Below are 284,182 nucleotides of genomic sequence, written 5' to 3'. Positions count from 1 at the left end.
TTATATGAGTTTTTATCTTTCAGTTTTACTATAATGAAAAGTTTATTACCCTAAACTAGGTAAAACAAATTATATTATTTTTAAGACAATTTAGTTTATTAAGTGATATTAAGTGGGTGAGAGATTTTAATTTATCGATATATCAAGTAATTTTAGTTTTATTACCACAATTTAAAGCGAAGGAATTTAATTTTAGAATAATATTTACGAGTAAGTATTGAATCGGTCATCTTGAATTCTTTGCACTATTTTTCGATTGAAAAAATATTAAGTCGGTTGTTTTGAATTCTCTGCCGTTATTTTTCGATTGAGTCGGCCACCTTAAATTCTCGGTACTATTTTTCGACTGAATAAATACTAAGTTGTTCATCGCGAATTCTCTACATTATTTTTCAATTGAGTAGTCTCGAATTCTCCGCACTACTTTTCAATTGAGTCCGTCACCTCAAATTTTGTGCATTATTTTTTTACTAAATAAATACGGAATTAGTTATCTTGAATTCTTTGCACTATCTTTCCACGAAGTCGATCCACCTCGAATTCTTCACACAATTTTTTGACTAAATCGGTCCACCTCAAATATAATCTCTTACATGTATTATTTTTCGACTGAGTCGATCGACTGTAGAAGTGCATTTTGGTTGCATTTTCAGCACAAATTAATCATTGTGCAGATGTTTTTTGGTTGCATTTCAACAACAATTAAAGCTATAAATTAGATAATTTTCAGCACTAAATTAATTAGTTTTAGGTGAATTCTCGATTTATTGAGTTTGTTGATCGGGAAATTTTAGATCGCATAAAGAATTATATTGTGAGTAAATTTTAATTGAGAGAAAATATATATCCACATAGGATAATAAGTATTGAGTCTCTTCACCTTGAAATTTTGCGTGCATTATTTTTTAACTCATGTTTCACCTTGAGTTCTCTGCATGCACTATTCGACTGATTTGACCACCTCGAATTCTCTGCACTATTTTTCGATTAAGTGGACACCTCAAATTCTTCACACGATTGAGTTGCTCTACTTCAAATTATTCGCTTGTAGTGTTTTTATTAAGAACCTAGCTAAAAAAGTGGTTTACATTCATTTGAGTGAAATTATAATTGTATATTTCATGCAATCTCGAATGAAATTTGAAGACTCTATTTTTTGTGTGAGTATTAGTTGATCACCTCGAATTCTCCACACTATTTTTTATGTGAATAAATACTGAGCATGTAGCCTTGAGTTCTCCGCATTTTTTTTAAATGAGTCGGTCAACTTGAGATTCTCTCCATTGTTTTTTGGTCGAGTCGGTCCACCTCAGATTCTCTCCATTGTATTTCGGTCGATTCGGTCACCTCGAGATTCTCTCCATTGTTTTTTGATCGAGTCGGTCTACCTCGAGATTATCTTCATTGTTTTTCGATCGAGTCAGTCCACCTTGATTTTTCAAATATATCACTTTTTGATTGAGTTTCCCTACTTCGAATTCTCCGCCTGTAGTGTTTCTTTCAGGAACCTGATTTAAAAATTAGTTCACATTCATTTGAGTGGAATAATATTTGAATATTTCGTGTAATCTTGAATGAAATTTGAAAATGATAAAATATACGCAAAACTTATCACTATTTTTCTGAGTTTAAAGAGATTATTTCTGATATATCCTCAACAAGATAACATATTATTAAAAGTATCTTTTAAAATAGTAAAACAATAAAGATAAACACAACCAACAAAATAATTGAAGAGAACTAATATACAAGGAAAATGAGAATTTGCAACATTGGAGGAAAAAAGTGGAGAAATTTATTATTAATAAGAATTATCTTCGAGTTTTATCTTATAGCTAGTCATTCAAAGGGTAAAAAATTTCATTCTTTCTTAGTGTTGATTCCTAATAAAACCGAGATGACCATTTTAGATTTGGATTATGATGCTCACAAGAACAATCGTAGAAAAAAAAAGAGAATAAATAAAGTAAGTGATCTTTAAAAATTAATCCATTTATAACTACATTCTCTCGATTAAATAGCTGACTAAATTATATTAAAATATTTTATGTTTAGTCATTGGGCAGATTTTTTTGGCTATATTTCAACAACTATCGAACCTATAAATTATATTATTTTCAGCACAAATTAAGCACTATTTCAGCACAAATATGGACCATTTTCAACACAATTTCAGCACTAAATTAATTAGTTTTTTGTGCATTCTCAGTTTATTGGATTTATTGATCGGGTATAACTTTATATCGAATTAGAAGAATTATTTTGTGAGCCGATTTTAATTGGGAGAAAAGTTTACTCACGTACATGCCAATATAGGACTACAAAAAAAAATTCCAATTCTATTATCTCAAAATTTTTACATGTAATATTTTGTGATTGAGTTGTTCCACCTCGAATTCTCTATATGTATTATTTCTTAATTGAGTCGACCATCTTATATTTTTTGCATTATTTTTCGACTGACTAAATACTTATCTTCTAAAATTTTCCTCACTATTTTTTTACTATATCGGGCACTTTGAATTATCCACACTATTTTTTAACTGAATAAATATTGAATCGATTGTCTCGAATTTTCCTCTTTATTTTTTTGACTGAGTTGGCCACTTTGAATTCTCCACAATATTTTTCGATTGAATAAGTATTGAATCGATTGTCTCAAATTTCCACACTATTTTCTGACTAAATACATACTGAGTCGGTTGCCTCGAGTTCTCACACTGTTTTGTCGACTGAGTAGGTTCACCTCGAATTCTCTGTATGTAATATTTTTTGACTTAGTCGACTAATTTTCGCATGTACTATTTTTTGACTGAGTCGGTCCACCTCAAATTCTTCGCTTGTAGTATTTGTTTCATTTTTAGTAATCTAGCATAAAAAATTCTTCCACGTTCATTTTAAAGGAACAATTCAGTGTAATCTTGCGAATAAATTTGAAAGGATAACATACATGTAAATTTTATCGTTGTTTTTGTGAGTTAGAGTGACCATTTCTTATAGATCCTTAGGAAGACGATGTATTATCCAAACTCACGGATATAACTTTTCTAAGAACATGATTAAAAAAGTAGTTCACATTCATTTGAGTGAAACAATAGTTGTATATTTCGTGTAATTTCGAATGAAATTTGAAGACTTTATATTTTGTGTGAATAAATACTGAGTCGATCACCTTGAATTTTCCAACTATTTTTTGTGTGAATAAATATTGAGGAGATAGGCTTGAATTCTCTGCAAATTTTTTTAATGTGTCAGTCACCTCGAAATTCTCTCCATTGTTTTTTGGTCAAGTTGGTCCAGCTTGAGATTCTCTCCATTGTTTTTCGGTGAGTCGGTCCAGCTTGAGATTCTCTCCATTGTTTTTCGGTCGAGTCAATCCAGCTCCAGATTCTCTCCATTATTTTTCAATCGAGTCGGTCCACCTCGATTTTTTCACATGTATTACTTTTTTATCGAGTTTCCCCACTTCGAATTCTCCGCTTGTAGTGTTTTTTTTAGGAACCCGGTTTAAAAATTAGTTCACGTTCATTTGAGTGGAATAATATTTGTATATTTCATGTAATCTCGAATGAAATTTGAAGATGATAGAAGTTATCACTATTTTCATAAGTTAAAGAGATTATTTCTGATATATCCTCAACAAAAAAATGTATTATTAAAAAAATCTTCTAAAACAGTAAAACAATAAAGATAAACACAACCAACAAAGTAATTGAAGAGAACTAATATACAAGGAAAATGAGAATTAATTGAAGAGAACTAATATACAAGGAAAATGAGAATTTACAACATAGGAGGAAAAAATTGGAGAAGAAATTTGTTTAAGTATAAAAATTAACTTCAAGTTTATCTTATTCTAGTCATTCAAAGGGTAAATTTTTTAGTTTTTTTATAGTGTTGATTCCTAATAAAACGGAGATGACCATGTTAAATTTGGATTATGATGCTCACAAGAACAAATTGTAAAAGAAAGATAATAAATTATGTTAGGATCTTAAAAAAATAATCTATTTATAACTACATTTTCTTGATTTAGCAGCTGACTAAATTATACTAAAATATTTTATATTTAGTCATTGTGCAGATTTTTTTTGTTATATTTCAATAACTATTGAAGCTATAAATTAAATTATTTTCAGCACAATTTTGGACCATTTTCAACACAATTTCAGCACTAAATTAATTAAATTTTTTTTTTGTGCATGCTCAGTTTATTGGATTTATTTATCGGCTGTAACTTTGTATCGAGCTAGAATAATTATTTCCTGAGCCGATTTTAATTGGGAGAAAAATATATTCACGTACATGCCACATAGGACTACAAATACTAATTCTATCCTCCTCAAATTTTTTACATGTAATATTTTTTTATTGATTTGTCTCACCTTGAATTCTCTACATGTATTATTTTCGACTGAGTCGACCACCTCATATTCTTTGCACTATTTTTTTACTGAATAAATATTGACTCGGCCACCTCGAGTTTTCCTCAGTATTTTTCGATAAAATTGGCTATCTTGAGTTTTCCACACTATTTTTGCTTCAATAAATATGGGATCGATTGCCTCGAATTTTTTGTACTATTTTTTAATTGAATATATACTGAGTTGGTTGCCTTGAGTTCTCCGCATAGGTTTTTCGACTGAGTTGATTCACCTCGAATTCTCTATATGTACTATATTTTACTGAGTCAGTCCACCTCGAATTCTCCGCATATACTATTTTTTAATTTAGTCGGTCCACCTCGAATTTCTCCGCATATACTATTTTATTTTATTTTGAGGAATCTTGTATAAAAAAATTGATCCCCGTTCATTTTAAATGAACACTTCAGTGTAATCTCACGAATAAATTTGAGAGTATAAATATACGTAGATCTTATCATTATTTTTGTGAGTTAGAGAGACTATTTTTGATAGATCCTCGACAAGATGAAGATGTAATATAAAAAGAGGAAAAAAATTGGTTGAGTAAAATAACAAAAATTAACACAACCAAAAAAGCAATTGAAGAGATAACAAGCTCACGGATATAGCTATTTTAAGGAAATAGAGAATTTGCAACATATATAGAAAAAATAGAATTTCCTAGAGAGGATAAAATCAGAGAAATTTATTGAGTATAAAAAATATCTTCAAAGTTTTATTTATCTTATTCTAATTATTCAAAGTGTAATAGTGAGGCTGCATTTCTAATCATTAAGTATAAAAACACGATTAAGCACACAAATTGCAACAACAAATTAATCACTGTGCAAATGTTTTTTGGCTCCATTTCAACAACTATTGAAGCTATAAATTAGAATATTTGAGCACCATTTTTAGCACAAATTAAGCACTTTTTTTAGATCATTTTAAGCACTAAATTAATTAGTTTTTGGTGCATTCTCAGTTTATTATATTTGCTGATCGGATGTAATATTGGATCGGATTAGAAAAATTATATTGTGATTTGATTTTAATCGGGTGAAAAACATATTCACGTAGATATCACATAGGACAATAAATATTAAGTCTGTGCATTTCAAATTCTTCACATGTATTATTTTTCGACTTAGTCATTCCACCACAAATTATTTACATGTACTATTTTTCGACTAAGTCGTCTGTCACGAACTCTCCACGTATATCATATTTTAATCATTCAATTGATGATTATGGGGTCATCGAATGAAGTTTTTTCATTTTTTGAAGGTGTTGAGCAGTGACGAGGCCAGATAAATAGATGATATATAATATACGAAGCCAAAAACAATATATCGTAAAAGATAATAACAAATGAAGCTAACAATTAATCTTCTAAAATGAATCTATTTATAACTATACCCTTCGCTCTAAATGATATTTAAATAACTTTTATTGACTTAAAAAATTAATCAAACATTATCTTTATTAAATAAAGAAATTAATTCTAATAAACCCTCGATACAATAACGTCTTACCAAAATAGAAACGGGAGTGCTAGGGGCAAAGTAACGGCGTTAAGTAATCGAGTGTACCATTTCTTACTAATTGTCTGCTTCGCAACAGGCAACAGCGTTGGCTCAATTATACCAGACAAACTAATTACTGATTTTTTATATTGCTATTTATATCGTATTTAAAATATAGAAACGTATCATTTTTTTAAGACTATTAAAAAAGTTAATCGTATAAATTAAAACATAGAGTATATCAATTTAGTAGTTTTCCTTCCTACCAAACAACATAGTAGTAATATATTTTGTGTACGTTAACAATTATGATGAAATGATAAGTATTTTCTCAGAATAATTTATTTTTATTCGAATTTAAATTAATCAAACTTTAATATAAATAATTGGTCATTTTGTGCTTGTTGGTGGGTGGGGGTATTTTGACCTGCAGGTGAGGTCTTAATTACTGTCTCAGCCACTACTATTTATGTGGGTGCCACCTCAGCACGTGAGAACTGTTTTTTCTTTTTTTGGCCAAACTTTCTTTTTTTCTTTTTTCCATCTCATGTTTGTTGTTATAAGTACTTTTGATGTGATTTGTTTATGGTGAATCTTTCATCATTCAAAATTAAATTTTCGATCCAAATTTGAATTAATCGATCTTTAATTTAATGTGAGTATCAGATAATGAATTATTATGAATAAGGAAGTATTTTTAAATCTTTTATTTAAAGGTGTTGAGTTTGAGTAATTTTGAAATACGGTCGATAATTATGAATATTATTATACTCTCAAAATAAATTGGGTAAAATTCAGTAATTTTAAAATATTTTTTGTATTTTTATTTATAATTATTATATATAATTTTTTCTATATTGTTTTTTTTAGTTTATTTAAAGAATAATGTCTACATCTCATTTTGTAACTCTTTAATGAATTTGTACATCTCAATTCAAAGCCAATGCTCGATATTGAGTGAAAAATAAGAAAAGAGATACTAGAGTCACAATAGATATAGAGGTGTGCTATCAAATTCATTTGAACTCAATTCTTTTGAATTCATAATTTTAAAAATATACAATGAATATAATACTAAAAACTTTACAAACTGCATTCATAAAGCTTAAATCTTGAATTCTTCCCCGACTACAGTAATCAACAAAACTCATAGTACGTACCCATTCATCCTCAACTAAAAATTCCGAATTCAAATCCTGAAAATGAAATGTGTCTTATACACTACCACACTTTACTCTCAAAATAATATCTTTACAACGTGAATTCAAATTAATCAAACTCCAAAACAAACGCTTAGCGGAAAATCTCATAGGGGTAAAATGGTCCCAATTGTGTACAATGTATTATCTGAATATCTTTAGTGGGCCAGGTGTGAGGTTAGTCATTTTCCAGTGTCTGCTTACTTTGGGACCATTTTTTAAAATGGGCCCGACCCGGCCTGTTTCTCTTAGGAGCTGTATTTTAGCACAAAACGGCGTCGTAATAATAGTACGTATGATAAGTCACATTTTGCAAGTCCAATATGGCCAGTCTGATCATATCCTTTAATTTCCTGATTCAAATTGTACTATACACAGGTGTATACCACGTCGTTCGGTACACGGGATGAGATAGTAACATTAGGAATCGTATGATATACGAGATCGAATAAGTAGGGTCTTCTATATGGATGGTCGTTTACGAATAAGCTAACATTTCACATCAAATATGGGATAAAGTTAATCTTAAATTTTATCACGAGATTATTATATTTATTCATTGTACCGAACGTGAAACGATCCCTTAGGAGATAAAATACGGAATTATATTATTCTGTATTTGATTGGTGAGATAAGAGATATTGTTGATTTTTATCTGTCGTACCAAACGTGAAACGACCCCTAAGGTTACATTATAATCTCTTCAATAAAAACGGAATAAGAATTTGCACTATGAATTCTCAATTTTAAGATAGCTATATAAATCACGTATTAATAATTGATTATATACTAAAGCTACTGAACTCGATAACCAATATTTATCATTCTAGCCTTGTCCCTATATAATTGTTTCAATGAATTTTATCCCAAAGAATATACCTATTCTATTTGTGTATGCTTATTTTGACATTTTCTTCATGTCTACTAATATTAATATATATTCATGTGATTATAACACAAACAAAATAACAATATCTTTTTATTTTCTTCATCTTCTTTCTTTTTTCGTTTCTAATTTCATATCTAACATTTGTATTGAGATCGATCTAATTAACTAATTCAAACTCACACAATGTTTATTCATAGCGATGCTCCCTAGTCCCTACAAAAAAAGTTCATTCCAAGATTAGAATTTGATCTTTTAATTAAAGATAAAGAAATTCTCTAGTCATTTCGTCACAATCCATATTAATATTCTTTCTTGTTTCACTTACTATTCATTTGTGATAATGAACACAAACACATTGAATATGTACATTCACGTGACTCAGATTTTATATCTCTAAAATGATAAACTGTTTTCTTTTTGGCTAATAATAATTTGTACTCACAAGTCACAATACTTCAATTACTTTTTAAGTCAAAATCATTTTTAAATGTAACTTTCAACTTTTAAATAGGAGTACTTTTTTTTTCAACACATCCTTTGTTTCAGCTTCATTCAAATTACGGAATTCCTACTATCATCCCATCACATATTTTTACGAGAACATATATATATTTCGAGTCAAAAATAATATGTCTATCCTAAGTAGGTGAGAAACATCAATTATTTTGGCTTTGGAATGATGGCATCTGAAACAGCAGTGTTCCCTTGCGTACTGTAAATTATAATAATATGATCCAATATATATTGAAATATATACCATATTTTATTGTACTTGAAGAAGACAAAAAATGTACTATATAACGGATGTACTATGTCACTGTCCCAACTTCTTCTATTGAGTCTAAAATATAGAGACGGATACAAAATTTAAATTTTATATAAAAAAAATTAGCATTATGATTATCGTGTTTTTAAAATTATGAATTCGTACGTACTATTTGTTAGGTCTGCCTCTGCCAAAACATGTGAGGGGAAAAAAAGGGGGCCAAAACAGGAATGGGGTTGGTGGGTACTATGGCATAATATTCATGGCTAATTAGCACAAACATCCCTTTTTTTGTGTCATCATTTTTATTCTATTTTTGATAATTATATATAAATATTTTTTTTGGAAAATTATTTTTTCTGATACATTACACTATGATTTAATATTTATAATAACTTTAAGCCTTGCAAAGGGATAACATAACCTTTCACTGTCTAGGCACATCTTTATCTAACATTTTCTTATGAAAGCTTTTATTTTGTTAGATATATAACGACATGAAATTGAATATGTACATTCATTGTTCATTTTTTAAATATAAGTAGTAAAATGTTATTCTCTATCAAGTTGTTAATTTCATTAAAATATTTTTATAATTAATTTTGAATTTATAAATTTCAAATTACGTTTCTGTTCCTAATAGAAGTCAAAGCTATTTGATTTTTTGTAATTAATTTCTTTACCAAGATATTATCAAATGTGGATTATGCAATTTAATTACAAAAATCAAAACTCTGTTAATTACTTTTTTAGTAATGTAGAGATGCCAAAAGAGCATCCAATCTGTCAGCAAAATTATTTTAGGCTCTAATTAGTGATGAGGAACATTAACATAATTAATTAAATAGGAATCCTAGATTAGGATGTTAATAATATATAAAAAAAAATCAAAAACTTTGCTTCAACTTTTTTTTCTTTTTCTTTTTAACATTAAAGAGGACAAACCAATAGTATTCTATTTATGTGCATTCGTGTGTCTGCTAATTCATAATTAAGCAATTAAAATTTAATTAATTATCCTAACTTTAACGAATGACACATGCATTTTTGAATTTTTAATTTATTTTTTTTAATTAGAGTGACCATTCTTTTTCTGAAGAGGTAATATTCCCATCTTTATTTTAATTTTATCTTTTTATTTTTTTCCTCCAATTTAGATGGGGTACGGATGATTTTATAATTTATTATGAATGTTTTACAATTTTAAATGCCCACTTGAGCTTTATAAAAAGTTAACTCACTACAATTAAGTCACATTAGAAAAGATAAAAAATAGTTCCTCTTACTAGCAACAAAAAATGATAGAAAAGAATGACATGTCAAAATAGGAGCTTGTATCAATATTAAATGTCGTTCGTCTAAATATTTTTTAATTGCCGCAGCGAAATATTGTTAAAGATAATATATAATATAACATTATTCGTTATAGACTGATAGTCAAATATTATTATAAAAAAATATAACCATATACATTCTAATTTTACTATCGACATTATTTACATATTTATAAATTACATGTACAACCAATCATCCACCAATAATTTATCATAGAATAATTTTTAAACTTATTTTGAAAACATGGTCCATAGTAAAAAATTAAGAAAGGTATTATATTTACTCTTTTTTTTTGTTTGAATAGAAGGTATATTAATAAATACTCAATGATGATTTCACTTTGAAGTACAAAAATGTAGGAGAAAAGGGTACTTCTCAAATATATCTTAAAAAAATCTTTTATACCTAATTTAGTTTTATACTTTTGGGTCTTTGTCAATATACGTGCCTATCAAAAACTTTATTTTATCAAGAAATACGTTGGGCCAATTTCAAGAAAGAAGTGTATTTTAAATTGGTATAAAAGTTTTGTTTGATCTTTCTAACTAGAGAATTCTTGTCTTCTTTAATTAAATATAGTGCAATTTTTTTCCATTTTTGAAAGTGATTTATAGGTTATTTTTCTAAAGAAAGAAGATTTTTTTTATATAACTTTGATAAAAAAGAAGATGTAAGAAGGTTTTGATTGTTTAATCACCGTAACAAGGGGACAAAGTGAAGGTTAGGTAAAAATTTACCGTATAGTATATTTACATCAAATTGATATAGTTAAGACGCATATTTACATATTCAGATTTTATACTTAACTATAGCTAAGTGATATGTATTTTCACTATAGTGTTTAAATGTGAAGGTTATTATTATTATTGTTGTTGCATAAACACCTAGTACAAATATTTACCTTGAATAAGTAGGTTGCATCGGATTTGATATTAAAAAATCCTTATTTATTTCGGAACTTTAATTAATATAACAAAACTTAACGGATAATAGCATTTGTAATTGTTCTATTTAAGTTCTATTTTAATTCAGTTAATTAAAGGGAAAATGGTCTGAAAAATATTTTAACTTTGGCCGAAATTGCTGTTACGGTATCAAACTTTATGGAAGACTTTTTACCCCCTGAACTATTTAATAGTGTATTTTTTACCCCCTGAACTATTTAATAGTGTATTTTAAAGGTATATATGTGCCCCGTGGATACATTACTATTTATAATTATGCATTATTTTTTATGTCCAGTGGACAAATATATATGTTTAAAATACGGTATTAAATAGTTTGTGGGTAATAGGTCTTCATTAAAGTTTGGTATCGTAACAGCAATTTCTGCCAAAGTTATGATATTTTTCAGACCCTTGTCTCTTAATTAAAATGTGTGTTTTTGATCTTTTTATGCTTGTGATATATGACTCATTATACTTTTTACGCAGAGTCAATAGTGTCTATATTTTAAATCTATGATCATCATCAGAGGCGTATCCAAGGAGGGGTCACCGGGTTCACGTGAACCCATGCTCCCCTCCCGAGACCATATATAGTAGTGTTATATTTTTGAAAAATATTGAAATATAGATGTGTGAACCCATATTCGGAGTATCATATAATGCGATGATGACTGGTGCACCTCTCTACGTGAGGTTGTAAATTTGAATTTTATATTCATCTTGTTTTATTTTTCTTTGTAAAATTAGATAACACCTCTCTAAATGGGTATTGGTAACACTTTTGATATTTTAATTAGTTTTGGACCTATAATATTAATTTTAACGGTTTTCAGTAATAAGAACCTAAATGTCCAACCGATCAAATTTATATTTTAGATCAACCTTTTTGTAATAATGCCCCCATCATCCCGAAATCCTGGATACGCCTCTGATCATCATAGAAAAAAAATCACAAGCAATCACTTTTCAATTCTTGTAATGAAAAAAAACGACCACTATAATTTTAACTTTGTACAGGTAAAACTTGAGTCATGTGAAATTTGAAATCGTATAATTATCTCTTAAACATCTTTTCAAGCCCAGAAAACCTTGCTGTATAATTAAAAAAACTGTTGGGGTTAGTTAATGGGACTAATGTTGTGATTAGAAATAGAGGAATTGCTTTAATTTACTGTTTATTAGGTAAGGGACAGGATAAAAAATGTCTGCTTCATTCAAAGTTAACTAGGATTAGCTGTTGAAAAGAGAAGATTAATCATTGATTTAACTAAAAAATATTTTTAAATATAAACCCCCCACGTGGAGACCAATTTGTTTGGTATTTCATAGCTACCTTAGCCTAAAAATATATTTTTTAAAAATAATAATCTGTCCCCACATACTTGAATTAAAAGTTAGGCCATTGTCCTTTTTTTTACAACCTTCAAACAACAAATAATAATATAAATTTTAATTTCTAGCACTGATTGTGTAAAAGGATTTTTCTTCAAATATAATTAGATTGCTTATTTAAGTAAATTGTATGTAAATCTCTTGAGAATTTAGTAAAAAAAGTTACTAACATTTTATTACGGGTTAAAATTTATTGATCGTAAAAAAAATTATATTATCATTATTTGATAACGTGTTAAATATATAACTTATCCGAAAACATCTAAATAATAATTAAATTTTTTTGAAAAGGAACTATCATTCACCCCTTTTATACCATTTCATTGTTAAAAAACTTATTTATACTAAAAATGATCTTTATTTATCATAATTAGGTAATTTAATGAGATGATAACATAAAATATTAATTAAATAATAAAAGCTTATTCTTTTTTTAAAAAAAATAGCTTATACTATAATAAATTGTGGTGACACGGGAAGGCATACAAGCTATAGCCTTTGATAATAGAAAAAATGAGGAAATTTAGGGTGGTTCGATAGACCATAAAATTATTCAATATATGCATTAGTTTAGTAGCACAATCAGCGATGTGGTGAAATAGACGAGATTTTTTTTATTATTAACTAAAACTCTCCTGTTTATGTCATAAAAAGAAAAGTTCTTGCTAAATAGTGTGTTTTCTTTAATGTATCCTACATAATATGAATAGGAGTTCAACTAATAAGATACAAATATCAAAATATTATAATTAATAAACAAAGAAGTTTAGAAGCACCACCAAAGAGCATAGATAAATCGATGCAATCCTATATACCGTTAATCATAGATCTTGGATATAAACCATGCTTGAAAATGAGTAAAGAACTTAATAAAAAAATACTTCTTTAATGTGTTATAACAATATATATCTGAATTACTCTAACAAGAGAATTGTTATAATAAAAAGAAGTTTAGAAGTATAACTGAAGTAGGAAACCATGTGAAGACAATCATGGTGCAAATTATGAATTTTTAAATCCAAGTAGATAATTTAACCCTCTTATAAAGGTTGCTTCCACATAAGCAAAAATGATGATTAGACAAGAATTTATGAAACAAAAAGGAAAATATATATTTAGTGGGATGTTGGTCTCTACTCTCTAGGGTCCAAAAAACATTGACCTTTATTTTGACCATAAAATAAAGTTTCCTAAGATTCCTCTAAGTATCAAAATCTTCTATTTTGGTTATGGATTTGGACTTTTGGCCCATCAAAATCATAGATCCAATGGACCCCCAAAATTTTATGTTTTTTTTTTCTTTTCAAATATTTACATTTGTTTTACAATCTTTATATAGCCCATATATATTATATTATATTATATTATATATATATATATATATATATATATATATATATATATATATATATATAATAAGCAACAATGCAACTATCATTGTAACTATCTTGTTAGCTTTCAACCAAAAGCTAACAAGATTTTTAGTTACATATTTATTATTTAGTTAAATAATAAATATGTCATTGTATGAGCTATTTATTACCCATTCCTTTTGAATTTGTTAATCTGATTTTGATCTGACACATAGTTTACGAAAGTAAATTAGATTTTGAGAAAAAACATTAAGTGATACTTGAAGTTGTCCCAGCTTTTCAAAAAAACACCTTAACTTTGTGTGCATCCTATTACCCCACAAAACATTCAAAATCACAATAAATACACATTTTTTACACAATATTTTCACTTTGGACAAAAAATATCCTTCGAATGTGCAATTTCTTAAAAACAAAAAGTTGGACCCATTATTGATGTATTGAAGGATGCTTTGGTAATTTCCTATGATTAATTCGTTTTGTTTGTTTCTTTTAAATTTATTTTACTATACTAAATAATTCTATAAAATATTATGAATCACGATAATTAATTACTTAAATATTTAAAAGATATAAAAATATATAAAAGATCTGATTGACTCTTCAAATTTTACCGGTGACACATAAATTGGGACAAATGAAATAATATATATTATTTGAAAATTTCTTAGAAAGTACTATAAATTACAGTAATTAACAACTAGAAATATTTCAAAGACAAAAAAAATTGATTGAATCTCAAAATTTTTTTAGTACTACATAAATTGAGAAAGAAGAAATGACCTCTATTATTTGAAAATGACGTAAAAGTATTACAAATCATACAATAAGAATTAACAATTTTAAATTTTAAAAGACTTTAATGCTTTATACTTATTCTATTTTCACTTTGGACAAAAATATCCTCCCAATATGCATATTTTTTTAAACAAAAAGTGGGACCCATTATTGATGTATTCAAGGATGCTTTGGTAATTTTCCTATGATGAATTTGTTTTGTTTGTTGTTTAATTTTTTAAAAATAATTGTATAAAATATTATAAATCACAATAATTATTTACTTAAATATTCAAAAGATATAAAAATATGTAAAAGATCTGATTAACTCTTCAAATTTTATCGGTGACACATAAATTGGACAAATGAAATAATATATATTATTTGAAAATTACTTAGAAAGTACAATAATTTACAGTAATTAACAATAGAATATTTTAAAGACAAAAAAAATTGATTGAATCTCAATATTTTATTAGTATCACATAAATTGAGAAAGAAGAAATAACCTTTAATTATTTCAAAATTGCGTAAAAGATATTACAAATCATACAACAATAATTAGGAATTTAGAATGTTAAAAGACATAAAAATATTTTTACCATAGTTAACAATAATTAAAAATTTAAACTATTTTAAATTAATATTAAAGTTTGATTAACTCTTTAATTTTGTCTTTATCACATAAATTGAAACAAAAAGTGATACATATTGGGTCCGTGCTAGCGTGGGCTCCGGTGTCTAGTATATATTACTACTTATTAGAAGTGAGAGTTGAGGTGTACCAACATGTTTGGCCTACTTTATTGTGTTGAGGTGTACCAACATGTTTGGCCTACTTTATTGTTGAATCAACATGTGGATTGCATGTGTTTCAATATTTTAGATACAAATAATTCCCTACAATTTTCAATGTCTTCACTATTCCAATTCTCTTTTTTTTTTTTATTTTACTCCTATTTAGAAATGGGAGTTTGGGAGGACCAACATTGCACTAAAGAGTTGGACTAAAAGCTATAGAAATTGTACATTGAGGCCCACCAAAAAGATGAACTATTCTTTTTTTCTACTTTCCATTCTCCCCTTTTACTCTCTTTAGTTTATCTTTCATCTTAAATTTTTCATACATCTTTAAAATATTTTGAATTATTAATTATTATGAATTATAATGTTTTGATTTTTACGTAGTTTACAAATATATAAATTTCATTTTTTAAAAATTGAAGATATCATACGCAAATTTATGGTCAAACTTAAACTATTTGATTCTTGAGAAATAAAAAGTGTCACATAAAATGGGACAGACGAAGGATAACTCTCAATTAAATTTATTTCACTTTTTAGTTTCCATTTTTAACATAATTTTTGAAGTTGGATTTGTAGGAATTCTATAGTAGACCCATTTAAATTTTACTTTTTTGTTTTAAATTAGAGAACTTGGCCGCACTTCGCATGATCATTAAAATTAAATATTTTTGATTAATTTTATATTTACTCTGTTGTTTAATCGTAATATTATTATTTGTTTTAATAATATGAAGATTGTGAAAAAAATAAAGCTTCACAAATTTTACATCTATTAAATGAGGAAGAATATATTTTTTATCAAATAAGTTAAAATATATTTGCTAATAACAAATTCTTCCATTGCATGAAGTTGATCCTTTAATATATAATATATATTTCGGTGTACCATTCTCCTTAAATGTCTAAGAAATATCTCATAATGTCAAATAACACTGTAATACTCCCTCTGTCCCTAATTACTTGTCCACTTTAAATTGACACATTTATTAAGAAATCAATTAATGACATAGTGAGTTTATCATTTTACCCCTATTAATTATGAAGTAGATGAAAAGTTCTGCAATTTTCAAAGTAATTAGTCATTTAATTGAGGGTATAATAGGTAAAAAAAATGTTCTTTCTTGATTTGTCAAAATGACAAGTAATTAGAGACAACTATAAAAGGAAAAGTGAACAAGTAATTAGGGACAAGGGAGTACTAAACAAATGCATCAGCAAATGAAATTTATATTAAAATATATTGAATGATGACGTAATGATACCTTAATAAATTTCCTATCCATTTAAAAAAAAAAAAACTTCACCCTTTCAATTTCGTTATATCTTCTTATTTAGTAGAAGAATCATCATTTATTATATTCTACTCCACCTTAATTGTACCATCAGAGTTTTAAGAATAAACATTAAATTTTAAATCGAAATAAAAAATCATTGAAAAATGACAGAAAAAATAATAATAGTATATGAAAATTAAAATAAGGTGCAAGAAAAGCCTTTTCACGATAATTTTTTAAAATATATTGATAACAATTAAAATGAAGCTGTTATTTTATCTTTAAAATTAAGTTTGATTGAATTGAATTAGTACAATGAGAAAAAATATTAAACTAATAACTTTTTAATGTTATTAAATGCATTTTCTTTTTAATTGAGTAGTAGATTAAAAGTTCCGAATTAGGATATTAAAATAATATCTTACTCTCTCCTTAATTATTATGGTATTGCAAACATTTATTTTCCTTAAATGGTGATTCATTTTTCATTTACAGTTATATCCAATTAATTTCTAATGTATTGAATGTGGTTATGGGATATTGAAATAATATCTTTATCTTTCCTTAATCATAATAAAATTATAATTTAACATTTATTTTCTGAAATGATAATTTTGTTTTAATTCCTAGAACATATTGTTTACTATATTGAATGTAATTATAATAAAACATATTGTATTTAGTATGACAAAAGAACTCAAAAATTGGAGAAATTAGATAAATAGTAATCTTAGCTTCTAAGAAATGTCACATCATCATTTACATATCCAACTTTATATATATAAAAGAGTTAAAAAGAAAAAATAAGTGATTTAAGAAAATTATATAAATAACATTAGTGATCAGATGAAGATTAAGAAAAAACGTCAAATAAATTAGTAGTATTGATGATGATAAAAGTTAAATAAATCATTTTTTCTATTATTTAAATTTTTAACATAAAATTTCCAATCTTTTAAAATTAAAAATTTAAAAAAAATCGAGGCAATAATTATTTTAAAGAAAAATATAACCAAAATTGTCAGAAAAATTGATAAAAATAAATAAGTATCTATTACTAAGAATGGTGTCACTACATTTTCTATTTTAACTTTATTGTTACATATGGATAGAAACTTTTAGAAGAAGAAATGATTCAAAAATTTAAAAATAATGATTCCTTAAATGGTGATTCCTTTTCCATTTACAGCTTTTCAATTAATTTTTAATGTATTATATATGGTTATGGATATTGGAATAATAATTTTAGCTTTCCTTAATCATAATAAATTATATTTTAACCTTTGTTTTTGTGAAATGATAATTTTCTTTTCATTCGTACAACATATTCATTAATATATTAAATGTAATTATAATAAAACATGTTGTATTTAGTATGACAAAAGAGTTCAAAATTTTAAAAAATTAAATAAATAATAATCCTAACTTCTAAGAAATGTCACAAATATATATATATATATATATATATATATATATCTAAGAAAATGATATAAATTACATTAATGATGAAATGAAGATTAAGAAAAGAAGTAAAACAAATTAATAATAATATTGATGATGATAGGAGTTAAATAAATCATTTTTTATTTTTTGTAAATTTTCAATATAAATTTTTCAGTCTTTTAAAATTAGAAAATGCTAAAAAAAAAAACTAAAACTAAAAATCGAGGCAACAATTATTTTAAGGAAAAAATAACAAAAAATGTCAGAAACATTGATAAGAATAAATAAGTATCTATTGCTAAGAAGGTGTCATCCACATTTTCTATTTTAGCTTTATTATTACATATAGATAGAAACTTTAAGATGAAGAATGATCCAAAAAATTTTAAAATAACAAATCAATTATGTAAAAATACATGTGTAATTCTTATAAAGTTATAATAACTAATTTCTTCAAATGAATAATTAAATGAAAGAAAAAAAAGTAATTAAGAAAATAATATAAATAACACTAATTATGAGATTAATAGCATTGATGAGGAAAGGAACTAAATATGATCATCTTTTTAAATTCTTTTTTAAGAAAATATATATAAACTTTAATTAAAGATAAATAAGAAAAAAAAACTTTAAAGATACAAAAAATCAAGACAAAATAAAAGAAGAAAGAAATTAGAAGAATAATGAGGTTGAAAGAAATAATATCTAATTTTCTCTCTTTTCAAATCACAAAATAATTTTTTGCTTGTTCTCCTCCTAATTTGATACGAATTCCATAAATAGAATGATTTTTTCTCCAAATATTTTTCTTACCCTTTGAAACACTAATCAGCCTTCTTATAAATTTGTCAACCACAATGAATTTTCTTTCCTTGTAGGAGGAATAAACATTTTTTCAAAAAGTCTTTTATTTTGAAAAGAACTTTTTGTTACATAATCTCTTTCTTTACATCAATGTCTTCACAAGAATCATGAGATATTCTCTCTTTCTCTTTGGTTAAAAAAGTCACATGACCTAGAAATTTGATGGACATCTTAGCCACAGAAGTTGATACCATATATTGATCATCATCATCGTCAGAAGAAGAAGAGCCAAAGTGAAGAAATTTGTTCTTATTTGTTACAAATGGTCAACTATTTTTTTTTATTTTATAGACTAAATAATTATAAACAGTTATGAAAAATGAATAGTTTTTATCTTTTCATCTTCCATTTTCATTAACTTAAATCTATATTAGTGTATTGGATGTTATAAAGGGCATAATTAATCAGGTATGATATAAATAATTTTTAAAAAAAATAGAAATAAGAAATACAAAACAAAGATAAAATGTCAAAAAAAGGAGAAAAAAGATGAATAGAAATACTGGTCATAGAGAGATGTCACATTAGATTGTCTATATTCAGCTTTATATATACATATATAGGTTCATGCCCTTAGATGTTATTTTATTACTTTAGTTGGCATCCACATTTTTGTAAATCTGATATCTACTTTGGAACATTTTATAATGTGGCATAGGCTGACAATTGAGATCATAAATTTAAAAATAATAAAATTTAATTTAATATAATACTAATATCAATATCATAAAGATATATATATATATATATCATTTAAAAAATATATAAAAAGTATTATAAATTGTAATAATTAACCGCTTTATTTTTTTAAAATCATATAACTAATTTGATTTACACTCCAAAATTCATAGGTGTCACATAATTTAGACATTAATTCTTCATTACTCAATATATGTAATTATATCAATGACATATAAATGAAATAAAAAAATTACATATTTTATTTGAAAATCACGTAATAGTACTATAAGGTATAATAATTAACAACTTAACATATTTTAAAATTTTAGTTGACTCTCCAAATTCCATATGTCTCATGTAATTGAGATAGAGAAAAACATATATTGGTTTAAAATTAATAAAAATATTATAAATTATAATAATTAACAACTTAAAATTTATTAAAAAAAATCCTTTAAAAAAATTTAGTTGGCTCTCCAAATTCAATCGGTATTACAATAATTAAAACATAGAAATTAACATAGATTGGACTCCTGCTAACATTTATGTTTCCTCTTTAAAAAAAATTTCTTTTATACTTTATATAAATAAATTTTTTATGTAAAAAGTATTATAAATTATAATAATTAATAGCTTAAAATATTTGAAAACATATAAAAAGTTTTTGTTAACTTTCAAAATTTCATCTATACTACATAAATTGGGAGAAATATAGATATATAGATATTTTAAGTTGCTAATGATTGTGAGTTATAGTACGTTTTATGTCATTTTCATATATATATTACTCGCTTTGTCCTGATTTATGTGATACAAATGAAATTTCAAAAGTCAATGAATTTTTTATAAGTTTTTTTTAAAAAATTAACTTGTTATTTTTTGTGATTTATAATATATTTACATAAAACATACTCTAAATAAAAATAATTAGCAACTTAAAATATATAAAAACGTACTAAAAAATTGATTAACTTCAAAGTTCATATGTACCACATAAATTAAAACAGAAACAGTAACAGTAATATATATTGGGCCCCGTGCTGGCACGGGGTCCCATATCTAGTTATATATATATATATATGGAAGATTGAAAGGGACTTATTCCTATAATCTGACTAAGAATTTGATTTGTGACATGTTCCTTATGGGCCCTCCAACTATGTTACTTTATTTATTACAATATACAACGTATGTTAAATTGATTTTTGTAGTATATCCTATGATAGTCAATTTTCTTAGCCACCAATATATTGTTAGTATTTATTGAAGATTGGATTTGATTCAATCGATTTCTCAATTTTCAATAAATCGGATTTTCCTTGATCAATAATGAGATTTTCGGCTCGAGAACAAGTTTATGTGACAATCGATAATCTTCAAACTATAATTTTAGTTTTTCTTATTTTGTCATCAGGTTCAACATCATCGACTTAACCTAGACTTGTAGAGAAGATGGAGGGGAGGGGATTAATTAGGCCTACCCTACCTATCCCCAAAGATTCCACAAAAGTTTGAGAGATGTCTAGAGATTCCATAGTGTTTAGATGAACAAATCTTACTAAAATTCTTCTGATGTTCAGAATTTGTATTGATCTGACTAGTTAAAACGATTCTCATCTTCTTAGTTCAAGGGTATATCTCCCAAATTATTTTCAAGATTTTAGTTGTTGTTTTGAAAGAAATTTGATTAATGTTCTAATCTTGTAAACTAGAGAGGAAGAAAATGTATAAAGATGGTATACAATATAGAAGAAACAAAGGATCATAGTCAAAAAACCATGTTAGAATCCTATGATTAGTGGACAAAAACTCCCCATGTAGAGTCAAGATTAGTGCTCAAATTAGGTCAATATGGCAACAATTAAAGCATTCCACAATATCATTTGGAAGTTGGATCTTGTGCTTTTCTTTCTTGTGATCTTCAATGAAGCTTCCTTAAAAGGAGATTAATAAATAAAATACTAAAATACATTTTAAACCTATTTATCCTTTTGACCCATATAGTCCTTGATGAGATCATTCTAATTTATATTAATGGTGTGGTAGGTATAGAGGAAACTATTTTCTAACCTTTCCTTGTTTGAATTGTAAAAATGTCGTCGAAAAAATATTTTCTCTATGAAGATACGTTTCTTAAAAATTGACTTCCCAATAAATATTTTGGGAAAATAAGTTCTATAGTTAATATTCCAAGTTGAATGTCTACTATCCATCCCACCATTCCACTCGACCTTGACCCCTACCTTATTCCCATCCTACACCAACACCCAGTGTCATCCCATAAGCGATTGTCTATATTTATCAAACATCTGAAAATAAGTAAGAACGTTAATATTCTTCCAATTAAACATACCAAAGGTTAAAATTAATATTAGCTTAGATGATTAACAACATATATATACTAACTCATGGAGCACAAGGAATTAAGATGCAATAATTTACTATAACTAAATTGGGAAAACTTTCCCAGACATTAGGAAGTGGCAAAAATAGTGACAATTAGAATTTTCTATTAGCAAGAATTTGACGTAAATATTCTTCCTATTTTAATCAACATTAAATACTAAAAAATGATTAGGATTAAGAATAATCTCAAGTTATATTCCAACATTAAACCAATGTTTTGTTCTCTTGTTCAAGAAAAGTTTGTGGTAGATGAACTTGAAAGGACCTTATATATTTGGATTTTTCTACAAAAGTATAATTGATATGTCATTTACCTAATCATAACACATATATTTTTTGTTTGATAAGTGGATTGATAATTTTTCTTTGGCTAATACATTGATAAGTGGATTGATATTCTACTAGAATATAAGTATAATTTTTTCATATAAATTGAAAAAGTGAAACATGATTAAGTGAAACCTTCCACCGTTAATTAGAGATATAAATTAAAGTTCGAGTCTTGAAGAAACTTTTTGATAGTGAGTGCTTTCTTTATATGACGTGAGTCTAGATTAGCTGAGACACAATATGGATACTGAATATTGGATGAGAAGCAACTGAATATAATTATATAAATATGTGAAAAGGCATGATAATTGAAGCTTTGGCTTAAATAAATTGCTAGCTTAGCTAGCTACTAGCAACTTGTGCAAATTATAAAGAGGATGATGACGTATAAACCATGTAATGTTTAATTCACTGGCCACAAAAAAAAAAACATACTGGTTCTTTTTTGCTAATTTAAGTTTGAGTTTAAGTTTGCAAAATGATTGAGTTAGGTTGCATTTAGGCGGATTAAAATATACTGAGTAAATAAATTAATAGATTATTGATCCGTTTAAAAATTACTTAAAATTGAAATGGATGAGCTAAAATGTATGTCATAACCCGGTCGGTACAAGTCTTGCTAAGTTTTAGATTTATTTATTTTAAAAAAAAAATTAATACCTAATAGAACTAACAAAAAATTCTATATGGTGGCTAAATATAATATAACAAATAAAAAATATTTATTTGAAAATATTTGAGTTAAAAGAACATAAATATGAGTTAAACCACAAAAGCCCAAGCCCACATTTTTTTGGGTCAGTCCGGTAAAAATAGGATATAAGCCCACAGCCATAATATATGATCATTCCAGTTGGAATATTATTGAAAGCTATAATATATACCGTTTCACTGACTAGTTTATCAACATGATTGAAATATACACCATATAGTTTGTCAATATGATCGAAATATACACCATATAGTGTCTATGTTGTATATAGATATGTATAATATATGTATATTTTGTATAAAGCATACATAATCTATATATTTAATATTGTTATAATACTTTTATTAGTATAACATATATATGCCACAAAGACATATAAAAGTATCCGAAGATTTTAAGTTGAATGCTCAGATTAACTCGCAACCTCAGGGTTGGAAGTAGAAAGTGTTTACCATCCGAGCAACCTCTTCTTGTCGACTAATTCGTCAATGATATTATGATTGAGAAGCTTATTGATAAAACACATAATTTTTCACAAGATGAAATAATTCCTTATTCATCAATCTGACATTTGCTGTGGGTAAAAAAAACAAAACAATCTATCTAAGTTTTGAACTATATTTCATAGCTTACATTTTGAATAAAATTTGAGAAAATTATGAACTTTTCCAAACAGTTTGTCTTAAACTATTGTTCAAGGCTTGTAGGGTGCAAAAACAACCACTGAATTATGTCCTCCGAATCCGAACGAGTTGGAGATGCCTGCAAAAAAAAAGATGAAATGAGGGTACTGTGATTGATTATCTATGTTGCTCGGACTCTTCAAAAATGTTGTTACACTCTCTGTCGGATCCTCCAACAATGCATTTTTGAAAAGTTGGAACAACATTCTATCTGTCTATAAGTGATCTGCCTTTCATTTCTTCTCATTCTTTCATTGTTTTATGGGTACTTTATTACTACTCCCTCCGCTTTAATTTGTTTGTCTGATTTTAACTTGATACGGAGTTCAAGAAAGCAAATAAGACTTTTGAATCTTGTGGTCATAAATTAAAGATACGTAGAGTGTACAAAAATGCTCATGCAACGGAGAAAGTACTATTAGCCAACTTTGTCAAGTGAGAACTGTGCATTAGGATTCAGGATAAACAGACATACCAACATTCACTTCATGTTGTTTCTTCACATTTGGAACGGTGTCAATCGTGACCTGGGGTTCTAATTCCTGCAAACGAAGAAGAGTGAAATAAGTCTCGGAATGGTTAAAGAACAGTTGAGATATCAGAGAATCAGAACGTGTTAAAACAGAGAAGTTAGTGAGTAGTACATATTGATTGATGGTTGGATGAAGCCATCCTGTTTTGATTGCCTTGATGGTTGCAATGGCTTCAATTCCACCAGCAGCCCCAAGTCCATGACCGATCATCGACTAATAAGTAACAACAGAAAACATAACTTGATTCAGTACTTAAGTACTCGTTTGCCATTCAAATATACGAATCAAATGAGCTTCAAATAACAGCAGAATAACGTTTAAACCAGCTAACGATAGTATATAGGTCTTGTAAGAAGAACAGATTGTTTTGTTTTCGTTCTAGTTTGAAATGAATTTCGAGTCTATTGGTAGAATAGACTAACATTTATATGATAGTTATGTAGTTAGTCATCGTAAGGAAGATAAACGTTGTTTTCACCTTTGTCCCGTTCATTTTGATTTCCGAGGTATCTTTGAAGACCTTCTTGATGGCATTGACCTCAGCCAAATCTCCAGCAAGAGTTGATGTTGCATGAGCATTTATATAGTTCACCTATTCAGAGTTAATATAACAATATGTATTATAACAGTATATACATAGTTTATGACATTTTCGATCTGAAAATGAACAAACAGTGTTACCTCTTCTGGAGAAATTCTGGCATCTAACAAACCCTTAGTAATGCAAGACGAAACTCCAAGTCCATCAGGGCGAGGATCGGTCATGTGATGAGCATCACAAGTAACTGCTCCTCCCAAGTACTCTGCGATGATATTAGCACCTCTTTTCAACGCGTGCTCCAAACTTTCCATGACCTGTTTGTGTGGAAATAACTCAATCAAGTCACTAACCGATGATATTGAACAAATGACATAAGATAAGAGCCAAAGCAAAAGAAAAAGTAGTCGAATTGATCTGTATACCAGGATACCAGAGCCTTCACCAACGACAAATCCATCACGATTCGTGTCCCATGGCCTTGAAGCCTTTTCATAATCATCATTTCTTTGAGACAAGGCCCGACAAGCTATGAAGCCACCAACACTAGCAGCTGTAACCCCAGCTTCCGTGCCACCTGCTACCATAATATCTGCATCACCCCTTCTTATATGATTTGCAGCGGCACAGAAGCTGTGATTGGCAGTTGCACAAGCCGTTGAAATGGAGTAATTCGGTCCCATTAGTCCGGTTTCTATAGCCAACAATGCTGATCCCATGTTGGTGATTGAGTAAGGAATGAAAAATGGACTTATTTTCTTGTATCCTCTTTGCAACAACGCTTCCACCCCGTCACTGAAAACCTTTACACCTCCCATCCCCGACCCAACCAAGACACCGATCCTCGTTTTGTCCATCTGCAACACACAAATTCAAGTCACATTTTATGCTTTTGATCATTTACAGCTCAAATTTTTCTTACTACCAATAAATAAACTCACAGTTTCAAGAACTTGTTGGCCAAGGTTAGCATCGTCAAGGGCTCTCTTTCCAGCAACGAGACAGTATCTCCAGCAGCTATCTAAACGACGATCATTCTTTCCATCTATGTAACCTTCGGAAGAGAAATCACGAATCTGTCCCGCGAACCTAACTGAGTAATTTGAGGCATCAAAAGAGTCTATTAAACTGATTCCACTCTGTCCTTCAAGAAGTTTGTTGTAAAAATTGTCGATATCACTTCCAAAGACTGAAACAAGTCCCATTCCGGTTATGACAACCCTTTTCTTCGGGTCCGTCTCTCTCTTGGGAGCTGAAACAGCTGGAGAAGCCATGGCTCTGATTCTTCCACATTTTACAGCTATGATAAAACAGCTCAGTAGATTAGAATCATTCGCGATAAGATCACAGAACATTGGCACAAACCAAACTTTGCCACAATGTTTATTCTCATAATAAAACGGAAAACTAAGAAGTAAGAAGCACAACACTATGATAATAAGAAAAATCCAACATCAACACAAAGGGTGTGTTCGACAAGTAGAAGTAGAGGAAACAAGTTTCACAAGTGACATTCTACACTGTTGTGTCCTCCCCACCTTCCAACACCCCACCCCGCACCCGTAGCCCCATCCCCACCACCTCACACCGCTACTCCACTCCCACCTCTCACAGTATCTGTCCAGAATATATACAAATACTTTTAAGATAACATTTTCCTTCGTATCGAACACATCCAAAACAAACATCCAGCTGAGAAATGAAGTTACATTATTCATGAACTATTATCAGAACGAAAGTTAATAGACTGGAAATACAAATGCAAGGGAAAGATATCATCAGTAAAACCAAAGGGGTGAAGGATCCCACGTTCACGCAGGGCTCGGTGAAGAGCCTCACTCCAAGGGATGCAATGTAGGCAGCCTATTCTGATACAAGCATCAGTGGCTGATTCCACAGCTCGAACACATGACAAGTCCCACACAGTGTATTCAGAAACAGTAAATCACTAAAAGATCCAGCAGTATATTCAAAGAAACATCATCAACAACAACATATTTAGTATGATCCCACAAGTAGGATTTGTCGAGGATGAAGTGTACGCAGATCTTACCCCAACCTTGTCTAAGGTAGAGACGTTGTTTCCGATACACATACATCATATTCCCACATTTTCTCCACAGAGTTAGGCAATATCATACTCCATTTTTATAAGGTGAAGAATCAAACTTTCATTAACAAGGTGGGATTCAGTAACTAAATTAACCAACTGAGCTACTAAGATTTCCCTACGTATCTAGTTCTATAAACAAAGACCGGATTTTGTGTGCTCAACTGAATCTATTACTTTCAACTCGAACTATACATACATCTAAAAAAAAAACTTAAAATGTACATCTAACACACAAACATCACACTCATTTCCAAACTTGTAACTTCAAATCTTGAATCTGTCTCTTCTGTCTACTAATATACCATAAAAAAAATAATCAAGAATATCATATAATACCTTTTGACTTACAAGAAGCAGAGTTTGCTGTCAATTTCACAGTTTCAATAGCTCTAAGTCCATTATATTGTAAATGAGATCCACCATTGATTCTTGATTCTCTCTTCTTCAATATCAAATTAGAATAAGTAATACTACTCATTTTCTCAAACACAAAAAAACTAAATCTTCTTGTTTTTTTTTCCTTTTAATTCAACATAACATGTTGGTAGATATATAGGAAATTAGAAAAAGACAAGTCATAGAGAGATCCAAGAAAATGGAGTAAATAACAAAGTTTAAAATTTTAATTGCACATGGGATTTGGAGAATCCGCCTAAATATAGTAATATTTGCTAAGCAAGAAAATAGTATTAAAAAAAAGTGGCGATAAATGCAACCCATTAATATAGTAGTAGTATACTTTTTGTGACAGTTGCAGACTTAAATTCACAAGACCAAACAAGAAATGTGACATTAAAGGGGTGTTTGGTGTACTTGTTTATAGTCACAACAATGAGTACTTCCTTACCTCTGTACCAAAATAAATGTGATTTTAGGTCATTACACGTTTATTTATAAAATAATAAACATAAGATACTCCATCCTCTAGGTCATATTCCATTTGTCCCTATTTTTTCACTTTCGTTGGAGGAAAAGAGTATACATAAGTCATTTGTATATATGAGTCAATTTCATAACGAGAGATCTATTTTCCTTAATTAAATGTGGTTGGCAGATCGCTGACCCCAAGACCTTGGATTCTTCCAATTTGTTTTTGGATTGATCTAAAATTTCAATTCTTCTCTATTTCATCATTTCATCAGATAAGACGTATCTTCTACCTATAAATATATTTTAAATATAATTTTTATATACTATCTGATTTGAAAACAGGTAGAAGTCATCGTAGATATCACACTTATTGAGTTTTTATTATCTTTAAAAAGAAGAGTTTTGGAGTAACTATTGATGTTTGTATTAGAATCTATATTGCTTTTTAATAAAGAAAATATAAAACTTGTAATTTACCTAGTTTTTTAATAAAGAAAAATTTACTACTATGAACAACTTGTAGACTAGGAGCATTCAATAGTAAAGTATCTTCTTTGGAGGCCTTCCTAAACTCTCAACTACTTCTTTTATTAAAATCAATTAATGACTTTAGTATTCATTTTTTAAGCGTAGATATTGAATATCGAATAATTATAATGTTATTTGTCCTGTAATATATATATTAATGAACAAGGTAAACATGTAAGTATATTAAGTATTTGCAATCGATCGCGGAATTAGAAATTTGGTGAAATATATATTTTTTTCTCTATTGTATTAAGGGTGTGCAAAATTAAATATGTCTTCATAATAACTAACATTTAATTTCTATATATCACATAATTTTTCAAAAAAAATGTACACCAGACCTCTTTCCGCCTAAGGTGGATCTGCGTATATCCACAACTAGTTTGAGTTTTTTTTTTGTTGGTATAAAAGTCGATTAATCGTGATTTAAGATCTTCTTATATTAAAGTCAAATGGAGCAATTACCTGTCTATTTCCTCATTCAATGAGAAAAAAATTCAAGGTTTGCGAACTTTTCATTGCATAAAAGGACCATTTGGGACCCAACATATGCAGGATCATAGACCGGTCTCATTCCGAAAGGGTGTGATGTTAATCGTCTATCTCGACATAAACATTAATGACTGATTACACGAATTGAACTCATGAACTATATGTAGGTCCTACAACGATAACATAACTTTACCATTGATTCAAAGTTTCCTTCCTAATTTTTCATTGCATGACCTAATTAATTTAAAATTTACATGATAAATATTTTGACATTTCACTTCAACGAAGCAAACTAAACTATCAATAAATTAAATTAAAGTATGTTCATGTTCGTTACATCTTGATATTAAGTGAAACAATTAAAGTATATTTACAATATGATTTGAATATCACGTGATATAATCTGACTCGAATACCACACGATAGAAAATTAAATAGAGGTGAGGAGTCATCAGATTTTGCAGGTTTTTGAAAGTATAAAGAAAAGAAAATTGAAGATAAAAATATCCCATAATATATTAAGTTCCTGTTTAATTAGATTGAATATTTGATAAAATAGTTTTCCAAGGCATTGACTATTTGACAGGTTCCCCACCCACCAATGATTTTGTAAGATATGCTATTCATGACTTATTCAATGAAATTAATTTGAGACTTCTTCTTCTTTGCAACGATAATATGTCTTTTAAATTACGTCATGGGTATTATATGAATTTGTGTATGCACTATAAGACTCAACATTTTCCTTTTTTATTTTGACGTGAAAATAGTCTAAGATAATTATTATATTTTGCAAAATTCTTATTAATTAGGTCTTTTTGGTCATAAGTGGATTAATATTTAAACAAATAAAAAAAATAGGATAGTAAAAGTAGACATGAAAATAACTTAACAAGAGATCCTTCAATAACAAAATAACTTAGCAAAACATGACATTTGTTAATCAAATTTAAACTATGTACTGACCGTTTACTAAAGTCGATTTTGTATGAAAGATGAAACAAACAAAGTTATAACATGAATTGAATATGAAATTAATTATCTCGAGATTATTATTTCTTATCATGTAGAGACAGATGACCCGTCATAAATAAATGAGCAACTTTCACATATAACAAACATAAAAATCATATTTGTATGTTATAGCTATAGTTTGCATAATTGCACTCCATAGCAAAATTTATATTTGCTACGAAACTTTTGATTTGTATAATTCGCTAGATACATCCAATTTTATACAAATTGTTCAGTTTTGTATAAATTCATTTATACATTGTAATTTGTATAATACGATCTGTATTTGTATAATTATAAGTGTAGAACAAAAATATATGTATTTGTATTTGTATATACACTTTTCTCTCACTTTATACAAACACAAACGTATTTTATACATTTGTATATCGAATGAGTAATTGTATACCGAAAATGACTAATTATATACCGAACCAGATGACAAAAAAATGGAATGCTTGCTTGAATTAAAAATAAAATGAACTATAACTATAACATTTAATTTGAATTAATAGTTTGTTATTTCATACAATTTTCTCTAAATAGAAATCCATGTATATGGTCATCACTCATCGGTGTTGAAGAGGCGAACAAGCCCAGAGATCAAACGGGTCTAGGTCCAAACTAGTGGGCCCATTAACCAAAGCCCAAAAGACGTCCTTTTTATTTCTTTTCAAATTGTTGGAACTATTTTTTGGAAAACATTTTATTCCTTTTTGAGACTATTTGCAATGAAATTTTACGATTTTTGCGGGAAAAAAATTCTTGTTCTTTTTTTAATGATATAACGTTTGTTTAGAGTTTTACAACATATACACAAGGATATTATTAGATGTGTGGATATACTTATTAAGCGGGTGAATACAAATAGACATATATAATGTATATCATGTGGAGATACACAAGGATACAATCATGTGCCGATACACTTATTAAGCATATAAATATAATATATTGTACTATTATTTTGTGCGGGGATATAATATATTGCGCTACATAAAATTATATACACACTTATACACTTATAATGTATAAGATATACAATGTATTTCATATTGTGTTTTCCACTCTGTTATGGAGCTAAAATATTGCTACCAAATCAAGTAAAATCTCACTATTTTTCATAAATTTGAATGCTAGACAAAATTTTCCCCTCCTTTTTATCTTTTCAAATTGTTGGAATTTTTCTCCAAACCTTTTTATTTTTACTTTTAGAATTTTTGACTTACCAATTTGAAGATGTAATTTTCCATTTTTTGCAAAAATAAAATAAAAATACTTTTTTTAATGACATTTGGTTGAAACAATTTTGCGAAAAAAACTGGGGAAAAATAAAAAGTATTATTATGTCATTTTTTTCCGAAAATACAAAGCCACCTAATTTAAAAGGCCCACACCACATCAACCTTGTTGTTTCATGTGACAACACATAAATAACACGTGTTATTCCACGTCACAGCTCACAAGTGTATAAAAGAGTCTTAACTTAGCAACTAAGCACCAAAAAAATATAATAAAAATAAAAATAATAAAAATTCCTCATGTGAACATAAATCTTTTTTCTCATTGGAGTGGAAGCTACTAGTAAATTTACAAGATTTGTATGACCTTCTAGAAATTATCCTTATCCATTTTAAATATAAGATATATACTTTAAATTATTTACTGATTTTGTCTTATGTCATATAAAATAGAAGTATATATATATTTTCACGTAAGCTACATGTGTTTTACGTCTTTAATTTTATTAGTATAAATTTAAAAACTTTTACATCAACACATATATTCAATATAATTTTATAAGTGGTGTATTCAAAAGATAGTGCATATGGTACACAATATTATCCTTATTATGTTAAGATAGAAAACTATTTATGTTAGATCTTGCATTAAAATCAAGTATGAAAATGAAATACAATTTAAAAGTCATGCTAGAGTAAATTGAATGAGAAAAATAAATTTATGAATCACGTTAATTTGAAAAATGAATTTTTAAAAATGCTTTTGCATGCCACATTTAGTTGTTAAATCAGTAAATGAAATGAATATTTCATGCCATTATTGAAATTAAGTAATGAATTAACCAGTTATCAAGTTTTAATCCTGCTTTAAAAATACAAAAAAGGAAAAAAAAAGTAAAAGCAAAGAGGATAAATATTTTGGTAAAGTATAAAGGAAGGAAATAAAATCATTATTGGAGATGATTGAGAATATCTTTATGAAAAATTTAACAAAATAGAATATAAAACAAAATTTTAGAGTCCCAATTATCTAATGATTATTTTATCTTTATGTTTCATATTAGTTTTTTTTCTTTCTACCCAGGGTTAATAACTGATATTCCTTTTAACTTTTTCGACAAATTTTATTTAGACCGTTAAATTTAGCTTATTAAAATTGAGCATATAATCAGATGATAAAATATTTTTAGTAGATATTTTTCATTGAAAATCTTTAGAGGAATATCACTTATTAATCCAAGATAAAGAGAAAAAAAACTAATGTGAGACATAAAAGATAAAATAATCAGTTTATTATTATATATAATAGGTAATTAAGTTAGCTTTTTATTTTTATATAAAATAAATGAACATTTGAGAATACGTATAATTATTTTTCCAAAATTGAAATCTAAGATATCTCATATAAATAATTTATCATATATTTAAATATGTTATAATTTAAATATTTTTTAAAAAAAAATTATTGACAAATTTAAATGACAAACACCAATTTCTTGTCGTTTTCCGAGCTTTTCTAAACCGCGTGATTTTTTATTTTGTTTGCCGTCATCGCTCTCTCATTCGCCCACCTAATATAGATCCAAAATCTAATTAATTATTATCTTTAAGTACTAATAAAATTTAATATCATTTAATTTATTTTTCAAATCGATTAAATAAATATAAATTACTTTTTTTTTTCCACCCCGATATCCGATACCACATTGCAGCTCATCTAGATTCGAATTCGCGTCGAGAAGTCCCACATTGAGGGGTAAAGCACACTTCCTAACAAAGGCTACTCCGTACATGAGGAGGCTCGAACTCGAGACCTATTGGTTAAAAATAAATAAGTACTTACCACTCCACCACAACTCTTATTGGTAATACAAATTACTTGTTCTTTAAATAATTTGCTCAAAAAACTTCTAGCAAAAAAGTAATTTCTTTCAAAGAAATAGATTTTATAAGTGTTGGAATCTATCGGAAACAAGCTATCTAGATCTGTTCACACTCTTCCTCTTTCATTATGTTATTACCGTAAATAGATTTTGAAAGCTTGACTAAATAAGCTATGAGTCATATAAAGATAAAAGTAATGTATTTGTATTATAATAACATCATTTCATAAATAAATTTCATGAGATATAGTAGTACTAATTATTATTAGATACTCCTACAAAAAAATAATAACACTATGATGGATTAAAAATACTTCACTCCTCTTGGATCCCATCAAATTTCTTCCCTTTTTCCTTTTTTTCCACTTTTCCTTTTTATTAAGTACATGTTTACTTTTCACACTCTCCTTTAACAATCTCACACGCCATCCCCCACCCCCACCCCCACGCCCACCCCACCACACTCCTCACCCACCCCACCATCCTCTTTTTCTTAGAAATTTCCTCAACCCCATTACACCTTAATTCCATATAAACTCAACCACCTTCTCCATCTTCACAATAAAGTTTCAATCTTTATACAAATTCCTCACTTGGGTATTCAAGAAAAGTGCAAAAAAAGTAGAAAAATCCATTCTCACAATAAAGTTTCGATCTTTACACAATTTCCTCACTTGGGTATTCAAGAAAAGTGCAAAAAAAAGCAGAAAAAATCATTCTTTTCACAGTAAAGCTTGAATCTTACACAATTTCCTCACTTGGGTATTCAAGAAAACCGCAAAAAAAAAGCTCATGGAGATCAACAACAACAACAATCAATCATCTTTCTGGCAGTTCAGTGACCAGCTTCGTCTGCAGAACAACAACTTAGCAAATCTCTCTTTGAATGATTCAATCTGGAGCAGTAACTATGGCTCTAAAAGGCCTGAAGAAAGAAGAAATTTTGATATCAGGGTAGGTGGTGACCTCAACTCTACTGCTAATACTTCTTCAAACAAGTCAAATTACAATCTTTTTAGCAACGATGGCTGGAAAATTGCTGACCCATCTGCTCTCACGGCGGCGAACGGCGGTGGTGCTGCCGGAAAAGGGGTACTTGGGGTTGGTTTAAATGGTGGATTCAACAAAGGGGTTTACTCAAATCAAGCTTTGAACTTCAGTTATAGTAAGGGTACTAATAATGTTGCAGTAGGTACAAGGGGGATAAATAAGAAATTTGGTAAAGGATTTTTTGAAGATGAGCATAAAAGTGTGAAGAAGAATAACAAGAGTGTTAAAGAGAGTAACAAGGATGTTAATAGTGAGAAACAGAATGGTGTTGATAAAAGGTTTAAGACTTTGCCACCAGCAGAATCTTTGCCAAGAAATGAGACGGTTGGTGGATATATTTTTGTTTGCAACAATGATACTATGGCTGAGAATCTCAAAAGGGAGCTCTTTGGTAAGTTATCTTTTTCTTTTGTTCTCACTTTTTTTGGCTTGTTTGTTTTTGTTTGGTATTTTTGTGATGCTTGCTGTTTGTAGTTAGATTTTTTGACTAATAGGTGGAATTGAGTTATGTTGAATGGATCTTGATTGGTTTAATAGGATGCTAAATAGGCAATTGGTAAAGATTTTTGTTTGAAGAATTGAGAGACTAAAAGCAATCTTATTCTAGATTTGTTCTCCTTTATGTTCTAGAAATTGTGGTTGAATAGTGTCAAAGTTTGAATCTTTACATCTAGTAATGGTTTTCTAGTATTGATTATTTGTTGTTTTGGCTTGATTGGTATTTTTTTTTTTTGATGTGTGTTGTTGGTAGTTAGATTTTTTGGCTAATAGATGAAGCTGAGTTATGTTGAATGGATCTTGATTGGTTTAATAGGATGCTAAATAGGCAATTGCTAAAGATTTGTTTGAAGAATTGAGAGACTAAAAACAATCTTAATCTAGATTTGTTCTCCTTTATGTTCAAGAAATTGGTTCAAGATTGTTTAGATTAAAAACAATCTTAATCTAAAGATCTGTTGAAGAATTGAGAGTAAAAGCAATCTTAATCTAGATTTTATTCTCCTTTATGTTCAAGAAATTGGTTGAATAGTGTTAAAGTTTGAATCTTTACATCTTGTAATGGTTTTTCTAGTATTGATTATTCTCAGACAGAGAAAATCACACTTTTAGCTTCATTAAGATCTGTGTTTCTGTTTAATAAAAAGAGGATTCTGTAATTGACTCTTACCAGTTTAGAGTGAGTGATAATCCATTCAATTGATGCGATGAATTACGCTGTTAGCTCCATTAAGATTTATGCTCCTGTTTAATAAAACATAGTATTCTTAATCAACTCCATTAAGATTGGTGTTTTTTCTGATACTACTACAATTATATTTCAGGCTTGCCCCCACGTTACAGGGACTCAGTTAGGCAAATAACACCTGGATTGCCTCTTTTTCTGTACAACTACTCGACCCATCAGCTTCACGGAGTATTTGAGGTTTGTAATTTTGTGCATCTCTATACTATATCTGCATTATACATTGTTGATAGAAATGGAGAATTTAGTAGGACTATCCCATTCTTTTTGTTTTGTTTTGTCGAGCTAATGCATAAACCACTGCAGGCTGCAAGCTTTGGTGGGTCAAATATTGATCCATCGGCCTGGGAGGACAAGAAGAACCCTGGTGAATCTCGCTTTCCTGCTCAGGTAAGGAAGTTATTCCACATATTATTTCTTTTGGATTCGAACTAAAAGATCTATATAGGCGATACCAATTAGTTGGGTGTATGTTATGATCATGTTAGTATTAGTTTTTGTTTGCATTTCATTTTGTACAATACTGGTTTGAGAGTGAGCTTAAGTGGAGCAACATGGTCGGTGAGGATTCATATTAGCCCATCCAACTTACTTAGGACTGAGACATAGTTGTCGTGTAGTATTTGGATCGTCATCAAAAGTTGATTAGTGTGACTAGCCTACCATCTTTGCTTTGATTTACCTGACTAAAGTTAATAGTGTGTACTTGGTTCAACTTGAAGATGTATTACAATCAATCTAAATCGGAACCCGTTGCAGACATAATGAACTAAATAGAAGCGTGCTCTGTCTAATTAAGCTGTTAGACGAGATGGTCACACATTTTGACAAAATGCTTAGAGTTGTTTTTTGTTGAATCTCGACTTATCTCTTCTTTGATTACAGGTTCGTGTCGTGACAAGGAAAGTCTGTGAACCACTTGAAGAGGATTCATTCAGGCCAATCCTTCACCACTACGATGGCCCTAAATTCCGCCTCGAGCTAAACGTTCCAGAGGTAATTACTATCTCCATCGATTGGTTTCATCGTCTAAACATGAAGCAAACGAAATCCTTCGCTTAACATGAGTGTATTTTCTTGCAGGCTATTTCTCTTCTCGACATTTTTGAAGAGAACAAGAACTAAATGAATGTTCTTGTATTACAAGCAGAGAATGGACAATATACCATTATAAAGGAAGAAACAAAAAGAGTTGATTAGAGAAAAAGAGTTTGCTTCTAGTAATACTGAAGAGAGTTTGCAGAGCAGAAAAAAAAAACTATCTATCTATTGTATATAGATATATACATAAATCCAGAATATAATGATCTGGAAAAACACTTTTTGTGTGGAGACAAATATTATTATATTACTATATTGTGTAATCCAGCAGGAATTTGCTGTATAATAATAAGTGAAATATGAGTAAAAAAAACAAGTTATATTTGGTTATTACTACCCTATTATTTCCTCTTTGCTATATCTAAAATGCATTTGGTGTATATTTTGTTTTTGATTTTTCACTTACCTGCATTGAGGCTCGACTGATTCGGTTCGTATAGGGCCTCAGTTGGCGATAGTGCTACTTATGAAGGATTTTTAAATACACAGGTCTTGAATTCGAGACTACTAGTTAAGTTAGATCGGTAAGATAGTCTAAAATGCCTTGGTTCTTTTGGTACAAGTAGAGAATTTGGATTTGGAATTATTTTGTAATTAGACTATTAAGAGGCAAGCAAAGAGTTTATTGTTAGCAAAATTTGAGAGATTTAGGGTGTGTTTGGTATGAAGAGAAATTGGAAAATATTCTTTTAGAAAAAATATTAAAGTTTCTTTACGTATTTTCTCGTATTTGGACTTAGATTCGTAAATAGATTATGTTAAAGATACTTGTATACGTATAATCTAAATAAAATAATATGAGTCGTGGGAATGCATTGTGATCCGTGGAAAGTTAGAGCTAGAATACGTTTTTGAGATATCGGTCATGATTAAAAGAAGTAGTAATACTTTTTTTCTAATTATTTTTAGATTAGATGATATGATTATGTGAAAAGCACAATTAGTTGAACTCAAAATTAGTAGTCACAAGATTGGTTGCAAGAAATTGTCAACATAGTAAGGATCTAATGGTCCAAAAAAGGTTACATGAAAATTTTATGTATTTGGTTGTGGAATAATTGAACAAAAAGTTTGATTATTTCAAATTTTATTATAAACTTGTTGAAATGTCACAACTCACAACCAAAAAAAGAAAAAATGGTTCAACTGTTCTTTCACGGCACTTCATTGGCAAAAATTGACCAAGTCTTTGGTGATATAAAATAATATATTTGTTTTATGTGTCAATTCCAAGTTAAAAAAACTTTAGTGGTAGTTGACCCTAGCATTTGATTTAAAAGTTTATTCCAAAGAAGTTCATACACTTAGAATCCTTATTAGGTAATTATTAATTTTTTCCTTATAATATGATAATTTAGTAAGATTTTTTTTTACTAATATATTACATTGTATTCATTAGTGCATAAAACTTGAATCCTTTGATTTAGACATTTTTCTAAGATTAAGTAGATTGGTTGGTCACCAAAACCAATTTAAAGATGGGCATGTGAAGTTGATGAGATTTTTGTGTGTACTTTTCTTTTTAATATTGTGTATTAAATTTGTATTTTTCTTCTATATAAATGAAAAAAAAACCTTATTCTTGTGTATTAATCTTATTAAAATCTATCAATATGCTCAATATAACTTTTACTAAAAGAGATTACAAATATAACAAGGAAAAGACATATGGAACCACAACAAACAACAACAATAATAACATATTCAACGTAATTTTATAACTGTGGAATAGAGAAAATGGTTTCAATAGATCCTCGACTCAAAAGAAAAGTTTCTGAAGTTGGATTGAAAGGAACAAATGGACCTAAAGTGCATATTTCAATAAATTAAAAGTTTTATATATTTAATTATACATCACAATAGCCAATTATATAATTTATCAATAATCTAAGGACAAAATGTATTATCAAACAAAAAAGAAAATGTTAATAGTATGTAATTGTTTTGTCGGTGATTAAAATTTTAATTTTCTTAAATCTTTAAATTATCCTTTGTTATAATTTGGAAATATTGTTCATCATGTGACAAACTTTACAAGTTTCTAGAATGTCCTATTTTTAAAATTATTTAATGCACTATAATATTCTTTTATTAATGAAAATGGACCAAGTTCATGTATTTGCCAACCATCACATGGTTGGTATATACTCTTATGTAATTCCTTAAAGATACCTTTTTAATAATCAAGAAATTTCAAAAATCATGGTTTGAGATTTAAAATTAGTCAATAATAAGCTCATTTTTATCTATTATTTTCTCTACTTAAATATTAGACTTCTGCTGATAAGTTCATGTTGAAAGAAGTCACAAAAACTATCTGAAGGTTCTCTTTTAACTTGAGTCGTGTGTCATGGACAATATACTATCCTTATATTTCATCTTATGTAGGTATATGTCTCAAGATTCAATAATTTTTTCTAACGTAAAGTCAAGTGAAAACTTAAAAAAATTACTTATTGCGCTCTTATCACTAAACTAAAGTCGTATAGACGAAGTTTACAAAAGAGCTTTTTAACACATTAGTTTTCAGCCCACAAGGCTGGGCCTAATACATGAGCTTGGCCCATTATCATTAATACACAATTGGAGACTACGTGGTAGCGGGAGGGTTCATTATATATGATATTTGAGTTTTTCAAAATTTAATATTTTTTGTTTAGATGGTGTATATGTATAAAGAAATTTATTAAATATTTATAAATATTTGATTAGAAATTCAATTTTTATGTTATATTAACTAAAGATCATTATAGAAATTTATAAACTTTAAATTCTAAATCCATTTTGGTGACAAGTTAAAACTCTATACTGCATTTTATGCTCAACATTAAAATTGTTTAGAGAAAATCTGAAGAATTGAACAAAATCCAATATCAACTCTGTTTTCCCCTAATATCAATCTATTTTTCTGTCACATGGAAATTAAGAACTTTACTAAAAAAAACTTGTATTTTATCCGTCATTAAGTAAAATATTACAGATCAAGAGGTAATTGGTTCGAACCCAATAAGGTCCTTTCCACTCCCTATTTATTTTCTTACCTTGTTGTATTGAGGTGCGAATTTGAGGAAGCGCAAGGGGTTCAACAAAACTTCCTTCGAAAAATTAAACTGTATACTATCCATAATACAAATCATTCAATTAAAAACTTCATATTTTCCATATTACTGAATTGCCAAACCATGAAAAAGTATACAAAATCCAATCACAAAAACTATATATATGCAAAAGTAGTTGCATACATGCATGTTGAGAATCTAGGAACCTAATACTAAGTTCGTAACGACTTCATAAAGTAACAACATCACTCTGTATTCACTGATTTAAAATCTTTTAAGTATTCGTACGATAATACATACAATTATTCAATTGCAAATAGGGCAATGAATCAAACCATTCTCATTACACTCAGGACATCTCTCCTTAACATCCCCATTCACAACTTTGCAACTTCCTCCACAATCAAAACATGGCACAAACCTAGCACCACCACACCCTTCACATCCTAACCTCCCCACACCCCTCTCCACCCTAGCCCAATTCAATATCCTCCCGAGTCGCTTCGTCTCGTTCAGGTGCACCACTTCCTCCACTCCGCCAATGTACCTCCCTTTCACAAACAACCTCGGTACTCCCGCATTCTCCCCATCTCCAAGCAACTCCTTCAGCTCTTGACGAAACTCGCCATGCAACGCCACGTCACGCTCGTCAAAAACCACCCTATGAGATTCCAAAATTAACCTCACTTTATTACAATCCTCAAATGTGCGACGCACGCCACCTAGCGACGTCGTGTAGACGACCAATGAGTCATCGCCATGTGGTGGGCACTTTTCGAGGTAGTCACTTAAAGGGTTAAACTTTATAAAAGTTGGAACATTCCCTTCTTTTTCCCTTTCCATTTTGTCCCTCAACAAAAATATATTCTCTTTTACTGGCTTGTACCCTTCATCAGAGTGAGTCCTTTGATGTGCTACTTCCCCATTATGAACAACAATTTGAGTATCATTTTTTTTGTTGAATTTTTGGAAATTTTTATTTTCCTCTTTTTTCTTGAATTCATTGTTTTTTTTGGAATCCTTTGATGATAATTTGGATTCAAGTTCTTCAAGGGTATGAAAGGAAAAACTCTTTCTTGGAATTTTTCTTTTTGGTGAACCGCCGCCATCTTCCGCCGCCTCGAGTGGCGGTGGAGGCGGCGCCGGTAGGGCAAGGAGGGTTTTCTTAGGTGATTTTTGTGGTGGTGGATTTTGTAGAGTGGGTTTTAAATCTTCTAAGGCTTTGCTAACTTCATCCCAAGATTTAGGAGAATCATCAATAGAAGAGTTGAGTTTTTCAAGAATTGGTTGTACTACTTTTATTGGCTTCTCATCTTCGTCTAGCTCGTCTTGATCCAACTCATCTTCTTCCACCTATTTTTAATATTAATATATCATGTCAAGTCATCGATAAAATAAATTAAATATAGAAGTATACATGAAATTATTAATAATCTTTCAAATAAGGGCGGAGTTAGAGGGGAGAAATTAACTTCTCCGTCAAATTAAAAAACATCATACTATAGTCTATATACACATAAAATCAATGTTCTTTTTTAAAATTCTAGCTCCACTAACGTCTGATTTGGGACAACAATTGTATTTATAAATGCTTTAACATAGTAATATTTTTTTTGGAAATGAAACAGATGTCAAATATTTAGGGAATATTCAATAAAATGCAAATTAACTAGGATATCTATACATAAAAGTTATAGTATATTGTATGAGACGTTTTAAGCTTAATATAGGCAAAACCTTTACAATAACAAATACTCCTTACGTTTCAAATTATCTGTTGTATTTCTTATTTTCACGTCTTTAAAAAATATTAATTATGAGAGATTTTTGAACCTTGTGCCTTTGTTTATGTCTTCAGATATAATCTCTCTTCCATTAAATATTTATTCTTCTGAATTGTTTATAGTCTTCGAGAACAATTACTACTAAGGATAAAGCGAGAAACTAATTATGTGTTGAGATAATTATTTCTTAGAAATCATGACATGTAATGTTCAATTCTTATTAGTTTATCATTCCTATTCTTTTGTGTGTGAGAAAGTTGATAAGTTGTAAACTAAGAATACCTTGTTGTTGTTGGCACCTTTGAGCCATGGCTCTTCAATGGAGTTGATATCGAACACGGCGAAGCTCGTCGGCGGAGGACGGTAGACGTCGACGGCAACCTCTATTCTCTTGGAGGAGGCACAACCCATACTTGACAAAGTTTACTTTGAATTTCAATGAAATATGTTTTTTTTTTAAGTTTTTCTAAGTTTGTGAGTTATGCTATGGAACTAACTAGGAGGAGTACATATGGATATAGTTTGGCCTTAAAAATGATATATGTGGTGTTTGGTATTGCCAATTGGTATTTAGACAACCAATTGAGAATTTAGACAAGATTTTGGATGAATGGATCTTGATACGACACGTGGCATATATTATTTTATATTCTTCATCCATTATCCTTAACCATGAGAAAATAAAATGAATTGAAAAGTAATATAACTCCAATTGTGGATGGAACTTAGGGTGTGTAGTATAAAGAAAAATGTTTTTCATTTAAAAAAAAAAACAACAAGTTTCTTGAAACTTTATAATGAGAATAAGAAAATAGTTTCATAAGTGGCTTTCTCAGCCCTCAGGCCTCAGCTGATTATCTCTTTCTTTTGCTTTTGGTTACTCATCCCTATAGCGTTTGCTTAAATTATATAAATTACTCTAAAAATAATATTTTATTTCTTCTTATTTATAAATATCAGAAAACAAACAAATAACTCATTTTTTTCAAGTAAATATTTCTCTCTTACCAAAACACTTGCCAACATCTAAGATAGATATTAACAGAGCTTAAGCGAGTTTCATTTCTACTGTTAAATTATTATATATTCAACAAATTTTTTATTATAAATATAAAATCTATACAACTGAGTTTTCGAAAACCCGCTCCCACCACCCTAGATTTGCCCTTGGTAGATAGAGTAGGCATTGAAATGGTGCTAAATTTGGGATGTGGTAGCAAGGGACACAAGAGGGCCATCCTGTTATAATGGTACTTGGACTTTATGTGCTTAAAAATTTGGAATATAGCACCTACCCACAAATATACTACTCTATTTTAGACCACATAAACAAAATGTCAAAATTATCATATGGCCTACTTTATTTTCTTCAATTAATATCAACCAGAAACATTATTTGTCCATACGATTAATGGTTGGAAATGTGTAATAATAGTCTCGTATTTTATCTACTATAAGAACAAGGTAACCAACGCTTAACCATAGGAGTTAAATAAATCGATTATAATACAAAACTATCCAAAAATTATATATAATCGATTCTTCATCCTTTTATTAACTCTTTTGGTCATTAATTAAGAACTAATTTGACTATTAAGTAAAGGCTAGTAATAGTTAGTTTAGCCTTTGACCACATAGCTATAGACTAGTTAGATGAAGTAAAATATAGAGCATGAAATAATAAAGGGATAAAATTCATGAATAGCCATTTTTCGACCTTGAAAAAATAACTATTATCACGAAGTTTCAAACTCTACCAATGAAATACACAAAAACAATTACTAGCTCCAATTAAGTATCAAATTTCATATGCGAATTCTACAATTGCCATAATATTTCACCGGTGGAATTTGAAACGCCATGACAATGACTACTTTTCGGAGCCAGGGCCAAAAAACGCTATTTCTACTACATGTAAAATCATAGAAGGTTCTCTTTGGTGTTTCCAAAAACCAGCTGCCTCAAATTAGAGAACATTTGTACCCAAGAGAACAGGCATAATAATGCATGTAACCAAAGTTAGCCAATTTACCCAAAAGAACATGTCTCCTAGTATTTAAGTACTTCAAATATTACTACTGCATGTAACCAAAATTAAAAACTAAACTAAGACTTCGACTCCAATTTCTTTATGGCTTGTTCAACTCCAGGAATATTCTTCTTGAAAGTTGCCCATTGCTCAGCTGTCAAACTTATCCCTGCAGGGGACACAAAATAAGTATCAGCAGAGGTGGTCCTATGGTTTCTTTTACCCTTTGCAATTTCATCTTTGGATGAATTCAGGGGGGGGGGGGGGGAAAGGATTACGAGGTGGGGAACCAAACTCTCACCAACAAGGTGAAAATTCCGATAGTGGAACTCAGAGAATACAACATCTTATAGAACAGCATAAAGTACCATATTTTCCAGTATTTGGCCTTGTGATGGACCCAACACTTCTTAGTTTTTCTCAAACTTCAAGCACTTCATCAAAAAGAGGAAAAAAGAGAAGGGGAATCAAGCACCTACTTCTATCAAAAATTCCCTTTTTGGCATCCCCAACAAATCATCAGTACCACCATCATCCGTTTCTTTTGCTTCTAAACTTTTTTTTTTTTATGACAAGGGAAACCCACAGCCGCTACCCTTTGGGTGCTCACAGGGTAAAAGCCCCACTCCTATGCAATATCTCGCAAACCACATAGGAGAAGTAACCCGCACTAGGCAAGCCCGGTGTGATGAGCTCGACCCAGAAGGCAAACCCCTTGCTTTCGCTGGCAAGGGGTTTCGAACTTGAGACCTCCAACATGGAAGTCCCAAGCCTAAACCACTGGGCCACCCCAAAGGGTCTTTTGCTTCTAAACTTGGATCATTCATTGGCTAAGTTTAACACCTTTTGTAATAAAAAAAGAAGAGGAGAAAAGCAGAGAAGAACGCAAACCAGCTGTTGTAGTTGTACATTCAACAAAAGATCAGAAAGAAAAATATCTAGGTGGTCCAATAAATGGCCCATAAATTCCTTGCAGATAACCAGTCTAAACTCTTCCCCCAAAAGACTTTTTCTTTTTGGTTGTTGTGACTTGTGTGTGGTCAGAAATACTTATTGGATGCTTTAAACAAATGCTAGTCTCAAAATTAATAACTGAGGTTTTCTACTAAGCAAATGGAGTCTAGAAAAAATGCTGAAGAAATCTCAAGATCTTTCATTTTTCACTTCCGAAAATTGTATCTTCTGATTAAGCTAGTTTCCAACATGATATAATTAGCTATGTTGGTGGGACCACTGTTAATTCCAGATGATGGAGTTGAATAACATATGGATAGAGGAACATAGAGGTGGCAAAAAACCCCATTGCAGACAGTGGTGGACATGTTGTTAAGATGGACAAAGATAGAGATAAAATGACAGATAATATCGAGAAAACGAAAACAAACTAAAATCAAATACTAACAAGGTTCCTTTTGAATCAGCTAAAACCACTAGACAATACTAGAAAGTAGCCATTTATTTAAATAAACAACTAAAAGAGCAGAATGTAGATAGCTTTCGAGACACCATACAATACTCCCTGAAGTGGCTTAAAAAAAATAAGGCCAGAAGCACTCGCTCCAGGACTTATCTTATTTTTTATATAAACTGCCACAAAATGGGGAAGAAGTGCTCAAGGTAAAAACCTTTAAATTCTTCTTTATTGACCACTAAGTGATAGGGCCAGAAAGTGCTTATAATCAGCGAAATTCTGTTCTTGTTTTTATTGTCTCGACTTTATCAAGTGACAGCAGTAGAGGAAGCCAATAAACTCATGTTTAGGTAACACGGGATTCCTTTTTTTTTTTGGGGATAGTTGAGCACTAATATGAAAACTGTTTGCAAGTGGATTCATTCGCCACATTCGACCACAAAGGGCATAAAAGCACACATATATCATGGTCGTGGTACAACAAACTAATAATACCTCTAAAAGATAAAACTTTGGGCAAAGAGAATATAAACAAGAAGCCAGCAAGTGATGAAATTCTTCAGTGAAGTTCTTTCTACCCCATATAACATAGGAAATGCAATTCAGAGCAGCATTAAAATGGCTAGCAAATAGCTGAACATTTTAAGATCAAGCAATACGAATGTACTTTTTCTCCTTGTAGTGATCCAAACCACAAGCATGGTGCGATTTGACTTCTCAATGCATAAAGAATTTGCTTTACATCTATGATTTAAAGTTTTTCAACAGACTTCATTTCTAACTATAGCAATCAGCCAATCACTTAAGCTTATTTCAAATGAGAAAACACAAACTTTTGTATGCAAATTCATAATAAAAAATCTAACAAAATGATTATTACCTTTAGAAGTAGGCAACTCCTTGCCCTCTTTGCTGTAGTACTCTCTTATCGACACCAGAGTTTTTCCCCTAAAGTCAGTAACAGTCACTCTTCTCTTATGCGACAACTACATTGAATTCCCAAAAAAAACATCAAGAATATATTTTGTATCAACCCAAAAAGGAACATCGAGATACATCAGCTTAGCAGCAATAAAGCAACAGAAAACAACAAACATTTCACATCACATTATGATAAGCCCTAATAAGTACTCTGAATGACTGAGTTCCAAATACTAGGATTAATGCATCAGTTCCATCATGTCAGCCAATATAGATTTTCAAGTTCTTAAACTAGAGCTTCTTATATTTATCTTTCCTCTATTGACTATTAATCAATCATTTTTGTTTTTGTAAGAACAGAAATCCCCTCCCTCATCTTGCAAGTACAAGTAAGCAAAAACTCAGAAAGTTGATCACTTTCTCATCTTGCAGGGACTCTTAAGTGCTTAAAATTTAAAATTTTCATAAATCATAATCCAAATAGAAAATTGTTTTAAAAAATAAATCTTTCTTTAACATTTAATTTCTCAAGTGTTTAAAAAATGACAATCGGAACCAAGTACAAGGGCCTCCTGGATCATTCCGCCAAACAGATAATAACCAAAACTACAAGAGTAAAGAGCATTTCAGAAAGCAGAATTACAGCAGTTATGAGAACTCACTCGGCAAACGATGAGATCGCCTTCGTCATCGTACTCCTTATCACCGCTGCTTTTCACTTTGCCGTCCTCCTCTTCTTCATCATCCTCCTCCTCCTCCTCCTTTACTTCATCAGCAGCATTTGCCTCACGTTTTGCTTGTTCTTCAGCAAGGAACTTCTCCACCACCTGCCGGACAAATTTCTTCCGGGTCGGTTCGGATAGGTCAAGACCTAGCTTTTCTGAAGCCATTCTTCGGATTTTTTGCTCCGAAACTTCTTCCAGGTTACAGGTTTTGAGGATATCGAGTACTGTTTCTTCGATTCTGATGGAAGTTTCAGAATCCATTTCGAAGAATGTTGTGGAATTTCAAAAGGTTTTTGCAGGGGCGGAATTTAGCTCAATTGGGAAAGTAGATGAAAAGACTCACTCTACTTAGGTTTTTGTGATTTTGCAGGGGTGGATTTATAGTAACATTTACATTTATTACATGCTTTTCATCTGTTCATTTTCACTTGTGTATTATTAATTTGTTCGCACACTCTCAAAAGAAAAATAAATTAAATGATAATTTTGAATGTATCAAAATAATTAATATTATTGGCCAAAATAATCAAATCATAAATAACACTAGCGTAAGCATGAGACTTTCGGATGGTATCAATGAATCAAATGGCAGCAACGACAGAATCTAAGACGGAGGACTTGTAATTCTCTAGATCTACCAAAATAGGAGAAAAGAAAAATTACTACGAGAGAAAGAAGGTGATGGACTAATCGTCATATTCGACCTTGGAAAAAAGGTCTCATCAATGATTGAAAAATGACTATAGTTAATAATAAAAATGAATTAGAAACAGAGGCGGAGCTAGGAGTGGGTTCGTGGGTTCGTGGGTTCGGACAAACCCAATAGCTTTTTCGTAGACCTTGTATTTTTACTAAACAATTTAAAACTATTTATGTATATTAACTTGTGAACACGGTTCAGTGGTAAAGAAATGAATGTGAAACGCTAGAGTTGTGGGTTCGAACCCCCTCTTAATCCGAAATTTTGTTAACTCCATACCGAAATTTTCACTCTATATCATTTTTAAAAATTTAAAAATTAATACCGCCTTTCAGGCAAAAACCAGGCATACATAAGTTTTCCCCCAAAAATTTAATAGATAGATCCAAGTGTACTCATGTTGCAAAGTGTAAACTAACAATAACATACCTAGTGTAGTCCCCGAGTGGAATCTGGACTAGTTGCAAACTAATTAGTATAGTTGAAATTAAAACAATATAGTTTATCTTGATTAGAGTTGCTAACACGAATAGCATTTGGGGCTTATATAAATACACACAATTCAAGTTTTCATCACAAAAAAGCCTATAGAGAGCCAAGGAAACTGCCAAGTTAGTAGCTTAAACTCCGTGCTCAGCCAAACTACCTCTGATCTCTTGAAATTAACTTCCAACAGTTAGCTCTTCGATCTCTTCGTTCCGTTCTTTTTCGTGCTGCAAAGTTTGATATAAGATGAAAAGCATAAGTTACGAGTTACTAGCTTTGCAGAAGTTCTTTCAAGTACTTGAGAGCTCATAACATGGTCGGTGAGGATTGATATAGCTGAGATCGAGGCGTAGTAATAGCAGTAGTTGTTTTCATTTTACTGTGAATGTTCCACCAATTATTGGTTGGTAAGGAGTAACATAGGAAAACAATGAAGGCAATATAGTGCATCAAATAGTCAGTCAAGATCAGGGAGACAAAATGTACTAGAGCAACTAAGTCTCTATAAAATGGACTGGGATGAACTTGAATGGAACGACATGGACATAGACGCTAACTTGCTTGGGATTGAGTAGTAGTTTTTGACGTTTTTATGTCATTTAGGCTACGTTTAGACAATCAGTAGAATGGAGTAGCAGAGTGTATGATCCAAAAATTGTTTTGCGGCTGCTTGTGTGAGATTCGGTGATGGTTCAGATCTTCTGGTATGATATGCCAGATTACAACAATAACAACATACCTAGTGAAATCCCATGGGTGGGTCTATAGAGGGTAGAGTGTATGCATAACCTTACCCCTACCTCGTGAAGGTAGAGAGGCTATTTCAGAAAGATCCTCGGCTAGAGTAACGACTATTTCCATTTTATCATTCCGCTATCCATCAGCAAGTATCTTGTACTAATAATTTCAAGTTAAGCTACTCATTATATCAGCAGACAGTCGACAATTGCTAAGCACAAAGAGATGAAAAGAGCGGAAATAGACTAATTAGATCTATACCTTGATTGAACCTCAGCATCAGTTCCGGCAGAACTAACTCTACCGCCTTTCCCAGAGACAACTTCATCCATGCTTTGTCCAAACCTTTTGTACCTACCACCAGAAGCAACAAAAGCAGGGCAAGGCCTGTAAGCCTTTATCGGCCACCAACCAAAACCTGGAACTGTTGCAATCCCTCCTTGTATACGTCCTTCGCCATTACAACCACTTTCAATTTCCACTCTCCCACAACCGTTACATGCTCTGTAAACACATCAAATTCAATTCATTAACATTGCAGAATATGTTCGTTTACATCAGCAACCACTTGAATGAAATAGCGTAAAACAAAATCATAGTCAAGATATCTATAGACAGACTACAGTTTCCCAAATTCAGCCCTCTGTAACTATTAAACTTGCCGTGGAAAATTCACATTCTAATGTAGCAGAAACACATTCTACGGTTTGAAAGGAAGTACGATCTCTCAAGACTGAAACATCTAATCCAAACATATTTTTTTGATGACAAACAATACCCGCAGCCGCTGCCCTTTGGGTGCACACAGGTAAAACCCCGCTTCTATACAATAGCTCAAGGAAGTACGATCTCTCAAGACTGAAACATCTAATCCAAACATATTTTTTTGATGACAAACGATACCCGCACCCGCTGCCCTTTGGGTGCACACAGGTAAAACCCCACTTCTATACAATAGCTCACAAACCCCACAAGAGAGGTAACCAATTTGTCTAACTTTAGCGAGTCTCATTAACTGTTCGTTCAATATTAAGCTTTTGGACCAAATAGTAGCACAAGTGAACTTGATAATTGAGAGAGAGGTCTGTTCTAAAGACGAAAATTAAACACCAAATTTTGAACAGTATGTCACTGGTCCTCTGTAATTTATCGATTATCAAAAAGTTAGAGAGATAAAGGTCTGTTCTAAGACAAATATTAATAAATAAAAAGTATCACATCTCTAACAAGAATCACACATTTCTAACACTTTGTTAACATTCCAGATGCAAAGCAGAAAAATTGAGCATACCCGGGAGGTAAAACTGAACTAGATTCTTCATTTATCGAAGCTGGAAGAACATCGTCACTAGACCCATTTTCTTTTTCTTCTTCAACAAGTGGAGTTGAAGAAGTTGATGAAGAACAGAGAAAGGGCAATGTAGACCACTTTTTGTTAGTGAAAAGGAGTTGTTTGTGAGATAAAATTTGCAACTTTTGGGATGGTGATGTTGGGACTGAGAGAAAGACGGAGCTGCTACCGCCGGTGGCCATGGTGGTGGCGGTGATCATCTTCTCAGCCACTCTGCTCCGCTGTGCTCAGTCCCCGGAACCTTATGGTTGGTGATAATGTTTGTTATTGGACATCATTTTGACACCAAGGAGAAGGCAAAACAAAAATGATAATTTATTTTTTTTTTGAAAAAAGGAAATAATATTAGAATTTTAAAAAAATAATAGACCTATGGATTTTTTATTTTTTTTTATTTTCAGTAAAAAACTATATTACATTAGTTCAAAAAGATAACATTTGTACCACGTTCTTTGCTACTACGCAAGCAAAGTATGGTTAAATTTTGTATTTAGGTAAAGATTGAAGATAACATGTAGTTTTTGTTTTGTTACTCCTTTGGGGTCGTTAACCCCTCTCCCACCACCGGAAAAATACTTCGAAGATGAACCTGTTCTGATGCAATAGTCAAGAACTCTTGACGGTAGGATTACGCGTTGCTTTTGATGCAAGACAGACCAAAAGAAGGAATTCCATCTCCATCTCCATCTCCATGAAAACATTTTCACTTTGTCAAACTGTGCATGTGTATTGCCAAGAAAGTTGGCAAAGCCAAAAATTCATGGCAAGAAACCGGTGATATCTAACCATCAACGATGGAAAAAGTAAGAAAAAAAGGAAGCAGGAACTACATAAAATAATTTTATGGAGATTCCCGGGGAAGTCAATTCTACTATAAACGATCGCTATACCACTTTCCAATTTCAAAAGAATAATCAATCTTCTTCACAGTTTGCCTTCTTTAATCCTATCCCTGCACAGCTTGTTGCCCAGCACCTCCATGAATGAGCATCACTGAGCAGTGATGATGGACCATGTACCATCTCCCATTATGGAGTTCAAACACGTTCGTCACGTTACCTGATCCCATATTAAGATAAGCTTTCATAGTCACCCAAGCCGAATCTGTCATTACTCTTGCCTTCACGTCTCTAATTTCAAAATCAACATTCTGCTCCCAGTTAAAAGCCAGTTGCCAGCTGCCAATGACTGCATTGTGACTGCATTGGCAGATACGTTTTAGAATCAACTCAACATGTGCTGAACGATATAAAGACGTAGAAATGAAATATGTCACACTAAAACATACTAGTCAGTAATTGCATTATAACTGCATTGGCAAATAAATTCTAGAACCAACTAAAAAGACATGTTGGACGATATAAGGACATGGAAAGTATACATGTCACACAAAAACATTCAATCACTCTAGTGAACTTGCATTAGGGAGAGCTGCCAATACTTAAAGACTTTGCAATTGCTATGATGACGGTAGCATATTAGTAGAACAAACCAATATCAAATATGGAGGTATGGGACTTAGAACAAGCTTATTAGAGGAAAAAGAGAACCAGAAAGGCATCAGGCAAATATATTTTCTAATACCCTCCCTTGTGTCTAATCCAATTGTAGGGTTAGATGTGTGCTTGGACAGTTCTTTTTCACCTTTTCTTCTTATTCTTTTTAGGAAATTGAAGTAGCTTGACAAGATGAAGAATGGGCTTCAAAAGTAGGCTAACTAATGGGTGGAAGAGTGTGCTTGGGAATGAACGAGAAGGCTCAACACGCAAAGACTGGTTAAAACAAAGTTAATGGTACAAGGACTAAATTGTGGGAAAGAAGCCCAAATACAAGTAAAGAAAAATTGTGGTATCAGGCTCACTAAGTTTGACTCAAATTACCATGTGCAAGAATCCAAGCATCTATCCAAGACCTTAATGATATGAATAGAGTAACCCAAAGACCTTAATGATATAAAACATTTGGAAACCCTCACACCAACAACATAGATAGAAGCTACACACAACAAATATGAAAACAGAATATTACAATAAATTTGAACCTAATTGCAGCGCATTTATACTCTAGGAGGAGGGGTCTGTTCTATTCTCTTTCAAATATATAAAAGTAGATTTTTCGATAAGATATGTAAAAGTAGATTTCCAGCCAAGCTAAACCAGCAAGAACTCAACCTTTTTGCAAATAAAAAAGAAAACGACCATACAAAAACCTCCTAAAAGTGGACAACAAAAGACATACAATGCCCAGAGAACCAAAGTCAAGAGACTTGGTTGTTCCAGGGGGGAGCATCACAAGTTTGTCATATGAAAATATTATAGAAATTTTAATCACAAAAAAAAAAAAAAAAAAAAGAGAGGTTGAGAGGGAGAACAAGACGACAGACATGCAAGGTGCAAAGATATAGAAGTAGAAAAGCTCAAAAGATGACCCCCCATGGAGGATGGAAAAACGCATACCCCGTAAAGTACTCTCCAGAGGCATGAAAACACTTCACGTAATCTGCATTGAGCCAAAAACGTTCCATAGCTGGAACTGATCTCTCTCTAATAATATTAAAAAAATCAGTATTGACATTCATAATGGCTCTTGTAGCTGCATAGTAAGCCTTCCATCCATTAATTGGAGACAGAGAATCCTGCTCCAATGTGAAATCCTAAGAGATGAGGAGAAAACAAAAGGCAATCACTACACTAACATTTCCAGTCATGTATTGGTTAAACAATAAATTTGCAACATCCAAAATGCATGTAGAATAAAAAAGTATATGGTCCATAAAGAAAAGTAAGAGGGATTGTTGCACTTTTTATTTTTCCTATAGATGGAAAAGTATTGGGGCTCACTCTCAGAATCGTTGATCTAAAATAACAGATCATTAGCTGATAGACATACTTGTCTGATACAGAAAGGGCATTCTACAAGGTATGTCATTCTCTACAAATCTTGTTTCTCAGTTACTTTTATGTGGTAAACGCTTTTCAGCTTCTGTTTCTTTCCTCCCAGTTTCCAAGCAAATCAAAATCAATTAAAAAATGATGTAGCTAACAGAAGTAAAACAATTCTCATATTTCTTTTCAATTGTGGTGTTGTTGTTCTTCTTGACTAGCACACACCTTGACTAATCTTGCCAAGGTATCCCACAAGCTAAGCCTGCTCACCGAAGCTGGAGCAGATAGGCCCCATGGGACTCTGACTTAGAATTTCCAAGTTGATACTCTCATGTCCACACCACTACACCACCCCCGAGGAGAATTTCCGTCTTAATCTATGTGGCCAAATATCTCTATAAATGTGTGCATATTCTAGTATCACAAGGCCATATGGCTCAATTAATGTCCAAAATGAGGAAGTAGAAACACTTAAGAATTAATGTTCACTTTCATCAAAGGGAAAGCTCTACAACATCCTTATCAAAAAGGTTGAGCTCTATCACATATTTTATACATGTGTAACACAAAGAAACACTGGAGTTTACTGTCCTTGTATACCCTTCACTTGCAGTTAACATTGAGTATTGAATGTTGAGCTCTTTGTATACTTATTGAATATGCTTCCCTTATATTGATTGTCAATGTGCAGTGTCCACTTGTTAAGCATTCTTTGGAGCGACTCTACTGTACTTCGTATATACCACGGAATCTCCCCAACCAACTCATGTGATTGGTTACCATGAAATTCCCCTCTTTGGAGTTTGGTGCATCTGATTTTTTAAAAATTTCTACATTGTAGGTATACCATATAAAAGAGGAGTGTTCAATTTGGGGTAGATGGTATACCAGAGGGTACGCACCTCGAATTCTAAGCATACAAAATGCTCGTAGGAAGAACTGAGTCAACTGACTAATATGTGATGCATGAAATAAGCGTTACATCCTTAATTTGGCATAACTATTTAGCAATTCTAACACTTGGAGTGCTGACACAGAAACTTCAGAGTAATAACTTTAAGCAGTTTTTAACTTCAAAATTCCATATTGTTGGGAAGGAGAAAGTAAAACACTTCGCCCATAATAGAAGACAATGATGGGTGAATCATAGCTTCAGTGTTCTTGAGACAACAAGAAGGACTAAACAGATGATACCTGTTGATCCTGTACTAAGCTACTTTTTTCATTTAAAATAATAATAATAATAGGTGCACTAATCTCAAAAATCTTTTGATGCATCCTATGAGAATAAAAAGAACTAAAGGAAAGAGTACCATAAAAGCTGATTATTCATCTATAAGTAAAAGGAAACATTTCCAATATTGGAAATTAGAAGGAAACAGGATGATAGAGCTTCCTAAATGTCTAAAACTTAATGCCCTTCCTCCTAGGAGAAGTTTAAACCCAATCCTCACAACCACATTCCCATATACCCTTAAATGTGCACGCAAATACATGAAAGCACCTGAAGGAAGACAGCTAAGAGACTATTTGACAACAGCTTTCAGATAACCTAATGAGCACCTATCTAAGATAGTATATCTCACTCATCATTTTACAAAAGCATCAATTAGAGTGTAGATTTTCCTAATCCCAGATAACAACACGAAATGAGACAGAAATATAAGAATATTTTTTCTCAAACCATCCCCACAAATTATTTCTTAGAATGTGCACGATACTACTCTCTTTGGCTTGGATGAAGACGGCTAAAAACTTACTATCTACATAGTCATAGAGTCAAAGAAACGTCAAAATCATCAGTTTAAACTCAGTTCAGTGAAGATTTTTCAATTAAAGTAGCGGAATTTAAATTCTTCCCAAATAGTCCATTTATAGTGGATTTTTAAAAATTAAAGTAGCTGAATTTTAACTCTCTTGCTCTTAAAGATTGAAAATGGCATCCCATGATCAAAACGAAAACCCAGCTTGGATGTATGTACAAAAAGTTAGCGATATATAATGCTTTTTTTGGTAACAAGATCTCAAAAGGGGTGATTTATCGTCATAAACATCGTCTCGTGGTGTTAATCCAAACATTACCTCTTGTCCAAGTTTCCCAGCTCATGTGAAAGAAGAATTGCAAAAGTTTATAGACAGAAAATTGAGTTGAAGACTCAAATGCAATAGGATGTTGATCTGCTAATGTTTTAGTGTTGATTTTGCTTGTACTATGGAGGATTTTGTGAAATGTACTTTTTAGTTTTAAAATTAAACATTTGCTTATACAAATTGTCTCTGTCAAGGTTTATTTTTGTCTTTTTCTAAAAATTGTGCTTCACGCGCTTCTTGTCACCTTTTATTTTTTTTGATGAAGTGGTTGTATTTAAACTTTAAAAGCATCAAGAAGTTATAAAGTACACACGCTTCTTTCTTACGCTCTCAAAACAATGTACTAACCTCTGCACAAAACATGCCTCATTGAACTAATCCAAAGCAGTCCAGATACCCGTTTAAACATAGTTGGTAATAATGATGCTCTTTAACAAACAATTAAGAGTGTCCTTCAATTATCCTCCAGCATGCTATCAAATTAATTCTGCACTTCTCCAATTTGGGATGTCCCACAAATTTTGAAACAATTCTATTTCTAAAACTCAAAACTTCCAAGTACTCATATTTATTGAACTGTTCAAATATTAGAATTGATGAGATTTTCATGAGGAAAAGACAAGATTGTCCCTTAAAGTATGAGCATAGGAGTATCTTTGTCCCTTATCTATACTACTACTGGATATAAAACATCCCTTAACTTTGTAGAAGTGGTGAGTTTTGGTCTCCCTCTAAACAGAGTTACTAAAACTAGCGGAAAACGGGTTGTACGGTTTTTGTGCTGCTTGCTGTTTTTTCGTGATATTGATTACGAGTGGCAATGTGGAAGACGTAAATGGGAATTTGATTATGAGAAGAGAGAATGGTATCTTTTTGTTCTTAAAAATTTCAAGAATGATATTATGCCTAATGTTCAAAGGATAGTTTCTGAAATAGATTTTTCTTCTTCTTCCGGGAATTTTGTGAGGAAATGGTGGAAGAGGAGATACCTGTAAGTGTGGAGTTCTAAATTATTTACTTTTTTAACCCTTTTATGTTTTATGTTTTTCTTCATTTATAATTGCGAAAGATATGGGGAAAAAATTAGAGGTTAAATCTTTTTTTTTTTTTTTGAGAAAGTTAACATTTTATAGACAAGATACACCAATAGTGTATTCTAGTAGTAGTTACATCTGGGATTTACAGTAAACAAAACCAAAGAAATCTACCACCTATATCCCTCCTAAACTATCTAGAAACTGAGTAATATCCTCCACCTTTTTGGGGAGTACATAGTTACACCAAAAAAAAAAGGTTATAAGACAATTCAACTTCAGACTTTGGAAAGGGATGCTCTTGTTTTCAAAACATCTTTGGTTCCTCTCCCTCCATATTGTCCACCAGATGCAAACAGGGACAATCTTCCATCTCTCTTTGTGGTCGGACAGATTTCCTTCTCTATTCCAGCGTGTTAGAGCTTCGGAGGTATGCCTTGGCATGGACCAACTGATACCCCTTAAGTTAAAAAACACCTGCCACAGTTTCTCTGTCACTCTACAATGGATGAATAGATGGTTTGTTGTCTCTATTTCTCTTTCACAAAAAAAACATCTGGAACATAATTGTCTTCCCCTTTTCATTAGATTGTCCTGAGTTAGTACTGCTTGTCTGGCTACTAACCAGGTGAAACAAGCCACCGTGTTAGAGGTTAAATCTTTAATCTCCGAGAATTAGTTTGACATTTATATAATCCAATTTCCAAAGAGATGTGAGCTGTCATCTATGTGTTTTACTTGTTTTTGAGTTAAACGAATGAAGGATGGAACCTTTCGTTAGGATCTTAAATTTGTTATGTATTTTGACCTTTTACATTTAATGAATTTTCTGAAAGGAGAGTTTTGGTAGCAGTAATTCTTCACTATGGACTGCAAACACAAAACGGTCCTCTTCTCTTTCATCAGTGGTTCTTTAGTTTACTTTAATCATTGCCGTTGTAGACTTTAGGCTTTTTCCGTTAGTTTTCGTAACTCTGTTAAGAGATGGTTCAAAGCTGTCCACTTTTACAAAGATAAGGGATGTTTTATATTTAGTAGTATACATAAACAACAAAGATACTCCTGTATCCATACTTAAAGGACTATCTAAGTCTTTCCCTCAGATTTTTACTCTATCAAGCTAGCTATTCAACTATCATTTAGTATTTATCGATTGTTAACTGTCGTTTTAATTATTCTCTTCCACTATCACTGATACAACACTAGTATATAATCTAAATTTAACATTTTAAGCATATCCAGTCAAATACAATTGATATGTTATATGGAATGCAGATAGCACTAATAATTGAAAAAAACTACATCTTCATGTAACTTTCAGAGGCACACCTTATGATAGAGAGCTTTCCATGCATTATCATCATTTGCAGCCTTCCTCATAAGCGAATTTGTCATCGAAAGCCTACAAAGACTCGGATAATCCAAATAGCTCAACGCGTGCGTCGTGATTTCAGGAACAAGCTGCTCCATCATCGACGCCCCTGTCAGTTTCTCCGCAGCCACTGTCACAGGCACTTTCTCAACCATTTCTCCCTCAACACCACCAAAAACACTACTACTACTACTCCGTCCGTTCAAAACCGAAGTCTTTTCAAAACGTCCTCCTCCACAACTACCACGCGAACACGCACAGTTACAGGAATCCTCTCCGCAGTTCTTCCGCACCGATTTTGATCGATGAGTCAAAAAAGCGGCAGCGACGGCGAAAAAGCAACAGATAAACGTGACGGCGCCGGAGAAAAAACTAATATCCATTCATAAGTCATGAAAAATTCGTCGTCGACGTTCATGAAAGGTCGATTAGGGTTTCTGAGAATTCAATTTTGAAACCCTACTTGTATTACTGAGTTCAAAAAATGGAGAGTGAGGAGAAGGGAAATTTGGTTAACTGTCAAGGAAAAAAGTCTTAAATTAAGGGGTCAAAGTGAAAATATACAAAAATAGTAGGGGTTGATTTGTAAACTGTTAACATGTTTTTAATTAAATAAAATGTCAATTTGATCATTTAATCCATATTTATATCGTATAAAAGTTTGTACTCAGAATAAATTTAGATATATGGGTATTTGAAGTTTCATATTATTGAAATTTAGATACGTAAGTTAAAGGTAAGTTACATTTTGCTTTAAGTTCAGACATTTTTGTTGAAACCACGTATTTGAGTTAATATTTTGAAATCGAGATTGAATGATGTCAAGTCGACGATTGTTACGAGCATACTTGGCAGGCTAAGTAATCAACTTGGATTGAGAGGAGTTGGTTCAACGAAATTTGAGTAATATGATAATGTATTGAATTGTTAAACAAATTTGAGTTACTATAAAAGTTATAATTGAATGAATTTCACTAATTAAAAGTTTGTGAAAATTGTATAAAACAATGTTATTAATGAAAAAGATGTTCAACACAATTAAAAATTGTATAAAATAGTTTTTTGTAATGTAAAAGATGTTCAACCTTCTAAACGTTTAAAAAAAGTAGTATATATTTCCAACGTTGTTAAGTATTAACGACGACTAAGTCGCCTCAATAGGTTGTTAGTGAAAGTATTTGTATCGTAACAATTAATCAGGGAACGGAAAGCTGGACCATTGCACTTTAATTGTGTGTCACCTCTCCATAATTGAGATACATATTTGTTATTTTGAAGAACAATTATTAATAATAAAAATCTTAAAATAACAAATAATTTGAGAAACATATTTCAAATTATTTTTAGAGTTGAAAGGGCATAAAAAAAGAAAACTTGTGTTTGGGAGAGAAATAGAAATGAAATGTGAAGGTGAAGCCTCAGCCTCCTTCAATGAATTCTCATTGCCAACAAAAATAATGACTGAAATCCTATCGAGGCTTTCGGTGAAATCCCTCTTGAAATTCAGATGTGTTTGTAAATAATGGCTTTCTTTAATCTCTAGCTGTGAATTTATCAAAATCCATCTTAGTTCATCAGTTAATAACAAAAACACCCAACATATGCTTTTTTCCGGAGGAACTCAATATTGGAGAAGGGTGGATCTTTAAAGAATTTCATCTTACATCTTTATTTTATGACTTTGTTACCACGCTTTTGGTTCTTTCCAATGATGAAATTGATGTTTTCCATCAATTTCACATATGGTTTCAGGTTTAATGAGCTACATGATGATTATAATTATATTAATGGTGATTCAAATGAAGTTGAGGTCAAAGTTTATAATTCTAAAGAGCGTTCAGGCTTGTTTGTGGATGGGATGTTTCATTAGCATATGGGCAGGAACATCATTTCTTTTGATTAAGCTAATGAGAAATGGGATAATATGGAGAAGCATTCGTATGAAGTAATAGAGACTGAATTGTCTTTGGGAACGTTGGGAAGTGATTTTGGTGTCTTTTGTGATTACAACGAAACTCAATTAGGTGTTTGGGATGTTGACACCCAATTTTAACCCTCTACAATGTATATTAATAATTGAACTTCTTCAATTTCAAACGATTTAAAATAATTAGTTTTATAAAAGAATTAAAAAAATAAAATAAAATAAAATAATTTCAAGTTATTTTTATATAATTTTGTCACTTTTGGAATTTTAGCATAATGTATATATTTTATGTATATAATTAATATATTTTATGAATATTCAAAAATCGTCTCAATTTTTTTTTATTTTAGTAAATATTTTATTAGATTAGTATAGCTTAAATTATAGTTATAATTTTGAGTTACTTATTTTTATTTCGTTAATATTAAAAAGCTCGTAAATTAATTATATTGATTCATCCTATTTAAATTTTAGCCGAATTCGCTAAATCAACTCAATTTGGCTACTTTTCAAATTTCAATGGGCTACAATTTCCAGACCCAAATCTGAGCCCAATTCTTTATTCCCAGACCCAAACCCTTTTTTTTCAGACCAATTCCAATACATTCGCCCAGCCCAACTCAATTCTTCATACCATACTCAACCCAAGCCCTGCAACGACCCCACTCGTACGCGCTACCCTTATTCTTCTTCAACGAACCACTGAGCAAAACCCAGAAAATCCCGGCAAACCCGGACCTCGAGCCCAGCAAATAGCGTCCTCCTCTTCTCTCTCCTTATCCTCTAGTACAAGAGCCGTTTGAGAATAGTGACTTGTCGAAATCTCCTTGCTCGATCGTCCTTCGCTCAAAATCAATGGCTCCCTTCAAAAATCCGTTGAGGATTTGTACTATTTTGAAGCTGGCAACCTTAAGTTATGCCATGACCTCCCTCTATATAAACCCTTTTACATTCATTGAAGTTAAAATATAGGGAGAGGGGAAGAGAGTTCTACCATTAGAAACGGACTTACAATTACAAGTAAAAAAAAAAAAAAAGAGTAGGATTGAGGGCAATAGTATTCTGTAGCTAGAGTTTCTGGGTTAGCTGTTCGGTTCTGCCGGAATCCCTCGTGTGGTGGTGAAAGGTTCATAGTTAAGCTCGTGATTCTAGTTCCCTGCCCCCGAAAAGGTAACCTCATTTTTACCTTAACTCATTTTAGTTGGCGTTTTGTTTCTAATCAGAAGTTTACTGTTGAACTCAGGCAAATTTATACTTTGGGGATGGTTGATCAATATTATGTGTCCTCTTGCTTGAGCATTATTCTGTTGGAAAATGGTATTGATCGAGTGCATTTTAATTTTTGTTCATATTGTTGACAATTTGAGTTATGTAAAACCGGTTATTCAGTGAAATTTTTTGACAGAATGGGGGCTCACTTTTGTTTGTTTTATTTGTCTAGAATCACACCCAAATCTTTGATGTGTTTTGATGTTACTGTACCAATTGAAGGCATTTGAACCTTACGGTGATGTCTTTCCCATGTAGGATAATTTTTCTCTAATTTCGTATCTTGTTTTCTCACTCTAGAATGATATTACTATAGCTAGAATGCTTTATAATGATAGCTTCGCTTTTGTTCAAAATTACAAAGTTACGTTCTCCGTAAAATTCCATTTTTTAAGTCTAGTCTTTTTTTAATCGAGCATGTTGCAATCAGCTTCTCTTTACTGCATTTTCAGCATCTATCTTCATTTGTTCGGTTTATTCTCTCATTGTATCAGTTGTAGTTCTTTATTTTCTTTAAAAATGTTTCTGTGGGCTGCTGTTGTTAATTCTTGCTGTGATGTGAAGTTAGACCAGCGATATTAAGTTGTAGAGGATAATATTTTGCTCTTGATTCATACTCAGTCAAAGTCTCTTTGTTTAGTTCGGGTGCTTCTCTATGTAGCGATTTGTGATATCTAGTTTGATACCAACACTTCAGAAATCTATCATTTCATGTTTCAGTTTAGATTTCCCCGTCTATTATGGTGTAAGAAATGTTCTATTTATATAGATCTTACTAATATATTTGTTGCTCAATAGTTGCCGTAACTCATTTATAACAGTAGTATTTCTTCAGCTTTCGCGTATCTGTTTTATAATGATATCGTATCCTGCTTGCTCCATTCCTTGCTAATAAGTTACTAAGGTTAATGTGCTTTTCTAAATTAGCATTACTTATTAGATTCTTGTTTAAATGTTGGTGCTTAAGTCAAGATTTCTTCAAACCTTGTTTAGTTTTGTTTGGCGAATGTTTTCTTTAAAAAATGGAGTCATGAGTGCATTTGCTGATATGATACTCCAGTAGGTATATGCTATTTTATATAGTTTTCCTTGTGAACGCGTTTGGTGTGATTTTTTCCACTCATGTGTTACAGGTTCTCTACAAATTAAACATCCCTTTTTATGCAATTTTGAGCTGATAATATTCATTACTCATTTCTTTGTATGCATGATACTTGAGTCCATGAATGGACTCATCTTTGCATTATGTTGGGGCTGATTAGCCCAACCTCCTACTCGAGTCGGCCTTCATCCTTGTTCGGATTTTGGATGTTTTGATACACAAGGCAAGAGAAGCAAGAAATACATGGAAAAAGCTGATATAGCTGATATATCAATACACTGATATACAACTGATGTACTTGAGTCCATTCATGGACTCTCTCTCCTCTTTTGCTCCTCTATTTGTTTTGATTATGTTTTGACTAATTTTATTTTACTCCATCTTGAAATATTTTAACTAACTTAACCCCAAAAGATGAACTATATTTTTTATGTTAGTTTATTTTAATAAAATTTTCATTTTTAATCAACTCTTATACTTTTATTGAATATCTTTAGTCAAAACTTTAATTAATTTAAAATGATTTTCATGCTATAACTAACTAAATTTGTTTAAATTATTTCTTAAAATGATTTAAATAAATCTTAATTAATCTAGTTTTGCCAAAATTCTAACTTAATTCAAAAATTTCAATTAACATCCCTTTTCTTAAAAATAAAAAAAATTGTTCTTTGTTTAGCTTCTTTTTTTTCCGAATTAATATTGTAAAATTTTATTATCATTTTCCTAAAAAATAGTCAAAATATATATTAACCAAATCGTAGGATCTTTTACCAAAATATATATTAACCAAATCGTGTGTTAGCGGGCGCTTCAAACACCTTAGAAACCTTCTTGAAGCTTAATAAGAAGAATCTTTTACCAATTTTCTCTAAATTTTTAAAGATTTAATCAGTTAGAGTCTTTTTAAATTATAAGTTTTCTTAATTTCTTTAAAAAATTAAGTGACGACTCTTTTCTTAAGTATTTTCCCAAAATGTTTTATACTTCGAATATTTTAAAAAAGTGATTTTTTTTAAAGATAGTAAAATTACGGCATAACATGGGCTATAAAATAGTATGTGGTTAAAAAATCGTTGATAAAATCAAGTATCCCAATTGCCAAAGTGGCTTGCATCCACTTCTTTTCACTGTCAAATAAAGGTGAAAAGTTGTTCTTAGTTCAATCAAGATTCATGATACGATTCAAAAAATGACTTTATGCAAATATCCAAATCTTACCAACCATGAAGGCAATCATGATGTGGAAATCTACATCGAAAGCCTAGTTTGTCCTTTTTCAACGGAAGGGACAGAGGATTAACAATAACACTATTGTGATCTATCTCCAAGAAAGTAATATCCAACTCAACAATATGGTAAACAGGAAGAATATGGTAACAATAACACGATTGTGATCTATCTCCAAGAAAGTAATATCCAACTCAACAATATGGTAAACAGGAAGAAACAAGATAATAACAATGTGACAAATGCAGTTAAGCTGCTGCTAACAAGAACCAACTAACAGCCAACCTCGGCTAGTCGCGAATACTGTTTGGAATCTATGTGAAACTAACATAAGATAAGCTGATTGAGAACACGGCCAACTCTTTCCTTTCCAAACTCGTGTGGTTGGTCATTCACAACCTTTTCGACTTCTAATCTGCAAAAGAAGTTCAAACCAGAAAACAGGAAAGAAAAATCAGTTACAGCTTGAAAGTTGAAAAAATAATACAACATGATCACAATTTTCAAAATGTGAAACAATAAATAGTAGAGAAAAATACAGTTATGGAAAGCTAACAGAACTACAGAAGAGCAGTGACAAAGAACACATAATAAACTCGAATGAAGAAATAAAATTACCTCCAGAAACATTAAATACACTGCACCAATATCCTTGAAATTCAAAAAATTAAATAAGAATTGTTTTTGGATACACTGACCCATATCCTTGCAAGGACGGCTGGGACTAGATATTAAAATTAAATAAGGAATTTTTTTGGATAAACTTAACTCTCCATATCCTTGAAATTCGAAAAAACATTAGATCACAAAAATCTAGCGCAGTCTTATCCTGCATTTCTAAGCAGGATAAAAATGGTCATTTTATTTTTGAGCTGAAAAACCCTTCAAAGTGCAACTCAAATGGAACCTGAATTCTCCGATGATACTCAATTTCCTTCAAATTTAGTGCAAGATTCAATCTTGACAATTCCTGTTCTGCCACCAGAAATCACTGAAATTCTCTTGAGGCTTCCAGTAAAACCCCTCTTGAAATTCAAGTCGATTTCTAAATCTTGACTTGCTTTAATCTCTAGTACTAACTAAATTTATCAAAACTCATCTCAATGAATAAGGACGACACCCACCATGTACTTTTTTTGGATGTTGGTGAAGAGAAATGTGATTATAAAGAATGTCCTCTTAAATCTTTATTTCATAACTCTGTTGCCGAGGCTATTGAAATGGATTTTTCCATTGAAAATGACATTCATGGGCTCTATGCTATGGGTTCTTGCAATGGATTGGTTTATCTTGCCCGTTCTTGTGAAGGATATTCCCTTTTGTGGAATCCTTCAACTAGATAGCACAAGGATTTGCCTCTTTTTAGACAGATCGGAAAAACACAAATGTGTTGCATATGGTTTTGGATATGATGAACTCCATGATGATTATAAGATAGTGATTTAAGATATTCATATATAGTCTACTAACTGTCATGACAGTCAATATGCCCAATTCTACCTTGAAAGCCTAGTTTTCCCTTTTTCAACCCGAGGGACAGAGAATGCAGAAAAATAATACTATTCTCTGTGGTGTACAAAATAGTACTGAACTGAGTAGATTAGAATATGAATAGTTTTGATATTGTTAATGTCATAGTTTATACCATGCATACAAATAGTACTGAATAAAATGTATAAGTAAATATTGATATTTGTTGTACCAGGCTTAAATTTACAACCAAACATTGTACTAAAATTTAGTACCAATATTATTCTACCTAATTATACACCTTATCAAACGACCCTTTTATATATGTAGCATCTAAAATATAATTCAGAGCTAGATAAAAATTGAGTAGCTTGTGTGGTAATTTCATATGTCGGTCACGGAGTAGGAGAGTTTCATTGGTATTTCTATGCAGACAAGTTGTAATTGAACAAAACTATTCTCTGTTGTGTACAAACTTACTAGGCTCAACATTTAGCAAACAAAACTAGTATTAGAAACTGTTTGCCTTGTTTAAGCAAAAAAGACGAGCTCCATATCGATACCAGCTACATTTGGGACATGACAAAAGTGCTACTCATTGATCTGAAATGTCACAAGCAGTACTCATGCCAATCTCAACAACAATATAACCATTGTAATCGCACAGGTGGGGTCTGGAGAGGATAGAATGTAAGCAGACCTTACCCCTAACCTCGGCACAACAATTTGTTACCAAAAACAGGCACTCATGTCAATCACATGATCATATTATGCTGCTGAAACGTAGTAGTTAGGTGATTTACATATCAAGAAACCATGACCTGCCTCGAGTAGATACAACAAACAAGAATCCCTGTCCCTGCACTCACCCGCACTTTGGTTTCACTCTAGTGCTTCCTCAATTGAATGGCTCACAACAAATGCAAATCAACAAATATAACATACAGAGACTATTAACATTCATATATCAATATATAGTTGATATATAAGTGAATGCAGGTCTGTCAAACTATTAACATCTTTTTCCACAAGGATTAGCTATTTTTCCTTTCAGTTACTTGGGTCAAAATTCCAAAATATCAATACATAGTTGATAGCATGACATATAGAGATAAGAGGCATCGACATTTATAGACGTGAAGTATTAAATAAATCAATGAAGTGAGTTGAGAACCACGAGGTCTCAGGTTCAAATCCCAACAGAGACAACACAAACACTAGGTGATAGACAAATTTACATGTTGCTGGTGGGAGGAGACAGGTATCACAAGAAAATATACATCTAGTGATTAGCTGCAAGGACTTGTTCTATATTTGAACTAACAAACAGAAATTGAAAGAACTTGAGAAGAAAAAGTACTCTTACAAATTATTTGTTTCTCAATGGTTTTGATCTGAGCTTTTTCCCCCTTTGTTTTGTTGCTTTCTCTGTCACTTCAGTTGAAAAAGGACAAACTAAACTTTCAACGTATATTGTCACTCCATGAAAGTCATTGCAGTTAATAACATGTGGATATCTGAATGCGTCATCTTTTGAATTGTACATTATGGAAGTAATTGTTCCTAACGTCGCCAACATTTCACCATTATTTGACATGAACAGGGGTGGATATAAAACTTGCTTAATTGGATACGTGATGGTAAACTTCTTTATCCAAGACTCTTTAACCCCGTATCCATTCATAACCCAAACACCTAACTGAGTTTCGTTGTAATCCCTAAAGACACAAAGATAACTTCCCAACGTTCCCATATACAAATCAGTCTCTCCTACTCCATATGAGGGCTTCTCCACCTTTTCCCATTTCTCATTAGCTAAATCAAAATAAATAATTTCCCTGCACCTACACACATCACCGGGATTAGGACCAAAAGTAATCGTATCCCAGTGAAGCTTCTCATTCACAAAAAAACCTGAATAAGCTAATCTCATTTTTCTATTAGAGTCTGAAGTATTTAATATCTCCTCACCAATATAATCCACACTAGTCCAAGAATCACTTTTTAGACTATATATTTTGACCTCCCCACCATCTAAACCACAACGATTATAAAAAATACCCAGTACCTTATAATCGTCACGGAGCTCATCATATCCAAAACCATATTCGACATAGTACTTCTTCCATCTAGGTCTAATATCAGGCAAATTCTTGTGCATTCTAGTAGTTGGATTCCATAAAAGCGAACATTCTAAATAATCTGCAAGGAAAATCAATCCATTGCAAGAACCCAAAACATTGAAAAGTTTACTGTTGTCTTCAATGGGATACTTCAAGTCGAAAGCCTCAGTAACAGAGTCATTAAATAAAGACCTAAAAAGACATTCTTTGAAATTCCCCTTATAATATCTACTCTGACCAAAAATAAGCACATGGTGGGTGTCTTCCTTGTTATTAGCTGATAAACTGAGATGGTTTTTGATAAATTCACCGCTAGAGATTAAAGTAAGCCAAAATTTCGATACAGACCTGAATTTCAAAAGGGATTTCACTGGAACCCTCAAAAGGATTTCAGTAATGAGTTCAGGTGGCAAGATTTCTGTAAAGTTCAAATCTTTCATTGAATTTGATGGAAATTGAGCTCTTTTTCTGCGATTGGAGGCTTTAGAATCCGTTTGAGTTGCAGAAATTTTGAGTTGTGATTACAAAAAAAGGCTCAAATATGGGCGGAGCGGTGTTAAAGTTTTGCCCTGATTTTCTTACCATATTTTAAGTTTTATTTTTGTTTAAAGGAAAATCAAAGTATAACCATAAATACTTGAACTTTTTCTGAAAGTATAATCTCTTTCATATTTGGTTTATTCTTTCTTGAGAGAAAAAAGTTTGGAAAATTGAATATCATTCTTCTCATATCAATAATATAATAATATCCATAATATAAACGTTTAAGAGTTTAGTTTACAGGGAGATTATATTCCCAATAGAGTTTATACTTTTTAATATTAGTTTTCAATATGTAGGTCGCGTAAGTCGCTTGACCAAACCATATTTATGTCTTTAGTATACTTTTATTTGTTGTCTGATTTATCAACCATATGATTTGTAATTGTTAGCTTACGCTGCCCTAATCACTTTCGAACCCAACAGGCGGATGCGGGGAGGGGTGGGTGTAAGGCTATGCGGGGCGGAGCGGGTTCAAGGTTGTGCAGGGTGGGTTGAAGTGGGTTTTCTTAAAACTAATGCGGGACGAGTATATGTGATTTTATGCGGGTTCAACCTTAATTTTAACTTTTTACATGTAATAAGAGTGATAAAACATTATTTATTAAAATATATTTTTTAAAACCATTAGAATATTCAAGATAGTAAATGAAATTTATTATATGTTCTCAATTGACCTCTAAAAAATAATTTTTTAAGTCATTATCTATTAAATTAATACAACTTAATAAAAAATGAATTTTATTTTTAGTATCAAATTAACTAGAAAAAGAAAAATATTAATAAAATTATGCGGGGCGGGTCTATGCGGGTTGAAAATGAAAAAAAGTTGTTATGCGAGGTGGATTAAAATTTTTGCGGATTAAGGTCAACCCGCCTCTCCCCGCACCGCATCACCCCATTGCCATCCCTAATCAAACTTTGAGAAAGCCTTTTTTTCTCAAAATTCGATGACATATTTGAGCTTTTTTTCCTACTTTTATTTAGACTAGTTTCTGAACACGTGCGTTGCACGTGTTTCAAACAAGTAGTATACACGATAAAAGTTATATTAAAACCATAGTGTAATCAATAACGAAAAAAAGGTACAAACTAAAATTGATGAACGTAACACTCATCCAATTTGAATGACTTCTTCGTTAAGCGATAAATGATTAATTACTATCAGAACTAAAAAATTGAATAACTATATTTAGTTAGATAAGTAAAATGTATAAAATGAGTTACATTTTAATGTTATTAGGTGCAAATATTTTGTTTATAAAGAAGTATTAGTATTAAATATTTGCACCTAATAACATTAAGTATTAAATTTCATGACATAATATTTGACTAGTGAATTGTGATGCTTATACCAAATAGCAAAACAATGAATCTGAAATATTTAAACAAAAAACTTAGATATGATATTTAAAATATTTAAAACTTCTTGTTAAAATTTACAAAACGCAAATAATATATGCTTATTAAGAATTTAAAACTAATTGTTATAATCTTAACAATTGTGCATGGAAACAAAAACACCCAAACAAATGAAATTCCAATACATGTGAAATCAAAGTATTGTAATTCTAATTAACCAAATATGCCATGCATAGGATTAATGATGATAAAAGGTTATAGCCAGTAATCAACATGATGAGGAGCTAGCATCAATCAATGCGTTCAAATAACACCATTTCTTTAGATGATATAACTTATTTGTAGAAAGCTTTGTATCATAAAGAATTGTAATCAAATTATACTATAACAATGAATTCATTTATGTCAACTATGATCAACCTTCCGGAGAAATCAAGCCCTCCACGATCAAAGATTAATTATCACAAAAAACGGTGTAATACTGATAGTTGAAAGGGAGGAGAGATGGTGATTTTGACCATAATTTATCTCGGAAGATTATATTATATTATAGCTGATAATTCAAGAGTAGTAAAAATTGAATATGACATCTAGTCTAATTTGGCATCAACAATCTTACATATATACTTCTCATCTCTTCTTTTATGCAAACTATTAGAAGGCATAAAAAACAATGAAATCGAAGATAAAATAATTTGCATTCAATCTTAAAAGTTACAAAGAGGAGATGGGAAATTAGTAAACTCATTTAGCCTTTATATAATGTTTTTCCCAGTCCTTTGAAATTTCATTTCATTTATTTACTAATTAATATTCAATTCAACTTTTCAACTTCTTTGTACTTACTTACTGTAGCAATGAAAGGTTGGCCATTGGTTAACGTAACAATTAAATAATTGAACCACCAACGTTTCGTATAAAGTTATGGTTATTATAATTAATAAATGCAAACATTTTCTTTTTATTGTTTGAAATGTGTGTATTTATATTTTTATATTATAAACTTTTTGAAATAATAGTTGCTTGAAGGTTAAAATGATGTTTAACTTTTAATAGACGATTTGGTAATTCAATTTTTCATTTGGAAAGTTTCTACTTGATATAATATGATAATGATCAAAATTTTAATATAAAATGAATAAACCAAAAAATAAACAGGGAAAGAAAGAAAGATGATTGTCATCAATCCCTATTAAATCATTGAATTAAGTGTGATAATTAAAGTATTATTACTCCACTTTCAAATCATCCGTTCAATTCATGTTATTGAAGATTTTTTTAAATTATGGTGTAAATAAAAATTAGTTTATAAAAAATGATTTAGTATAAGGATAAAATGGTAAATCAACTTTGAAGACAAGAGCTTTATAAAAAATGATTTAGTACAAGGGTAAAATGGTAAATCAACTTTGAAGACAAGAGCTTTCCACTTTTAATAATATATTATGATATATGATATGTATAGATATAATCTATTTTTGCCCTATTTGTGTGTCACCTCTCCATAATTGGGATATATATAATTTTCAAGAACAATTACTATTAAATGGTCAGACATTTGTAAATGATAGAAATAGAAATGGAATGTGTCCTTCAATGAATTATCATTGCCAACAAAAATCATGACTGAAATTCTATCAAGGCTTTCGGTGAAATCCCTCTTGAAATTCAGGTGTGTTTCTAAATCTTAGTTCTTGCAATGGATTAGTTTTTCTTTGAGATGAAGAAAATGATTTTTCCTTTTTATGTAATCCAACCATTAGAAAGCACAAAAAATTGCCTTTTTCTACATCTAGATGAAAACAATACCATTTCACATATGGTTTTGGGTTTGATGAGCTAAATGATGATTATAATGTAGTGGTATTTTTTTTATAATTATATTAATGACGATTCAGATGACGTTGTCGTCAAAGTTTATAGTCTAAAGATCGATTCTTGGACCAGTGTTGATTATTGTAGGGAGACATTCTTTATCAAAAAAACTGTTGATAATTATGGGATAAGATGGAGACATCATTTCTTTTGATTTAGCTAATGAGAAATGGGATAAGATGGAGAAGCCTTCATATGAAGCAGGAGAGACTGAATTGTCTCGGAACGTTGGGAAGTGATCTTTGTGTCTTTTGTGATTACCATGAAACTCATTTAGGTGTTTGGGTTACGAAGGAGTATGGGTTAAAAAATCTTGGATAAAGTCGTTAACCAACAAGTATCCAAATGACCAAAGTGGTTTGCATCCACTCCTATTCATGTCAAATAAAGGTGAAATGGTGTTCTTGATTCAATCAAGATTCATGATATATGATTCAAAAGATGACGATATCCAAATCTTACTAACCATGAAGGTAATCTTGACGTGGAAATCTAAATTGAAAGCTTAGTTTTTCCTTTTCTCAACTGATGGGATAGAGAATAATCCAGCAAAAGAAAGGCGGAAAAAGCTTAGATCAAAACAATCGAGTAACAAATAAATTGTAAGAGTACTTTTTTAAAAAAAAAATCAAATTTGAGCTCGGAGCTCTTTTATTCAATCAAAAAAAACCAAAGTACATGTCCGCTTGGCCCAACTTTAAAATGGAAAGTTAGCCCATATATGACTAGCCTCTTTCTATTTCTAACCCTATTTCCAACTCTTTCCTTAACTTTTGTTTCCAAAATCTCTTCTTTCATGTTTCTAGCTGCGCCGCCTTCTTGCTTCTTCCTTTCATGAATTTTTAGTTTCTCCGCCGCCTCCTTTTAGACCATCAGTGTTCGACCATGGTTGTGTGCCACTACTCATCCTCCACAGCTTCAAAAGGTACTGCACCTGTTTATCTTCCTCCTCCTTTGAGTGTCTAATCTCTCCTTCTTTTGTAGGTATGTGTACCGGTTCAAAGTTCCAGTTGGTCTCTAAGAGGAGCTTAGACAAGTGCTTTGACTTCCATGTCTTAGGTATGCCTCCTTTCCTCTTTCTGCCTTTGCCATGATCTTTGATTAACGTTTCAAGGACACTTCTTCCAATTCTAAGTGTCAACGATCGCTACTCAATATAAAACCCAACTAATGAGTTGGGGTCAAATCCCACAGGGAGTGGTACGTGTCTGAGAGTGAAGTGAGAAGTACGAACATGGTCAAATCAGTCATAGGAATAGAAATTATCGAATAAAAACATCATTCAAATCAGGGGGTGACACAGAATGTCAAATGAGGGGTTTTGGTTTGAAATTATCAACTACAAACAGTGGTAAACAATACGAAATAGCAATAATGAGACGGATTCTTGGGATATGATTCGATTATAGGTTAATATAGACAAATGGGTAATTACAACTATTACAAAATAACTAAATATTAGTGAGTAAGCTAGGCTATGGGGGAGGTAAACTTTCTCTCGAACAATTTACCCCGAATCAAGTCGATTTCTTTCGAACATCAACAAACAAGCAAAATAAGAACAACCCACACCTTAGTCCATTCATTCCCTAGAGCTGAATGTGTGGAATTGGGTTTAGGATTCACTCTCTCGAGTTGAACCCATGACAACCCAATACCCATTGACCATCAATCAATAAGCTTAGTTTTAAAACTTCTCTCTCTCACAAGCTAAAAACACAAGGGTAGAACTGTATTTGCAACTACAATTCTTAAATTAAACCATAATTAATGATTGAACTCACTTCTAAACAACATTTAAACTAACAATTAGCAATACCCATAAACTTAATCAACACATAATCACATAATCACACCCCAAGAATTGGATTTTTAGTTAGACATCATAAAAAGATAAAAATCGTTACCAAATTGAGTTTCCTTCAACTGGGTAAGATTGATTTTGTCTTTACAATGGTCCAATTCGAAGAATCTCAAAGACCCACTTCCAATTTCTCAAAAGCGAAAAACCTCAATTCTTCAAAGCTAAGGAAAACTAGAGAAAACTTGTCTCACAGTTCAAAACTTAATATTAATCTAAAATATTATGATATTCGATACTAAACTAAATGTTCAAAAATGCATTTATAGTCACCAAAAATATGCTGCGAAGAGTCACTCGGCCAAGTAAGTCGGGCTCGTCGAACCACTCGGCGATCCACCCTTTGGTCATTTCCATCACTATTCTACCTTGGCCTTCAGCATCCTTTAGGTCTGTAACTTTGGGTGATGCAACACTGCATCACATAACCACTCGACGATCCGCCGACTGCTCCTTTCTCTCGCCAACTTGGTTCTTTCCTTCAGGGCTTGGCACACTGGAACTTTAGGCAGGCAAACAGCCGTTCGGTGACTCGCCAAGTGGACTTGACGATCACCAAGCTCGCTTTTCTTCATTCTTTCAGCTCGCTTCGTTCCTTTTTGCAAATTAGTGTCCTTGCTTTGTTCTTAAATCCATATACCTGGAAATCAAGGGTTTTACATCAGTTATTGGCACAAAATAAGCATTTGAGGACACTAAATCATTGTAAATAAATCCCTAAATGAGTCCAAATCTCGGACTCATCAATTTTGCATTTTCTGATATCTGGATCTCACATTGTTGTTAGCGGTGGAGCCAAATATATTGCTCTCGAGCTTCCTCTCTTTGACACTGGAAGGTGTGCTTTGGACTCCAATCTGACTGATTTTAGCTGGTGTCCCTTTTTGTAAACTCATAGCCAAGACTAGGTAGATCTTTATATCTCGCCGATTTAACGCCCTGGTAGTGGCAAAAATTTGAAATGTAAATATAAACTTGGTGAGTCTCTCCACTTCTTGATTAGTGTATATGTCGTCCATGCCGATTATTTATATCTGTTATCTTTCTTCTCTTGATTCTCAAATTTATGATTTGTGTTTTATCCATGTTTAGAATTCTTTTGCACTTTGTTGGTAGTTGCTCAAATTGCCTGTATTCATGTATCTCCAACTTATTGTATGCACTATTAGCAATGGCATTTGCTAGTTGATTTCCTTCCCTATATACATGCTGAACTTTGAAATTGTGTTGTTCCACTATTTGTCTTACTTCTTCCATTATGTCTAGCATCTCCGAAGATATTTTCCATTCCCTAAGTATCACTTTCATGATACCTAGTGAATATTTTTCTAGAATGACCTTCCTCAGTTTGTTTTTTTATACAAAAACTTAGCCCTCTCAGAACTGATGTGGCCTCCGCCATGTTATTTGTGGAAATTCCTATCTCTTGAGCTTCTGCAAAGACCAATTCTCCCCTTTCATCTCTTACACAAAAGGCATAAGTGTTGATTCATGGGTTTCCTCTTGAAGACCCATCTGTGTTGCACTTAAACCAACTTGCTTCTGGCATTTTCCAGGTCACACTTTTGTGAAACAGTTTAGGTTTGTAATGTGTGAAATATATAACCACTTCCTCCCAGGTAGATGGAAATTGGATCCAAGGGTAGGTTTGTTTTATGAACTAGTTTATTGTGTTTTGACAGTGTTGAACCAGTTTGAAAAAACTCACCTCCCTTTTATGTCTCTTAGCATTTCTCTGCTTCCATAATTCCCACATAGGAGTCGCTGGTACTATCTTGAAGATCTTTTGTATTTTGGTAGTACTCTTGACCTTCCACCATGAGTTTATAAGTTGTTGTAGATGCACTCCATTTAGTTCAATGCCTGCACATGAAGCAAACTTCTTCCATAGCTTTTGGGATATGGGAGATGTTAGAAATGCATGCTCCATCGATTCATGTTCGTACTCTTCATAACAATGACATCTCGAGGCAATGTGTATCCTCATTCTCTTCAGATTATCATCTGTGGATATTCTCTTCCTCCACACCCTCCAAAGAAAAAAACTGATTTTGAGAGGTAAACCCTTTATCCACACATTCGACAACCATTCTTTTTGCTCTCTCCTTTTCCTCATCATCCTGAATGTTGATTGGACTGTGAATTCCCCATTTGTATTGGTCATCCACCTAGGGCAGTCTGCTTCGTAACCAATCTTTGATTTGATACTCTCAATAATGTAATTAGTCATGTCTTCAGAGATAATACTCTGAAGTTTCTCTTTATGCCAACCATTATTGTCAATGAAATCTCTTACCTCCAAGTTTGATCTTTCAATGCCTCCATCCTCAATAAAGTATAAAGCTCCTTGTTGTGTCCGGTTGTCATACCAAAAACTACACTTTCCTGCTCTTATTTTCCACCAAATTTCATGCTCCACCTCTTCCCTAATCTGAATCAACATTTTCCATACATGTGACGCTCCACTCCCTTTGGCCACGACTGGATGATCTTTTTTGCAATATTTGTTCCACATATAAGTTCCCCACAATGAGTTGGTTGCCATTCTAAAATTCCACCACAACTTAGCAAACAAAGCCTTAGCGACATCATGAAGAGATCTAAATCCTACTTCACCTTCCTTATGGGGGTAACAATTTAAACTAATTGAGAAGTAAACAATTTAAAATCTTAAAAGATCTTAAAGGGGAAAGGGGGATGTTGAAAATATTATTTAAGTACTAGATGTTTTAAAGTCAAGTAAATAAAACATGCTTGTTGATTTTAAAAGATATGGTTGGTTCATCTTTTGGGGAATTGAATTAAGGAACCTTAAAATTAATTTAGCAAATAAAGCACACAATAACAAATAAATAAATAAATAAGGAAGGAAAGAATTGGGTTGCTGAGATTTGCGAAGAAAAAGGGCCCAAGTTTTTGGTCTTTTAAAGTGTTGAAGCCAATTGAAAGATTTTAGCTAAAAATTGTAATCACACAATAGCCCAAATAAATTTCAAAGGTAACCGAATCGAAGAATTTGGTCAAAATTTAAACAAGACGAATTAATACGAATTAATTAAAGAGCTTCTTACTTTTAACGAAATAAAATAATTAACTTAATTATAAACTAACCAATTTAAATAACTCAAAATTAAAACTACAAATTATACTAAACTAAATTAATAAAATATTTATTTTAACAATGTAGAAATCTTTTGATATGGTTTTCAAATATTTATAAAATATACTAATTACATATATAATTATATGAAATATATTTATTATTCAAAATACTATAAAAATCGACGGAAATTACTTAAAATAACCTTGAAACTATTTGAGTTTTATAAGGCTAATTATTCTAAAACGTTTGAAAATTAAGAAGCTCGAAAATTAATTATTATCGGGGAGGGTCAAAATTGGGTGTCAACAGATTACAGTACATGAGCAACAAGTATTTGTCTTCCCCCATAAGATAAGAATTTGTTCTGCCAGCACATCACTCTTTTATTGATTTTAGCTAGGATGTATTCAAAATGTGAAATCTTTTTTCTCCCATAGAACACTGGACATCCTAGATATGTGAATGGAAAATGACCTTGTTGTATCCCCGTCCATCTTCTTAGTCTCTGTCCTGACACAATAGGAGCCTTCTCATGAAGGTAGAAAAAACACTTGTTCTTGTTAATCATCTGACCTGACACTTGTTCATAATTTGCTAGAACCTTCATCATCTTTTTCACTGACTTCTTATCCCTCGAGCAAAACAAAATAGTATCATCCACATATGACAAGTGATTTATGTTTGAAGACCATTTGGGCATGCCATAACCCCTATACTCTCCATCTTCCTGTAATTTATTCAGTCCACGGGGCAACACCTTTGCAGCTATGATAAACAAAGTTGGTGACAAGGGACCCCCTTGCTTTAAGCCCCTAGACGACTGAAAGAATGAGTACCAATTATTTGATGTCAATCTCCAAATCATGTTAATCATTCTCTCCGAAAATCCAAACTTCCTTAGGACCTTCGTAAGGAATATCCAAGAGACCCTATCATATGCTTTAGCCATATTCAGTTTCACCACTACATTCTACCACTTGTTTCTCATATTGATATCTCTTATTATTTCTTGTACAAGGAACACATTTTCTGTAATGCTTCTTCCTCGAATGAAACCAGATTGGTTTGGGTAAATGAGTGTGGGAAGGATAATAGCAATTATTTCATGTATCAACCTTGAGATGATTTTATTGATAAAAGTACTCAAACTTATTGGTCTTAAATCAGTAAGAGTACTTCCTTCTCAAATGCTTTCAAATTTTGTTTATCATTTCAAATATACAACACAACGTGAGTTGTGATGTATTGGTGAAAGTTATAATTGAAAAAAAGCGCCCCATATTATTCGATTTTAGTTGTCCATGATTTCTAATATAGGTTCAGCAATTACATATATGATAATAACTGTAAAGTTATAATTGAAACAACACGGGATAATGCACAAGTACCTCCCCAAAATATGACCGAAATCTCAGAAACACACTTAAACTTAACTAGGGTCCTATTACACTTAAGTGTGTCATGGGATTTCGGTCATAGTCTTGGGGGTACTTGTGCCTTATCCCAAACGACACCTCATATAACAATAACACGATTGTCATCTCCAAGAAAGTAATATCCAACTCAAGAATACTGAATATGGTACATGAAGAAACAAGATAAGTAATGGTAGTGCATTATCAAATACAACATTGTGACAAATGCAGTTAAGCTGGAAAAATCAACTGACAGCCAACCTCAGCTTGTCGCGAATACTGTTTGGAATCTATGTAAAACAAACTTAAGAACTGCAATACATGCAAAATATAGCTGATTGAGAACACGAACAACTCTTTCATTTCCAAACTCTTCTGATCATTCACCACCTTTCGACGTCTAATCTGCAAAACAAGTTCAAAGCAGTTCAGTCTCACAGTTGAAAAAAAACACAACATGATCACAATATTCCAAATATGAAACAAAAGACAATAATCTATCAACTAGCTAAGTACATATTCCCCCTCGCTAAATTCAGAAGCCCCGCCTGGGCTCATTAAACTAATTGGCAAGCTCAACTTAAATAGGGTCCTTTAGGGAAAGTAATTGAGCACCGAATTTCCACACAGTATCCAAAGCCTTTTTCTGGTGTTGTAGAAGTTTAGCAGCAGAGATACTATTAGCATCAAAAGCACCTATATTGATATTAATCTGGTGCATATCGACACAGTTTCCAATGGACTATAGCTCTGTCTCACTGCCAGCAGATAGATAAACGAAGAGATTAAAATATCACTTTGGCCTACTGAATTGCACGCCTTCTATTTTTTTGGGTTGCAGATCTCTCTGCTTATAGCAGAAATACAGTTATGGAAAGCTAACAGAACTACAGAAGAGCAGTGACAAAGAACACATAATAAACTCGAATCAAGAAATAACACGACCTCCAAAAACACTAAATACACAACACCCAGTGATCAATGAAGTCACTTGAAGTGGATTTAGAACCCTGGGGTCTCTCATGTTCAAATCCCAACGTAGACCAAAAATAAAACACCAGGTGATTTCTTCTCATCTGTCCTAACCTTGTTGGACAAAGTTACCTGATACCTATTGCTGCGGTGGGAGGTGGCAAGTATCCTATGGAATTAGTTGAGGAGTGCGAAAGCTAGCCCGAACATTGCGGTCATAAAAAAAAACTATATACATAAGTAAAATAGGCAATGAAAAATGATATCTACCTAATGGAAATATATACTTAACAATCTATCCAAGCACCTTCTGGGTTGAACGAATTTGAAATCCATAAACTTGCAAGAAATAATACATCATATTCAGGCATAACTAATGTGATGTTGTGACTCACATGGTTCACATAAAATCTTTCCATAACGATTTTGAATAGATTTCAAGTTCTCGCACTTTTGTTGTCATATGAACTTGACTGAAGAAATAACTAGACGGGCAGAACTGATTTATGCACAAATGGAATAAGCAGAGAAAAACTATATCAGTCTGAGAAACAAATTATCAACAATCTATCCATGCTCCTTGTAGATTCAATTATTAGAAATCCATAAGAGTCACTCTCATGGTTAACATCAAAACATTCGGCACACATTCCAATGCATATCTCAGAACCAACCCTTCTATCTCGGGCAAAAGCACAATGCACTTCAATCTACACTACCTTAGAATAGATAGGCCTATATAAAACAAACCTTACACCCCACCCTTACGATCAAAGCAGCTAAACTTAGCAATAAGCAAACAAAAACTATATCAGTCTTGCTTATGTCAGTGTAGCTTTCAAAGTGAAAGAAATGACCAAAATAGTAAAGAGAATGAGAACTTAGAACTGAAGAAAATATGCATCTAGCCATTAGCAGCAAGGAGTACATTTAAAAATAAATACGAATTTTTTTTGGATACACTTAACTCTCCGTAACCTTGAAATTAAAAAAAAAAACAATAGATCACAAAAATCTAGCGCAGTCTTATCATGTGCATTTCTAAGCAGGATATAAATGGTCATTTTATTTGAGCCGATAAACCCTTCAAAGTGCAACTCAAATGGAACCCGAATTCTCCAATGGTACTCAATTTCCATCAAACTCAGTGCCGGATTCGATCTTGACAATTCCTGTTCTGCCAGCAGGTCGGTCTCTCTTGAGGCTTCCAGTAAAACCCCTCTTGAAATTCAAGTCGGTTTCTAAATCTTGGCTTGCTTTAATCTCTAGTACTAAATTTATCAAGACTCATCTCAATCTATCTGCTAATAACAAGAATAAGGAAGACACCCACCATGCCACCATGTACTTTTTTTTGGATGTTGGTGAAGAGAAATGTAATTATAAAGAATGTCCTCTTAAATCTTTATTTCATGACTCTGTTACCGAGGCTCTTGAAATTGATTTTCCCATTGAAAATGACATTCATGGGCTCTATGCTATGGGTTCTTGCAATGGATTGATTTATCTTGCCCATTATTGTGTAGGATATTCCCTTTTATGGATTCCAACAACTAGAAAGTACAAGGATTTGCCTCTTTTTAGACCTAGATTGGAAAAACACAAATGTGTTGCATATGGTTTTGGATATGATGAGCTCCATGATGATTATAAGATAGTTCTTATTTCTTATAATGATATTATTCGCAGTTCAGATGATGTTATGGTCAAAGTATATAGTCTAAAGAGTGATTCTTGGACTAGTGTTGATTATTGTGATGAGACATTCTATAGGAAAAAGTGTGCTGGCTATTATGAGTATAGATTAAATTGTGGAGGTTTGTTTGTGGATGGGAAGCTTCATTGGGATACTTATATTTATGATCCTGAATTTGATCCAGTTGAGTATTCGGGTAGGAACATTATTTCTTTTGATTTAGCTAATGAGAAATGGGAAAAGGTGGGGAAGCCCTCCTATGGAGAAGGAGAGACTGAAATGTGTGCAGTAACGTTGGGAAGTGATATATGTGTTTTTACTGATTATAAGACAACTCATTTAGCTGCTTGGGTTATGAAGGAGTATGGTAATAAAGAACCTTGGATAAAGATGTTTACCATCACACATCCAACTAATCCAAACTGGTATCCAACCTTTTTCGTGTCAATTAAAGGTGAAAAATTGATGGTGTTAATATGGAGTAACTTCCATGATATACATTTCCAAAGGTGAATCATTAAGATATTCAAATATTACTAATTGTCATGGCGGTCAATATGCTCAATTCTACCTTGAAAGCCTAGTTTTCCCTTTTTCAACCCGAGGGACAGAGAATGCAGAAAAAGCTTATAACTTGTAAGAGTACTTTCTTCTCAAGTGTTTTAAAATTTGTTTGTTATGTCAAATATAAAATAAGATGTGCATGTGAAGGATATCTTCTGGACTAGTTTTGGTGTGCTCCTTGCTGCTAATAGCTAGATGTATATTTTCTTCGGTTCTAAGTTCTCATTCTCTTTACTATTTTGGTCATTTCTTTCACTTCGACAGTAATACTGACATAAGCAAGACCACATTGCAAGGATAAAGAATTTAGGTAGCTACGTTTAGCTGCTTTGATCATGAGGGTGGGGTGTAAGGTTCGTTTAATAGAGCCCTATCTATTCTAAGGTAGTGTAGATTGAAGTGCAAGATATTTTACCTCAATTGAATGGCTCACAACAGATGCAAATCAGCAAATAGAACATACAGAGACTGTTAGCATTCATATATCAATACATAGCTGAATGCGCAGGTCTGTCAAACAATTTTCCTTTCAGTGAATTGGGTCAAAATTCCAAAATATCAATACAAAGTTGATAGCATGACATATAAAGAATAAGAGGCATCGACATTTATAGATATGAAGTGTTAAAAGTGGATTGAGAACCACGAGGTATCAGGCTCAAATTCCAACAGAGGATACAAAAACACTAGGTTATTTCTTCTCATCTGTCCTACTCTTGATAGATAGAGTTACATGTTGTTAGTGGGAGGTGACAAGTATCACAAGAAAATATACATCTAGCGATTAGCAGCAATGACTTGTTCTATATTTGAAATATCAAACAAAAATTTAAAGAAGTTGAGAAGAAAGTACTCTTACAAATTATTTGTTTCTCAATTGTTTTGATCTGAGCTTTTTCGGCCTTTGTTTTGTTGCTTTCTCTGTCACTTCAGTTGAAAAAGGACAAACTAAGCTTTCGACGTATACTGCCACTCCATGGAAGTCATTGCAGTTAATAACATGTGGATTTCTGAATGCGTCGTCTTCTGAATCGTACATAATGGAAGTAATTGTTCTTAACGCCACCAGCATTTCACCTTTATTTGACATGAACAGAGGTGGACATAAATCTTTCTTAATTGGATACGTGATGGTAAACTTCTTTATCCAAGACTCTTTAACCCCGTATCCATTCATAACCCAAACACCTAACTGAGTTTTGTTGTAATCCCTAAAGACACAAAAATCACTTCCCAACATTCCCATACACATATCAGTCTCTCCTACTCCATACGAGGGCTTCTCCACCTTTTCCCATTTCTCATTAGCTAAATCAAAACAAATAATTCTCCTGCACTTACGCACATCATCGAAATTAGGACTAAAAGTAATCGTATCCCAATGCAGCTTCCCATTAACAAAAAAACCAGAATCTCTTAATCTCATTGTTCTACCAGAGTCTGCAGTATTTAATATCTCCTCATCACAATAATCAATATTAGTCCAAGAATCACTGTTTAGACTATATATTTTGACCTCACTCCCATGTGAACGGCCTGCTATATAAAAAATACCCACTACCTTATAATCGTCACGAAGCTCATCATATCCAAAACCATAATCGTCATAGTAGTTCTTCCATCTAGGTCTAGGATTAGGCAATTTCTTATGCATTCTAGTTGTTGGATTCCATAAAAGCAAATATCCTATATAACCCATAAGCAAAATCAATCCATTGCAAGAACCCAAAATATCGATAAGTTTACTGTTGTCTTCAATGGGATACTTCAAGTCAAAAGCCTCAGTAACAGAGTCATTAAATAAAGACCTAAAAAGACATTCTTTGAAATTCCACTTACAATCTCTATTCTGAATAGAAATAAGCACATGGTGGTTACTAGCTGATAAACTGAGATGGTTCTTGATAAATTCACGGCTAGAGATTAAAGCAAGCCAAAATTTCGATACAGACCTGAATTTCAAGAGGGATTTCACGGGAACCCTCAAAAGGATTTCAGTGATGAGTTCAGGTGGCAGGATTTCAGTCAAGTTCGAATCTTCCATTGGATTTGATGGAAATGGAGCTCTTTTTCTGCGATTGGAGGCTTTAGAAGCCATTTGAGTTGCAGAAATTTTGAGTTGTGAATACCTAATTCTACTGATATATTCTTTTAAGGGAAGTTTTGGTAAGAAGGATGTGTTTGGCAGAGTTATAATTTAGTAAAACATTTGGCATTGTTTGTTCATATACTATATATATTTATCGTCATTGTAAATTTGAAAGGATATCCTTCATTTTCAAGCGGAGAAAGTTGAATTCATGAGATGAACACATAACTGCCAGCAGATTGTGCCGTTGTATTTTTTTGAATGTAGTTGTTAAACGCGCGATAAATCATTTATGAGTTGAGAAAATTTATCTATCAACATCTCGTTTAATTCATCTACCTATTCATTTTGATTTGCTAAGATCGTCCTTACCCTTTATAAGCGTTGCTAAATTTGGATTTTTGGAGTGATGGAAGATATTAAGCTTTCCTCTATGGAAGTATCCCTCTTTGGATCTGTTCTTGCTCGCATATTTGTTGTGAAAGTGTATTTTATCCATTAAAGGCCACAAATAAGATTTCTATCAAACTAGCATTAACTGTCTCTATTTGTGTAGATTTTGAAATAACTAGTCGAAAATCGCCTTCAAAGACTATGGCCTTTTCCACCAAATGGTTCATTGGTGTCCATTATATCTCTAAAGCTTCTGTCGACTGTTTCAATTGTGTGGCGCTTGACCATGAGTTCTGCTTTGTCCTATATAATTGTTCTAAGGGGAGTTTCATTTGTTGTCGCGATCATAATTAGAGAAATGAATTTTAAATTAAAACAGATAGGCAATACATTAATTACTAGGATGTTCGTGTAGTACCATTTCAATTTATTTGTTTTATTTTCCTTGTTAGACTATTGTTTTAAAATTTTTTTATGTATAGTAAAAATGCTTAATTTTTTTCTTTTCTATTCTAACTATATACAGTAAAAAAATGACACTATTTGCCAATTGCCACTTGTGAGAAAAAATTTCCAATCAAGCATTTACACATATACTATTGTATAAGCATTTTACTATAACATCAAAATACAAGAAAAGTTCTATTCTAATAAATTTAAGAAATGTAGCATTTGTTTTTTAAATAGCACAATTTAATTCAAAATTTTCACTCAATTGAACATATCTAACATATTTTTTCATAGTAAAAGGAACACTGTAACATACACCATTGAGTTCACCACCAATTCATATGAGATATGTGACGATTTCAAAATCTTTTAATTTATGTTGGAATGATCTTGATATCTTATAATTTTTCCAAAAAGAAAATAGAAGCTACTTTTAAAATTCAAATATTAAGAAAGGATCATTCTAAGCTTAATGGGGTGATTACTACACATAGATAAATTACCTAGTATAAAATAATTGAAGTGTTACTAATAAAATGAATTAAGAGTTAACAAATAAATATATTTAGCCTTGAGGACTAAAAAGAATATTTTAAAAATATTTTCACTTTTCTAATGAGATTTTTCATTATCGTGCAATAAAAAATATCTTTTTGATTTGGTTATTGATACATAGTATTTAAAAACTGAAAACCGACAATACATGAAACTAAACTGAACGAACCGATGCACACCCCTACTTATAACATAGTTAACTTGAAGAGTATGGGAAACATAAGAAACAAGATTAGTAAATGTTGCAGTCCATAATCTTCAGTGGAAAAAAATTTCTATAACTTCTTTTCAATTAAGCTTTTCAGTATGAGTGAACAAGTTTCTACAAGTATGAAGATTATCTAGCAATGAGGTTAGTAGATTTAACTATAAAACAATGTGACACATGCAATTAAGCTGCTGCTAACAAGAATCAACAGCCAACCTCGACTTGTCGCGAATGTTGTTTGAAATCTATGTGAAACTAACTTGAGAATTGCAATACATGCAAACGATAAGCTGATTGAGAACATAGCCAACTCTTTCTTTTCCAAACTCTTTTGGTCATTCACAACCTTTTCGACGTCTAATCTGCAAAAGAAGTAGAGAACAGGAAAGAAAAATCAGTTCAAGCTTGAGAGTTGAAAAATAATACAACATAATCACAATTTTCTAAATATGAAACAAAAACTTGGCAATAGGATATAAGGAGTACCTAATGAACTGGTTTGAACTGAGTTTTGACATTACACTTTCACTCATAGGGTCTAGAAAGTGTCATGAGCTTTGGTCCTTTGCCAGGTAATCAAGCAATGTGGATTACAACAAATGGATTTGAAATCTTTACTACTATCAAGTTCACATTTAAATAATGGAGTTCCCTTACATTCTCTTAGGTGTATTCGAAATTAGCTGATCCAAATTGAAGCCTCACTTCTTTTACATATCATACATACTGAATAAAAGAACAAACATTTAACAACTGACTTCGCCCAAACAACTTACTTGACTTTCATTTCGATGTCATCCTCAAGATTAAACCTAGATAGTCAAGTGGAAATTACACAATGCTTATAGCCTGTTCAAAGTTCAAGCATTTACTATAGGATGCATATCTCAAAACCAACCCTTCTATCTTCCAGAAGCCTAAAACCCTCTTCAAGTAAAATGCAAAATCACCGAGCTAGGATTTTAGAGGTCTGCATGCGGTTTACAGTATGTGTTGCAGTTTGTCCTACGTGACTTATTTTTCCTTCTCCCCCTCAAACTAAATATTATAAAGAGATTGTCCAACAGGTACTGAAAGCAGCAGCAGGGTTTTCCATTGCTCGGCCAGGGCTTTATATTCAAGTTGCCAAATAGAACCTTACACCTTTTTGTAACAACTCGCTTTGTACTCATGTAAGATAAGCTTATGAAGAAGCGCGTAACAGACTACTAATTTGCCAGTTCATTCATGATTGAGTCACAATGCATATCATTTCTCGAAAAGTTTTAACTATCTTAACCATGAAAAATAAGGATATGAAATCATCAAAAGTCGACCTAGTTTTTACAAAGTAGAATACTACGGATCAAACAAATGCAAAAGTACTGGATCATCCCACATGAATTGCTTTGAAACAATAAGAGTCAAATACACCAACAGAACAACCTTTTTTCTCTGAATGCATAACATTGTGATGCATGAAAACACATTTTAAACCCTCTGGTTGTATTTCTTTAGAAAAATATTAAAACGGTCTTCAGATATTAACTTTTTCCTGTCCATCGCCTCATTTTTACTGGGGACAGGAAATATAATTATGCTCAGATAGCTGCTTTCAGCTTTCCATTTTAAATACTACAAAAAAGAGCCCCGCTTCTTCTTTTATGAGGTGCTAAGAGAAACATAAGATAAAATCTAAAATGGACCATTTACTCAGTTCAACATCAAACTCCAACTGACTTCCTAAAACTTTGATAATCCTATAGCTTCAGGGTTTCAAGTTCTTTTAAAACTTCTAAATTCAATTTGAGATACAGCAAATCTGCAGCTACCGGGAACACAAACAATTAAAGAAGAAAGAATCAAGATAAACAGACGCGATTCACTCAGATAATAACACAAAATCAACTTATAGTACAAGGATACAAGTTAGTTAAGGGGGTTACATGAGATCTACTACCTTAGCATGCGATTTCCGTTGACCAATAAATCCAATTGAGCTGATACAGAAGCTTTCCAAGATTCAAGATCACTATTTTCTTTCTCCTGCAAGGAAAAAGAGCTTGCTTTTTATGACTGAAATGTGTGCATTAGTCTGCTCATTAGCAACAAAAAAGAAATAGTTAGGCACACCATATTCTCTTTCCATTTCAGAAGATCCTTGATCTCTAATTTGCTTTTCTCTAGGAGATCTGAAACTTGAGAAATTTCATTATCTAGCTCAGGCAGAATGTCACCTTGCCTCTTGCTCAGCTCTTTAATGTACTGCTCCAGGACAGATAAGTTCAATTCAAGTGCTCTCACCTTTTGCAGCAGTATTTTTAGGACTGCATCGCCATGAGTTCTGCCATTTGATTGCTGCCTATGCTTTTTTATAAACTCAGGGCCATTGGTTATGGTTTGTTTTTTCCTTGTTGCATCTAAATTAGTACCTTGCCCTTCATCAAAATTTTCTAGCCCCTGGTTTGCAGACTCTACCACATTTTGGACGATACCCTTTGTTTCATGGTAGTCAGAACCTGAATCTGGTATAATAGACAGCATAGCAGTTTTGTTAAGATTTCCCATTTTATCAGGAGAAGACTCAGGGGAATGGACGATAAGATCCTCAAGCATCTGCTCTATGGCATCAATACCATAGACCTCGATAAAACTGATAGTACAATAAAATTCAGAACCATAATGCGTGAGTAAATTTAGCTTCAAGTATCTAACCCATTTTGGTTCAGGTAGCTTAAAACACTGAGCATGCTTGACATTTTCTGCAACAAAAGTTCCCAGTGGATTCCACGTCTCAGTTGGATATACCAGACTCCCGGATAACTCAAATTCTTTTAGCCTAGATGAATAATGCTCGAAATTTGCAATTTTGACTGCATCAACTAGAGTTTCATCTGCAAGCTCAATAACAAAGAATTTCCCGACCACAGAACAAGGGTTTCTGAGATACTTATCATGATCCTTGTTCAGTACGTTGTTTGCTCCTTTTGCTTCTTTATTGTGGGCCACCACTTTAGCACCCTTGGATGACGAGGCATAATTGTAGGGCGTACCATCAGGCTCAAGCCTGTGGGTGATATTTACTAACTGACTTGCTGTGCTCCCTATCTTTTCTTGTTTTGTAATGCTTCTAAATTCTTCCAGATTCGGATAGGTCAATTGAGTTCTTCCATTGAGTAGCCGACCTTCATTACGACGGCTATGCACTACTTTTGGCTGCATTTGGCATATTAACATGTTGTAACCTAAAATAGTAGAAACTGCATCCTCCAATGCACTTGTTTTTTGCAGTGAATGCACAGGGGTTGCAATGTTATCTGTAGGACTACAAGAATCATTAATCTTAACTGATATGTTGAGTTCCAATAGTACTTCAGTTTTGCTGCTCTTCCCTCTGCTTTCTAAAAGCGGTTGAGTGGAGCTGTTGAACTCTCTATCATTAACACTATAATTGGTAAGAGTCTCAGCATAGGCAAGAGAAATCCCTGCACAAAATTCCATTGGAACCATATATCATTCAGAGAACTAATAAATGAGCTTTAAAAGATCATTTATTATGCTCCACATGCTAAACTAGCCTCAAGCCCACTAAACATAAATTAGATACTTCAAGTTTTCCAACTTCAGAAATTGACATTTGGGTGAGAGTTAAGGGACCAACAAATGTCTCACCCAAATGTGAAAAGAAAAATAGTTCTGAAAGAACAACGACATAATCAGAGGGAAGAAAAAGAACAGTAGAAGCTACTAAAACTTCACAGGAAAATCGAGTCTAATAAGAAAAAAGCTTACTCATGCCCAGTATTTATGCCAAACCAATAAATACATCTCATGTATCATCTTTTTCTCTTACACTTTACAAGGTATTGTTTATAAATCTATAAAAACAAAAACTTTTTAATACTTATTCACTTACTTTCAAACTCCATAAACAACAAACTTCAAGCATTAGAAGAGTTCACTTTAATTTTCTTAAAGATGATTCATAAAAAACAAATGAAAACTGAAAGAAAAAAAAACAAAGTCATCTGTAACTAAGTTCCTCCTTGAACTAAATTAGCTAAATTTGTAAACACCATAAGCCCAAGTAAGTCTTTTTAAACAGCTAATAGCACTAACTTACACTACATGTTCATTCAAGATGACAGTCACCAAGAAAGTAACAAAGGATCTTTTTTCTACTAAGCTCCTCATGGAGCTAAATTAGCTAAATTTGTAAACAGCCTATGCCCAAGTAAATCTTTTTAAGCATTTGATAGCACTGAAATACACTAAATTCGCATCTAAGAGGACAGTCGCCAAGAAAGCAACAAAGTACTTTTTTCTACTAAGCTCTTCCTAACTTAGCTAAATTTTTTAACATCGTGTGCCAAGAACAACAAGATACCTAGCATAATCCCACAAATGGAGTTCGAGGAGGTACAATGTATGTAGACCTTACCCCTACCTTGGGAGGTAAAGAGCCTGTTTCCTATAGATCCCCGGCTCGAGTATGTGCTCAAGTAAGTCTTTTTAAGCATTCAATAACACTCAATTACACTAAATATACATTCAAAAGGACAGTCACCAAGAAAACAACAAAGGATCTTTTTTCTACTAAGCTCCTCCTAGAACTAAATTAGCTAAATTTTTAAACACCATATACCCAAGTAACTCTTTTTAAACATTTAATAGAACTAAATCACACTAAAATGTTCATTTAAGAAAACACTTACCAAGAAAGTAACAAAGGGTCATCAGCATTCACATAAAAATCTCTCTTTTTGGGTGGATTTTAATTATTTTTTCAAATTACCCATGTTAGAAAAAAATAATTATAATGAAAGAAAACCCAAATGGGTATACGAAATTTTACCTCCATATCCATAAACGAACATAGAATAGAAAAGCAGAAGGGCACAGAAAATAGAAAAGAAGAGCCGCAAAGACAGCTGAGGTTTGGAGACTACATCGTTGTATACGATGTTACGAGGTTTCGTCATCTCTTCTCAATACTATATTTCATGATTGAGAGCCGATTGCATAGAGTATAATTTATTTATTTTTTTGGTTTTATTGAGTTTTGATCAGAAGAAAGAGGAAGAAGATGAAGAAAAAGGGAATCTTGTTTTTGTGGTTTTTTTTAATGAGTTTTTGTGATTTTTTTCGTGGAGAACAAATGTATTGAATTCCCCAACTAGCGGGTTTTTTTTCTTTTTTTATCACTTTGACATTTTTAGTGTATAAGGCATAACACGTAAACATGATTTTTAACGATACGTTTATATATTATGTCTAAATATAAAGGTTAAATAAAATATTTAAAAGGTAATTCAATGCTACGTAAAGTGTTATTTGTCCACCATATCAAAAATAGAGGTCCATAGTATATATAACTTATAAGTCAAAACTCAAATTAGAGAGAATTTTAACACTTGCATCAGATAACTCTATTCACCAAAAACATCAATAAATAGTGTATTGACTACTAAACCAAATCAACTGTCACAAAATTTTCAATGTTTTCAACTTTTAAAAAAATGCATTGTATTTCGTCGAATCTCAATATCTAAGGTCAATAACAACATACCCAGCGTAATTCAACAACTTTTCTTATATTTATTTTGTTGAAGATTTTTGCCTCTTCAGTAGTGTATACCTACAGAAAAAGCAACTGGATACAAGAATCACAGAAGAATAAATCTATGGGACAAATCAACAATTTTAACAAAATTCCTATTGATATGGATACATACTGCAAACAAAACTGCATTTTTTAGCATCTCACTATTTCTCAGAAAGTTCTCAGCTGTAATATTTCTTGTTCTGAATGCACGTCAAAACTGGCTTCGAATAGGGTAGAAAGCTCCTCCGTGTACTGGATCAAGGATTCCGTTTTCTCATGAAGACAGACTGTACTCGATGTTATTATGCTGTCCTTCCTTTTCGTCAACAAATGGAAGACTCGCGGGATCTCTCTCCTCCAGCAGAAGACTTGTGGGTGTATTTGGTGGATAGTGGCTCAGGATTAAGTCGATCTCGTCTCCACTGATCTCAGTCCGATTCAGAAGAACCTAGGATAAACATGCACAGGAATCAATGATCTCTGCATCTGGTTATACTAAATAATTTGGACCTAAGTAACTTCTAATCTATGCACAATTGGTGGAGCCTTTTCTAAAAAGAAGCATTACAAACATCAAGTTTATTCAACAGAGTTGCTGCAAATTTAAGGATAGAAAAGTTTGAAAAACAAGTCTATAAGATAACTGATTCAACGTGTCGAGAACTACCTTCACTGTTTTGAGTAGGGCAGTATCATGCTGCCTCAGCAGAGTAACTGTCTTCCCATACATGTCACATATAAGCTCTTCTGTCTTCTTAGCAACATCATCATCCAAATTAAAGTTGATCGGTGGCTCAATTAAGTCATAATCATCATATAGTGATCCTCCGAAGTCAAGGCGTGGACCCACAAACTTCACTCTCTTTACCCACGGGGGAGGTTCTCCGTGTATGGCCATTGGGTTTTTCATATTCCATCTGTTCAAGGACAAAAGTCATGGCTCTGGCAGATACGGCAACGCCAACTAAATCATAACTAATAAATACGTACATTGTGATTATCTTACGAGCAAGCCAGGATGCATCAGCAAGGTAGTTTACAGATGCTCTTGAAGTATCACGTCCATAAATGACCTCTTCAGCAGCTCTCCCTCCAAGAAATACCTTGTTCAAAGATGTACATAATGCAATCATCAGCTTTGCATGTAGGAAGAAAAAGTGCAAGCAAAAATTAGCATAAGACTTTAAAAATTAGCACCTGAAGACGATGAAGCAACCGTGGTAGCCGCTCAAACATGTATGACTCATCATCAAGACGGTGAAACACAACTTGAGACAAGGTCTGCATGCCACTTTTAAATTTTCAGCAATCATGGGAAACAATTTACATGTTCAGATGAATTCTCCAGTAAAAACGTATGCAAGACACAATCAATACATGTTCGATTTGGAATGGAGGGAGTAAAAAAGAGTGAGGTGCAAAATATGATGTTGAAAGATGAAGCAACTAGAGAACAAACAAACCTGGCCACGCGGATTGATAGATATTCTGTCACAACGCTCAACTTCTGCATTCTCATATTGCCTCAAAAGATGAGAAGTCAATGCAGTCCCCACCTCAGTAATTGCTCGACGACACTGCCCCTGATGACCCAACTCAATCCCAACTCGTCTAGGTCCAACTGTAAGTCGGTCAACTGCATCATCCATATCTGAATGAAGAATTGAGTTATGCCCTCTCCTGACTGCTACTAGAGCAGCCTCCTGGAGAAGCTGAGCCAGCTTTGCACCCGACCATCCTGAAGTGGAAGACCACCATTTAGCAGATCAGGAGCAGGATTTAAAATGAGATCACTATAATGCAAGAAAATATGGATGAACTATAGCATTAACCCTATCTTCCACTGGCATCAGGGAAATGAAATCTTTTAGAGTCATGGGAGGAAAAGACTAGTGGCCTGAAGATGATCTTGTATGAACAGAAAGGAAGTAAAGTTGAATACCAGGTAAATTTTGGGCATAACTAGACAAATCAACAGTATCTGATAATTTAACTTTCCGTGCATGTACTTTCAAAATTTCCAATCTTCCTTTTGCATTGGGAGGCCGAATTCTTATCTGAAAGAGAGAAATGTAACAAGCATGAAATGTGGTGTTCCAGAAAGAAGTGAGGAATAAAGATCACATAGCTACTATAAGTAATTCAACACTTCTTAAACTGACTCATTATCTCAACTAAACTATATTAACTTATGATGTTATATTAAGTTCAGGGCACTCTTTATTTTTGAAAAGGTAAGGTATTTTTTTTTTTGATAAAGTTAACATTTTATAGACAAGATACACCAATAGTGTATTCTAGTAGTAGTTACATCTGGGATTTACAGTAAAAGGTAAGGTATTTTGTTCAGGGTACTTATTCTCTATAGAATCTACCAAAAGCTATCGGCGTCTCAACATAATTAACAAGTCGACTGAAACAAAAAAATGATTCCTACCTTCCAAGTCAAACAATGTTTTGCCCATAAACAGCACCTATTAGGATTCAAAAGCCCAAACACAGTGGCCCCATCCAAGGACTTTGTAAAGGAACTTTGCAGTACACTAGGCATCGCATAAAATAACATACTGTATTACAGTTTGTTGTGGAATCCTTACACTTTTTTGGGGGGTTGATTAGTTTTTATCATAATATTCAGCATATAGAAACATCTTTATGGAAAGAATCAGTAAGTCAAGAGAGTTCTATAAACATGGAAAATGTTGTCTACCTCCTCCCAACCAACGCGCACATACCGACAGAACATGAATAGAGTGATTTAAGTCATGAGGAGCTGAGTTGATAAAGAATTCAATTCAATAGGAGAACAAACCTTGCGATCAAATCTACCAGGACGAAGAAGGGCAGGATCTAATAAATCCCTTCGATTTGTAGCCCCTAGGAATATAACACCTTTCCCAGTATCAAATCCATCTAGCTCGATCAACAACTGGTTTAAAGTAGTTTCCCTTTCTTGAGTTGCCGCATTATAGAGGTGATCAGTTGATTCACTAAATATTCCTTGACGCCTGTTTATTAAGAATAATAATTTTGAGAAACTATAACCACTGCACATGTCTACAGGTCATTTATGAATGGCAAAGTTATTTCTTTGCGATTAAAAAGAATATCTAGACAGCAACACACTGAAGACATTAGCGTTGTCCACAACATGACATTAGTACCTTCAGGTTCAAAAACCCAATTTCAATAGTTCTACCACTAAAGGGGTTACTACATGAAAAATGCCCAGATGCTTCAGCTCCAGATTTCCCTTTGTGCTATGCTAAACCAGTAAAAAAATACACGTTCACCATTATTTATTTAGACAAATATCCATACCTGGTTGCGAGTGCATCAATTTCGTCAATGAAGATAACTGATGGTTTATTCACCTGTGACAAGAATGAGGGCATTCTTCAAAACATAAAAAGGGAAGTCACATGGTTCATTGACTACGTATTATGCTCACCTTGGCTCTCTTGAACAAATCTCTAATACGAGCAGAACCAACACCGACTAGAACTTCCACAAATTCAGAACCCGCCATTTGGTAAAAAGGAACACCAGCTTCACCTGCTATTGCCTTGGCAACCAGGGTCTGAGAAAAGCATCATATATATTTAGTGAAGAGCCTCTACTTTCTTTTTTTTTGGAAATCCCATCTAAGGTCTGAAATGGACAGCATACCTTGCCACATCCAGGAGGTCCCTCCAGAAGAACTCCATGTGGGGGCTTGATCCCCATTTTATCAAATAGTTCAGGATTCTTCAGGTATCTTACCAACTAGTTGGCAAAAAATGGCAGGAATTAGAACCATTTAGATTGTGGCTGAGGGACAAGCTTTCCCACATTATAATGGAAAAGAATATTACTCTCCCTAAGTTTATGTGACACACTTTCCTTCTTTGGCAAATGTTTAATGACACTATCAACATTTTACCCATATTGGACCACTTATTTGGCAAAAAGTTTACAAAGATGTGCTCTTCTATATAAAAATTCATTTATTAAGGGTAGTTTTGGAATATAGCACACTCTTCTCATATTTCTCAAAACTCTGTGCCCAGACAAACTACATCACATAAATTGGGATGGAAGGAATACACAATAAGGAAGTATTATATGTGGTGTAAGGCATTGTTACCTCTTGAAGTTCTTCTACTGCTTCCTCAATCCCAGCTACATCATTAAATGTGACTCCAGTTGAACCCTAAACAGAAACTTCTTACTTAGACAAAATATTGGTCATAATCTACAAATGAAAAGTTGTGAATGTTTGTGACCAGAGTGTGAGAAACTAGAAACTCACATCAACACGTGCTTGTGGCTTAGACTGAGAGAATTCTATGCCTTGCCATATATCCTGAATGAAGCACATAACATTTTAAATTTGCAAGAAGCAAGTGTTTCTAAACTGCAAATTCTAGGATAGGGAGTATTACTCACCCACTTTCTAAAGTTCTTAGGTCTTCGTGAAAGAGTGAATCGAACAAGAAGAACCATAGTCACAAAAACAAGCATGATTGGTTTCAGCATCTCAATACTGGCAGAGACACCACCAAATGTGTACAATTCATACAACTTGGAGAAAATTCCTCCATCAGTAAAGGCATCAGCAACCTTATCCCATACTCTTTCTAAGATACCAAAGATGAGACCAAAGAACAGCTTAAGAAATGGTTTGGCCACAGGCCACATGACATACACAGTGACGACAAAGACAAAGCTAGTCACAGCAAACACTGCTGAAGCCAGGAAAGCACCCACAATCACCGCAGCAGCAGTCATTACAGTGGTCAGCATTCCAAGTTCTACCATTACTCTGCTTGATATCTTCGATGCAGCTGGATTAGGATACTCAGGTAATTTTCCCACCCAAGACTGCAATAGGATCACTCTGTAAGAGGCAAAAGAAAAAAGAAAGAAAGGTTTTCCAACATACTTGAAAAGTCAGTTTCCACACGGTAAACCACATTCTTATCCCACCAAACTTAGGTTCTACAATCTTGCCAATTGCATAACTAGAGAAAGCACCTATTCCTTCAAGGCTTAAGCAACTATAAGGTCAATCTTAAGCTAAAAAGAAGAGATACAACAACCTTATGCTAAGGGATTTGAGAACCTTTTCAGATACTTTAATTACTCTTTTCCCTTGTGCTACAGTCACCATACAGACTGCCACCAGTATAACTTGACATTGATTTGTCTACACTTAAGGAAATATATGATCTCAAAGAAATGGCAGATTTGATTACTGAAATTGTGCTCTTCTTTCCAAGCAACATATAATTAGATTGAAAGACTATTCTGTATATCACTTTTTAGACTGTCAGTTGACATTTAGATGCTGCTATCACTTCTGCGCAATAATTGTCACCCCAACTATATACTTACTGCAAAAGAAAGGAAAAGGAAAAGAAAAAAACTCGTCCCAATGTACTGCACATAAATGAATCAACAGTCTACATTAAACTCATTTATTGCTCAAGTTTTTCAAACTAAAGTCGTGATTTCCATTTTCAAATTTCACCATCTTCCGCTAACCCTAAAAGCTTTCTACTGCATTATGCGGACTCTGCCACATGGTTCCAGAGCAACTAATTATGTAATGAATTTATTATACCCACAAAGGGTAACAGTTAAAGATAAATATAACCATCAGATAACAGCATTAACGTCAGTGCCTAGTAACAAATATTAGCAGCCGATATGCTTTTGTCTGCAGGTACATCTATATTTGAGTTTTAAATACACATATACTCCAACTATATTGTTACTTTCTCATGGCAGATTCTACTTGTCTGCTTACATGTCTTTTTGTCGAATTCAAATATTACTTTATGTGTTTCTTAGAACTGTGCACCAGAAGGCTTTTTCTTTTTAATTAGTAACTAGCACAACAAGGCACGCAAGCTTGAGTATTTTTTTTTGAAAACAGTCAACAATAAAAGATTCCAAGCCGCTAGGCCAAAACAGATAATCTAAATTTAGTTAACATTTTACCCGAAGAGAGTAAAGGCAAATTCCATAAAACCTTCACAGGAATTTCCTGTCAAGAGATAGTAACCACAATGAATCAAGACATAATGAGAAACAGTAATTAAGTTTTCATCTGGAACTTGCAATCAGTGCATTCGGTTGATGACAGATAACTATATGTTGTTGAAAAGAAGAATGTCTATCAAATAAGAAAACAAAGAAGCTCCCCACATCATCACGAGAACTATACTTCAGTACAAGTGGTTGTTAACTAATAAATTAATTCAGGCTGATAAATCATAGCAAACCACCGTCTGCTTAAGCTATACATTTAAGTTCTGATAAATCATTAGTTTTTTTCTTGTTTATCTTTTTTTTTTTATTTCTATTTCTACATGTTGTTCTTTTAGCCTCGGCTATCTTATTATCTTATTGTTGTTTCTGCTTGTTGCTACTGCCTCTTTTTTAACGTTCTTTGAGCTGGGGGTCTATCGGAAATAGCTTGTCTACCTTCTCAAGGTAGGGGCAAGGTCTCCCTACACTCTACCCTCCCCCAGACCCCACTTGTGGTATTACACTAGGTGTGTTGTCGTTGTCAAAAAAATTTCCCCCACGCGATAATGAAGCTAATGTCACTATGCATCATTAAACAAAGCACCAAAATGAATGAAATACCATCATTTGCTTCTCGACTTCATATCGTGGCCCCGTGTACTCCTCTAGTAAAGCCTGAGCTTGACTTTGATCCAGCTTCATTGCCCTAGAGAATGATCACATAAACATAAAAATCTATAATATAAAGTGAAAGAAATCAACCAGTCTATGATACTAACCATTTAGTTCTCTGCAAGCTCTTCTCTCCAGGCATCTCCTTCAACTCAACAATAAAATCTCTAGACCCCAATCCCAAAGAAGCTCCAGAATCCTCTTTAAAAGTCAACAACTTTATCTTATCAAATTTCATATACTTCTGAAAATCCACCAAGCTCATCTTAGGCAAATCCTCAACATTTTTTTCAAATTCCTCTTCTTCAGACAAATTAGCACCAAAAATTTGCTCAGGAACATATAACTTCCCCTTATACTCCCTCAAAATATCCTTCAAAAACACATCCCCGGACTTCATTAAACTACCCTCATCACTTCCATTCTTCACCATTCCTTTAATATTCAACCTTTTAAGTATCTCCAAAACACCACCATTCAATAAACCCTTCTTACCCAAATCCTCTTTTTCCTTTAGGGTGTAAAGTTTATTCCCAATTAGATATTTGGGTTCCACTTGGCTTGGGTTTTCTTTCAAAACCCTAGTCACAAAATCTTCATTATTGCTTCCCCCATCTTCAGAGGACTTCGAATTAGACCTCCATTTTCCAAGAATTGCATATGGGGAATGATAAAAATGTGATCTTTTTCTGAAATTTCTATGAAAAATGGAATTTGTGTAACTTTTCTGAAATGGGAATTTGATTATGAATGAACTTTGAAGCTGAATGTTTGGCTTTGGATGAAGAATGGACCTTGCTGATATACAATTGTTACCTGTTGAAAAAGACATGTTTACTGAACTGAGACTCATTGAACTGAGATTTTGGATATGTGGAGAAGCATTTTACTGAGCTAAAATTGGAGTTCTTTTAGCTCTGCAATTTGTTTGTTCTCAGAGTGTATGAAGAAGAGCTTCGCAAGGGAGAAGACGGAGTTTATCCGAATCCGAATTGTAAAACGGGTGACCCGACGAACCGTATCTGCATTTAGTGTTTAGTGCCTGTTTTCATTTAAGGAAAAATTACGCGGTTAAGCAAATTTATAGTACTTAATTACTCATCATAGCTATAGTTTGCTATAATTATCATTTGCGATAAATATTATACATTAATTACGTGGGCTGACTTCGAGTTTGTATATTAGCCACGTTTGTATATGTATAATTCGCAGCTAACAATTCTTTGTTTGATTTGTATTTGTATACGATTGTTTATATTTGTATATGACGATGATTTCCTTTGGTTTTTCAGTTTTGTCATCTTATACATTCAATCTTTTTGTGTAACTTTTTAAAGTTTGTATAAACATGTAGTTTTTGGATTTTGTATAATATAATTTATATAATGTAATTTGTATAATATATTTTGTATAAATGTTTAAAGTTCATATGTTTATGCTTGTATCAATTCGTTATTTCGAGTTTTATTATATTTGTATAATTTCAGACTTTATATTACTCAATTATACGAAAATACGTGAATTATACAAACGTACATGCGAATTATTCAAACGAGGTGTGAATTATACAAATTATTGTCCTCTCTCTCCTCCCTCTCCCAATCTCGCTCGCCTCTCTCCTCCCTCTCCCAATCTCGTTCGCCTCTCTCCTCCCTTTCCCAATCTCTCTTGCCAGAATATACAAATACATATGTATAATATACAATTATCTAACCGATATACATATACAATTCATCTATCTCTGTCCTCTCTCGCTCGCCTCTCTCCTCCCTCTCCCAATCTCGCTCGCCACTCTCCTCCCTATAACATGTAACTACAAATTGTAATTAACAAACTATAGTTATGGAGCATAATTAGATTATTTTTGAGTGGCTACATGTGAAAATTTCTCTTTATTTAATTTGTCCGCCAGTTGTGTGATGTAAATTAAAGGATGTTAATTTGTGGGCTATGACAAAAGATGTTAGGATTTCTATAGTCCAAGACTTGAAGTCCGAATCCTTGTTAATATATGAATAGGAATATTTTTGGGCTTTGTCCAAATCCTTGTTAATATAGGAATACGAATAGAAATAGGAATACAAATATAATTGTACGCCTATATATATTGCAGTTTGTACCCTAGAAAAACACAAGTAGAACTAAAACTTGTTTTTCGTTTCAAAGATATGGCAGGCGGGTGGGCAGATTTATCCATGGATCTCCTTGCTATGATTGCAAATCGTATTGAATTACCTAAAGATTTCATATTTTTTACTTGTGTTTGTACCTCTTGGAAAATTGCTACTACCCTTGACCATAAATTTGATATATTTTTTACCCAAACTCCTTTACTTATGTTGGCTGACAAACATGATGATTATCGAGAATTTTACTCTCTTATCAAGCAGAAAGTTACTCCCCTGTTCCTCCCGGAAGCTAGACAACGACATTGTTGTCCATCGGAGGGATGGCTCTGCACCATGGATGATAGTACCGGAGAGATGAACTTGTTGCATCATTTGTCCCGTACCCAAATTCAACTTCCTTCACGAGATAACTTAATGGCTTCTAATGGCCTCGGAGACGAAGTGCTCTGGGACTTCATGGAGAAAGCTATCTTTTCTGCAAGTCCTTCCGTTACCTCAGATTATGTACTCGTGGTTAACTATCACGCAGATATTAATCGTTTGGCTTTTTGGAGACCTGGAGATCTCAATTGGACAAATATTAAGATGAACAATTTGGGTGCTGTCATGGGTATCAATTATTATAGAGGTAAATTCTATTATGTTACAGCTCGTGGTGAATTTTGGGTTTTCGAAGTTCAACCAAACGCAGTAGAGCAACACTTGCTTTATTGGTCCCAACATGATATATTTCTTCAGCATTCAGCTCAATATTACCTGGTCGAGCTATCAGATAAATTATTATTTATTACCCGATTTGCTCATTATCCAGAGCTTCATAGATATAAGACCTATAAATTTAAAATCTTTGAAGTAGATGCAATCAAGGGCGAATTAAAGGAGGAAGATGAGATTAAAACCTTGGGAGATTCAGCTATTTTTTTAGGCTTTAATACAGGAACATGTTCAATTGACTCTTCTAAATTTCCTGGAATCAAGCCTAATTATATATATTTTACTGACGATTGGTATGATAAATTTAGCTATTTTGATGGTGCTGGTAGAGATATGGGGGCTTACAATTTTGAAGACGGAGAAGTTGAATCTATATATCCTGGATCGTCACTTAGTCATATTTCTCCGCCTACTTGGATTATACCATCACAAATAATGTGATTGCTAGTTTGTTTAATTTCATTTTTTTTACTATATTATATTTATTAGCATTTTCATATTTAGTTTGCAAATTTTAACTCTTTTTGTTTGATTGCGAATTTTAAAATTTTATCGTTATTATTAAAATAGTTAGTATTCGCCTCCGTCATATATTAGTGATGAACTAGAGAGTGAAGCCCGTGCACACCACAGGCCCAACATGTCATGGACGGTAATAGAAAGAGTAAATTTGGTGCAAAATTTTCCTATTTATTGGTATAGTACAGGTTCAATGTGCGCAGAAACACGTAACGGTGCCCTTCCAACAACCAATCCAAAACTTTAGTTACTGCATTATATTCCAGCAGAACTCTTAATTCAATAGCTCAAAATTGATGTTATTAACTTGCTTTTCTTAGAAACTTGGCATTTGATTTACCCTACATAGAACTTGAAGTAAGGGATAATTAATCGCGTGATTAATTATAGGATAAGTTTATTTCATGTCTGATTGGGATAAAATCGTGGAAGAAAATTATCCCAAAATTGTATTGTGGATAGTTAATCCTAAAATAATTAATTTCGAGAGAACTAGTTCCCAATTACCAAACAAAGTCTTTAATGTATTAGTGATGAGAACTCATTTCTAACAGCTAAACGTAGAGTTCAAATGAGCCGGTTGGATTGAAATTAAGCCATTAAGTTCTTTGAACAAAAAGTATTTAAAAAATATCGAATAATGGTCACACATAAGGGTGTCAAATGAGCGGGTTGAGTTGAAACTAAATAAGTTAAAATGAGTTGGGTTAATAAATGAGTTGTGTTATAATCAACCCAAAAGTTATTTGAGTTGAAATAGATTGGGCTAAAATTGGGATGGGTCATGACTCACCCAATTTAAATCCAATTCTTTTTAAATGCTCCACCTACCCCTATCCCACCCTTTACTACGATTTACCCATACCATCCATAAGGCTCGAGCTTTGAGGTTCGACTAACAACCTTAATCCCTGCCTATTGCGAGCTCGACCCGACTCGGGACATGAATTCGAGAATTAACCCATACCTGAGATCTAACCTAACCTAAGATCCGATATCGACCTCCAATTCCACCCTATCTCAGGACTTGAGCCCCTACCTTTGGTCTCAACCCAAGACTTGACCCTTACTCTCAACTCGAGATAGAACCCTAACTCATGAATCGAAACTCGAGACTTGAGCCTCGACCATCGGTCTCAACTTGGGATTTGAGAACCAACTTGAACCTTAACCAAGACTCAAGCCCAAACTCTCAATCTGAATATCATCCCCGACCGTAACTCAAGACTCGACCCTCGACCTCGAGTTACGACCCAAGACCTAGCCCCAACCCCTACCCTACCCTAAACTAGGTTAGCGTTTGGCCATAAATTTCCAAATTTTTTTGGCAAATATTATTTGGGTGAAAATTTGAGTGAAATTTCACCATGTGTTTGGCCATAATATTTGGGAAATATATTTCACCTTTTTAAGAAATATGATTTATACCCAGAAGTTTTAAAAACTATCAAACTAACCATATGTTTGTATGACATAACAAGATAGAAACGTAGACGTAACAAGATACATGACTTCCGCAACAAGTCAATTGGATCTTCATTGCAACAAATAACAAGTAGTGTACATGACACTAGAGCAATGTGGTAGTTCGGAGTGACTGCAACAAGCATCATTCCATACGCCATGAAGTAGACGAAGCATGACTTTATTACCCTAGTATGATCAATAATCATTTTCATCAACAACCATATCATCACTGAATATTCAATTACTGTTTTGGTGTTCACGTAAAAAATTATGTAATACAATGCAATAAATACTATAGAGGGTATTTTTGTAAAAGATAAAACTTTAGTGTAGAATTTGAATTTTTAAAAGCTCTCAAATAATGAGATTTGGCCCAAATACTAGTTTTTTCTAGTATTTAGGAATTTGGTTATTTGCCAAATAATGACAAATTGTATGGACAAACACTATTTGCCAATTTTTCCCCCAAATTTTACTTGGAAAATCTATGGCCAAACGGGTTCCTAGGACTAGGCCTTGACCTTGACTCGAGACATAGTGACTAATGACTATTTTTCGAAAATCAATCCAACATTTTTTACCATATGGGCCGTAAAATATGTTCCAAACTCTAGACCTTTGGATAATTAGAGTTCTAGTCAAATATAAATATCCTCATACTCAAAAACCATAAACAGAGTGTCCTTTTTTTTTTTTTTTATAATGGCGAATTGGGCAGAACATCCCAATGATCTGATTGCTAAGATTGCAAATCATGTTAAAGTAATTGACGATTTCATTGGTTTTCGTGCTGTTGTACACCTCTTGTCGAATTGCCACTACCAAGGACAATTTCGATGTGTTTGTGCCTCAAGTTCGGTTGTTAATGTTGGATGATCATGACAAAGATGATAATTATCGAGAATTTTACTCTCTTACCAAGAAGAAAATTTCACGCATATTTCTCCCAGAAGCTAGAGGACGATTATGTTTTTCGTCACAGGGATGGCTCTGTACAATAGAAAAGAAAACAGTAGAGATTAACTTGTTGCATTCTTTCACCCGTGCCCAAATTCAACTTCCTCCCGGAAAGGTCCAGTGACGAAAAACATACTCGTCCTCTAGGAGGACGAGTATGCTTTTCGCCACTGGACTAAAATTCACGGAGTTTGGGTGTTTGAAGGTGCAGCGTCTCAACTTATTATTGAGCTGGACCGTGATATGTGGCCTTACGTGTCAACTTATTCTTATCTAGTCGAGCTATCTGGTGCACTATTACTTGTTACCCGATATGGTGAAAGCTTTGTATTTAAATTCTTTGAATTAGATTTAATCAAAGGAGATTAAAACCTTGGGAAATTCAGCAATTTTTTTGGGAAGGAATTCACTGAATTCCATTGACACCTCTGAGTTTACAGGAGTCAAGCCTAATCATATATATGATAATTTCTGCGATGTGCACAAAAGGTTGTGTACTTTGAAAAGAGAGACTTACGATCTTGAAAATGGAAAACTTGAATCCGTTTATCCTGGATTATCTCTAAGTCATACCAGTCCGTCAATTTGGATTTCACCATCATTCTGATAACTGTCTCTTTCTAGCTTGATGTATGAATGTCATCATATTTGATCAATTTTAATTGTGGTTTCGCTAGAGGATTGAGGCTTATGATATTCAATTCACAATTAGTCCCTCTGTTTTATTCGTAGTTTAACTTTAATAGAGAGATAGAACTTTTGAAATTTGTGGTCTTAACTTTATTCGTAGCCTTGATCTTATTCGTGAATTGTTTGTATTCTTAATTATATGCTATTAGTGATGAGGACTCGTTTCTAACAGCAGCTAGGACGTAGGATTCCTTGAGGAAATAAGTTCTTTGGCGAAAAGTATTATAAAAAATATCGAAGAATACTCCTAGATAAGGGTGTCAAATAAGCGGGTTTAGTTGAAATTAAGCAAGTTAAGATGACTTGAGTTAATAAATGAGTTGTGCTAAAAACACCCCAAAAGTTATTTGAGTTAAGATGGATTGGACTGGTTCATGACCCGCCCAATTTCACCCACTTTTTTTGAATGCTCCATCATCCCCCTAGCCCACCCTTTACTATGGTTCACCCATCCCATACCATCCATAAGACTCAAACTTTCAGATTTGACCCACAACCTTGACCCCTGAATATTTTAACCTCGACCCAACTTGAACGACACAAATTCGAGACTTAACCTAGACTCGAGATCCGACCTTAACCTGTTCCCGACCTCGACTCTAACTCGAGACTTGATCCCCTACCTTTCGTCTCAATCCGAGACCAGACCCTGACTCATGACCTGAGCCTCGACCCTCTATCTCAGCTAGGGAACCAACCCGAACCTAACCCGGGACTCAAGCCCCGACTCTCAAGTCTCAATCTCAATACGAGACCCAACCATGTCATTCGATCCAAGCCTCTAATATTTGTAATTCTTTTAAATGTAATATAACAATTTTTAAAAATATATTATTTAATACTACTTTCATCCCGAATTAATAATATTTCAAATGTAATATAACAATTGGTTTTCGTGTTGTTTGTACCTCTTGGCGAATGGGTGCTACCAAGGACAATTTCGATGTGTTTACGCCTCAAATTCCGTTGCTAATATTGTCTGACAATGATGACGATTATCGAGAATTATACTCTCTGAAAAGAGTTTCGCGCATATTTCTCCCGGAAGCTAGTGGACGATTATGTTTTCCGTCACAGGGATGGCTCTGTACGGTAGTAAATAATACCGGAGATATCAACTTGTTGCATCCTTTTACCCAGTGGCGGATCCAGGATTTTCATTAAGGGAGTTCGAAAAAAAAGAGCAGTGCTTAAGATTTGAAGTTTGAACCACTCAATCACTAAGCCAACCTCTAATCTTATATTCAGGAGGTTCAAAATCAATATATAAACATAAAAATTCTTAAAAATACCTTAAATATACAACGTAATTTTTTGCCCGGGGGGTTCAGTTGAACCCCCTCGGCAGACTCTAGGTCCGCCCCTGCTTTTACCCATGCCCGGCAAAAGTCTTATCAACTTGGATTGCACCATCATTCTGATAACGGTCTCTTTCTAGCTTGATGTATGAATGTCATCGTATTTGATCAATTTTAATTGTGGTTATTCTAGACGATTGAGGCTTATGATATTCAATTCACAATTAGTCCCTTTGAAAAGTATCAATGAGCATAACTGAAGAGTCAATCAGATCTTTTATATATTTTTATATCTTTTAAATATTTAAGTAATTAATTATCGTGATTTATAATATTTTATACAATTATTTAGTATGGTAAAAGAAATTTAAAAGAAACACGCATCCTTCAATAGTAAAATATGGGTCCCCCTTTTTTTTACAGGTTGACCTCCTGCCTGTATAGTCTTTTTTTGTCCAGAAGGAAAAAGGAACACGTGTCGACCCCAAGGTCCTCTCTATTCCCGCTTATTATATTATATACTAGTGATGAAGAGGTCGTGCTAATAATTAATTTAAAAGTTAATTTTTAATTGACATTAAATAAATAGTTTTAAATTTTAAATTTGAATAAATTATATATATTTATATGGTAGTAAATGTTCATGCTAACTCTAAAATGAATACATCACTATTAATATAGCTTAAAGTTTAAAGAAAAATCCTTAAATGACCAAAATAACCCTTAAACTCAATTTTAATCACAAAAAGCATACATGTCCACGGTGTGGTGGTTGATTCATCAACTAATTTTTTGTATGTTTTTTCAAAAATATTTTAGTTGCTAATTTGTTATAATTTATAAAAATCATTAACGTCATTTTCGAATAACTTATAGTATTGTTAACTTTCAATAATATATATTGTTCCATCTATTCAAATTCATGTGTCACCAATAGAATTTCAAGAGTCAACAAAAATTTTTCTAAAAAAAATATATTTTAATTATGATTTATAGTACTTTTAAATATAACGTATAGTGTGTTTGTAGGCTCTTATTAGATTGAAAAAATATTTTAAATTAGTAATTATTGTAATTAATAGTGTATATTACGTAATTTTCAAATTTGTAATAATTTTTTAAAAATATTAAGTCTAATAATTTATAGTATCTTAAATGTAATCTTTGAATACACATAAATTAAAAAAAGAAATAAGACAAATAAATTATAAATTGAATAATTGACATTTTCAAATATTAATTTACCACAAAATGAAAGTGAAGGAAGAAGTTGTGAGGCAAAAATAAAGAGAAATTATTTGAAAAGGTGTCAAATAGACAGGAAAACGGGCCCACATGCATTGAATAGTTGGCAGCCATTGAGTGGGTCACTAATACACGTGGCAGCGTTTGCATTTCACGCTTTTGGCTCCAAAAATCGCGTGTTTATTTATTTAAAGGTAGGATAGTTAAAGTGCCTATTTGTGCATTATGAAAGTTGGAGGTCAAAGTTAAAATTTGAAGCCAAGTTTAGGGGCCAATATATGTATTATGCCTTTATTCTTTGTAATCTTAGTTAATGGATGATGTTTGAATACTAAAGTTTTTAATCAATTCTAAATTTGCTTTTCCTGATTACTAAATCAACAATTTTATGGTTATTTGCTCTTCTGTTCTTATTTTGTGTTTCATCCAATTTTATAACAATAAAGAATATAGTGCCTATATAAACATAAACAACTCAAATACATATGTATTTTAGTTGTATCAATTTGATTTTCTTAATGTCATTTTACTTGTTCATCTTCTATTATATTGTCTCACATTAAAATATAGAAATATTATTACTGAACACCATATTATACACGACTTTACTTTGCATTTCTGCAAGAGACTGTTTTCCACTTCGATCTTCTTGTTCTGATCGCGAAACACATTAAATTGATCGAAGATTTCATTGCTTTTGGTTATGTTTGTACCTCGTGGCGAGCTGCTTCTCCAAAGGAAAATTTTGAGGGGCTTTGTAAAGTTCCGTTGCTAATGTTGGCTGATAAAGATGATGATTATCGAGAATTTTACTCTCTTTTCAAGAATAAAGTTTCATGCGTATTTCTCCCAGAATCTAGAGGACGAGAATGTTTTCTGTCAGAGGGATGGTTATTTACCATGTCATATTATGGAGAGTTTAACTTGTTGCATCCTTTCACTCGTGCCTAAATTCAACTTCCTTCAGAAAAAATCATTATAATTGGCTTTACAGGGGTTCGATGAAGTACGTAAAGGAGAAATGCATCATTGCATAGCCAAAGCTTGGCCATTACATGAAAATTCCTCCAAGAATAATGTTTATGGCTCAGGTAAGCTACTCGCTAGAATGGATAACGTAGATGATTCTGTCTCCGCCCCTGTTAATGCTTACCATCATACATGTATAAGTACTTACAATAGTAGAAAATGGACAATGCAGGTAGTGGGTACTCTAATAGCAGGGTTTGTTTATTTGCGAACAGCGTGGTGGTTAATGGAAACGATTCCAGACATATGCAACAAGACATTGTCCAACATGGTGTGGACGGGCACCAGATAACTACGCTAGGTGAAACTGAACTAACAATCTCCAGCTTGTAAAACATATATTACCGAACCAAAACTTAAAAGTTTGGTATTTGGTATATCTACTTTTAACTACCAATTACTAAAAACCCTAAATTTAAGAATTATTAGTGATAAATACTGATACAGTAAAATAATAAATCACATTATTAGTGATGGTATAACCCAAGCTGGTGGACAGATTAAACTTGTTGATTGTCCAGAATAAAAAGATTCAATTTCTTCATCTTCCAAATTATAAGCACCCATATCTCTTCCGACTCCTCCTCCTTCTACATCTCGGTCATATTCAAACCCATCATCGGTAAAATATATGTGATTAGGCTTGATTCCGTTAAATTTACTAGAGTCAATGCAAGTTGCCCAATTGCGACCCAAGAAGATTGATGAATCTCCCAAGGTTTTCATCTCCTTCTTCAATTTACCTCTGATTACGTCTAGTTCAGAGACTTCAAATTTGAAGGTGTAAAAAATACTGTTTCCATCGTCATCAAATGTAATGCTGCCAAATCGGGAGACAAGTAATAGTGCACCAGATAACTCAACAAAGTAATACTGAACATCAGGCAAGTTACCCTGAATGTAGTGCATCTCAGCTAGAATTCGTATTTGTACCATTGGTTGATCAGTAGTGTTACGCCTTGCAACTCGATAAGCCCTAACTTCTCCAAAGTAACTCATGGAATAAAATTGGCCCTCGTGATAAATTAAAGCCGCAATCCCAGAGTAATTAACAACATCAATATGAGTCCAATCGAGGTCTCCAGGTCTCCAAAACGCCAAACAAGAGCTAGGCGAGCAATAATGCACCATGAGTACATAATCTGACGTAAGAGAAGGATTGGCAGACAAGACAGCTCTCTCTATGCATCTCCAACAATGTCCGTCTAAAGCAGCGAGATCATGAAAAGTCAATAAGGCTTTTCGAGAGGGAAGTTGTATTTTTTCGCGAGAGAAAGGGTGCAACAAATTCATCTCTCCCGTATCATTTACCACAGTGCAGAGCCATCCCTCGGATGGTAGACACTCTGACCCTCTAGCTTCTGGGAGGAATATGCGCGAAACTTTCTTCTTGGTAAGAGAATAAAATTCTCGATAATCTTCATCTTTGGCACCCAGCATTAGCAACGGAACTTGGGGCAAAAGCACATCAAAATCCTCCTTTATAGTGGAAATTCGCCACGAGGTGCAAACAGCACGAAAAGCAATGAAATCTTCAATCACTTTAACACGATTTGCAATGTTAACAATAAGACCGTTGGGGAGTTCTGCCCAACCTGCCATGGTGAAAGAAAATATTTTTTTCCACAATTAAAAATAGCTAGCAAGGCCCCTATTTATAATAGCACATAACCTAATTTACCAGGACTAAAAAATCTATTCCTACCTTATTTAGGTTAAAAATCCTATTTAGACATGAATTATATAAATATCAAATCCTTAATATATTTGGGATTAAATATCATATGTCTGGCAAGATTACAATGAGAATAAATAGTAAAAATAATAATTCATCAAACTGAAAACAAACAAGTAACTCTTATAATCCGAGGATAGAAACTGAAAATCACTTCATCAATGATGGCATAACCCAAGGTGGCGGACAAATTAAACGTTGTGCCCGTCGTCCAGGACCAGGATAGAAAGATTCAATTTTTCCATCTTCAAAATTATAGGCACTCATATCTAAATAGCTAGAATAATTTAACCACTTATCGGCAAAATATATGTGATTAGGCTTGACTCCGCTATATTTAGAAGAGTCAATGCAACTTGCCCAATTATTACCCAAAAACATTGAAAAATTTCCCAAGGTTTTCATCTCCTCCTTCAATTCACCTCTGGTTATGTCTACTTCATATAGTTTAAATTTGGTGGTGTGATTAGTACCGTCACAAGTACTTATGGCAAACTGGATGACAAGTAGTAGTGCACCTGATAACTCAACTAGGTAATACTCAACTACACGCGGATTTAATGTATTTTCGTCAGTCTCAACAACCAAGAGTGTCTTCACAATTGGTTGTTCAGTAGTATTAGGCCCTGCAAATTCCAAAGCTTGTACTTTGCCACTGCGACTCATGGAATAAAATTCGCCCTTGTGATAAACTAGAGCGGAAACCCCAGCAGTGAAATTAGCAACATCAATATGAGTCCAATTGAGGTCTCCAGGTCGACAAAATGCCAAACAAATGTCAGGTCCATAAAAATGCACCATGAGTACATAATCTGACGTAAGAGAAGGATTGGCAGACAAGACAGCTAAGTTTATGCATCCCCAATGATTTGTTTCGTAACCAGTGCCATCATGGAAATTCAATAAGGCATTTTGGGACGGAAGGTGTATTTTTTTGCGAGAGAAAGGGTGCAACAAATTCATCTCTCCCGTATTATTTACCACGGTGCAGAGCCATCCCTCCTTAATTGATACAACCTTTGACCCTCTAACTTCCGGGAGAAATATGCGCGAAACCTTCTTCTTGGAAAGAGAATAAAATTCTTGATAACGGTCATCGTGCTCGTCAGCCAGCATAAGGAATGGAACTTGGGGAGAAAGTAGATCGAAATTGTCTTTTGTAGCGGCAATTCGCCAAGAGGTACAAACTGCACCAAAAGCAATAAAATCTTCAATCACTTTAACACGATTTGCAATGTGAGCAATAAGATCGTTGGGAAGTTTTGCCCAGTCAGCCATAGTTTTTAAAGAAGACAGAAGGAAACTCAAATAATTCTCCACAATATTTCCAGGGGTTCTTTCTATTTCTCACAATTGAAAATACCTCACAACACCCTATTTATAATAATGCAAAGCCTAATATTGAGTTTTAAATTAAAAGGTGGGAATGGAAGATTGAAGAGTTGCGACTTTTATGAAGAGTTGTGACTTTTCTAAAGAGTTGCAACTTTTCTAAAAGAATGTGACTATTTTGAAGGGTTGCGACTTTTCTAAAAGGTTGTGATTTTTCTAAAAAGTTGCGACTTTTCTGAAAGACTGACTATTTTGAAGGGTTGCGATGTTTCTAAAATATTGTGACTTTTCCGAAGGGTTGTGACTTTTTCGAATGGTTATCACTTTTCCAATTCCCCTGTTAAGCGAATCAGGCCTACACAAAACACACATATAATTAAATTTTGTATGAATTATTATAATGTTACCACTCATGGCAAATTCTGGGTTTTCGAAGTTCCAGGGCCTACCACTCCCAAACCAATCGATGTAGAGCAACGCTTGCTTTATTGGTCCAAAGATATATATTTCTTCAGCATTCAGTTCAGTATTACCTAGTCGAGCTATCTGATAAGCTATTATTTATTACCCGACTTGCCCGTTCTCCAGAGCATCATAGTTATAAGACCAATAAATTTAATGTCCTTGAAGTAGATGTTTAAAACCTTGGGAGATTCAGCCATTTTTTTGGGCTTTAATTTAATACTGGAGCATGTTCAATTGATTCTTCTAAATTTCCTGGAATCAAGCCTAATTATATTTTTGAAGATGGACAAATTGAATCTATTTATCCTGGATTGTCACTTAGTCATATCATATTTGTCCGCCAACTTGGGTTATCACATCACTAATAATGTGATTGCTCTAGGATTTATGGTTTGTTTTTAGTTTGTTGAATTATATATATGTTAATATATTTCATCGTAACAGATTTAACTTTGAGAAAAAGTCTTACCTATGTCATTCGTTAAAAGTTAAGCTCATATTTGATTAATCTTTTCTCAATTAACAATGTAAATGAAGTTGCAGAACTCAAAAAAAAACAACAAATGCGCCATGCTTCACGTCTATATCAACTAGCAACAAATACAATGCGTAATTTCGCTCTGTGCCTGTAGTACAGCAAATGGAACGAAACCAGGAAGATGTAATTTGTAAATGAAATATATTACATGTAATAGTGAATGAAACATCAAGAAACCAAAATCTTTCTGAAAGATGAAGAAGGAAGCATCGAAATTCGAAGATACGAGAGAGAGAGAGGGTGTTACTGTTACAATTTATGGAAATCAAAGGGAAGTAAGTAATGTGATTTGGAATTAAATATCACATGTCTGGCAAGATTACAACTAGAGAATAAATATTAAAAATAATAATAATAATTCATCAAACTGAAAACTCTTATAATCTGAGCATTATTTAATTGGAGGGACAAATAAAATCACTTGGTCAATGATGGCATAAACCAAGTTAGCGGACGAATTGACCATGTTATTAGTCCTCCATGATTAAAAGATTGAATTTTTCTATCTTCCAAATTATAAGCACCCATATTTTTATTCCTCGAATAAAATGACCCCTTATCGGCAAAATATATGTGATTAGGTTTGACTCCGCTAAATTTAGAAGAGTCAATGCAACTTACCAAATTATCACCCAAAAACATTGAAAAATTTCCCAACGTTTTCATCTCCTCCTTCAATTCACCTCTGGTTATGTCTACTTCATGGACTTTAAATTTGATGGTGTGATAAAAAAGGGGTCCGTTTGGAAAGTCCATATTTCTTTTGTCAAACTGGGCAACAAGTAATAGTGCACCAGATAACTCAACTAGGTAATACTGAGTTACATGCGGATTAAATGTATATTCAGCCATCTCAACAACCAAACGTGTCTTCACAATTGGTTGATCACTAGTATTAGGCCCTGCAACTTTATGAGCTTGTACTATGCCACTGTGACGCATGGAGTAAAATTCGCCCTTGTGATAAACTAGAGCGGAAGGCCTACCAGTGAAATTATTAGAAACATCAATATTAGTCCAATTGAGGTCTCCAGGTCGCCAAAATGCCAAACAATTGTCAGATCCATAATGAAACACCATGAGTACGTAATCTGACGTAACAGAAGGATTGGCAGACAAGACAGCTACGTATATGCAGCCCCAATGATTTGTTTCGCAATCATGGAAATTCAATAAGGCATTTAGGGAGGGAAGGTGTATTTTTTTGCTAAAGAAAGGGTGCAACAAATTTATCTCTCCCGTATCATTTGCCACGGTGCAGAGCCATCCTCCTTAATTGGTACAACCTTTGACCCTCTAACTTCCGGCAGAAATATGAGTGAAACCTTCTTCTTGGATAGAGAATAATTTTTTTGATAACGATCATCATCTCCGTCAGCCATCACAAGGAACGGAACTTGGTGAGAAAGCACATTGAAATTGTCCTTTGTAGCGGCAATTCGCCAAGAGGTACAAACTGCACCAAAAGCAATAAAATCTTCAATCACTTTAACACGATTTGCAATGTGAGGAATAAGATCGTTGGGAAGATTTGTCCAATCGGCCATAGTTTTTAAAGGAAACTCAAATAATTCTCCACAACATTTCAACGGGTTCTTTCTATTTCTCACAACTGATAATAATTTAAAAAAACACCCTAGCAAAGACCTACTGTTAGAGTTTTAAAAGATTTGAAGAGTTGTGACTTTTATGAAGAGTTGTGACTTTTTCTGAAAGACTGTGACTATTTTTAAGGGTTGCGACTATTCTAAAAGATTGTGACTTTTCCAATTCCTCTGTTAAGCGAATCATGCCTACACAAAACACACACATAATTAAATTTTGTATGAATTATTATAATGGTAAATTCTATTATGTTACCGCTCCTGGCGAATTCTGAGTTTTTGAAGTTGCAGGGCCTACCACTCCCAAAACAATCGATGTAGAGCAATCCTTACTTTGATGATATATTTCTTCAGAATTCAGTTCAGTATTAGTTATCCGATAAGCTATTATTTATTACCCAATTTGGCCGTTCTCCCGAGCATATCATAGATATATGTCTTTGAAGTAAATGTAATCAGGGTGACTTAAAAGGAGGAGGAGATTACAACGTTGGAGATTCAGCCATTTTTTGGGGCTTTAATACTGGAGCATGTTCAATTGATGCGTAATTATATATATTTTACGGATGATTTGTATGAGAAGTTCAGCTTCTTGTGGATGGTGCTGGAAGAGATAGAGGGCTTACAATTTCGAAGATGGACAAATTGAATCTATTTATCCTGGATTGTCACTTAGTCCTATTTGTCCGCCAACTTGGGTTGTGGCATCACTAAGATTGCTCTGCTCTCGGTGTTATTGCTTGTTTTTAGTTTGTTGAAAATTTTAATCAAAGTCTTATCTATGTCATACATCAGTTAACAAATAATGGCATAAATGAGCTTTTTCTCAGAGTTTGATGACATATTTGATTTTTTTTCTCAATTAACAATGTGAGTGAAGTTGTAGAACTCAAAAAACAACAAATGTGCTGCGCCCTGTTTCGCGTCTATATCAACTAGCAACAAATACAAAGTGTAATTTGGCACAATCGTAATTTCGCTTTGTGCCTGCAGTAGGGCAAATGGAAAGAAACAAGGAAGATGCAATTTTTAACATGTAATAGTTAATGAATCATCAAGAAACCAAAATATTTCTGAAAGATGAAGAAGGAAGCATCGAAATTCGAAGATAGAAAGGTACTACGAGAGAGAGGGGGTGTTACTGTTACAATTATTGAAATCAAAGGGAAGTAATGTGATTTACAATGAGAATAAATAATAAAAATAATAATTCATCAAACTGAAAACAAACAGGAACTCTTATAATCCATGCATTATTGAATAGGAGGGACAAATAAAATCACTTCGTCAATGATGGCATAACCCAAGTTGGCGAACAAATTGAACGTCGTCCATGATAAAAAGATTGAATTTTTCTGTCTTCCAAATTATAAGCACCCATATCTGTATTGCCAGAATAAAATAACCACTTATCGGCAAAATATATGTGATTAGGCTTGACTCCGCAAAATTTAGAAGAGTCAATGCAACTTGCCCAATTATTACCCAAAAACATTGACACATTTCCCAAAATTTTCATCTCCTCTTTCAATTCACCTCTGATTAAGTCTAGTTCATGGACTTTAAATTTGGAGATATGATAAGTACTGTATGGATTGTCACTATTACTTTTGATAAACTTGGCAACAAGTAATAATGTACCAGATAACTCAACTACGTAATACTCAGCTACATGCGGATTAAATGAATATTCGTCCATCTCAACAACCAAACGTGTCTTCACAATTGGTTGATCACTAGTATTAGGCCTTGCAACTTCATAAGCCCGTACTTTGCCACAGTGACTCATGGAATAGAATTCGCCCTTGTGATAAACTATAGCGGAAACCCCACCGGTGAAATTAGCAGCATCAATATGAGTCCAATTGAGGTCTCCAGATCGCCAAAATGCCAAACAATTGGCAGGTCCATAATGATGCACCATGAGTATATAATCTGACGTAAGTGAAGGATCGGCAGACAAGACAGCTATGTCTATGCAGCCCCAATGATTTATTTCGCAACCAACACGATCATGGAAATTCAATAAGGCATTTAGAGAGGGAAGATGTATTTTTTCGCGAGAGAAAGGGTGCAACAAATTCATCTCTCCTGTATCATTTACCACGGTGCAGAGCCATCCCTCCTTAATTGATACACAATCTGACCCTCTAACTTCCGGGAGAAATATGGGCGAAACTTTCTTCTTGGAAAGAGAATAAATTATTTGATGATGGTCCTCATCTTTGTCAGCCAGCATTAGTAACGGAACTTGGGGAGAAAGCACGTCGAAATTGTCCTTTGTAGCGACAATTCGCCAAGAGGTACAAACGGCACCAAAAGCAATAAAATCTTCAATCACTTCAACACGATTTGCAATGCGAGCAATAAGATCCTTGGGAAGGTTTGCCCAATCGGCCATAGTTTTTAAAGAAGACACAAGTAAACTCAAATAATTCCACGGGTTCTTTCTATTTCTCACAATTAAAAATAGTTAACAGCAACCTATTTATAATAGTGCATAGCTTAATGTTGAGTTTTAAAAGGTATGAATGAAAAATGAAGAGTTGTGATTTTTCTGAAAAATTGTGACTTTTCTATAGAGTTGTGATTTTTCCAAAGGGTTGTAACTTTTTCGAATGATTGTGACTTTTGCAAATGGTTGTGCCCTTTCCGATAGAGAATGTTTTGTGTTCTGTAAAAATAACAATCATTTATCCAATGTAACAACAATCCCAACAACAACTAGCTGATAATAAGTAAAAATAATAAATAGTGAATATATATAATAATTCACCAAACTAAATAAAATCACATTATTAGTGATGGCATAATCCAAGTTGGCGGATAAATTAAACTTAATGATTGTCCAGGATAGAAAGATTCAATTTTTCCATCTTCCAAATTATAAGCACCCATATCTTCTATGAGTTCTTCTAACACATCACCGGCAAAATATATGTGATTAGGTTTGATTCCGATAAATTTAGAAGAGTCAATGCAAGTTGCCCAATTGAGACCCAAGAAGATGGACGAATCTCCCAAGGCTTTCATCTCCTTCAATTCACCTCTGATTACGTCTAGTTCATAGACTTTATATTTGAAGGTGTGAAAAGTACCATTTGAATCATCATCAAATCGAGAGACAACTAATAGTGCACCTGATAACTCAACTAGGTGCAAACGAAACATAAACATATGCTCGTTCATCTCATTAAGTTGGTTAATCTCGGCAACCAAACGTGTCATTACGATTGGTTGATCAGCACCAACTTGATGAGCCCATATTTCGCCATCATTATCAGTGGAATAAAACTCGCCTTTGTGATAAATTAGAGCGGCGACTCTACTGTGAATATGACTAACATCAATATGAGTCCAGTCGAGGTCTCCAGGTCGCCAAAACGACAAACAACAACCAGCTACATAATGATGCACCATCAATACATAATCTGACGTAAGAGAAGGATTGGCAGACAAGACAGCTCTGTCTATGCAGAGCCAATGATGTTTTTCGAAAGCATCGAGATCATGGAAAGTCAAAAGGGCTTTTCGAGAAGGTAGTTGTATTTTTTTGTGATTGAAAGGGTGCAACAAATTCATCTCTCCCGTTTTATTTACCACTGTGCAGAACCATCCCTCTGTTGATAGATACTCTGACCCTCTAACTTCCGGGAGAAATATGCGCGAAACTTTCTTCTTCGAAAGAGAATAAAATTCTTGAAAATTGTCATCTTTGGCACCCAGCATAAACAACGGAACTTGGGGGTAAAAAACATCAAAATTGTCCTTTGTAGCGGCAATTCGCCAAGCGGTACAAACGGCACGAAAAGCAATGAAATCTTCGATCACTTTAACACGATTTGCAATGTGAGCAATAAGATCGTTGGGAAGCTCTGCCCAACCTGCCATAGCTACGGCAAAAGAAGGGTTTCAAATAAAAGAAAATTACTTTTTAGTTTTAGGGCAACACAAATAGAAATATCAATCAACTATTACTATTTTCCTCAATATATACTTAACCTTTTAAAAACACTTTTTAAAAAATATTGTCAAACACAATTTGCTTATCAAAAACACTTTTCAAACGAATTAGCCAAACACAAATTACATTTTTTCAAAAGCACTTTTTTTAAAAGTCATTTTTAAAAAGTATTTCTAAAAATAAGCAATTTTATCTGTAATGTCAAACAGACTCTAAGTTACAAATGGACAAATAAATCCTAAAAAATATAAAATAAATATTAAGTTGTATCTTCAATATAAGAAATACATATCATTAATGCAAATAGAGAATCGTATAACAGGTTGAAATCTCAACGAAAAATATCAGGTAAATTGGCACGGAAAGAAGAACTAGTGTGCAACTATAATATAAGGACAATTTGGGAAAAGAAAATTAACAGGTTGGTTATACTCTCCCGCCAAAAGCAGTTAATTTTTTCTTCTTCATCTTCTTTACTCACTCTCTGTATCCGCCATGGATTTCTCTGTAATCAAGATTCTGTTCATCTTCATTTTTTTCGTACACCCAGAAGCTAAAGCTCTCATTTACCCTCAAGATCTCATAACCCATGATTCTGTTTTTGATTTTCCGTCATTAACCCCGTCTTTTCCGACCTCTTCCTCTCCAATTTTTCGTCCTCCTACTGCTCCTCTTGTTCCGGCTCTATTCATTATTGGTGATTCTTCTGTTGATTGTGGTACGAATAACTTTCTTGGGACTTTTGCTCGTGCTGATAGGCTTCCTTATGGTCGTGATTTTGATACTCATCAACCTACTGGTCGATTTTGCAATGGAAGAATCCCAGTCGATTATCTAGGTAATTTTATCAATGGGGTGTTTGGGTAGTAAAATTTGGGGAAAAGTTTCGATTTTTTTGGCTCGAGTTTTGAGATTTGAGACTTCAGACTGGTAGTGTTTGATCAATTGTCTGAGAGAGAAAAAAATTTGAACTTTCAATGAAATGGTTTATGGATCTTTTCTGTTAATATCTTGTCTTGTTTATCCTATTTAAGGCTTAAGCTCAAAAAATTGTTCTCATTTTGTGGAATTCAGTGATGAATTCTTGATTATTATATTTTTTGATCGAGTTTTGATATTTGAGACTGCTACGTGTTTGATTAATTGTCTTTGAGAACTAACTATTCGACTTTCAATGAATCGACTATGGATCTTTTGCTGTAAATTTCTTGTCTTTTATCCTATTCAAGCTCAAAATGTCTGTACTGGTTTTGTGGAATTCAATGATGAATTCTTAGGATCTTTTGGTTAAAGATAACTAATTTTCTATTAATTATTTCTTGTGCATTTTGATTGTATCAGCGTTGCGTCTTGGGTTACCATTTGTGCCTAGCTATCTAGGACAGGCTGGTTCTATTGAAGAGATGGTTCTTGGGGTTAATTATGCTTCTGCTGGTGCTGGTATTATATTCTCAAGTGGCTCGGAATTGGTAATAGTTTTATCATATACGAACTCTATGATTATTAGTTTTGTAGTAGTTAAGCTAGATTAGTGTTTATGCAGGGTCAGCATATCTCACTTGCACAGCAAATAGAACAAGTTACTGACACTGTTCAGCAATTTATAGTGAATATTGGTGAGGATGCAACAACTGATCTGATATCTAGTTCCTTGTTTTACATTTCGATCGGGAGCAATGACTACATTCACTACTATCTCCTGAATGCCTCAAATGTTCAAACTGTTTACCTGCCATGGAGTTTCAACCAGTTTTTAGCACAGACGATTAAACAGGAGATTAAGGTGCAGTGTTGTTCTATACGAAATCTTAATACTGTCTTCTTTATGCAATTGCCTTCATCGACATTTTGCTTTCGTATGTAATGAATTTTTCAGCTTTATACAAACCATTTTGCCTCTTTTCTCCTCTTGGATCGTACTTAAAACATCAACAAAATCACTCTATGCAACTAGTTAGCACCTATTTTGCTCCCTCTATCATGCATTATATGTTTCAATTTCCCCTTAGGCTCTGCATTGTTTCCACGATTATTAAGTTCAGCGTGTAGAAATTAAGTTACTTTGGTTCTATATGTCACCAGTGCTGGTTAAAGTTTTCCTTCTAACGTGTATGTACTGGTGCCACAGAACCTGTACAATGACAAGGTGAGGAAAGTGGTTGTAATGGGACTGGCTCCAATAGGCTGTGCACCTTACTACCTATGGCTGTACAGTAGCAAGAACGGGGAGTGTGTCAAGAACATAAATGACATGATTTTGGAGTTCAACTTTGCTGTAAGATATATGGTTTCTGAACTAAATGAAGAGCTTGTTGATGCCACTATCATATTCTGCGATGCATTTGAAGGTTCAATGGACATTATTCAGAATCACAACCGTTATGGTGAGGCGATGTGTAGGATCTATATAGATTCATTTGACAGGACATGTCACGCGAGAAGATCAAATCTGACATACTCTTTTTTCAATTTTCATTATAGGTTTCAATGTGACAGATGAGGCTTGCTGTGGTTTAGGTGAATATAAAGGTTGGATCATGTGTGTTTCCCCTGAAATGGTGTGTAATAACGCCTCTAGCCACATCTGGTGGGATCAATTTCATCCGACTGATGCTGTGAATGCTATCCTCGCTGACAACGTGTGGTCCAGCCTGCATACGCCTATGTGCTACCCTATGAACCTGCAAGAAATGTTAGCTCAAAGCACCAGATAGTTCAACTTAGAGACAATTGTGAATATATGGCCACTGTATAGATAGTATATCATTCTTTGTGTGTTTACATGTAACTTTGGTATTTCTGCTAAGTGCATTCAGCTTGAGTAGTTTCTCTAACAATCCGCAATGAGTCCTATGTGGCATGATCTGTAATGAGTAATGACCTATCTAAACGCTCACTCTCTTTGTATTAAAACACACCTCGATACTGAGTTGGCCAATTATTGTTCCCACTCGACAACAAGCGAGCATAGACCAACTCAACATCGAGGCGTGTTTTAATACTAATAGATTATAGTTTGGCTAATAAATGGACAGTTAATGTATGGAACTTGCAAAAATACGATAAATCAAATATGTTTTCGACTATTAACTCAAAACAAACGTTTTCTTAACCAACTTATTTGAAATTGAATTGTAGTTAAGTTGTTAACACATTATATTATATAGTCGATTGCAACTTATTTATAAACTATCCATTTTTTACCCAAATAAATTTAACCGCACCAAAAGAAAAAGAAAACTAAAAGAAATAATTCAAATTTGAAAATTCAAAAAGAAAATAAAAATTATAAAGCTGAAAAAAAAGAAAAAAGACAAAGGTCTGACTCAAAGCCACCCTCAACGGTCTAAGGGAAGTGAACCGACAAGTAATCGACCTTGTGTCTCATTCTTCTTAATATAATAAATATACGGTTTGAACAAAAATTATGGAGCTTCGTTAAAATCAGAAAATTTGAAAAAGACATTCAAAGTGTAGTAATATTTTATAAAAGGTTATACCCCACCGTCACTACTGAAAATTTGAAAAAGACATCAAAGTGTAGTAATATTTTATAAAAGGTTATACCCCACCGTCACTACTATCATAACGTACGACTCCATCCGTTTCAAAAAGAGTGATCTAGTTTGACTTGGCATGAAGTTTTAGAAAATAAAAAAGATTTTTAAATCTTGTGGGCCTAAATTAAAGTTGTCAAATGTACTGAATTGCTCTTTAATCTTTTGGCTTTAAATATATCACATGGAAAGCTGAAATTAAAATGTTACCAAAAAAGGAAAGAGATCATTCTTTTTGAAACAGACTAAAAAGGAAAGGAGGTCATTCTTTTTTAAACGGAGAGAGTAGCTTTTATATTGAAAGTAAAGGAATCCATTAACAAAAGTGATTTTATATTCATAATTCGAATCTAAAATTCTTTATCGATAACTAAGGATAATCATAATGTACTAGCTCATATATTGGAAGTAAAGGATTCTTTAACAAAAATGATTATATATTTCATGACTCGAGTCTAAAATTCTATCGATGACAATGGAGTACATATTAAATATAAGAACTTACATTTATAAGCACATCTACTCAAACGTACTCTTTTTTTCTTCTTTTTTTTTTATATAATTATTATATAACATGGACACGTACCTCAATTTTTTCCATTGTTATCTACATTTTATTAAAGTTACATATTTAGTACTCCTTTGTTTTCTTTGTGTTATTATTTTGTGGACAATTATTATTAATGTTTTTTGTTGAAGATGCAAGGTTCAATGAACATGTCCACTTGTCCTCATCCCTATTTTAATTTTTATTTTAAATAAAAAAAGAAACTTCTTGTAGATTTCAAGTTTCAATAGTGACTCAAAGTTTAAAGGAGACAAAAGAATGTGATGCATTATTAAGTTAAACATAAAGTAAACCATAATTCAGAATTCTAATCTTCTTAGATATCAAATAAATCAATTTGATTCTCTTTGTTATACAATTTATAATATGTTAGTGACTCAACTTCAGATCTATGCAACATTTTCTAATTTTTGTTTGGTTGAAACGGGGCGATGTCAGAAATTTTATTAAGAATATTTAATATTTAATATAAATGCATGAAAAATAATTCATGATTTTCTATTCAATGAAACATGTTGGACTGACCATTGGATGAAGGAAAAAAGATTTTTGCATCTAATTTATTTGCTTTCACTCAGTATTTTTAGTGTCTATATTAATCTTATCATGTTATATAAGAATTATTAAAGAATAAAATATTCTTTAATCATTTTTTTCCTTTCTATAATTCGAATACGAGATCTTTTGATCTTTTGAAGAGGAAATACAAATCCACTACAAAAGAAGGAAATTTTATTATTATTTTACAAATTACCAGTTTTGACTATTTTACTTTTACTGTAGATATTGAAAGGAGAGTAATTAATTAATTGTTAATTTTCAAGAGAGATTTTCTGGATTTGTAATACTAATTTGGAACCCATTCCTAGTGCCAAGGTGTTTGTTATTTCACTCAACAATTTGGTACTTTATTTTGTGCAATACATTGAATTTAAAATTAAAAAAGTTCACTTAACATGCTTTTTTAGTTTAACAAAGATGTTCCCCAAATTATGATTAAAAGTAGCATTCCCCCCTAATAGTTAATTTATCAGTAGGTTATATTAAATTTGTATTGTTACTCCATATTTGAGGGTGATGTATTTCTTAAAGTAGATTAAATATAATATATTTTCTATATAATGGAAGTAAAAACATACATTTTAATTAATTGATGTAAAAACATACATTTTAATTAATTGAAGTAAAGGTTAAATTTGCTAAAAGTCGATATCACAAGGATCAAAATGATAATCTACCAATTATGATAAATCAATAAATAAGATTTTCCTAACTCATGAACATAGATCTTGAGTTCGAATCATATGTATAGTTCGTCTTTGTTAAAAAAAAGTTTTATTCTCAAAGAAGAATTTCAGCTATACATCGAATTTAGTCAGTCTTAATACGTGTGAGCAGATCCAAAGTTTTACGCCTTTATTATGAGTTCACAAAAATCTAATAAGTCATATATATTAAAACATTATTAAATGTATATAAATAATTAATTGTGAACTCATTTAATATAATTTGATATTAACGTAAAAAGAAACTTCAAATTTTAAATCTACTTTTGCTTATACAAGTATCATAAACCAGACGAAAAACTTTTAAAAAGTCAATTTTTTCCCTATTTTAAAAACTATTTGAAAATATCTTGTTCAAGTCGAAGGTCCATTAAAAATAATAATTTTCTTATCTCTATGAGATAGGAGTAAGATCAACAACAACATAGTTGTACTAGCCAGCTTTGAGGTGGAAATTATCGATTAACTAAGCGTGATTTGGCATCTCGTGGTCAAGTACTCTAGGACGGATTCACTCTATTATTATTTCTTATTCTTTCCGAATTTATTTAACGATTGACTAAGCGTGCTTTGATAGCTCGTGATAGAGTACTCTATGACAGATTCACTCAATTATTATTACCTCCTATTCTTTCCAAAATCACTTATAGAATTATACTGATTATATTATTACGGACAAAAAAAAAAAAAAAGTTTGAGTGTCACTAAGAAATGTATAAATAAAGTTAAATATAAAGTAAAGTTATAAATAATAAATTGAAATAAAGCTAAGTTTGTGAATACTCTTTTATATGAGTCATGTAGTCAATAGCAAATAAGCTAAGCTAACGGCTATAATTCCGCTTCTTCCACTCTTCACCTTCTCTCTCCCTCTTCATTGACATTTCTACCGGAAAACTTCAAAAGGCCGGCGAATAAACCGGATACTGTTTCAATTTTCCGACATGTAACCAAGTCATACAACCAAGCTCCGATATCCAATTCCGGGAAATGCAGGGAGGATAATTAAGAAGAAAAAAAAAAAGATCCCCTTTTTTTTTAAAAATCAAATCCTTCCTTACCATGTAGCAATATATAAGCTTTTATTCTTTGACCCATTTACCTTTTGATTCTTTCCTACTAGTAAAGAATCCACTATCCTGTGGAAAGCAAAAAAAAATTGTCCCCAGAGCCTTAGCAATCTAACTTTTCTTTGCACCCTTTTGTGCGTGTGACCTGTTTGATAAAATTCCCCAAAGAAGTGAATTGTTGAAGGTTTACTTGGATTCTTGATCTTTAAGCTCTGCATTTCTGAGGAGTTTTGGATCAATATTTATTTGGGTATTTCATTTATTGCAGTTTAGGATTGTGAAAGTTTGAATCTTTGGTCTTGATTGCTTTGAGTTCCTTTTATTTGTTTTTTGGTTTTATCTATTATTGGTTTTTTTCTTTTCTGGGTAAGAAAGGTAGAGTCTTTTGGTAAAAGGGGAATTACATTTCTGCATTGAGGATTTAAGATTGAGCAATCTTGTACATGGTTGATGCCCTGTTTGAGATTTTGGAACACTTATATAGTCATTAAGGAGAATAGGGGTTCAAGAAAATCTTGAGGCTGGTGTGTAAAGCCTTGTATAATCATCACAATGTCTGCTGTTGATGTGGCTTTGAGTCCGGTTCAGGAAGAGTCTGTCCGGGCTACAAGACATATCTATGGCCCATTGGCGCTTTGCACGAATGAATCAATTGTAATATATATCACTGTGGCTGGTTCTGTGATTCCAATGCGCGTGTTGGAGTCTGATTCGATTGGTGAAGTGAAACTTAAGCTCCAAACTTGTAAAGGGTTTGTGGTTAAGATGCAGAAGCTAGTTTTTGGTGGTAGAGAGCTGGCAAGAAATGAATCTTTGGTCAGGGACTATGGAGTCAGTAATGGGAATGTGTTGCATATGGTCTTCAAGATCTCTGATCTCCTTGTTATCACTGTTAGGACCACTTGTGGCATGGAATTTGAATTTCCTGTTGACAGGCATCAAGATATTGGGTACCTTAAACGTACCATATTGAAGAAAGGCAAAGACTTTGGTGAGGAGCTTAAGGTTCAAGAGCTTTTCTGTAATGGTGAGAAGCTTGAGGATCAGAAGCTCATTGATGATATTACTGCTGATGCAGTGATTCACCTGGTAGTTCAGAAATTTGCAAAGCTTCGGGCTAAGCATGCCGAGAGGGATGTTGAACTTTCTGTTGTTGCAGCTAATTGGAATGAGGAGACCCAAAGTCAGGGTGTACATGAACCATCCAGGGAGTTCCAGTCCTTCTCCAAGAAGACACCTGATAGAAACTTGTTGTTGGAACCTTTTGTTGTTGATCCAAATATTGAACTGCCTGGATATATCTGGGACATGATCAACTCTGCATGTGATGGATTGACGAAAGGCAATATACCTATCCGATCATCTGAAGGGACTGGAGGAACTTATTTCATGCAGGATGGGTCTGGCAACAAGTATGTTGCTATTTTTAAGCCCATTGATGAGGAACCGCTAGCTGTGAATAACCCTCAAGGACTACCTTTATCAACCAATGGTGAAGGGTTGAAAAGGGGAACCCGAGTTGGAGAAGGTGCATTCAGGGAGGTTGCAGCTTTCCTACTGGACCATCCAAGGACCGGGCACCGAACATTGTCCAATTGTGAGATAGGCTTTTCCGGTGTGCCTCCCACTGTTATGGTTCAGTGCTTGCACAATACATTTCATCATCCTGATGGATTTGAGTGGTCATCCGAATACACCAAAGTTGGTTCACTGCAGCTGTTTATGAAGAATGAAGGAAATTGTGAGGATATGGGTCCAGGAATATTTCCTGTTGAGGAAGTTCATAAGATTACTGTCTTTGACATAAGAACAGCAAATGCTGATAGGCATGCTGGGAATATTCTTGTGACCAGGGAAGGGAAAGAAGGACGAATCGTGCTTACACCAATTGACCATGGCTACTGCTTGCCTGAGAATGTAAGTTATGATTGTGTTATTCCTTACAAATGTTGTTTGACAATGATTAGAAATGCTATGAACTTGTGATTGTTTCCTTGTGAGTAATTTTTCATTTTCACTAAATTGATTATTGCATATGGAAGTTCTTATGCCTTGTGAATACTTTTAATATTTCGGTTATGATTTGTCTGATGTGGAGAAACTTCGAGGTGCCTAGTTTGAATGCCAAATAACTTGTTCCTTCCCTGCATGTATTGCTTACCCTGTCAATGAGCTTAATATCTGCCCGGTAAGATGTACCTGACAATAAGGTTAGAGATGGTTTAGCTGAATATATTGCCTCTCATATCTTTAGGTCCAGTTCCCTCCTCCAAATTGTAGAAAGAAATATTTAAACTCTCTTAAGATCTGTGATATTTTCTGTATCTGTATGACAGCCCTGATTCATAATGTCCAAGAATCTCCACCGTCAAAACTGAAACTTTTATCTTTCTATTGGTTTGTTAGCATATATACTAAATTCAACATTTACTTCCTTTCAAGAGTTGCACTCACAAATTTGTTATCTGCAGTTTGAAGATTGCACCTTTGATTGGCTCTATTGGCCACAAGCCCGTAAACCTTACTCTCCAGAAACTATCAAGTACATCAAATCACTGGATGCTGAACAAGACATTGACCTTCTTAAATTTTATGGATTGGATTTATCTGTTGAATGTGCTCGTACTCTTCGTATCTCAACCATGCTTCTGAAGAAAGGGGTAGAGAGAGGACTTACTCCATTTGACATTGGAAACATGATGTGCAGGGAAACCTTGAACAAGGAATCTGTTATCGAGGAAATCATTCGTGATGCTCAAGATTCTATGCTTCCTGGCATGACTGAAGCTACATTTCTTGAAACTGTCTACAAGCTCATGGATATCAAGCTTGAGAAGCTAAAATATAAATCTTCCTAAGGATTGTAAGTATGTATCTTCGATTCTGTTATATGTATATAGCGTTCGGTCCATATATATAAATGGACTGAATGAAGATAGCAAAGGTTGATGACTGACCTTGTTGTCCGTCTATGGTCGGAAACCTTTTTCCCTCTCAACTACTGCTCATTACCAATATGATGGTTCTTCAAATATGGAGCAGAAGTTGCAATATGCAATAAATAATAAATAAAACAAACTGTTATTTATAAAACAGTTGTCATGTATCCTTTCTCAATGAGTGAAGTGATACTGAGTTTTATGTACAAAAGCTATCAAATTCCTTGTCTCAGTAAGCAGCACCAACTAACTTGTGAAATTTTATGTTTACTAGAGGGATTGTAGTTTGAATAGATGAGCCTTGGCGCAATGTTAAAAGTTGTCGCCCGCTCTCTCACACAATTATAAGATAATGTTGTTCTAATCCGCAAGAGTAGCTGAGTTGGTTGAGCAAAGGATCCTCCCAAGTGGAGAGTCTCGGATTCAAAACCTCTACATGTTTTCTCAGTTGAGCTCATCATACGTGGCTTGAATGTACTTAAGACAATTGTAAAAGTGAAAAATGAGGTAAAATAGTACATATTATAAATTGTTTTTGAAATATTAAATGCCTCTGTCTCCCATATTTGATGAAATGAGCCAACTTTACTGGTTGAAGGCAAAGGTAATCCATCACTAAAGCAACTTTTTTCCTAGCATTATAGTTGCACTTTCATCTATATTATAAAAAACTTGAGTTTTTGAATTTATTTAAAAACTTTTATTCTTCTATCTTCTTTTGTCCCATATATGGACTTATCCACATCAAAAAGGAAGTAAAGAGAGAAGTAATTAAAGTGTGGTGTCAATTAAGTTGATGAAAAATTATGAAATTTCATATTTAAATTTTAATAGAATAAAAAATATTAGATATTTTTTTCTTCTTCATTCAAGTATTTGAGATAAAATTATTTTGGGATTGTTTGGTAGTTAATTTGAAAATGGTTACGCAAGTCTTCATTTGCATTATATAGAAATAAGTTACTAATACATGAGTAACTAATTCTCCATAAAATAATATTGCTTTCATTTCAATTTGATTGTCCTACTTTTTTTTAGTCCATTTGAAAAGAAAGTTTTAAATTATAACTTTCCACACAACATCTTCAAGACTTACATTTAGTATATCTTTAATTTAAGATCACAAGATTCAAAAGCCTTTTTATTTTCTTAAACTTCATATCAAATCAAAACAAGACAAATAAATTGAAACGAAGAATATACACATATTTCCTATTAACTTGTATGTTACTAATATCAATATAACTCAAATACTTGCGCTAGTATAAAATAATACATACACATTAAACTTTATCTAGGTATATAATATGTTAATACAAAACTTTATCGAGATACACCTAAACTAACCCGAATCAACCATTACTCATACCCCTCAAAGAAGTGACAAAAAGAACAGAAATTACGGATAGCAAATTGCAAAAAGAAAGTCCACATTTTCACACTCTTTATATCACTTTATTGAATCTTAAAAACAACACAAAATCCCATTCTTTCACTTTCACTTTCACTTGTCTTTTTCTCTAAACAAAAAAGAAATCTCATTGTTCAACATTTTTCTGAATTTTTTCACACACAAAAAAAAAAAATGGTTAAATCTCGTAAACCTCCAAGTGGACGTACAAATTTAGCTTCATGTATAGTTGCAACAATTTTCTTAATCTTCATCTTCATTATCATCTTCATCCTTTACTTCACTCTTTTCAAACCTAAATCCCCCATTATCACCGTTAACTCCATTCAGCTTCCCTCTTTCTCCACCTCTAACGGCACCGTTAACTTCACCTTTTCTCAATACGTCTCAATCGAAAACCCAAATCACGACGAATTTGCTCACTACGACAGTTCTCTGCAGTTACTTTATTCGGGTAATCGAATCGGGTTCATGTTCGTACCCGCCGGAAAAATTAATTCGGGTCGGACCCAGTACATGGCGGCGACGTTTTCGGTGAAGGCGTTTCCGTTAACGGTGAATGGACAACCGGAGAGTGTGGGTGGGCCGACGGTGACGGATGGGTTGAGTGGGTTTCGGGTCGGATCTAGTATGGAAGTGGAGTCGAGATTGGAAATGGCGGGTCGGGTTAGAGTGCTCCATTTTTTTACACATCATGTGGAGAGTAAAGCTGAATGTAGAATTGGTATTTCTGTGAGTGATGGATCTGTTACAGCTTTCCACTGTTAGTTTTATTTTATTTAACTCCGGAAAATTCGCAATTGCTATTCTTTAAATGGAAATGGAGTAGATCGGCTCAAGTGTAATAGCTCGCAAACGTATTAGTTTTTAGTACTAAGTTTTAATTTAATTTTTTTTGGTTTAGTGTATTTTTGTGTTGGGTGGTGAATTTTCAGAGTAATTGTAAAAAAATGTGTTATTTTACTTTATTGTTGAAGATATTTTTGATAACCTTTTGTTTGTCGTTCAACGTTTGATATTCGTGTTATAATTTTATTAGTGAAGTTTGTGAAGAGTAGAGTATATGAAATTAACATCACCTTGTAGTGGTAATGAGACTGCTTTAGAAAGATTTTCGACTTTGACATCGATATTCATATTTAAATTCACGTTTGGGAAGTCTCATATTGAGATAAAAACTTCTTTAACAAAGATGTTTTGAATCTAAAATTTTAAATTAATGATGAAGGAATATTTACTACTAAATTTGATTTATTAAAAATAATCCTATTGTTGTTACATATACATGAATTTCTTTTTTTTTTAAAAAGACCAAAGTGTTTTGAGTTTTATGAGCAGCATTAGCTGGAAAGATAATCTTTGTTTCTTTCTGTTTAAAGTTAATGATTATTGATTAATAAAAAATGCAAAACTATAATTAGAAAGGTAAAAAACAACTTGCGATAAAAATGGAGGATTTTAAGAGGACTGTCAAGTGAGATAGTGGGTGAATCCCGTGGTCGTGTTGTCTAGTGATCAATGAAGTAAAAATAAAATATGTGAATTCAAATATTTATTTTGTTTATCTAAATTTTGATAAGCAAAATTACTCGTTATTGATACAAAATATTTATATCAAGTATTTCTAGTAAAATGAAGTAACTCAAACGAATGCAAATAAACTCGAAAAATGGTGTTAACGTATAAAGAAAATGACATAAATAGTCCCTTGACTATAGGAGTAGGTCTAAAATGGTCCATTAACTATACATTTAACGGATTTAGTCATTTAACTATTCAAAAACTTATCAGCTTTGGTCTCTTAATTATACACTTAACGATTTTAGTCCCTTAACTATAAACTTACCGAATTTAGTCCTTTAAGTATTCAAAAACTTATCAGGTTTGGTCTTTGTCCATTTTTTTAATACAAATAACTTAGGTTTATATTAACGGAATCCATGCCTCGAGAAATTAAATTCTTTAGCAATTTTTCTGTTGTTTCTCTCTCTCCGCTACTTTTTCTTCAAATTAACCTTATGTGAAGAACCTTAACTTCAACGATTTAAAATAAAACTCAAGAGAAAAGAAAATATAAGTCATAGTTTTATTCAACAGGGGATAAAATGAAGCATATTATTGCTACTAAGGACTTGAATATGCTAAACTTTATTATAAAAAGGAAAAAAAAATTATTACTCGTTAAATCCAAAGTTTATACTCCAATGACTTCATTGAACGGAATTTGTTTAATTTTTTAGAAATTGAAATTTATAAAATGGTAGATTTGCAAAAAAAAAAAAAAAATTAAAAATAGATCAATTTTATTATTCATTTCATTTCATTTTACGTAAAGAAATTTGGGTAAATTGCATAAAATCCGCACTGATTAGCATATTCAAGTGCGGATTTAAGTCATAAACAACAATTATATGCTTAATTTTATCTTCCATTGAATAAAATTAGGACTTATATCTTCTTTCCTCATTAATTTTATTTTGAATCGTTGGCGTTATTGTTCTTTTCATAAGAGTAGTTTGAAGAAAAAAGGGTTGGGATAGAGAAACAACTTAAAAAATAGGTTGAAGATTTTATTTCACGAAGATTTCCATTGATATAAACCTAAGCTATTTGTATTAAAAAAATGAAGAAAGACCAAACCTGATAAGTTTTTGAATAGTTAAAGGACTAAAATTGGTAAGTTTATAGTTAAGGGACTAAAATCGGTAAGTGTATAGTTAAGGGACCAAAGCTGATAAGTTTTTGAATAGTTAAATGACTAAATTTGTTAAGTGTATAGTTAAGGAACCATTTTAGACCTACTCAAATAGTTAAGAGACTATTTATGTCATTTTCTCTTAACGTATAAGTCATAAGTTATCCACATAAACTTAAACATGGTATATATATTTCAAAACTTATGAAATATTTAATTATTAATTAAGTTGTTATTATATATTAATTTAAAACTATAATAAAAATTCATAAATTTTAAATTTTGAAGTCATTTCGATAATGGACAGCCCATGAACAGTGGCTAGTGGGTACACCACATGAATTGTATGGACCAATATTTGAAATAATTGATGGTGTCCTTTTCTGCAAACATTTTACTTTTGTGTGTGGGGTTAGGTCTCTTGGGATTAGAGTTTGTAGGGAACTTCTTTTTCAATCTTTTTCTCTATGTGAGTAGAAAATGGATCTAACTTGATACCATCCAATGCTCTTTCAAAATAATTAATTTTACTAGCGGAATAAGAATTTTCACTAAAATGATTCAAAATAGAAAAAAGTAAGCATACGAAAAAAAGTTGAAGCTGGTTCAACATTCATGATATATACATAAAATATATATATGTATGTAGTGTCCTTATTTTTATGTATATAGTGGACATTCTAAAGATTGGAAGGGAGCATGTGATTTTCAAGTCAGCTATCATTTAATTTGATTAACTCTACGAGATATCTATTATCTTTCATCAATATGAATATAGAATAGTTATGTACATTAAAGTTTAGAAAAATAGGCATATTTGACCAAATGGATGAATTCCCACTCAACAAATGGATCCATTCATATGTGTGTGTAGATATAGTTTTTTGAATCACTTTCATTTATGCATTTAATAGCATGGTCTATGTTGATGAGAATGATTCCGTATTGGGACGAGAATTTTAGACTCATTTAAAGTTTTGACAATTTTCATATATTTGAATTAGCATTTTGAAGTGTAAGATAAATTTAACACCTAATTTGACATGATATCAAAGTATCATGCGGGAATGTCAGTATGTCACACTCCGTTCCGACTTCTTATGGAACCCTAATTAAAAAATATCGGGATTCAAGAGCTAGATATAGCCAAAAAAAAAATTAGTAGAAATTATAAGGTAATTTCTTACAAATTTCATGCCTTAGGATTCTTGACCTACTTGCATTATTGAAGATGAAGCTACAAAAATAATTTTTAAGAATAATTCAATTACATTAATGAATTGACGACTTTAGTTGGCTGGAAAATCCATTGAACTTTCTCATTTGTTAATTGTTACTTTATTGATGGGAAATGCTTCGTTGACTTCTTAAGAATCATAATATTTTTTTCGACGAATAATAAAATAATATTTTTTCTTTTCAAAAACTCCATTTAATCTGTAAAGTCAAGAAAAACTTTTGTAGATGCATCGCCTATTTATCATTTTTGCTCGGAAGCCAAAACAAACACACAGATATATTGAAACCCCATAGAAGAACCAAACAAATTTTATTTCTAAGAGGTGACTCCAATAAATGATTTGGCATAAGAACAAAATTAATCATTAAAAAAATACAAATCATTATTAAAACATTATAAAGTTGTTGAATTGTGAACCTTCTTATGGATTAATATGAAAACCAACCAAAGAACAAGTCAAATCAAGAAAAAGAAATGTTTTCTATTTCACATTTAACCTAAAGACTTTTAACACTTTTAATTCCCTTGACAAAATCTTCAATACCAATTGTTCATTAATCCATTGAAGGACCTCTCATTTCTATATTTCCTTCTCTCTTTTTCTCGATAATCGTGCTATTCGAACCAACTTGCCTGCACCTCAACTAATTCGAACAAAACTCAATGCCTTGGAGTCCAACAGACATTGTAGGCATTGAATTGGTGTTTTTTGGTGATCATGGAGGTTATGGATTAGACGAATTGTTACGATCAACAGCAGGAGTTTTAGGGAAAGGCGTTTTCGGGACGAGTTATAAGTCGGAGTTGCCAGGGAAAAATGCAGTAGCTGTAAAAAGATTGAAGGTTGGTTTCTTAGCTGAGGAAGAATTCAGAGAAAAAATTGGTGAAGTAGGAAAGATGGTTCATGAAAATTTGCTTCCTCTTAGAGGATATTGTTGGCATCAGAATGAAATTCTTCTTGTATATGATTATGTTAGAATGGGAAGCTTAGCTTTTCGTTTACATGGTATGTTTTCTTCATCATTATCTCCTCTCTATAACGTCGTTTGTTCTGATATATTCTGGTTGCTATAGTGAAATGATGTTATAGAAAACATATAATATAACATAACACAAACAATCGGTTCCACAAAAAACATGGATATAGAGGATGATTGTTATAGAGAGAACTGACTGAGTCGAAACTCTCTATAGCAACGTTGTTTATTCCGATAGTTTTTTTGCTGCTATAGTGAAATATTGTTATAGAGCACATATAATATAACAGAAACCATCGGTTGCAGAGAAGACATGGTTATTATAGTGAAATGTTGTAGAGGATGATTGTTATAGAGTGATCTGATTGAGTCAAACCTCTCTATAACAACGTTGTTTATTCCAATGTTTTTGAGCATTATAGAGAACATAAAACAAAACATGAACAATCGATTCCCTAGAAAACATTTGTTGAAGGTTGTTATAGAGAGTTCTGACTTTTAACTTTGATATTAATATATAGGGAATGAAGGTAGGAACAAGGCCTCACTTACATGGGAAGTAAGAAGTAGCATTGCATATGGAGTTGCCCGTGCAATCGAATTTCTCCATTCCCGAGGCTCGGATTTCTGCCATGGAAACATAAGATCATCCAATGTTTTCCTCACCGACTCCTTATCAGGTGTTCGTCTATCTGAGTTTTCCATTGCACGAATTCTCTCTTCAGATACAAAACTAGAGCTCGTGGCTGGTTATCGCGCACCAGAAGTGACAAATGCTCATGAAGTCTCACAAAAGTCAGATGTCTATAGCTTTGGTGTTCTGCTCTTGGAACTATTAACTGGTAAAGCTCCACTAGATGCATTTACCAAGAACAAAGGAGTAGATTTACCTAAGTGGATCCGTTCCATGTTTCAAGAGAAGCCGGTCATCGATGTTTTTGACACCCTGCTGCCTAAACATGACCAGAGTAGTGCTGAGCAAATGATCCTTCTGTTACAGCTTGCAGTTTGCTGTACTTTTCAGTATCCAAATAAAAGACCTTCAATGGCAGCAGTGACAAAACAGATTAGGGGTACCTGCAGGTTTTATTGATGACAGCAGAATATACAACATAATAGTTGTTTTTATCTTACCATATGTGTTTACAAATATGATAGTTTCGGATCCGTCTCCTCTCCATTTCCCCCCACGTTCCTTCTTGGATGTCTGAGTGTGGGATACTTGTCTTATTTAACTACTGCTCTGTATATATTCGAAAGATCATAAGGAATTTTCCTAATCGATTGCTCTGCCACGAGAACTCAATTTGACAAATGGTGAAAAGAATCTCAAAAGTTGTTCCCTTGAAACACGACATTAGTTCGAATACAAAATACCAAACAGAAATAATCTCACAAGGGATACTTCTATAACAAAAACATTATCAATAATACAATGGGTAGTATATGCACAATTTCAATTTGTAACACTCAACAATAGGTAATAGGATGAGGCACAGAACTGATAGATAGATTCTACAATACATAGAAACATGTACGAATAAAACTGGAGTCGAAGGTAACAAGAGATGACAATGCATCTGTAAAGCAACTTCAGCACCAGTAGAAGGCACAACTATTAAGCTAAGAGCAAAATGTAATGTGTCGATAACTATAAATATACTCGAGCAAGGGAACAAATTAGACAAACATACCATCTATCGGTGTAGTGGTATTTGTTTTATATCATCATTCATGTAAACTGGTGTTTCTTGGACTCTACAAGTAAATCAGGTTTCCACCATTGGTGAATCCCGTGAGCTTCTTTGAAGTCTGACGGAGGAGTCAAATTTACTATTAAATTGGCTGATGGAATAAGGTGCAATGGCTCATCACACTCCTTCCCCATGAAACTCAAGACAAGACCACCAAGTGAGTGTTGGGTTGCTACCTTCTCGATAACTCCTGCTCCCATTGTATCCATGTTTTCCCGGTGTTTAAAATAGCCAATGTATTCTGCGCAAATAGGATCCGATGGATTCACATATAGGCACGGTGTCCATGCAGATAATGCAACAAATGTATCTCCAGATTGATTATTCACGTTTTTATGCTTCGCAGCAAAAGCAAGTCCAGCTGTTATAACACTGGTTGCAAATCTGATTCCATGTTTCACCTTTTTATCTTTAATTCTTTCAATTGGGGCCGACAAGAATGGCGGATTAAACAAAAATGCATCTAGAAATACACCAGTCTTTGCCATGGTTTTTCCAGCAAGCATTGCCATTGCAGCCCCTAAGGAATGACCAGTTAGCCAGATACTTGAGCTTCCAAATGTTGCAACCACATGTCGAACAGCTTGAATGGCTGTCTCACAGCGTGAAGTCTGATGAAGTCCATTCCTGAGAATGTGGACATCCAATTGTATATCTCGTGAAAATGCATCACCTTTGGTTAAGGTCCCACGGAAAGCAATAACAAATCGTTGGCTTTTATCTTTGGAACCGTCAAAATAAGATTTTGAGGGTGCAAATTTATATATAGCACCAAAAATGCAGGAATCAACATCATCAACAAGCACGCGATATAACTCAAATTGGAAATGTCTCCACCATGGAGGAGCAAGAGCTTGACTTCCCTTCCGTTTTTCTTGCTTGTCACGCTCTAGGATGTAGACGCCCTGAACCAAACTGGCAGCCACAGATCGTTGATGAGCAACATTTTCCCTGCATTAGGTAGAAGAACAATATTACTCGTAACAACTGTCTCTGTAAAATGGCTGGACACTTCCAGATTTCAAGCAAGAGTAAGTGTTGGGCAGCATGAGAGTGAGTAGTGTTGCCAAACAATAGCATTAAGCTTCATAATTTGGAAAAGATGATGAATGCATATAGTTCAAGCTAATATCAGCTCCTCTATACCTCTTTGTTTCTACTTTCTTGTATCTATTTTGTTTATTGGGTGAAAGATCAAGGAAGCTTATTTCTAGAAAAGAACCGGCATAACACCCATTCTATTAAGCATAATATCATGCTAATTTAGGCAATTGCAGGCATGACATCTCCACTTGGCTCTCTCTCTCTTTATCAATAGTAGTGCGACCAAAGTAAATTATGTCCTATTCCATGGAGTAAGTGTTAAGCTCATGTTCATCCAAGATAGGTAGGGGCAGATCAAGGGGAGCGGAGGGTGTTCACCCAAACCCCCTCGACAAAACGTTACATTGTATATATATAGTATTTTTTTCATTTTTTATGTACATACATAGATTTTGAATCCCCTAAATACTAGACTAGAGGTTGACTCAGTAATTTAGCGGGTTCAAAATTTACCTCAAGGTTTCAAGTTCAAATCCCAGCCACTACATTTTATTCTCGAACCCCCTTAGTGAAAATCCTGAATCCGCCACTAAAATGATAGGGTGCAAGGTATACTAGGGCACTTACACAACTGTAGCAAAGTGATCTAAAATCTTGGAGGCGCTCTTATCACTTGGTAGACCCAGGGTATAAAGGCAAAATCATTCTGCACATCCCAAACCTACTTATCCTTCAGTCAGGGAAAAGTGGTGTGGGTTCTCATTATGATGTTATATTTGACAGACTTACCCTGATTTATTCATTGTTGAGACAAACAACTTGCAAACCGGTGAAATGGGGAGAGAAATCCATTATTTTAAAGGGATTTACTTTGCGACATCCCATAAAAGAAAAGACGAGAATCAATCAAGAATGGAGGTAGTAATTTGAGTATGGATCAAGACACTTGATGTTTCAACGTCGTCCTTTGCAAGAACTAAATAGTTATGGCAGTGTAAGACTTGTAACTTAGTACAATGGCAAGCAGATCTGAAATCCATGAGCACTACACTCTTGTTAACTCCTGAGAATATATGCCCAACTCCTCAATACTAAATATATTGCATCTTTGTACTTCCATTAATTTCATAGTGTTCCGTGTATAACTAGAAATTTATCAGATATTACATCTCCGATAATTCCATCACCTTTATGATATGCAAAACCTTTATTTAACTAAATAAACATGGAAAAGAACTTACACACCAGTCAATAGCAGTTAGGTGCACAGGTCCACATTGGTCAAAAAGTTCCTTCTCTGAGATTAATACATTTTGTTCTTCTTGACCCTGCACAAAACACAATGGGGAAACAACAACAGTGATGATCATGAGAAGTGTTGCAAAACTCCATCTGAACCATTATGTAGACTGTTGTTACCATAAATAGTTTCTAAATTTTACTAGCCATCAAGTCGTCCAGCTAAGAGTAGTCAAGTAATTTCTTATACCACATCTCAGCCTACTCTCCACACGCACTATAATTGATATTAAAAAGCTTCTAGCAAGACCAACTCTATTACGGAACTTGTACAAAAGGGACGACGCTGAGTTAAACCTCAACAATCCAAGTGTCAGAACCACGAATTTATTTATGGGTGAATCGTCCAGCTTTAAGTGGGTTGGTTTTGCTCTAACCAATGGTTCTTGCCCCAATTGAATGGTTCAAATAACAGTGATATCATTTCATAGATAGTCGTGTCTCTAGACACAAATCTCGCATATCCCCCTCTTATAGAACTCTTATTGGTTTATAAAGAAAATTATTAAGTATACCTAACTTCACATTCATATTTGAGTATATCTCCTGGGGGTTCAAATTCTAGTTTCTTCAGCATTCTTCTGTTTTGCTAGCATCCGTAAACACTTGTTTAACCTTGCCATCAAAAGTGCCACTAAGCAAGAAGTGAGCTGCTAAATGAAGTTCACCAACTTCATTCTTTGGTACAAACTATATTACGTATAACGATGCACTACTGTATGAACTTGAACCAATAGCAAGATTAGAAGACGGTCATCAAAGTTAATTCCCATTTCACATGATTCTCAGAGATTCAGAGTTACCATTTACTACCCTAATCAAAATATTTTTCTTGGAGGGGCATTGCAATCAACAACATACACAGTGTAATCCCACAAGTGGGGTCTAGGGAGGGTATGATGTACGCAGACCTTACCCCTACCTTTGAGGTAGAGAGGCTATTTCCAATGACCGTCGGCTTAGAAAAACAATTATCGAAACATGATTGCAAGAATAATATGACAACAAAGTAGCAATATCAAAGCAGCTAGAAAAAATAAAGATAGCAAAGAGGCAAGATGGACACAATCAATGAAGCAACAAGTAAAAATAAAACAAAGAAAAAAAAGACTACTCATTTACTAAATTGTAATACTACTAAAGAGAGAAAAGTAGCATAGGAGACTAACCTCTTGACTCTTCCCCTTAAAGGTGCTACACCACTCGCTACCTACTAACCTTCTACCCCAATCCTCAACGTCCATACCATTATCTAATGCATAGATCACAAGCAATAACTCTGAATAGTCTAAAAAACATATATATAGCAATTGACATGGGGTTAGCCTAATGTTAAGGACCCTCTATCTCAAACCATAAAAGTTAGGATCCAAATCACCAAGTAGCATAGTATAAAATAGCTACTCAAGGAACCTGGATGCAGGGGTTCTACTGGTGGGGTTTACCACATTAAGGTTTATTTCAAAGAAAAAAATAAAACTTTCCTAATAGCAACATTTGCTTACATATAAACTCTGAATAGCAAAATGTAACATCTAACATGGAACATCTACAGAGTAGCATTTGCTTTATTGCTCAGTTACTTCTCAAGGTATAGAAATTCAAAATACCCTTTTGCCAGCAAGTTGGATCAATCAAAAACAGAACAAAAATACCACAAACATTACAAAAAAGATCCAATCTTTAGAATAAACATGCTAGGAAAACAAAAAAAAATACAATCTTTAGAGGGAAAAATGACAGAAACATTACAAAGATTAAATCTTTAGTCTATATGACATAAGGTTATTCAAGATCCAACCTTTGTAGCTGTAACAATATCATTGCTGGTAGCCATTTTCTAAGATTTTCAAGAACCCACCTTCCAAATAGGTCAGCTGGAGCCTGGAGAAGGAGGTGGGACGATGATGTTAAACTGTCCTTTTCGATTTTACAACAATTTTTATGGTTTTGTCTTCTTCCTTCTATAAAGAGACACTAAAATTGAAGTTCCCTTTGTTATTTATTTATCTATTTTTTAATTATTTTCTTCCTTTTTTTTTTTTTTTTGAGGAATATTCTTTTCTCTTTTCTCATCCTTGAAGGACATGTGCACAAATAACCACTTGGAGGGCCAATATCAAAAGAACAATTAAAACTTATAAAACTATTTAATATTTAGCCACTTTATTATTAAGTTCTTATTTATTTAAAATAAAAATTATTATTATTACTCCTAGGGGTAGGTATAGGGGGAGATAGGAGTGGTGATTATTATGATTATAAAATGGAAAATTTAAACTCTTCTCATAATATAGTCGATCAATGATTTACTTGATTAAAGTTGAAACTTTTCGATTTGGAGTTTCAGGAATCAAGTTTGAAAATATAGGATTGAAGTTGCAAATTTCGACTATGAAGTTTTAGAGTTGTATAATTAAATTTAAATCTAGATAACTAGAGTAGATAATATCAAACTTTACACATTTGAACATGAAATTAGATTTGACAATTCTCAATTTCCAATGACGTAAGTAATATATTCTAAATGATGATATCTTTCATCAAGAATTGAATGACATAATCATATACTAAATTTCTAATATTTTAAACAAAATTTCTGATTTCATCGCTATATATTTGAATTTGAACAATTCAAAAGGCTTAAACTTAAAAAAGACTACAAAGCCTAACTTCAAACCTTCAATATCAGCTGGCATATTGAAGTATAGTAAATGACTAAAGGCTATTATTACAATTTAAAATTCAGCTACATTGGCAATAATAAATACTTTTTAGAAAATTAGATATTATACTTCAACTTTTTAATTCTTTTTTGGGCTTTTTATGAATAATGGGCCCATTATTGGGTAAGGCTTGAAGTTACTTTGTTGGCCCAATTAGATCGATTATCTTTGGGCCCATAAAAACAGAACTTCCAAGTGATCCATATGGCCCAATATATTTAATGGGCGGTGCAAAACTTTGATAATGACATTTAACTGTAAATTGATTTGCTGAAAATATTTCACTATGCATAACACTATTTGATTTTAAACGGAAGCGTTAACGTAACTGATAAAGTTATTGTCATGTGATTAGGAGAAGATTACGTGTTTAAGCTTTGGAAATAACATTTTGCAGAAATCCAGAATAATACCGCATACAATAGACTTTTATGGTTTGGACCTTTTTCTGCGTAGCAAAAGTTTAACACATCGGACTGTCTTTTCCCCCTTATGAAAAATGTATCAACCACTATTTGATTTTGACATTTGTTGATAGTGCAAATGTCGTATACATGTCTAGTGTAAATTGACCGATTTGAAACAAATTAGTTATTTGTCTTTTTCATATACAAAATGTTAGCTACATACAATTACATATAACTTTTAAATAACCAAGTCGTGCAAAAATACTTACCATTATCAAAAAGAAAGTAATCGTAAACTTAGTCAAGTCAATAAATCATATTTTTAGTAGAGAAGAAGATCCCTCTACGAAATATCGATAATGATCTAATAATCTAAAAAAAATTCGATACGAAATAAATGTATTAGCTATTCAATGCGTAACATATATAATGATGTGGAAAGAGTAGTCAGCAAATTGGCAGGATGTATAGATAACAAAATGGAAATTATGTGACTGTTTTGCCTTTTAGCTAAATTTAGACAAATGTTAGTCATTAACAATTTAGTTATACTAAATTAACTTATATGCCTCTCTTTCTTTATTTTGTTTGTTTGTTTTACCTCTTTTCGGATTTAACACCGTCCATTTTTCTTGAGTAGTACACCTCAAGAAAAATACTAATTTAATTAATTTATATTTATATTAAATTTAAAATTTCTTGTTATAAATAGAAGAATTTCGTTCATCCTAATATATACTGTGACTTCTTCTTTTTCAGATCTGTTAAAATTAAAGAATTAGACATATAATTTGTTTGATCAATTTTTTGGAAAGTCGAGAGTTTTTATTTGCGTATTTTTATCTATTGTTTTTAAAAAACTGTTTGTTTTTTGAAAAGTCAGATTTTTAAAAGTGTTTGGGTGAAGTTATAAGGGGAGAAAAAAATATGTTTTTAACATTGATTAGTCAAACATAAATTACGATTATTTAAAAGTATTATTTTTTTTTTTGAAAAAATAAAAAAACAAAATAATTGTTGGAATATTCACATGGCATATGTCGAATGTGGTAACTGCTACTGCCGACAGATAAATCACATACTACATGTGAACTATACAACATATTATTGTACTTAAATCTGTTTAATTTTACTCAGCCTCAACAGGTCGACTTTCCGATGCGAATCTAAATTTATACAGATATCAAATACATTGAGCAGAAAACAAGAAAAAATTGTAGGGACTTTACCCTTATTTTGCTCTCAAAGAGTGCTTTGTCACACATTGAAGATATAAATCGTATTAGACAGATCCGATACAACAAGCTCGATTGAAAATCGTTGCTCCAAGCTTAACCAACTAAGAAAGAACCAAGTGGGATTCAATCTATAGTCTCGGTAATGGGATACTTCTACTACACCAACTCAATCACCCTTGCAGATTGCGAATCGTTCAACCATAATAAAACAAGATATATAAAGAACAGATCTTTCAATATATCTATCAATCAACTACGTCTCAATCCCAAACTAGTTGAAATCGATTATGGTGTGCTAAAACAAGACTCAAATGCTGATAGTTATTATTATACAAAGAAAAGAAATGAAAGAACAAATGAAATACTACTATATGCTTAAATTAAAAAGGCTATATTATTCATCAACTTTCTTAGATTTTCTTTTTTTTTATCTAACTACTGACTCATTGAAACTCCAATTACATTCTGAAACTTAAAAGTTAGACAATATAAACATTATAATCCCCTCTAATAGCCCTAGAACTATACGTTGAATCATCCCTTCGAAGACTCGATGGATTCCATACACGATGCAGCAACTGGAACGCAGCGACTATGACGATATTATGCAGTTGAAGTAGCCTTCAGTGACAGTTACTAGATTCTGGAGTTCCTTCATAGCCATAGGGATTCTTCTTAGCCCAGTTCCACTGATCCCTACACATCTCTTCGATGCCATATTTCGCCCTGCAAGCAACATAAACCGGAGTGTTTAGAGGCGAATTCAGAATTTAAAGGTAGTACGTGTGTATTGGTGTGTTAGAATCTCAAAAAGCAATGTGAACTACATGACTTACTTCCACTTCAATTCGCGTTCTGCTTTCTCTGTAGCAGCATATACAATTTCAGCATCTCCAGGGCGTCGACCAGACATAACCATTGGAATTTTCTGGAGAAAAAAAGAGTACAGAAATAGGTAAGTAGTGCAACACTAAACACTCACAAGGGTCTTTACAACAACTAAAAGGTTCAATAATTAGCAAAGTCTATTCACAAGGAAGTAGAAAACGAAAAATGAATGTCACTCGGCTATGAGATGGGAAAGAGCTAGGCCATTGTCTTAGCTTTGATAGACAAAGTTACTGTATCTGTACTGGTGGTAGGTACCCGGACGAATTAGTCTGGATGAGTCAAAAGCATGCAAGGGCATCAGTACCCCCAAAAAAGAAGAGAGCTAGCACTAGTAAGAAAACACTAGTAACCACAAATAGCCTCCCGGCTTGAGGGAAATTGTGATTTCCTTTTTCCTCTGCCATTGAGAGGAATTGGATGCAACATTATAATGATACATCTAGGTGGAATGCAATTGAAAACTACCTTTCCAGAAGCCTTCTCAAATGCGGCCACCATTTCAAGGACTGAAGTTCCTTTTCCAGTTCCCAAGTTGTACACTTCACAGCCTAAAAAGATCGATCAAAATCAGCAGAAATAGCAATAGAGCTGTAAAAATGAGCCAACGGAGAACAATACTATAAACTATCACGATAAAAACCCTATATCAAATAGCAAGTACACACCTATGGAAGGATCAGATAGCTTCTGCAAGGCAGCAATGTGTCCATCTGCTAAATCCATAACATGAATGTAATCACGGACCTGAAAAAAACACACGACATGATTATTCTCCAAGGAAAATCTCATAAAAAGGACAGCTTTTTGTCACATTTAGCCAAACTACTAAACAACAGTATTGCTGGACATTGTAAATCATAGGTTGTCATGTAAAAAAGACACCGGAATAAAATGAAAGTTAAAATGTATCTAACACGTAAAGATTTGCTATTGAAAATATAGTCATACCCCTGTACCATCCTTCGTTCCATAATCAGTTCCATAAACTGTCAGCTCTTTTCTTCTGCCAACAGCAACTTGCTGAACAAATGGCATAAGGTTGTTAGGAATTCCTCGCGGATCTTCACCAATTCGACCACTTGGATGAGCACCAACAGGATTAAAGTACCGCAGCAATATGATTTTCCATTCAGAGTCCGCGTTTTGTACATCACGGCATATTTCTTCAATGAAGAGCTGACAATTGAGACTTGTTAGATCATGAACAGATAGAATAAACAGACTATTTTGGACTTCAACAAGTTGAGCGCTAAAAATGCGAGATGAAACAATTGACAATACCTTTGTCCGTCCATAAGGATTTGCAGCACTCAGGGGGAATTCCTCAGTACAAGGAACCACTTTTGGCCAACCATAAACAGTAGCTGACGATGAAAACACAAGCTGGAGAAGCAGAGGAGGAAGCCAGTTAAGGACTTACAAGAAAAGAGACGCATCATAAAAGTTAATCGAAGTGCGAGGAATACCTTTTTGCATCCATGAGCTGCCATGACTTCCAAGAGGGTAATTGTTCCAATAAGGTTGTTGTCATAGTACATCAGAGGCTTCTCAACACTTTCACCAACCGCTTTTAGTCCAGCAAAATGGATAACAGCATCAAATCTACATAAAAAAAGGTAGTTGATGGCAAACCAATGTGTCAAAAGGAAATAAAATTTGAGCAAAGGAGTCAATTATGCTGATTCAGACATTCAACAACTATTCTTCAAAGCTTAGTTTCATGTGAAATAGTCCATAATTCATGCACCGCACGGTCAATAAACCATCATCAGAGTGTACAATATAACTACATTAGATTCAATCCTGAGTAAATTAGAAGAAAAAAAGTGTCTCTTGAAAACCATTAAGACAGATTATTTTTGTTAGAACTTACTTGTTAGACCTGAAAATCTCCTCAACTGCCGGCTTATCACGTAGATCCACCTATAATAATAAGACAAAACAATAGAATTTAGCCACCAACTTAAAGAAATTTAAAAAAGAAAGTAAGAAAAAATCAGCTTAATCCATGTAAAAGTACTGTTACACAGGAGAACCATCATTACATGACAAATAGAGCCATTAAAAGCAAATGTATCCATAGAAGAAAATTTAACTGTGGCCAATAGTTATTACCTCCAAATGAAAAATACCAAATTCAATAGACCACTGAGACTAATTTCCATCAAAATTTCTGGAATTTTAACAGTTACTTTACATATAGAAAGAAAAAACAGAAGTGTATACTTAACCAAAACATTTGTTAAATGGAAAAAGAAGCACATGATAGACCAGCAATAATCATATCAAGAAAGAAACAAGAACAAAGAGATTGACCACATACCAACAGAATACAGATTTCAAACAATTGGAAAACCCCATAAAAATCCAATCTTTACATTAAAATAAAAGAAGCAAAAACTCAAATTCATACAATTCCACCTTATCCACAAAACCCAGAACAGTTCTCAAAAAGAGAAGCAAAAAGAGAGAGAGAGAGAGAGAGGGGCCATGAAAAGGAAAAACAGAAAAAGGGAATATACCAGAAATAACTATTCAACCTATGCTCATGGCATACAATTCAAAAAAGAAAGCAACAGCAACCAAATAAAAATCCAATCTTTGAAACCCAAAACTCAAAATCATACAACAACATACCCCGCATAGTTCCAAAAAGTGGGGTCGGAGAGGGTAAAGGGTACACCTTACCCCTACCTCGAAATAGGGAGGTCGTTTCCAATATACCCTCGACTCAAGGAAACACAGAATCATACAATTCCAAAAACAATCATTCTATTCAAAAAAAGATATAAGTTTCAGAGATTGACCACTTAACCAACAGTATACTGATTCAAAAAAACTGGACAAAACTCCATAAAACCCAAAACTCAAATTCATACAATTCCAGAAATAACCATCCATTCCATCCTCAAAATAAATAGTTTCAGAGATTGACCACATAACAACAGTATACAAAAAAACTCCATAAAAATCCAATCTTTACACCAAAAAATGAAAACCCAAAACTCAAATTCATACAATTCCAGAAACAACCATCCATTCCATCCTCAAAACAAAATAGTAAGTTTCAGAGATTAACCACATAACAACAATATACTGATACAAAAAACCAGACAAAACTCCATAAAAATCCAATCTTTACACTAAAAACAGAAAACCCAAAACTCAAATTCATACAATTCCCCCTTTTCCCAAAAACCCCACAACAATTCTTCACCCAAAACAACAAACAAAAAAAACCCATGTTAAGGAAAAACAGAAAAATGAAATATACCTTGTGAAAAGAGAGATTAGAGCCATATTCACCAGCAATTTCCTTAACCCTTTTCACAGCAATTTCAGAAGAATTATCCAAATTATCAATCACCACAGTCTTATAACCACCAAGCAACAATTGCAACACTGTGTGACTCCCAATATACCCTGCTCCCCCTGTCACAAGTATACTCTTCGACATATTGTACTATAAAACAATTTTTTTTTAAAACTAACCCTTAATTTTATATAACAAGATTTGAGTTTTGGTAAAAAAGAATTCCAAAAATCAAGAAAAAAATCTGATCTTTTCTTTTGTTATTGACAAAGTTTGAAACAAAGACTCCTAAGTCCAAGCTTTTTATAGGTGTATGAAATGAAAAAAAAACAAAAAAAAAAAAACACGGTTATGGGCAAAAAATAATAATGAAAATTTGCACCTTTTTGCCTTTTACTTAATTGGGCTGAAAAGAATTTTCAAGAATTTTTAAGAGGGAGGCTAAGAAGATGAAGAAGTAAAGGGACACGTGGTAGTGTAGGTCAGATGGTGGCTTTGAGAAATTTCAAAGAAAAATATTTTTTTTTTCATTAACTCAATAAAAAAATTACCTTAAATAAATATGGCATATCTTAATAAATTTGATTTTCTACTTGGAACTATTTTTATCCCAATAAAATTTAAAGCAATTGACCATGTGCAAAAATGATAAGTAGTCATTCATTCTTAATAAAAAATTTTGATATTTGAGTACAAAATTGTGTTTGTTAGATAATACTTTACTCCGACAAGAGATTCTTTTGGAGAATTTAAATTTAATGAATATCAAACGGCAGATAAGAATCTCAAAAAATCATTCATTTTTAATCACAAGTTTTGATATTTCGGTACGACATCAAATTTGTTAGGTAATACTTCACTCCAACTAGAGACATTTTGTGAAAATTTAATTTGATCTAATATAAATATCGAACGACAGATAAAAATCTCAAGAAATCATTTATTTTTAATCAGAAGTTTGATATTTGGGTATGAAATCGTGTATGTCAAATAATACTTTACTTCGACAAGAGACTTTTCAAAAGAATATTAATTTAATAAGATTTGATATGAATATCAAACACCAAATAAAAATAAAAATAAAAATATGGGGGATTGTGTCTAGATTAAGGAGGACTCTCTAGATTCTAGTTTAGATTCCTATATGCTCCACAACATCTTTTTCTAATATTGTGAACTCATGATTAACCCCATATTCAAAAATGAATATTCAACTTTTTTTTAGTGTATATTTTATTGCATTTGTGTCAGTTTTCTAAAGTAAAAGTTTTAAAAAATAAGGGTAGATAAATAAATAATAATAATTTTAAAATAATCTTATTTGTCTGCATACTAATTTTTTAATATAATAGAAGTTCGAAGGAATATACAAGATTTATGCAATCTACTTCACAACTTAGTTATTATTATTATTTTTTTATTTTCAAAGTACGTTATTCGATATTTTTATTGAAATGCAAATTTATTTAAGAATAAAATATTTTTAATAATTTATATTCTAAATATTTGGATAAAAATAAAGAAATCATATACAAACCATCATAATTTTTTTTATGTTTCTTAAATGATTTTATTTATTGCAAATCTAAATTTAATCAGAATAAAAAATTAGTTAATTACTAAGCTTTTAGCAAAAAAAAAAAAAAGACGATGCATGCAATTAATCTTAGCTGGTCGAAATTGGTAAATACCAACTGTTTTTTTTTAATGTCCAAGGTTTAGGTAGGTAATTAATTGATTAATATATTAATTAAATATTTGTCTTTATTGTTATTGGTTTTTTCTGTCGCATGTTTTATTTCACCTTGGGAATCGTGAAAATTTATAAATTTTGTTGTATCCTATTGTCCAGTCCCAGAATCTTAATTTTCTGTTAGCAGTTCTTTTGGATCATATTTTATAGCAAAAAAAAAAAAAAAAAAAAGAGTTGTGTGGAAGTTAAAATAAATAAATTATTCTATGTGTTGATTTTCGAGGGGTATGTTTCCTTCTGTTATTTGCTTCCAAATGTATAATAACTAGATTTAAAATTGTATCCTTCTAGATGGCTCGGTTGTTTTGGAGGATAATTATCGACACGAATGATTTTGAATTAATTTCTTCAATACTTTTTAAGTCGAGTTTGTCACATAGATTTATCTAATGTGATTATATTCTCTGTGTGGTTGTAGCCTTGTAGGCTATTACGCACAACTATATAGTTTACATTCTTTGTATGTTTGCAGGCTATTATACCATGCAGGACTAACACAATTTGCACAAAATGCTCACTACAGAGAATTCGACATAGATTATAATGACATCAGGTTATCCTAGGTAAAAAAATAAAGAAATATGAAATTGTTTTTTTCTATTTGTTTCTATAAATGAGTCATAATTGAGGTCATTTAATGTTTTGGTTTAATGCAAATCCTTATCTAATAAAACGCGTAATTTGTTGAAAATTAATGTTTTTTCCTATTAATTACTATATGCAAATCCTATTATCTGCCAAAAGTAGCAAATAATGTATTTTTTTAAATTTTTCCACCAATAGTTCCCTTTCGTATGACATTAATTATTTTGACCAATATGACCTTTTTTGATATTTCGAAATTCAAAAAAAATTAATGAATCACCATATAACCTTACATAAATGATAAGAAATAGAAAAAAAATGCAAGATAAAATTGTCAACTATATATCTAAACTATGCGGAAAGTGTCTTACGCCCTCGTTGAGCTTGTTATTTTCACAAATGGAATCTAGAAGCGATAGTGGGTAACACTCAATCGTACTCCTATAAAAATAAAAAATATATATAATAGTTTCTCGAAAATTTTCTTATTTTCTAGTAGTTTTCTTTTACTTTCCATTTTAGGTTTGGCAGGGTGTACACAATGTGGTCCAATTTGTTGAACAATTTGAGGGTATCACATATCTTTTACATGAATAACAAACAAAGATAATGTTAAAAGGAACTTTATCTTTTTGCTACATCTTCAAACATGACAATCCCACATTAGCTTTATACAAATTATAGAAAAAGAATTATTTATTTTTGGTTTTCACCTGTTCGATATTTATACTGAAACTTCAACTAATTTGGACTCGTGCTGCATAAGACTTATTAAGAAGAATGTGCATGGTGTCTAATTTTATTTACTTACATATATTCAGAACTCGAATTCAAATTTAATAATTAATAATAGAGGAATCATGTCGCTCGAGTCAACTTATTGCAAAATAGCCAAAAGGTTGTGTTGTTGTACTCTACACTAAAAGGGGCAAATTAAAGGGTTCCCCCCTAAATTAAAGGAATGCTTGTTTAAGCCCTAAGTTTTTGAACTTTGATTAAATCTCAATTTTTAATTTTCTAATGACACAATGAATAAACCATATTTCTTCCATTTTAAAGACACGTTCTATTTATTAGCTATATTCTTCAATTTTACTCTCAATATTATATGCATAAAATTCTAAATTACAAACTTCAAAGATCTTAACTTTGTAATTAGTCAAATTTCACTATATAAATTGAAAAGGAAATGGTAATTAATTAACTATTCTTAAAGGGGAGATTTTAGTTGACCAACTAAGATGACCACCTTTACTACATTTCCAAGTGTCAACTTATAAGTGATCATATACATGACTTTAATTAGTCTTCTTGGTTAGCAAAGACTTTTTTTTATGATCCGTCCACTTCTATTTGTCATATTGCGTTTTTCGAAAATTAATTTGACTAATTTTTAAAGTTAAATTAGATTATATTAATTCGATATTTTAAATAAAAGAAATTAGATATTCAAAAACTATACGAAAAGTACTATAAATTGCAATTTTTTTATATATCACTATGATGAAAAAATACATCGTAGAATGTCAGTCAAATTTCTTATCGTTTAACTCTAGAAAAAAAAATCATAACAATTAAAAGTAGACGGAAAGAGTATATTTTAAGTCCTTTCACTATTATTTTTTAAAGGACTTCTTCATTATTGTATTTTTTTCAAACATATTTTGAATTGTTTTACTTGGGTAGACGACTTTTCAGAAACTATCTCTTTTCTTCTATAAGATAGATATAAAATTTGCATATACGCCACTCTCTTTTGACTCTATTTATAAGATTACGTTGGATATATTATTATCGACCGTGTTATATTATAGTAGTATTCTTAAAAGAATTTTTAACACTTTTGGTAGTTGTCAACTGTCATATGGTTGCCACCTTTGCATTAATTATGGCGTAACGTGTTATAACTGAAAAAAACAGTTGGAATTTCTTGAGGATAATGAGTTATCCACCCCTCCACTTTTTGACTAATATAATGTATTAATTTAGTAATATTAGCCACGTGAAATCCACCCACCCTCCCCCACCCCTCTTGGAAAATAAAGTGAAAAAATTCAATTCAAGAAAAGGCAATTTTCTTTTAGTTTGAAGGAATTAGAAAAGGACTTGGTCATACATGTAAAATAAATGGCGCAACAATATGCGTTGTCCCTATTCTTTTTTAAAAATATAAATAAAATTTAGTCCGATTAATTTGAACTCACATCACGTATGATGCAATAAAGGATAAGTATTTTGTTACAATAAACTTCTCCATTGTAAATTTGAATAATAGGATATGAATGCAAGTTTGAGTTAATTTTCACACTTTGGGTAAACCAGATTTTAGACAAGTCTCGTTTTATGAGTTAACTTTTAAAATTGAATTAGACTCAAATACTTAATTCTCATATTGATAGTTAGATTTAGGTCCATCTCATATTGGCTTTGGATATTGACTTACCCTTTAGCGCGGATAATTATTTAGGGATAGAAGGGTCTTATGTTATCCTCACTTTATAAAATAAATTTTGAGGTTGACTTAGATCCAAATCGATTTGTCTTGTTTTTGTTTTTAAACAGAGTGGTATTAATTTGTTTCCACTACATGGTGTTGTGACAAAATTCCTAATAGTATCAATTCTGCAACAACACAACATGTCATTTTTGATACTACAAAAGATATCTAACTAATAAAAAAGACTAAATAGAAACAAAGCATTTGAAGATATGTTAGACAAACTATCAATTACTAAAATACAAGTCTCAAGCCTTAGGTTTTGGCCTAACGATAGGAAATTCTAATGAAAAATCCATCTCTTCCACCACCTTTGCTTGAAAAATGTCATCCACACCATTTTTGACGGTAAAGGTAAGATAATAGATAAAATCACTACAACCACCTCCATTCACCTTCAACATTTTATCGACCTCGAAGCACGTGCCCTAGAAAACCAGAGAGATTATTTTCTTTGTTAGTATAAGAAAACGAAGAAAATGGACAAACTTGAAAGACTGAAAAGTGCATACATTATCATCATTGTATAGCTTAAGTGCCTTTGAAGCATAGTCCTTCAATTTGTTATAATTCTCGGGATCATCCAAATAGTATGGCAGGGGAAAGACGGTCGTCATCCAACACCGTCCAGGAAAATCTTGGATATCAAATCCCTACCAAAGTACAATGAAGCCAATAAGACCACTAATATACAGGGACAAACAACTCAGTCAAGGAATACGAATCACCCTACCTGGAGTTTATGTCAAAGATATGAATGGGAAACTAGTTGTGGACTTAGCCCCTCTCAAGATGAATCAAATACAAGATAACTTCAATGAGATGGATATGAATAACTTGGTGTAAGATTAACAAGGAGCAGTCTCTATTCTTAGTGAACATGTAGATACTATCAACAAGGATATTCAATATGCAACAAAAAAACATGATCTCTCCCCCTAGAGGAACAAAAGTGAAAAAAAGGGAGAACAAGAATTATCAAACAAATATAGACAGGTTGTTTACAAGGTAAGCCTAGAGACACAAAATCCCCTCCCCCTATCAGTTTTAATGATTAGAGCAATCATTTGGAACATTAGGGGTACGAAATCTAAAGGATCTTTTGAAAGACTCTAGAGTTTAATCAAGCTCCACGAAATCAATTTCATAGCTTTACAAGAGTGTTTTCTCCATCCTTCACAAAATGATGAATTAAAGGCTAGTCATGACTAGCTTTGATCATGCACTGTCCAATATCAATAGAAAGATTTGGTGTTTTGGGAATGTTTCCTTAAATTGGGATCTTATAGACCATCATAGACATTCAAGATTAACACTCTGGGTGATACAAAGTACATTTGGGTCACAACTGTTTTTGCTAAAAGCAATTACTGCAGGAGAAGAAGTCTGCGTTCAGGTCATAGTTGTTAATGGCCAGTGGGCAGTTCTTGCAGACTTTAATAGTATCTTATCGGCTGATGAAAAGAAAGGAGGGTTACCTCATACCCATGCCAAAAGTATTGATTTTATTAATTGCTTAAATGATTGTCACCTTATATACATCAACTTCTGTGACAATCTTTTTATACTTGGTGTAATGGTAGAAGAAGAGGAAGAGGAATTTGCAAAAGATTGGATAGAGTTGTTACTAATGAAGAGTGGGCTACCAGATTTCCTATTACTAGAGTATATCACTTACCTTAAACTGGATCATATCAGAATAATCTTCTACTTCAGAGTGACAAGGAAAATTCTAACTGTATCAAATATTCTAGATTCTTGAATTTCTAGACAGAACACGTTAGCTTTCTTGATATTGTTAAAGAAGCTTGGAGTAATGAGATTCAAGGAAACCCCATGTGGATCCTTCAGAATAAGCTTAAAATGTTGTCAAGAACTCAATATGAAACTGTTACTCTGATGATAACAGAATCATGCTTCATAAAGCCCAAGCCAAGTACATAAAGTGGTTGAAAGTTCATGAGAGTATTTTGAAATAAAAAGCCAGAATTAAATGGGATGAAGAAGGGGATACCAATTCTAAATATTGTTATAGTGTCATCAAAAGAAAAAGACGACAGTCTCAGATCCTCAGAATCAAAGACTCCTCAGGCACATGGATTAATAACAGTGATCAAATTGCCCAATCTGCAATCAACTACTTCAGTGACATGTTCTCTCAATCAGATTTTGTTGGTGAAAGCAATATGAGGCATTTGGAGAGCAAAGCAACTGATTTGGATAATGAAGCGTTAGAAACTATTCCAACAGAGAATGCAATAAGAGATGCCATAGTTGCTACGAATCCTAACAGCTCAGCTGGGCCGGATGGTTGCACTGGTCATTTCTTTCAGAAAACATGGGATATTATCAAAAGTTCAAAACTTATATGGTTTGAGTATGTGAAGCCCTTCTTCGCAGGTTCCAATCTGCCTACTCATACATGTCTGGTTCTTATTCCTAAAGTTAATAATTTTTCTCAGCTCACTTCTCTCAAAGATCATACCCCATTCTTCCTAGATTGATCTTTGACAATCAATTGGGTGGGATTCATTAAGGTCATTGAGAACATCCTATTGGCAGAGACGGCATCAAAGGTGGTGAACATACAATGTTGTTATGACTGGGGTTGAGGAAGGCTAAAGTGTACACAGAGGCTATTTCCGATAGACCAATTAATTATAAGCTAATTTATGCAAATAAAGATCAAATTAGCTAAAAGCACAACGAACGAAACCATTTAGAATTGTTAAGCATAGATTATGCAAAAGACACACTCCATTGCTAAGGTCATTACACTGTTTTCTGTAAGAATGCTAATTTAACTCCAAACATCATACAGAAATTAGTCATAGAGCAATTTAAAATAAAATAAAATGGTTTTACCTCGCTCTCCTTGATCTGTTTGTAGTACTTGTCCCAAAGAGGCTTATCCATCTTCCCGTTTGGGTAATCTGGACAATAATCCTCCTCTGAATCATAGGTACAACAAACCCTTACTATCGGGGAAAGATCCTCATCGGACTCAGGGAAATCCGTGATTTCAGGATCGTAACCTGTGCCATTCATATCCTCATCGAATTTATCTTTCTCTTGCACCAGACACTCTTTTACGTCGGAGATTTCATCATCTCCGATCTTAAGTTTCTTTTGAGCCTGAAAATTCTCATCATATCCTTCCTTCTTCACCAGTTTTTCCATGAATACTGCCGTCGGAGAATTCATCTCTCACAAATCCTAAAATTGGAAAGAGGATCAAATTGGGCCGGAATATGTAGCCCTTCCTATCCTTATTACATTACGTTAAGTATTAGGTCTTTAAAAATAATTCGGGATTAAATAATTAATAGTACTAAGTATAAAATATAAAAAAAGTAAAATATTTTTACTTGATTTTTTGAAATAGTGAATAAATAAAATACCTACAAGTTACAATTAACTCAAAAAACAATTATGTACTCCTCCAGAAGCCTCATGTACATATTTTCACGGCTTCTATGAATTATTAACACTCTAATTGGATGGTTGCTAAATATTTATTTTTATAATGTATCGTATTGTTTTAATGAATATAATATTTGGGTAGACTGTATCTTTAATCGTCATTACATAGTGTCACATATTGAGCGATAAATCTAAAAAAAAAGTAGGTACACCAAAGTTCTACACCGAAAAAATTAGATAAAAGATAAAATAAATTAAATAATAAATAATAAAGACGTGGTTAGTACTTTTACTGTCCAAATTAGTTTGGAAATATATATTATTGAGACTAATAATAATACATATTGCATGTTCTTCACTAAATAAAACTCAACACCATCTTCTTTTCCATACCCTACGATCAACATTGCATGCATGGCTTCTTTTCCCCCTTTTGCTTTATGTTTCTCTATTTCTTCAGTTTCGCTCTGGGTAGGGCCCATGTATATTTCCTATATATATTTTAACATGTGAGTCAAAAAAAAAAAAAAAATAAAATATATATATATAGTAGGTATCAATCATGAGTTAGTTAAAACAATGAAATATAAAAAAAAATATACCTTCCCACGATGATCCCTAAGACTAGGAACAAAAGGTGCACCACAAGTAATTGGTTGCCCCCGAAGTAGTGTTGCTATTTTCCTCTTATTGGTATCCTTTAATCTGTCAAATCCTTTTATCTTGAAAATTTTCTACAAATGATAAAATAAAATATATTAATCAGAACATAAATTCTATATCAAAATTAATTAGTAGACTCAACAGAGTTTTATCACATAAAAAAATCACTCAACTTTTATTTTACTCCAAAAAAGTATATATACTATGAAAATTGAGTGACGTTATGTGATCCATTGGAATATTAGTACTCACTCTGTCTCAATTTATGTGTTCATTTGTTTGACTGAGAATTTGCGTAAATCTTTAAATTTTTAAAAATGAAATCTATATATTTGTAAACTAGGTAAAAAAAAATAAAATACTATAAGTCACAGTAATTGAAATTCAAAATGCTTAAAAGATCACTTACGATAAAAGATAAAAAAGAGGCTTTTGTTTAAATATCGAAATCGGAAAAACGTCACAGAACGGAAGGAATAGTACTATAGTACTGAACAATACGTACCACTCCAGGTGATGGTCCCTTGCAGTCACCTCTTTGTTCAGTAAATGGATATTGCGTTTCTTCAACGATTCCAAAATCAGTAGCAAACTCGTAGGCCTTCGTACAGGATAATGGAAAACACTGTTTCGGTCCCAAATCCGCAAACCATGAAGGTTTTTTATAGCGAGTGAATATGCAATCAACAAGTTGTTGCTTCGATAATGGTATTGTTTCTTTGTTCTTAAAAGCATGAGCTGCAGCAATCGCTTCTGTAGATGCAAAAGCCCAGCAACAAGCTGTAGATCGGAGAAGAAAAACCCATAAATAATGAAACCAAGTAAAACTGAAAATAAAAAATAAAATAAAATTACACCTACAGCAATGTCCTTGATGATCCACCCCGAGAAGACATTGTTTTCCAACCAAGGTAAATCTACTCTGAAATATATATACACAACATTGTTAAAGTTGGAAGAAATTACACTATCAAAAAAGCAATAATCATACATTTGTCTTGAAGAAAAGGTCTTCCACCAAGTGTTCATCTTCAGGTTTTGAACAGCTTGGTCGTCGGGAATGCTGAGCCGTTCTTCCGGCATCTTTCCGGTGGACTGACAACTCGACATTTGAAGGAAAAAAATTGAAGATCGATAGCTTGGAGAAGACGAACAAAAAGAGAGTGTGAGAATTGTTCACTGCATAACTACCTATTTGTACAACAGAATATAGGTATTGAGGTAAAATAAAAAAGCAAAATATAATTAAATATTTTGAACTGTCAATTATTATGACTTATACTACTTTTTATATAGTTTATAAATATATAAAAAAAATAAATTGAAGATTCCATAAGTGAATTTATGTTCAAACTTAAATCGTTTAACTCCCAAATAACAAAAAATGTCAACACAAAATATTACACTACTACTGTACTATGACACATTATACTAATACTTTCAGGAAAAATAGCACTTTTTTTTTTAGATTTCAAGATTCAAACAAGTTTATTTTTTATCGTAAGTTTTTCATAGATCTTTTAATCATTTTGAATTATTAATTATTGTGACTTATTATAGTACTTTTTACGTAATTTACAAATATATAAATTTCATTTAAAAAAAATTAAAGATTCCTTGCACAAATTCTCGGTCAAATTTAAACAGTTTAATTCTCGAAAAACAAAAAAGTCACATAAATTAGGACATAGAGAGCGGTTATAATAGTAGTTAAAAAAGATAAATATATATAAAAATGAAATTTCAATCAATATCAAAATTCAGAAATCATATCTTAATCTAATAAATTAAGAAATTATAAAATGGAGGTGCGGGGAATCGAACCCCGTGCCTCTCGCATGCGAAGCGAGCGCTCTACCATATGAGCTACACCCCCTTTTGCCTATTGATATTAGTCAAAATAATAATGATATTAGTCAGAGCTACTCTTGTTCAAGAAGAGTCAATTATCACCCTTTTGCTCGTTGAAAAATTACAATATACTAAGATTCTTAACTTATTTGTGTATTCACTTATAGTAAAAAAAAATTGAGTTCAACTCCTCGAAATCAACCCAACTGATGATAAATGCAATTATTGATCGTAACTAATTACTCCTATTATATATTTCCTAATTGATTTATGAATTATGATTATGTCATATGGTTAATTGGTTATAGTAATACTTCAATCATCAGTGTTTTAAATCCTTCCTTTCCATAAATATTGAGAGAATATCGACCAAGTAATATACAAAACTTGCTAAAAGAGACGCATACGACAGTATATTTTTCCGTTGTCTACATTTAAGTGTTTCGCTTATCGTTTTTTCCACCACATTATTATATATAACTTTGGGTTTCAAATATGCAGATTATACTAAAATTCGATAAGTTAAAATGAACTAAATAGATTGTGATTGAACCGCTCAAATTTTATTTAGCTGAGATGAATTGGATCAAAATATACTAAACAATGAGCTATAGTCCAATCTCGTCAAAGAATCAAACATCATAAATCTTCTTATATTATCAAATGTCGTAAGTGGTTTTTTCCCCAAAGCCATACCAAATGCAACACATGCCCTATTGAATATTTTATGTTTTCAGATTCATGCACTACATTTAACAATAATATCATAGTTTTATTATGTTATGCATCTATTTATTGGACGTAAACATTCAACACAGTAAGCTTCTACCCAAAATCCTCCCCTCCCTGCTTTTTAAGCCACTTGGGTTATCTAACTAAAGAAAAATAGTGTTCTTCTTAAGAATAGGCATAGAGAGCTTTTTGCAGGGAAACTTGCAAGAACAAACGAAAGTTTAACTCCGAAAGAAGTACTTCATTACACATCCCACCAATAGTGGCAATAGATCATTGCATTGGAACAAGAAAAATGAAATTCAATGTTTCAATACATATTATTGTGGTGGTTTTAAATAGTATACTAAATGTAAAGTTGCTACTCGCCTTAGGAAAAAATGGTATTATTTTGATTTATGAGTTGCTACCCCTCATGCCTATCTAATGGCAAATTAATTAGATTAATGCAAAGAGTACATTCACTTAGTTATCACCATATAGCCACTTCTCAGAGTTGCTGGTGTACTTAACCAACTCCTCTGGTTTAAACCATAGGTTGATTTCATCCTTTGCGGTCTCGGGGCCATCGCTGCCATGGATGATGTTCCTGTATAGCAGATTGTGTTAAAACTCATATTTATGCAATCATACAAGCAGAATGACTCGTTTGAGATTGATGCGTAGTTATATCTTGTATATTACTACCTTCCGACTACAACAGCTAAATCGCCTCTGATGGTTCCAGGTTCAGATTTCTGTGGATCAGTGGCTCCAATAAGCTTCCTTCCATATCTGATTACACCTTCACCTTCCCAAACCTGAAGAAAAGTGTATGGAGTTACTCATACTGAAGTAGTTTGGACAAAGAGATAAAATGGCACTTGACTAGTAAAATCCTCTTACTTACCATTGCTAAGACAGGGCCAGAGCTAAGGAAATCGCACAAACCGTTAAAGAATGGTCTCTCACTCAAGTCATGATAGTGCTTCTTTGCAAATTCCTTTGAAGGAATCACAACTTTGATTGCAACCAGCTTGAAGCCCTTGCGCTCAAAGCGTGATACGATTTCTGAAATCTGAAATGAAACAAAAATTTATCAGCCAACCGTAAAAGAGAATACATTTCCCATCAAGCATCCAGATAAAATATTAAAATGCAAAGTAACTTCAGCTGCCTCTTCAACTAAGGGATTGGTGGGTGGGAGCACATTATTGGAAGATCATATAAATAAAAGAAGTAGCAACAGAAACCATTATCGTACCAGGCCCCTCTGTACTCCATCTGGCTTGATGGCGATAAAGGTGCGCTCCATCTTGAAAAATACAAACATATCATATATGTTATTAAAAAGAATGAAAATGATAATAAAATGGATAATATAACATCTCAATCTAGAGGAAGGCTGAGAATACGATACCTCAGCAGCATGTGCTTCTTGCTCCTGGAGCATGTAAGCTAAACAATAAAGAGAGGGAAAAGATGAAATTAGAATACAAATAACTATTTCCTTGAACAAGGAAACAAAGGCAGGACAAGTTATAACTTTTGTCCGAGAGAAATGGAATGAAATGCTCAATTATGAGCACAAGTACAGCAAACCTTTTCACCCCATACCATGCAAGAGCATAGACTATTTGTTATAGAAGAAGTTCCGGATGCCATAATGCTAATGTTAAGCAAGAGACAAGGCTCCTCTTCCTCTGATGGGTATAGGAAAAGGGGAAATGGGGGACGGGATTTCAAGGTGGAGAATCAAATCCTCACCAACAAGGTGAAAGTTCAGTAACCAACTGAACTATACGAGCCACAGAAAACTATTTCTTTAAGTAGAGGTGGAGGTAGTTAACCTTTCATACATTCATCGAGTTTTGCTTTCATCCAAAAGAAAAATATAAGCTGGCAGTAGTAGCAAGTATTTCTGGCGCCTCATATAGGAGGACATGCGGTTTTAATGCAACTCTTGTTTTGAGCATCCTAGTAAAAGGCTTAAATGTAGACACCTAAATGCCAGTAACTATATGAAAAGGTACAAAGCAGAAGCTTCCTCAAAGAATCAAATTTCGCCACAAGAGGCTTTCAGAGAGGAGCATGCAACAAGTCCATGAGAAATAAACTTGAACAAACCTGCTGCAGGAAGGGCAAGGACACCAGAAATCCAAGCTCTAGATGCATTTCCAGATTCACTCCTGCCATATGAGGCTAGAGAAGGCACCACTCCTCTCAAAGAAACTGTGGCAGCTGCAGCTGCTGCTCGTCCTCCTGCAACAAAGAGAACTCAGAAATCAGCATTTTCAATATAACCAAACATAGATGATCTTTAAACATATATGACACATAAGGCATTCCCAACAAGAAACCAAGCATATAAGAAAACGGATTATTTTCAATGAGCAAAGCTAGAACAAGTACCTCACATTAGTCATACATATCGTGTGAAGAAAATCCATGATTTGGAGGAACACCACATATAATATGTACATACTTTAACTATGCAACTTAATTCTTATATACATAAATCTAGTCCAAGTTTGAGGTGCAAATGCTGGAACCGCAGTACATTGAGGTCAAAAGGTAATCTTTCTTAAACCACAAAGATAAAGGTCAAAATGTGTAGTAACCACAATTCATTTGGAACACATGTACTAATTCATAGACTCCTTAATTCCAAAGCAGCAGTAACAGAAGCAAAAATTCAAATCCACATACCAAAAAGTCAAACACCGGGACCAAAAAATGAAAATCAAAACATTACTATGAGTCGAACATAAATAAATTACTAGGCAGACTTCAAAACAATCACTTCCTCTACGGCAAAACTAACCGCACATTATTATTCTAAAGTCAAATACTTTATTCTTCCATTACCAGATATTTAACATTTTTAAAATATTACGGAACATTTACCAAAAAAAATCAGATTTATGGTACCTTTTTTTAGCTAATTTCTGAAAATATACAAGTTTTACACCAAAAATCATATGCTTTTAGGACTTTCTAAAAGAATATTGGAATATCAAGCTTAAAGCTCAAAACTTCACCCTTTTTTTTTAATTATAACCAGCTCAAAACTTCATAAAATAAATACAATAGCAATTACAAATCATTATTCTTTCCAAAATGGAGTCTCAAGCTAAAAGCTCAAAACTTCACAACATTTTTTTTATAATTAACCAGCTAAACCTTCATCAATTAAAAACTATAACAATAACAAATTTCAGCTTATAATCTACATCAGTAATGAAAAATTTACCAGAAAAAGCATGAGAACTCTGCTCGTGAACAAATGACATTGTTATAAAGAGATTTGACTATACATAAGTGTTAGTAACAAAGATCATATGCTAAAAAAGCTCAAACATTCATTAATTTGTTTTGATAACCTGAGCTCAAATATTCATCAATTAAAAACTATAGCAATTACAAATCTCAGCTATATAATTCACATCAGGAAGAAATAAAATGATTTGTTTGTAGTATAACTATAGTGTTCGAGTCAGTTTGTGATAAAAATGAAAATTATACCTGAAAAAGCACGAGAAGTCTGCTTAGATGAAGCAGAAAGGAGTGACTTAGCTGCTCGTGAAGCAGATCTGCAAATCTGAGAATTCATCTCTAAGCTTTTTAGAGAGAGAAAGTAAAAAAATGTGTGAAGTGATAGAGAGAGAAAGAGAGTGAGAAATTGAGTGAAACTAACATAGATTATATATGTGAGGTTCCCAATGAAGTCGCGCGTGATCACACCCACATTTAGGACGCGTGAGAGAGAAAGATTTAAGGATTCGGGCTGGGCCAAACCCTAAAGCCCAAGTTTTATTGGGCTGAATAGTCGATTCATAACACAAAACGGGTTAAACCGAATCTGATTCGTTAACTTTCCCAATTGTTACGTCGTGGTTTACATGTTTATTTACGGAGAATATTAAAAACTCAGTTGATTGACTATTTCAACTTCTATTTTATTAGTAAGGATTCGATTTCACACATTGTAACTTTTTTCTTATTGGGCTAGAAAATGCTAGTATTCACTAAATACAAATCCCGAATTTTAGTTAGAAAAATCGAAATTGATTTCATAGAGTTACACTCTTTAACAAATGATTATATCAATGAGTGGTAACATTAATCTTAACACCTTTTTTATAGTATAATTAGATTGTCATTACTTGAAGGGGTCTAATGGTTCTGAAAGGAGCAATCATTTTTGAATGATTGTTGATTTAAAAGCTATAATGACATATTTGGTGATTTCTTTAACATCATTATATTTTGTCTCTGAAAAAAAAATTATCTTGTCACTTTGCCTACTTCTTGTTTTTATCATCCATGTTTAATACTAATCACAAGCAACCCCATTATATTATAGTATAAAAACAAAAGAAATTATTGTGTTCTAGCTTTATGAACACACACCCTACTAGCTAATGAGAAACTTATCATCAACAATATCAACCAAAAAAAACATTTATTTTACATGACTGGAGGTACTATTCTATATTCTTTTATTCTCTTTTTTTTTTTTTTTTTGTGTGTGGTTGCTTTTAGTCATCTAAGTATCTGAAATACACTGACACTATTAATTCAAATTCAGATTGAATAGGATCATTAAGGGGATAAAACATTCACTTGCCAAGAGATTCTCCATTATCAAAGGTCATAAATTAAAGGCGGAGGAATCTCAGTCATCCCATTGAAACACTGGTAGATTTTCATAAGCTATTTTTCGGGTTGCGCTTAGACATCTAGTATTCGAAACGATACTGACACAATTAATTCAAATTCTGGTCGGATAGGCTCATTAAGGGGGATCACACATGCTATTGTCAAAAGAGATTCTCCATTATCAAAGCTTGAACCAAATTAAAGGTGGAGGAATCTCTGTCATCCCGCCGCACTTCTTGATGATGCTGGAAGTACTATCTAGCTGATTCACTTTGACACTTCACTAGCAATCTGAACTACATAATGATTTGTTGCCAAAGATGTCATGTAGTGGAAATACTTAAACTGTGAACACATTTTATTTATATAGTAGTAGTAACTTGACAATGGCAGTTAAATAAGCTATGTACAGAATAATGGATAAATGCTAAAAGTTGTTCAATCAAACTTCCAAGTGAACAATAATGCCGTCTTTGCTTCAGTTTATGGCCTATTTACAGGTTGTTGCTACTGAATACTGACAGAAGAACATGTCAAGTCTTGGTTAGCTCATCGGGCGTGGTGCAGTTAGATTGCAGATCAGAATGATTCTGTAATGACGCCAACCAGGAATCAACCTGCAAAACAAAGAAAACTTCTATAGCATGTAACTGGATAATGAAAGGAATGTAAGGAATCTATAGAGAAGATTTTAGTTATGGGAAGACAACATTCTCGAGAGCAAAGCACTAACACGAATAAACAAACAGGCTTATTATAACATGCTACTTTGACATCTATGTTACTACTTTCCTGATAAATACATGTGTTACTGTTAGACGTACTCGTAACATCTGCTTATAATGATGGACTTCTAACTATCTAATCGTTCATGAGGTACTAATTCGAAAAGACAGGATTCCGATAAAGCATTCATGTCCAGAGAACAAGGCAACACTTTTAGTGTACTACTAACAGACAGTTTGTACTCCATCAAATCATGCATAGAAATAATGGAAAAGATCATATACACAGAGAGGTGCATATGAATTCGCGTTTACTCGAAGGTCCATTTATGAACTTCAAACATCAACACATGGAAGAAGATACCATGACTAGGTACTTGCAGTAGATGATCCAGATACAACCATTACCTGTATTTTGGAAGCACTAGAGCATTCATATCTCAGCCCATGACGAGTTGAAATAAAAAAGCAATATCGAATATCACCGTTGTCTCGTGTCAGACAAGGCATGGCTCCAACTTCAACAACATCAGATAGGAGAGTTGAGTCTTGAGGACTCAGATCTGCATCATGTTTAGTAGTTATACTCAAATGTATTCATGACATAGCCTCTTTGTTGTGTTAACAGATATCAGAAAATTCTTCATTGTGTTAGTTGATATCAGATTGTCCAAGTAAATAAAAGATATTATGGGTGTCTATTAAATCAAGAGAAGATAGAGATGCACTGGCTCATGAGGAATTAAAAGATACGCAATTAGAATCCCAGCATAACCTAATAGAGATATACCAAACAGAGATGACAATCTCTACATCAGATGCATGGAGCTTGTGATTAATTATGTATATGCAACTAAACGGTCAGCCAATCCCGGTATAACTCAACAGTGAGCTATACCAAATAGAGATGACAATTTCTACCTTTACCATCTGTGCTTTTCCTATTCCACCTACTGACCTACATACATGAACAGGGGAGTTGGAGGATGAGTTATTCGAATTTCATCAAACCATATAGACTGTGGGGCAGGGGGAGGGTATCATATAAGTTATTTAGACATACCAACACACCATCTCTACCTAAAACGAATAACTATTTCACTCCATAATTTTGGATAGCTGCAACATTTCAACTCATCTTGCAGCCTCCCTCCTTGTGTCTTCACATCTTCCACCACTATCTTCGACATTCTTGTGTCTGTTTCCATTCACCCTCTTCCTGTTTGTTCGCCCATTTTGCTCATATTTATTCTTAATTGATTTTGAAACTTTGATGTTGACAAAAACTTCACCCACCTGATCACGAGGGGTGTGTGAGGTTGAGGGGCAGTGTCCCTTTGGGAGGTTGAGGGTTTGAATTTCCATCTCTAATAACTAAAATCACATAGAAGTCAATCAAAATTTAAGAGACACTATATGAGCAAATTTGACGTCCATCATACTACAATGAATACCATTAATCAGCATAAGCTTACAAGACATCATTTAAGATTTCTAGACTTTCCTGATAAATAGTTGGAAGATTCAGCCTCCTATGAGGAACTCAGAATTGGCCAATAAAAGGAAGAGGCAAAACACAGAGAGTAATGGTACACCATTAAAAGTTTGGAATAATGCACTTGCACCAAAATAGAGCAATACCAAAAAAAATACGCGACACTTGAAATTGAAAGTTTCAGTATAATTACCTATGGATGATGAATACAAGAAAATACCCGATCCCTGAAGGACAAGAAATTTAGGAAGCCAGTCATCAACTTCAGTGTCATCATCGATTGGAAGAGGTTCTCCTGGTAAAGCCTCCCATCTCTGTCGATCAAAAGCAAGAATAAGATTTTCATAATTTAAGTCTGATAAATCCTAGAGATAACAAGAAAAGGACAGATGTTGGTATTTCAGTACCGTTCTCAGATACAAATAACCCGACATGCGAGCAGACTGCAGTATTTCGTTAATATGTTCTAATCTGTGAAGAGAAAGATATATACAGATATATCAGAACTCAAATAAGAGTACTGCTTTAGACAAATCCATGATTTCTCAATAAAAGAAACTGGAGGTTGTTCCAAAGGATGCCATCATATTGATAACTCATATGGGATACACTGGGTAAGTTGTTGTTAGGTCTTTTCTCATCAAGTAGAAAGCCAGTCATACCATGTTACAGTTACATCTCAACTTTCTACTACCTAGAAATACGATATTATTCACTTTCCCAATGTGTTATTTCTTGTTTTAAAAGCATGGACCGGAAGTGTCTTAATTCATTGAAGAGAACTCTCACGGCAATATCTTGAAGGGTGTTCACATTTCCTTACTCCAAAATTTTCCTTTTATTTATTTCTTTTTATAATGGCAGTGTCCAGGCCAACTTGCGTGCACCTCGACTAGTCCATCAAGTATCAGCTGCCTCCAACCAGCCAGGCACTAGGTAGCTCTGCCATCAAGGCTTAGGTAGGTGGGAAGAATTCATCTAATGTAGCCTCTGCTAGGATTTTTGACCCTTGGTTCCCAAGTTGGCAGATGACAAGAACTTCCTGCTTTCTGTTTTCGTCTCTTATTTATCCAATCAACGGTCCCCGATGGTTCTATGTACCCACATGTGAAGAGGCACTCAGGATGTGTCCTCTTACCAAAGGATTTACATAACCAAAGACTGAAGCAAGTTCATATGTAGAGAGTTTGGGCATATAAGGCAGTTTTATTATGCGTGCATGTCATAGTCCACCTTAGCACATTCTGCACATTATATATATGTGATAGAAAGACTCCATGTTTAAAGGCCAAGTCACCTAAAGAAAAAAAGAACCTGGGCGAAGCTTTTATGCTTTTGCTGTAACCTATGAATTCACATTGTAATTAGTGTAGATAGATATGCATCTATGGATGTGTTCATACTTCACATTACGCTGATAATCTACCTCCAAAGAGATGAAAAAAGATCTTCAGTTTCATTAAGCAAGAGGTGTTACAGTAATTTACTCCATGTTTAAGACATCCCTACATTACAAAAGCATCGTAACGAGAATTATATGACCGCATTAAGCTGCAAAATTTCTTGGAACCTTTTTCCATGCTAAATCGAAGTACAGTCATATCAAAGAGGCAACAACACCAAACACAAATGTGTTTCAAAAAAACTAAAATAGAGGAGCATAAGACATAATGAGAGAGCACAATTAAAGCATCAAAACATACTGAGCTTTTAAATGAGCTTCTCTTTCTTCCAAAGAAGCAATTTCTGATCGAAGAGATTCTACTTCTACAGCAGTTAAAACTACCTGCAAAGTCACAACAAACTCAGTGTTCCTTCAATTCACAAAGATAACGAATGAACTTGAGAACAATTAACTAGGAAATACCAAGTTAGATGGCTAGATCATAAGCAAGAAAAAGCTAGTACCTTTTTCTGGTCATCTGTACCAGATACCCAAGGTAGCTTCCTGGGGCTAAACATATTCAACATTGATACAGAACTTCTCAATTTTCTTCAAGTCAATCTATAAATAGATCTATTCTAACAGGAAAGAAGCGAAGAGATAAAGGTGAGATTAATTTTGTTAAGATGACACTTTTTTCACTTTAAGAATGTTTAAGTTAGATGTCAAAGAAAAAAATGCATCCAAATCTACGGACAATTCTGGTCTCTGAATAGAGTTCTCACCAACTATTGAAGCTTGAAAATAATCTCTCAGAAAAATTCTAGTGCTCGAGGTACACCACCATGAAGTTAATATTTTCCAGCAAACCCACAAATCGGTGACTGGATAAAGTACAACAAGAATTATCAGCAAATCAGCATTTCCAAGTAATAAACTGCAATCTGCAAATGGAAGACAACATATACATGTCTAGAAGTTTTACAAGTGCTTTCATTGGTGTGTTACAATGAGAGTATACTTTCAAAGAGACTCAGCAAATATTTTAGAATACAACACAGGATTTCCTTTTCTTGTGGACATAAAGTTTTGCTTCCTGATTCTGACAATTGATTCAGAGCTATTTACCATTGATATAGAAGTGCCTTTCAAACAATGTAGCAGCCCCAAGGCTTAGATCAAATTGCAATGGATTAGGGAATTGTGAACTAAACATGGTATTTAAGTAGAGAGGGGTAGAAGGGGGGCCCTGTTATCCCCGAGTATTGAAAGTTGCAGTTGGTTCAAGATGTTGGCCCAAATGGACTTTTCAGTCATAAAAAAAAAAAAAAGTAACATGCCCTGTCATGGCCGAAATCCATAGTAGCTGTCAGGAATCAGTAAATAGTGGACATGCCTCAGATTTGGAGTGCAGAACAGTATCTTGTAAGCATTGGCTTGCTTGGAAGAATTATAATGGGCCCGAAAGTATTTTCTGTCTAGCACTACGCTAATAGTTAAATAGCAGGAGAACAGCTCAATTATTATGGATCAATTTTTTAAACTGTACCTTGACGAGTTAAAGAAGTTTATAAATAGGGATCACATCCACTTGCAATAGGATTTAATGTGACGATTAAGAGGAAAAAGTTTCCACTATGCAACTCCGCATATAAAAGCAAAAGCAAGACCAATAGGTGGATCTACCTACCAACTTCCCATTGAAATCAGGAACCACACACGGAAAAACATTTGCCAAAGAAGTTAACTAACTGCTTTCACACTCCATATTGCTTTAGACTATGTCATTTTATCCATGTCAACTATATGTTCTACCCCTCCCACTACGAATGACCCGACGGCACGCTACATCCAGAGTTCTATTCCATTTTCAATAAGAAGACCACCTTTGAGCTTAATTTCAACCTCTGTCCTTCATAACTAAAGTTTCTAGAGTACAATCATTGAACCATAAAACTTCTCCAAAGTAACCTAAAAGCTATTACTAGTACCCAACTATGAATAAAACATGACCGAGCATATTCCCCAACACAATCAATCAACTAACTACCTCTCAATCCCAAATCAGTTGGAGTCGGCTGTACAACTCATCAGATGATTCATTATAATAAAAACATTTTCTTTTGCTTGTAATGTCATTCTACCCATCCCAGTAAGAATGACACAATGCTACATCAAGAGTTCTATTCCAATTCAATAAGAAGGTAACCGTTGAGCGCTTTACCTCAACCTCTGTCTTTCATAACTATAATTTCTAGGATACAATCAGTGACATCTCTTTCGAGCCAACAATCTATCGCTACCCCACGAAGATAGGAATAAGCTCTGCATACATCCTACCCTCCCCACACCCCCACTAATGGGATTACACTGGGTATGTTGTCGTTATAATCAGTGCAACACAAAATAACTTGAACTGTAACCTTAAGCTAGTATCACTACTCAACTACAAATTAAACATGGTCAATCATAATCCCCAACACAATGAATCAATTAACTACTTCTCAATCCCAAATTAGTTGGATTCAGCTCTACAAATCATCATACTTAAACTATTTCAGCTAAAAGAAACTAAAATTGGTTCAAAAAATATAAGAGAGCTAATAATTTCTGGGATTAGGGTAATTATTAGTAAAGTTCAAGTCTTTATCTAAATTAACTACTTCTCGATCCCAAATTAGCTGAGATCAGTTCTCCAAATCATCATAATTAAAGCATTTCAGCTAAAAGAAACAAAAATTGGTTCTAAAAATGTAACAGAGCTAATAATTTCTGCGATTAGGGTAATCAGTACTAAAGTTCAAGTCTTTACCTAAATTAACCGAAATTACTCCATGAAACAAAAGCAGAAACAGCTCTTCAACATTCTCAAGTTGCACCTAACTGGAAAAATCATAATTAATGGAAGAAATTGCAACGAACCTGTATAATTAATTAGGCAAAAACGAAGGTATGGAGAGACGAAGACGAAGAGAATACTTGCTATGATGGATGTTATGGTTGTTAAGTCATCATGTTTGGTCCCCGTTATCTATCATTTGTGACGTTGACGTTCTATAAGAATAATATTGAGATTAGTTATGATTAAATCATAATTTTTTATTTTAGAATGTTTAGTTTTGATGTATAAAGAATCATTTATCTTTATTTATGTTAATTTATATACTATTATAATGTGTTGGATCAATGCCCTAAATTAACGAGCTCGTGTTTAAGATGCTTAACAAAATATATGATTCTTCTTTTAAGTATGTGTATATTTGAAAATATTTGTGTTTGTTAAAGTTTTAGTTATTCAATAATTAAGATTAAATGGGGATATATAGCTTGGAAACACTGAACAGAAGTTTATTTACTTGAAAGGCTTAATCAAACCTTACTAGAAATTAAGCGTGCGTATATTTGCAATTAATAAAAGCACGTGAACCAACCCTTCCAAGTGAATATCCGCCTCGAGTCACAGACTAAAATAGTGGTGTATTATCTTATTTTGCGTTGTGAAATCATTAAGGTGACGGGCATTTGCAAAAGAACGAACGAAACGATTTGCAGATTGAATTTTATATTCCTATATTTATTTTATTAAAGGCATCCTCGCAAAAAATTAGTACTATTTTGTTTTGAAAAAAAATTCTCCTTTTTTTTTAAGAAATAAATAAATTATTTGCGGTTATACTGTTCAGAGTATTCTTAAATTTTTGCATTAACATGTGTCAAATACAATGATTTAAAAAAAATAGAGCACCGTTCATTGTATTTAAGCAAAAATAATGAAGTATTAGAACAAACCCAGACGCCTTAACTAAACTTTTTAATTGTTGTTGGTTAACCTAAATTATTCCGGGAGAAAACAATACCAAAGTTTGATGGAATAAAAGGATATTCAAACTTAAGCTTCATATAAAATCTTACTGCGTTTGATTTGATTATAGGACAAATTTATACCATCAATCACACAAACTAGGGTAAACTTCATTTTGTGTTTCTTCAACTATGATTTCAAATTTGTCACTGACAGTGGAAACAAACACATGAAGAATCTATTTTACCATTATATTCATATAATCTCAATAAACTTAAAAATTATTTGGAAAATGAATAGTTATTATTGTTCAGGGTAAAATATGAAAAAGGAAATGTTTTTCAAAAAAGCATAGTAAGAAAATACGCACAAATGAAGAACCAAGAATTAAAAAAAAAAAAAAACTAATTTTGCAGTCATTTATAAAATTATTTTTATTTGTCTTTTTTCCTCAAAATAATGTTTGGTTGAGAAAGAACATGGTGTAAGTTTTACGATTCACGAAAACCCAGACCACCATTATTATAGCTTTTTCTGATTTTGTTGTTCGCAGTTCGAAAGCCTTGCCATGAGAAGCTTAAAATAGCAAATAGCAAATAGCAAAACCAATGACGATACATTTCCAGTAGTTTATTTTAAAGAGAGAAAAAAGCAAAAATACTTTCGTAAGGCAAAAGACGCATGCAAATTAGAAAAAAACTGTAGGGAAGAATGGGAACATGATTAAGATAACGAAAAAAAAAGATGGACGTCCATACCAGAAATCAGTGAATGGCATGGTGAGATACGCGTCCAAATCCTTGCCCAACCTAAAGAAGCACTTGAGAGAATAGCATAGCATATACCAGCATTCCAAATATAATACGAAAACAAAAAAAACCCCACAACCCATTAGTAGGAGAGTAATGGATTGCGGTCTCTTTCTGGGAACAGAAAAACAAGAACGAAAGAGGCAAGGGCATAAAGAAAACTCAAAAGTTTTATTGATTAGCTAAAGCGCAGCAAGCAGACAAAACAGAAGAAGATGGGAATATAAGGGGGGGCATTTCAAAAACTCGGAAAAATAAATTGTCTCAATGTGTACTTTCAGGAGAATGCTGTATCCGACTTAAATTTACTGACTCAATTGACTCTGGCATTGCTGCCTCAAATACCTCAGTAGACACATCAGTGTGTGGAAGAGTACCACATTTAGCATCAACAAACTTCTCTTCTTTGACGTCATCATCAGCTCCCATCAAATCTTTACACACAAGAGGAGCAAGGGCATCAGTTTGGCCCACCTCTTCCACAGACAACGAGTTTTCTGCAAATTTACTTTCCTGAGCCACATCCACAACTGTATCAGCTCCTTCATCCATGCTAGTAGGGAGATCTGATTTCTCGGTCAGAACAGCTCCTTCATTCATGCTAGTAGGGAGATCTGATTTCTCGGTTGGGACACCTCCTTCATCCATGCTAGTAGGGAAATCTGATTTCTCAGTCAGAATAGCTCCTTCATCCATGCTAGTAGGGAGATCTGATTTCTCGGTCGGGACAGCTCCTTCATCTATGGAAGTAGGGAGATCTGATTTCTCGGTCAGGACAGCTCCTCCATCTATGGAAGTAGGGTGATCTGATTTCTCGGCTGGGACATCTATGGAAGTATGGAGATTTGATTTCTCGCCTGGGTTCAAACCCATTGGCTCACACAGCTCCTGAAGTGCGGTTTGTGAAAGTACAACCTCCTCAGAACTGAGAGAACTAACAGGGAGATCAGTCCCCTCATCACCCTCTTCTACTAGCCCATCATCCGCCAGACCGGAGCATTCAAGTTTACCATATACTGAACTTGAATTCTCTAATTTAGGTGCAGGATAGGACACACCTAGCTGACCAGAAAAAGTAAAATGTCCACCATTTGTGAATTCAATTTCCTCCCTCCTCTTCTTGTAAAGGGAAATGGCTTTCTGCAATAGGGACACATCATCACATTATTAGATAAGAGAAATTAGACAGCGTGGATTTATGTTTATAAAGGACAAAACTGATTCACTTAAAAATTGGGCAACTAGGTTGGGTAACTATAACCCATGAAAAATTCTGTTCTCATCTCACAAATAAAAATTGAACACAAATACTATCCCGCATTTTCTCCCTTGCTAAAAAACATCATAAAGAGCAAATATCTTCTGCACATAAATGAAATGGAGACCAAGACGGAAGTATGATTGTTTTTCTCCTAAAACAAAGGTGAAACATGATATGTGGAGCGAATAATATTAACAAGACATAACTGTAAGTAACCCCAACAAACATGTATTTCAAGAGTACATAATATAAGACACTAATCCTAGGTAACAGAAGCATAAGCAGCATAGCAACATACAAAATTATTACAAAATAATATAGTTGATAACGGTATTTCACTTCCCAACTCGAAATGCATATACATCTTGCACAAAGCACACACCTGAAAAACAGAATCAGCCACAGTAGCAATGAGTGGAACACTTGAAAATTTGCTGGGCAGCGTTACATTAGATTCTACAGCACCCTGCTAGAAGAAGAATAAATGTTAACTTCCAGTGATGAAAGATATAAATAAACAAAGAAATAACTCAGTTACCCGCTTTACCTCCAAGAACAAGATCTTTGAGTTATTAGATGTCAAGATCTGCTCAACATCCATTAAACTAGTACATTGATCAAACAACTCGGGCTCTGTCAGATCTGCCGAGATATCAAGCTTTTTGAGGTAAACATTGATAAGACTAGCTTCTTCTTTCCCCGATGACTCAACATCAATTGGTAGCTCTTCATGATTAATTTTCAAATCTTCTAGAGTGCTCCTTCCAGGAACACTGCTGGACTGAAAACTGATATCATTGCTTTCAGTATCTTGATCTGTCTTCTTTTGCTCACCCAGAGCTTGCTGAGCCAACTGAGCAGCAAAAGAATTATCTGGGCCCTGAATTGAACAGACCTCCTTCTGTGAACCAGATGGCAGCTCCACACTGGTGCCCCTTATTGGCCCTTTCCATACCTCACCAATTGTCTCCCAACTCCGACTATTGTTAGACAAAGTCCTATTCTGGTCCCAGTCTGGCCTTCCATAAAGGTGAGCGTCTTCACCAAAATTGTTAGCATCCCACCCATGCAATGGGGGACCGCATGAATCATCTAGTGGAGTTCGCCAACCCATTGGGCGCCCATGGCCAGAAAAGCGGTCTGCATCTGGCATATGGTAAGGAACCCCAGGGTGACTCAATTCCATTGAAGGCCTAACACCGAACATTGGTGGTCCGGGAAACTGCTGCATTGCGGGATGAAAACCAACAGGAGGTGGACCATGCTGGAAAGGCATGAAACCATTTGCCAGAGGTGACTGCCAATTTGGAACCCCCTTCCAAGCATTTCCTTGCATTCTTCCTATAGTAGGATCACTAATTCTTCTATGACGGTTGGTTGACTTCCCTCTACTGTCGTCGTCCAAAGAGCCAAACATTGATGGGCTGTCAACCCCAGACCTAAATGGAGGAGGGGGTGGTAAAGCAGACTTTGAACTGCCTGAAAAGTGACTCCCTCTGATAAAAGGAGAAGAATCAGAGGCATTATCTCCATCCATTTGAGATAGTTCATCACCTGCAAATGCATCACCAGCAAAGTCACGATTTCCTCTGCCTTCCTTAAATTCCCTGGAACCACCACCACTTCTCTGTGTTGAATCCTCAACATCAAGACTCCGGCGAACCTCGGATCTATTCAAGTGTCTTCGCTCATTGCTCGCTGAAGTAGGAGATCTATCCACCAACTGCATGGGAGAACTGCGAACATCTGATTTAAGCCGTCGTTCAGCTGAGTAATCTCCAAGAAAGATGTCCTCCTTCTGAATCATTTTCTCTGTTGAACGGGATGAAGAAATTCTCTCAATTGATGCACCAGAACTAGCATAATCTCGAGATGTTCCACCATGTCGAATCCTTTCTTCATAAGGATACTTGGAGTCTTCTTGTTTTGACAGCCTGGTGGGCACAGAAGGCAGAACATATCAATGTCAGATTTTGTTAAAAGTTAAAACTGATCGAGCAAACAGACAGACTGTTGGCAACAGGAAATTAATCAACATTAGCATCACCCATTAAGCAGAAAAACACAAGGTCCAACAAGACAACTAGATCTCTCGCTTGCGATCAAGAAGGTTTTATCGAGCAAAATTATTAAATCCTCTGGTGTGACGCACAAGATCTTTTTGAGTAAGGTAATATGTCTTTTTTGAAAATGTGAGGTAATACCATAAGCGAAACATAGCACCGCTGCTGTTTTTGAAATATTAGCACAAAAAGTCCAATCCTCAACTTAGCATCCAAAAGTTGCACTAAAACAAACAGAAATTGTTCATGAGAAGGCATGAGCAATATAACCTATGATTAAGAAACTATGTGGGAGATCAACAATTCAAGATTTTTTGGTAAGGAATAATACCAAACCAAAAGAGCGGAAACAAAACAGAATAATTTGTATTCTAACTAACTGATAAGTTACTCGAATTTCAAAAGGGATTGAAGCCAAAATTCAGTACGAAGACTACCACTACTAAAACCAAAAGTTGTAATCATAAGTAGCGGCACCATCTTCCTTCACCTATCTCACACCAATATACCTTCAATCAAAACAGGGAAAAAGGCTTCTGAAATGCACACGGAAAAGGTTATGCGCAAATTCGCTAATCACCACTAGCATTCATTTTTCAGTGAGCAACAAGCCCATCTTTGAACTATATCACAGCCTATTAATCACAGTAACCAGAGAAATAATACTAAAGTTATAGGAAAGCCAACGTACATCATTTATAAATGTGAGTTATTCTACAAATCACAGAATCCACACTTTAAAGAACCCACAAGGTAGCTGTTTCATAATAAAATCAAATTAATCAGTTTGGAAAGAACATATCATAAACCAAAAAACATCGCTTTGCTTTGCCAATCCACTGAAACTGAGCAGACCGCATATAAAGACATAGATTCATCTCTGCTCATGGAATAAACATCAGCGACACATTAAATAATCAGACGTAAAAATGAGTTTTAGCATATCACTCACTATGTGCTCACCACGTCATTGTGTTCAGTTTTGGCGTATGTTCAAAAAAATAAGTTCCTAGTTCTCATATTTGAAACTGGTGCAGTCTAAAGAAGTCAACCAAACATCCTCATCATTCAATCAACCAGCTAATATTTTCCTTGGTAAAAACTCTCCAGCCCTACATTGCACCATCTTATTACAGTAAATGTGGTCTCTGGGACAACTAAACACACCTTGACCTAATCTACAATGCAACCTGCTACAACACACAACAGGAAGTGCTGAATAACAATGAGCTCACACCAAGGGTTGTAACAGCAACAAGAACTTGAGAATTCTGGGTTTATCGCCTACACCTCATCTACTTAGCCGCCTTGAGGGGGCAATACAAATTGTAGTAGCTACTAGCCAAAAATAAGAAAAGCACACTTACGTTGGCACAAAAGAGGTTCAAACCTTACAAGGTTACAAACATGGGAGAATAAGAAATCGAAGCATGATTATTCAAGAAATCAAGTAAACAAATAGATGATTTCAGTTCTCGCTCATGGATCACATCTACATTGGCATACAAGAAACAGCATGTAGAAGAAAATTGGTAAATACTTGCCTGTAATTATCTCTTGTAGTATGAGGTCCAGCACTAGGCGAAGTCTTCCACCTGCTTTTTTGTGGAGTAACTTCTGCATCAGCATTCCTCGAGGTAGACCTTCCACGATCAGTGACAGACTCTACTCTAGCACTGCTTATGGATCTCTTCTCTGCTTCAGATCGCTGATCTTTACTGCTTCGAGATCTAATATCTCCAAGGTCCTCTTTATCAAGCACTCTCCTTCTTCCTGGCTCATCTTTATACCTTGCACGATCATAACCAGGGTTACCTTCATGCATACCTGACTTCCTCAAATGCAAATCAGAAGCATGACCCTCATCCCTAGAACGCTTCGCATCAGACCGGTCACCTGAATGGTCTCTCGGAGCACGTTCATCCCCGTACTTGGCATCATTGAGTCTCCTCTTTTTATCACTTTCATCTGCTTCACTACCATCCTTGCATCTGCCATGTCTTTCAAAATCGTCCCGGTGCTTCTCATCCTTGCGCCTTCTATCTCTTTCACTGTCTTCTCTATACTTGATGTCCCTCTGCCTATCATCTCTTTCACCCTCTTCATGATATCTATCTTCATCATGATGACCATCTTTCTCCCCATACTCTCGATACTTATCATCCCCATGCCTGTTATCATTGTCACCATCTTCACGATATTTGTCATCCCTACGACGACTATCTCTTTCACCATCTTCTCGATATCTACCATCCTTGCGCCTATTATCCCTGTCACCATCATCACGATATTTGTCATCCCGGCGTCTGCTATCTCTGTCAACATCTTCCAGGTACTTGTCATCTCTACGTCTATTATCTCTATCACTATCTTCTCGATATTTATCATCACGCCGTTTTCTGTCCTTATCAACATCCTCGCGATACCTATCATCCTTGTGCTTATCATCTTTATCGACATCTTCCTTGTGCTCTTTATGTTTCTCATGTCGCTGTTTTTCACCTTTAGTACGTTCAGACCTCGAAGATAACCGTCTGTCATCGCTCTCATTTATGTCATCATCATATTTATCCCGATCACCAGGGATTTCTCTTCTCTTCCGTGCCCTTTTCTCAGCATCTTTGTCCAAGTCAATATTTGGTACCTCATTTTGGATAGTCCACTCTATAAAGGTCAAAGAGAATTTACAAGATAAAGGTTAAACACTTAGCAATTACCCCTTTAATGAATAGGAATCACATTAACCAACATAGTAGCGATTAGAGCAATGAAGCAATAAAAATAACAATACCAAAAAGTATCTTGATACCATAATTATTTTTACTGGATAACCTCTAACACCAATCTTTACAGGTCCCCCACATTACATAGACTATATGATCCAACAAATAATCCTTCTTTGCCATGACATTACTACAGCTTGGCTTAGTATATCCAAGGAACACTTGCACACTTAAAAGAAAAAATGAATAGTGATGCAATAAAATGTTCATGCAAAGCAATTTCATTGACTAGAAAAATTCAACTTCAAAGCCAAGCTAAAACCCACAACTCAGAGGGGAGAGTAAGATAATCCTCTAACACCAATCTTTACAGCTCTAACATCCAGTTACAAAAAATATCATGTTCACTACATGGAAGCATAGAGGAAATTCCACAAACAAACACCCAAATATACACATTTTCTTAAATAAGACGAGACCAAATGAATGCAATACAAACGTAACTACAGCAGTTCCTCTCACAATTCACCATCAGGAACAAGATCACTCATGTCATAAATGATAGAGACAATCTCCATTTCCTTTGACCGTGTCCTCCACATCTACCAGACCAACGAGAGTGAGGGAGGGATCTCTTTTTGCCTTATTTCCATGAAGGGCTCCTAGTTTAGAGTTTAAAACAGTTTCCCACTGTGTACCCAACTCAATTAACGCAAAAAAGAATCATCTAAAATCTGGACAAAATTCACAACGGGATCCTGCTACTCTTATACCAGACATAGAGAGAGCTTCCCCCACCAAAAGGAAAAACAATTTGACATGTGCATCTCCACTGAAAATTCATTATGCAACCATACCTACTTAGATGCTTGAACAAAAGAAGGGTACAGAATTTACTTTCCTGGAGTCACATTGGACCAGAATATTATACCCATTTTTAATCTTGGAAATGTTAGAACTTGAACATGTTAAGATTTCAATTATCGTTTTAGTCTCGGAAATGTTAGAACTTGAACAAGTTATGATATCAATTATCGTTTTCTATTAAAATTATGTTGGGATATTCCTAGAAGGTAGTAACAACAACTCACTAAAACCTAAGACAGTAAGCAATGAGCATGATCAAGTCTTCCTATAACCAAATTAAACATTCCAATAAAGCAAATACCACTCAAATAAGTTACCTTACCAGCAGTTTCTCTACCTTTTTTGTTCTGCTTTTCTTCACTAACATCACCAGATTGAGACCCTTGTTTCTTCACATTGTCAACATCATCGCGCTTACTCTCATGACCCTTCTTTTCCCTGTCTGACCCTCTCTCCTTTTCCTTCACCTCCTTGGAATCCTTGCCGTCTTTTCGACCAGAATCCTTCTCAGATTTCCTCTTTGACTCCACTCTTCCACTCTTACTCTCTTCTTTTTCCACCAATGAGGCAACATTACCTTCTTTCTTACTGCTTTTACTTTTGGAATCACTTGAGCTCTTTGTTTCCTTCCCCTTAGAACCCTTATCTGCATCAATTTTCAAACTTTCTCCCTTCAATGCACTATCAGCAGCACCATTCCATCTATCAGCACCACCACTACCCGCCTCTACCTTCTCTTTCCGACGCTTGGAAGAAACATACTCCTCCGAAGCATCACCATTTCCATACCCACTTAGATCTTTACCATCCTTACCTTCCTTAGATTGGGAAGAATGTTTTCTCTTCTCACCAGAACCTGAATGGATTGAATCCTTAGAAACCCTAGCCAGACTATCCTCCTTACTACTCCTCTCTTTCTCCTTCTCTTTCTCCTTGGTTTTCATTTCCTCATCCGAATCCGAGTACGAATAATCCCTACCCTCCTTCGGACTATGCTTACTCTGCTTATGCGATTTATGCTTTGAACTCCGAGGCATGACTGTAAATATCCCAAAACCTAAACCTAAACCTCTTTTTTCAATCCCTTAACCTCCGAAACCCTAATTCACTCTCCAACACTCTAAACCCAATTCAAATCTAACAATCAACCGCCGGTTCCCCCAATCAGTAAAATGACACAAACTTCCACAAACCCTAACTCCCTTCCAGTTCCACAACAACAACAACAACAGAACAGCAATTAAACAGATTCCATCAGAATCCCCCACCGCCGGAATGCAACCGATTCGAATCTGCCGGAAAACTCGCCGGAAACTTCCAGAAGGCTCTTGACCTTAATTCTTCGAATCTGTTTTCGATATAGAATACAACAATATAGTGTACAGTATACGTATATAGATACGTATAGAGAGAGAATTTATAGAGAGAGAAGAGAAATTGGGGAAATTTATTGAGAGAGAAGATCGGAGGCGATGGGTATGTTGGCTGCTAAAAATTGAAATGTGGATTCGAATTGGGGTATCACAGATAATGGGATGTTATGTCGAAAATAACCTTGATGATTGTTTGTTTTTACCATAGAGTTAGGGCTGACACCTACTATATATACCCTCTATAAGTACTCGATTAAATATCGAACTGTTTTTAGTCAAGGGTATTTATGAAATTTCTTTATTTTACTATTGTGTAGAAGAGTCTCGAAGCAGGTGCCTCTCCGTCGGCGTGTCTACTTCTAACCGAGGGTATATATAAGATCTCAACACTTCTTACTACTATCTAGAAGAAAGTCTAGATACAACTATCTTTTTACCGATGTGTCTACTTCTATCCGGGGGTATTTATGAAATTTCTATTTTACTACTGTCTATAAGAGTTTAGAAGTAGGCTCCGACATGTCTACTTCTAGCCGAGGGTATATATGAAATTTCAATACTTCTTACTATTATTTAGAAGAGTCTAGAAGCAGTCACCTCTTTGCCGGTGTGTCTACTTCTATCCGAGGAGTATTTATAAAAAAAATTTACTTCTTACTACTTACTGTCTAGAAGAATCTAGAAGCAAAAACCTATTTATCTATGTGTCTACTAGCCGAGGGGCATTTATGAAAATTCTATACTTTTTATTACTATCTAGGAGAGTCTAGAAGCAGGCGCCTCTGCGTTGAAGTGTCAGCTTCTAGCCGGGGGTATTTATAAAATTTGTATACTTTACTTCCATCTAGAAGAGTCTAGAAGCAAGAGCCTCTTTGTTGACGTGTTTGCTTCTAGCCAAGAGATATTTATGTAATTTCTATACTTTTTCCGAAGAGGTGCTTGCTTTTAGAAGCATGTAGGTTTTCGTTGACATTGCTGCTTCTAGTCGAGGGTATTTATGAAATTTCTACACTATTTACTTTTGTATAGAAAAGTTAGAAGTAACTGCGTCTTGTCAACGTGTCTATTTCTTGCCGAAGGGTATTTATGAAATTTCTATAATTTCTCCAATGAGGTGCTTGTGCTTCTAGAATTGATTGCTCTTCATCGACGTGTTTGCTTCTAGTCAAGGGTATTAATGAAATTTCTACTTTACTACTCTCTAGAAAAGTTTGACCCATCTTCGCCGACATGTCTACTTCTAACCAATGAGTACTTATGATTTTTTTATATTTTCATTGAAGAAGTGTCTACGTGTAAACCCTTCTATATAGTAGTAGCACTTACTCTTTTTTAATTTGTTTATATTGTTCTTTTAGTCTTTTGAAAATTACACAAAAAAAATAATATAAATTTAAGGAAAATCTACTTATTATTTGGATTATAATTCATGAATAACAAAAAAAATAATCATGAACAACATGAAAAAATGTAAACAAGTTGAATTAGATATGTTTATAAATCTCCAAGTTTAGTTTGGTTCTAAAGCGAGCTCAAGTTCGATTGAATTTTTAGGAGTTTAGATTTCATCTTATTCGTAAATTTAATGATATCAAATTTAACTAGAATTTTCTCGAGCTTTTTCCGCTAATAGCTTATGCAATAGTCGACCTTATAAAGCTCGCTAAACTTTGTTTTCCTCTCCTTTTACGTATTAAGTAGAAAATAATTGCTCTCGTTCTACAAGCAACTTGTTTCAAGCTTTGAAAATTAGTCAAGAAGCGAGACATTAATACTTTTAGAGACATTGGAGCGTCTAATATAATTGACCTTCTCTCTTCATATGTGAAACTTCAAAGCATATATTAGATACACATAATAGTAAAAATTAGCATAGAGATGGAGCAAATGTTGCTTTAAGAGTCATTAACAATTGAATTTAGGTGAATTTAACCTCATAAGAAATTAGTAAAACTAACTACAAAGACAAACTTCATAAAAAATGTCGTTAACTAATTTGTAATTATAATTCCATCTACGAGTCACGATTCTTTATTTCTTTCAAACCACGTAAAAAAAATTGAGGAGTTATCAAAAATAATTTGTCTACCTCACAAAGATATAAATAAGGCATGTACCCACCATTTTCAGACGCCGCTTGCGTATGTTATTGTTATAAGTCATGATTCTCAACGAGTACATCCTACAAGTGTTCAATGTACGACACTATTTATTTATATAAGTAAATGTAAGATGTGAAATCTACGAGTATCTATAATATTATATTTTAATAATTGAATTTACTGTCAAATATTTAATGAATCGTATAGAGAAAAAAATTCATTTCGTCCGGATTTTGGCTATTGATAGGAACAATTTATGCCCAAATTTATGCAGATTCAATGTTTACACTTAGATTAATTAACACATGATATACAACTTTTGTCAATACTTTTTTTTTTTATCTCTAATTGTGTTTAATCATATATATTAAACATTTTTAAAAATGCACACTTTTATTTAATTAACTATATCTTCTACAAGACCCCTCTCACATGTGTGGTCCTGACTTTTAGAAATTCCTTTTGATAACAGGTAGCAACATAGCACGAACCTAATACCTTTATCTACTCTGATCATCATGTTAAAGCATATAATCATCTCTTCTAAAAGCTTAAACTAATAAAGAAAACACAACATATTCAATGTAATTCTACAAATAAATATAAAAATTGTGATGTACCTTTAACGCGATCCCTCACGTGTGGTCCTGATTCTTTTACAAGTATGGTGTAAACATAAGTGCAAGTAAATCTTTTTCCAAGGAAGATAGACAAAAGTTAAAAAGATAATGTACTATCTCAAACTGTAACACCATTCATGTGTTTCATTTGTCAATTGAAGATATCAAAACAAAAACAGATTGGTGGTCAGAATTTAAAAGGACAAGTTACAGTTTCCCATTTCTACAAAACACTACTTCTTCTCTTCTCATCCTCCACCATCATCTTTCCCAAATCCAAGTTCTTGAAAAAATCAAAACCATGGCTTCTGCTTCTTCCTTTCAACTCTCAAGCCTTCAAATTCAAACCCCACCTCTTAAAAAATCAAACTTTCTTGGTCAATCTGTCAATCTCAACCTCAGTAGTAGTGTTCATACCAAATCAACTATGAAATCATCTTCAAACTCAGTTACACCAATAGCAAAATTCAATCTTTATGAGATTCTTGGAGGTAGAGGTCTCTGTAATGGAGAAGAGGGTATAGAGAAAGAGCTAAAAAAGTCGATTTCCGAAGAACAAAAGGCAGCAGGATCAGCAGCAGCAGCTAGTGACGATAATAATCAAGAAAACAAGGAGACTGGGGAGATACCGGAGGACGGATTTGAGAAAGAAATGATGGGGTTTACTGGCGGATTTCCGGGAGGTGAAAAGGGTCTAAAGAAATTCATAGAGAAAAATCCACCACCACCCAAGAAAACAGAATCAAGTATGGTTTCTGGTTTTAATCAAAGTCTTGTGAAGAAACCAAAACCACCTGAATTACCACTTTTGTTACCTGGGATGATTGCTATTGTCAAGAATTCTAATAATCCATATTATATGTATTGTGGGATTGTGCAGAGGATTACTGATGGGAAAGCTGCTGTGCTTTTTGAAGGTGGGAATTGGGATAGGTTGATATCTTTCAGGCTCGAAGAACTCGAACGTAGAGAAAAAGGACCACCAATGGTGAATCTGAAGTCTGTGATACTTGAGAAGATGGTAGAAAACAGCTCTGAAGCTTGAATTGCTTCACTTTTTATTGAGTAGATTGTTTGTTCTTTTGTCTTTTGGGTTGTTGTACATACAAGCTGTAAGTTTTGTAATGGCAATGGCATAATAAGATATGCAGAATGCTTTTGTGCGGGAAGAATCTGTTCCGACTGAGAAGTTCAACTCTCGAAAGAACTCTTAACAAAAACAACAAAAAAAATAAGAATCAGATAATTCAGATTGGTAGAGGGGTGGGTTCATTGTCCAGAGAGTTTCAAACAACGTACAGATTGTTTAGTCAAGTATTCAATATGATTGCACAAGATCTAGCTTCGTTCAAGTAATGGATCCTAGCCAATTGTAATGTTCTTCTGATCAATTCACAGATCATTAGATTCCATTAGCAATGAGGATCTCAAATATCACACTTGATCAAAAGAGATTCAACAACGAAAAGAAAGTCTAGCAGAAGTAATGACATACAGTATTTAACAGTGTGTAATAAAACAATTCTTAGTTTTCACAAGCATAAGGAAACTCTGACGCCACATATGGACCATATGATATGGTGGATTTTAGACTCCATCCAATTTGACAGCAGGTCGATATCGATGTAGATAAGTTCAATAATGCTAGCTAGCCTGAGAGAGAGTATACAATTGGTGCAAACTGCAAGATCTTGATAGATTCTCAAACAGATGGACCAAACTTTTTTCATGCATAGTCTGCAAATGTTTACATTCAGTATCAAAGGGTTCAAATTCAATAATGCTTAACAATGGAATGGGGTAGTAAGCCAATCCACACATTAACCTCCACTGTCTAATGATCATTAATTAAAGACGTCATTTGCAAAATACACTTATAATTCCAGAAAACTGTGTCAGTTACACCATACATGCAAAAGAAATCACCCAAATGTAAGCCAGATGTCGAAAACTATGTCCTCTGTCTGCACATCTTCGCGTCAAAATTAGTTGCAGCCACCCAACTGTAAAAGTGGAAAAATATTTTAAGGGCGGTTATTGGCAGATTTGCATAGAACTATCTCTAGAAAAAATTGTTTGGCTTGAACTTTATCAAATATGGCATCGTGAATCTTTGTGTTCCCAGGTCAGTATCTATATGTTTGTGTTTACATCTTACATGCAGATTGCACAATGTGAAAGGATGGAAATGAAAATTATATAATTAACACAGTAAGGCATGGACATATTGATTGAGGCCCTGTACATTCTTTCACTGCTCTTCCAATTACGAATTTGCTTTTGTTTAGACAGTATCTCAATTAGACTAAGAGAGAAAGATTGTGTTGACTGTTGCCCATACAAAGAACCTTTAGATGAAACCCTTTAATTTCAGTAGCTCCTATCTATGTAATCCCACAAGTGGGGTCTAGGGAGGGTAGCGTGTACACAAACCTTACCCCTACCTTAGAGAGGTTGTTTCCGATAGACCCATGGCTCAAAACAGATGAAAAAGCCGACAATAACAACAAGAAAATACAATAATCAGAGCTAAAGAATTATCCAATAGAAATAGAAATCTAAGAATGCGAAAATACAAGACTAATACTAATACTCCATGAATGGGAAAGCAAAGCACTCAACAATATAAAGAAATATATGATATAGCCCACACTATATAAAGAAATATATAGGGTATTCCTTATAATAAAGTTCGAGTTCACTTGGCACAAAACAGAAGAAAACAACAACCTTAATGATTTATAACTAGATTATCTTATTAAAGGTTCCTATATTCACTAAGACTTTCCCAAGTAAATGATAAGCTTTTTTCTTCTTTTTTTTTGTTCCTACCATGTGAAGTGCTGACTAGTTAATACTCCCTCCATTTCAATTATGTGACATAGTATAAGAAAGAAAGAAAGACTTTGAAGCTTGTGATGTAAAAAATGCATGAGACTTCATAGAAATACAAGTATGTACTGAGGGTAAAACAAAAAATTTGAAGTTAAATTATTCCCAAATTCAGAAAGGTGTCATACTTTTTGGAATGGACTAGTAAGGAAATAGTGTACGTAAGGGAGCAGTTTATACATACCAAAATGGACTCAATTTCCTCCTGAGACACCGGTGTTCTTTTAGGTTGGTCAGAAGCCTTCCCTGCAACAGACATGCTAGATGGGGATCTTGAGAAGAATGTTTGAGGAACATTATCAGTTGCGGAAGTTTTCATATGTTGTGAGTTCTGCTGCGTGGAACCTGCAGAGCAAGAAACTTCTGAATAAAGAATATGGAAAATCTGCAAACAATCAATCACGCTATAAGCTAAGCGCAAGTAGTAAATCATAGAATTGCATGCCAGACAGGACTCCATGTTAAACAAGCAAGATCCTCTATCAGCACCTGCTCCAACTCCAGCCTCCCACCTTTTCTGTTTACTGACTGAATTTCAAAAGAAGATGTCCTAGAACATAATAACGACCCTAGGCATCACACACTCAGAAGAATAGGAATACGATAGGGATAAATCCAAGGAATTGGAATAGTAAGATATTAACTTGCTGCATCAAGAAGGTTAGAGATTAGAAGCTATTGTTTATGCATCTAGTTGCACCATAGACTTCTAAACTAGAAACTTTTGCGTATGCACTTTGATCTTGATGCAAAAGGAAACCAGTGCCTGATTGAGGTGAATGGGATGGAACATGCATTTTGGATTGAATTTTTTTCACTTGAGCAAGTCATGTTTGTTGCTTAAGAGGAGCAATCTTTGAAATGTTAATATAGAAGTGATTTCAAAATAAATATTTTATCGATATAGGATACTCATATTGATAAAATGATTTTAACCATTTATTGCAAATTGTAAAAACGGGGATTTTACCCTCATTATAAACACCTTTCTTCCTTTTCTTCCTTGGTCAGAACATCCTACATTCTAAGAAGGTTGAGAGAGTTTGAGACTGGGAGTTAACAATCTTTACTAGTACCTATCAACTAATTGAAAAGAACTTAAGATATCTTCTCAGAATAGTTCAATTTCTAAATGAATTAAGCAAGCAAACACAATTACTCAAAACTTCTACTATTTTCAATCAGACAATCTCAAGCTTTTTCCTAAATGCAGACATTTACCATGACGAACAAATATAGTAAAAGCCGAAAAAGGAAGATGTGGACCATGCCCCTCTCCCCATATCGAACCACCTTGTCAATAGCTTCTTCACATAAAGACAAATTGATGGGCACAGAACACTTCAGTAAGATTAAAAAAATAACATAAATCTATTAGTACTGTTCCTCAAATAGGGCAGAGCCACCTATGGGAAGGGAAAGCGCTGCTAATGTGGCTACTAAGCTTATTCTTTGGGAATCTCTTACTAAGATGAGAAATACACCGATAAAGCTGCTAGTACCAGGTCAACTCATATTGGCCAAAGTGGAAGAGAAGAAAATGGTATATCCGTTCCCAATAATCTTTATGAAAAGACTACCATGATTTTCAAATCTATTTTCGAAAATGCTTTCCTTGAGACAAGAGTCTATCGTGAACAACCTCTCTATCTCACACAAGGTAGGGGTAAGGTTTGCATACACCCCACCCTCCCCAAACCCCACTTGTGAGATCACACTAGACATGTTGCTATTGTAAAAACCTTCCATGATTTCCAAACGAACCGAGGGAGAGTCGAGGCATGAAAATCTTATCTATGATATGTTTATTTCCGAGTACTTATCATCCGTTGCGTATTCAATTGAATCCCCTTCACATAAGAGAACTTAGGGGTAAAGGGTGTTCAAAAATTACTTGAAATCATAAGTTAAAATCTCAAGTGTGTCCTCATATATTCTTCAAATCCCTTGCCCAAATTTCTGACTCCGCCACTGGCAACCCAAACTAGTTGAAGTCGGCTATCTGAATCCTCTATATAAACCCTGCTCCATTTAGACATGCTTCACCCCATTCTTTCTCCTTAACAATAAACCAGTAGTTCTATAACAGTAAATCAGAATCAATCTAGCTGGTATCAGCTACAATATGGATTCTTTATATCCATTTAGCTCAATTTGGACCTATTTCTTTCCAAGACTTCATCTTTACAACAAATTAGTGCTTTCTAACACTATATCTCACAACTATAAACAAAAAAATACGCGAAAAAAAAGCATATTTCAAGAAGATCAAACAAGTCAATAAATACATAGATAAAAAGAAAATTAGGAACACCCAGAAGGAGAAAAAACAAACAGGGAATACCAGAAGAAATTTTTGAGTGTCGTTGAGGAAATTTGATGCGTGGGATTCTCTTCATGATATGTGCTGCTGCTCCAGCCATTGTTTCGTCTCCAAAAACTGGAAAAAAAGGTCTAAAAATTGGGTCTTTGTGAAGAACAAAAACTTCAAAGAACAAAATAGGGAAATATATTATCAATATCAACTTAAGTAAAACAAAATAAGGATATGTACCCATTGAATATATTCTACTATATTATAAAAGAGAGTTTAGTTTCAAGTATAATATATAATATTTAAAATTGGGACTTTCTTGAATATTATATATTATATTTATTATATAGTATAACTTGGGCATAAACTTTCTTTTAAAATAATATAGAATATATATATATATATATATATATATATATATATATATATATATATATATATATATGTATATATATATATATATGTATATATATCACAAATGGAAAAGTCTCAATCAAGAAAGCAACATATATCATTTACAAATGACTTAAAAAAACTTTAAAATATTTAAAAACTATATAATAAAATAGGTTGACTCTCAGAATTCTATCAGGCTCACATATATTATGATAGAAAAAATAACACATATCATTTTAATATTACCAAAAAAGTATTATAAATAATAATAAATAACAACTTAAAATATCTTAAAGACATTTTAAAAGGGTTAATTTTGTAATTTTATCCATATCACATAAATTAGGACAAAGTGACCAGTAATGTACATTATTTCAAAGTTACATAAAAATATTATAAATCACAATAATTAATAATGTCACGCCCCAAACTCAAAGGGCGCAACTGACTCCTAAAGCCAAAACTCAGGCCCGAGCCGACCCTGCTGAACCATTTGCTATTAGCGCATGGCAGTCACATGCAATTAAGAAAACAAACAAGTATATCTCGGCTTAAAACTAAGCCCTCGGCCGGCAAGGCCCCTGTCAACAGATCTACAAAAGAACCAACTACTCCCAAGAGTTCATATAAAGAAATATCCAACTAGCACATAAGTCCTGATTGGGCCGTCGAGGCCACCATGATATCTATACCAAAACTAAAAATAGGTAAATATCAGTACAATACATCAAACAGCTCACAAGCTTCAGCAAACCAACAACATAGGCCAGCATGGCCATAACGTAGCTATAAACCCCACACACTAGTCTGCAAGCCTCTAAGAGTAGTAAAGATTGGTAGGACAGGGCCCCAGCCTACCCATGAGAATATATACAACAAAAGTTAACAAACCTCCCAACTCTGGCAGCTCCGGAGGAAAGGGGCTGACCAACCGGATAAAAGTCAATCCTGCTGATAACGAGGTCTACTCGGTCGTCTGTCAGGACCTGCATGCATGAATGCAGCGCCCCAAGGCAATGGGGCGTCAATACAAAATAATGTACAGAGTATGAAAGGCAATAGACTATGATGAGGTATCCTGATATACTGGAATAATCTGATAAATAAATTAAGGATAAGATAATTATACTGACCTGCTTCTAAATCTAAATTTATCAAAAATAATAAAACAACAACCTAACCAAGCCCCCATAAGCTCGGTAGGTACAAACAGCACACAAGACCACCTACTCAGGCCCCCATAAGCCCGGAAGGTGCCAATCAGCCTGTATACCCCTGTCGGTAGTCTCCTAGCCCCGCAGGCAGTCACATAGCCCTCTTAGGCATCAACATAGCTTATAGACATCTCATAGCCCTCTTAGGCAACAACATGGCTATGTAGGGAGTACATAACCTTCTTAGGCTTCAATATATATCCTTGTAGGCAACTCATAACCCTTCTAGGCATCAATATAGCCCCGTAGGCAACTCATAACCCTTCTAGGCATCAATATAGCCCCGTAGGCAACTCATAGCCCTTCTAGGCATCAATATAGCCCCGTAGGCAACTCATAGCCCTTTTAGGCATCCATACAGCCCTGTAGGCAGAATATAACCATGCTAGGCATAGATCACATTCCTGCAGTTAACAACAATAGCCCAAAGGCAACAATAACAATCCAACAGCTAAAAGTGAGCAATTTAGTTATAGGCAACTTATACAATTAGCCTCTAAGTCGTGTCCAACATACGAATGTTACTACTGAATAAGAATCCCGATAAGAGAGGATTATACGCACTAGAGCAACCAATAATCAACAATGATGGCCACAAGTATAACAACGATAACATCTCAATTACATTGCTCCTAAGCTTTAAGGAACATGCCATAGGAAGAGAATAGCCTTAACATACCTTTTTCGCTAAATTCACGTCGCCTAAAGACTTTAACTCGTAACTCCCTCGATACTACAACAAGGTAGGACCGTAATCAACACATAAAATAAAAGATACCATGACAATACAATAAAAGATATGTGTTTCCGTCGCAAATTGCTATTTGGTGCTTATAAAAGCTAGAGTCGATGAAAGAAGGGTCTTACCTCGATCTTAGCTTCGTAATTCACCTCAAAACCTTTAAATATATTCAAACCCCTGCTGTCCCAACATTAAAATGTGATATGCTACGCAATCGATAAAACAAATTATACCACGATGATGAGCCCAACGCGTAGAACAACTTTCGTCAAGAACTTACGTCGAGAAAATCGATATTTTACTTGATCTTAAAAATGGGTTTCTATGTTTTCTCTGTATAATTAGCTTAAAAATGAAGAAAAAACGCGAAGAAGAAGATATATACACTTTCCACCGACCTAGGGCCCCACCTCACGCGCCTGCTTGCGCAGTCCCATGAAAATGCGAATATCTCTCTATTCTGAAGTCGTATGAATGAACGGTTTGATGCGTTGGAAACTAGACTCGTAGACCTTCGATTCAATAGTTTGTGGGCCCCATAACTCTTTATAGATTGGGAGAAAACCTCCAAGACATTTGACCCAAATTTCAGAGAAATCTTTAAGAAGGAAATTACGATAACTTCTGCCAACTTTTATTTTGCCACTTACCTAACTTGAGATGCAACACCTGAACACTTAAAATAGGACATACCACATCATTCTTAATTTATTACTCACCCTCCTTGTCTTTCCACGAATATACGAGTTAATTTAGACGTTTTGAAAAGTCGGGGTGTTACAAATAACTTCAAACATTTTTTTTAAAAAAAATGAAAATTTGGATGATTCTCCAAATTTCATTTGTATCACATAAATTGAGACAACAAAAATAACATATATTGGGTCCATTTTAATTTTATTTTTTTAATTTTTTTATATTTAAAAATTGTGTAAAAATACTATAAATCATGATAATTGACAACATAAAATATGTTTTGAAAAAAAATACAAAAAATTCCACTGATTCTTGAAGTGAATCTATAGTAAAAATACTATAAATCATGATAATTGACAACATAAAATATTTCAAAAATGTTGTATGTGGTAGTCTTATTATACCTTAAATAGCATCAAAGAAAGTAAAAGTTTGTGATAAAAAAACTTACTTTTTTATCCACGCAAACAATCGCTTCAAAAACTCGATTATTAGCCCCAAAACATACAATTTATATTATTGGGCCCGTGCATAGCACGATATGTATATATATATATATATCTCACAAATGGAAAAGTATCAACCAACAAAGCAACATATATCATTTACAATTGACTTAAAAGCATTAAAAATTACAATAATTATCAATTTAAAATATTTAAAAGCTATATAATAACATATGTTGACTCTCAGAATTCTATCAAGCTCACATATATTGGGACAGAAAAAATAACACATATCATTTTAATATTACCAAAAAAGTATTATAAATAATAATAATTAACAACTTAAAATATCTTAAAGACATTTTAAAAGGGTTAATTTTGTAATTTTATCCATATCACATAAATTAAAACAAAGTGACCAGTAATGTACATTATTTCAAAGTTACATAAAAATATTATAAATCACAATAATTAATAACTTCAAACATTTAAAAAAAAAATGAAAATTTGGATGATTCTCCAAATTTCATTTGTGTCACATAAATTGAGACAACAAAAATAACATATATTGGGTCCATTTTAATTTAATTTAATTTTTGTATATTTAAAAATTGCGTAAAAATACTATAAATCATGATAATTGACAACATAAAATATGTTTTGAAAAAAAATACAAAAAAATCCACTGATTCTTGAAGTGAATCTATCGTAAAAATACTATAAATCATGATAATTGACAACATAAAATATTTCAAAAATGTTATATGTGGGTAGTCTTATTATGCCATAAATAGCGTCAAAGAAAGTACAGGTTTGTGATAAAAAAGCTTATTCCTTTATCCACGCAAACAATCGCTTCAAAAACTCGGTTATTAGCCCCAAAATATATCATTTATATTATTGGGCCCGTGCATAGCACGGGCAACATTATCTAGTTATATTATAAAAAGTTAGAAACTTGAAAAGTTGAATTTTCAAAATTGTAATTTTTGAATTATTACTCTATTTTAAAATTGTAATTGCACTAAATTAAATCACTTGAGCATAGGGTCTTTAAGAAATCGTGGTTCTACCTACACGAGATAATGGTTAAGTCTACCTATAATCTGTTTTTTTTATTGAAACTTACATAAATTTCACTAGTTTAAGAGCTTGCTTAAATACACTCTATTTTGCAATATTACGTATGTTACCAGATTTTGATGCATCCAGATACGTCTCTCTCTCTCTCTCTCTCTATATATATATATATATATATATATATATATATATAGTCAAAATTAGGTGTAATTTATTTTAGATATATTGTATCTATGTGAATTCACATGTATTTGGGATACATAACAACCCTCGCTCATCACCTAGATACGTGCGAATAATACCACATATTCACATGTATATGGGATACATAACAACCCTCGCTCATCACCTAGATACGTGCGAATAATACCACATATTCACATGTATTTGGGATACATAACAAATCTCACTCCCTATTTGGCTCGCCTCCCTCCCTAATTCACTGGCCTCTCTCCATAATTTAGTGTATCTAGTAGCAAAAATACATGTATCTACGTGTATCTTCCTCGATTATGGTATGAAAACCTTAATTAACGATAAGACAAGTAATATTTTGAAAGTGCTAGTAATAATAATAATAATATACATATTTTTTTAATTAATAATATATATATATAGTGAAATATATCTAATTATGTAATTTCTCCTTTCTTATTTTCCATTAGACTCACCAGACAACCCGATCTGGCCCACCTCGTTCAAGTCTCACGGGCCAACATACTTACCTGAACCAGGTTAAAAAGGCTTATTCTTAAAAGGCCCACACATGGAGAGAATTAGAGAAATAGGCCCCTACACATAGTCCTAAATTAAAGCAAAGCCCAATAAGGATTTGGGTTGGGCCGAAGAAGGTGGAAATGTGAGGATATATTTCACAAATAGCCATATCAGAGGGATATTTATAAAATAGTCATTATTATAGAATTTCAATTTTCACAATCAAGAAACTTGTGCAAAAATAGACTTTTTAAGTTGTGACGAACGAGTCAAAAGTTCAATTATTCACAAGTTTTTTTTCGAATGCCTAAAAAGAGAAAGAAGTGCTTATCGTTCTTTATCGTATTTCCAATTTATTCCATGAATAATCAAATAAGTGTGACAAAATTGAAGTTATTCATTCGTTTACTTGGTCATAGAGAAAAGAAAGACCCTTTTGTTTTTGTTCGATAGAAAAAGACTCTTGATAAGTTTTGGAGACTAACAATGATGTGATTGAAGTACAATAATTAACTGTAGGAAAAGACCCTTTTGTTTTTGTTATTTTATGTATTTTGATTTTTTTTAATAAAAAATTGCTTTGAGCTATTTCTGTTACGATTTTTTTTTCTTGAGTCGAGATTCTATCGAAAATAACTTCTCTACTTTGAGGTAGAAGTACGATCTGCATACATTCTATCCTCCACGCATCCCAATTTATGGGACTACACTAGATATATGTTATTGTTAATAAAGCTAGACTTAATTTAAAATAGTGACTGCTCAATATTTTAATTAATATAAAGAACTAATATTTCAATATTTTAGATTCTAAATTTCCCCCCGAACTAATATCTTGTTTAGTTTCTGAATTCATAATTCAACATATATACATAAATAATAGTGTTTTTAATAAATATACAGAATTTAAGCGAAAGTTAATGAATTTGTCTGAGCCAACTCGTACCTAATCCCGTACATAAACAAGATTTTGAAGATACTATTATTCAATGTAAAATATGAGTATTAGTGGATTACTTGACCGATTGATATAATAATAATAATGATTAATAGTAACATTAATAAAACAATGCAAAAACACGTATTAGAATTATGTATTCGAATCAATGATTAAGAAGCATGTTACTTTTCAATCTGTCTAGAAGTAGTCTAATTTAATTATGAGGCAATGGAAACACAATCTTGCTTAATAAACTAATTACAACTATCTATTTCAGCAAAGATCCAACTTTTAATATTATTACTAGAAATCAGTAAATTTTCAATAGACCGCCCTATTAAAAAATCCATCATAATTTAATAGCATTTCTGATAGATTTTTTTTTATTGGAGATTCCAATTTTTCAATGGATTATTTCTTATAGACACGTCCAATGAAAATTGATTAATTTCTAGTAGTTTACTTTATAAATTAAAAAAAAATCACGTCTAATTAACTACTTAGTTATATATATAAAACCAATTTTATCAGGTTCCTTACCACATTTTTTTGAATCGTCATAGGTGCTTTTCTCCTACTATATATTCAAGATTCTTTATTTTGGGAGCGTATATGATATATGTGCTCCAAGAGGGAAAAAGATGGAATAGAAGAACGATTTCGAGCATTTGGTGATCTTAATTAGATGTGTTGATATTAATGATGACTCATTATTTCGATGAATTATTTCTTCAAAATACTACGAAAGACACAATCTTTTCTGATCAAAAGAATTTCAATTGAAAAATAAACAAATTAAATTAAAGTCTCTCTCATGTCTTTTTTTTATCATTAAACAAATTAAATTATTTCTTGATTGTGACAGTGAGACTATGCATATATTGCCCCAAATTATAATCCAATATAATTGACTCCTTCAAACCTTAATTCATCTATTTAAACACTTAATTCATTAGATCTTTTTCTTCATCCTCCTTCAACTTTAATTTCCTCTACCTTTCTCCTTATACAATATATTAAAAATATTAGTGAAAAATAATTATGGGATTTGCTAATTTTTTCCTAAAGGGAAAAAAAAGCAACTCCAAAAAAACCAATAAAGTTGAAAGTAGTAATACTAACACTACTACTTATGTTTGTAGAGATGAGTTAGATAAGAAGAAGCCAAAAATCAAGAAACAAGTGAAATTTGATTTGGAACCTAAATACCAACATCAAGTACAAGAAGAAGAAATTAGTAATGATGAAGAACCAAAGAAATGTATAACGGAAGGTGTTGCTGATCATGATAATGTGATCAATAATCGCGGAGTTAAAGTGAAAATACTGATGAGAAAAGAAGATGCTGCAAGACTTTTGTTGAAGTGTAGTGAAGGAGGAGTACTTGAATTTATGGATGTGGCTCATGAACTTGTTTCTTCTAGTAATGTTAGGGTTATTTCTTCTCCTATTCATAATAGTTGTAATTATGGTTCCCTCAAGGCTATTCCTGAATAATGTTAGTGCCTTTGAGGGTGTAATAATATTATTTTTGGTTTATATACTATAATATATTTTGTTAGATTTTTGAGTTTCATGTTTAATTACTTTGAAAAACTTAGAGTTGTTATAGTCTAATAATAATACTCAAGTGTTGCATGATTCAAGTATTTACCTAAAACCTTCTTCTCATCTTTGCATTAAGTGATTGAAAATAGTTGACAAGTAATTTTTTGGCGCTAAAATAAATTTTATAATTAAAAAATAGTTATATGTTTCGATTGAAGTGTTGAAATAAATAATAAAGTGATGATATGTTTGGTGAAAGAATGTTGATAAGCATATTTTTTTGAATGACCAATATGTCATTGAAATTATTTTCCAAAATTTATAAATTGAAAGGTATTTGTACAAGGAGAAGAACAAACATCGAAAACGGATAGGAGATTGATGTTTAAATCAAGAGTGCTTATAATTATAAAAAGCAATAAGTTGAGAATGATTAACTTATAGCTTTTAACTGATTTTTTTTTTTTTTAATTTATAAGCACCGGCATAGACATTCACCAAAGTCCAAACACATAAATAAGTTAAAAGTAGTTACAAATTACTATCATGGATGTGATTACACTCTGTTTGGATCATTGTTATTCATTATTTCGTAATGTATTGTATCGTAATGTACTGTATTGTATTGTATGATAGATATAATGTTTGGATAGACTGTATTGTTTGCTGATGTTTAGTAATATTTTTATTGTTTGTAATTTATAAATTTATTAAAATGACCTTAATTATTGTAGGGCGGGAGGTTTGAATGGGATTAAATAATATAGGGTAAAGGATAAAATAGTATTATGAATTATTACGTAAGGATATAATTAGAAAAATAAATTAAGTAATAATGGGAACACACCAAATCGGTTGTTCCATAAAATGAGGGTTTTCATTATTACGTAACAACGAAATTTAACAATACATTTTAAGTAACAATAAAAACAAACATTATATGTATGATAACAATACAATACATTACAATGGGTAACAATGATTCAAACATAGTGTAATTTAAAAATGACAACAAATAAAAAGACTATGTTCAAAGGCTTTGAAATACATGGTATGTAATCCTAGTTATACATGTATAACTTATATCACAGTCAACATTAGATGTAATAAAAAGACTCTCTTATAATAATTAGCACTAATAGTAGTATATATTACATGGGAAAAGGAGGTTAATTTAAGACAATCTTGGTCTAGAAGACTAGAACTTGACATATATATATAATTATATCATAGTCTAAATGTAAATTTTATGAAAAAACTCTTATAATAAAACCTAATACTACTACTACGTACTGCAATTCCACGTTCAATTCAAGGTTACATTGGAAAAAGAGGTTAATTTAATATAATCTTGATCTAGAACTTGACATTATTAAAAAATTACATATATAACTTATATCATAGTCTAAAATTAGAAACTCTCTTATAATAAAATCTAATAGTACGTACGTACTACAATTCCACGTTCAAGTTCACATGGGAAAAGTGGTTGCTTTAAAAGAATCTTGGTCTAGAACTAACATAAATAAAAAATAATATATAAACTTGTCTAAAAGACATATAATGACAAGATTATTGGTAGGTATATTCAACATAGAAAATATGAGTATTAGCACTTTAACTTGACCAGTTGATTAATAATAATAACATTAACAAAACCATACAAATAAAAACGCGTTTTACTAGAAATTTAGACTTACATTTTATTCAATATTAATGGAAGGGGAGTCGAAGAAACAATACAGTATTGTTCTTCATATCATTTATACGTTACAAATTCGATTTTAAAAATATTTATTACTATTTGCATTAGAATAGACTGATTATATTACATTTTTTTGAAGTGTGACTCTTAAATATGAGATATTTTATACATCGAACTGTCTTTTTAATCCAATTCATTAATATTAAGAAGCATGTCACTTTCAATTTCCCAAGACTTAGTCTAATGTTACTTACTACAATAGTAAATTAAAATAGTGTTAGAATAGACTATTGAGGACCTCTTTAGTCTTCCTCATGCCTCTGAACAAAATTATTTGCATCCGATATTTATATCAATCGATACTTCAATATTATTAATTCATCATAATTACGTCAGTAATTAAAATTATATTTTTTTATGATTAACATGATTTATACAAGTATATATAAATCAAGACAATATGTTATTTAGTGAATTGATGTAAATAATGAATAAATATTATAATTTTTTATTTGAAAATTTTGTCTTAGTTAATAATATTTTTTACGTACCTATTTTCACGAACACCAATTTATAACTCTAGTCAACAACAACATATCAATATAACGTAAACTTTACCATTAAAAATGTGTAAATTATTCTGCATATAAAAATTAAATCCAGAGAATATTAATGTTTGAGGAAAAAGTAATATGCTTGTAAAGTAGGAAGAAATTAATGCTACAAAATCTCTATGAGGACCACAATAGAAGAATTCATTTAAGGAGTCATCTACTTAGTTATTAGGAATCTTCATCATTTCTTCTTATTATATACATTAATTAAAATGATAATTATATATTTGATTGCTCGATCAAAAATATTTATATTTATTGATTAATATACATAATATACGTGTGCATTATATGCTTGTAGTTTTCATTTTATTTTGTGGACACCTGTTTACTATGTGGATTTTTCTTTATTTTGAACAAAAGTAAAAATAAATAATTTATAGCGAAAACCATCTATTAATACTGAATATGTTATTGTTATGATTAAATATTTCAATTATTTAAGTAAACAACAAGAATATTTTATTTTTTCACTGTCACAATCATGACTTATGTGGCTGCCCCAACTTACAATCCAATTGACTCTTTCAAAACTTAACTCATCTATTTAAACACTTAATTCATCATCTCTTTTTTTTCATCCTCTCTACAACAATATAGCCATAACCCCTTATTACTCCTCCTAAATCTCCATATAGTTCAATATTTTTTAAAAAATAATTAAATATGGGATTTGGGAGGTCTTTTCTTAAGGGAATTCACTTTGGTGAAAAAAGTAAATCAAGAAAAACCAAAATTGTTGAAAGTAGTAATATCACTACTACTACTTATGTATGTAGAGATGAGTTAGATAAAAAGAAGCCTAAAATCAAGAAACAAGTGAAATTTGATTTAGAACCAAAATATCATCCATCAAAAGAAGAAGAGGAAAACGAAAAGAATAATACTTTCGAGAAAAATACAATTACTCAAGAGGAGGAAACAAAAGTACAAGAAGGTGTTAATATTGCAAATTATGATGGGGTTATAAAAGTGAAAATTTTAATGAAAAAAGAAGACGCTGCGAGACTTCTGATAAAGTATAGAAATGGAGGGGCTCTTGAGTTTATGGATGTTGCTCAACAACTTGTACAAGTTCCTTCTAGTAGTGTTAAAGTTCTTTAATTTCTTCTCTTAGTCAATAGTTAGGGGTGGCAGTGGAGCGGGGCGAGAAGAATGTATAGTGAGTCAGTTTTACTGTTCATAATTTTCAACCCGCTTTGTTATTAAGAGCCCTTGAGGTTTTTTTTTCCCTATGATTATTCATGAATATTTTTTTACTCAAGCCTCTAGGAGGTATATATGCTTGAGTTTATTTTGTACCTAACTTTATGTAATAACATTGATTGATAATAAAATACTTTCTCCATTAATTTTTACTTGTCATAAACTATATATAAGTAAAGTTTAACTACGTATTCGTAAGAGTGATTGAGTTGGTAGCGATATAAAATATTGTGATGCTAATATCAATAGCTAGCTAGAACTCAGCCCCTAGCTAAAACTATACCTAAATTTATTTTATTATTGTTGAGTCGAGACTCGAGAGCCTATCAGAAACATCCTCTGTATCCTCACAAAGATAGGAATAAGGTCATACATCTTACCCTCTCATGACTCTAATCATAAAATTACATTAAAAAAGTGTTGTTATTTTAATATATAGAATGTGGAATAAACTACGTGTCGCTGGGTCAATGAGAAAGTTATTTCATTTTAACTTTGAAAAAGTCTTTTACTTATTTTTCTTGTTCATTCTTCTCCTTAATTGATTACTTAAACAATAATTAAATAGAAGTTTCAAATACTTCAATTTTTTCTTTAATTAAGAAACAAAATTATATTCTTGAGTTGTGACTGATCATGTCACTATAGTTTGCCCCTAATTTTACTCATTTTGACTCCTTCCACATATTAATTATTCATCACTTTTCTATTTAAACACTTGTTCAATTTATCTCTTCTAATTATCCTACTTTCTCTAATAAAAACCTTCATATTCCTACTTTTTTTTTCTATCTAGAAATATCCAAATGGTGATAACTATGGGATTTCCTAGTTCTTTACTAAAGGAAATATTTTTTGGTAGGAAAATCAACTCCAAAAATTATAGTAAGGTTGATAATACTACTAATTTTACTTATGTTAGTAGAGATGAGTTGGATAAGAAAAAGCCCAAAATCAAAAAACAAGTGAAATTTGATTTAGAACCTAAATGCCAACAAGAAGAAGAAACAAGTACCCTTTTGGAGTTGAACAAAAATAGTGGTACTTCTTTGGAGAAATATAAAGTTAGCGGTGGCGGTGATGATAATGATCATGCAAATAGTGACGGGGTTAAAGTGAAAATCTTGATGAGAAAAGAAGACGCTATAAGACTTCTGTTGAAGTGTAGAGAAGGAGGGGTACTCGAATTTAAGGATGTTGCCCAAGAGCTAGTTCAAATTCCTTCTAATTGTGTTAGGGTTATTTCTTCTCCTAGTTGCAATATTCATGAATCTCATGATTGTTCACTCAAGACTATACATGAAGAACGTTAGAGCCTTGTAGGGTTCAATTTCTCGATTCAATTATAATATATTTATAGCGTAAAAAAATTACACTATTTATGTTACATAGCATGTCCTAGTTATATAATAGGTTGTTTGTATTATTTTATGTGTTACAAATTTCACATATTATGTTAATATTTACCTTTTCAAGAACGAAGTATAATGGATATTAATGGCCAGCCTCATTAGTCGTAACGTCTTACGTAGTTTTAATTACTTTATTTGTTTTCTTATGATTTATTTCATAGTTGTATATATAAAACTTGGGCTTTGTATATGGGTTAGAGAATTTTGTATATGATTTATTTTTTACTCAAGCCTCTAGGAGGTATACTTGAGTTTATTTTGTACCTAACTTTATGTAATAACATTGATTGATAATTTTAGAATAAAGGATAAATAACTTGTTATATCATGTTAAATTTTGTTGATAACTTATAAAAATTATCACGATAATGTAAGTTAATTAAATCAAATAATTATTCTTGGACATACTAAAAACACCATCTCTTTTACCTCTTACTAGGATAGTCAGGTGAAGAGACAGATGTAACATTGCAACATTAAATTCATCTAAACTCTATATTTTTTATATGAAACAAAAATTTATTAAAATTACAACGAATAAAAGATGCGAAGTTCTGAAGAAATTAAATGTAGTAGAAGTGGGGTGAGAAGATAAATATAGAAAATAAATAAATAATAAAACTTCTACGTGACAAGTTTAATTTAGCTTTTGAATTCTTTTTGTCTCTTGGTTAAAATAAAGAGAAAAATAAAATTTTAATTAATGCAAGACATTTGTAAAAGTTGATAGTTTTTTGGCCTAGAAATGGTGTCAAGAATCTAACTTTGACTAATGGAATATAAGAAGAAGATAACTTATAAAGACAAAAAATTATTTTAATAAAGGTAACTTGGTATATTAAACAATGCATTATTGGTCTAATACTCAATCGAAAATTTTCTTTTCTAAAAAAATAAAATACTTTATTTTAATTCATGTAATGTATAATATTCTATTATAAGTTAATTCGAAAATAAGGATATCTTTTTATATTTAAAAATAATTTAATTTTCAGCTTATAATTTGACCTTTAATAAGATAATTTATCGTCATAAAAATACTAAGAATATCATGACAATCTGTCAAAATTTGTGGATAATTATAATTAGTTAACTTGATTATAATTAATTTATATGAATAATATATATCGTATAAAATGAAACAGAAGAAGTAAGAACTAATATTGTTCTCAAACGAACAAAAAAAGAAGAAGACGTGGAAACAAAATATAACACGCTTGGTTACATTAATTCTACGTTCATTTTTTCTCTTATTAGGACAAATTTTATTTGACATGTCGCAGAAGTAACGTTCCCCAGTCCAATGGCTACTAGCCTTGTGGTGTCTCCATCCCAACACCTCACGGTCGAGGCGATTTTTATTGACGGATTCAAAATTTAAATTTAACAAATTCAATATTTAACGTGTTTAGCACGAGACTCATTTTACTAGAGACGAATCGATATACAGTTTATAGTTTAGGGTATGAATTTGATAAAATCGAGTAATTTTGATCTAAATTTTATGTTAATCTTATGAAAAATCATTTAGTATATATAAATCATTAGTTAAAAATCAAGTAACACAAAAGAACCAACTCATGTACTCATAAACAAATATTGAATTTCCCTGCATAAAAGATTGTATTAGATTTAGATGAATCGCTCCAATGATCCCTACCTCCCCCACAAGATATAACTATAATTACATCTCAATTCTAAATAAGGTCGAAGACTTTTCTATGAACTTTCTGTATATTTAAATTCAAAAAGAAATAGAAAGAAAATTCTCATAACAGGCAAAAAGAAGAAATTTCTTTGATTAACAGTGCTATTGAGATATCATATGTCAATTCAAAAGTGTCAAAATCCAACTAGTAGACTTGTTTTAAGGTTCTTGGACTAGTTAATGACTAAAATTCGAGTGATAAGTTTGAAAAGAAAATTCAAACTTTATTAAATGTTGAAAGCTCTTAATAAAATACTTCCTCCATTAATTTTTACTTGTCATAAACAATATTCATAAGTAAAGTCTAACTACGTATTCGTAAGAGTGACTGAATTGGTGCAACAAGTGATATTCCATAAGGGAATTAGGCTAGAGATCGATTTCACTTATCAATATCTTCTCAATTCAACCCCCTGGGCTGAGCTTGCATAATGCAATTTACATATCGTATGTGATTTACAAGCTATTGCATAAAAACAGATTTACTTCGTGCGCTCGGGTCAAGAATAAAAGGTCCAATTACGTACTTGACGTGTTTTGATTAAAGATTATTTCCTAAACCAAAAGATTGCAAAGTTTTCAACTTTCTACTCATCAGTTACCTAAAAATTTAAAACCATATGTTTCGGCTAATAAAAGCAAAACATTACATTAACTTGAGCAATTAACTAACACTAATTAAGGGGTAATTTGGTTAGATTGTATCAACTAAAATATATAATTCCAACCAGTTGCGGAGCCAGGATTTTTAATAAGGGGGTTCAAAATTTGATAAAATAGACACAAGAAGTAGTCGAAGAGAGTTCAACATCTACTATCTATACCAAAAAAATTATTTTATCATATATAAATAATATAATTTTTCGCCACATGGACCCTAACTCTAGGTGGCTCCGCCACTGTGTCCCAACGTAGATCGAACTCCACAAAAGTAATATAATATTTGATTAGTGGCATAAAAAATACTACTAGTAATTTCGACATAATTAACTTATAGTGTTTGGTTGGTGTCTTGGCGATATAAAATTGTGGTGCCGATATTAATGATAACGTCATAGTTTTCACTAAGAAATTTTAAACATAAATTTTTTTTAACTAGTCTCAGAAGCCAAAAAGATTCATTATTTACTATAAATACATTAAACAATAATTTTAATCTTGTATATAAATGTAATTTTCTGACAAAAGAGATATGGATGACCCCTTTCACCTCTAGCTAGAACTAGGCCTCTAACTAATATTATACCCAAATTTATTTTATTATTGTTGAGTCGAGAGTCTATCAAAAACACTCTATATATCCTCATAAAGATTGAAATAAAATCATAAAGCTTACACTTTTCGCACTCAACTTGTAAAATCACGGTATTTTTTTTTTGTATATAGAATGTGGAATAAACTGCATGTAACATGTCGCTGGGTCAATGAGAAAGTTATTTCATTTTAACTTTGACTGATCATGTCACTATAATTTGCACCTAATTTTACTCATTTTGACTCCTTCCACATATTAATTATTCATCACTTTTCTATTTAAACACTTGTTCAATTTATCTCTTCTAATTATCCTACTTTCTCTAATAAAAAACTTCATATTCCTACTTTTTTTTTCTATCTAGAAATATCCAAATGGTGATAACTATGGGATTTGCTAGTTCTTTACTAAAGGAAATATTTTTTGGTTGGAAAATCAACTCCAAAAATTATAATAAGGTTGATAGTACTACTAATTTTACTTATGTTTGTAGAGATGAGTTGGATAAGAAAAAGCCCAAAATCAAAAAACAAGTGAAATTTGATTTAGAACCTAAATCCCAACAAGAAGAAGAAACAAGTACCCTTTTGGAGTTGAACAAAAGTAGTGGTACTTCTTTGGAGAAATATAAAGTTAGTGGTGGCGATGGTGATGATAATGATCATGCAAATAGTAACGGGGTTAAAGTGAAAATCTTGATGAGAAAAGAAGACGCTGTAAGACTTCTGTTGAAGTGTAGAGAAGGAGGGGTACTCGAATTTAAGGATGTTGCCCAAGAGCTAGTTCAAATTCCTTCTAATTGTGTTAGGGTTATTTCTTCTCCTAGTCACAATATTCATGAATGTTATGTTTGTTCACTCGAGACTATACCTGAAGAATGTTAGAGCCTTGTAGGGTTCAATTTCTCGATTCAACTATAATATATTGATAGCGTAAAAAAATTACACTATTTGTGTTACATAGCATGTCATAGTTATGTAATAGGTTGTTTGTATTATTTTGTGTGTTACAAATTTCACATATTATGTTAATATTTACCTTTTCAAGAACGAAATATAATGGATATTAATGGCCAGCCTCATTAGTCGTAACGTCTTACGTAGTTTTAATTACTCTATTTGTTTTCTTCTGATTTATTTCATATATATATATATAAAACTTGGGCTTTGTATATGGGTTAAAGAATTTTGGGCTTCATTGTAAATGGGCCTTCAATCTTTTCCTTTTTGGGCCTCATTGTAACAATTTCCCCAAAATTGTTGTTCTATCATCAAGTAAAATGTTTAATTTAAAAAATAAAATAAATATTAATAACATTATTATTAATATTTAATAAAGAGATTTAAATAATTCCCACCTATTGCTTAAAAAAACTTTCCCTTAATTTGGAACTTAGGAAAATGGTAAAAGAAATTATTATTATTTTTGGATTAGGTGGAGAAAAAAGTTTAGAAATATGTAGTTTTCCTTGGTCTTTTTTGGAATCCAAAAAAAAAAAAAGGAGAATGAATTTTACGTAGCGCGAATTGGGGATAGTCAGAGTTCAATGTAGATATTGAATACTAAATGGGAAAACAAAAAAAAAATCATCTTCGTACTCATATTTTACGTGTTTTATGTTTGGCTTTCCGTTTTTTTCCTTTCCTTGTTTACTTGCATCTTTTTATTTTCCTAAAATTAGTGAAATCAAATCTAATAATACACTATAATGGGATCAAGAATTAATAAACAAGTGAAAATGAAATAGAGATTTAAAATAATACAATATAATGGCATCAAGTGAATTGTTTAATAAAAATAAAATAAAATAGTATTAATAAGATTATTATTAATATTCAATACGATATGGTGATAATAAAGAGATTCAAATAATTCCTACCTATTGCTTAAAAAACTTTCCCTTAATTTGGAACTTAGGAAAATGGTAAAAGAAATTATTATTTTTTGGATTAGGTGGAGAGAAAAGCTTAGAAATGTGTAATTTTCCTAAGTTTTTTCTGGAATCCAAAAGAAAAAAAAAAAGAGAGTGGCCTTATGCAACGCGAATTCAGAATAATTGAACTTTAATGCGGATATTGGACATCGAATAATAAAAAAAGTTAATCTTCCAACTCATATTCTACCTTTCCACTTATGCTTGCCTTGTATTTTACCATGTCTTTTTCTCTTACCCGAACTGTTTTGTTATGTTTTTTCTTGAGTCGAGAATTACTCGAAAACAACCTATCTACCTCCCAAGGTAGAGAAAGGATTTGCATACATAAAATTTTCTCGTAGATTTTACTTATAAAATTATACTGAATATATTATTATTGTTGTATTTTAAGCTTGGCTTTCCGTTTCTTTCTTTGTAAAACATCTTTTCATTTCCCTAAAATTAGTGAAATCAAATCTAATAATACAATATTATGGCATCGAGAATTAATAAACAAGTGAAAATGAACTAGAGACAATATATTAAGCTAAGTAGATAACTTTAAACTCGGAGATGGTGAAAATTTAAAAACATCATAATGTAAAATAACATTTATCATGAGTTTAAATAATGGTGCAAATAAAACATATATTTAAAAAACGCCGAATTCCAAATTTAAATTTTACAAATATTTAATTTTAGGACCGTAACTTCAAACATTAGTAACTGAATTTTTAACACATATATAAGGTTTCATTAAGTAAAAAACTCAAATATACAAAAAATAGAAATCAAAAAGCCTACATCTCAAGTTCAAGCTTCGAAAATATAGATCTTCTAATTGTAACAAGTACTTCTCCTTTAATTCATTTTACGCAACACAAATTCAAATCAATCCGATCCATACTTTAAATACCCATTCTATTAAAGGGAATAAAACACCAAGAAAATTTACAAGCATGGATTTCAACTACATCCATACAAAAAGAAAGAGAAACTCAAATATACAATAAGGAGGAAGAAGAAGTAAAACAAAAAAACCAGAAGTCTCGAGTTAAAGCCTTGAAAAAAAAAAAACAGATCTTCTTATACCTATGCGATACAAATCTGAATTAATCCGACCGACAAAAAAAACAAAAGTGCATTCTCATAAAAAGTCATCTATCCATCATTTCTGGAACTTCAGGACTCTCTGTAATACTTTCTAAACTTGGTTTCCATCCTGAACAAATTTTTCCTCTGTTTTTTTCAATTTCCCCCAAAAATTCCTCTAAATTTTTACCTTCTCTGAATTTCAATTGAAGAAGTAGCCATTCCAATTCCTCTTTAGTCAAAACTACTTTCAATCTCATATTTGTTTTTCCCTCTTCCTTATGAAATTTGACTGTTTTTTCATCTTCACGAATCTGTGATTCCTCTGTGTTTTCTCTTTGTAAACATGTTTCTACACAATTTCCCATGATTTTTTTGAAGTTTTTCTGGTTGTTGTTTGTGAAATGTGAAGGAAAAAAAGAGGGATTTGAGAAGAAGGAAAATTGATAATTTAGAGAGAGAAAGTAGAGAGAAGTGTTGAGTAGAGTTGCTTGTGAGAGTGGGTAGAGAGAGTTTTTATAGATCTCGAATTAATTAATTAAAATAATAAAATAAAATTGGATTCGTTAATTTTCTACGTGTTTTTTTTTTAAAAAAAAAAATTATTTGGATTTTTTGTACCTTTGTCGATTAACGAATTTGCACATTAGCTAAGGATCTTTCGAAAACAATCTTTTCACCTTTACGAGAGATTTGTGTACCCTCTTTAGACCCTATTTTATGATGGGATATGTTATTGTTGTTGTTTGACTACAAGTATTTGTATATTTAAAAACTTATTTGATATAAGGGCTTCATCCGAATATTTTTTTTGTCTTAAATCAAACTATATCGTAAATGGTATGCAAATACCCTCCGTTATACTTTTGGGACATTGGTGCCCCTGCCATCCAAAAACTAGAGCATATATATCTTCATACTAACGGAAGACTAACTAAGGACACGTGTTATAATCTTATCCACAGATCCGACATTTATGAAATATCAAATCAATGGATAAGATTGCGTCACATGCCCCTATTTAGTCTTCCGTTAGAATGAAGGACATATATACTCTAGTTTTTGGATAGCAGCGGCATCAATGTCCCAAAAGTATGACAGAGGGTATGGACATACCGTTTACGATAGTTTTGGGTTATATTTGTCCTTTTTCCCTATTATATATTATAAGGTTAATTTTTACTTAAAATAATAAATCACTTAAGCTAATATTATTAACAAAGTTAGAGCAATGTTTTGTATTTATTCTCTTTGATCACGAGAAAGTTTACTTGATTTAAGAAGTTTCCTTGGAAGAAGATTTATTTTAATTTTGGAATATGTAGACGTGTCTTTGTCTTTTTATTTATTTAAATTAATCATTCTCTTGTTAAATAGCATTTAAGCTAAACAAACCCGTGACTTACAGGTTTTTTAATTAGTAGAAAATAGATTACAGTTTGATTACAACTAGCATTTCGTGTATGATTCGTATTTTTTTTTGTCAAATATATATTTGGTTGAAAAGAATTTTGAAAATGTTGGTTTTGAATTTCTTGGAAAGAGTGTATTACCAATCCAAGATTCTATTATTCTTTCAATATTCACATTTCAATTGTTAGAAAAATAACTTACTAATATAAGATGCTTATAATAATACATTCTCTAACAACGTATCGTAATAACACATGACGACTAATCCTGAAAGAAATAGAAAAATTGTAACTGTAACATCGATCATTTGAAGGAAATGAAACATTGCAACCAGTTATATGAATGCGGTTATTCACTTGTAGAGACGCCTTTTTTAGCTTTTGTTAAAATTGTATGAAAGTCATCTTTAATGGGACTTTTCAAATTATCGTATTGAAGAATTCTGTCATACTTAACGTTGTTAGGTAAAAATATGATTGTTGAACTAATATAACAATTTACCTCATCTTGTAAATTGGAAGGTAGTCCAATTAGTCTTTTTATAGATGTAGCAAGTGGGGTTAAAGTTAAACCATAAATATTGTTTATTTGCCTTCTTTTGATTTTTTAACATTTTAGGTTATAAAGGTCACAATTTGCCATAGTTAAATATATTATTCATTAAATTAAATAAACAGTAAGATATTATTGTTGACATTTTGTGAAAAAAAGGCAAAAGATTTATCATTATAACTCACAAGAAGACATCTTTCAATGTTGCATGTGAGTGACCCCATATAATTATGATATATATAACCCTAACAAATTGGATTGGAGCGTCTTTAAGTGCCATTTTCCCTTATAGCTATATTATACCGATCAACTTACACGCACCTTAATTATCTGATTGAATATACACAATTAAGAACGGAGCTATGCAAACCCTATATTTATGTCGACATCAGAACCCAATTACTATTAACATTTGATATCGTCAAAAATTTAGAATTCGTAATAATATTCAAATTTTGACTTTGATTACATGTTACTTTCTGTTACTGAATAGCTCTGTCCACGAAAATTTTAAACATATATATTACTTGGCTTTTTGTTCTTTCTTTTGTTACTGACTTTTATTTCCTAACGTCTTGTTATTTTTATACTATTTCATTTGACAGCTAATCACATACTTACATTTAGTCATGTGAAATCAAGATTTTTTCTTTGATACGTTTGAAAAACTTTTAACCTTTAACTCTGAAAATTAGAAAAATAAAAGGTAGAATCTTTTGTCAAAAATCTTCTGGTAATAATTTAGACCACTTATATTCTACTTATATTTTAATTTAAACGAAAACAACTCGAATCACTAGTTAGCTAGGGACGAAAATTTGAATCCTCTTCGTTAGAAAAAGTATATTGTATATATAAGGTCAGATCTCTTTAATTTTTTCATACCTTTTTTTAATATTTTGAAGCTCTTTTATGAAAATTTTGATTCTGTCATAGTTGCCGGAATGAATACACTTCATTTTATAAGATATAATATGCTTAAAGCACAACTATGATTTGTCTTCTTTATCAAAGTAATTAACATGACCACTTATAGTCTTATACAAAGTAAACTGACTTTAATTATGACCTTTTTTTTCTCCTTGAAAATTAAACTTTTTTTTAACTTCACCTTTTGACCAATTCATCATAGAAATTAGGAAGACAAGTAGTTATACAAACTTTAATTTAAATAATTATATACTTTATAATCAATTAAAGATTTTTTTGATTCTGTTTCCCAATTTCCTGCCTAACAATGGTCAAAAGATGAAATTCCATTTGGAATTGTTAGGCTAGAGCACAAAAAGATTTTAAATATATATTATGATGACTATGCACTAAAATTTTAATACAAGATGACAAAATATCGTTAGGAAAATGCTCTTTAATTAATTGTTTTATTTATTATGCATGGACAGATGTAAAATATTTGTACGTGGATTGGTTTTATGACTAATTAATTTGCTGACTAATTCTTTCTCTCTTAAATTCTTGTAGGTTGTCTGGTAATTCTGCCTTTCTCTAGACTCTAAAGAGTCAATATTTTGTTAAATAGCCTTTGAAAATGTTGCTTCATTTTCGTTATTATTATTTTTTTAAAATGTTTTTCTTTAAAGTCGAGAATCTATATGAAACAATTTCTTTACCTCCAAAAGTAAAGATAAAGCCTACATATACTTTATTTTCCTCACACTCCACTCGTAAAATTATATATTATATATGTTGTATTTTATGCAAAAAGATAGATACATGCAGTGGTAGAGCCATATATATTTGAGGATTGTTGACCGACATTCTTTATCGAAAAATTACATTGTAGCTAGATAAAACTATTTTCTCATGTATATATTTTACATATTGACACTCATTGACTTTTATGCGATTTTACTTTTTTTTTATATATATTTTGACACCCCTTAATTACTTGAAGTTCTGGCTCCACCACTTGATATACGTCATTGTCCATATATGCCTCGATAAACATATTTTCATCGACAAAAGCGGAAGGGATTCATCTGAATCTCGGAAAATCACATTTTATATCTATAAGGTTGAATTCTTCTTATTTATATATAGTAAATGATGAAACATTTTGGTAAAAATACTATTTGGCACTATGGATAATCGTTCATCTCAAATCAATAAAAACATATAATATGTGTTTATATGTAGAATTTTTTCACTTAATATATAGAGTAGTTAATTAAATATATTTTTATTTTATTTAATTATTTAATTATAATACTTTAATATAATTTGATGTAAATTAATAATTTTTTACCATATGGGATGTATTGCTAAGGTAGCTGGCGTAGTCATATGCAAGTATAAGACACATATTGTGGCTTTTTTGCGCAATTCAAGGCTATGATTTAGTTAGATATAGTGCTTAAAAGTCTAGGTTAATTAAATTAATTTTTTTTATTGTTATACTAACTAGACCAATTAAAGTAAAATCACCAGGTTTATAGTCTAGTAATATAAGCGACAGTTTAATAAACAGTGAACCGGCCAGTCACCCACCAACACATTAGATTAGTAGGGTGTTGCTACTCACTTTGGTTTTCATAAGAGGCAAAGTTAGAAGTTCAGATATGAATTCAATCGAATCTAATAACTTATGTTCATAGTATATACACAACAAAATTTGAATAATTTTATTATTAGCATATGTAGTCATTGTTCCAAAATTCAAAATTCAACAACTTAAATTAATTAAGTCAGTGAATTTTGAATGTCGAATTGATTAAAAAAAATTAAATTATATGTGTTTGAGATTGAATAGCCGCAAATGCATCGGCAAGTCAAAACTTACAAGTCCAATGAAACATTTCATGAGGACCTCACGTTTACTATAAATTCTGACCACACTTATAATGCAAATTAAATTAGCTTATATGAAATCATTTTACTATATTAATTATGGGGTATACACATTTAATTTTCTAGAGAAAATGTATTTAAAAATTTCTGATCAATCGATTATTAAAAATGTGTCATTCCAGCTTAAGATAAAAAGTCTCACATCGATAAAATACATGAAATATGTTGAGTATATAAGTAAAGTCTAGGCCTAAAACAGACAATATCACGTACTAGCGGGATATGATAAGAAAATACAGATGTAACATTCTTGTACATGAATTACAGTTTGGTGACTAATTCTTCTCTCTTGAATTTTTATGTCTGGTTTCTATGGTTCACTAAAGAGAACATTTTATTAAGTTTACCTTGAAAATAGATTACTTGTTTTTTCTTGAGTTTTTGTTTTTTTAACATTACTACAGTATTTTTCAATTATTATTTGTAAGTTTGTGAAAATAGACAGATTCATGTCACTGTCTATATATGCAAACCTAGTGGCTAATTTGTTAATTAATGTGGTCCAATATGATACAAGGCACATGGTTATGATTTAGCTATATATATATATAGTCCTTAATTATTAGGTGAAAATCATAATCTTTATAATCTAGTTTAAAAACATATCATATTCGGGGCGGAGCTAGTAGGAGGGATCCAGGTGGTTCATTCGAATACCCTTCTCCAAAAGATACAGTATTTATACATGACCTACAAATCAATTTTTATGTATAAATTGTAAATGTTGAAGTTCCTTCGACTTCTTCATAGTTTAAAAGTCTTAATAAAAATTCTGACTCCGCTACTGATCATATCGATCAACTCACGATGATTAAATAAATATTGGTTAAGTGAGAGGAAGTATATATGCAAACACATGTTATATGCATCTATTGATTCGATGTAAATATATACCGTTAAAAATTAGTAAATAATTCACATGATATTAAGTTGACATATACATCCAATCCACGAATTAATTTAATTTATAAATAATATCGTTATAGTAAAGGTCGCAATAAGTATTAAGTACCATATAAATTTCATTCCTTTTATAGACTAAACAAAACTTATGAAACATTTGATGAAGACCTCATATTATTTCTATTACAAAAATAAAATAAAGTCTTACCATCTCCCAACCAGAAATACTAAAAACACTACTTATAATGTTTTCAATTATTTGTATGGTAGTTTTTCAATTATTTGTATGGTAGTTATTAAATCCAGTACAACATATTATATAGTTGGTTTGCAAGTGACATTTAATATATGGTTCCAAATTACTGCAGCTTAGAAGACTTTTTGAGTTCAACATATAATGTGAACATTTGATGAAAATAGCATATTTTTAAGTTTTTGAATTGTGACCTCTACATTTATTTACTCCACCGTTTATTTTTACTTGTTCAATTTAAAATTTTAAGAGATAATTTATTACGTAAAATTGTCATTCTATTCATTGTTTCTTGACGAGTGTGTCAAATCAATATTGGACGAGTAAAAATAGACGGAGGAAGTATTTAATAGCTTGAGATCTACCGAATTCATTAATTTTACATAGGGGTCATCTTCAAGTAGGTAATTAATTAATTAAACGTCGTTCTTAATTTTAATGTCTTTTATATATTTTCTTCTCATTTACATAAGAAATACTTTTGCAATATATCTTTTTACATAAATATACAGTAAGATTACATACTTTCATATGATAGAGCTAATACAATCCGATCCTTTTTTATAGAATCAGCTTATAATATAAACTTAGTGTATTGAATTATTTTTTCTTTATGTTTCTTCCCTTAATTAAATGAGCATCTATGATATGATCCTAAACAAGTTGTGCATGGCTCTAATTTAATTTTATTGTATAACGTCATGACAAAATATGGATAAGCATTTACGGCTAACGTATATTATTGATGGGATATGCAAATTAAATTAGCTTATCTTAAAATCATTTTATCATAAATCTATGACATAATCATGACGTCAGTCTATTATCATCAATTTTGTACATTGAAATATGAAACTATGCTAGAAGGAAATTTAATGTTTTTTTTTAAAAACAATTTAGATTAAATAATTACACGGTTTCATTAAAAAGAATTTGTTAAAAAAAGAGGATTTATTTCACTTTCAAAAATAGTCTTCAAAATTTAATAAGGTGAGAAGATAAAAGAGTGTCTGGTTGTGAAGACCCTTTTGACTTCCTTTTAATTATGAACAACATAATTATATACCTAATCTTAACCCCACTAATTGGAATCAATAAATTGATGTACTATTCATCCGTCTATTTATACTTGGCTAATATTTACTTGACACGCTCTTACAAAATATAAATAAAATGACAATTTTATTATATCACTATACCTTAAAAATATACAATATTTTGGAAAATGCATTAGGAAATGATTATAGGTTATAATAAAGATAAATTAAGAACTAAATAATAAGTTATTTCTTAATTTCTAAACTGAACAAATAAAAAGGACATTATTTTTAATATAATAAACAAGTAAAAATGGATAGTGAAAGTACTAACTATATTTTAGTATTAACAAATTTAATAGGGTCTCCTATAACACATCCAATATCTTGTTCTTATATAATAGTATTCGAGCAATCTTGCAATTTGCAAACACTTCAAATATGGTTAAAATCTGTATGTATCGAATGTTTACATCTAACTAATGAATGTGTAACGTGTTTGAACATACGGTTGGAAAATTCTTACCAGAATCATGAAACTCACTTAATACAAGAACTATCAAATTGAAGACAACTAAACTGATATCATGTTGTAGCCCAGGTTCCTCTTTAACAATGTGATGGTTTTTATATTCTTGATCTTCTGCTCCCCTTCCTTAACAAGCTGATATTCTTGGCAGCTATCTTTGCGTGACCTTGAGCCAATTATCCTTGTTTAGACGTCTGGCAGGTGACGATCTATATATAGTTCTAAGCGCAGCGTTTAGGTCATCTATAAATCATTTATGTCTTCAATTCCAACAGAAATTTGAACTACATGCATCCTCAGTAAGATCTCTAGCCTCACGTACTGCAACAGGTATAGCCGCATGGGACATGAAACATAGCAGACTTATGAGTGACTTGACACTTCGTGCAACATTCGGGACCAGAAATGAGATTGATGATATTTGATCTTTAATATTGGATTAAGAGGATTAGAGTATACTCACCAAAACTGACTGAAATGTTGAAGTATTTGGTGACCTCAACTACATGACCCGGTCAGAGAACTCAATTCTGATCCTGAAAACACCAGCATGGAATGTCAAATGCCAATGGAAATTAAAGGTAAACCAAGAATACTAAAAGTAGGTTTAACATACCTTTGAATAGTGAAAATATCTGTCAGGATGGCCGGGAAAACCAGCACAGTTGACCATCTTCACTCAAGGAGCAATTTTTTGTGCATTTTCTTGCCATCTTGTGGAAACACACAATGTCCATTTATTATACAACTTTGAATATTATGATTTATCAGACAAGCACTCACCAGTAAAAAGTATAAATGTGAGGAAACAAAAACTCCGAATTCAAGCTTTCGATCAAGCAAAAAGAAAAAGGTGGCAAGAAAATTCTTAAATAGGGAGCAAATATATTATAAAAAGTCATTGGATACACGGACTTTAAGAAATTAATACAGGACGAATGGAGCTCTAAGCTCGTTTGGTGTGAGAGATTAAAAATAATAGTGATGGGATAAAAAAAAATTATGTTGTTTGGTTGCCATGTTTGGGATAACTTATCCCACCATTTATATCATAGTGATGGAATAAGTTATCCCATATACATGGTGGGATAAGTTATCCCAGGATAACTTATCCTGGGATAACTTGTTTCCAACCAAACGACCCCTACAAAGTATTAAAGAAAGTCACATATTTATTTTTTTTGAAACAGAAGGAAGTCATAGATTTATAAAGGTACTTGTTTGTCCTCGCCCACAGTTGAAGATTTCTGTGTTGAATTTCTTAATTCAAACCCATCTTGTGATTCATCACCACAAGATGAGTAGGATTTCCAACTCGTCTTACTGGAAGCTCCAAGACAAGTAGGATTTCCAACTCGTCTTGTGATTCATTGCCACACACAGACGACCAATTATGTATCTGGAAGGAGGTTTCCAGGTCTAGCATGATTACCAAACCTTTGAACGATAATCAATTCAAAGAACCTACAGAATGAATACAATTATCACACCTTCTGGAAGGAGATTGTGGGCACCACCAGACAATTCCTTCCGACTAACCAAAACCATGACATTGGGTAATGGCTTAGTCAATTGCTCTGAGAGAGGATTAACTTATGTCAACCAACCTCTTGAGAGCTAGACGTTGTTCATGGTGCAACCAAAAAGAATCGACAATCAAGTCACTCTCACAGCTACGGTAAACAAAATGGATCTAGCAAGTAATAACAACACCGAAGACTAAAATGCAAGCAAAATTTAATACCTATTGCTTTTCTACACACGACACCATCATTATAATCCTTCTTAAACAAAGCCAGCAATCAAATGGGGCTAAGCCTGCACTTTCTGCATTCTGAAGTTAGTACACGTTCTTTGCCAAGCTGATTTTTACAAGTCAATATATATAATTTGAATATCAGGTCGAGTAAGTGAGCTAATCTTAAACTTCACATTCGGTAAAAGGGGCAGGCACTGTCTTTAGAAAAAGTAAGTTATGCCTGCATAAGGGGAAATTATCATATGCAGCTTCAGCCTAGTAAAAGGACTGCAATTTAGACTTTCACAACCCCCAGGTTACAAATGTCAAATGTGTGACGTCCCAACTTCAGACAGGCAATACATTAACTCGATACCACAATATCTAAACAGATCCGTTGACAAAATGTGAATTTACTTGCTTGTATATGTTGGGTTAAAATTCCTGAGAATCTTCAGGTGATTGAATCTATTCAGAGAAATGACCTAACAAGAAGATTACATAATTTGCCACCTTTAAAAAGATATAGAATATGTTTTAGAATAACATTAGCACGTACTCTATCTGTTTCTAAGTAAATATGAACTTTGCACTCCAAACTACAATTGTTTAGATATTTCTATAGTTCCATTGAGGTAATAATTTCCCGATAGACCAGTTATGCAACAGATATTTAGTAATTGAGACTTCAGGTAATTGAATCTACTAAAGGAGCTTATTTTTTTGACACTTTAAAGGAGCTTATTACTAAGAGGTGGTTTTTCTTTTTTCTTTCAATCAGGGTAATCTGATAGATTTGGCCATGAAAGCAACTCAAGGGCACCAATGATGATGAGAAATCATGTGATAAGCGTAAATTAATCCATGAAACCAAATAAAGAGGAAAAACCCTTTCCCTTGTGACAATAAGTACACCCTCCATCAGATCACTATGGGCAGATATAAACTTAGCTGCTGAATGCATCACAATATCTGAAAATAACAGACCATTTAAGGTAACCAGCACGGCAGCACCTTGAGAATTTTACCAGAACTAAAAGTATCTGCAGACCTGCTCCAAGGTCCAAACGATGGGATGGTATATGGGACATAATACTGTTATCTACCAGTACAAGAGACCCATGTGAGCCAGTCAACTCAGCAATTTTCTGAAAAATATCAGAGAGCAGAAAAGCATATAATTATCTATTGAAATTTAATAACAACATACCCAGTGAAATTCCATGAGTAGGATCTGGAGAGGGTAGAGTGTACCCAGACCTTACCCCTACCTCGTGGAGGTAGAGACGAAACGAAAATGAATGGAGATGCGGGGGATTGAACCCCGTGCCTCTCGCATGCAAAGCGAGTGCTCTACCATTTGAGCTACATCCCCTGTTATCTATTGAAAATTAATAGACTTCAACGTATCAGCAGCCACGAAAACACAAACAATATTTTCAAATCCAAGAGAAATGATGCTGCCAAATGAGCAATAACGAGTAGTCTCCCACATATACATATTCTTGTCTCCCAATTTGTACTCCAACATAATTATTACCAAATCCACTGAAGAACAACATATATGCTGTAGAAAGGAACAAAATAGCAAAATTTCCATTAGATATATCAAGCAGTGTCATTTCCTAAGTAAATAGCAAAGTGTTACAACGCTTGCTAAATATTCCATCTCAATCACATAACATACAACTATATGCACATAGTTTGGTACTTGTATTATAAGAATCGTTAAAGAAATTGAACATAATCTAAAGCAGAAGACTAGATGCACAAAGTATTTATTAAAAATAGAAAATCAATGAAAAAACAAAAATAGAAAAGAAAAGGGAGAAAAAGAAAAACAAGCCTAGGGCACGGGGTATGTAGGCCGGCGACAATTGAAACTGACGAGAGGCAAGGTTGAGAGCTAAGACAGAAAGACACCATCAACGATAAAGAAAAATCAAAACTAAAGGAGAAGAGATTAAGATAGAGTTAGGGAGAGATGATTCGGATTACCTGGTGAAAAAAGCCGGTGACAGAGAAGGCATTGCCAATGATTGGATATTAATCATCTTGAGAACTCCTCTTTTTGATGCCATACCAGAAGAGTCTTCCTCTTCTCCAAAATTCATAGAATCTCTGTGAGAAGGTTTTTCGTACCACTTGTTGATCAAACATCAGGCGTCATGTTGTTTCCACCATTTAAGCTTCCATGGGCTTTCTTCGCCAATGCTGACGAGTCATCCACCGCATCAAACAAGCTTACTTGTCTTTCCTCTTCCGTATCATTCCTATCCAGAATATCTAAAATCCACCACAAATCCGAAATCCCCAATGAAACCATTGCAGGTACACTGAAAAATCGGAAAACAGGTGATAGGATTTCAGGTTTACAAGGAGAGAAATGAAGAGAGGGAGGGAAGGTAAAATTAGGAAAAATTCACTTTCAATAATTTGCATTCAGTATCAACTTTTTGTGGCTATTCTCTTCAATAACCAGTGAAAAGGTCTTTATTCCCAGCTAATCTCCAAATGCCGCTAATAGTTGAACAAAAGGAAAGTTACCGATATTCAATTAATTGCCACTAAAGGGCGTTTCTTCCGGTAGTGATAACAGATGGTATCGTGGTATCCTGTTTTGGAAATGGATAACCACTTTTTTTATCTCCGAGTTTGCAGTAGGCCAAGTTATAATTACCACCATAGATGGCAACAACCATAGAGTTAACTTTGCTTGAAGATAGGACAACTTTGAATAAAAGACGAGCGTTGACCAGATCCGCCGAAAGGAATAAAGTCACATCTTGGGATTCAAGCGCATTTTCAGTTTCAAGCTTCTTTGCACAATATTTCTCACATCAGGGAACTTATACCTCGGTGGAAGGGTGATTTGACCCCTAGTGATTGGGTTAAACAGATTGTAGGTGTCTTTAATAGAAAGTAGAAACTAACCCTCCGTAGGACGAACCGCGAAACTCCTTACCAAGGACCTTTGGGACCTCAAGGTAGTGAACTACTCTTTTTTCATGTATGCTAATAAGATGCTTCTCAAGTTTTTGCGTTTGTATTATTGTCACGAGGCAGCAACAACCATGGCTGAACTCCCTTAATACTCGAAATAGTAGGTAACACTGACCTCCATGAATTACAAACACATGTGAACTGGACTGGATCAGTGTATGTAGCAAGAGAATGAGCTATTAACCTCAACAAATCCTGTGGAAGCTCCGACCAACCAGCCATTTATAACCTGATACATAAATAGGGAATGTGATATGTAATATTAGAGCAAAACAATAACCATACAACTTTCACAGTATCACACAGACTTAGTATAATAGCCAAAAGAGATAAATCACTAAGTACACATGTTGTTTGTTACAAATCAAGAACTAATGTATCTATCTTAATCTTGTTTTAGAACATCAAGATATAGCTTTAGAGAAGTAGTTAATTCTAAGAAAATATTGCTACATGTAGTAAATGTTCCTTTTACACCACCAATTATTCACCAAACTTACAAGGTTGATTCTAGCTCATTGAAGTGCAACACCAAATCATAGAAGTAAACATAAACAATGGAGGAAATAGGAATTCATACAAGAAGATTATACATAAAGTGACAACTTCTACTAATGTCTTGACTATATAAGGAAATAATGCATTTCTTAAAATATAAATTGTAACTTTGTGAAATGTATAGGAATTTATTAGCTTATAAGAAATTTTTTGTTGAACACTTGAAATTAATTTTAGGTTGAAATAAAAAGGCGATGATATGAAATGAAGATTTAATAAATTACTATGTCACTACACAGTAATTTGTACATATATCTATCTACCTTGTTGGTTCAGATTTTTCCACCATACGTTTGTTCTCTTTTTTTGCAGTTTGTGATAGTTTTATATTCCATTTTAAACTTAATATTTCTAAATCAACTAATTTTGTATCAATAGAAAGAATTATTTGAATGAATTAATCCTTAAAATAAATATATAGCTCTGCATATAAAAAGTTCAAAGAGTAAATTTAGAAAAAAAATCATAAATTTTATTTAGATTTTTTATAATATCTTATTAAGCTTTGGCTTTAGGACATTAATTTTATTGAGCCACCCCTGCTGCAATACGGGGATTAGTTAGGTAGTTACCTATAGATTAGTTAGTGCATCTTCTACCGTGCATAAATAATACATAAATTTCCTCATAACTTCTTCATGTATTAGTTATGAAGGATTGCAACAAGTAACTAAACACCGTACTCGGTGTGCTAAATTTTGTACATACAAATAAAATGCTCCCAAACATTGTGCTAATTATGCTTGTTTAAATACATGAATAATTTCACTTTCTAACCAACATCCAAATGACCCCTTAGTTTGTGATTTTCTGATGGCACAAGATCAACCCAGTAAATGATCATTTTGGTGAGAGTTGTGATTGACAATAAAAATATGTTAGCTATAGAGAGCCCATATATCTTTATTTACCACTCACATATTTTATGTCCGAAAAGCGACTTAACAAGAAGTTGAACAGCTGCAGGTATTAATGTATTGGTTGTAGTAGTATCTTCATATATTTCCACTAGGAAAAATTCATTAGTTTCTTCTACCTTTCCTTACCCCTTTATATTCATCGCATGAAGAATGTTTTTAGGTATGACTTGTTTGTGAAGCACACACTTATCATAATTCATTTGGTAAGACAACAAAAACTATGTCTCAGTCTCAAATTAATTTGCATATTGCTCCCCATTTTTGCCCCCTTCATTTTCTCTACAATGCCCGTAGCGATATAAGTTACTACTACCAGACCCCTCTCTCAAAGCTAGAACAGGGACTACCTTGTAATTGTAAAGAGGGAAATAAGAAAAACAAAAAAATTTGATAACCCAAAGGAGTTCTGTGAGCTTTAATAGTAACATGATTGCATTGTCTCACAATAGTTAACAAAATACGATAAACTAAAGTTAGATAGTAGTTGATCAACAGTAACAATTTCACCTTGTACATAGCAGTTATAATACGACAAGTTTTAGCAATAAGCAGCAAAACTTACACTAGATGTGTAGCTGCAAATTATAATACATTCTTGAACATCCAAAATAACTTAAGTCATACACCTGCGCTTCTGGGCAAGATTCGCAAATTTTATGAGCATCAGTAGATGTAACTGGATTTGATGGATCAGTGGATGCCTGTCAAGGAAATGTGGCGGTAAATAAATGGGCGAAAGCTATCTCCAGAATTAATGGGACATACGGGTTAAAGAGTAATAGTAAGGGATGAGGGATAAAGAGGATATCGTTCATCCAATATTTATTTAGATACCAGTTAAACAGTAATTAGTGCAACAATGAGAAGATTGATTCTACTTTGGAATTTCCTTCATCCAATAATCATTTAAATAGTGGTCATCTTCCTCATATCCTATTATGAAGGGTGTTTTTTTGAACTTTAAAGTGTCAGTTTCCATGGATTTACTCAAATTACAGATCAGAAATTCCAGCCTAAACTTCTCATGTTCATAGGGAGTTAAACATGCAAAATTGTTGACAAGACACATGCAAACAGCCAAAAACTTTACATAATAAATAGTTTACCAAATAGTGGAGTGAAATATTCACGTACTTGTTCTAAACTCAGCAAATATGATAAACAAGATTATAGTAAGTACATTTACATAAATATTTGCTAGCCTGCTACTATCTAATTACTGTGACTTAACCAGTCCGATAAGGTAGGACAGGTTAACATAACAGAGAAATTACAAGAAAACAAAATAATGATATAACACAAGTATGAATATCATAACTTCAAACAAAAGTTAGCTGGCAATAATAGAGCGGTTTCTTATCAACACATCATTTATTGTAAGCACTAAACAGAAAATACTGAAAAGGACCCAACAATCTCATCTCAGGTCACACAACATTAAGGGTCCAGAACAACAGTAAACAATCTACTACTTCACCAAAAAAAATAAATCTACTTCTTGCATTTATTTGTTTCTCCATCAGTATATTCGTCATCGTCTCTTCCTAATCTTAACGTCATCATAAAAATGTTCATTCACCTAAGAGGTTTCCAAGTAATTCAAGATTCCAATGAGACATCAGAAAGTTCCTGATTATCTTCAAAAAAGAAAATTAATCTACTTATCTATAAAACACCAAGGAAAATTATATTTCTTTATGAATCCTTCAGCCATCTGTTCCTTTTGATTATTATTATTCACTATTATCCCCCATGAAGCTTTTAGCCAGACCAAAATTATGGTATAAAATTTGGATTTTATTATACATATTGCCAGCAAGTTCAAGTTTCTTTCAGAATGATATTAGAGAAAAAAAATTGTAATGGAGGAGGAATGTTGTACAGATATTATATAGGATCAAATGAAAGTATCTCAGGTTGGCTAATCTTTTTGGATGAGAAAGACCGGCTAGAGTTGGCAGAAATCAACGTCGTCTACAAAGATTTCAGTAGTTTGGTTTCTGGCGATTTCAATTTCAGTTCCAGCAGTTCTTTGGGTAATGAAGGATTAGGTAGAGGGACATTGGCAAGAACGTGTTCAGCTACTACAACCCCCTCCTTCAGTTTCTATCATGTTTAATGCTATTTTTGGACCGATTTTCGTTATTCAACTTGCATAAATGTTTAAGAGAAACACTGAGAAAAGAGAGCAATAGTGCTCCAAAGAAAGAGTACAAGCAGAAAATGTTAGAAAACAACACCATTGTCTCTGCTAGTGAGTCCAGATGAGAGTATTCAATAACATCTCCCGCAATACCATCATCGACTTTTTAAGTCTTTGGCCAAAAAAAGTGAGATTCAAAAAAGTAATTTAAACTCTAGCCGAATCGATCGAGAAAGGAAGAAATGGAAGTGCTTACAAGATGAAAATTGATGTAACATCGGTCACTAGGAATAAGGGTTAGCACTTTTAAATGATGACTTCAAGAAGATGATACATCAAAATGAAGAATCTCAAAAATTGCCTTGTAGCTTCTATTGTTTCAGGTAAGAGAGGCTAACGACAGTACTAGTAAATGCAGAATGACAGTCTGTTCAAGCATCTCTGACATATATGTATTCTTCCTGTGTGAAACTCATTTTAAAATTGGTGTAGAATCCAATCGACTTCCGGGGTAAAACAAGAAGATATAGAATAACAAAAAGAGTAAATATAAAAATATGACTCACTCATCATGGATTTGGTGTGACCCAGATTGGAGGACAAACACGACTGACAGAGATACCATCATAAAGCGGCTCGATACTTCCATCTGCTAAGTTGAACACCCCCATGTCCAAACCGCATCCTTTTTTAAAGAAGAGGTATGCACCAATCCAGTTATCTGTAAAATAAATACAGTTGGGCTTGATTCCTGGAAATTGAGAAGCTTGGATTGAAAGAGAAGCATTAGCACCCAAGAAAAAAGCTTGGTCTCCTAAATCCATGATTGGTATAGCCTTGCAGCTAGATAAATCGATTCGGAAAACTAGAAATTTTCTTGTCCTGTGCGTGCAAATCTTCTCCTCCTCATCATCTCCACCTGGGATGTGCGTCGGTGGAATACTCTCACGATCCCCTTTGACATACCGTGTATCAACAATCTGTTGCGCAACTACAAATAATGATCCTAGTGATTCTAGGATGTAATTCTTACCGTCAGTCCATGGTGCAAGATGTGCTACACTATAAACTTTAGTGAGTTGAGTGCCAACAACATCACAAACTAGGACACAACGGCCAAAAGTGACAGCATAAAAGTGACCACTGAAATATACCACATCACTAATATGTCCAATGTGGGTGGGGATCCAAATCCTGGTCCACAACAAATCTCCTGGTCTCCATAAACTGAGGCGCTCGAATCTTCCCTCAATGACCATGAGAGCATAGTCCGACGTATGAGAAGGATTAGCTGACAGAACTGCTTTACGGATATAGGTCCATAGATCGTGAGTGTAGTTGTGTTCATAAGAATCAGTTGTGTTTTGATGTGGCAATTCAATTCTAACACCAGAGAAGGGTTGTAACAAACTAATCTCACCCTCATCCTTTCCAACTGTAACAAGCCATCCCTTTGACTCCACACATCTCTTCTCACTCGCTCCCGGGATCCTCTTTTTCAAAATCATCCCATTGTACAGACTGAAGAATTTTCTATATGTTCTATCATCCTCTTCCTCAGCTAACATTAGCCAGGGAGCCCTAGGCAAATTACTACTAAAATTATCCCTAGTGGCTACAGTGTACCACGATGTGCAAACAGTTCGAAAATTAAGGTAGTCCTCGATCAGATTTATACGTTTAGCAATTAAAACCAACAATTCAGGTTGAAGTTCCGACCAATCAACCATTGTTCTCATTTTCAATCCCTATCTAACAAAAGTATTTAACAAAATTGGGCAAATGATCCGAAAATACCTAATTTATGCGAATCAAACTCCCGATGAACATTGATATGATGGAGAATGAAGATGCACACCGAAAATTCTTCGATCTACCAATTTTTTCAGCGGTGACGGCGATGAAATGGGCGGAGCTCTCCACGAACACTGATAAGAAGCACCACTGTGAAAGATGTGTTTGGCTCAAACAATTTTTTAGACTTTGTTTTTAGTTAGAGTAAATTGTTTATGAAATGATCAAAATGGTCCTCTACTTATGAAAATGATAAAAAATGGTCCTATATTTAACATAAATGACTATAACTATTAACTTGGACCTTATTAATAATTTGTACCTATAAAATTCATGTATTTATCATTCGTAATAAATATTGAAGGTGTTGGATCAAATAAAAAAAAAAAAGGGTTAGACGATGGTATTGATGAATACAATTTGGGGTATATATAATGATATAACCAACAAAAACAATATGGAAGATTGTATTTATTCGTTTTAATTTATTTGTTATATTGTGTCAAATAGTTTTTGTTTGTATCACTTGTATTCATTCGCTTTAATGATTGTATCAATGCATACAATCTACAATCTTGATAGATATAATCACGATCATTTGTATGATAATTTTATTTGATATAATGAAATATTAAATGGAGTATATATAATGATACAAATAAAAGAAATATTGTATAATCAATATAAAAATATAGTGATTGTCAAAAAATCATATATTACAAAAGTACAATCAAAATATAACAAAGATCTGGGGAAATGTGAGGTATAAAATCAAGGCAAAATACATAGATTTGCCGAAAAAACTCTTCTTTCAAAAAATAAAAACAATAAAAAAAATTCCAATAGATGAGCGAGATGGGAGAGAAGGTAACATATAGTCTAGACCTTACATTACATGTGTTGTGGGGTTGGTAAGTCAATATATGCATGCTTCTTGTCAAGCACAACTACATGTAGTATATAGGATCTTGGGGTACCTCAAAGATTATCTTGGCGAAGGTATGATCTATACTAATTAAGGCCATGTTGATTGGGATGGGTCAGAAGGAGGATAAGAGATCAACTTCAGAATGAGCAAAGATCACTGAGAAAGCATCTTGTCAAAGATTAAAGAGTTCGATACCTGACTGAAGCAAAGTTCGTATTCTTCTTAAACCTCTTATTCTTAGCATGACAGATATTGAATAAAAGGACGAACGATGGGGTATTGATTTGAGGGAAGCATAAAGGAAGACACCGAAATGAGATGATAGAACTGCTTGATGTTGTATACTAAATACAACAAGCCCAATTCACATCATTATGCTCAATAAGAAGAATGAGGGAAGCTAAAATCCGAAATAGGAAGTTATAAATTGTAATTTTATAAAAGTGTAGTCATAAATTGTTAGTACAATGTATATGTTAGTCATAGCAGGTAGAATTAATCAACTCAGTCATTTATATGTACTGCGTAATTGACCGTCCTCATCCTCAATGTATGGAAATAAATATTAATTTCTTTTTAATAAGTCCGTCAAGTAAAAAATTAACAAATAAATCAAAATGGAGGGAGTAAATCTTTTTGTTTATTGATTTTGATTAAAAATATTTATACATATTAATTAATTTTTTTAATACAAAACGTTTGAGTGAAAGCCACCAAATCATTAGGCTGCATTTGACCATAATTTTTCAAATATTTTTGGCAATTTATTTTTCGAAGAAGTTTACCATGCGTTTTTTGGCTATAGATTTTAAAAGAAATATTTGAATTAATATGATAACGAACATAATTAATATGAATTTGAAAAAATAGGAAGAAAACAAAAGGAAAATATACAAAAAAAAAAAAAAAAAAAAAAAAAAAAACTACTACTATAATTTGTAATTGGAAACTTTGAGAGTAAGTGCACAAAAATTGTATATAATGTATATACCGTATAAATTTTGAACAAGAAATTAGGGATGAAATTTAGTCCCAAACTAGGTGTTTTTATAAAATATAAAATCTTGTGATAATTTTTAAATTTTTAAAATTCCCATATAAGTACTAGAATTTGGCTCGAATTCAAAAATTTTGTTTTTAGAACTTGAGAGCTTCAATTTTTCCGGATACATTACTTGACGCTGCACTCGAAAAAATCTGCTCCCATGGCGATTCCGGTCTTCATCTCTCGAAGCTATGGCCGAAGTTACCGTTGATGGATCTAAGGAGGTGTTCTTTATGTAAAATGTTAATTTTTTTATATTTGATCAGTTAAAATCTTTGCAATATATTAGTTTTTTTTCCTTTTAAAATGAGGAAATGATTTCTATAATAGACGTATGAAAAAAAAAGTTACACACGATATTCTACATTGATAATGTCTTCCTCAATTTTCAACCACACCTCATCTTTACCCCATAATATGGAGCTCCCCCCGTCTTCATCCCCTCCACCACACGCATCCCTACCCTTTACCTTCACCACTTATAATATTTGTTTAAATTATATAAAAATACTTTTAGGATAATAATTTTTGTTAACCTATCAAAAACAAGAATATAAGTAAGAAACATATTTATTTTCGTAGAAATTATTTCTAAAATAATATTTTTAATCTTAACAAACACATCATAAGTAAGTATTAATCATATACTCATAATTGCATACTAAAAGTTGAGGATGCTCTCGATCCATGAATATATGATAATTGTCAAATAATAAATTATTATACTCATGAAAACATTATAAGAGTAGATACTTAAAGCGACATTTTATATACATATAGAGTATTACTATTTATATATTACCGAAATATGATTCATTTTTTTCAATAGTCATCAATGTTCTTATTTTACTTTTTTTACCAAAAACATATTACGAAATAATTTTATTAATTATATTTTAAAATTTTAAATTTCAAATAAAAATATTTTTGTTTACTATTTTTTTTCTAAATTTTTAGTACGTTATATAACTATTTAATAATAGAATAATATTAAAACAAATGACAAATCTTTATTAAAAAGGAAAAATGACCAATCAGTAAAGTGAAAAGGAAGAAAGAGTATATGATATGTGTTTATAAATAAAATTTTATTATTTAATTATGATTAACTAATATACATATTACTTCAATAATTTATTTAATTATAATTTATCTCGACTCTCACTTTTAATAATCCTTCATCAAATTCAACTGAAAAATATATAAAGTTAATTAAAGTAGGGTAATTTACACACTTTAAAATATTAATTTGGGTATAAAACAAATAATTATCTTTCACCAAATTAAAATGAAAATGGAAAATATATGGGGAAATTAGAGCACAATTGACAAGTGTTATGTCAATGTGTCAGTTTGGAAAGTTTAATGGCCCCACAATACGTAATGACATTTCACCTTAGGGCATCATTTGTAATTTAAGAGAAAAATGTGACTTCTTTTTAGAGTTATTGATAAGGTCTAAATAAATAAGCATGAGGGATAACCCTTTTAAGCAAGCAAATCTTGCAAAGTGTTCTAAAGATCATAATACCCTCAAATTTTTTTTAAATGACTTAAAACTAACATGTTGAAACTCTCTCAAACTCTCTCTTCTAATATATAGAAATATATATATATATATATATTACTATATATAATGAGAATATCTACTTACTTAGCACATGACAAGTGTGGAATGATATGTGCTTCATAGTGTTGTACATTCTTCTTTTATGGTTATACCTTTAAAATTTATATTATTGGACAATTTAACATCATTAATTACGTACTACTTTATTAGCAAAAAGTTTGACCTTATTTGGGCCCATTTATTATTTATATGTTTTCAATTTTCAATATATGTTGTCTATTTAATTCTTTTTTCCAACGTTTTATTTTAAACTTCTTGAAATTTAATTACTTATTTCTTACTCTCTCTATGCACTTTTAATTGTTATGATTTCCTTTTTAGAGTCAAACTATAAGAATTTTAACTAATATTTTACAATGTGTTTTTTCATCATATTCATAGGCAAAAAATTACAATTTATAGTACTTTTTGTATAGATTTTGCATATTTAATTTTTTTTTTTTTAAATATCGAATTAATACAATCTGATTTAACTTTCAAAATTAGTCAAATGGACTTTCAAAAAGCGCAACATGACAAATTCAAGTGGACGGAGAGAGTATATTTTAGCTACAAAATATATTAGAGGTACAACTTTTTAAAAAATTTAAATTTTTATTGCGTTGACTCTTGAAATCTTATCTTTGTCATATGAATTTGAACAAATTATATATTATTAAAAGTTACATAAAAGATGCTATAAATCACAATAATTAGCAATTAAAAATATTTTTAAATCATATAAGAAATTTGGTTGACTAATTGGAATAGAATAAGTAACATGTACTATTTGAAAATAACGTCAAAATTTCTAGAATTCACAATAAATTAACAACTGAAAATATTTATGATTATTCATGTGAATTGAAACATGAGTAACCTATATTATTCAAAACTAACGCAAAAATACTATAAATCACAACAATTTAATAACTTCAAATATATTTTTAAGAAAACATATAAAAAAATCGACTGATCTTCAAATTCCATTTATATCACATAAATTTATAAAAAAAATAAATTTATTGGGGCCGTGCTGGCACGGGCACCAAATATCTATATATATGTGTCACAAATGGAAAAGTCTCAATCAAGGAAGCAACATATATCATTTACAAATGACTTAAAAAGCATTAAAAGTTACAATAATTACCAATTTAAAATATTTAAAAGTTATATAATACAATACGTTGACTCTCATAATTCTATCAGGCTCACATATATTGGAACAGAAAAAATAACACATATCATTTTAAAATTACCAAAAAAGTATTATAAATAATAATAATTAACAACTTAAAATATCTAAAAGACATTTTAAAAGGGTTAATTTTGTAATTTTATCCACATCACATAAATTAGGACAAAGTGACCAGTAATGTACGTTATTTGAAAGTTACATAAAAATATCATAAATCACAATAATTAATAACTTAAAACATTTTTTTAAAAAAAATGAAAATTTGGATGACTCTCCAAATTTCATTTGTGTCACATAAATTGAGACAACAAAAATAACATATATTGGGTCTATTTTAATTTATTTGTCTTATTTTTATTTTTTTTTATATTTAAAAATTGCGTAAAAATACTATAAATCATGATAATTGACAATATAAAATATGTTTTGAAAAAAATACAAAAACTTCCACTGATTCTTGAAGTGAATCTATCGTAAAAATACTATAAATCATGATAATTGACAACATAAAATATTTCAAAAATGTTGTATGTGGGTAGTCTTATTATGTCTTAAATAGCGTCAAAGAAAGTACATGTTTGTGATAAAAAAAACTTATTCCTTTATCCACGCAAACAATCGCTTCAAAAACTCGGTTATTAGCCCCAAAACATAACATTTATATTATTGGGCCCGTGCTATGCGCGAGCCACATTATCTAGTATATATATAAAGGGTTAGATAATTAATATTTTTTTCTATAAATTAAACAAGTAATTGATCATAAATTTTAAATAAGATTTTAAAGATTTATTTTTAATATTTGTTTGACCAAGAATTTAAGCATATTTTGGATATTAAATCTTGACCAAAAAATATAAGTAGATTTTAAAAATCAAATATATTTTCAAGTTCTCAAAAATTAGCTAGGCTAAAGTTTTGATTTTTGATACTTTCACTCATTGTTTTTTTTCTTAGTAAAATACACTTCCAAATGTAACTTTAAATTTTCAAATTTTAACTTTTAACTAGTAAAATTACACGCGCTTCGCGTGGAAATTTAATATCACGGAATTTATAGAATAATACTTAAAACCTACCAGTCATTAAAACTAAAACACTATATTGTCTTACATACAAGCTTACGTAGTAACAAATATTAATAATATAAAGGAAAATGAAAATTATTACATCTTATCATTTATCCTTAATAACATAAGCATAAATTAATGACTGTAAAAATACATATCAGGATCTGTAACATAAGCAATGAGTGTTAGTGAGCCACTCAACAGGATTGTGAAGAAGAAGAAGAGTAGGTTCAGAATTTTCGTTATTTTAAAATAAGAGGAAATCCCTCTATTTATAGACAAAGGAAAATGAAAATTATTACATCTTATCATTTATCCTTAATAACATAAGCATAAATTAATGACTGTAAGCCACTCAACCGAAGCAAAGTACACAAATATTTAATTGTGAAGAAGAAGAGTAGGTTCAGAATTTTCGTTGTTTTAAAATGAGAGAAAATTCCTCTATTTATAGACAACAAAGGGTAGTGTGAACAAATGTTTATTGTGTCTTATCGAAAATGTTACAACCCTTCGGAAAGGTCACAACTTTTCATAAAAATCGCAACTCTTCATTAAAGTCGCAACTCTTCATAAAAGTCACAATGTTTCATAAAAGTCACAATGTTTCATAAAAGTCACAACTTTTCATAAAAGTCGCAACTTTTCATAAAAGTCGCAACTTTTCACGAAAGAGGAAAACTAGTTTTGGAAATAAATAAATTAAAAGTGAATTCTTGTTTGTGATGACGCCACGTAGGCGGGCCTAAGGTTTTCTTTTATATGTAAATATGATATATGATTCTATGGTTAAAACAAAAGTTCAGGATTATTTCGATTCCAAGTTATATATGAAAGACTAAAATAACCATTTTAATACATTAAATATTATATTGACTACATAATATAAATATTGGACTAAAATAATCACACACTCATATGTTAGGGACTATTTTGATCATTTTCTCAGCAATTTTGTCTATTTATAGTGAAGTCCAAATTAGAGATTGAGTTTTACCAAACACAACTCTGACAGTGTGCTGCTTCTCTGTGTTCACACATCTCCGGCTGAAGCATCACTGTCCTCCGTGTTCGCCGGAAGCTCGATTCACTAAATTTAGGTATTTTCCTACCATTTATCCGTATCGTTCCGTTAGTTAAGGCTTAAAACTGAGAAAAATGTGTGATTGGTCCGAGCTTGACCGTGATCTTCTGGTTCTAGTTGTTAAGCGTGTTAATTTGATTGAAGATTATCTTAGTTTTGGTACTGTCTGCAAATCCTGGCACTCTGTGGCCACAAAGGATAATTTTAATAGCGATTTGCCTAGGGTTCCATGGCTAATGCTAGCCGAGGAAGAGGATGATGACACATGTAGGAAATTCTTCAGTCTAGAAAATGGGATGATTCTGAAAAAGAGTATCCCTGGAGCTAGGGGAAAAAGGTGTGTTGAGTCAATGGGATGGCTTGTAACAGCCCCAATAGGCCAGAATGAATTCACTCTGTTGCATCCATTTTCTGGTGTTGAAATCCAGCTGCCAGATCAAATTCTATACCCAAAGCAACATCCGAGAAATAATGAATATTTTGGACCCGTCACTTTCCCACCAGCGATCCCTATCCATAAAGCAGTTTTGTCAGCTAATCCTTCTCATACATCTGACTACATTCTAATGGTCATTCAGGGAGACTTCAGTTTCCTCAATCTATGGAGACCAGGTGATTTGTCATGGACCAGACTATCGGCCTACAATGGACAAATTCTTGATGTAGTATATTTCAATGGCAAATTTTATGCAGTCGATTATAAGGGTTGTATCTATGTTTGTGATGTCTCTGGCTCTGAAATCGGTGAAAATCATCCCATAGCGCAGCTAAATCAACGTATTGATGGTATTTATTACATCCTAGAATCACTAGGATCGTTATTTGTAGTTGTGCAACAATTTGTTGGTTTATCGTACAAGTACGTCTCAGATGAGGGGATTCCACTGTCTCCCATCCTAGGTGAAAATGATGAAGAGGAGACTGTCTCCAACACTTACAGGACAAAAAAATTTCTAGTTTACAAGATTGATTTAGATGCTTGCGAAGCTACGCCAACGAAGGATTTAGGGAACAGAGCTTTTTTCCTGGGTCATAATTCTTCTATTTCGGTTCAAGCTTCTCAATTTCCAGGAATCAAGCCCAATCATATTTATTTTACAGATAATTGTTTGTGTTTATACCTCCATCTTCGAGGAGGATGCGGCTTGGACATGGGGGTGTTCAACTTAGCAGATGAAAGTATCCAGCCACATTATGATGGTGTTTCCCTCAGTCGTGTTTGTCCTCCAATTTGGGTCACACCAAATCCGTGTTGAGTGAGTCACTTTTCTATATTTACTTTTTTTGTATTCTATATATTCTTGTTTACCCCTGAAGTTGATTGGATTTTTTTATGGAGTATTTACAACATGTCATTTACCTTGAGACTTAGCTGATGCATCTTTGATTTTTACGTATAATTGAACATAGGGACTCCCATTATGTGTGATACTACCTTGCTTCAAGACATGTTCTTTAGGAATGCACTACTACTTCACTAAATCAGAATCGTCTTTGTTCTCAAGTTTCTTAGTGGAAACAGTTCATGATCTAATAATATTGAGGTGCAGTCACTGCACCTCAATATTATTAGATCATGAAGTTCCACTAAGAAACTTGAGGGCTGTAATTCTGTTATGCTTCAATAAAATTTGTTTTGAAGTTGTTTCGTAAGAGTTAAAATAATTTTCACACATAATAAATGTATGTTTGAAATTACTGTTATTCTGCATGTACTTGTATAATCGTTAGCCTTTCTTTTCTGAAACAATAGAATCAACAAGGAAATATTTGAGATTCTTCATTTTGATGTATCCTCTTCTTGAAGTCATACCTTGAAAGTGCCGTACCCTTATTCCTAGTGATCGATGTTACATCAACTTTCACCTTGTAAGCACCACTTCCATGACTTCCTTTCTTGACCAATTCAGCTGGAGCTTAAAGTACATTTTCGAATCTCACTTTTTTTGGCCAAGAGGACTTGAAAAAATAAATGAGAGCATCGCACTTTCACATCATTGAGTACCCTCACATTCTATGACACAATACTGACCTTCATCAATCATGATAGATACATCCCTTCCCCTCTTCTAGTGCCAATACTGATGAATTTTCTACCTGGTTCTAGGCTCTTTAATTCTTTTGCACCGTTGACTTTTGTAGTCATAGGTACCATTGCGTTGGATTCTTGAATTTTGTTCTGCCTCTTCACATCAATTCTAAACTAATAGTTCCATGCTATTTTCTCCCAACTTTGAAAGTAGATCCCAAATTCCTCACTGAATCTAATGCAGTAATATTTTTGTTGAACCCATACTGTAATCGGAATACCAGGTACTGAATCCACTATCCACTGTCTCAACATGGTCAGCTATCTCGAGAGGGGTAACATCCCCGACATGTTACTCCCTTACTTCCTTCTTTTTTTCCTCTTGATATATCCATTGTGTATGAACCAACCTATTTGACATATCAGTGTGGGGGATAATCGACATAGCCTCCTCGCCTGTGGTGGTTGGAGTTTGGTGATCTTTTTAGAAATTACTCTCCCGACCATATCTGTGAAGTAGAGGGAATGAGAATTGCAAACTTCCAGTCTCCTGTTTTGTTCTAGTAAGTATCGATTGTTCTAGTTAAAACTTTTGAAGAGCCCACGTGCCCCTCTTTAATTCCTGATCCATACATCCCTATCACCACAGATGTGATGTCCTTTGTTGCCCAATGGTTCAAAGTGTGATCCTCGTCTGCTCCTACAGAGTACCTTAATGGCACAAAAATCTAGGAGAACTATTCTTGGGATTTCAATCTTGTCATTACCTTCGCCTTTCCGTCTTGTCACAATCTTCCACTCATTAATAAATTGAACAACATGCTTAATAGAGAGTCCTTAAGGAGTTCATAGGAAAATAGCAGCACTTTTGTATTTCTGATTGTAAGTATTACTGGAATACATCCTGAGTATTCCTGTGTTTATAATACAAGTTACCTTTTCAAAAAAAATAAATAAAATAACGGAACTTTCTGATGTCTCATTGGATTACTTGGAAGCCTCTTAGGAGGATCAACATTTCTACGATGATGTCAAGATTAGGAAGAGTAGACGACGAATATACTATGGAGAAACAATTAAATGCAAGAAGTAGATTGTTTACAGTTATTTTGGACCCTTAATGTTTTGTGACCTGAGACGAATTATTTGGTCCTTTTTCTGCTTAGTGCCCACGGTAAATGTTGTGCTGTTAAAAAAACCACTCTATTAATGCAGATAACTTATGTTTGAAGTGACGATATCAATACTTGTATAGTGATATGGTTATATCATTATTTTTATTCTTGTAATTTCTCTGTTATGTTAACATATCCTACCTTATTGAACTGGTAAAGTTACAGTAATTAGAAAAAAACAGGCTAGCAAATATTTATGTAAACGTACTAACTATAAATCTTGTTTATCATATTTGTTAAGTTTAGAACAAGTACATGAATTGTTCCCTCCACTATTTGGTTAACTATGCTAAAGATTTTGGCTGTTTGCATGTGTCTTATCAACATTTTTGCATGTTTAACTCCCGATGAACATGAGAAGTTTGTACACCTGAATTTTTGATCTGTAATTTGAGTAATTCCATGAATCAGAAACCTTAAAAATACACTCTTCAGAATAGGGTATGTGGAAGATATTACTCTTTTAACTGCTATGTCCCATTTATTCTGGATATAGCTTTGGCTTTTTATTTACCGTCGCACTTTCTTGACAGGCATGTGTTGATCCATCAAATCTAGTTACATCTGTTGATATTCATAAGATTTTGAGAATCTTGCCGAGAAGCGCAAGACTATCACTCAAGTTTTTTTGGATGTTCGAGAATGTAACGTAATTTCAGCTGCACATCTAGTGTAAGTTAGTTTTGTTGCTTATCGCTAAAACATGTCCTATTTTAACCTCTCTTATGTACAAGGGGAATTGTTACTGTTGCTCAATTACCATCTAACTTTATCTTATCATAATGTGTTAGATATTGTGAGGCAATGCAATCATTTTACTGTTAATACTTAAAGAACTCCTTTTAGTTATGAAAAGTATCTGTTGGATCAAATTTCAGTTCCGCTTTACAATTACAAGATCCTTCTTTTAGCTTTGTGAAAGAGGGTTTCTTGTAGCAACTTGTATCACTAACGTGCATTGTTCAAGGTAGTTATAGTGAAGGGGGCATAAATAGAGCTATATGTATATTAGTTTGAGACTGAGACGTAACTTTTGTTGTCTTACCAAATGAATAATGATAAGCATGTGTTTCACAAACAAGTCATACCTACCACTAGAGTTGTCAAAAAGGGTCGACCCAATCCTCGCGGGCCAAGGGAATTTGGTGGGCTAGGATGGGGCGACCCTTCATTTGGAAGCGCCTGAAAATGCTCAATCCAACCCAACCCTAGAAGTGTCGATGGTTGGGGCGGGCTAGCCCTTTTTTAAGCTTTTTTTTCTTTTTAAATTTAAAATTCTATAACATCAAGAAAATGAGAAGATTTTCAAATCAAATATGACAAATAATAATGTTGTTTTAATAACACTAGCAAAAAAGCTAGTGTAATTAGCATGTACCTAGGATTCTAGATACGCAAGATACGTGTATCTGGTGTGATGCATTCTAGATACGCGAGCGAGCTAAGAGTGCGGCGAGTGAGATGGAAGGGAGGTGAGGGCGCTACGGGATTTGTCTATGTTTCCTAGATATACCTGAATCCACTTGAATAGAGTATATTTAGAACAAATTAACCTAATTTTGAGTCCATGTATCTGGACGTACCAAAATCTGGTAAGATTCGTAATATTACAATGTAACATGCATTTAAGTAATTAGCTCATATACTAGTGAGTTTGTCGTAAATTACCCTTAAATAAATAGTTTTGGCCCATGGACCGACCCAGTCAAGCCTCAAGGACCAAGGGCTTATATGAGTTTGGTTTATAAGCCCTAGTTTTAAATGGGCTTGAAAAATCCCATCCCATCCCAACCCTACCCCAATAACAAGTTTGGTTGGGCCGGCTCTACCTACCAATAATCCTCATGCAATGTATATATAGGGGGAAGGAAAAAGTAAAAGAAACTAAGAAATTTTTCGTAGTGGAAATATACAACATACTCCTACAACCAATACATTAATATTTGCAATTGTTTCAACTTCTTGGTGCATGTAAAATATGTGATTGATGAATTAAGATGAAAGGACTCTCTATAGCTAACATATTTTTACTGTCAAATCGTAACTCACTAAAATGGTCATTTTCTGTGTTGATGTTGTGTGCCATCAGAAAATCACAAACTAAGGGGTTATTTGGTTGCTAGTTAGCAAGATAAATTATTCATGTATTAAACCAACATAATTAGTATTATATTTGGTATCATTTTGTTTGTTAATGTATAAAATTCTACACCAAGTATAGTATTAGTTACATGTTTGCAATTCCGCATAAACAATCCCACATAGCTGATATATGAAGTTCGAACGAATTTTATGATACCTATCAAAAGAAAAGAAAGAAATTTATGTTATTATTTATGCAGGGTAGAAGATCAAATAACTATATATATGGATAACTAAATCGTGCCTAAATTTACTCTCTTAACTTTTTTAGATGTAGAGCTATAAATTTATTCTTTAAGGATTAATTCAATCAAACATTTCTTTTAATGGATATATAAAATAATTGATTCAAAAAATTAAGTTTAAAACGGAATATAGAACTATCATAAATAGGAAAAGGAAAATAAATTAACGGGAAACAAGAAAAATCATAACCAACAAGATAGTAGATGTACTAATTAATGAGAAATAGAGACTTAACCTAATTTAATCACTCATTTGAACGACAAACTAAAAATGAAACCTTTTATATATGATAATTAGGAAAAATATATATAATATAGAATTAAATACTCACTCTGTCCCTAATTAGTTGTCCACTTTTGAATTGACACACCTATTAAGAAAGCAATTATTGACATAGTGAGTTTACCATTTTACCCCTATTAATTATGAAGTGGATGAATTAAAATTTAAGATTTTCAAGAAATTGTACCTTTTTCAAAGTAATTAATTGAGGGTATAATAAGTAAAATTATTTTGTCCTTTCTTGATTTGTCAAAATGGACAAGTAATTAGGGACAACTATAAAAGGAAAAGTGGACAAGTAATTAGGGACAGAGGGAGTACCATTTTAAAGTCTTTTTCAATATAGAGTTAAATTTATTTATTTTTGTGATTATTTGAGTAATCGGACACCATATTAGTAAAAGTTGCCATCTTTATTTTGAATCCTCTTATATGCATTCCTTTTTCTTCCATTGATTATATTTGCTCCTATGATTTGGTGAGTAATTGGTGGGAAAAAAGGAACATTGTAGTACAGGTACCAATATTTTCTTAGAATTAACGACTTCTCTGAAGCTATATGTTGATATTTTGGAACAACATTAAGATAGATTTATATGTGTACATGATGATTGTTTTGCTTAGTAATCATCTCTTTTGGTAGTTATACTAAGTTCGTGTGATACTTAATCTCAAAGTTGTATGGTTATTGTTTTGCTCTAATATTATATATCTCATTCCCTATTGATGTATCAGATTGTAAATGGCTGGTTGTTCGGAGCTTCTACAGGATTTGTTGAGGTTAATAGCTCATTATCTTGTCAGATGTACTGTTCAAGTCGGGTTTACATGTGTTTGTACTTCTTGGAGGTCAGTGATACCAACTGTTCTTTGTTTGTTGCCATTTATGGTGGTTTTTTTTTTTTTTTTTTTTACCGTGGTTTCCGGGCGTCGCTTTGCGAACCCGACTAGCTGTACCCACCGGGTCCCGCTGTTTCAAGGCGGGTCCACCACGGTTAGTTCCACGGGGCCCTGGAGACGCGGCCAGTTTGTAATGCCTCCAGTGGCCCTGCTGGGGCTCGAACCGGCGACCTGAAGGACTTTGTCCCAGGCCTTTACCAGCTGAGCTACCCCTCAGGGTTATTTATGGTGGTAATTATAACTTGGCCTACTGCAAACTTGCGCTAAAAAGTGGATATCCATTTCCAAAACAGGGTACCTCGATGCCATCTTTTATCACTACCAAAAGAAATGCCTTTAATGACAATTATTTAGTGGAAATCAATCATTTATTGGTATTTTATTCCTTTTGCTAAACAATTAGCAGCAATTAGACATTAGCTAGGGCTCAACAATTAGCGGCAATTAGATATTAGCAGGAAATAAGGACCTTTCACTGGCCATTCAAGAGATTAGCCACAAGTAGTTGGTTCTAAATAGAGTAATACAAGTAATTGAAAGGGAATTTTTCCTAGTTTTATCTTCCCTCCACCTTTTGTATGTTACTCCCTCTCAACATTTCCTTCCTTGTAAACCTAGAACAGATAAAAACCTAAAATCCTAGTCTCCTGTTATCCGATTTTTCAGTGTATCTGCAATTGCTTCATCAGGGATTTTGGATTTGTGGTGGATTTTAGATATTCTGGAGGGGTTATGATGTTTAAGAGGAAGGTGAGTTTGTTTCATCTGGTGGATGACTCGTTGGTGGCGGTGGAGAAAGCCAATGGAAGCTTAAATGGTGGAAACATGATGCCTTCGATCGACAAGTGGTACAAAAAGCCTTACTTCAGAGATTCAATGAGATTTTGTAGAAGAAGAAGACTCTTCCTGTATGGCATAAAAAAGAGGAGTTCTCAGGCTGATGAATATCCAATCACCGACCATGCCGTCTCCATCACCGTCTATTGTCAACAAGTAACCCCAATCATCTCTCCCTCCCTCACTCTTTCTCTCTCTTCTCAACCTTGCTCTCGTCAGTTTCGATTGTTGCCGGCTTACATACTCGAGTCCTAGGTTTTGTTTTGTTTTTCTCCTATTTTGTCTATTTTAATTTTTTGTAATATTTTCCGCCAGTGGTCTGCTTTAGATTATGTTCAATTTCTTTAATGATTCTTATAATACAAGTACTAAACAATGAGCATATAGTTATATGTTATGCAGTTGAGATGGAATATTTAGCGTTGCCTCAGTGACTTCGAATATTTTAGTTGAGCGAGGGTTGTAGTACTTTGCTATTTACTCAGAAAATGACAGTGCTTTTATAATTCTAATGAAAATTATGCCTTTTTGTTCACTTTTACAATATGTGTACTGTCATTCTTTGGTGGATTTGGTAATAATTATGTTGGAGTAGACCCAAAAGCCTTCAAATTGGGGGACAGGAATATGTAATAAGTGGGTGACTGCTGGTTATTGCTTGGATTATGAAATACTGTTTCTGTTCTTTCATGGCCACTGATATATTGAAGTTTTTTTTTTTTTTTTGATTAGATAATGGATTTCATAGAAGGCATCAAGAAAGTGTAAGAAAGTCGAGAAAGTTAAAGGCGAATTGACAGGGGGAAAATTGTTCCAGCTGCAGAGGTTTTTTTTTTTTTTAGAAAGTTAACATTTTATAGACAACAATACACCAATGGTGTATTTCAGTAGTAATTACATCAGGAGTATACAGTAAGCAAAACCAAAAGATCTATCATTTATACCCCTCCTAGTTTAAAAAAAAATACCCCTCCTAAACTATCTAAAAAGTGAGTAATAGCCTCCACCTCTTTGGGGAGGACATGATTACACCAAAAATAAAGGGTTATAAGACAGTTCAACTTCAAACTCTGGAAAGGGATGCTCTTGTTTTCGAAGCATCTCTGGTTCCTTTCCTTCCAAATTGTCCACCAGATGCAAGCAGGGACAATCTTTCATCTCTCCTTGTGACCTGATGTATTCCCTTCTCTATTCCAGCATGCTAGAAAATCTGAGGTGTGTCTTGGCATGGACCAGCTGATTCCCCTTAAATTCAAAAAGACCTGCCACAATTTCTCTGTCACTCTGCAATGGAGGAAGAGATGGTTTGTTGTCTCTGTTTCTATTTCACAAAAAAAACACCTGGAGCATAACTGTCTTCCCCTTTTCATTAAATTGTCCTGAGTTAGTACTGCTTCCCTAGCTACCAACCAGGTGAAACAAGCCACCTTGTGAGGTACATTAATTTTCCATATCATCTTCCAAGGCCATGGTAACAACATTTCAGCTGACCTGTCAAAATGTCTATAAGCTGATTTTATTGTGAACTTCCCATTGTTGGCCCTCAATCATTGTAAACTGTCCTCCTTTGTGTCAAGGTTACTTGCCTGCTCCAAAGACTTGTAAAAATCTGCTAATTTGTCTATTTCCCAGTCATTCAACCTTCTCCTAAAAGATAGGTTCCATCCTTGGTTGTCTTTGACTTCTGCTACTGTTGCTTCCTTCTGTTGGTTCAGATTATAAATCTCAGGATGCAACTGTTTCAGAGAGTGTTGTCCAACCCACACATCATTCCAGAAGAATGTCTTCCTTCCATTTCCTATATCAATTTTTGAATTTCTCCATATTTTAGGCCACAAATTCCTGATTGTTCTCCATAAACCAACCCCATAAGGGCTTCTAACTTCCTTTGTAGTCCATGAGTCCTCCATTGCATATCTGGAGATTATATCATCTTTCCACAGACCTTGTTCTACAGAAGCAAACCTCCACAACCACTTCAAAAGGAGACTCTGGTTTTGGACTTTGAGATTCTTTGTGCCCATTCTCCCTTCTTTTTTGTTGCTTATCACCACTTCCCATTTCACCATGTGATATTTCTTTCCCCCCTCTCCATTTCCTTGCCATAAAAAGTTTCTCCTGATGGATTCTAACTTCTTTTAAACACTCCCTGGCATAGGGTATAAAGACATCATGTAGGTTGGCATACCATCAAGCACACTATTAATTAGTGTCAATCTTCCACCCAAGGATAGGTATTGACTTCTCCAATTTACCAGCTTTTTTTCACAGGCTGCAGAGGGTTTTTATAACTCTAGACTTAAGAATGTAGCTTGGGAAGAGATGCCTTCAAAGCATCCATTGTTTTTTTCTGTCCATACACACCAAAAAATGCAAGATGGGATCATCTTCCATACTTCCCTGATGGGTTTTCCGACCTTCCACGAGCTCCAGCAAACCAGTGCATCTTTAATGCTACTTGGCATAACCCATTTTTGATCAAAACTGAGATGAACATATTCCATATGCCTGTGGCTGCTGTACAATGAAGAAGATGGTGTATGTTGGTCTCTAGGGCCTGTTGACACACGAAGCATCTGTTGACAATGTGGATTTTTCTCCTGATGAGGCCGTCTTCGGTGAGGGAGGCTTCATGAAGGGCTAGGCTAGCCAGCTAAAACAAATCACCTTGGGGGGTAACTTGGTTTTCTAGATTAGCTTCCATGGCCAATTAACTAGCATTTCATTTTGAGCACATAGTGAATGGCCAATTAACTAGCATTTCATTTTGAGCACATAGTGAATGGTATGCGGCCTTCACAGAATATTCACCAACTGCTTTATCCCCCTAAATGAGTCTGTCAGGTGATTGATCATTGATCTGAACAACACACCTAGTCTCTGCAGTAAACGTCTTGTAGTTCCCAATTTTGGTAGTTCCTCCGGAATTGAGGGATCCAAGCATTTGGAGAAGAGGAAGACTCATCAAAAAGAGGAGTTCTCAAGCTGACTAATATCCAATCCTTGGCGACGATGTCTCCGTCACCGGCTGTTGTCACCAGGTAATCCGAAACATCTCTCCCTAACTCTATCTTTATCTTTTCTCCTTCGTTTTGATTTTTCTTTATTGTTGATGGCTCTCTTTCTGTCTTAGCTCTCAACCTTGCCTCTCGTTAGTTTCAATTGTCCTCTGCCTACATAACCGAGCCCTAGGTTTGTTTTCTTTTTCTCCCTTTTCTTTTTAAAGTTTCATTTTTTTCATTGATTCTCTGTTTTTAATAAATACTTTGTGCATCTAGTCATCTGCTTTAGATTATGTTCACTTTCTTTAATGATTCTTATATTACAAGTACCAAACTATGTGTATATAGTTTTATGTTATGTGGTTGAGATGGAATGTTTAGCGAGGGTTGTAACACTTTGCTATTTACTCAGGAAATTCCACTGCTTTATAATTCTAAACAGAAATTTTGCCATTTTATTCCCTTCTATAGCATACGTGTCGTTCTTTGGTGGATTTGGTAATAGTTATGTTGGAGTACAGTTTGGAGGACAAAAATATGTATATGTGGGAGACTACTCGTTATTGCTCCTTTGGCAGCAAGTTTCATTTCTCTTGGATTTGAAAATATTGTTTGTGTTTTCGTGGCTGCTGATTTGTTGAAGTCTATTAAATTCAATAGATAATAGGGGATGTAGCTCAAATGGTAGAGCGCTCGCTTTGCATGCGAGAGGCACGGGGTTCGATCCCCCGCATCTCCATTCACTTTCGTTTCGTCTCTACCTCCACAAGGTAGGGGTAAGGTCTGGGTACATTCGACCCTCCCAAGATCCTACTCATGGAATTTCACATGGTATGTTGTTTATTAAATTTCAGTATATACTTTTCATTTTCTTATATGTTTTTTCTCCTACCTGATCATTTTCAGAAAATTGCTATTGTGCCAATTCCTCCATTCACAGAATGCCCTTATCAATCAAACTTCCTCTCTCTTGTACTGGTAGATGACAGTATTATGTCCCCTGTACCATCCCATCGTTTGGACCTTAGAGCAGGTCTCTGCAGATACTCTCGTTCTGGTAAAATTCTCAAGGTGCTGTTACTTTAAATAATCTGGTATTTTCGGATATTGTGATGCAAGCAGCTAACTTTATATCTGACCACACTGATCTGATGTGTGTGTAATGGGGAGGGGATTACAATATGGGAATCGAATCCTCACCAACAAAGTGGGAGTTCAGGTAGCCAACCAACTAAACTACTAAGATTCTCCTGGTTTCATGGATTGATTTTCACCTATCATATGATTTGTCATCATCCATGAGTTGCTTTCATGGCCAAAAATATCAAATTACCCTGATTGAAAGAAAAAGAAAAAAGAAAAACCACCTCTTAATAATAAGCTCCTTTAAAGTGTCACTCTTCCTCAGCTAGCATTAGCCATAGAGTGACCCGATTTGCAGACAGTGCGGAAATTAAGGTAGTCTTCAATCAGATTTATACGTCTAACAACTCAAGGTAAAATTACAAGTCAAAAGATTTGTTAAATTTAACTGACCATTCCGTAAGGAGTTTGCATTAAAGGTATAAAAAAAATTGACTTTCTTTTCATCATTTGATTATGCTCGAAAGATTTCACTCTCATTTTTAATGTTTTATACAGCTTACGTGGTTGATTAAACTTAATTTACAGTGTCTATATTTATCGTGATCGCTTTACACCATGGTTAAGATGTAATTTGGCCGAGTAGAACTAAAGTGAAAAGGAGAAAAACTTTGCCAGAATGCTGGCCATAACAAAAGAACTTGTTGCCATTGAAAGGAGACTAAAACACCAGAAACGGAGACTACCAGAGCTAATGATATATTTACTCTCAGTTTTACCATTTCATTTCTACAAATACCATTTGTTACTGTAGATTTGCTTATGAACTAAAAAAAAAGGAGTCAAATTAAGAATCTCAATTGTTGACTAAATGGCAAAGAAACCAACATAGTTTATAATTTGAAAAAGGAAGAAAATTGACACATTTGGTAAGTGAAAGGACAAATAGTACTCACGATTATATTACAAAAAAAAAGAAGACAAAGTTAAGCAAACACCAAAAGGGATAATTTTGGCCAGAATCCCTTCATACATTAAAGATCATTTTCTCAACAATCTAGTCTAAAAAAAGCAAAAGAAAAACTTCTGAAAATTGCTTGATATTCTACCAAACACGACTCTCACAGTGTGCTGCTTATCAGTGTTCACAGGAACTTCGCCTGTTACTGCTGAAAAAGTAGGTTGATGAAGAAGCAGCAGTGTGCTTCTCCATCTTATCAGTGTTTGCCGGGAGGTCGATTCACATAAATTAGGTATTTTCCTACCATTTGCCCCAATATTATTAAATCCTTTCGGTAGCTAGGGCTTGAAAATGAGAACAATGGCTGATTGGTCGGAGCTTAACCGTGAATTGTTGGTTGTAGTTGTTAGACGAATAAAGCTGATTGAGAATTACCTTAATTTCCGCACTGTTCGCAGATTGTGGCACTCTGTGGCCACCAAGGATAATATTAATAGTAATTTGGCAAGGGTTCCATGGCTAATGCTAGCTGAGGACGAGGATGATAAAACATGTAGAAAATTCTTCAGTCTATATAATGGCATGATTATGAAGAAGAGTATTCCGGGAGCCAGTGGAAAACGATATATGGAATCTATGGAATGGCTTATCACAGATGGAGAAGAGGGTGAAATCAGTCTGTTGCATCCATTCTCCGGTGTTCAAATCCAGTTGCCACATCAGAATAACACCAAACATTATAGACCCAACAAGACTTCAGAACCATGAACATCTATCAGCTAATCCTCTTCTCATACATATGACTATGTCCTCATGGTCATTGAGGAACACTACCAGTTCCTCGGTTTTAGGAGACCTGCGGATTTGTTATGGGATAGGAGTCAGAGTTATTCCATCTCTCAACCACACAACATACAACTATATGCAGTTTGGTACTTGTATTATAAATGTCACTAAAGAAATTGAACATAATCTAAAGCAGACCACTAGATGCACAAAAATTAATTAGAAATAGAAAATCAACAATAACGGAGAAAAAATAAACCAGACCAATGACTCGAGTATGTAAGCCAGTGACAATTGAAACTCACGAGAGGAAAGGTTGATAGCCAGGAAAGAAAAGAGCCATCAACAATAAAGAAAAATCAAAACAGAGGGAGGAGATAGAGATAGATTGAGTGAGGGAGAGGTGATTTGAATTACCTGGTGACGACAACCGGTGATGGAGAACTACTCTTTTTGATGCCATATGGGAAGAGTCTTCCTCTTTCCCAAAATTTCATAGAATCTCTGTAAGGCATTTCGTATCACTTGTTGATCGAAGGCGTCATGTTGTTTACACCATTTAAGCTTCCATTGGCTTTCTTTGCTGACGCCAACGAGTCATCCACACATCAAACAAATTCACCCTCCTCTTATGCATCGTTCCCATCCAGAATATCTAAAATCCACCACAAATCCAAAATCCCTGATGAAAAAATTGCAGATATACTGAAAAATTGGAGAACAAGCAACAAGGATTTTGGATTTCCGTCTGTTCTAGGTTTACAAGGAGGAAAATGAGGAGGAGGGAATATACAAAAAGGTGAAGGGGAGATAAAATTAGGAAAATCTCGCTTACAATTATTTGTATTACTCTATTTAGGACAAACTTTTTGTGGCTATTCTAGTCAACGGCCAGTGAAAAGGTCTTTATTCCCTGCAAATGTCTAATTGCTGCACAAATGAAATAAATTACTGGCATTTTATTGATTGCCACTAAATAATTGTCATTAAAGGCATTTTTTCTGGCAGTGATAAAAGATGGCATCATGGTATCCTGTTTTGGAAATGGATATCCACCTTTTATTTCCAAGTTTAAGTAGGCCAAGTTATAATTACCACCATAGATGGCGACAAACAAAGAGTTAACTTTGCTAGAGGCAGGACATGAAGATAGGACGACTTTGAATAAAAGGCGCGTTGCCAGATCACTGGAAGGAATAAAGTCTGTCCATCATGGACTTCAAGCAAATATTCAGTTTCAAGCTTCTTAGCACAATACTTTCTCACATCGGGGTACTCATACCTCGGTGGAAGGTGTGATTTCAACCCTAGTGATTAGGTTAGGCAGATTTAGGAGTCTTTTTCAATAGAAAATTAGAAACTAACCATCCATGGGACGAACCGTGAAACTCCTTCTTACCAAGGACCTACGGGATCTCAAGATAGTAAACTACTCTTCTTTCATGCATGCTAATAAGAAACTTTTCATATTTTTCATTTTCACTATCGTCATGAGGCAGCAGCAACCATGGCTGAACTCCCTTACTACTAGAAATAGTTGGTAATACTGACCTCCATGAAGTTCAAACACATGTGAACTGGAATTGGTATATGTAACAAGACAATGACCTATCAACCTCAGCAAATCCTGTGGAAGCTCCGAGCAACCAACCATTTACAATCTGAAACATCATAGGGAATGCGATGTATAATATTAGAACAAATTAACAACCATAAAACTTTCACAGTATCACACAAACTTAGTATAACAACCAAAAGAGATGATCACCAAGCACACATGTCATTTGTTACAATCCGGAAACTAATCACAATGAGTACATATATATCTATCTTAATGTTGTTTCAAAACATCAAGATAAGAAGTCAATTCTAACACCCATACTACAATGCTCCTTTTTTTCCCACCAATTATTCACCAAATTTGCAAGGTTGATTCTAGCTCATTGAAGTGCAACGCCAAATCATACGAGTAAATATAATCAATGGAGAAAACCGGAATTCATACAAGAGGATTCTAAATAAAGAAGGCAACTTTTACTAATATGGTGTCCAATTCCTCAAATAACTGCAAAAAAGTTAACTTCACTCTCCAACAGTGACAGTTTATATTGCTGCTTGACAAATTCCTCAGAAAATAATAAACCATAAGGTTCTAAAAAGCTACAGCTTCACTACCACCAATTGAGTAATTCTTCAAAAACCAATATCAAAAGAGCACTGGGAGCTATAATAGTCAAAGAGGTATCAGAAAATTGTTGTATAACATGAATCAGAAAATATATACAAAGGCAGCAAAGAAGATTTACCCAAAACAAATTTAATAGCTTAAACAGCCACTATCAGCTTGTCGAACAATCGAGATGACCTACCAATAACAAGGATGGATGCACGAGGTTTTATAGCCTTTACGATTTCTAGTTAGGACACATTTTCTTTCCCCAACCTGATCTGGTTTTGGATTTTGAAATTAGACGTCATATTACCAAAAGTAACAGTATTTTTCCGTTTTACCAAACATAAAAGGATTTCTCTTTCAAGACGTCAACGAAATCAGGCTTCAAATCTTGCTCACAAGTTCATGCAGATTCTGTGAGAAGTATGTCTATAATTGTATAAATCTTGTATGAAGTTCATGTTGGTTTCTGGAAAAAGACTATACATGTTGTAAGCAATATGTATATAACTGTATAAATCTTTTTTCAAAACAAACAAAATCTGTAAAGTATGTATAAAATTTGTATTGAAATGTTATTCCTCAAACATACAAAAGCATACATCTTAAAAACATTTTTTATAGAACTAATTATACAATGCACAACTTATTTACAACTTTCATACAACATTCAATACAACTACAACAATTACTGGTAGACACGAAAATTCAAATAGTTTAATCCAAAGTTATAAAATATAAGACAAAATTCTAGTGTCATATAACTAAAAACTTAAAACTTGAAAATTGTTTACTATTCCTAATGTCACGACTATATAAGGAAATTACTTTTCTAAATGTTAATTGTAACATTGTGATACGTATAGTAGTTTTTTAACGGTTACAAGAAGACCTTTGTTGAAAAATTAAAATGAATTGTAGCTTGAAATAAAAAGGTGATGATATGGAAAGAAGATTGAATGCATTATTATGTCGCTATATGGGAAAATTATAAATTTGTATACTAAAAAAGACTTTAAAATGGTATTTAAATATGCATAGTATATACTTGTTCTAATTATCATAAATAAAAAGTTTCATTTTTTTAGATTTTAGTTTGAGTTGTCCAAACGAGTGACTAAATTAGGTTAAGTTTCTATTTCTCATTAATTAGTACATATACCTACCTTTTTGGTTCCGACATTTCCCGCTTCCCGGATATATATTCTTATTTATTCTCCTTTTTCTGCTTATGATAGTTTTATATCCCGTTCTAAACTTAATTTATTTGAATCAATTACTTTTAGGTAACTAAACACTGTACTTGGTGTGCTAAATTTTATACATAGCAAATGAAATGCTACCAAACATAGTACTAATTATGCTAGTTTTAAAACATGCCTAAGTCAACTTCCTAACCAGCATCTAAATGATCCCTTAGTTTATGATATTCTGATGACAGAACATCAACTCGGAAAATGACCATTTTGGTGAGTTATGATTGAGAATAAAAAATGTTTTAGCTATAGAGAGCCCTTTAATCTTTATTTTCATTCATATATTTGTCATACGAAAAGCGATGCAGCAAGAAGTTGAAACAATTGCAAATATTAATGTATTGGTTGTAATAGTATCTTGATATATTTCTACTAGGTAAAAGTCATTAATTTCTCTTTCTTCTACCTTTTCCTTCCCACTTTATTCATTGGATGAAGATTACTTCTAGGTATGACTTGTTTGTGAAGCACAGGCTTATTATCATTCATTTCGTAAAACAACAAAATACATCTTAATCTCAAATTAATTTGCATATCGCTCTATTTCTGCCCCCTTCATTATCACTACCTTGAACATACCCGTTAGTGATACAAGTTACTACAAGAAACCCTCTTTCTCAAAGCTTGAACACGTTCTAATTGTAAAGAGGAAATAAGAGGAATGGGAAATTTTTATCCGACTAATACTATTGATAACTCAAAGGAGTCCTTTGAGCTTCAACAGTATCATGATCACATTGTCTAACAATATCTAACACAATATGATAAGCTAAAGTTAGATAGTAGTTGAGCAATAGCAACAATTCCACCTTATACATATATCAATTAAAATACAACATGCTTTAGCAATAAACAACAAAACTAACTTACGCTAGATGTGTAGCTGCAAATTATGCTACATTCTTGTATATCCACGATAACTTGAGTCATAGGTTTGTGCTTCTAACCCATGTGGTTCTGCCCTTCCCCGAAACCCGCACATAGCGAGAGCTTTAGTGCATCGGCTTCCTTCAAACACATGTGCTTCTAGGAACGATTCTCAAAATTTTTATGAACATCAACAGATGTAACTGGATTTGATGGATCAAAGGATGCCTGTCAAGGAAGTGTGACGGTAAATAAACAGCCAAAAGCTATATCAAGAATAAATTAGACACATCAGTTAAAGAGTAATATTTCCTCATATCCTATTCTGAAGAGTGTTTTTTGAACTTCAAAGTTTTCAGATTCCATGGATTTACTCAAATTACAGAATAGAAATTCCAGTGTACGAAACTCCTCATGTTCATGGGGAGTTAAACATGCAAAATTGCCAATAAGACACATGCAAACAGCCAAAATATTTACGTAGTTAACCAAATAGTGGAATAAATTATTCAAGTATCAAGTACCAGTTCTAAACTCAACAAATATGATAAAACAACATTTATACCAAGAATGTTTACATATTTATTTGCTAGCATGTTATTTTCTAATTACCGTGACTTAACCAGTCCAATAAGGTAGGATTGGCTATGTACAGAGGAGAAACAACAAGAAACAGAATAATGATAAAACCATATCACTATACAAGTATGGATATCATCACTTCAAACAAAACTTAGCATGCGATAAAAGAGAAAAACAAAAGAGAACCAAACAATTAAGTCTCAAGTCACACAACATAAAGGGTCCATAACAACAGTAAACAATCTACTTCTTGCATTTAATTGTTTCTCCATCAGTATATTTGTCATCATTTTTTCCTAATCTTAACGGCATCATAGAAATGTTGATCCTCCTAAGAGGCTTCCAAGTAATCCAATCAGACATCAGAAAGTTCCATTATATTCAAAAAGAAAATTTATACAAATCTATTAAAGATGTTCACATTTTATTAATGAGTAGAAACTTCCTAAAGAAAACACTAAGGAAAATTACATTTTCTTTGATAAATCCTTCAGCCATCCAACACAACATACCTTGAAGCAAGCTAACAACTAGTGAGAGTACCTTTGTCCAATTATATGAAAACCAAAAAGATGCATCAGCCAAGTCTGAAGATAAATGACATGTTGTGAATACTATTTTAAAAAATCTAGTTGACTTCCGGTGTAAAACAAGAACATGTAGAATCACAAAAAGAGTAAATATAGAAAAATGGCTCACTCAACAAGGATTTGGTGTGACCCAAATTGGAGGACAGACACGGCTGAGGGAACACCATATAATGTGGCAGGATACTGCCATCTGCTAAGTTGAACACCCCCATGTCCAAGCCGCCACCTTCTTTAAACTGGAGGTATGCACCCAAACAATCATCTGTAATATAACTATGATCGGGCTTGATTCCCGGAAGTTGAGAAGCTTGGACCCAAAGAGAAGCATCACACCCAAGAAAAAAGCTTTATCCCCTAAATCCCTAGCCGCTATAACCGATTGCATAAAAGTTGCCACTGAAATATAACACATCATTGATATGTCCTTGATAGGTCAATTTTTTAATCCCGGTCCATAAAAAATCTCCTGGTCTGCATAAACTGAGCGACTGGATGTTTTCCCTCAATTACCATGAGAATGTAATCAGACGTATCAATAAGAATTAGCTGTCAGAACTGCTTTATGTATAAAGGTCCATGGTTGTAAAGCCTTGATGGATTGATAACGTTCGGTGGTATTTTGATGTGGCAATTGTATTTGAACACCAGACAATGGATTAACAGACCGATTTCACCTCCTTTCCGACTCTGATAACCCATCACATAGACTCCATACATCATTTTCCAGGGCTCCTGGAATCCTCTTATTCAAATCATGCTATTGTAAAGACTAAGAATTTCCTACATTTGTTATCATTCTATTCCACAGCCACCATAAGCTATGGAACCTAAGCAACTTACTATTAACATTGTCCTTGGGGGTTACACAGTGCCCCAATGTGCAAACATGCGAAAATTAAGGTAATTCCCAATTAGATCTATACGTCAACAATTATAACCAACAATTCACGTTCAAATCCCGACCAATCATTCATTTTTCTCGTTTTCAATCCCCTAGCTAACGAAAGGATTTAATAAAATTGGGCAAATGGACGGAAAATACCTAATTTATGTGAACTGAACTCCCGATGAAAACTGATGAAATGGACAAGCAAACCGGTGACTGTTCATCAACCAAGTCTTGCAGCGGAGACGGCGGAGCTCCCTATCAGTGTTCTCCGGGAGCTCCAATACCGGAGTTTCACCGGAGATGACGAGCGTTGAGAGGGGCGGAGCTCCCCATCAGCGTTCGCCGGGAGGTCGAACACTGAGAGGGAGCGGAGCTTCCAATGAAGCACACTGTTCGAAGAGATGTGTTTTTTGAAAGGATATAAAGCAAATTTTTCAGTTACATTTTGGACTTTGCTTTTACTACACAAAATTGTTGAGAAAATATCAAAATGGTCTCAAATATATTGGTTATGTATTATTTTAGTCCATTTTTATATATCACTAGTCAAAATAGTGTTTAATGTATTTAAAATAAATTATCATTTAGTCCTTTATATATATATCACATAATCGAACTGTATATTATTTGGTCATAAATTTTGAAGCGGAAATTTCAAAAACCCAAAAACTAGTTTGAGCCATTTTTAGAAAATTTATAAATATTTGAAAATTAGATTTTCTAAATCTTCTTAAATATTTGGTCAAACATTAGCTTAATGTATATAAGAGTTTGTTTATCTAGTCCTTCATATATATTATGTAATCGAAATAGTACTAATACATCATTTTAGTCCTAAACTTCACAATGCAACTCAAAAAATTTGTTAAGTTTAACCACCCACATCGTAAAAGGAAGCATTTATGTGCGTCTATAATAATGGAGTAGACATTTTTCTTATAAAACATAGGTTTTTTCTTACAACAAAAAACGTAGTTGGATTATGATTTTAAAAATATAAATATACATTGATTATTAGTACAAGAGTTCCCATTAAAGGTAACAAAGTTAACCTTTCTTCTTATCATAAAAAATATGATTTTACAAATAAATATATACATCGATTATTAGTAGAAGAGTTTCCATTAAAGGTAACAAAGTAAACCTTTCTTCTCATCATAAAAAATAGTTATTGCCGAAAGATTTCACTATGTCGATATTAATAATGAACATACTAGTTTTGTCTGTAATCTTTTACCCTGCATATACACCAATTCCTCATAGCTTATATGTATATTAATTATATGAATTTCTAAATGATGAAACAAAAGTCGTATTTATTTTATACATGAATAACTTATTGCCTAAGGGGTCGTTTGATAATTAGTTTGAAGGTGAGTTATACAAGTATAAAATAAGAAAATTGTTTCAAGAAAAAAAATTGTGTTACTATCACAAGACAGATACATACAGACAAATTGTTAAGTTTATTAAATAACTCCTCCACACTTGTATAGTAAGTACTCATACATCCTTAACGAAGGGTCTTGGTTCAAGTTCTCCTAGGTACGAAGTCGTCTCTACTAAGAGAGCAGTTTATCCCCTTTATGAGACTTTCCGATGGGAATCAAAATTAGTAGATTCCAATGCGAGTATCAGACACCAAGCGGGAAACAAAAAACAAAAACTCCTCCACACCCATATATTTAAAAGGGATACTGTAATGTGCACAAGAATCTAAAAACACAGAAGGTTTAATTCTTTAAACAGGAGCCTCAAGAAACATGTATCTTGTGTGGACATCCAAAGTAATAACTCATGAGAATAAGCAAAGGGCTTCACAGACATTGTTGCCAACTTTGTACTAAAATTTTCTCAACTATGGCTAAGAAGTGAACACCTATAGACCACAGAAAATAAAAACTTGAGAATAAAATCAAACTCAAAGCAAGAGTGGAACATGGAGACAAAGCATACATCCAGTTCTCTACTTCTCTTCCAGGCGACGCAACACTGATTCTGCAAAACTCTGCTGCCTGGAGATACAAAACAAACAAACCGTGACTTCAAACTTTCATAACCTTGAAATGATCAGTACAGTAACCATCATCCGACATAGCAGGTAAAGGAAAGCATCTGAACAGCACAAAGCATTAAGTCTATACTACTTGAGGGGGGGAGGAGGAGGGAGCAATATAGCAAACATACTTCCTCTCTCGATGCTTGGGGCTAGGACGAGAGTATTTCAAATATCCATCCCAAGGAACCTTTTTAAGACCTGCTCTAACAGAAATGATGTCCCTCACCCTGAAAGAGAAAATTGGCAAGGATTTCCTTAAATACAAGTTCCGTCGAAAAATTAATTTCTAACATCTGATAAGATGAATGCTCCTGTTGGAACAATAGTTACTGCTTTTCAGAATGGGAAATTTTACCTCTCTGCAAACTCGATTGGAGTCTCCCCGGGTCTTATATTCTGAGGTTCCAGGTACCAAACATCACAGACAACAGCCCAAGATGTCATGAGCTGCAAGAGGTGTGTTGTGAAGGATTGTCTGCATTTAATAGAAGAAAGGCAAACTTTAAATTAGCAAACAAAAACAGGAGAGAAGATAGATTATAACGAAATGAATACCAACCAACAAACCAGATAAGCAATTTGGCATTTAGAAAACCTTACTTTTTACTATTCCAAAAGGCGTCAACAAAAATTTTGTTGTACTTGATTGCAACAGGACAGACGGTGCAGCCGAGTTCAAATGCTCCCTATTCATCATGCATGAAAAGGGATAGAGGCATACAAACCATAAGCTTAAACACTTGGAGAACCACATTAAGAAAAAAAAAATACTAAAATATTACTGAAGATCAGAAACAACATAAAATGGAACTTTTCAGTTTCCCTCTGTAACCAATTACTCACAAGAAAGAACTCCTCGTAATTGAAGGGGGAATTTTCAAAAGACCTATAATTTGGGGCAAGGAGAGCTCAACCATTAATTTTTTTTAAAATGAATGAATTCATTGGGCCTACCTTTTTGAACATGACGGTGTAGTGGTTATTTACACAAGTTCCCTCAGGGAATATAAGAAGAGGGTTGTTATCGGCCCCTTCAACATGTTGCCTCAACCTGAAAAATTAAAATAGGGGATAAAAACAGAGCAAAATGAGATGCTAGAATGAGTCTTCGGACATCACGTACTTCTTTGCTACAATTTCACGATCCTTGGCTTCTGAGCGGTTGAACCAGATACAGCCAACACCTTCTAAAATGGTGCTCTGCAGTAGTCCTGCAAAAATATTATTTCTAATGAGAAATTGATATACGGAAGAGGAGACATAAAGAATCACTTCTAAATTTTATCCTTGCAGTTATACGAAGACAAGTTTGCAGCTTAAAGTTCCCTAAGCACGCGTGTCACTTTTCTTCTCAAGTACCTACAGAAAGGTAACCTAATACCCTTGAAGGTCGCATGCTTAGGTAGAGAGGGAATTCAGAAAAAGAATAAACGGAAGTGAAAGCATAACAAAGCATTCTGATCAGTAACTACAGCAAAATAACACGGAAATCGAAGTACAACTAATAGTGCAGTTGTGCCACACAATTCAAATACTTTGAAACAATTGAACGGTACCCCTCCATTACTGACAAGGTGAATTACAGTACAAGGGTCATGCTTGCATCGCCCCTATTGACACACTTTAGCAGGGATGGGTATAGCACCTTATACACCTTAAGGTCTGAACATAAGCAAATGTAATGCTAGAAATTAAGCAAGTGATTAGCAAGTTAGACTAAATTTTGGCCTAGATAGTAGACTGCACCAGTAGGCAGTGAAGAAGATCTAATTAACTTGTTGTTTGTAATTGGCCTGGTGATCTAATAAAACTCTATGCATACAAGATTCTAAATTCATAGAAATAACCAATTATCAAAATAGTAACTGGTGAAATGTCTTTTCTAGACTAGTACAAACAAGGCTTTGAATTCTGCCCGTACAAGATTTGCTTGCCCAATGAAAGAGGTAAGGAGGAGGGGTAGCAATATAAAATAACTTGGAGCTAGTCAAGCAAAAGCTCTTATAATCATGAACAATATGGTTTTGTTGATTGAAATTCAAATAGCACGATAACAAATAGAAGGTATAGACAGTCAAACCATAGTTACACTAAGCTTCAATAATTGTTTTCCACATCAAATGCACTCAGTTTGCACTCTGCACTGAATTTTTGCTAATTAGCTATGCAGTTTGCAGAACAACATCCACAAGAGTCTTGTCTGAGAAAAATATTCTTTTATTAAAAAAAGGTCCAACTAGCATGGCCAGAAGTTAAGAGGGTCTACACAGCCAACTTATAGTTACCTAAGCTTCAATATACACCTATGTATTTTTTGACTAGTAAAGTAAACCAAGTTCAACTCTAAGTTCAGATCAATGCACTCACTCTGCACCAAATATCTGTTAATTTGCTTATGCAATTATCATGACAAAATCTGCAAAATTCTTTCCAAACACCCTGTTCTTGAATCATTACCAGAATTATAGGTTCTAAGAAAATTTTGAAATTTAACTGTTGAGGTGTTATTAAACCTTAACTTTAGAAATGCTCCATCCCAAGATTGTATATTTAGGTTTAGCCATTAATATGCATGTCTTCATATTAAAGCTCAGAAACTTTTGAATGACGCACAAAAAGAACGCAAACAATGCAAATGCTTTAGAACTCTTACCGACCCACCCAGGATGCTTCTGCATGATCACAGCAAATGCAGTCATCTGCTCTAAGACAATAAAGTCAATCATTGAAGTGTGATTTGCCACAAAAACCTGTCAATAAAATGCATAAGGCGACTTTAGAAGTATCAAAGAAGATGTTTCACATGTTGATTTCTATTATAGCAGCAGATGTACCTGTTTAGGTCGTATGCTAGGTCGTGGGCCATGGTATTTGACAACCCCAGTCCAAGATGCAACAAAGAAACTGCATATCAGCTCCACCAGGCACCTCTAAGAAAATTAACCAAGGCAAGGGATAACAGAAACCTTAATATGTATACATACTCTTCAAAGGAATAACAGAAGTGCAAAATAAGCAAGTCTAGGCATCTTAATTCATAATAGATAACTTCCCAACATATTGCCAATTTATCTTACTCAGGTGGGCCCAAAAATTGGATGGGGGTCAAGCCGCTGTCGGTCGGGAGCCGGAGGATGACTCAAGTTGATTTGAATATTGTATTTCTTATTTGAATATTCTTGTTTGATTTGAATGTCTTTTTTAATACTGCCGTTTTTTATTATATACTTGAGTACTGGACACTGGTAGATTGGTTTCTTTCCATCATAGGGATAGTATTCCACAACACATAATGCCATTAAATACTGCCAATAAGTTTTTTAAATTAGGGATAGTTTCTGTCGCATTGTCTTTGATGGTTTTTGTTTGAATGTCAACCGGCTACAAAGGAAAAAAAGGTCATTTGGTGAACCAAGAAAAGAAGAAAGACAGACAGAAGCTTCAGGCTTCAGCTGAAAAAATAAACGAACAATGAGCATAGTGTATCTGAATTTCTTCTATGACTATTTTTGTTTGCAAAAGCTATTTATTGAAACAGATGTAGCAGATTCCTTGTGTAATGTTTCAATGTGTTTCACCACATTTTTTATCCAAGATCATACTTGAACATATACACAGATGTTGCAGAAACCTGGTCCAGACACAATAAGTAATTTCCAAAGCTAATCAACATAATGAAGTGTTCCATTTCCATAGCTAATTGCATTTCGTAATGTTTGCAGCTAGAGTAATTTCTGTTCATACAGTGAAATCCCATGCTTGCTTCAATTGTTTGTTTTGGAACATATTCCTATTTCTCGGGAAATCATATTGCTCAAGTTTCAGTAATTTCTATGTGCATGCCAAGTTAAAAGAACTAGTCTTTCCATCATCTTAACAAGTAGCATAGTGTAAATAAAGCAGCTTTAACAAATTGTACAAACAAGCATATATATACAAAGCTCTCTTCAAAACCAGTTTCCGTATCAATATCTGCCATAATTTGCCAAAGTCTTATGAACTAAACTTGGTTTCCTCATACAGTAGTGTGCCTGCTCTTGTTTGAACCCAATTGTTCAGTATTTCACCAGACAGAATGCTGAACATTGCAGCTGATGGACTCTCTGGTTAGCTTAAACATATTTCTTTGAGCATGCAGTTCATTTTCTAGGCCCAGTTCAGCACAGGCTTATTGGCTAATTACCAAAGAAATTTTTCTTAATCTATGGAGTTCCTTTCCGCTAAGCGGGTGATGTTTTTCTTAACCATATTTCTTTGAGCATGCAGTTCTTTATACGCCTAGTTCAGCACAGGCATATTAGCTAATTACCAAAGAAAATTTTCTTAAGCTATGGAGTTCCTTTCCATTAAGCGAGTGATGTTTCTCTTAATGTGTGACTCACAAATTCCTTATAAGATGAATATAATTTTCTCCACAGTAAGGCCAAGGATAAAGATAAACGTTATCATATATATATTGTGAGCAAATGCCAACCAAAGTGCAGTCCTCAACTAAAAATAATAGAAGAGAAAATTTAAGTAAACTGGGTAGCAAGAGAGATACCTCTAGCTTTTTCCTGAACTTATCGTGCCCTTTCAGAAGTAAATGCACCGGGATATAGCAAGACAGAAATATTATCCATCCTATTGTCAAGACAATGACTCTGCAATTGAATTAGAAACAAAGGATGAAAAGAGTGAGCTTTCAATGGGGTAGTGAAAAGCTATTGCAATAGGTGACTAAAATTAGTTCATGATTAGGACTCAAATGAGAAAAATAAAAGAACTGAAAGAGACTAAACCTTATAGGAAAAAGAATTCCATATCTAACAACAACCCCTAAGCACCATAAAGGAAACAAATAGATGTTCCAGTTCCAAGGTTCTGGTGGATTTGACTTGAAGCATCGGGTGAAAGAATCCTGCAAAAAACGAATGGATATACGCAAATGAAAATGGATAATTAAACTTCATGAAACTGAAAGGCCAAGCTTCAAATAAAACTTTTGACAAAATCCAAAAGAAGTAGAGGTCAAATTGTTTTTTGGTAGTGCAAGAATTGGCAACTTTGCAGTCAAGGTGGTTAAATAATAAATCAATTGGCACGCGTCAGAAAATAAGCAAATGGGCAGTTGACAGAGCAAAAGTGACATCCGAGTTGAATGTCTAGTATATCGCTAACCCAGTCCTTCTCCTTTATGTTCTTTTAAGACTACAGCTTTAAGTTGAATACTCAGACACATGCATGAAATTGGAATATTTTTTCTTAGGTAACTTTAACTCCTTTCATTTCCTTTTTTTTATAATGATAAATCCTTTCATTTCCTAAAACCTCGATGTGATTATATCACTTAATAGAAGGGGGGAAAATTACCTCTAGGAAAATTATGATGAGAAAGATATGCTGAAATATACAAATGGGATTTCCTGAATTATTAGGTTGAGATCCAAACTACTTCTTTTCAACACATACATAATAATAATAGTGGCCTATCTAAAACTTTCTCAAACTATAAGAGCAGTCCAAAACCAAGTCTTGGAAAAATCTAGAGGGCAATTGTTGCCTCATTTGCTTTGTATATTGCTATATGTGGTACTAATTAGTAATTGCATAGCTTCCTACTCTTCTATGTGTAGTATTATTTGTTGCATCATTTGCTTTGTACCTTCCTATTTGGTTGTTGCATTTTTCTTGAAACCCTGCTTCAATATCATTCCTAATCAGCCAATGGATCTATCGAAAATAGCCTCTCTACCCTCAGAAAGGTAGGGGTTAGCTCTGCGTACATCCTCCCTCCCAGACCCAATGTGTACATCCTCCCCCCCTTTGCTTTGTATCTTGCTATGTGAGGTACTATTTATTAATTGCATAGTTTCCTATTCTTCTATGACTAGTACTGTTTGTTGCATCATTTGCTTTGTACCTTCCTATTTGGTTGTTACATTTTTCTTGAAATCCTGCTTTCATAACATCCCTTTTCAGTAAAGAGTCCACCGAAAACAACCCCTCTGCCCCAAAAAGATACGGGTAAGCTCAGCGTACATCGTACCATCCCCAAACCCCACCTGTAAGTAAAGGTCAATTGTTTATGGAAGTGCAACAATCAGTAAATTTGAAGCCTGCTTTCATAACATCCCTTTTTCATCCAAGAGTCTATCAAAACAACCTCTCAACTCCAGAAAAGGTACCCGTAAGCTCAGCCTACATCCTACCCTCCTCAAACCCCACTTGGAAGTAAAGCTCAATTGTTTATGGAAATGCAACAATCAGTAAATTTACAGTCATGGGTCGATGTAAGATTGAAATTCAATAACAGAAATTTTCACTCACGTCAATAATTGCACCAGCAGCCTCGGTTAAGGTGGGAGATATATCGAGCAAATCACGCCTGAAAACACAAATTAAACCAAAAGGGGTTACATAAAAATCAAAACTTTGGAACATTTAAAGCACCAAAAGAAGAAGGGGGAGAAAAGGGGATTACAATCGAAGCTTTCCATGGGGTTCTTGAATGGATCCAGTAGGAAGATAATCTTCAAGATTGGGTCGATCAAAGTCCAATTCAGAGCTTGAAGATTTAAGATTACTCATGATTTTGATATCAACAATACAAAGAACCTGTTCCTTCTTGATATACACACACAGAGAGCATTCACTAGCTTCACTCACTTCAAGAAGATGCCCTTTTCAGAAAGAACAGATTATGAAATTTTCAGAAATTAAAATCATAAGCAATAAATTGCAAATGAGAATTACGGTTGAGTTGGTGTAACAAAAACACAAGGTCGAGATTGATTGTTTTTTTCCTTAATCTCTTTTTAATTAAGCTAGTCATATTAAACTTACTAAATAAAATTTATTTATTTATTTTGGTGATTTGTGAATTATCGCAGAAGGAATTCAAGATGGAGGAGAAAAGGGTCAAACAAAATCTTAGGTATTTTGATACATAAACTCACTTCATTTTCAATTTTAAAATTATGAGTTTAAATCACTAAAGCATTTTTTGTATTAATTCGAGATTAAAAGGTGTATTTGGTACAAACAAAATTATTTTTGTGAAAAATATTTTATACGAAAATAAAAAAAATGGTTTATAATATTACACTTAGTGGGCTACCTCTTTTATTTGAATTTCTTAGTAACAATTTTGTTAGTCTACATATTATTATTATATTAATAGAAATAATTATAACATGATTAAAATATCCTTTAAAATATAATATAATGTTTAAATTTAATTTCTTTAACATCTTTTTATGAGAATCGTCGTTCAAGAACCAATAGTTTTCTGCCTTTTTTAGTGTTTGGGGGAAATTATTTGTCACGTATGACGTCAAGATGTTCATAAGTAATACTCTTTCCACCTCGATTTATATAACATAACTTAGATTTCGAGAGTCAAAATCAACAGTTCATTTAAATAAATAATATCAGCAATGAACTATTTTAGGTGTCACATTAGCATTGTGGCAGCCTTAAAGAATTCATTCCAAGTAAATGAGCAACAATAACTTTGTAAGAGCAATAGGGAACTCTAATACCCACTCCAAAGAGTAAAAAAGACTACTATCGTCTAGCTCGATAACGACCCTGTGCATTTTAACACCACCACTACATTGTAATTCCACAGGTGGAGTCTGGGGATGATAAAGTGTATGCAGACCTTATCCTACCTCGTAGAGGTAAAGAGGCGGTTTCCGAAAGACCCTCACCCTCGTGTGTTTTACACAATAAGCTAAAGTTGGATAGTAGTAGAGCCACATTAACAAGCAGTTAAAATACTACATGCTTTAGATGTGTAGCTGCAAAGCTACTTTTTTGAACATCCAAAATAACTTTGAGTCATATGCACGGGCTTCTGGGCAAGATTCTCAAAAATCATCTGAATATCTTCGATGGATCAATGGATACCTGTCAAGGAAATGTCGCGGTAAATAAACAGCCAAAAGCTATATCCAGAATAAACGAGACATACCAGTTCTTGTTAAAGAGTAATTGTAAGTGATGAGGGATAACAAGGATATCGTTCACCCAATATTTGTTTAGATACCCGTTAAACAGTAACAAGTGCAACAACGAGAAAAAGAGCAATGGTGCACCAACAAAAGAGTATAAGCAGAAAATGTTCAAAAACGTCACCATTGTCTCTGCTAGTAAGTCCAGATGAGAGTATTCAATAACATCTCCAGAAAGCGCAATGCACTCATCGACTTATTTAAAGTCCTCTTGTCCAAAAAAGTGAGATTCGAAAAAGGTACTTTAGGCTCCAGCTAAATTGGTCAAGAAGGAAAGACATAGAAGTGCTTACAAGGTGAAAGTTAATGCAACATCGGTCACTAGGAATAAGGGTTGGGCATTTTAAAAGAATGACTTCAAGTAGAGGATACATCAAAATGAAGAATCTCAAATATTGCCTTGTTGCTTCTATTGTTTCAGGCAAGAGAGGTTAACGACTAACGAGTACATGCAGAATGACAGTATGTTGAAGCATCTCAAACATATATTAATTCTTTCTGTGTGAAACTCATTTCAACCCTTGAATAGACAACTTTAAGAAACAGTTTACTGAATCAGAGTAATAGAAGAATCTTAAAACCTCTTTCTTTTCGATTAGTATATCAATCTCAGATTGCGCCTCAATATTATTAGATTATGGGCAAGTTTCCACTAAGATTAGACAATACTGATGTAGTGAAGATTAGAAGGCAGTAGCACATTCCAACACAACATGCCTTGAAGCAAGGTAGTATAACAACTAATGGGGAGTACCTTTGTCCAATTATATGAAAATGACAAAGATGCATCAGCCAAGTCTTAAGGTAAATGGCATGTTGTAAATACTCTTTAAAATCGACTTCCTCGGTAAAACAAGAACATATAGAACAACATAAAGAGTAAATATAGAAAAATGACTCACTCAACATGGATTTGGTGTGACCCAAATTGGAGGACAAACACGACTGAGGGAAACACCAGCATAATGCGGCTGGATACTGCCATCTGCTAAGTTGAACACCCCCATATCCAAGCCACCTCCTTCTTCAAAGTGGAGGTAGGCACCCAAACAGTTGTCTGTAAAATAAATATGATTGGGCTTGATTCCCGGAAATTGAGAAGCTTGGACTGAAAGAGAAGCATTAGCACCCAGAAAAAAAGCTTGGTCCCCTAAATCCCTGGTTGGCATAGTTTTGCAAGCATCTAAATCGATCTGGAAAACTTGAAAATTTCTTGTCTTATACATGTACATCTTCTCCTCCTCCTCCTCCTCATCTTCATATGTTGGAACTCTTTCGCGATCATCTTTGACGTACCTTATATCAACACCATTTTGTGAAACTACAAATAATGATCCTAGTGATTCTAGGATGTAATACTTACCATCAATGCATGATGGTAGCTGTGCTACGGTAAGACTTTTAGTGGGTTCAGAGTCAACGACATCACAAACTTGGACGCAGCCACTATAACTGACTGCATAAAAGTGGCCGTTGAAATATACCACATCACTATTATGTAGGAAATAGACCGGTTTCTTAATCCTGGTCCATAAAAAATCTCCTGGTCTCCAAAAACTGAGGAACTGGTAGTGTCCCTCAATGATCATGAGAACATAGTCAGATGTATGAGAAGGATTGGCTGACAGAATTGCTTTCTGGACAAAGGTCCATGGAACAGGAGTCTGGTTGAATTCATAATGGTCGGTGGTAATTTGATGCGGCAATTGAATTTGAACACCCGAGAAGGGATGTAACAGACTAATTTCACCCTCATCTTTTCCAACTGTGATAAGCCATCCCAAAGACTCCATACATCGTTTTCCACTTGCTTTAGGAATTCTCTTCTTCAAAATCAGGCCATTATAGAGACTAAAGAATTTCCTACATGTTTTATCATCCTCTTCCTCAGCTAACATTAGCCATGGAACCCTACACAAGTTACTGTTAAAATTCTCCTTGGTGACCACAGAACGCCAGGATTTGCATACAATGCCAAAATTTAGGAAGTCTTCAATCAAATTTATACGTCTAACTATTAGAACCAGTAGATCCTGTTGAAGGTCCGACCAATCAGACATATTTGTAAAGAGAGTTTTGGCAGGAATTTCAGTTTATCACTTTTACAGAAATAGTCAATTGGCTTCACCGTTTACTTCAAATATCCGTTTGATCATGAATTTTGATCAGATTTTCAAAATTTGATCTTCAAATAGTTTTTGGGACTTCCAATCACAAAACCTCAAAAATCGGAGTAAAATGCACGTCCAATGTCCAAACACAGCTTCAAATTCCAGAAATCATAACTTCAAAAATTCAAATTTCAAGTATCAACATCAAATCTATGGCCAAACAGGAATTAGTCTTCTTTCACTTTGGCGTAGTTACAGTTCTAAGCTTTCGAACACGAGATATAAGCAAAATAGATTAACAAAGATAAATACACAGTTAGAAACAACAAAAAGAACTGACAGTTTTACCGAACGTCGACGAACAGCTTCGCCGGCGACCATCAAACGAGACAAATCTCAGCTAAGAGGGAGTGTTAGTGAAAGAAAGATGAGAAAATGATAAAAATGGTATCTTATGTTTTGAATCAAGTCAAAAAAGTCTCTAAAGTATTGCTTTGAACCGTTTTGATCCTTTTAACTTTTTCAAAAGTAAGCCCTTTTAATATTCGTTAAATATTTAATAAAAAGTTTAATCAAGAAAGAAGTGATTATTTTGGCATAAACTCTGATTAGATGCTTCATGTATTTGTTGTAGCAGTAACTTTATATATTTCCAGTATAAAACATGATCTGATTTATTTGCAAACACAAGGTTTATCATTATTCATTTGGTAAAACAACAAAAACTACGTCTCAATCTCAAACTAATTTGCACAACACTACATTCCTTTCTGTTTCATTATCACTACCTTCAACAATGCACATTTGCAACGCGGAATAAGAGTTACATAAAATTTTGATCCGATAAATACTTTCTAACACAAAGGAGTTTTTTGAACTTAACAGTAACATGATCGCATTGTCTCACTGTAGCTAACACAACACGATAAGCTGAAGTTAGATAGTAGAAAAGCAACATTACGAATTCTCCATGTAAATAGAACAGTTAAACTACTGCGTGTTTTAGCGTTGAGCAGCAAAACTAACTACACTAGATGTGTAGCTGCAGAGCTACTTTCTTGAACATTCAAGATAACTCAAGACATACGCCTACGCTTCTGGGCAAGATTCTCAAAAATCCTATGAACATCAGCAGATGTAACTGCCTTTGATGGATCGAAGGATGCCTGCCAAGGAAATAGAAAGGTAAAAGAATGCTCAAGCGCTATATCCTGAGAAAATGAGAAATATCAGTTAAACAGTAGCAGTTTGGGATGAGGGATATACCAGGTAGGTACCAATCTCGTCTTTAAGGTCAGCGATACCAGTTAGAACCTCCATTTTCTCGACATGGCCCAGATTATTAAGCAACTCAGCACTCTGGTCTTGCTCATGTTGAGCTCTCTTCTGCTTTGCCATTTGCTCATATTCAGCAATGGTATCCTCTTTATCAAGTAAGAAGACAAGACCTTTCTGTTTGTAGAATTCTATGCAATTTGGACACCTACAGAGGACTTCTCTCCAGTCTTTGGAAAGGAACATTGACTTACTTTTCTCAAGGCTAATTGGAGCTTCTAACAAATTCAGTCCAACAACACATTTGGTACTAGGACCAGCAACTGTGTTACACTGATTAAGGAGTGTGTTTGTTGCAGCATATTCTCCAAGAACAGCCTTTCCGTTGCAGTCTTCTTTAGGACTATTATCGGTTACAGGAATCTCAACTGAGGAACTTCCATTGCTAAGCTCCTTAGAAGATCCCACAGTCAAGGGTGCATCTTCAACCACCTCCTTGTCCTCAGAGGCATTTGTAGTAGTCTGCTGCTGGACTGGTGCAAAGATAGAATCAGGATATAGCTTTAAAAAAGAACATACAGTTGCACACCCCTGGCAGATTAAATCCTCAAATTGAGGCTCCCCTTTGTCATCCCTCGGAACCTGTAAAAAGACTAAGGATTAGCTTTTTTATTTAATGAGTCATAAGAGGTAATTACAACCAACTCACAGATCAGGGAACAAGTAATGCATTCATTACAGGGAAATATGTGATCTCATGACTGAAGGGGTATATATCCTTCATGATGGACAAGAATCAAGGAACAACATGAATGAACACAACAATTTTCAGAAGCTACGATCCCTGAAATATCTCAAACTAATTCCTTGAAACTTCATAAATCATCAAGTTATCTCACACAAAATGTAAGGGAATTGAAGATGATCAGCAGAAATTAAGCAAGAAGAAACAAGAGTTACCAACCATATCAGAGGACTCAAGACCAAGATGCTCCTCATGAAACCAGTCCTCACAGATGCAGCATTGGAGATTCTCCAATTGGTCTTCAACATCAGGATCAGGATATGGCCGGCCACATGTGCAGTATGAACCTTTGAAATTGTGATTATATGAATTCTTCGTGTTTTCAACATCTTTGCTAGCATCGAGCTTGCAGAAGAACTCCCCAAACTTTGAATTTCCACAGTCACACCTGAAGTTTCTCTTCGTCCAAAGTTCCAAAATCTTGTTCAATCAGCATCCAAAATTTAAAAAAAAAACAAGATCAATATATCTCAATGTAAGAAGTAAGATATTTAAATTATAACCACAAAGAAGAAAAACATGAAAGAGCACCATAGTACTCATTTTGAAAAAGTCATGCTACTGTACTAGATAACATTCTTAAACACGTTTTTTTTTTTTGATAACATTCTTAAACACATTAGAGTCATGGTTTCACAAAAATACCACTTGTGGGAACCCAGACATGCAAAAATATCAGCATTGCCATGCAGTTCATCTTTGAAAATGAAAACCTAAGTTTAACTTCAAAAACATTTCAGTTTTAGTTTACCAATCTACTTATGCTAGAGTGATGAAAAACCAAGCAGCAAGTTGGATTAATCAAAGAGAACATTAGAGTATAGCACATCCACTGGAGTACACTGGCAACCACCCATATATACATGCAGAAATCATAAACTGCTGACATTCGACAAGAAATCTTTATTCTTTACACTTCAAAAGACAGAATGGTGACATGGGTATTCATTTTCCCAGGTAGTCCTGGGTTTTATGTATATAAGCAGAAATATTTTACCATCAGCAGCCTGAGATCATTAACTTAATCATTAATTATATGAAGGAAAAAGGCAAGTCCTTAGATCAATGAATACCTCATGACCATCATGGCAAGAAAGGCTACAAGCTGTGCATACTCCAGCATTCCCATTTGGTGTGCATGTCAAACAAGAAAAAATAGCCTGTCTCTTCATATAACCTTTACTATAGGTGCACTCCTTGCCTTCATCACCACCTAAGACCAGATCTGCTTCCTAATCAAATGATTTATCCCAATTAGAAAAAAAAAATTAAAGCATATACTACAGTAAAATAAACGATCAAATTGAAACATCAACTCACTGGTCAAAATGAAAACTTAAAGCACACGCCTCTTTGAGTAAAGACACAATTTGGGTGTGGGGGTGGGGGGGTGGGGATCAAGAATCTATGAATCTAGTACAATGAAAACTAATATGCAATTCAAATAACTAATTTCAACATCCCGTACACAAAAATGTCGATATTAATTCAAACTTCTTCAATCGTTTCAAAGATCCAATTCACTACTCGAATTTGACGGTGACTATCCACTATGTAGCATAACTCCAAATGCCATGTTTATCTTCTCAAACTTGTTATCCAGTTTTCACTTTTCAGTAGGTCTAGAGAGGCAACTCTGAAAGTTCAAAGATATTAACTCGACCGTCAGATGTCTGAAGAAACTAGAAAGACCTCTTTGAATGTAGATCGGATTTCTCACCTCTCTTACACAGACATAAGCATAGAATAATTAGCTAAGACCCCTGCCTATACATTCATCATCATCTAGACATCTACACCTCAAACTCAATCTAGTAGTCACCAGCTATATGAACTATCAGTATCATTCTACTTTGTTTTCAATATTTAGAATATTAATCACAACACTGGACATAAACTTACCAAAAACCTCTTACTTAAACCAAGCTTGAGACCAGTAATGCCTAGCTAAAGATAATATTAACATATTAAAATTTATATTTACCCCAGTACGGTAGTACCTATCTTAAACATCTATTTATGGAGCTGAAAGAAAAATAACCCAATTCGCATCTTCAAGCCTTAATATTCTATGGTTAATATGGAATATGGATCTAAGGTGTCAAAAAGTAAGAAAGAACATGACCATCATAAAGTGCACAATATATCACTATCAACACTGTTGCCGATGCAAAAGAAGCTATTTGCCTAACATCGGAAAAGGTAAACTCCAAGACATCATGCCAATATGATGTGTTCCACGCAAACTACTGATTGAGTTCATCTGAACACTCTCATCAGGATGGAATTCAAGGGCTGGCAATAATTAAACATACATAAGAAAGTGTTTAACATAGAAGACATCAAACTATAAAAGACTTAACATTGAAGAATAGCATCTGATGATGGGCATTACTATCAATCAAAAAATCAGCCGATTAAGTATCATTTCCAAATTAGTTCGCTTTTACTACATAAATTATCTATATATTCTGCTCTATTCAGATATATTTCATTCTTCTTTTAACAGTGAAATATCTGAGTGCCAATGACTCACTGTTCGAAACTCAGCGGATAATTAACATTCCCCTCTACCCTTCTTCACTTATATACCAATTCTTTGACTGCAACAGAAGTTGAACCTGAAATATGCACGTAACCACACATCACAAGCTAAGCTCTTACCACATAACAAAACCCAGGGGGCTCGAGTGCATTTCATTCTATCACTTAATTATTTGTATATTAAGGTAATTAGATGTTCTCTTACTCTCACACTTGTCTATAACATTTCACTATGAAAATAAAGGGCAGACCAATGCACTAAGCTCCCGCTGTTGTAAGCACCCTTACTTTGCATTTCTGTAAGAAACCATTTCCACAGCTCACACCTGTGACGTCATAGCCACATGGAAGCAACTTTACCAAGCTCTTTGCAGGATTTTATAATTGAATAAATGTCTTCGTGACTTCAAACTCTAACAACCAACGGAAGTTGCATATGATTCCATTTACTATTCATCCTCAATTCTACTAACATACAGCCACAAACACAGACATAGAAATGCAACGTAACAAGTCAAATTGAATTGAGAATACAGTAAAAAAATCAAAATTAGCAAAGTGAATTACCAGCTCCTGCTCTTCGAGATCTTGGAGAAACTCTCCAATTGAAACAGTATTCTCACCATCCTCTTCAAATGCATCAGCCATTTTCAACCCAGAAATGAGCTATCAAACCAAATTAAACCCTAAAAGTAGCTGCAATAATAGGAAAACCTGGGAACACGAAACCCTAAATTGGAGAAAGAAGAAAGGTATCTACACGCAACGATCAGCTGAATCGATGATGCTTACTGCCATTATCCATAAGGAAATTACTCTGTGAAAAATGGGCTAGGGTTTTATTCGAGGCAAAAAGGGCTGTAAGGACATTTTCCCGCCATTTTGATCAATTTTTTTCAATGAATCTGAATTCAAGGTATATATATGTGGGTGTCCTATGACTAGATTCTTCTAGAAATGGATAAGCAAAAATTATACTCCCTTCCAATTTGTTCGATACGAAGAAAAATATTTTTCGTAAACAAGTGATTTGTTATTATTTTTTTGTGTTTGACAGGTAAAGTATTTGTATATATTTGAGTTTTAAACCAAGACTTTCATTAAGGAAGTCACTTTTTCTTATTTTTGAAAAATTTGTTTTTCTCTTATATTGAACACATCCTTTGTATTAATTTATTAATATATTTTTTACTTGACATGAAATTTAAAAAAATAAAGAGAGTTTAGAATCTTATAGTTATAAACTAAAGATATACATTTATAAGCGTTGGGGAACGTGATGAGATGAATGGACGTTTAAGCATGCAGCACCTAGTTGCTTAATTGTTAGTCTTGGATTTATCTCGGACTTCAATTAACCCTCCAAACTTTTCAAAAGCAATAAATATTTGTTCTTTCTTGTCATTCTCTTTCTATGTTATGTCTATCTAAATAGAGTGATGGAAAGTGAATTTCAAGCTCTATAGTCTCAAAAAGGTATTAGCCATTGGTGACCATACTTTCGCAAAAGCATCATTGGATGGTTGTTCCTCTCCTTCCTCTTGAACCTATAACAAAAAATTGATCTCGTCATCAATTCGACTAAGAATTTTGAATCGAAAAGGTAAATTGAACCTTACTTAAGATGAAGGAAGCAAGAGTGGAAACTCCACCGCTTTCTTAAAGCTTTAAACTACTAGTTATTAAGACTAATATGAATGAAAAGTAAATGTACTAAGATATTCTTTATTATTTTAACACATGAAAAAATAAAATTTAAAAGTTGTCAAAAAAATAAAGGCATCTGACATAAAGTTACCATTCGAAGAATTAAATAATACTCTTTTGTCATTATTTATGTAAGTGTTATTTCAATGACTTTAAATTATCGATTATTTTGGCTTATAATATTTTTGAATACTATATTTGAATTTACATTCGAAGTTAATTAGTTTAGTTCTTGCACTACGAATTGGATCACATCAATTTAAAATGTGGGGAAAAAATTATTTGCATCTCCTTTTTTTTTGTATCATAATAACGTGAAGATAAATTTCATTAAGTGCTCATAATTTTAGTATTGCTCTTCTCCTTCTTTGTTCACAACTTCAATTATCAAAATGATAATTAAAAAATAAAATCTTGATTGGGAAAATAGCTAGAAGTATAGTTACAAAGAGAATTTAATAATCATGCTTGACTATTGACCAAAAATTCTTTTTAGTCCATATTTTTTCCCCAAATTCTTTATACCGAAGATTATTATTTGTTAATATGTACTAGTTTTTGAAGGGTTAAGAAAGAAGATGCCTTCGCGCCGTCGTCGTCGTCGCTCGCTCACTCGACTTCGGCTTCGATTTTGGCTTTAGCTTTGGATTTAGATTTGGCAAATGATGTGATTGATTGATAATAGTTTTGGACAAAATTTATTTAATCAATCTCATTAATTGATTTTCTTTCTCTTATAAATTAATTCAGAATGTTAGTTAATTAACATAATTAATTTCGCGTAACGGGATTTATTTAAAATTTGCGTGTAACAGTAAAAACGTTATGAAGGGACTTGTTCCTTCCGAAAGGCATTACTTTTCCCAAAATGACACAACGCTCTGGAAAGACACCATTGTCCGAATAGACGTGTTCCTTGCTGCAAATGACTATAAATAAGAGGTCTTTTTCATTTTTCATTCACTGAAAAACTTTCATCTCTGCATACATTTTCTTACAAAAATAAATTGTCGATCGACAAAGTCTGTGTGTACTCTCGTTGTTGTTCTTGCGTTCACTGAAATTAGTGAAGTTTGAGGTACCACTACTTCTCTAATAGTTAATCTGTTTTATCCTGGGAGGAATTAATCTGTAACCTCGGGTACTTGAGGGGATTAAATTTCTTAAGAAAACACAGTGGGTTCTGTGAACTCGGATTCTATTTTTCTGTTTGTTTCATCTTTTTTCTGTTTTTGTTTTTTGCTAACCTAAATACAGGAGATAACACTTAATAGTTGTAAAAAAATATGGATATAATATTGTTTGTATATACTCATAAGCTAAAAGTCGTATTTAAAGGAATCAACCTTGACAAGTAAATTGTGAGTAATTAAGCTAGTGTTTGATCATAAAATTTTAAATATTTTTGAGAAATTAAATTTTGGTGAAGTTTGGATTAAAGATTAGCATGTGATTGGTCATAGTTTTTGATAATATGTTTCACTTAAAAAAAAAGGAGACATGATTTATCCCATAAGTTTTTAAAATTATCTAAAGCACCTAGTATAATATGTTTGGCACGAAAATTACCATTTTAAAGATAATTTATTGTTCAAAAATCATAACACGATATTTTGATAAAAATTACTAATAACACAACTATCAAGAGTACCAACTACTACAAGTCGTCAAATTATAATTAGTTACGAAGATTCATTGAAGCAAAATCAATGACTATATTTTGACCTTATTTTATTGCCATTTTCTTTTTAAAAAATGTTTGCAATATTTATGGGTTGTGATGTTAACACTCAAAAACTGGATCCAGCTTGCAATTTTTTCAACCTAAAACACGTCTGAGTAGTTAAATTTCCATAATCATGTTACATTACATTATTTATTTGTTTTCATATATATGGACAAATATATATATATATATATATATAACAATATGTTTCTACTTTCATACATATGGACAAATTCAATTATGAGTTTATATTTAGAAAGGTTTTTTTAGTCTGAAATGTTCTACAAAAAATATATTTTTAAAGAGTATCAGTTTATGCGTGGTGAGTCAATTTGAAAATTACTTTTACGAGCATTAAAACATCAATTGTGTTTGGCTAAGCATTCAGGTAATGCTCATAGGAGAAACTTATTTTTTAGCATATAAAAATAACTTTCATTACAACTATTTTGTTTTTTTTTTTTAAGAAAAAAGATCAAATAACATAACTCGCTAAATTAAGAAGTTTTTTTATAAGATTATCGCAATATTGGTACCGTTGTTTTTCCCGTGCATACTCATAGAGTCATAGTAGATTAAAAATATTTTGTATATAAAAATTTATATAAACCCAATAATAAGCATAGAAAGTGTCTAATACCGCATAATAATAGTTAAATAATTATATTAATACACATTTTCACCTTGATTTTTTATCACTAACCAAGATAATTAATTTAGTATAAATATCAAACGTCGATAAAAAAGTTTTTCTATCTAATTTTATAATTTCATTAAAAGGGAAAAAAATGCTTAAACCATGTGAATTGCGGTCCTTGCAAGTTATATAAATTGAGCTTCATATTTTACACTTCCCAAAATATAGTAATTATGGAATGCACTAATTTTTTATTTAATATGAAGACTATTTTGCAATTTATTCAAACACATACACCATATATATTTTCTTATTAGCCATCATCATCCTTGACGATATATGAAAGTTGAATGATTAACTATATTAATAAAAAACAAGACTTTTTAAATAAAGATAGAATTAGAATCTAAAGTTTATGATTCGATTTTTTTTTGGCAAATTAATTGATTCTAACTTAAACAATTTATTTACATTTGATAAATTTCTTTAAAATAAACAAATTGTAGAATAAAATAATTAAATTTAGTTGAAGCCAAACGATCTCCCAAATATAATTAATAAAATATGATAAAATAAGATGACTATGATTTAATATTTTTCACATAATGGTTGAGCCCCGTGCGTGACTCGGCACCTAATTCAATTTGTCTTTTACCTAAACACTTTTAATTTAATCAATATTTTAGAAAAAAACATTTTAAATTAATATGTTAGAAAGTGACTATAAATAAAGTATACAAACGTGTACGTAATATTTTTAAAATTATGCAAATGCTATGCTTTATTCATTGTAGTGTCACTATATAGCGAGCATAATTAACTTAAAAAATATTATCTTTTATGAAAGAAAAAAACAAGGAAAAAAGAACAACAAATTAATTGTTGAATTTGAAAAGTAATTTTCTACATATAATTAATTTATATGTAGAAAAGATTAAGAAAATCAATAAAATAATACTCTACATTTTGAAACATAGCCTTTTAAACGCAAACTAACTCAATATGAAAATAGTGAGTGCACATATATTATATATTCTTTCGATTTCTTGTTCGATGCATGAGATCCGATATCAATATTGAAAATTTGGAATTTCATTAATATGAATTCACATCATGTCGAAAAAGCACTTCATAATAACATACATATATTTTGCTGTTACTTTGACATAATTTTAGAAAGTACAAAATATTTGTGCCGATTAGCTGAGTTATAATGTCTATATTATTTTAATTTTAAATTGAGTATAGTAATTTTTAGTAAATTTACTTTCTTAAACGTAGAATTTTTTCTATTTGAATTTAAATTTAGTAGCATTTCAATAGAGATATCAAATAGTTGACTTCATATCACAATGTTAGTAGAATCAAAATTCATCTAGAAACTCCAAATACCCAACAACTTATTTAAAATATATCACAATTTCCACTTCCCACAATATTCAAATTTCCATAAATTCAAACACCATTTCTGAGCTCCACCAAACTTCTAAACTTTCCATTTTTTTTTCTAAACAAAAATGGAAATTACAGAGCTTAAACTACTGATTAACATCATAATTATCTTCTTCTTCTTCCTTATTTTTTCTCCAGTTTCCTCTGTTGATGTCTGCAACCCAACTTCATGCTCAGAAATAGGTATGGGACCGGATATCCGGTTCCCTTTCCGGCTAAAAGACCGGCAATCGGACCGGTGTGGTTACCCTGGTTTCGATCTTTCGTGCAATGAAAGAGGCCAAACAATCATGTCACTCCCTCATTCAGGTGATTTTTTAGTTACAGAGATTGATTACTCTGCTCAATCTCTAATGCTTTATGATCCGGATTTCTGCCTTGTCAAACGACTCTTCGGTTTCAATGTCACAAATTCGCCATTCAAAGCTGATCATCAACGAAATTACACAATCGTCAGGTACTGAATTATAGTATTCAACTGAAAAATGCTACTAATTTCTCTTTAAAATCTGCCGTAATCACGATTTGTGTTAGTCTGGAATTCTCACGAAATAGATGAATTTGGTTTGTTCACAGTCTAGATAATCCTTAATTCACTAAGCAGATGAATTTCCTTTATTCACGATCTAGATATTTTAGGTGATGTAGAGCGTATTTCAGTACAAGGAAAGTAGAGAATCGAACTCTTACCAATAAAATGAAATTTTGAGTAGTTAACGGACTAAACTACTAAGATTCCCGAAAATGCATAATCTCGGGTTCCAACCTCCATCTTTACTATGACAAAATACATCTCATATCTATTGCTAGTGGGAGGTGTCAGTTATACTAAGAAATGCGCAAAAGCTTATAACTATTCTGATGCAATAGTTATTTCCAACAGAAGTACTGAATTTGAATTTGCTCTCTGTGTTTTTAGGTGTACTTCAGATGACTGGTTAAGTTACCCAAATTATCAGGTAGCGATTCCGTTGTATTGCCGGGGAGTTACGAGCAGAAATCAGGCGATTTTGGCGATGCCGCCGAGTATGTATGAGCAAGAAAAACCAGCTGGTTGTAAATTGATTAATTCTAGAGTTTCTGTTCCTCTGCAGTTGGAAGATTCTCAGTTTTGGTCTCCAATTGAAGGTCTTGTGTTAACTTGGACTGAACCAAGTTGCAGGATTTGTGAAAATCAAGGCAAACTTTGTGGGTTTAAGAGTGCTACTGGATCTGACATTGCTTGTTCAAATCCTCCTCCTTCTAAAGGTATGTTATTCAATATTCTCTCTACTGCATCCGTATTTGATCGGTACGATAAGGATAATAATTTCAAAAAACCTTAGTAGGAGTCAAATTAACTTACGTGCAACTTAATTATTTTATCAATCATCATTTACCTGTTAGACTAGTTATCCATAGTAACTATTGAGTATTCAACTATTAATACCAAATCAACCAATTTAACCAGTTAAAAATTAAAATGAAAATACATATCATTTAACTAACTAATCATAAATGTGTATACGGTTGACATATTCTTCGCATACATTAGTTAATTAATATAGTTATCGGTTAACTTTCACTACCATAGATATTGAAATTGGATGACATTTTTGCCCTTCACATCTTAGTTGTATGTTACATTAATCATATAGAGTGAAATTGCACACTAAAAAAAGAATCGTTTAGTAGAGTGTATGAAAATAGTATCTGACGGTTTGAGAAGATACTTTTATTTGATAAGTATAAGAAAAAGGTTTAAGGGGTATATGCCAAAACTTTTCAAAAAAAAGGAAAGTAGATTTTATTTTTTCTAATTTCCTTTTTTAACAAAAGTTCTTTCCAAATTTTCAAGTTGATTATTGGTGGGGTTGTTGAACTTATAGATGTTAGTATGTCATTTGTTAAGTGTCTTATCACTAGTGTTGCATAGTCCATGTGCATTAATATTACATCATCTAAAATATTTTTTTAGTTTTGGTAGTTTTGTTTGTAGGGTCAAATAATTGTAGCTCCACCTAATGAAGTTGAAAGTTGATTTATTCAAAAACAAGATTGAGTTGTGTTTTATTTTTCCTATATAAATAAGGGAAATTAACATTTCTAGTCCCTTATAAATCGACAAATTTTAATTTCAATCTCAATGATTTCTGATAAAATGTATTTAACTTTCAATTAGTTGATAAGTACTTTTGATTTCTTTGACTATGACTCTTTATAAATGTAATGAATCTTAAGTGCTAAATCATCCAATTGTTAAGAATGATATAATTTCAAAATAGTCTAGATATCACACATTTTCTATAATAAGAAACTAAAAACTTACATTATTTAATTAAATGTTAGATATGCTTAACTAACTATTTCAATAATCAGAATCATAATTTATCAATTATCAAGAGATAAAATATATAGTTATCCCAAGTAACGAAGAAAATGAAAAATCTAGTTACAAAAATTACCTAACTATTTAAGTGTAGGTTATTGGTTGACTCTACTCTTTTATTGGTTTAGAGTCTTTAGGTAGTGGTTTAATCTAGATCTAGACAAGTCAAAAGCGTAATGAAATTAAAGATTTGATTTTTCGTTATTCATTTCATATTTTGTAAAGTCATTTTTCTTCTTTCATTTTAATTGTCATCGATAAATAAAGTGACTTTATATAAATATTACTCCCTCTGTCCCAATTTATGTGACACATTTCGGATTTTGAGATTCAAACAAGTCTATCTTTGATCGTAATTTTTTCATATATCTTTTAATTATTTTGAATTATCAATTATTGAGACTTATAGTACTACTTTTTATGTAGTTTACAAATATATAAATTTCATTTTTAAAAAATTGAAGATTCCATGAGCAAATTCTCGGTCAAACTTAAACTATTTGACTCTTGAAAAGTGAAATGTGTCACATAAATTGGGACAGAGGGAGTAACTATTAGTTGAGTGTTTAGTTAATAAATTTGAGTAGTAAAATTTGACTTTTCTGCAAAAGTCAAAATATAATGCCTATCAAATTTTGTCACATTATTGATGACACATAGTGCAAGAATATGAGGCTCTAATTTCACAAAGTTAATAAATTTTTGGCCATATATGGCCACCGCCCATGACCTTCAAAGCTACCATGCCACGTTATAGAGAGCTGATAGTTAAGGAGTTGGGTAGAAAAAATAATCAATTACTAGCTATAGTATAGATGTTTGATTTAGTTATATGAAATTTTATGTTATTATTAGATAAAAGAAAAATAAAGATTTCAACTTGTCAACTTAGAATTTTTTTAAAGAATTCATCAAAATAAAAAAGAATACTTAATTAAAACGCAAGAAAGGACACAACTCATGAGTGTGGATCTAATTCTAGTTCTAGAAAACAAGAAAGAATGATAAAATAGATATAAGATTTGAATATTCAATTCACTTCAAGAGGTATATTTAATAGAAATAATTATGTTGTAGTACTTTTTGATTTTAGGTATGAACTTATGTATAATTAAGTGGTACTGATTAAAATATGGTGATATTCATATACACGATCTATAAAGAGATGCATGAGTCCACGTGGATCAACACCCCTGCATCTAGATATACACCCCTACCATAAGTATCGAGACAATCCTAGGTATTTGTTACTTCTAACTACTAGACGTTTAGTAATTTATCCACTAAGATTTAGGCAGATGATTTTATCTCCACTTCATTGCACTTTTGGCTACTTTCTTGGATGTTACAATTGTGAATATTCTACTAGTAATCGATTATTTATTTAATGGCTACCTTAAATTAAATAATGACTTAGATATATAAGTTTGTAACTAGTTTGGATTAAAGTTAAGGTCTTTAATTGAATATTGTTTAACAATAGTCGATATTCTTTGTGCAGGACTTCCAAGAGGAGCCAAATATGGCATTATAATTGGAGTTGGAGTGCCAGGTTTTGTATGCTTAATAGGAATAATAAGTTTTGCATTTGGTAAATTCAAAGTTTACACTCTTCGTCCTGATTTGAACTCTGATCTCCCAAGAACCATTAATCTACAATCAGCAATCGCCACGAGAGGTCTTAACAGGGCAATCATTGATACATATCCCAAGACAGTGCTCGGGGAGAGTCAACGTCTCCCCAATCCCAACGATGGCACTTGTCCAATATGTCTATCGGACTACATGCCTAAAGAAACATTAAGAACTATACCAGAATGCAACCATTATTTTCATGCTGAATGCATTGATGAATGGCTTAAGTTAAATGCTACTTGCCCTTTATGTCGAAATACACCAGATCGTTCGTTACATCCTTGTTCATCGTCAACTTCTTTGGTCTCGTCGTCTTCTCCATAGGCCTCAACACACACACAAAAACTCTGTTTTGCTTTGATTTTAATGTCTTTCATAGGGAAATTATTCTTGTTGCATATAAGTTGTGAGTTTCAAGTGTTGTAAATGGAAAGAAAATAAAGGATATAGGATAGAATTCTTTTTGGCATTGTTTTTGTTTAGAAAGGAAATGATTTTGCTCTTTACAAACAAGATGTACACATGGTGTTGCTCTTCTTTTTCCCTTCTTATTTTTCTGATTGATGGACAAAGTTAGTGATTTTTACGTGAGAAATAATATCTCCGTTACTGTTATCCTAATTGTGTATCATGGTTGTAGTTGATAGTGGCAAAATCATGATTTTCATTAAGGTGGTTCAAAAATACACTAAGAAAACAAAGGGATGCAACATCTACTACATATACATAAAAAAACAATTTTAACCTTGTATACACAATGTAAATTTTCACCCCTATCTAGCTCCGCCCTTGATGGTTGAACTCTTCTAATCATCTGGCAATCACGCTTATAAATGATATCACATATTGGACCATACATACTCATATTTACTGATACGAGTTCAAGGAACTTTTGCTTAGATTCTATAAAAATACTATATAAATATGCAATATAACCAAGTGAACTATGAGTTTGATGGCAAAAAATATGTAATTATGAACCTAATAACTAAAATGAACTATGAGTTCAATGATAAATTCAACTTCAAATACTGACTCCGCCCCTCAATCGTTTAAAATGGTTCCTTAGTATTATCAACAATTTGGGCCACTCTTTATAGAGTCCAATCCAACTTCCACAAGCCCATAAAGCCAGGTGCAAGTATCTGACAAGAATATGTTACTGCTCTGAAAAGTCAAAAATACCCCAAAAATGGCAACAAAACTCCTCGGAGCCCCGAGACCCAAACGGGTCAACCCACCAAAAAAACCCGTCTGAAACAAAAAAAATCGATCTTACATTTCACTCCTCATACTTTTTTTTTCTTCATTTTACTTCATTAAACCCCGTAAACCCTTCATTCTTCGCTCTTGCAATCACATATTGCTGTAAGTTTTCAACTCTTAAACTTCAAATTCATGTATTTTTTGAATCACAAATCACAATAATTGGGATCTGAACTTTGAATCTTTTCTAATTTTGCTTGTTTTTGTGCATTTTGTTGTGTGAATGAATCTAAAAATGTTAATCTTGTTTTGTGTGAATGAATATAAAGTTATCATCTTTATGATATATGTCTCTGTATTTTGCTGTGTGTGTGACTTTATGATATATGATATATGTCTCTGTACTCCCTCCTCCTCAATTTATGTGGCACCGTTGGAATTTCGAGAGTCAACCAAGTTTTACTTTTTACGTAGTTTTCAAATAGCTTCGGATTTACATCAAAGTTTAAAGTTTGAATTGGGAAATTTTAGCTGTGCCACATAAATGGGGACTGGGGAGTACTCAATAGGGTGTATTAGTATTCATGGTTTAATTTAGCGTATTAAGGGCAATTTTGTTTTTAATAGTGCTTATCTATGTCTTAATAGTCCTTGTATTGCTAATACCATGGTTTGTTCATTGTTGTGTATTGGTTATAGATAGGCTGAAGATCCTACCATACAAAAGATTAAATAATATCATGACTTATAGATGTATTAGATTTTCTAATAGATCCTACCAAACGGCCCCTAAAGGTTTCATCTTTATGATGCATATGTTGTGTATATACTTTCAAGGTTGCCTATGTATGATTTGGGGTGTTTATGTTTGCTGCTGAATCTGTTTATAGGAAGCATATATAAAGAATGGCTTATAGGCGCAGCATAACAACGCGAGCGAAGCTTCTTTATCAGCAACAAAGAGTCACTCCTGCATTTTCTTATTTTCATAAGGATGATGATGATCATAAGAGCTGTCCTGAACCGACTTTTGTGAATTCAAGAATTACCAGTTTTTCCCAATCCCGTTACATGGGAAGTGTAAGTGGAGTTAACAGCTTCATTGGCTCAAGAAGCCCATATCAAGACAGGAGGTTTTGTGCTTCAGGACTTATGGTTCCGATGAGTTATGGGTCCTCTTTGACCAGGAATATGTCAACTGATATTGGTGGTGGAGCAGATAAAATTAATTACGTGACTGATGTTGCCGAAGTACTTGCTGATAAGGCTGTGGAAGCTGTAGCTTCTCAAGCTCCAGCTTTGAACGAGGTGGCAATTGCTGCTGCTGATTGTTATTTGCCGGTGAAGGCATTGATGTATTTGATAGACTACGTTCATATATTTACTGGGTTTGAATGGTAAGAGTAAATGTTGTTGCCTCTAATTTTTCCTGTTATCTCATTGTGGTGTTTTTACAGTACATTTGGATTGGGGTAGTTGGAAAGAGAAATGAAGGATATAGTTATTCACCTCTTGATAGTATTTAGGTGAGAAAGAGAGTGATGACTAGATACATTAATAACTCAATGCACTCTCAGTTTTGGGCTGGAAAGGGGTACAAGAACAAGAAGCATGATTCTATCTCTTTTGTTATTCCCATAGTCCTTTTATTATACATTTTTTTAACTGAAAGACTTCATAGAACCTTAAGATATATAGTTTTAAGTTGAAGATATCATTGCAATTGAAGCATCTCACATGTATTCAATTGGGCTTGCAGAGTTTGTTCTTTTATACTCTGCATAAACTTAGCTGGGCTCCAAAACTGCAGATCTTTCATTTGAAATAATTGAACTTGCTTGGACTTAATGTTGGTAGTAGTTCTTGTTTGATAGATATGTTTGGAAGTTCGAGATTTTATATTTTAGCTGAAATATAAGTCCTTAAGAGTTTCTCTCTCTCTCACTCATTCTCCCCGCTTCCCCTCATACCACATTTTTTTGTAAGTTTTGTTTCTAAGTTAAAATTAAGTCATCATGCTTTGTTAGGTATTAAGTGACAACTTTTACTCCTTGACTTCATCTTGAAAATTTTGATGTTGTACAGGTGGGGATCCATAGTTGCTACAAGTATTATGATTCGGTTATGTACTCTTCCATTTATGATTAATCAGCTTAAAGCTACTTCAAAACTTACGGTAAGTTTCTGTAGTGCATTTTAACCTTGCTAATGTATCAGTTTGTTTATATAATAACATCTTAAGGCAGTTGGTGAAATAACTATACTAGAATACGTATGATTGTACCATTCCTTAAAGATTAAGAAAAAGAAAAAGGTTCCCGTAGAATCTTATACCCACATAGGACCTCCATTATATGCACAAAACTTAATGAAGGAAACTGAGAAGGGAAGAAGTTCAAGTATGTCAACATATACAAGTTACAAATGTGCTGAGCAACAAAAATTGTCCAATTGGTTTCCCAACTTAACTTTTGTTGGGACTGAAGGAATTTAAAAAATCCTGACCTCAGGCCAAGTTCATTTGTTAGCTACACCTATGTCGGTGCCTGTTTCAAGTAATTGCTTGGTCTTTTGCACTCCTAAATTTAATTTTGAAGCAATTAAGATAAAGCCCATTGCTCGTAAATTGAAGTATCTGCTAGAATGAACCATCAGTGTCATATGTAAGTATGTAACAGTAGCCTTTGGCTGGAAATACCCATTTTAGTTGTTACCTGAAAAATGAAGAAGTGGGGAAAAGTGTAGTAACGTCAGATAGTTTTCTTTGAGAACTTAGTAACATTAGACAATCATGTCAAAGTTGTTTCTATGTTCTGGAAGAAGTCCTTTGCAGTCATTAATTTGTATATAAACTGCCTTTTTTTTTTGGGTAACTGGTAATGTATATAAACTGTCTTTTCAAGTATTAGATTTCCATTACGTAACCCTGTAAATGACAACACCAGATCACAGTGTGTTTAGAAGCGAAAAGCGCAAAAAAACAACAATGTCCACGAGGCTTGAAATGAAAAGTATGAAGTGGACTTTATGGTTGTTTGAGATGAAGCACCCAGATTTTGGAAAATTATTTAGTATCATAATCATCAAAATACTACTCCTGCTAATTTCACTTTGTTGTCGTAGTTTGATTGGCACAAAGTTTAATAAAGAAAGGAAGACTTTTGAAACTTGTGATCTTAAATACATCAACAACATACCCCCATAGAGGTTGTTTTTGATAAATCCTCGGCTCATGTAAAACATTTCCAAATCAGTAAGAAAAGGAAATTCAGTAGTGAAGAAACATATAGAAAATAATAGAGAAAGAACAATATCAGCAACAACTTGTGATCTTAAATACGGAATAATTTGTGTGGCTATAAATTTTTGGAACTTATGGTTGAAAACATGTTATAAGAAGTCAAGTTAAACTTCATTTTATTGTTATGTTTTTGGTGTAATCAAGTATACTCCAATGACACTGTATCAATAATTGATGTTTTAGACTCAATATAGACTGAAACAAGTGGAAAATGAGACATCCGTATATAATGGTTTCAGTACAACCCTTGTACTGTTTTGTGATATTATACAAAGTTACCTATTTCAAAAAAACATGTTATAACATTGGTGTGGCTACAAAAACTTCTTATTAGGAGATATAAGTATGTGCCATTCTTTTTGGAACAAGCAAATAAGGGAAGTGTCAAACAAAGTGGAAAGGAGGGATCAACTAATTTTAGTATCCAATACACAATAATGCCGATATTAACCCTATTCCTCACACATGATATTCAAAGAACCAATAACTTCTTGCTAAATGACTTTGCACATCATTGTTTGAATGGAACACTTCTCTAATATTGCATGGCTCACTGACGAAGCTATGCCTTCTCCTGGTACAAGTCAACAATGCACTGTACTTGAATTGTTCAATACACCTACTTGCTCAAGTTTGACTTTAAAGTCCAGATTTTATCTTCTTCGAGCTGTATGATCTCATAATAGCAGCACTCGTGCTCAACAGGATCACTTTTTTATCTGGTAGTTGTTACTTGTCCAAATGACCAGAAAGTATTTAATTTGAAGTCAACTAGTTCTGTTCAATGTTGCGTTTTCTACAAAATGGAAGTAAGTCTTTGCAATAGGGATTAGGTGGGGTATGCTGCTGTCTAGTTTAGCATAATGCAAAAGTTATATTTTCTTCTTATGGATCTTAGTTTGTTGACTTCTTGACATAATAAGCAAAAGGGAATTAAAAGAAAATATGCAGACAATGCGTCTACGTTTCTACCTTTTTTTAATAATTGAACAAAATTTATTAATAACCACCAAGACTGTTGACATTCACACTGGATGTGCTTGAAACTTTTTGAAATTTCATATTCAAAAGAGTTCCTCGTAGGCAGGATATTTTCTACTCCTAAAGCTGCAGTTGCTTCGAAAATACCAGGATGAAAACTCTGTTAATACTTTGGGGCTATTCATACCCACGGCCGGCTCTGATGCCGCGTGCGCCTCGAACCCAGCCGTCAACACCGCCGCCATCGATAACAAACATATAACCTCAAGGGTATACACAACCTAAAATATTAACGGTAAGGGTACGAATAGCCCTAAAGTATAACGGAGGGTATTGACATACCATTTATAATAGTTCGGGGGTATATTTGTCCTTTTTCCCTAGAAATAAACATGAAACTATTGGTACTTTTCCTTCTAAAGTCTGTGTGCCACCTTGTCCTGTTTTTAATTTCATTCATCTACCATTTCTTAACTTTCATGTCTTGTGCAGCTTCTGAGACCAAAGTTGGAAGTGATTAAAGAAGAGATGCAAAATAAGGTAGGTTGATACCAGTCTCCTCTCATTTTCATTCCTGTTTGATTGAGCTAGCCAGTTACTAAATTTCTTTCCCTGTCATGTAGGTCATAGTAATGACATCTGAAGAAATATTATTTATGTGATCCAGTCACTGTGTATTCGATGCTTCTTTGAAATTCATTGATTATTACACTTAGTGTGTTTTTTTGTTACACGATTCTTGAAATCTAAAACCCTCCCTAGTATCATCTATAAGTAAGTAATCCATGCATGGACATGCCCACACACACTTGGCTTCTCTACTGTCAGAGTTCTTGCCTCAAATTATAAACAACTCACGTGTTTCCTTTCCTTCCGGATGCAAGAATTATGTGGTTATATTTTTACCTACCAAAAGTTTTAGCTGACTTACCTTTGTTACCTTTTAACAGGGTATGGAGCCAGCGGCAGTTGCTGATGGTCAACGAAGAATGCAAGAATTAATGAGGGAGTAAGCAACTTTTCCTTGTTGATGTAATGAAATTCTATATGCCCTGTTCTGCAGATTTTTTGTTTTGAAGAACTTAACTAGCTTCTCATATGAAAGCCTTGTGTATATAATTACCCGTATCTCTCCTTCTCAAAAAAAATTACCCTGCACCCTCTACTGGTTGTGGTTGGAGGATAGAGGTACCAGGTGGAATAGTCGGCCTTCCTGAGAGCTGGCTTGGACATCTGCCATTTTTATAAAAGTTAACTAGCTTCTCACATAGATAAATCCACCAATTCTTTCCTTTTCTTTTAGCGTTATATTTTTTTCTTTTCTCGAGCCAGTCTGTATCTACTTTGAGCTGCATATCTACCCATCACCATCCCCTTACTTAAGTATTGAACTTCTCATCACTTGCATCTGGTTTGCCTAACAACTATAATCCTGAATCTCCTCTTATTCTCACATTATCTGTCGGAAGTAGTCCAGTTGAACTTCAAAATGTTAGTCTTATTAAATGTTGAGTGTTTGAATGCAAATATTATTTATCTGTAGATTATGCAACTTTCTTTCAGTTGGATGGAAATGATGCCTCCACGACCTTAAGCAACTGAAAAAATTGAATGGGCGTTCTGATTATACTTGTACATATGTCGTAAATCAACTATGTTAAATATGTTCTTTTTGAAAGACCTTATTCCAATTAATGGTGAGCTTGTCAGCTTGACATAAGTAATTATCTCCTGCTTTGAAGCATTTCAGTGTTAGTTGTACTTTTCTTAGCTTCACTTTGTAGTTAGCCTTTTCCTAGTCTCAGCTCAGTTGTGTTTTGCTTTGCTACTTTAGTTTCTGTCCAACAGTTTCTCAATGTAATCATGATGGTATTGACACTTGCGGAGAAATGATGATTAAACAGGTTGCTTTACGTAAGTATCAACCTATCTGATTGCGTGTGAATCCTAAACTAAGCAATCTAGTCTTCAGCAATGCTGTTTCCATTGGCGTTTCAAAACATACATGGTGACATATCAGCAAAACCTTCAACTTATTTTGCATGGTTTAGACAAGAAGTCAATCTTCAAGTCAACAGTTTGATGGAATGCTTTTATTATCTGATGTAGATAGAAAATACAAGTAGCTGCAGCCACATACTTCCAAAAACAATTCCTTTGATAATGCTCTCGGTGAAATATTTGATATGATGAGTGTCTTTATTAAATCATTGTCATGCTTGCAGATACGGAGTAACTCCATTCACTCCCTTAAAAGGACTACTAATACAAGGCCCGATCTTCATCAGTTTTTTTATGGCTGTAAGATTATCCCTTCACTATCTGTATTGTTGGTGGCTCCCATCCCAATATCTCTTGCATAATTAGACCCTTTATGGTATCTCTTGAAAATGCAGATTAGGAACATGGTGGACACTGTTCCTTCTCTCAAAATGGGTGGACCGTTTTGGTTTACTGATCTAACTACTCCAGATGATATGTATATCCTTCCAGTTTTGACGGCTTTGACATTCTGGATAACAGTGGAGGTAAAGTTATTAGTTATCTCAGTCTATTAATTTTCTCTTTTTTTCTTTGAGAAGGTAACATTTTTGTATACTATTTGCTGCATAAAAACTACAGCTGTCCATACTTACAGGGGAGTATAGGAAGATGTACTAAGCTATAACCTACTTACAAAGATCCTAGAACATCAATATAAGATTCTATGTCTTCCATATATTTATGTTTACACCAAAAATAGAAAAGGGCTAGGCAATTCATCTTCAGTTTCTGGATAGAGCTATGATTGTGTCCACTTGACTTGCCGTGTAAAAAAAATGGTTGATTGTCTCTGATTCTTCTATTATGCACATATAACATTTACAGCATAGGTGGAAGCCCCTTTCCAAGTCCTTCATGAGATAGGACCGTTTTCCTGGCCACGAGCCTAGTGAAACAAGCAACTTTGTGAGGAATTTTGACTTTCCAGATTAGTTTCCATGGACAACAATTAATCTGGTTGTTAGAATGGTTGAATTCCTTGTAAGCTGACTTGACTGAACTTGTTTATCCACTTGCCATGCAAGATTGTCTTCCTGAGAGGAGGGGCCTTTGAATAGATTGAGAGTATTGTAGAATTTTGCCAAGTTATCTATCTCCCAATCATTAAGGTGTCTTCTGAAGCTTAGATCCAGCCATGAGCCATCCCAGACTTCTCCTATAGTGGCATCTTGTTGTTGATTCAGGCTGAAGATAATCGGGAAGAGTCGCTTTAGTGGATGTTGACCTAACCAGCTGTCTGACCATTTTCTCTTTATTTTTTCCTGCTTCATTAAATATTCTTTATCCTAGTGGAGTAATGGTCCAATGGTTTATTATTCTGGATGATTGGCGATTATTTGATGTTGTGTTGGGTTCAACAGGAGAATATCTAATACTGTTAGAGAAAGAAGACAATAGGTAAAACAGTAACAAAAAATCATAAAACTTCAAAAATTTTGTTACTGCTAAGATATAGCGCCCGAGTCTAACTCAATCTGAAAAGCTAGCTCATGAGGGGAGGATTACCCAAGTCCATATAAGCAAAACACCACTGGTCCATTCCCCAACCAATGTGGGACTCTAGCCCACTCTAACAGTAACAAATATCTGTTGTTATCTTATAGAATCACTAAAGATATTTGTTCAGATTGCACCAGAGAGGTAAAGAAAATAGACAGGGAGAGAGAGAAAGATAGACGGAAAAATATATATAGAGAAATGATGACGGAATCAACACCTGTAAATATGCCATTATCAAGTTAATGTTGAAACTTCTTGAAGATTTGGTGCTCGTCTCCTTTTTGTTGATATCAAGTTCAATACTCAGGCCATCATTAGCAGTTATCTGTTTTTCTTAACAGTACTTTAGAGCATCTTATTCTGGTCAATTTTGTTAACTAGAGTTGTTCTCTTGCAGTTGAATGCTCAAGAAGGATTGGAGGGAAATCCTGCTGGTAAAACTATAAAAAATGTTTCACGGGGCTTTGCTGCGCTAACTGTCCCACTTACTGCTAGTTTTCCTAAGGTGGGATATGCAACCAACTTGTATATAATGGTTCATAGTTTATTTGTCCTAATTATGCATGATGACAAATCTGCAAAATCTGTGTACGTAGAAGTTTTTAATGTGCCTTTGTTGCCAACTTCCTTTTCTCCTTTTTTCCTTGTTTTCCTGTTCTTTTCCTGGTGATCTCCTAATTGTAGCCAAATTCTTTTTCTGGTTGAATTGTTGGATACATGAATAGCCTTACTTCTGGTAGATGCACAAGTTTGTTTTGTATCTTTGACTTGTATGAAAAGTATGGCCTATGGTGGTGGTGGTATATATAGTTATTGATCAAAATATTGAGAGGAGCAGTATCCCCTTTCTCTCTCTCTCTCTCTCTCTCTTTGTTGGGGGGTTGGGGGATTGGGTGATGAAGGATACAAGCTATCACGTGTTAAGATTAAATTTTGATGTTCATATTTGAAGGAAATTGAGATTTTTTGTTGAAGATGAATTTGGCTGTTTAAGTTTCTTGATGGCCTGCCAACTGTATGTTTGTCCATTTCCGGATTTAAAACATACTACCTGTTTTTTTCTTTCTTCTGATCCATTTTATCATCTTAAACATTCCATCTTTTCTTAAATCTTAATCTCACGTGGACTTTATGTTTGATATATTGCTTGCGCGTGTCAAGTTCTCATGATTATGTAATTTTGGTTTGTCTTTGAGCATGCATACAGCATATCAAAAAATAGAGAACACCTTTTCTGCATGTCTGTACACGTAGTTTTAAGAGAGATGTTCTTCTGATATTGCTGGAACACGTAATCAAAGAAATTGTCAGTGTGATTGGCCATATCTGTACATTGCTACTAGTGTCTCGCTGGATTTTTTGAGGTTGTTAATAGGCATAGTTTTATCAAGAATGTATCATCCATCTTTTGCCACAAAAAAGTTTGGTGTAATCTAGAATTTTGTACATTGTTTACATCCATCTTTTGCCATGTTTGTTTAAGAGTTCATATGTGCAGTATAATCTTTGTACATGCCGTTCGATATATGGTATTTTTTTCGTTGCTCATAG

The 284,182-nt window shown here is 33.0% G+C and overlaps 34 protein-coding genes, 3 non-coding genes and 1 pseudogene across 48 annotated transcripts in view; 11 read left to right on the top strand and 27 right to left on the bottom strand.

The window, feature by feature from the left end:
* Positions 1-23,661: 23,661 nt before the first annotated feature.
* LOC125827109 (3-oxoacyl-[acyl-carrier-protein] synthase I, chloroplastic-like) lies at positions 23,662-27,634 on the bottom strand. Its single transcript, XM_049506470.1, has 8 exons — positions 27,331-27,634; positions 25,823-26,181; positions 25,307-25,738; positions 25,025-25,198; positions 24,822-24,935; positions 24,455-24,556; positions 24,286-24,352; positions 23,662-23,889 (listed from the first exon to the last, which is right to left on the bottom strand). Exons 1-8 carry the CDS (start codon positions 27,470-27,472, stop codon positions 23,822-23,824), a joined length of 1,458 nt encoding a protein of 485 aa, XP_049362427.1. The 5' UTR covers positions 27,473-27,634; the 3' UTR covers positions 23,662-23,821.
* A 5,936-nt stretch (positions 27,635-33,570) lies between these two features.
* LOC125826300 (B2 protein) lies at positions 33,571-36,505 on the top strand. Its single transcript, XM_049505621.1, has 5 exons — positions 33,571-34,463; positions 35,395-35,495; positions 35,622-35,705; positions 36,201-36,311; positions 36,399-36,505. Exons 1-5 carry the CDS (start codon positions 33,815-33,817, stop codon positions 36,438-36,440), a joined length of 987 nt encoding a protein of 328 aa, XP_049361578.1. The 5' UTR covers positions 33,571-33,814; the 3' UTR covers positions 36,441-36,505.
* A 3,268-nt stretch (positions 36,506-39,773) lies between these two features.
* LOC125827043 (uncharacterized) lies at positions 39,774-41,775 on the bottom strand. The gene is made up of 2 exons (XM_049506401.1): positions 41,542-41,775; positions 39,774-40,828 (listed from the first exon to the last, which is right to left on the bottom strand). Exons 1-2 carry the CDS (start codon positions 41,668-41,670, stop codon positions 39,782-39,784), a joined length of 1,176 nt encoding a protein of 391 aa, XP_049362358.1. The 5' UTR covers positions 41,671-41,775; the 3' UTR covers positions 39,774-39,781.
* A 1,419-nt stretch (positions 41,776-43,194) lies between these two features.
* LOC125826438 (RNA polymerase II transcriptional coactivator KELP) lies at positions 43,195-46,709 on the bottom strand. The gene is made up of 3 exons (XM_049505768.1): positions 46,283-46,709; positions 45,580-45,685; positions 43,195-43,457 (listed from the first exon to the last, which is right to left on the bottom strand). The coding sequence occupies exons 1-3, from the start codon at positions 46,604-46,606 to the stop codon at positions 43,366-43,368; spliced, it is 522 nt and encodes a 173-aa protein (XP_049361725.1). The 5' UTR covers positions 46,607-46,709; the 3' UTR covers positions 43,195-43,365.
* A 956-nt stretch (positions 46,710-47,665) lies between these two features.
* LOC125826869 (uncharacterized) lies at positions 47,666-49,915 on the bottom strand. Its single transcript, XM_049506210.1, has 3 exons — positions 49,561-49,915; positions 48,531-48,773; positions 47,666-47,758 (listed from the first exon to the last, which is right to left on the bottom strand). Exons 1-3 carry the CDS (start codon positions 49,818-49,820, stop codon positions 47,722-47,724), a joined length of 540 nt encoding a protein of 179 aa, XP_049362167.1. The 5' UTR covers positions 49,821-49,915; the 3' UTR covers positions 47,666-47,721.
* A 412-nt stretch (positions 49,916-50,327) lies between these two features.
* Positions 50,328-57,508, bottom strand: LOC125826867 (F-box protein SKIP8-like). Its single transcript, XM_049506209.1, has 3 exons — positions 56,960-57,508; positions 52,077-52,273; positions 50,328-50,819 (listed from the first exon to the last, which is right to left on the bottom strand). The coding sequence occupies exons 1-3, from the start codon at positions 57,383-57,385 to the stop codon at positions 50,567-50,569; spliced, it is 876 nt and encodes a 291-aa protein (XP_049362166.1). The 5' UTR covers positions 57,386-57,508; the 3' UTR covers positions 50,328-50,566.
* A 7,861-nt stretch (positions 57,509-65,369) lies between these two features.
* Positions 65,370-66,563, bottom strand: LOC125826771 (F-box/kelch-repeat protein At3g23880-like). The gene has a single exon (XM_049506106.1). The coding sequence runs from the start codon at positions 66,561-66,563 to the stop codon at positions 65,370-65,372; it is 1,194 nt and encodes a 397-aa protein (XP_049362063.1).
* A 14,004-nt stretch (positions 66,564-80,567) lies between these two features.
* Positions 80,568-81,609, bottom strand: LOC125826770 (F-box/kelch-repeat protein At3g06240-like). The gene is made up of 2 exons (XM_049506105.1): positions 80,674-81,609; positions 80,568-80,588 (listed from the first exon to the last, which is right to left on the bottom strand). Exons 1-2 carry the CDS (start codon positions 81,607-81,609, stop codon positions 80,568-80,570), a joined length of 957 nt encoding a protein of 318 aa, XP_049362062.1.
* Positions 81,610-83,359: 1,750 nt separating this feature from the next.
* LOC125827030 (SUN domain-containing protein 5) lies at positions 83,360-88,368 on the bottom strand. The gene is made up of 4 exons (XM_049506385.1): positions 88,041-88,368; positions 85,319-86,670; positions 85,146-85,231; positions 83,360-83,568 (listed from the first exon to the last, which is right to left on the bottom strand). Exons 1-4 carry the CDS (start codon positions 88,165-88,167, stop codon positions 83,361-83,363), a joined length of 1,773 nt encoding a protein of 590 aa, XP_049362342.1. The 5' UTR covers positions 88,168-88,368; the 3' UTR covers position 83,360.
* Positions 88,369-88,767: 399 nt separating this feature from the next.
* On the bottom strand, positions 88,768-96,399 carry LOC125827029 (probable inactive ATP-dependent zinc metalloprotease FTSHI 1, chloroplastic). The gene is made up of 15 exons (XM_049506384.1): positions 95,585-96,399; positions 95,427-95,511; positions 93,219-93,653; positions 93,082-93,135; positions 92,917-92,982; positions 92,460-92,555; positions 92,242-92,370; positions 92,112-92,164; positions 91,603-91,798; positions 90,733-90,847; positions 90,254-90,528; positions 89,988-90,071; positions 89,781-89,893; positions 89,458-89,707; positions 88,768-89,238 (listed from the first exon to the last, which is right to left on the bottom strand). The coding sequence occupies exons 1-15, from the start codon at positions 96,328-96,330 to the stop codon at positions 89,065-89,067; spliced, it is 2,871 nt and encodes a 956-aa protein (XP_049362341.1). The 5' UTR covers positions 96,331-96,399; the 3' UTR covers positions 88,768-89,064.
* A 1,246-nt stretch (positions 96,400-97,645) lies between these two features.
* LOC125826769 (putative F-box protein At5g55150) lies at positions 97,646-98,761 on the top strand. The gene has a single exon (XM_049506104.1). It carries the CDS (start codon positions 97,646-97,648, stop codon positions 98,759-98,761), a length of 1,116 nt encoding a protein of 371 aa, XP_049362061.1.
* Positions 98,762-105,984: 7,223 nt separating this feature from the next.
* On the bottom strand, positions 105,985-107,127 carry LOC125826767 (F-box/kelch-repeat protein At1g57790-like). The gene has a single exon (XM_049506103.1). It carries the CDS (start codon positions 107,125-107,127, stop codon positions 105,985-105,987), a length of 1,143 nt encoding a protein of 380 aa, XP_049362060.1.
* A 283-nt stretch (positions 107,128-107,410) lies between these two features.
* On the bottom strand, positions 107,411-108,538 carry LOC125826766 (F-box protein At2g26160-like). The gene has a single exon (XM_049506102.1). It carries the CDS (start codon positions 108,536-108,538, stop codon positions 107,411-107,413), a length of 1,128 nt encoding a protein of 375 aa, XP_049362059.1.
* Positions 108,539-109,643: 1,105 nt separating this feature from the next.
* On the bottom strand, positions 109,644-111,142 carry LOC125826765 (F-box protein At2g17036-like; annotated as a pseudogene).
* Positions 111,143-112,057: 915 nt separating this feature from the next.
* LOC125826764 (F-box/kelch-repeat protein At1g57790-like) lies at positions 112,058-113,600 on the bottom strand. Its single transcript, XM_049506101.1, has 2 exons — positions 112,674-113,600; positions 112,058-112,186 (listed from the first exon to the last, which is right to left on the bottom strand). Exons 1-2 carry the CDS (start codon positions 113,598-113,600, stop codon positions 112,058-112,060), a joined length of 1,056 nt encoding a protein of 351 aa, XP_049362058.1.
* Positions 113,601-113,989: 389 nt separating this feature from the next.
* On the bottom strand, positions 113,990-115,090 carry LOC125826763 (F-box protein At2g26160-like). The gene has a single exon (XM_049506100.1). The coding sequence runs from the start codon at positions 115,088-115,090 to the stop codon at positions 113,990-113,992; it is 1,101 nt and encodes a 366-aa protein (XP_049362057.1).
* A 523-nt stretch (positions 115,091-115,613) lies between these two features.
* Positions 115,614-117,965, top strand: LOC125827032 (GDSL esterase/lipase 7). Its single transcript, XM_049506388.1, has 5 exons — positions 115,614-116,001; positions 116,505-116,632; positions 116,707-116,946; positions 117,292-117,547; positions 117,645-117,965. Exons 1-5 carry the CDS (start codon positions 115,659-115,661, stop codon positions 117,875-117,877), a joined length of 1,200 nt encoding a protein of 399 aa, XP_049362345.1. The 5' UTR covers positions 115,614-115,658; the 3' UTR covers positions 117,878-117,965.
* Positions 117,966-121,384: 3,419 nt separating this feature from the next.
* On the top strand, positions 121,385-124,825 carry LOC125827031 (phosphatidylinositol 4-kinase gamma 4-like). The gene is made up of 2 exons (XM_049506387.1): positions 121,385-123,561; positions 124,116-124,825. The coding sequence occupies exons 1-2, from the start codon at positions 122,197-122,199 to the stop codon at positions 124,500-124,502; spliced, it is 1,752 nt and encodes a 583-aa protein (XP_049362344.1). The 5' UTR covers positions 121,385-122,196; the 3' UTR covers positions 124,503-124,825.
* Positions 124,826-126,133: 1,308 nt separating this feature from the next.
* On the top strand, positions 126,134-126,769 carry LOC125827039 (uncharacterized). The gene has a single exon (XM_049506395.1). It carries the CDS (start codon positions 126,169-126,171, stop codon positions 126,760-126,762), a length of 594 nt encoding a protein of 197 aa, XP_049362352.1. The 5' UTR covers positions 126,134-126,168; the 3' UTR covers positions 126,763-126,769.
* A 3,817-nt stretch (positions 126,770-130,586) lies between these two features.
* On the top strand, positions 130,587-132,013 carry LOC125827035 (probable inactive receptor kinase At1g48480). Its single transcript, XM_049506392.1, has 2 exons — positions 130,587-130,935; positions 131,428-132,013. The coding sequence occupies exons 1-2, from the start codon at positions 130,593-130,595 to the stop codon at positions 131,997-131,999; spliced, it is 915 nt and encodes a 304-aa protein (XP_049362349.1). The 5' UTR covers positions 130,587-130,592; the 3' UTR covers positions 132,000-132,013.
* A 280-nt stretch (positions 132,014-132,293) lies between these two features.
* Positions 132,294-137,072, bottom strand: LOC125827033 (GDSL esterase/lipase At4g10955-like). 2 transcript variants are annotated; one of them, XM_049506389.1, is made up of 3 exons: positions 136,805-137,072; positions 134,950-135,032; positions 132,294-133,611 (listed from the first exon to the last, which is right to left on the bottom strand). In XM_049506389.1, the coding sequence occupies exons 1-3, from the start codon at positions 136,838-136,840 to the stop codon at positions 132,639-132,641; spliced, it is 1,092 nt and encodes a 363-aa protein (XP_049362346.1). In that variant the 5' UTR covers positions 136,841-137,072; the 3' UTR covers positions 132,294-132,638. The 2 variants fall into 2 exon arrangements, with proteins under 2 accessions (XP_049362346.1, XP_049362347.1); XM_049506390.1 differs by lacking the exon at positions 134,950-135,032 and having other exon boundaries at positions 136,805-136,909.
* Positions 137,073-139,592: 2,520 nt separating this feature from the next.
* Positions 139,593-143,832, bottom strand: LOC125827034 (UDP-glucose 4-epimerase GEPI48). The gene is made up of 9 exons (XM_049506391.1): positions 143,540-143,832; positions 142,139-142,188; positions 141,732-141,867; positions 141,547-141,648; positions 141,214-141,441; positions 140,931-141,009; positions 140,731-140,813; positions 140,211-140,302; positions 139,593-140,100 (listed from the first exon to the last, which is right to left on the bottom strand). The coding sequence occupies exons 1-9, from the start codon at positions 143,720-143,722 to the stop codon at positions 139,998-140,000; spliced, it is 1,056 nt and encodes a 351-aa protein (XP_049362348.1). The 5' UTR covers positions 143,723-143,832; the 3' UTR covers positions 139,593-139,997.
* Positions 143,833-148,554: 4,722 nt separating this feature from the next.
* Positions 148,555-151,704, bottom strand: LOC125827037 (uncharacterized). The gene is made up of 3 exons (XM_049506394.1): positions 151,279-151,704; positions 148,926-149,066; positions 148,555-148,841 (listed from the first exon to the last, which is right to left on the bottom strand). The coding sequence occupies exons 1-3, from the start codon at positions 151,615-151,617 to the stop codon at positions 148,662-148,664; spliced, it is 660 nt and encodes a 219-aa protein (XP_049362351.1). The 5' UTR covers positions 151,618-151,704; the 3' UTR covers positions 148,555-148,661.
* Positions 151,705-154,302: 2,598 nt separating this feature from the next.
* TRNAA-CGC (transfer RNA alanine (anticodon CGC)) lies at positions 154,303-154,375 on the bottom strand. The gene has a single exon. It is a non-coding gene; the product is annotated as a tRNA-Ala (tRNA).
* Positions 154,376-155,302: 927 nt separating this feature from the next.
* Positions 155,303-158,735, bottom strand: LOC125827036 (nucleoside diphosphate kinase 3-like). Its single transcript, XM_049506393.1, has 7 exons — positions 158,587-158,735; positions 157,189-157,323; positions 156,482-156,519; positions 156,326-156,376; positions 155,972-156,139; positions 155,770-155,882; positions 155,303-155,671 (listed from the first exon to the last, which is right to left on the bottom strand). Exons 1-7 carry the CDS (start codon positions 158,672-158,674, stop codon positions 155,548-155,550), a joined length of 717 nt encoding a protein of 238 aa, XP_049362350.1. The 5' UTR covers positions 158,675-158,735; the 3' UTR covers positions 155,303-155,547.
* Positions 158,736-160,051: 1,316 nt separating this feature from the next.
* On the bottom strand, positions 160,052-166,327 carry LOC125827040 (uncharacterized). Of its 4 annotated transcripts, XM_049506397.1 has the most exons (8): positions 166,250-166,327; positions 164,113-164,211; positions 163,852-163,960; positions 163,647-163,729; positions 162,351-162,414; positions 162,137-162,257; positions 160,857-161,011; positions 160,052-160,340 (listed from the first exon to the last, which is right to left on the bottom strand). In XM_049506397.1, the coding sequence occupies exons 3-8, from the start codon at positions 163,912-163,914 to the stop codon at positions 160,257-160,259; spliced, it is 570 nt and encodes a 189-aa protein (XP_049362354.1). In that variant the 5' UTR covers positions 163,915-163,960; positions 164,113-164,211; positions 166,250-166,327; the 3' UTR covers positions 160,052-160,256. The 4 variants fall into 4 exon arrangements, with proteins under 4 accessions (XP_049362354.1, XP_049362355.1, XP_049362353.1 ...); XM_049506398.1 differs by lacking the exon at positions 166,250-166,327 and having other exon boundaries at positions 163,852-163,965; positions 164,113-164,271; XM_049506396.1 differs by lacking the exon at positions 166,250-166,327 and having other exon boundaries at positions 164,113-164,271.
* A 1,763-nt stretch (positions 166,328-168,090) lies between these two features.
* On the bottom strand, positions 168,091-176,353 carry LOC125826079 (uncharacterized). Of its 5 annotated transcripts, none has more exons than XM_049505380.1 (5): positions 175,190-176,353; positions 172,807-173,926; positions 169,738-171,133; positions 169,582-169,668; positions 168,091-169,078 (listed from the first exon to the last, which is right to left on the bottom strand). In XM_049505380.1, exons 1-5 carry the CDS (start codon positions 175,887-175,889, stop codon positions 168,203-168,205), a joined length of 4,179 nt encoding a protein of 1,392 aa, XP_049361337.1. In that variant the 5' UTR covers positions 175,890-176,353; the 3' UTR covers positions 168,091-168,202. The 5 variants fall into 5 exon arrangements, with proteins under 5 accessions (XP_049361337.1, XP_049361331.1, XP_049361332.1 ...); XM_049505374.1 differs by having other exon boundaries at positions 175,175-176,350; XM_049505375.1 differs by having other exon boundaries at positions 169,582-169,665; positions 175,175-176,350.
* A 2,737-nt stretch (positions 176,354-179,090) lies between these two features.
* Positions 179,091-180,084, top strand: LOC125826564 (NAD(P)H-quinone oxidoreductase subunit S, chloroplastic). Its single transcript, XM_049505914.1, has one exon. The coding sequence runs from the start codon at positions 179,249-179,251 to the stop codon at positions 179,990-179,992; it is 744 nt and encodes a 247-aa protein (XP_049361871.1). The 5' UTR covers positions 179,091-179,248; the 3' UTR covers positions 179,993-180,084.
* Positions 180,085-180,611: 527 nt separating this feature from the next.
* LOC125826565 (uncharacterized) lies at positions 180,612-184,348 on the bottom strand. Its single transcript, XM_049505915.1, has 3 exons — positions 184,184-184,348; positions 182,024-182,184; positions 180,612-180,950 (listed from the first exon to the last, which is right to left on the bottom strand). The coding sequence occupies exons 1-3, from the start codon at positions 184,260-184,262 to the stop codon at positions 180,933-180,935; spliced, it is 258 nt and encodes an 85-aa protein (XP_049361872.1). The 5' UTR covers positions 184,263-184,348; the 3' UTR covers positions 180,612-180,932.
* Positions 184,349-213,374: 29,026 nt separating this feature from the next.
* LOC125826249 (F-box protein At2g26160-like) lies at positions 213,375-257,228 on the bottom strand. 3 transcript variants are annotated; one of them, XR_007442934.1, is made up of 4 exons: positions 257,162-257,228; positions 217,173-217,222; positions 214,128-215,361; positions 213,375-213,696 (listed from the first exon to the last, which is right to left on the bottom strand). XR_007442934.1 is itself a non-coding variant. In XM_049505568.1 (2 exons), exon 1 carries the CDS (start codon positions 220,490-220,492, stop codon positions 219,323-219,325), a length of 1,170 nt encoding a protein of 389 aa, XP_049361525.1. In that variant the 5' UTR covers positions 220,493-220,719; the 3' UTR covers positions 217,097-217,311; positions 219,320-219,322. The 3 variants fall into 3 exon arrangements, 1 of the variants encoding a protein (XP_049361525.1); XR_007442933.1 differs by lacking the exon at positions 257,162-257,228 and adding an exon at positions 219,320-220,669 and having other exon boundaries at positions 217,173-217,311; XM_049505568.1 differs by lacking the exons at positions 213,375-213,696; positions 214,128-215,361; positions 257,162-257,228 and adding an exon at positions 219,320-220,719 and having other exon boundaries at positions 217,097-217,311.
* TRNAA-UGC (transfer RNA alanine (anticodon UGC)) lies at positions 213,432-213,504 on the bottom strand. The gene has a single exon. It is a non-coding gene; the product is annotated as a tRNA-Ala (tRNA).
* Positions 227,556-228,740, top strand: LOC125826252 (putative F-box protein At5g55150). The gene has a single exon (XM_049505570.1). The coding sequence runs from the start codon at positions 227,559-227,561 to the stop codon at positions 228,738-228,740; it is 1,182 nt and encodes a 393-aa protein (XP_049361527.1). The 5' UTR covers positions 227,556-227,558.
* TRNAA-UGC (transfer RNA alanine (anticodon UGC)) lies at positions 238,764-238,836 on the top strand. The gene has a single exon. It is a non-coding gene; the product is annotated as a tRNA-Ala (tRNA).
* LOC125826251 (glycerol-3-phosphate acyltransferase 9) lies at positions 243,866-256,068 on the bottom strand. 2 transcript variants are annotated; one of them, XR_007442935.1, is made up of 13 exons: positions 255,807-256,068; positions 255,653-255,710; positions 254,125-254,243; positions 253,887-253,986; positions 252,178-252,273; positions 251,997-252,093; positions 250,467-250,554; positions 250,298-250,394; positions 249,944-250,029; positions 249,699-249,818; positions 249,472-249,570; positions 249,192-249,299; positions 243,866-243,878 (listed from the first exon to the last, which is right to left on the bottom strand). XR_007442935.1 is itself a non-coding variant. In XM_049505569.1 (12 exons), exons 1-12 carry the CDS (start codon positions 255,911-255,913, stop codon positions 249,251-249,253), a joined length of 1,116 nt encoding a protein of 371 aa, XP_049361526.1. In that variant the 5' UTR covers positions 255,914-256,068; the 3' UTR covers positions 249,087-249,250. The 2 variants fall into 2 exon arrangements, 1 of the variants encoding a protein (XP_049361526.1); XM_049505569.1 differs by lacking the exon at positions 243,866-243,878 and having other exon boundaries at positions 249,087-249,299.
* Positions 257,229-257,958: 730 nt separating the features above from the next.
* Positions 257,959-259,727, bottom strand: LOC125826536 (F-box protein At2g26160-like). Its single transcript, XM_049505889.1, has one exon. The coding sequence runs from the start codon at positions 259,398-259,400 to the stop codon at positions 258,243-258,245; it is 1,158 nt and encodes a 385-aa protein (XP_049361846.1). The 5' UTR covers positions 259,401-259,727; the 3' UTR covers positions 257,959-258,242.
* Positions 259,728-260,425: 698 nt separating this feature from the next.
* Positions 260,426-264,967, bottom strand: LOC125826870 (uncharacterized). The gene is made up of 5 exons (XM_049506211.1): positions 264,643-264,967; positions 262,605-262,763; positions 261,691-261,951; positions 260,718-261,368; positions 260,426-260,617 (listed from the first exon to the last, which is right to left on the bottom strand). Exons 1-5 carry the CDS (start codon positions 264,721-264,723, stop codon positions 260,528-260,530), a joined length of 1,242 nt encoding a protein of 413 aa, XP_049362168.1. The 5' UTR covers positions 264,724-264,967; the 3' UTR covers positions 260,426-260,527.
* Positions 264,968-269,558: 4,591 nt separating this feature from the next.
* On the top strand, positions 269,559-274,108 carry LOC125826504 (putative RING-H2 finger protein ATL21A). Its single transcript, XM_049505851.1, has 3 exons — positions 269,559-270,054; positions 270,517-270,845; positions 273,467-274,108. Exons 1-3 carry the CDS (start codon positions 269,663-269,665, stop codon positions 273,922-273,924), a joined length of 1,179 nt encoding a protein of 392 aa, XP_049361808.1. The 5' UTR covers positions 269,559-269,662; the 3' UTR covers positions 273,925-274,108.
* A 766-nt stretch (positions 274,109-274,874) lies between these two features.
* LOC125826593 (mitochondrial inner membrane protein OXA1-like) overlaps positions 274,875-284,182 on the top strand; it is a 10,107-nt gene continuing 799 nt past the window's right edge. Inside the window, exons 1-8 of the mRNA XM_049505945.1 lie at positions 274,875-274,968; positions 275,697-276,203; positions 276,892-276,982; positions 279,581-279,628; positions 280,039-280,097; positions 281,314-281,389; positions 281,485-281,616; positions 283,029-283,136. Of these exons, the coding sequence (XP_049361902.1) occupies positions 275,713-276,203; positions 276,892-276,982; positions 279,581-279,628; positions 280,039-280,097; positions 281,314-281,389; positions 281,485-281,616; positions 283,029-283,136 (1,005 nt within the window). The 5' untranslated portion in view covers positions 274,875-274,968; positions 275,697-275,712. The remainder of the gene's footprint in view (positions 274,969-275,696; positions 276,204-276,891; positions 276,983-279,580; positions 279,629-280,038; positions 280,098-281,313; positions 281,390-281,484; positions 281,617-283,028; positions 283,137-284,182) is intronic.

Source organism: Solanum verrucosum, unplaced genomic scaffold, assembly GCF_900185275.1.
Source record: "Solanum verrucosum unplaced genomic scaffold, falcon-dt-bn FXZP01000060.1, whole genome shotgun sequence".
NCBI lineage: Eukaryota > Viridiplantae > Streptophyta > Magnoliopsida > Solanales > Solanaceae > Solanum > Solanum verrucosum.
This window is presented reverse-complemented; position numbering and strand designations above follow the sequence as displayed.

Coding starts and splice junctions, on each gene's coding strand:
- LOC125827039 (XM_049506395.1), top strand. CDS start 126,169: ATGGTTAAATCTCGTAAACCTCCAAGTGGACGTACAAATTTAGCTTCA.
- LOC125826867 (XM_049506209.1), bottom strand. CDS start 57,385: ATGGATATTAGTTTTTTCTCCGGCGCCGTCACGTTTATCTGTTGCTTT. Junction 52,274..56,959: donor GGAAAGCTCTCTATCATAAG/GTGTGCCTCTGA, acceptor CTCATCTCTTAG/GATTTCACATTGGAGCAGGA. Junction 50,820..52,076: donor TCTGGAGAGTACTTTACGGG/GTATGCGTTTTT, acceptor CTGCCAATGCAG/TCACAATGCAGTCATTGGCA.
- LOC125826564 (XM_049505914.1), top strand. CDS start 179,249: ATGGCTTCTGCTTCTTCCTTTCAACTCTCAAGCCTTCAAATTCAAACC.
- LOC125827036 (XM_049506393.1), bottom strand. CDS start 158,674: ATGAATTCTCAGATTTGCAGATCTGCTTCACGAGCAGCTAAGTCACTC. Junction 156,140..156,325: donor ATGGAGTACAGAGGGGCCTG/GTACGATAATGG, acceptor GTTTCATTTCAG/ATTTCAGAAATCGTATCACG. Junction 155,883..155,971: donor CTGGCCCTGTCTTAGCAATG/GTAAGTAAGAGG, acceptor ACTTTTCTTCAG/GTTTGGGAAGGTGAAGGTGT.
- LOC125827043 (XM_049506401.1), bottom strand. CDS start 41,670: ATGGGTTGTGCCTCCTCCAAGAGAATAGAGGTTGCCGTCGACGTCTAC. Junction 40,829..41,541: donor AAGGTGCCAACAACAACAAG/GTATTCTTAGTT, acceptor TATTAAAAATAG/GTGGAAGAAGATGAGTTGGA.
- LOC125827037 (XM_049506394.1), bottom strand. CDS start 151,617: ATGAATTCTCCGACGGCAGTATTCATGGAAAAACTGGTGAAGAAGGAA. Junction 149,067..151,278: donor AACAGATCAAGGAGAGCGAG/GTAAAACCATTT, acceptor GTACTTTGGTAG/GGATTTGATATCCAAGATTT. Junction 148,842..148,925: donor AGCTATACAATGATGATAAT/GTATGCACTTTT, acceptor CTGGTTTTCTAG/GGCACGTGCTTCGAGGTCGA.
- LOC125827109 (XM_049506470.1), bottom strand. CDS start 27,472: ATGAGTAGTATTACTTATTCTAATTTGATATTGAAGAAGAGAGAATCA. Junction 25,199..25,306: donor GTGAAGGCTCTGGTATCCTG/GTATACAGATCA, acceptor CCACACAAACAG/GTCATGGAAAGTTTGGAGCA. Junction 23,890..24,285: donor ACAACATGAAGTGAATGTTG/GTATGTCTGTTT, acceptor TTTTTTTTGCAG/GCATCTCCAACTCGTTCGGA.
- LOC125826079 (XM_049505374.1), bottom strand. CDS start 175,889: ATGCCTCGGAGTTCAAAGCATAAATCGCATAAGCAGAGTAAGCATAGT. Junction 173,927..175,174: donor AAAAGGTAGAGAAACTGCTG/GTAAGGTAACTT, acceptor TGACCTTTATAG/AGTGGACTATCCAAAATGAG. Junction 169,079..169,581: donor TGGCTGATTCTGTTTTTCAG/GTGTGTGCTTTG, acceptor TCCCTATTGCAG/AAAGCCATTTCCCTTTACAA.
- LOC125827032 (XM_049506388.1), top strand. CDS start 115,659: ATGGATTTCTCTGTAATCAAGATTCTGTTCATCTTCATTTTTTTCGTA. Junction 116,633..116,706: donor TCTCAAGTGGCTCGGAATTG/GTAATAGTTTTA, acceptor GTGTTTATGCAG/GGTCAGCATATCTCACTTGC. Junction 117,548..117,644: donor TCAGAATCACAACCGTTATG/GTGAGGCGATGT, acceptor TTTTCATTATAG/GTTTCAATGTGACAGATGAG.
- LOC125827035 (XM_049506392.1), top strand. CDS start 130,593: ATGCCTTGGAGTCCAACAGACATTGTAGGCATTGAATTGGTGTTTTTT. Junction 130,936..131,427: donor CTTAGCTTTTCGTTTACATG/GTATGTTTTCTT, acceptor ATTAATATATAG/GGAATGAAGGTAGGAACAAG.
- LOC125826766 (XM_049506102.1), bottom strand. CDS start 108,538: ATGGCTGACTGGGCAAAACTTCCCAACGATCTTATTGCTCACATTGCA.
- LOC125826251 (XM_049505569.1), bottom strand. CDS start 255,913: ATGAGTAATCTTAAATCTTCAAGCTCTGAATTGGACTTTGATCGACCC. Junction 254,244..255,652: donor CTGCTGGTGCAATTATTGAC/GTGAGTGAAAAT, acceptor CGTTTTTTGCAG/GATTCTTTCACCCGATGCTT. Junction 252,274..253,886: donor AGTTCAGGAAAAAGCTAGAG/GTATCTCTCTTG, acceptor TAATTTTCTTAG/AGGTGCCTGGTGGAGCTGAT.
- LOC125826565 (XM_049505915.1), bottom strand. CDS start 184,262: ATGGCTGGAGCAGCAGCACATATCATGAAGAGAATCCCACGCATCAAA. Junction 182,185..184,183: donor ACACTCAAAAATTTCTTCTG/GTATTCCCTGTT, acceptor CTTGCTCTGCAG/GTTCCACGCAGCAGAACTCA.
- LOC125827040 (XM_049506397.1), bottom strand. CDS start 163,914: ATGTTGAATATGTTTAGCCCCAGGAAGCTACCTTGGGTATCTGGTACA. Junction 163,730..163,851: donor GTACAGATGACCAGAAAAAG/GTACTAGCTTTT, acceptor GTGACTTTGCAG/GTAGTTTTAACTGCTGTAGA. Junction 160,341..160,856: donor CTAGTGCTTCCAAAATACAG/GTAATGGTTGTA, acceptor TTTGTTTTGCAG/GTTGATTCCTGGTTGGCGTC.
- LOC125827033 (XM_049506389.1), bottom strand. CDS start 136,840: ATGGCTACCAGCAATGATATTGTTACAGCTACAAAG. Junction 135,033..136,804: donor ATATTGTTACAGCTACAAAG/GTTGGATCTTGA, acceptor TGTTTTGTGCAG/GGTCAAGAAGAACAAAATGT. Junction 133,612..134,949: donor CACCTAACTGCTATTGACTG/GTGTGTAAGTTC, acceptor TACCTAATGCAG/GGAAAATGTTGCTCATCAAC.
- LOC125826870 (XM_049506211.1), bottom strand. CDS start 264,723: ATGGCTGATGCATTTGAAGAGGATGGTGAGAATACTGTTTCAATTGGA. Junction 262,764..264,642: donor ATCTCGAAGAGCAGGAGCTG/GTAATTCACTTT, acceptor TCATTTGATTAG/GAAGCAGATCTGGTCTTAGG. Junction 260,618..260,717: donor ACGAGATTGGTACCTACCTG/GTATATCCCTCA, acceptor TTTCCTTGGCAG/GCATCCTTCGATCCATCAAA.
- LOC125826771 (XM_049506106.1), bottom strand. CDS start 66,563: ATGAAAGATTTGAACTTTACAGAAATCTTGCCACCTGAACTCATTACT.
- LOC125826438 (XM_049505768.1), bottom strand. CDS start 46,606: ATGGATTCTGAAACTTCCATCAGAATCGAAGAAACAGTACTCGATATC. Junction 45,686..46,282: donor GCGATCTCATCGTTTGCCGA/GTGAGTTCTCAT, acceptor AATTCAATGTAG/TTGTCGCATAAGAGAAGAGT. Junction 43,458..45,579: donor GGAGTTGCCTACTTCTAAAG/GTAATAATCATT, acceptor TGTCCCCTGCAG/GGATAAGTTTGACAGCTGAG.
- LOC125827030 (XM_049506385.1), bottom strand. CDS start 88,167: ATGACGAAACCTCGTAACATCGTATACAACGATGTAGTCTCCAAACCT. Junction 86,671..88,040: donor GTTCGTTTATGGATATGGAG/GTAAAATTTCGT, acceptor AATTTTGTGCAG/GGATTTCTCTTGCCTATGCT. Junction 85,232..85,318: donor TGAAATGGAAAGAGAATATG/GTGTGCCTAACT, acceptor TTTTCCTTGCAG/GAGAAAGAAAATAGTGATCT.
- LOC125827029 (XM_049506384.1), bottom strand. CDS start 96,330: ATGAGTCTCAGTTCAGTAAACATGTCTTTTTCAACAGGTAACAATTGT. Junction 93,654..95,426: donor AAGTCGAGAAGCAAATGATG/GTATTTCATTCA, acceptor ATCCTATTGCAG/TCTTGGGTGGGAAAATTACC. Junction 90,072..90,253: donor CTATCAATCCGCGTGGCCAG/GTTTGTTTGTTC, acceptor AGTGGCATGCAG/ACCTTGTCTCAAGTTGTGTT.
- LOC125826252 (XM_049505570.1), top strand. CDS start 227,559: ATGTGTGATTGGTCCGAGCTTGACCGTGATCTTCTGGTTCTAGTTGTT.
- LOC125826769 (XM_049506104.1), top strand. CDS start 97,646: ATGGCAGGCGGGTGGGCAGATTTATCCATGGATCTCCTTGCTATGATT.
- LOC125826763 (XM_049506100.1), bottom strand. CDS start 115,090: ATGGCAGGTTGGGCAGAGCTTCCCAACGATCTTATTGCTCACATTGCA.
- LOC125826300 (XM_049505621.1), top strand. CDS start 33,815: ATGGAGATCAACAACAACAACAATCAATCATCTTTCTGGCAGTTCAGT. Junction 35,496..35,621: donor AGCTTCACGGAGTATTTGAG/GTTTGTAATTTT, acceptor AAACCACTGCAG/GCTGCAAGCTTTGGTGGGTC. Junction 35,706..36,200: donor AATCTCGCTTTCCTGCTCAG/GTAAGGAAGTTA, acceptor CTTTGATTACAG/GTTCGTGTCGTGACAAGGAA.
- LOC125826869 (XM_049506210.1), bottom strand. CDS start 49,820: ATGATCACCGCCACCACCATGGCCACCGGCGGTAGCAGCTCCGTCTTT. Junction 48,774..49,560: donor AGTTCAGTTTTACCTCCCGG/GTATGCTCAATT, acceptor ATGTGTTTACAG/AGCATGTAACGGTTGTGGGA. Junction 47,759..48,530: donor GATGCTGAGGTTCAATCAAG/GTATAGATCTAA, acceptor CAAACTTTGCAG/CACGAAAAAGAACGGAACGA.
- LOC125826770 (XM_049506105.1), bottom strand. CDS start 81,609: ATGGCTTCTAAAGCCTCCAATCGCAGAAAAAGAGCTCCATTTCCATCA. Junction 80,589..80,673: donor GGGTTATGAATGGATACGGG/GTTAAAGAGTCT, acceptor TGTCAAATAAAG/GTGAAATGCTGGTGGCGTTA.
- LOC125826249 (XM_049505568.1), bottom strand. CDS start 220,492: ATGAGAACAATGGTTGATTGGTCGGAACTTCAACCTGAATTGTTGGTT.
- LOC125826536 (XM_049505889.1), bottom strand. CDS start 259,400: ATGTCTGATTGGTCGGACCTTCAACAGGATCTACTGGTTCTAATAGTT.
- LOC125826764 (XM_049506101.1), bottom strand. CDS start 113,600: ATGGCCGATTGGGCAAACCTTCCCAAGGATCTTATTGCTCGCATTGCA. Junction 112,187..112,673: donor TGTTTTTGGGTAATAATTGG/GCAAGTTGCATT, acceptor GCCCTACTGCAG/GCACAAAGCGAAATTACGAT.
- LOC125827031 (XM_049506387.1), top strand. CDS start 122,197: ATGTCTGCTGTTGATGTGGCTTTGAGTCCGGTTCAGGAAGAGTCTGTC. Junction 123,562..124,115: donor GCTACTGCTTGCCTGAGAAT/GTAAGTTATGAT, acceptor TGTTATCTGCAG/TTTGAAGATTGCACCTTTGA.
- LOC125827034 (XM_049506391.1), bottom strand. CDS start 143,722: ATGTCGAAGAGTATACTTGTGACAGGGGGAGCAGGGTATATTGGGAGT. Junction 142,189..143,539: donor CTAATCTCTCTTTTCACAAG/GTATATTTCATT, acceptor TTATTATTATAG/GTGGATCTACGTGATAAGCC. Junction 141,649..141,731: donor CAGCTCATGGATGCAAAAAG/GTATTCCTCGCA, acceptor CTGCTTCTCCAG/CTTGTGTTTTCATCGTCAGC.
- LOC125826767 (XM_049506103.1), bottom strand. CDS start 107,127: ATGGCAGGTTGGGCAGAACTCCCCAACGGTCTTATTGTTAACATTGCA.
- LOC125826504 (XM_049505851.1), top strand. CDS start 269,663: ATGGAAATTACAGAGCTTAAACTACTGATTAACATCATAATTATCTTC. Junction 270,055..270,516: donor CGAAATTACACAATCGTCAG/GTACTGAATTAT, acceptor CTGTGTTTTTAG/GTGTACTTCAGATGACTGGT. Junction 270,846..273,466: donor AAATCCTCCTCCTTCTAAAG/GTATGTTATTCA, acceptor TTCTTTGTGCAG/GACTTCCAAGAGGAGCCAAA.